The sequence below is a fragment of the Heptranchias perlo genome, chromosome 20 (genome assembly GCF_035084215.1).
Source record: "Heptranchias perlo isolate sHepPer1 chromosome 20, sHepPer1.hap1, whole genome shotgun sequence".
Lineage (NCBI taxonomy): Eukaryota > Metazoa > Chordata > Chondrichthyes > Hexanchiformes > Hexanchidae > Heptranchias > Heptranchias perlo.
In genome coordinates, this window is record NC_090344.1 from 24032120 (window position 1) to 24286310 (window position 254191).

General features: G+C 44.5%; 3 protein-coding genes and 28 non-coding genes across 31 annotated transcripts; 12 read left to right on the forward strand and 19 right to left on the reverse strand.

Moving 5' to 3' along the window:
• Positions 1–12136: 12136 nt before the first annotated feature.
• Positions 12137–12222, reverse strand: trnak-uuu (transfer RNA lysine (anticodon UUU)). The gene is given in 2 exon segments: positions 12137–12172; positions 12186–12222. It is a non-coding gene; the product is annotated as a tRNA-Lys (tRNA).
• Positions 12223–26862: 14640 nt separating this feature from the next.
• On the forward strand, positions 26863–26945 carry trnas-uga (transfer RNA serine (anticodon UGA)). The gene has a single exon. It is a non-coding gene; the product is annotated as a tRNA-Ser (tRNA).
• Positions 26946–31189: 4244 nt separating this feature from the next.
• Positions 31190–31263, reverse strand: trnat-agu (transfer RNA threonine (anticodon AGU)). Its single transcript has one exon. It is a non-coding gene; the product is annotated as a tRNA-Thr (tRNA).
• A 9549-nt stretch (positions 31264–40812) lies between these two features.
• On the reverse strand, positions 40813–40894 carry trnan-guu (transfer RNA asparagine (anticodon GUU)). The gene has a single exon. It is a non-coding gene; the product is annotated as a tRNA-Asn (tRNA).
• A 3265-nt stretch (positions 40895–44159) lies between these two features.
• On the reverse strand, positions 44160–44233 carry trnat-agu (transfer RNA threonine (anticodon AGU)). The gene has a single exon. It is a non-coding gene; the product is annotated as a tRNA-Thr (tRNA).
• Positions 44234–50452: 6219 nt separating this feature from the next.
• trnav-cac (transfer RNA valine (anticodon CAC)) lies at positions 50453–50525 on the reverse strand. Its single transcript has one exon. It is a non-coding gene; the product is annotated as a tRNA-Val (tRNA).
• Positions 50526–63338: 12813 nt separating this feature from the next.
• trnag-gcc (transfer RNA glycine (anticodon GCC)) lies at positions 63339–63409 on the reverse strand. Its single transcript has one exon. It is a non-coding gene; the product is annotated as a tRNA-Gly (tRNA).
• Positions 63410–64043: 634 nt separating this feature from the next.
• On the reverse strand, positions 64044–64114 carry trnag-gcc (transfer RNA glycine (anticodon GCC)). Its single transcript has one exon. It is a non-coding gene; the product is annotated as a tRNA-Gly (tRNA).
• Positions 64115–74213: 10099 nt separating this feature from the next.
• On the forward strand, positions 74214–74295 carry trnas-gcu (transfer RNA serine (anticodon GCU)). Its single transcript has one exon. It is a non-coding gene; the product is annotated as a tRNA-Ser (tRNA).
• A 4819-nt stretch (positions 74296–79114) lies between these two features.
• On the reverse strand, positions 79115–79203 carry trnap-agg (transfer RNA proline (anticodon AGG)). The gene is given in 2 exon segments: positions 79115–79150; positions 79168–79203. It is a non-coding gene; the product is annotated as a tRNA-Pro (tRNA).
• A 4029-nt stretch (positions 79204–83232) lies between these two features.
• Positions 83233–83306, forward strand: trnat-agu (transfer RNA threonine (anticodon AGU)). Its single transcript has one exon. It is a non-coding gene; the product is annotated as a tRNA-Thr (tRNA).
• A 4355-nt stretch (positions 83307–87661) lies between these two features.
• trnas-cga (transfer RNA serine (anticodon CGA)) lies at positions 87662–87743 on the reverse strand. The gene has a single exon. It is a non-coding gene; the product is annotated as a tRNA-Ser (tRNA).
• A 10525-nt stretch (positions 87744–98268) lies between these two features.
• LOC137335660 (zinc finger protein 34-like) lies at positions 98269–103869 on the reverse strand. Its single transcript, XM_068000950.1, has 2 exons — positions 103819–103869; positions 98269–99859 (listed from the first exon to the last, which is right to left on the reverse strand). Exon 2 carries the CDS (start codon positions 99419–99421, stop codon positions 98681–98683), a length of 741 nt encoding a protein of 246 aa, XP_067857051.1. The 5' UTR covers positions 99422–99859; positions 103819–103869; the 3' UTR covers positions 98269–98680.
• Positions 103870–107632: 3763 nt separating this feature from the next.
• On the forward strand, positions 107633–107725 carry trnay-gua (transfer RNA tyrosine (anticodon GUA)). Its single transcript has 2 exons — positions 107633–107669; positions 107690–107725. It is a non-coding gene; the product is annotated as a tRNA-Tyr (tRNA).
• Positions 107726–111870: 4145 nt separating this feature from the next.
• LOC137335659 (zinc finger protein 271-like) lies at positions 111871–113974 on the reverse strand. Its single transcript, XM_068000949.1, has one exon. The coding sequence runs from the start codon at positions 113752–113754 to the stop codon at positions 112243–112245; it is 1512 nt and encodes a 503-aa protein (XP_067857050.1). The 5' UTR covers positions 113755–113974; the 3' UTR covers positions 111871–112242.
• An 8385-nt stretch (positions 113975–122359) lies between these two features.
• trnak-uuu (transfer RNA lysine (anticodon UUU)) lies at positions 122360–122444 on the reverse strand. Its single transcript is given in 2 exon segments — positions 122360–122395; positions 122408–122444. It is a non-coding gene; the product is annotated as a tRNA-Lys (tRNA).
• A 6438-nt stretch (positions 122445–128882) lies between these two features.
• Positions 128883–128954, forward strand: trnaw-cca (transfer RNA tryptophan (anticodon CCA)). The gene has a single exon. It is a non-coding gene; the product is annotated as a tRNA-Trp (tRNA).
• A 1585-nt stretch (positions 128955–130539) lies between these two features.
• Positions 130540–130631, reverse strand: trnar-ucu (transfer RNA arginine (anticodon UCU)). Its single transcript is given in 2 exon segments — positions 130540–130575; positions 130595–130631. It is a non-coding gene; the product is annotated as a tRNA-Arg (tRNA).
• A 2626-nt stretch (positions 130632–133257) lies between these two features.
• On the forward strand, positions 133258–133330 carry trnar-acg (transfer RNA arginine (anticodon ACG)). The gene has a single exon. It is a non-coding gene; the product is annotated as a tRNA-Arg (tRNA).
• A 7930-nt stretch (positions 133331–141260) lies between these two features.
• On the forward strand, positions 141261–141333 carry trnav-cac (transfer RNA valine (anticodon CAC)). The gene has a single exon. It is a non-coding gene; the product is annotated as a tRNA-Val (tRNA).
• A 5260-nt stretch (positions 141334–146593) lies between these two features.
• trnat-ugu (transfer RNA threonine (anticodon UGU)) lies at positions 146594–146667 on the forward strand. The gene has a single exon. It is a non-coding gene; the product is annotated as a tRNA-Thr (tRNA).
• Positions 146668–150067: 3400 nt separating this feature from the next.
• trnas-gcu (transfer RNA serine (anticodon GCU)) lies at positions 150068–150149 on the forward strand. Its single transcript has one exon. It is a non-coding gene; the product is annotated as a tRNA-Ser (tRNA).
• Positions 150150–159544: 9395 nt separating this feature from the next.
• Positions 159545–159618, forward strand: trnat-agu (transfer RNA threonine (anticodon AGU)). The gene has a single exon. It is a non-coding gene; the product is annotated as a tRNA-Thr (tRNA).
• Positions 159619–163770: 4152 nt separating this feature from the next.
• trnas-uga (transfer RNA serine (anticodon UGA)) lies at positions 163771–163853 on the reverse strand. The gene has a single exon. It is a non-coding gene; the product is annotated as a tRNA-Ser (tRNA).
• Positions 163854–169979: 6126 nt separating this feature from the next.
• trnan-guu (transfer RNA asparagine (anticodon GUU)) lies at positions 169980–170053 on the forward strand. Its single transcript has one exon. It is a non-coding gene; the product is annotated as a tRNA-Asn (tRNA).
• A 7215-nt stretch (positions 170054–177268) lies between these two features.
• Positions 177269–180674, reverse strand: LOC137335982 (zona pellucida sperm-binding protein 4-like). The gene is made up of 9 exons (XM_068001486.1): positions 180440–180674; positions 179650–179828; positions 179485–179582; positions 179276–179409; positions 179006–179195; positions 178653–178800; positions 178426–178498; positions 177526–177639; positions 177269–177452 (listed from the first exon to the last, which is right to left on the reverse strand). The coding sequence occupies exons 1-9, from the start codon at positions 180660–180662 to the stop codon at positions 177289–177291; spliced, it is 1323 nt and encodes a 440-aa protein (XP_067857587.1). The 5' UTR covers positions 180663–180674; the 3' UTR covers positions 177269–177288.
• Positions 180675–185621: 4947 nt separating this feature from the next.
• Positions 185622–185695, reverse strand: trnak-cuu (transfer RNA lysine (anticodon CUU)). Its single transcript has one exon. It is a non-coding gene; the product is annotated as a tRNA-Lys (tRNA).
• Positions 185696–188566: 2871 nt separating this feature from the next.
• On the reverse strand, positions 188567–188639 carry trnaf-gaa (transfer RNA phenylalanine (anticodon GAA)). Its single transcript has one exon. It is a non-coding gene; the product is annotated as a tRNA-Phe (tRNA).
• Positions 188640–189657: 1018 nt separating this feature from the next.
• trnak-cuu (transfer RNA lysine (anticodon CUU)) lies at positions 189658–189730 on the reverse strand. Its single transcript has one exon. It is a non-coding gene; the product is annotated as a tRNA-Lys (tRNA).
• Positions 189731–192568: 2838 nt separating this feature from the next.
• Positions 192569–192641, reverse strand: trnaf-aaa (transfer RNA phenylalanine (anticodon AAA)). Its single transcript has one exon. It is a non-coding gene; the product is annotated as a tRNA-Phe (tRNA).
• Positions 192642–221536: 28895 nt separating this feature from the next.
• On the forward strand, positions 221537–221621 carry trnak-uuu (transfer RNA lysine (anticodon UUU)). Its single transcript is given in 2 exon segments — positions 221537–221573; positions 221586–221621. It is a non-coding gene; the product is annotated as a tRNA-Lys (tRNA).
• Positions 221622–254191: the final 32570 nt, after the last annotated feature.

A 254191-nucleotide genomic window follows, 5' to 3' on the forward strand; every position in this document is an offset into this window, starting at 1 on the left:
CTCCTTATCCCCTTTTTCAGTCTATGTGGAAGTTCACTATCACATCCACATCTCTCAGCCTCACCATTATTCATGTCTCTCAACCTTCAGAAGTTACATTCCAAGCATAACTCCTGGTACCATCCGTGCCTTGTTGTTACAGACTTAACAGAACCTTATCTTAGAGTTTACATTGTCAGCCTTCACAGAACCGTTTGTATAAACAGACTTCTATTCACTAGCTTGCGGAGGCTCGAGATAGAGAGGCCTAAGCCTGTGTGACACCTTGATTTAATTAACCTTCAGTCCCAGTTATCTACGTCTTTTAGACATTATGCTATTCCAGCACATCCTCCCTTAGTGCCTCTGATTTACCCACAGTCTGTTACTTCCCATTTAATGTTGTCAGCATTCTATTAGTTTTAACTGCAAACTTGACTATAATAACCATCATGCATCCTTCTCGGCCCACCAGCACTTTCTTATTGAATACACGTTACATGGTTCATACTATATTAATACACAATACAGTTTACATTTATAGACACATAGATTCATAGTACATTTCATTCTACTTCTCCTATTGATTATAATTATACTAAATTATATCTGTTAATGGGTTAATCATTACACATTGTTCTTGCTCTTCCTGACTCTTAAACACCATTGTACAGGACCCTTCTGTTCCGTTCCTAGGAGCCCTGAACCATAAAAGGGAGCGGCTGGGACACATTTCTTACACGCCTCAAGATTAACCCTCACGGCAACTTTGCTGTCAGGGAAGAGAGACAAGAAAGACCAAAGTGCCGTTTGCCCCTCTCAGTGTGGCCCTGAAGGACTGTGTCCAGGCTGAAGTTCTGTTCCCACCGGACGATCCTCCCCCCAGATTGTCCTTTCTGAGCTCCAGTCAGGTGATGCTAAACACTCAGGTGGGAAAGACCAAAATCTACAACAAGGTGTTTGAAACTAAGCTGATTAATTTAACATGTATCCAGAAAATTAAACTCCAGCCAGTTATAGGGGTTATTAACATCAGCAGAAACAAACCCCAACTGTCAGAATGAACATGGTTCAGTCCTGGATGGGATTAACAGCAGAATCCAACCCCTGCAGTCATATGTGAACTCGCTGGTGTCTCAGCACGTGTGATGACTGAGTGAATCCCTTCCCACACACGGAGCAGGTGAACAGTCTCTCCCCAATGGGCATGTGTTGATGTGTCAGCAGTTCATTTCTGCTTTTAAACCTCTTCTCACAGTCAGTGAATTAAAAGGTCACTCAATAGTGTGAACAAGTTGATGTCTCAGAAGATGAGATGAATTAGTGAATCCCTTCCCACACACTGAGCAGGTGAACAGTCTGTCCCCAGTGTGAGTGTATTGGTGTTTCAGGAGATCATTTGTGCTTTTAAAACACTTCTCACAGTCAGAACATTTAAAAAGTCTCTCCCCAGGGTGAGTAGGTTGGTGTGTCAGCAGATTCCTTTTGCTTTTAAACCTCATCTCACAGTCGGAACATTTAAAAGGTCTCTTATCAGTGTGAACTCGCTGGTGTCTCAGCAGGGTGTATGAACGATTAAATCTCTTCTTACACACAGAGCAGGAGAATGGCCTCTCCCCAGTGTGAGTGCATTGGTGTGTCAGCAGATTAATTTTGCTTTTAAACCTCTTCTCACAGACGGAACATTTAAAAGGTGTCTCATCTGAGTGAAGTCGCTGGTGTGTCAGCAGGTTGGATGACTGAGTGAATCTCTTCTTACACACGGAGCAGGAGAACGGCCTCTCCCCAGTGTGAACTCGCTGGTGTCTCAACAGGTGGGATGACCGAGTAAATCTCTTCTTACACACGGAGCAGGAGAACGGCCTCTCCCCAGTGTGAGTGCATTTGTGCGTCAGCAGATTAATTTTGCTTTTAAACCTCTTCTCACAGTCAGAACATTTAAAAGGTGTCTCATCTGAGTGAAGTCGCTGGTGTATCAGCAGGTTGGATGACTGAGTGAATCTCTTCCCACACACAGAGCAGGAGAACGGCCTCTCGCCAGTGTGAACTCGCTGGTGTATCAGCAGGGTGGAGGACTGGGTGAATCTCTTCCCACACACAGAGCAGGAGAATGGCCTCTCCTCAGTGTGAACTCGCTGGTGTGCCATCAGGTGGGATGACCGAGTAAATCTCTTCTTACACAAGGAACAGGTGAACGGCCTCTCCCCAGTGTGAGCGCTTTGATGTCTCAGCAGATTAATTTTGCTTTTAAAGCTCCTCTCACAGTCCGAACATTTAAAAGGTCTCTCATCAGTGTGAACTCGCTGGTGTCTCAGCACGTTGGATGACTGAGTGAATCTCTTCTTACACACGGAGCAGGTGAATGGCCTCTCCCCAGTGTGACTGTGTCGATGAATTTCCAGCTCTGATGGGTAATTGAATCCCTTCCCACAGTCCCCACATTTCCACGGTTTCTCCATGGTCCGGGTGTCCTTGTGTCTCTCCAGGTTGGACGATCAGTTGAAGCCTCGTCCACACGCAGGACACGTGTACGGTTTCTCCCCGCTGTGAATGGTGCGGTGATTTTTCAGGCTGTGTAACTGGTTAAAGCTCTTTCCACAGTCAGTGCACTGGAACACTCTCACTCGGTGCTTTTCCACTGACACTGATGCTTGAAATCTTCTCCCACAGACAGAACAGAGACCGATGATATTCATGTCCTGATGAATCGAGTGACTGTCAGATTTGACGTGATCTTTGGATTGAGTTTCCCTCTGCAAATCCTCCCCTTCTCATACCCTGTAAAAGGTTATAAAAGTTATCAGAACAGACAATTCTAGTTTCTGTGGAACATTCTTTCCTCTCTTTTTCCTGCAAAGATGTAAATCCCCGTCCCACACACTGTCCTTCCTCCCTGTGCTGAAATCCAAACCCATCGCATCACCTTTCAGTGTCCCAAAACCATGAGCAAAAGAGTGAGAGAGTGAATGTGACAGAGGGTGAAATTGGGAATGTGAATGTGAGAGAGTGAATGTGAGTGCAGCAGTGGGCTTGGTGTGGAGAATGAAGTGGGGCAGGTGGAGCATGTTTCAGTGGGGCAGCAGTGATCATAATCTCATTAGGGTTAGAATAGTTACGGAAAAGGATAAGGAACAAACAAATGTGAAAATACTTAATTGGAGGAGGGATAATTTCAGTGAATGAAAAAGGGATCTTGTCCAGGTGGATTGGGATCAGAAATTAGCAGGCAGAACTGTAATGGAATAATGTGAGGCCTTCAAGGAGGAGTTGATTTGGGCAGAGAGTAGACCGATTCCCACGAGGAGGAATGGAACGGCCTCCAAAGCTCGAGATCCCTGGATGACGAAAGATATAGAGATCACCAGTTCTCCTGCATTTACAGACGGTCCCTGACCGATCACCATTTCTCCTTCATTTACAGACCCTCCCTGTCCGATCACCATTTCTCCTTCATTTACAGACGCTCCCTGACCGATAAACATTTCTCCTTCATTTACAGACGGTCCCTGACCGATCACCATTTCTCCTTCATTTACAGACGCTCCCTGACCGATAAACATTTCTCCTTTATTTACAGACGGTCCCTGAGAATTCCCAGTTTACACCGCGCATGCGCGGGGCCGCGGCCTTTTGTTGAGAGTTGGTCCGGAGCGAAACGGGAGAAACCGGAAACCGGCGGGTAGTGAGGGGGGGATAATGTTCACTGTTTTATATTCGGGTCTGGGGCCGCACTCGGGGTTTGTGAAGCCTGAGCCTGGGCCTGAGCCCGGACCCGGGCCCCGGGGTTTATTGATCCTCTTGCTCCGACCCTCTCACCTGCACCGAACGCGCTCCTCCCGCAGTCTCGACTGACCGCGCATGCTCAGGACTCACTGCCCGATAATGAGTCACTACTGCGCCTGCGCACTGTGCTCCACTGATTCAGATAGGGCACAATCTGTACCGCGCTGCATGCTGGGTGATAAAGCCGCCATTGCTGATCTTAATTTCTGGCCGAAAAGCAAAGACATTGGAAGCAGAGAGAGCGCGTTTGGACCAAGGATTAGAAAATAAACTGAAACCCCAGCCCTTCGTGCCATTTGAACCGGCACAAACACACAGCGTTGACGCGCCCACCCTCCCCCCTCTTTGGTGAACTCCAGAAAATACTTTCTTTGGTAACTTTTATTAAATTTGTTGTATTAAATGTTGCAACTGACGGGTTCAATTAAGGTTTATTTTCCAACTGCACCTCAGGACCGCCAGTCTCACCATTAAACCCGTCCTGGTGATTAAGGAGAGTTCTGCACCAATAGGAGGAGCGTAAATTTATCGGAATTTCCAATAATTAGTGGGGTGCCGCAGGGATCAGTGCTGGGGCCTCAACTATTTCCAATATATATCAATGACTTGGATGAAGGAACAGAGTGTCTTGTGGCCAAATTTGCTGATGATACAACGATAGGTGGAAAACCAAGTTGCGATGAGGACACAAAGTGTCTGCGAAGGGACGCTGACAGGTTGAGCTAATGGGCAAAAAATTGGCAGATGGAATATAATGTGGGAAAATGTGAATTCATCCACTTTGGGAGGAAAACATAAAAAAAGCAAAATATTATTTGAATGGAGAAATACAACAAAATGCTGTAGTACAGAGTGATCTGGCAGTCCTCTTGCATGAAACACAATAAGTCAACATATATGTGCAGCGGGTAATCCGGAAGGCAAACAGAATATTGGCGTTTATTTCTAGGGGGTTGGAGTGTTAAAGCAGGGAAGTCATGCTACAACTGTACAGGGTGCTGGTGAGACATCTGGAGTACTGAATACAGTCCTGGTGCCCTTATTTAAGGAAGGGCATACTTGCATTGGAGGCTGTTGAGATAAGGTTCACGAGGTTGATTCCGGGAATGGAAGGGCTGTCTTATGAGGAAAGATCGAACAGGCTGGGTCTACACTCATTGGAGTTTAGAAGAATGAGAGGAGATCTTATTGAAACATACAAGATTCTGAGGAGACTCGACAGGGTAGATGCTGAGAGAATGTTATCTCTCATGGGGGAATCTAAAACTAGGGGGCATAGTCTCAGAATAAGGGGTCGCCCGTTTGAGACGGAAATGAGGAGGAATTTCTTCTCCCAGAGGGTCGTGAATGTTTGGAATTCTTTACCCCAAAAAGCTGTGGAAACTGAGTCATTGAATATATTCAAGGCTGAGTTACACAAATTTTTGATCAGCAAGGGAGTTAAAGGATTTTGGGAAAGGGCGGAAAAGTGGAGTTGAGGCGAACATCAGATCAGCCATGATCTCATTAAATAGCAGAGCAGGCTCGAGGGGCCGAATGGCTTACTCCTACTCCTATCTCGTGTGGACTTTTGGTCTTATGGTAAATTGACAGGAGAGATGATCGGACAGTTGGCCCTCCAGCCAATCGGAGTGTTTGAGGGTCGGGAGTTGTGGCATCGAATGGGCGGGTCTGAGCCCAGATGTCCGTCATTGTCTGAAGCATCATTTTTAAAAAATAATTTATCTTAAGCTCCAGGAGAAAATCGACCTTTCTGTTGTGTCTTGAAACAGATGAAACCAGATAAGGTGGACCAAACATTTCATAATTTATTAGAAAAACACATTAATTAAAAAACAGCCAACATTGATTATTTGAGATAATTCAATGCTACTGATGAAGGGAATGAAATCGATGTTTTGTAGATGGATTGTGAAAGATGTTTGATAACATGCCAGACAGGAGGCTTGTTCATAAAATTAATATTCGCTGTATTTAAATGAGTGGGGCAGTGTGGATAGGAAGTTGTTCAAAGGGCAGAAAACAGAGAGTAGTGTTTAATGGATGTTCATCAGACTGGAGGGACGTCAACAGTGGTGTCCCCCAGGGTCAGTGTTGGGACCATTGCTCTTCTCAATACAGAGAATGATCTGAGCTTGGGTATGTGGGACACAAGGTGAAAATCTCTGGATGACGCCAAAATTGGCAGCGTGGGGAACTGTGAAGAGGAGTCAGTGACGTCATTGTGACGTCCACAGGTTCGGAAACAGGCAGGTGAAGTTTAATGCAGAGAAATGTGACGTCATACATTTTGAGAGGAAGAAAAATGAGATGAAATGTACACTAAATGGTCAAAGTTTAAAAGTAGAGGAGCAGAGAGACTTAGGGGTGGAAGGTTCTAACTAAAGCATTGTCTTATTAATTAACAAGTCTGAGAGTCAGCAACTTTAATGCCTTATTAACAAATATATGAGAAAATTCTCTTTCCTCTACCGTACCAGAGTAAACATGCAAGTCCCCCGTGTACATTAGATGATCCCGCTGGATGGAACCTCAGGCGCCCTGAGTTTGACTTCCAGTGTTTCCAGTCCCGACTGCCCCTTACATCATGTTCCTCTCACTTTTATACACTGTAGCGATCCAACTCTGTCACTGGAGCTGGAACTTCCCTAGCCTGTGGTTTACTAAGACACATTGCTTGGTTCCCAGCAGTTATTTTTCTTCAGTAGCGTTCTCATGACCCCTAAATTATATGTGACTCCAGACCCACAGCAATGTGGTTGATTCTTAATTGCCTTCTGAAATGGCCTAGCAAGCCACTCAGTTGTACAATCTCGCCAAAGAACGTCATAATTAGAATAAAACCGGACGGACGCCCCTGCATCGGACCACTAGGCACTGGACACGACAAAGGCAAACCAAGCCCAGTCTACCCTGCAAAGTCCTCCTCACTAACATCTGGGGACTTGTGCCAAAATTGGGAGAGCTGTTGCACAGACTTGTCAAGGAACAGCCTGACATAACCATATTAACAGAATCATGCCTTTCAGCCAAAGTCCCAGTCTCTTCCATCACCATCCCTGGGTATGTCCTGTCCCACCGGCAGGACAGACCCACCAGAGGTGGCGGTACAGTGATTTCCAGTCAGGAGGGAGTGGCCCTGGGAGTCCTCAACATTGACGCTGGACCCAATGAAATCTCATTGCATCGGGTCAAACATGGGCAAGGAAACCTCCGACTGATTACCACAGAGAGACTGTGACTTGCACATTCCCCTCAAAGTCACACACCATCCCGACTTGGAAATGTATCGCCGTTCCTTCATCGTCGCTGGGTCAAATCCTGGAACTCCCTACCTAACAGTACTGTGGGAGAACCTTCACCCCATGCACTGCAGCGGTTCATGAAGGCGGCTCACCCAACACCTCCTCAAGGGCGATTTGGCCTCGTCAGCGACGCCCACATCTCATGAACGAATATAAAAAATACTACGCTGCTTATTGTAAATTAGAATCCTGGAATCAAAGAAATTTACGGCATAGAAAGAGGTCATTCGGCCCATTGTGTCAGTGCCGGCCGACAAACAACGATCCTGCTTAATCCCACTTTCCAGCCCTTGGTCTGTTGCCTTGTAGATTACGGCACTTCAAGTACATACCCACGTACTCTTTAAATGCGATGAGGTTGTCCGCCTCTACCATCCTTTCAGACAGTGAGTTCCAGACCCCCACAACCCTTGGGTGAAGGAATTTCTCCTCAGCTCCCCACTAATCCTTCTACCAATCACTTTAAATCAAAGCCCCTGGTTATTAACCTCTCTGCTAAGGGAAATGGGTCCTTCCAATCCACACTAGGACCCTCATAATTTTGTTCACCTCCATTAAATCTGCCCTCAGCCTCCCCTGTTCCAAAGAAAATAACCCCAGCCTTTCCAATCTTTTCCCTCAGCTAAAATTTTACAGTCCAGGCGACATCCTTGTAAATCTTTCTTGCCTTGTATAAAATGTCTGCTATTTGAAAGTCGTGATATTGATCAAAGTCTGCGTTAAGTTTTGTTGCCTTTTGTGTGATGACACTTTAAATGTTGCCGACCTTTAACTGTAACTCACAGTGTCTGAACAGTCACTGCTATCATTGGCCTTTTATATATCTTCTTGCGCTCCATCTCCTTAACAACACGAGCTGATCACAGCAATGTTTCCTTCAAATGGAATCTCATTGTGAAAAATGCACAATTTCAAAGCGAAGCATCATATGCAAGATTGGTAGGAGATGTGACTGGAGATAATGGGCCTGGGGCAGTGAGAACATCTCTTGAGCATTAAGATATTCAGTATCCGAAGAAGCTGGGAGATGAGGCCGTTGTGTCTATTTATCCAGGTATCTGCAAAATCCATCGTCTCTCAATGCCCAGCATCATTCTTCCCCTCTCCTGCTTTCCAGTTCAGGTTTTTTTTTCGTTAAGTCGCAGTATTTGCTTTGAACATCTATTTCACCGGCATCAGGAGGAGCAGAGGAGGCTGGAGATAAAGTAGTGACAGAAACAGAAGGAGATGGCTCGTGATGGCAGAATCTTGTGTGTGTCAGTTGCTTGAAGTGAGACATGACAGCCCTGCGTTGCCTTGCATCATTCCAAGGAGCTGCACTGTTTCGGTGCGTGCGTTTTGGAAATGGAAACAGTTCCACCAGCAGCTTGTGGTAATATTTCCCCTCACTGTCCATTTCATATCCCTGCCGACCCGCACTTGGTGCTGTCGTTGTCTGAACAAGTCTTTCACGTTCTAACAGTAAATTCCATTTTGTGCGAGCAACTTGTCTGGGACGAAAGTGACGTGAGTTTCAAAGGGACAAGTCGGAAAGGCAGCGTTGGTCTGCTTGCTTGAATTAAAATTGCAGCAGATTCGCTGGTGGTCCAGTGCTGAGGATTCGGCGCTCTCGCCGCCGCGGCACCATATTTGATTCCCGATCAGGGAACTTGACTTTCCTGGTGTTGTTCAAAATAGCACCAACCAAATTCCCCCGACTGAGCACAAAGCTCGCACTTGATCATCATGCACAATTTCACCGCTCCTGCCTGAACAGCCAGCAGCCCATCATTCTTCAATTTTACAACCCATAAGTGCGATACACAATGCACTTTCTTGTCTTCTGTAAAATGCCTCCTGTTCCAAAGTCGGGCCGCTGATCAAAGTCTGCATGAAGTTTTCTTGCCATTTCTGTCATGATTTGGAAAAGATCTGCTGCCTGACACTTTAAATGATGAAGAACCTTTAACTGGAGCTCACAGTGTCCGAACAGTCACTGTTATCATTTGCCTTTTATGTATCTTCTTTTACTCCATTTCCTGAACAACACCAGCTGATCACAGCTTCGTTTTCTTCAAGTTGAATCCCAGTGTGAAAAAATGAACAATTTCAAAGCTAAGCAACGTGTGCAAGATTGGAAGGAGAGTGCGAGTGGAGATAATTAGCTTGGATCAGTGATCTCTTGAGCATTCAGACATTCATTACCTGTAAGAAGCACGGAGATGATATTTTTGTCTCGATTTATCAGTGTAGAAAAGAAGCAGGGAGTTGCGATCCTTTTGTCCATTCATCCTGCTATCTACAAAATCCTTCGCCTCTCAATGCCCAGCATCTTTCTTTCCAACTCCTTGCTCTGCAGGGAAGTCTTGGTTTCATTAATTCTCCGTGTTTGCAGCAAACATCTAATTCACCTGGCAGATCTGGCCTTGTCTTCCAGTCATAATACGTGCCATCGTGCTGTCATCATGTTAGCAACTCAAGATAAGCTGTTTTATGTTGATGGAATGCATTCGAGCCTGTTTTCCAGATCAATATGTCGAGGAACCAACAAGGGAACAGTCTATTTTAGATCTAATATTGTGTAATGAGACAGTGTTAATTAGTAATCTTATAGTAAATGATCCTCTGGGGAAGAATGATCATAATATGATAGAATTTCAGATCGAGTTTGAGAATGATGTCGTTAAGTCCGAAACTAGGGTCTTAAATTTAAACAAAACCAATAACGGAGTTATGAGGGGTGAGTTGGCTGAGACGGTTTGTGAAATTAGATTAAAAATATGATGGTAGATAATCAATGGTGAACATTTAAAGAAATAATTCATAATTTCTCAACAAAATTACATTCGCTTGAGGATTAAAAACACCACCGGAAAAGTGGAGAAATTAATGATGGAATTCGGGTAAAAGAGGCTGATATTCTTCCCAAAAAGAGTAGTAAGCCTGAGGATTAGGAGGGTTTTGGAAATCAGCAAAGGATGACCAAGAAATTGCTAAAATGGGAGAATATAGAAAGAGGATAAACCAGCAGGAAATGTAAACATGAATTGTAAGAGCTTCTACAAGGGAATTAGGGGTTACGGGGAGCGGGCAGGAAATTGGACATGAATTTAGATTTGAGGTTAGGATCAGAGAAGCCATGATCTTATTGAATGGCGGAGCAGGCTCGAGGGGCCGATTGGCCTACTCCTGCTCCTATTTCTTATGTTATTATGTTCTTAAGAATGTTTAAAGGAAGAGATTAGCGTATGTAAACATGGGTCCTTGGAGACAGAGACAGGAGAATTTATATTGGAGAATAAGGAAATGGCAGAGACGTTAAACAAGTATTTTGTATCTGTCGTCATAGTAGAAGACACAAAAATCATACCAGAACTATTGGGGAACCAAAGTTCTAATGAGAGTGAGGAACCTAAAGCAATTAAGATTAGTAATGAAAAAGTACTGGAGGAATTAATGGGACTAAAAGCTGACAAATTCATTGGCCCTGGTGGCCTACATCCTAGGGTTTTAAAAGAGGTGGCTGCAGAGATAGTGGATGCATTGGTTTTATCTTCCAGAGTTCCCATGATTCCAGAAAGGTCCCCATGGATTGGAAGGTACCAAAAGTAACCCCGCTGTTCAAGAAAGGAGGGAGAGAGGAAAGAGGGAACTACAAGCCATTTAGCCTGACAATCGTAGGAGGGAAAATGTTAGAATCTATTACTGGGGACTTGATAACAGGACACTTAGATAATCGTAACATGATTAGGCACATGCAACACGGTTTTGTGAAAGGGAAATCGTGTTTGACAACTCTGTTAGGGGTTATGAGGGTGTAGATAGCAGGGTAGATAAGGGAGAACCAGTGGATCTAGAATATTTGGATTTTCAAAAGGCAATCGATAAGGTGCCACACAAAAGTTTGTTAGACAAGATTAGGGCTCATGGGATAGTGGGTAATATATCAACATGGATTGAGGATTTGTTGATGTACATAAAATAGAAAGTCGGAATAAACAGGTCATTTTCGGGTTGGCAGGTTGTAACTAGTGGGGTGCCGTGAATATCAGTGCTTGGGCCTCAGATATTTACAATCGATATTAATGACTTAGATTAGGGGACCGAGTGTAATGTATCCAAGTTTGCTGACGATACAAAACTAGGTGGGAAAGTAAGCTGTGAGGAGGACGCAAAGAGGATGCAAAGTGATACAGACAGGTTAAGTGAGTGGGCGAGAAGTTGGCAGATGAATTATAACGTGGGGAAATGTGAGGTTATTCACTTTGGTAGGAAGAATTGAAAAGCAGAATATCTTTTCAAAGGTGAGAGACTGCGAAATGTTGGTATTCAGAGGGATTTGTGTGCTCTTGCACACGGATCACAGAAAGTTAACATGCAGATGCAGCAAGCAATTAGAAAAGCAAATGGTATGTTGGCCTTTATTGCGAGGTGGTTGGAGTACAAAGATAAGGAAGCCTTGCTGTAATTATATAGGGTTTGGTAAGACCACATCTGGAGTACTGTGTACAGTTTTGATCTCCTTACCTGCGGAACGATACACTTGCCTTAGAGTGGATCCAACAAAGGTTCACTCGATTGATTCCTGGGATGAGAGGGTTGTCTTGTGAGGAGAGATTGAGTAGAATGTGCCTATATTCTCTGCAGTTTTCAATAATCAGGTGATCTCATTGAAACATATAAAATTCTTAGAGGGCTTGACAGGGTAGATGCTGGGATGCTGTTTCCCCTTGCTGGAGAGTCTAGAGCTAATGATGATAATCTCAAGATAAGGGGCCGGCCATTCAGTACAGAGATGAGGAATAATTTCTTCACTGAGAAGGTTGTGAACCATTGGAATTCTCGACCCCAGAGGGCTGTGGATGCTGAGCCATTGAATAGATTCAAAACTGAGATAGATAGAATGCTGGACACGAAGGAACTCAAAGGATATGGGGACAGGTCAGGAAAGTGGAGTTGAGGTCGAAAATCAGAGATGACCTTATCAAATTGGCGAAGTAGGATCGAGGGACTGTATGGCCAACTCTTGCTCCTTTCGCTGATTTTGCTCCGCTGGAAAAGCAGAACTTGCCAGCTGTTTTAAAAGTTTTCGCCTGAACAGGGACTTGAACCCTGGACCCTCAGATCACGACCCGTTCTTAAAAGTCTGATGCTCTACCGACTGAGCTATCCAGGCTCGCTGTTGGATTAGTTTCCATCATACAGATTCATGGTCGGACTCTGAATTATCCCTGTCGATGTCGAATTCGGGAGAGTGTCCCTTTGAAACAATTTTCAGCAACGTGTTGAGGAGAATCCTTGTTTCTGTTGAACATGATGAAAGAAACATGGACAGCGAACTCGTGATTTTGCAACTCTTCTTGTTTGTACAAAATGTCTTGTCATTCGTTAGCAGCAATTAAAAACAACACTTTACCCAATGGCTCAAAAGCTAAACTTGTTCCACACGGGAGCTGGAAAAGGCCTCTCGACATTTCAGCCGATCAACAATTGAAAGCTGAATAATTTCAACCGTCACACCGTGACACCAGGCAGCAGATTTACCTCCCGAATTTTCCCGACACGACACTTCAAACCGATGAATACCTGCTTCACGGAAAGAAGAATTGTGTTTTTGGTTCTTTCGATTTGAAGATGTCGTGCCGGCCGCTTTACCATTTCAGTTGTCGCCAATTGCCCCCTCTCCCTCCTTTTAACAAATAAACTCTTACCTGCTATTGCAAGACGGTCGGCCAGAGGAGCCTCAGTGCCCACATGGGGACATGAAGAAGTCGATGCGTTATGGAACCTGTTTTACCTTGAAATCCAGTCAAAATGTTGAGAAGTTTCAACGAACTTCGACGGCGCTGGAGCTCACAACCCCAGCATTTCTCGAGGGTATAATTATTGTGAAAGTAACGCGCGTTGACCGATTGCGCCACTGGAGCCGCGCACGGTCTGTGTCACCAGTGCTCGCATCAAACAGTTTCATCCTCGGTCTATCAATTATCGCTTCGTGATCTTTCCCACACAGAAGCCTCCAACCAAGAGGCGAATCGTTAAACATCCGCAGTGACCTTTAAAAGCCGTGGAATCTGAAACAAAACCCCAGACGATAAGAACTTTTAATTATATTATTATTATTAACTTAAGGACAATTGTTTTCATGCTACTTTGAGGATTTGGGGAAATTGGGAGCTGAAACTAAGAAACTCTCTCTGGGCTGTCGGTGATTGGAGAGATGGGCGTTATTTCATTTAAAAACCGAGGCTCGGAACTTCCTGATGGAGAAGTGTGATAGAAGATTGTGGTTCGTGGGAGTTGTCGGGGAGATCTGGAGGAGAGGGAGAAAAGTCAAAGTCACAGCTGTGACAGCTCAAGTGTTCTGCTTATCTGTAATATTTAGAAAGTAATGTAAAATACAGGACAAAGCAGTTTGGTGTCGGTTATTACTAAACGTCCCCGGTTCAAAGACGGATTTGTGAAGAGGGAACGGATTTAACCGCCAGACCGAAATCATTCCACATGAATCTGAAGCGTTTTGCGGAAAACGGCAGCGCGAACTGTTATGTTCGTGTCATGACGTGAAAGACCCTCCAATTACCGACAGTATCTTTGAACGAGTTGTGCAACAAAACCGCGATAGAAGCCGCTTTGCATTCGTCAAACGTGTAGGTGACGATATTGGGGTTGATAAGAGTCGATTTCAATTAGTTGAAATCTCACCATGTGACCGCAGAATCGAGTTTTTCCTGTAAGTCCTGAATTGAAGGGAAAGGCGCAACAAGCAAGTCGGAGAAATGAAGAGCAGAAAATGTGGATGAAACTTGCACGAGTGAAAATCCCTGTATGTTGAAAGTCTCAGTCCCCAGTGGTGGAGAGGATTGGTATTTCAAGCTGTCTCACAGCTCACACACACACCACTGGCTCATTTAATCACCTTCAACAACTCGATTACATCATCACTTAATCTTCGAAACACAAGGAAATACAAACCTTGTCTATGCAACCTGTCCCGCATAACTTAACTATTTTAGCCCCGGTATCATTCTGGTGAATCTGCGCTGCACTCCCTCCAAGGCCAATATATCCTCCCTGAGGTGTGGTGCTCAGAACTGAATGCAGTACTCGAAATGTGGTCTCAGCAGAGTTTATATAACTGTAACATAGCGTACACCCCTTTGAATTCCAGCTCCCTTAAGATAAAGGCCAACATTCCATTTGCATTTTGGGTTATTTTTTGTAAATGCCCACTGACCTTTAGTGATTTCTGCACTTGGACACTGAAACATCTTTCCTCCTCCACAGTTTCTAGCTTCTCACCAGTTAGAAAATATTCTAACCTATCTTGCTTCCGTCCAAAGTTCATACTTTACCATATTGAAAGATTGAACAGACTGGGGCTCTTTTCCATCGGAAAGAGAATGCTGAGGGGTGACCTGAAATAGGACTTCAAGATTATGCCAGGGTTTGATAGGTCAGATGTAGATAAGGTGTTTGCACTTTTGGTGGTGAGGATTCCAAAACTTGGGGCCATTAAAAAAAAGTCACTAATTAATCCAATATGGCATTCAAGGGAACCATATTTACCCAGAGACTCGTTAGAATGTGCAACTCGCTACCTCAAGAAGTAGTTAAGACGAATAGCATGGATGCGTTTACGGGGAAGCGAGATAAACACATGGAGGAGAAAGGAATATAAGGGTTTGCTCATAAGATTAGATGAAGAGGGGTTGGAGGAGGTTCGTCTGCAGCATAAACAGCGGCATGGTCCAGTTGGGCCGAATTGTCCGTTTCTGTGATGTACATTCTATGTAATTCTATGTAAGCTCCATCTGCCACAGTTTTACCAACTCACTTAATCTATAAATTTCTCTTATAACTTTATGCTCCGACCTGCACTACTCACTGTGCCTCCTAACTTGGTGTCGTCGACAAACTTGGATAGACGGCACTCATTCATTCATCTACGTCATTTATCCATACAGTAAAAAGCTGATGCCCCGGTACAGATCCCTGGGGGACACCACTAATCACATCCTGTCAATTTGAGCACAGATGCATTATCCCTACCCTCTGTCTCCTATCTCCCAACCAACTCCCTCCCCATGTCAATGGGTTGTTTTAATTTCCATGTGCTCCCATTTGTGTTCACAGTCTCTTATCTGGCACCTTATCGAATGCCTCTGGAAGTCAATATACATATAACACCCATAGACACTCCATTATCTACCGCGTTATTATATCTTCAAAAAGTTCAACTAGTTTCGTTGGACTTGACTTCGCCTTAACAAATCCATGCTGGCTCTCTCTGATCAATTCATGTGTATTCAAGTGCTCAGTCATTCTTTCCCTAATAACAGATACTGGTAACTTCCCCACAACAGACGCCAGAATAATAGGTCTGTAATTTTCTACTTTATCTCTCCTCCCCTTCCCAAATAATGGAGTGACGTTGTCAATTTTTCAATCCATGAAACAATTCCTGATTCAAGAGAGTTTTGAACGATCATGACTAAAGCATGTACAATTTCCTCACCGATTCCTTTTAATCCCCTGGGATGGTAACCATCAGGTCCTGGAGATTTGTTTATCTTATTCTAATTATTTTCTCCATTGCCATTATTTTACTTACACTGAATCCCCTTGATTTATTTTCAGTTATCCTCGTGTCTCTGGGATATTATCCTCATCCTTTTCTATGAGTATTTAGCAAGTCTGCCATTTCCTGATTTTCAATTACAATATCGGCCCCAACCGTCTTTCATGGGCCCACATTACTCCAAGTCACCGTTCTTTCCCTTTGTATACTGTAAATACCGTGAGAGTGTCCGTATTTTCCTTCTCAATTTATTCTCGTTTTCCCTTTTTGCACCTCTTAAGATTTTTTAAATTTCAGCACCACGATAAACAACACTTCGCTGTGAAATTTGCTTCATTAGTTCTTCAGTGTCAGAGCGAGAATTGTCTGATCCTCTAATTTATTTAATGTAACAAACAAACACAAGCAAACATATCCATCCGTGTATCAACGCACTGATGGACACACAAAGATTAACACAGCCTGAAACGCAGGCAGCATCGGGATTCACAGGGAAACGGGCAAGCGAAAGAGACAAAGATGGAACAGTCTGAACCCCCAACAGAATGTGACGTGTGGCTGATAGATATTAATGAGAGGAGGTGAAGACCAATACCAGAAATTTGCTCCGTGGCTTAGTTGGTTAAAGCGCCTGTCCAATAAACAGGTGATCCTGAGTTTAATTCCCAGCGGCGCCTTTATGTAGTTTATAATGTTTAGTGAATCTGACAAGCGAAAACATGCAGTGCGGTGTTTGTCCTTGTTCAGAGAGCCAACACAGAACTGATCAGAATGTCGCTTCAAAAATGCCCCTTCATTTTTCCGATCGACCTCTCATGGAATGTGACCGTAACACGTCAATGGAAGGACATGTTCTTGTCTCTGGGCTGGTTGAGGTCGGGGTATAATTCTCGATTCGAGAGTCAAAGCACGGAGAAGCCTGATTTTAACCCCAGACTTTTGATCTTGACCTGCGGTTCAAACTTTTGCAAAGAGGGGAAAGAAGTCCCCAAATCACTCCACCTGAATCTCAAGCACCTTCGGAAGAAGTTCAGTTCAAACAATCAGGACTTTAAAGGCACCTCAATGACCTGCACTTTCATTGAACGAGCTTTGCTTACAATTGCATTCGACCTTGAAACCGCTCTGGGCTTTCATCTCACTGAAGCAGGGTGTGTCCGCTTTGTATCTGTGAGCATGTCAGTGGCGAGGTTCGCTTTGATATTGGTCGCTTTCAAATTTTAAAATTTCACCAAGCATCGGGAAAAAGAAACCGAGAATCGAATTGTCCCTGTAAGTGATGAATTGAAGGGATTGGTGCTCCAAGCAGATCTGGAAAATGCGCAGTGCAGTCGCTCAGGAGTTCCAAATCCACCCTCTCGCCACTCAGCGATCATATTAACTGAGCTTTACCCTGGCCCAGTGTCACCGCGCTGAAATCGAGTATTTATCCGGCACGTTTCTCTTAACTTCATAGTTGCTGATTTAAGAGTGAAGACCGGCTCGTTGGATTTTCACTCCTGCAAGCTTCAATCATTCATTTTGGACTGACAGGAGACAAATGTTATATTGGTCACTGCAACCTCAAAGATTAGCTGAGTGAATTATTGGTTCAGTCGGTAAATTCTTCACCTGTCTCGTGGTGCTATCGTTTGACGCGAAGGTTTGATGGTTTGAGCCCTAATTTTATTTTCCCTAAGGATTCATCACCTCAAAGTTCCAGGGTTTCAATGTGTGTTTTGTCTGCAAGAAAATGTACCGTGATGATTGCCGGCTGAGCAGGGCTGATATTCCACCATTTACCCTGCGGTCGGAGAGCAGGCACATCAATCATATAAAGGAATGGAACATTGGCTTCACGGAAATCACAATTCATAACCCATTTATTTTAAGCGGGTTTATTTTAAATGAGTTAACGCCTGCCTTAAATGGTCGACTCAGGACTGTCAGACAAAGAGGTTAAATCTTCAGAGAATAATTACCACAGTCATTTTTAGACTGGATGCCGCACGGCCACTTTGCTATCAGTGAACAGAGCCAAGAAAGACCAAAGTGCCGTTTGCCCCTCTCAGTGTGGCCCTGAAGGACTGTGTCCAGGTTGAAGTTCTGTTCCCATCGGACGATCCTGCCCCCAGATTGTCCTTTCTGAGCTCCAGTCAGGTGATGCTAAACACTCAGGTGGGAAACACCAAAATATACAACAAGATGTTTAAAACAAAGCTGATTTATTCAACAGATATCCAGAAAATTAAACTCCAGCCCAGTTATAGGGGTTATTAACATCAGAAGAAACAAACCCGAAATGTCAGAATGAAAATGGTTCAGTTCTGGATGGGATTAACAGCAGAATCCAACTCCTGCAGTCACTTTTGAACTCCCTGGTGTCTCAGCACGTGTGATGACTGAGCGAATCCCTTCCCACACACGGAATCATGGAATCATAGAAAATTACAGAACAGAAGGAAGCCATTCGGCCTATCGTTTCTGTGCCTGCCGAAAAAGAGCTATCCAACTTAATCCTACTTTCCAACACTTGGTCCATAGCCCTGCAGATTACGGCACTTCAAATGCACATCCAAGTACTTTTTCAATGAGTTGAGGTTTTCTGCCTCGACCACCCTTTCAGACAGTGAGGTCCAGACCCCTAACAACCTGTCCGCTTTTGTGTATCCTGTTACTTTTTCACCGCTATCCGGAAGTCTATAAACAACTCCCACCAAAGTCTTGTATTCTATTCTGTTACTCATTTCTACGCAAAGCCTTTCTACTGCGTGCTCACCTTTACTGATATCTCTTCTTTCCAATGCAGTAATAGTATCCCTCATCAATATCGCTTCTCCACCGCCTTTTCCAATGTCCCTATCCTTTCCAAACGGCTTATAATTTGAAATATTTATCTCAGTCATGCCCAGTTTGTCGTCAGGTCTCAGTGATGAGCACTACGTCATGCACTATAAGCTGAATTTACGCTTCTAATTCACTTGTTTTATTTCTTATGCTACGTACATTAGTGTATAGAACATTTAATTGGGCATTGGAACTTGTCCTACCCTTATGCCCTGATGTTGTGTTTAACATACTTGGTAAATAAGGTTGGTGAGCTGCAGACACAAGTGGTAACATGGGATTATGTTACAGTGTCAATAATGGAGACCTGGCTCAAACAAGCGGAGGAGTGGCCACTTAGATATTCCAGGCTACAAGGTATTCAGGAAAGGCAGGGGAAAAAAGGAGGGGGGGCGGGGCTAGAGGGGAGCAGGCACTATTGATCAAATGTGACAGTAGTAGAAAGGGTTGACATGCTGAAGGGTTCAAAGGCAGAATCTATTTGTTGAGAATTGAGGAACAATTGAGGAGCGAAAACGCTGCTGGATGCATTCTATAGGGGGACCAAATAGTGGGAAGGAGATAGAGGAGCAAATTGGCAGGTAAATTGGAGAAAGATGCAATAATTTTAGAGTAGTGATAAAAGGGAACTTCATTTATCAGAATATAGACTGCGAAATAGCAGTGTAAAAGTCAAAGAGGGCGAGCAATTCCTGAAATGTGTCCAAGAGAACTTTCCTAATCCGTATGTTTTCAGCCCAACGAGGAAGGAAGCAGTGTTGGATTTATTTAGGGGAAAGAAGTGGGGCAAGTGGAGCATGATTCTCTGGGGGAGCATTTGCAGCAGGTTTAGTGTAGTTATGGAAAATGCAAGGAAAAATCAGGTATGAAAATACTCAACTGGGAAGAGCGAATTTCAGCGAGTTGAAAAGGGATCGGGTCCAGGTGGATTGGAATCAAAAATTGGCAGGTAAAACAGTAAATGAGCAATGGGAGGCTTTGAGTGAGGAGATAGTTCGGGTACAGACTGGATACATTCTTACTCGGGGAAAGGTTGGGCATGGAAAACTAGAGCTCCCAGGATGACAACAGAATATTTGAGACAGCATTTTGTACATTCTGAATACCAATGTCTGGACAGGTGTGCCCGCGGTTATCAAACACAACCTCGTCACCTCCACGCTGACAAATAAAAAGCGGCCACATTCTGCTTCAGTGAGATGAAATCCGAGAGCGGTTTCAAGGTCAATTGCAATTGCAAGCAGAATGCATTCAGAGGACGTGAGATCATTGAGATACCTCCAAACACCCTGCCAGTTTGAACAGCAGCTCAAAATCAAAAGTCTGGGGGGGAAAATGAGGGCTCGTCCGGGATTTAAACCCGGGATCTCTCACATATTTTAAACAACAAACCCGAAGCGAGAATCATACCCCGAGACCAACGAGCCCGCTGAAAAAAAAAAGCAACAAGTAGTGGTTTCTCAGTATCAGCGGCCACTTTCCCCAAATCTCCCTTAAAGTACCGTAAACAAAAATGTGTCCGTACATTAGTGAAGAATCATAAAGCCAATTTCTTCACTGTTGTGTTTTGTTCAGGTCTCCTTACGCTGATAAAGATGATTGGGGACAGTTGATGAGTTATGGGTGTGAGGGCGCAGAAACTCCGGTGTGAGGGCGCAGAAACTCCGGTGTGAGGGCGCAGAAACTCCGGTGTGAGGGCGCAAATACTCCGGTGTGAGGGCGCAGATGCTCGGATTTAATGGTGCAGATACTCCGGTGTAATGGTGCAGATATTCCTGTGTAATGGTGCAAATACTCGGATTTAAGGGTGCAGATACTCGGATGCAGGGATTTGTTGCCGCGACTGAAATGCGGCTTAGAACTGTTGTTATTATCCAAGGCAGCGCTGCAGGATCCTTTCATGATCTCTCACAAATCAACTGAAACCCATCGGAATGTGAATACAATTTTGGGTTTCCAAAATAAAAGGGAGTGACATTCATTGTGGAAACAGTCTGGTGTCGCTCACTGCAGAAATATCCATGTCAGAGTGAAGCGGCTCTCCTGCAACCTTCGAACCTTGTCTATCAAGAAGAATTCAGATTTCCGCGAAGCCAATCACAGGTCAAATGGTGGAAGATCGGCCGTGCTCAGCTGGCCATCGAAACCGGGCATTTGTTTTGCAGCCAAAACAAACATCAGAACCAGGAAATGCGAGACCATGAAGAGAAAAGTTCCCCCACCGTCCCTGGGTGGGATCGAACCACCAGCCGAACGCGCTAACCGATTGCGCCACAGAGACAGCACACGTTTGTGTTGAACTCCTGATTCAACGAACGAAAAATTCAGGTTGCAGCGATCAAAATAAATTATCTCTGCTATCAGTTTATTTTTCCAAAATAAAGTGTGTGAAGTTTGCACGAGTGAAAATCTGTGCTCTATTATTCCTGAACATGAAACTCACCTTGCCATTAAACACCTGTATGTTGGAAGACTCCGTCCCCTCGTGGTCGAGAGGATTGATTTTTGAGCTGTGATTCTCCATTCTCTATTCCAGTAATATTCAGGTTTGCTGAAAATGAGATGAGATGAAATGAGCAGGTCCGACGAGCAGGTCTGTGACACGACTCGTTGTTTACAAAGATGTCTCTTGCACTTACAGTGAAGCGGACGGCAGTTTTCACTCTTAAACCAGCAACTATGATGTTCAGAAAAAGTGTGGTCGAGAGATACTCGATTTCAGCGCGGTGACACTGGGTCAGAGTAAAGTTCAGTTCATGCGATTGCCGAGTGGCGAGAGGGTGGATTTGGAACTCCTGTGCGGCTGCACTGCGAGTTGTCCAGATCTGCTTGGAACGATATTCACTTCAATTCATCACTGACAGGGACAATTTGATTCTAAGTTACTTTTTCCCTGCTGCTTGGTGAGATTTCAAAATTTGTAAACGACCCATACCGACCCCAAACTCGTCACTTACACTCTGACAGATGTAACGCGGTCACACTCTTCACTTCAGTGAGATGAAAGCCGGGAGCGATTTCACGGTCGAATGCAATGGCGAACAAAACTCATTCCAAGAAAGTGCAGGTCATTGAGGTGCCTTTAAATTCCTGATTGTTTGCACTGAACGTCTTCCCAAAGCGTTTGAGATTCAGGTGGAGCGATTTGGGGACTTATTTTCCCTCTTTGCAAAAGTTTCAACCGCAGGTCAAAATCAAAAGTCGAGGGCGGAGTGAGACGCCTTCCTGAAATTTGAGAACCAGGGAAGCAGACGTCAGAGCAAGGTTCTGTTTATTGAGAAAAAGCAGATACAATATTCATCCCGGATCGATCCAGAATCTGATCAGCTCGAAAAGTAACGGTTCCCCCGTGATTTGAACACGCAGCCTTCTGGTGACGCAATAAGTCATGAAGAGAGAAGCAGGAAGTTGAAAAGTGGGAATTGACAGATTCAGTGAGTGGGGAAAACTGCGGCAAATATAGTTCAATGGGGGGTGAGCGAGATCGTCCAATTTAAATCTAAGAAAGATAAATCAGAATGTTTTCTAAATGGTGAGAAACTAGGAACTGTGGAGGAGCAGAGAGATTTAGGAGTCCAAGTGCAGAAAGCGCTACCAACTAGCGTACAGGTACAGAAATTAATTAAAATGTCTAATGGACCGTCAGTACGGCCGGTTAACTCAGTTACTTCGAGTGTGTTGTAACGCCTTAATCACGGATTCGATTCTTATAATTTACTTTATTTATTTTGGCTTTTTATAACTTTTAAAATCGAAGCTTACAAAAAAATATATAAAGACAGATTCGAGGGGACAGTTTTTTGAATAACATCCATTCTCACTTTGCCCCTGGACCGGAGAAACGCGTCTTTCTTTTTATTCAGGTTTTGTTTAGCAACTGACCCTGTGACGCAAAGGCGAGTGTGTTGGACTTCTACTTGTTTTGTTTGATAAGCCATTCAAAGGCTGTGGATTCGAGTTGCAACGGCGTTGGATTTTAGTTCGGGAGCTGGGAAGTGAAATTTTGCAGCAAAACCGCAACAGGATCACTAATGTCCGTCAAGGATGTGAAACTGCCCCCGACACTTCATCTTACACAAGTGGCTCCAGTCACACCCGGATTCATGATTCTTAAACCACTCTGAGCTGGATTGGCGAAACTCTCTCAAGAAGGAGACTCAACATCTGCTCAGACCGAAAGTCAATCTGCTGGACTTCCGGCTCTGTCAGACTGCATGTTCCTTCAGATCGGTTTTCAACTGGACACATGCATCCTGCTGCTGTGGCAGCATTGGTGCTTCAGGGGTAGAATTCTTGCTTGCAGTCATTCTATTCCTGTAAAACTAGCTCCTGAAGTGTAGGATGGAAAGTATCCTGGCTGAGCGGCCTCTGGCGCTGGTTTAAAGCTCCAGTTATATCCCACGATTTGAAGATGGATCAAAATCATAGTTTGTGTCTCTAAAACCGCAGCCTCCCTCCTCCAAACAACTAATACTAAACATCTCATCTGCTCTTGCAACCGCATAGTCCGGAGGAATCACATGGCAATTCAGATAATTCAATGAATTTTGGAACACATCAATTGTACCTTCAACTCCGGTCGAAATGTTCACAAACAAAAGGTTTGTTTGATCTTACTGAGATTCTAATTAAAAACCCCGGCATTTCCTGAGCCTGTAACTCAAATAAGGACTGATTGCGCCGCAAGAGCCCGGTCACTCTGATCACCTGTCACACTCTGCTGGAAAGAATCTGAAGGTGAGATTTCCTTCCCTGTGGAAACGTGTCCTGTCCCCGTGATGAAACTAATATCTGCACTTTCACTTTCAGCTTCTTTCACATCCTCTGCTCCATTGCACTGCAATCGGGATTTCTGTGAACAGGTCAAAATGGATATTTGCAGAAATTCTGTCAGTGGTAAAATTAGAATCGAGTAACGCACCAAACATTGAAACCAGCGATTTAAACCACGAGCTCACAGTTCCACAAAACAAGGCCTGTCTTTAAAGGTCTGTTTAATGATCGAATAAATTAATTGAAGCCATTTGACCGCATTTGCCTCGTGCTGGGGTTGTTCGCCTTCGAGTAGAGAAGGTTCAGAGGAGATGTGATAGAAGTGTTCAAAGTCATGAAGAGTTTAGATAAAGTAAACAAAGAGAAGCTGTTTTAATTGGCGGAATGGTCGGGAACCAGAGGACACAGATTTGAGGTGATTGCAAAAGAACAAAAGGCGATATGAGGAAAAACTTAATTACGCAGCGAGTAGTTCTGATCTGGAATGCGCTGCTTGAAAGGATGGTGGAAGCAGATTCAATCGTGACTTTAAAAAGCAATTTGAAGGGGAAAAATACAGAGCACCGGGAAAGGGCCGGGGAATGGGACTAATTGGATGGCTCTTATAAAAAGCCGCCACGGGCTCGATGAGCCGAATAGCCTCCTTCTGTGCTGCAACCATTCTATGATTCGATGGACAGAAGCGGTCTGAATGAATGGGCGATCGGTTGTGGGGAGCAGGGAAATTTTCGACTGGTTGTCCGGTTGTGTTACTGACGGCTCCTTGTTCTCGGATTATGGTTTTCATTTTGGCCGTTTCACTGTTTGATATGTGAGAGGTCCCCAGTTCAAATCCCAGAACCCTCCTGTTTCACTATTTCCAGTGAGGATTCACTCATTTCTTTCTCACATCTTTTCAGCGTTGCAGAAAGCAGCATTGATTTAATTCTCGAGCATATTTGAGGACAAGGGGTCGGAATGCAGCCGGTTTATCGACGCAACACACATGGAGAAAGTAAAATGTCTCACGGCGGTTTGCAGATTGAAACTGAAGGTGAATTTATCCCAATTCAGGCGATCTCAGAGGTGCAGAATAAAAATGCTCCTTAATTGGTCGGGAATATGAACCCTGTTCCCTCGCGTGGTAAGTGCAAATTCTACCAGTGAAACAGCAACGTTTGCATGGAATCGGGCTCTCTGTGTCCAGTTGGAAACCTGTTTGAAACAACATATAATTTCACAAATCTCCTCTGAGTACCTTGCACATTCTGATTTACAGCCCTGCATTACGAGCACTCGCTGCTTGTGATGGCCGAGTGGTTCAGCCGTTACATCTAAAACTCGACGGGGTCTTTCGGTGAAACATTGGAATCCTGCTCACGGCGCCATTTTTTACAGTTTTGTTCAATGCTCAAATAAATATGAACTGGAGATAACGGACCGCATTTCCTTCTCTCAGACAGATCCTCCACCGCGGCAGAGCCTTTTAATTGGGAGCCCAATGGTCTCTTGCAAAACTTCAAGGTGCTTGAAGGAAACTTCACAATAATCCGCAACTGGAATATTGTGTCCAATTCTGGGCACCGCACTTTAGGAAGGATGCGAAGGCCTTAGGGGTGGCGTAGAAAAGATTTACTGGAATGGTTTCAGGGATGAGGGACTTCAGTTACGTGTATTGACTGGAGAAGCTGGGCTTATTCTCCTTAGGGCAGGAAGGTTGAGAGGAGATTTGATAGAAGTGTTCAAAATCATGACGGGTTTAGATAAAGTAAATAAAGAGAAACTGCTCCCGTTGGCGGAAGGGTCGAGAACGAGAGGTGCACAGATTTACGGTGGTTGACAAAAGAACCAAAGGCGATAGAAGGAAAAACGTTTTAAATCAGCGAGTAGTTATAATCTGGAATGCATCGCCTGAAAGGGTGGTGGAAGCAGATTTAATCGTGGCTCTCTAAAAGGAATTGGATAAGTATTTGAAGGAAAAATATTAGCGGGTCTACAGGGAAAGAACGGGGGAATGGGACGAACTGGATTGCTCTTAAAGAGAGCCGGGTAAGGCTCAATGGGCCGAATGGCCTCCTCTGTGCAGTAACGATTCTATGAATGTATGATTCCATCTCTCTCAAGCTTCATTTCAAATTCTGCTAACTTGATAATCAAGCTTTTTTTCTATACTTAGATCTCTCTATCTCTCCCTGTCTCTGTCCCTCTCTGTTTTCCCCTGATGGACTTCTCAGGCTTCGTTGAACGGCCAAAGCTCATCGAACCTGCGACACCAGCAGAGAACGGTAAAGATCGAAAGACTGAGACGGTCGGAAAAGTAAAGGACCAACCCAGATGATGAATTCGTAGCCAATGTCCACATATTGATGTCTCTTCGTCCTCATAGTGAAAACATCAGTACTTTTAGCCCAGTATAAAAACAAAGTCTTGTATTTACAAAGCGCTTTTCACGACCTCAAGACTTCCCAAAGCGCTTTACAGCCAATGAAGTATTTTTGAAGTGTGGTCACTGTTATACTTGTGGGAGAGTGGATAATCTGCGGATGCCGAGACAGACAACAATGTAGCTTTAGAGCAATTAATTCTGCAAAGTCTCACTTGATAATACAACTCGCACATTCGAAACGAATGTGGTAAATAGAGGCTAATATTGTTGATATGAAATAGTTAATGTGCGTCTTCACATTGCCGTACATCGGAATAGAAAAAGTGATAGGATGGACAGAATGGTGGCCGATCGGCTGTGGGTGGCACAGAATTCTGCATTGGTTGCACCCCTCTGTTATCAGTGGCTCGTTGGTCTTCGGGTATGATATCTCGCTTTGGGGATTTGCTGATTGTTATGTGAGAGATCCCGGACGAGCCCTGCGGTGTTACCATTTTTAGTTCAAAATCACGAATTGGCTTCTCACGTCTTGTCAGCTGTGCAGTCGGCAGGATTATCTTAATTCCAGTGCATGGAGGAGAGAATGCAGAGGTTCTGTCAACGACAACACACATGGAGAAAGGAAAATGTCACAAGATGGTGTTCAAATTGAAGCTTAATGTGAACGTATCCGAATTCACGTGACCTCATGAATGGAGAATGAAAAATGCTCCTCTATTGAGCGGTGATCGAACTCGGGCCTCCCGCGCAGACAGCAAGAATTTGATCACTGAAATAACAAAATCCGCACAGCAGCCGGTGGTATGCGCTCAGTTCGAAACCTGTCCAAAAGAACATACAGTCTCAGAGTTCTCCTGTCATAACCTTCTTCATTCTCTTCTGCAGCGGTGTCGGATTTGTCGCTTGCAGCAGCGATGACCCAATGATGAAGGCGTTAGACTTGCAATGTGATTTTCCAACCCAGCTTCGACGCAACACACGTGGAGAATGGAAAATGTCTCAAATGGTGCGCAGATTTAAGCTGAGGGCGAATGTCGCACAATTCACGCGATCTTATGAATGGAGAATGAAAATAATCCTAAACGAACCGGAAATCGAAACCCGGTTTTTCAAGTGATAAATGAGAATTCTATCACCGAGACAGCAAAGTCAGCACATTAACAAGCTGTAAGTTTCCAGTTGGAAACCTGTCTGAGAGAACAAAGTGTCACAGATCTCGTGTGATAACCCTACGCATTCTGATTTATAGCTGTGCATCATCGATGTTTGCAGCTGCGATGGCCGAGTGGTTAAGGCGTTGGACTTGAAATCCAATGGGGTTTGCCCTGCACAGGTTCGAATCCTGTTCACAGCGGTACTTTTTAAAGTTTGCTCAGTGTTCAAATTAATATGAACTTGAACGAACGGACCTTGTTCGCTCCCTCACAGAGGTGCTCCATCGCCAACGACGCTTTTAATTCGGAGCCCAATGATCTCTTGCAGAAATTGCAAGATACGTGAAGGAATCTCTCCCAAGCTCCATTCTAAATTCTGCTCGTTCGCAGAACTTGACATTTATACAATTTATTTCTGTGTTTTAATATCTCCCTGTCTCTGTCTCTTGACTTTGCCTGTTTTCTCCTGATGGACTTCTCAGGCATCGTGAACAGCGAAGAATGATGGAACCTGCAACAACAGCAGAGAAGGGTAAAGATGGAAAGACTGAGACGGTAGGAAAAGAAAAGGTGTAACCCAGCTGATGAATTCGTAATTAATATCCACACATTTATGTTTCTTCCCCTCACAATGAAAAAATCAGCAATTTGAGTGCAGTACACTTATGGTAGAGTGTATAATATGCGGATGTTGAGACCCACAATCGAACCTTTGCCGTGGTGATGAAAGCGCCGAATCCTAAACACTAAACCCCAAGGAAACGCTGAAAATTCTTTGCTGCGAACAAGCAGAGCAACGCAGCCTTTCCTACTTGGCCCTTTGTAATTCAGGTCATTTTCCTGCCAGACAAGCTGCTCGCACAAAATGGCATTTTCTGTTCGAAATAATATCGCGACAGAGGCAATGACATCACCAAGTGCAAGTAGGCATGTACATGAAATGGAAAGTGAGGTAAAATACCACCACAAGCTGCTGATGGACATGTTTCCATTTCCAAAATTCACGCACTGAATGCAGCTCCTGGTAAAACTGCAAGGTCACGCAGGTCCATCATGAATCGTTTGAAGCAACTGGCAGTTTAAAGTGGCATCTCCTGCTGCTTCTGTGGGGAGTGAGAGAGAGGCACTGTCGGTATTTGCGTGCAGTTTGATTTTGCACAGAACTGCACAGAGAAACAGCAAAAAAACCGGGGCTGTGAGATATTCTATGTTATTGATATTTAGCCACAGGAATATCCGCGGTCAGAAGCTGAAAAGAAGGGAGATAAGAGGCCTGAGAATAAACACAGAGCTGAATGAATCATGAAAGAGCGAAAGAAAAAATAATGTCATAATTTCCACTTTCTCTGGTGCGCAATCTTGGGAGCTCCCCAATGGCCTGGTGGTGAGAATTCGGTCCTCTCACCGCCGCGAGGTTCGATTCCCAGTTAGGGAATTAACTTTAAAAAGAGTTATGAACTTATTAAATTAATTACATGAAGCTAATTAAATCCTGTTCGTAGTTGAATCCCTGTTTTAATCACCATGAATCAATCGATAACTTTCTATTTCAGACTGAAGGCGATGTTGACGTGGTGACCGAGAGACAGTCAAAACTTTAATCAGACTTTTATGCTTTGAATGTGATGATTATTTTACATTTTATAGACTGCATCTTAAGAGTGGGATTAAAAACGCAGTGGAGTCGTTGTTAAATTTAACATTAACTGGCAATTGTCGCTGTTTATCACAGGAGCGCCCGAACTGGTTCTCCGATCAAGATGAAAGTAACGCAACGAGGAACATCTGATACAACACGAAAGGCATCGGGCTGTGACAAAAATCCCCACCGTTTTGCTTTTCCAAAATAAAGGGTGTGAAATTTATTCTCTGAACATAGGAACAGTCTGGTCTCACACTACAGAAATCTTCATGTCACAGCGAACCAGCTCTCCTGCTGCGAATGCGGCCTCCCTTCGGGCCTTTCGGGGGCTTGTCTGTCAAGGAGAATTGTAATTACCGTGAAGCCAATGTTCCATTCCTTTATATGATTCATGTGCCTGATTCCCGACCGCAGGGTAATTGGTAGAATATCAGCCTTGCTCAGCTGGCAATGATTCCGGTACATTTTCTTGATTCCAAAACAAGCGTTGAAACCCTGGAACTTTGAGACGATGAATCCTGAGGAAAAATAAAATAAGGGCTCGAACAATCAAACTTTCACGCTAACGGATAACACCGCCGAGAACAGGTGAAGAGATCACCTGCTAAACCAATAATTCACTGGGCTAAACTTTGAGATTGCAGCGACCAATATAACAACTGTCTACAGTCAGTGAAAAATGAATGATTAAAGCTTGTAGGAGTGAAAATCCAACCAGCCAGTCTTCACTCTTAAACCAGCAACTGTGAAGTAAAACATGCCGGAGAAATACTCGATTTCAGTGCGGTGACACTGGGCCAGAGTAAAGTTCATTCAATATAATTGCCGAGTGGCTGGAGGGTGGATTTGGAACTCCTGACCGATTGCACCACGCATTTTCCAGATCTGCTTGGATCACCAATCCCTTCAGTTCATCACTGAGAGGGACAATTCGATTCTCGGTTTCCTTTTCCTGACGTTTGATGAAATTTTACAAATTGGAAGCGATCAATATCAAATCGAAAGACGCCACCGACATGATCACAGATACAAAGCGGCCACACTCTGCTTCAGTGAGATGAAAGTCAAGAGCGATTTCACGGTCGAATGCAATGGCTAACACAATTCATTCAACGAACGTTCAGGTCGTTGAGGTGCCTTTAAAGTCCTGATTGTTTCTATTGGACTTCTTCCCAAAGCATTTGAGATTCACGTGGGACGATTTGGGGACGTTATTTTCTTTTGTGCAAAAGTTTCAACTGCAGTTCAAGATCAAAATTCCTGGGACGACAGTTGTTCACAATTTATCGGTGCTGGGACCACTGCTGTTCACAATTTATCGGTGCTGGGACCACTGCTGTTCACAATTTATCGGTGCTGGGACCACGGTTGTTCACAATTTATCGATGCTGGCACAACTGTTGTTCACAATATATCAGTGATGGGACCACTGTTGTTAACACTTTATCAGTGGTGAGACCACTGTTGTTCACAATTTATCGGTGCTGGGACCACTTTTGTTCAAAATTTACATTCATGATTTGGACACGGGAATCGGAAGTACAATTTCAAAACTTAGGGACGACACCTAATTGCGAGCTGTCGTTAATACAAAGAAAAATGCGAATAATAAAGGAAGACATTAGTAAATTTGCAGAATGGGCGTGTAAATGGCAAATTAATTGCAATATTTGTTATGTACTCCCTTGCCTTTTTGCCCCCCCCCGCCCCCCCCACTAAATGCATTACCTCACACTTCTCCAGATTGAATTGCATTTGCCACTTTCCTTCCCACCTGTCTGCTCGATGGATATCTTCCTGCAGTCGACAGCTTTCCTCCTCACTATCAACCACAGGAACAATTTCTGTGTCATCTGCAAATTTCTTCATCATGCCCCCTGCATTTCAGTCTAAATCAATGATCTGTACCATGAAAAGCAGGGACCTAGTACGAAGCCGCATGGAACCCCACTCGAAACAGCCTTCCAGTCACAAAAGCACCCGTCGACCACAACCGCTTGCTTCCTGCTACTCAGCCAATTTTGGATTCAACTTGCCAATGTCCTTTGGATCCAATGGGCTTTTACATTTTTGACAAATCTGCCCTGTAGGACTTTGTCAAAAGCCTCGTTAAAATCCATGTGGACTCCATCAATCGCGATACCCTCATCGATCCTCCTTGATACCTCCTCAAATAATTCAATTCAAACGACCATCCCTTAACAAATCCACGCTGACTGTCCTTGATTAATCCGTGCCTTTCTAAATGACGATTCATACTTCAGCTCGAGTTCAGGCCGACTGGCCTGTATTTACTCGATCTATCCCTGTCTCCCTTTTTCAGCAATGGTACAACGTTCGCAATCATCAAATCCTCCTGCACGACACCTTTTGCCAGGGTGGATTGGAAAATGATGGTCAGAGCCTCCGCTATTTCCTTCCTTGCTTCTGTTAACATCCTGGGATATATTTCATCTGGACCTGCAGATTCAGGTCGAGCGATTTGAGGACTTCTTTTTCCTCTTTGCAAACGTTTGTCCCACAGGTCAAGATCACAAGTCTTGGTCCAAATTAGGATGTCTTCCGGCTTTGAACCTCAAATCGTGAATTATACCCCGATCCCAACGAGCCTGGAAACAAGAACGTGTCCTCAAATTAACGTGTTACAGACACATTCTCTGAGAGGTCTGTCTGTGGAATGAAAGGGCGTTTTTGAACAGTCATTCTGTTATCCGTTTCCTCCTGAAACCTGAACAAATACGAACACCACATTGTTATTTTGTCGCTTTGTTCCATAAATTCGGTAAAATAACGAGCTGCACAAGGCACTGCTGGGAGTTGAACCCAGGATCTCCTGTTTACTAGACAGATGCTTTAACCAACTAAGCCACAGCGCCAATTGATGACATAGGGCCCCCACCTCCTCACTAATATCTATCAGCGACACTTCAATGTTGGGGGTTCAGGCCGTTTTGTCTCTGTCCATTTCGCTTGTCCGTTCACCTGTGCATCCCGACACTGACTGCATTTTTCGCTGAGTTTATCTTTGTGTATCCTTCAGTGCGTTGATACATGGATGATTATGTGTGATTGTATTTGTTACATTAAATAAATCAGGGCTTCAGACAATGCTCGCTCTGACATTGGAGAACTATTGAGCCGAACTTCACAGCGGAGTGTTGTTTATTGTGGTGCTGAAACTAAAAAAATCATAAGAGGAGCAAAAAGGGAAAAGGAGAAAAACTTATGATTTAAAATGAGGACAACTCTCAAGGTTTTTACGAGTATATTAAGAGAAAGAAGGGAGGCTGAGAGTAATGTGGGCCGCTTAAAGACAGATGCAGGTGATATTGTAATTGAAAATCAGGAAATGGCAGAGTTGCTAAATTTTTGCTTTGCATCGGTCGTCACAGAAATGGATGACGCTAACATACCAGAGACACGAGGAAAACTGTTAATAAATCAAGGGGATTCAGTACAAGTAAAATGATGGCAATGGAGAAAATGAGGAGGCGAAAGATAGACAAATCTCCAGGACCTGATGGTTTCCACCCCAGGGGATGAAATGGAACAGGTGAGGAAATTGTACATACTTTAGTCATGATTGATCAAAACTCTCTTGATTTAGGAATTGTTATTTAACGAAGCGCATCTTGATTGGAGGCTTGTGTTTGAAAAAGATCTCGAAGTGATAATTGAGAACAATTTTACAACACCAAGTTATAGTCCAACAAATTTATTTTAAATTTGGAATTTAAAATAAATTTGTTGGACTATAACTTGGTGTTGTAAAATTGTTTACAATTGTCAACCCCAGTCCACCACCGGCATCTCCACATCATAATAATTGAGAAACCGAAAATAAAGCTGTTTGGCAGGAGCGCTGATGCTGTCGGTTGTTCGCTGCTCTCGTGTTGCACAATTGTTAAGCGTGCGATACTTATTTATAGCAGTATGGGCTCCAGAAATGACCAGGTTATGAGTTCGAGCGTCTTCTAAAACAATCAAATCTTTTACTCCGAACATTTTGATCGGAGTTCAAGGTAGAAATGGTATCTTCCATAAAGCAACTTGTTAACAACCAGTCGTTTTTACAATACGCTCTTGTGGGACAAACGTATGGAGGTCAACAATCGACTTATTCGTTTTCCCACGTGGGAATTTGGGTTCCTCTGGCCTACCGTCTTTCAATAGCAAGTGCCAGTTTACTTGTTCACAGCGGGAGAGGGGGCTTTTAGCGGCAGCTCATATGGCAAAGGGGCCGGTACAAGATCTTTAAATCTAAAGAACCAAACACACAATTCTTCTTTTCTTTAAACCGATATTCATCGGTTGGAAGTTTCGTGTTGGGAAAATTTGGAAGAGAAATATGCTGCCTGGTTTCACTGTGTAACGGGTGAAATTATTCAGCTAACAGATGTTAATACGCTGAAAGGTCGAGATGCCTTTTCCAACTCCCGTGTGGGACAAGTTCAGCTTTTGAGCCGCTGGGTAAAGTGCTATTTTAATTGCTGCTAACGAATGACAAGACATTTGGCACAAACAAGAAGAATTGTAAACTCACGAGTTCACTGTTCATGTTTCTTACATCTTGTTCAACAGGAACAAGGATTCTCCTCTACACGTTGCTGAGAATTTTATCAAACGGACCTCACCCTCGTTCGACGACTGCAGGGATAATTCAGAGATCTTCCATGAATATGTACGATGGGAGCTTATGTGGTATCGAGCCTGGGTAGCTCAGTCGGTAGAGTATCAGACTTTTAAAGTGGGCAGTGAGCTGAAGGTCCAGCGTTGAACTCCCTGGCCAGGCTCCAAATTTCGGAACAGCTGGCAAGCTGTGACTTTGTAGGGGGACCTGAGATGTGTTGTCAAAGTTTCGATAGTATCTTGTTTCCCAGGGATGGGCAGTAATGCGCCGTCTGAGGCGGTTCCCGATCAGGAATTCAACTTTACTGTATTAGTTCACTGTATTAATTTCTCAAAACTCATTCAACTCTGTAAAAAAGACGAATATTTGTTCAAATCGCCATTAATCAACCAGTTACTTTCTGTTTCCGGCTGAAAGAAATGCTGACTTTTTTTATGCGTTAATTCAGCAGGCCGAATTTAGGGAGTTCAGAGGAGAAGTGAAAAAGGGAATGAGAGGCAAAGAGAAATATGACTATAGACTGACGGCCAACATAAAAGGGAATCCAAAAGACTTCGACAGGCATGCAAACAGTAAACGGGTAGTCAGAGGAGGGGTGAGGCCGATTCGGCACGATAAAGGAGGTCTACTCATGGAGGCAGAGGGGATGGCCTGGGTACCAAATGAGTACTTTGCATCTATCTTTACCAAGAAGATGCTGCCAGAGTCTCAGCAAAGGAAGTTATCGTTGAGATACTGGATGGTCTAAAAATTGATAAGGAAGAGGCACTTGAACGGCTGGCTGTACTTAAAGTAGATAAGCCACCCGGTCCGGATGGGATGCATGCTCGGTTGCTGAGGGAAGTAAGGGTGGAAATTGCTGAGGTCCTGGCCATAATCTACCAACATCCTTAGATATGTGGGTGGTGCCAGAGGACTGGAAAATTGCAAAGGTTACACCCTTGTCCAAAAAAGGGTGTACGGATAAACCCAGCAATTATAGGCCAGTCAGTTTAACCTCAGTGGTGGGGAAACGTTTCGAAACGATAACCCGGGACAGAATTAACAGCCACTTGGACGAGAGTGGATTGATTAGGGAAAGGCAGCCCGGATTTGTTAAAGGCAAATCGTGGTTAACTGACCTGTTAGAGTTTTTTGATGAGTTAACAGAGAGGTCAGATGAGGGCAATTTAGTTGATGTGGTGTATAAGGACTTTCAAAAGGTGTTTGCTAAAGTGCCGCATGGTGGGCTTCTCATCAAGATTGCGGCCCATGGAATAAACGGGGCAGAAACAACATAAATGCAGAATTGACGAACAGCAGGAAACAGATTACTGGTGAACTGTTGTTTTTCGAACTGGCGAGAGGTGTACAGTGGCGTTCCCCAGGGATCAGTGCTGGGACCACTGCTTTTCTTGATACATATTAATGACTTGGACTTGAGTGCACAGAGCACAATTTCAAAATTTGCAGATGAAACAAAACTTGGAAGAGTAGTGAACAATGATAAGGATAGTGATAGACTTCAAAGGATATTGACAGGCTGGTGGCATGGGCGAAGACGGGGAAGATGAAATTTAACGCAAAAAAAATGCGAAGTGATACATTTCGGTCGGAAAAACGAGGAGAGGCAAAATAAACTCCAGGGCACAAATGTAAAAGCGGTAGAGGAACAAAGAGGGGTTTATGTGTACAAATCGTTGAATGTGGCAGGGCAGGTTGAGAAAGCGGTTAAAAAGCATACGGGATCCTGGGCTTTAGAAATAGATGTCTCGAGTACAAAAGTACAAAAGTATAGAAGTCAGGATGAAACTTTATAACACACTGGTTCGAACACAACTGAAGTATTGTGTCTGGTTCGGGACACCGCACTTCAGGAAAGATGTGAAGGCCTTCGAGGGGGTGCAGAAAAAAATACTGTCATAATTCCAGGGATAAGGGACTTTACTTACGTGGATAGACCGGAGAATCTGAGGTTGTTCTCCTTGGAACAGAGACGGTTTTGTCGAGATTTGATAGAGGTATTCAAAATCATGAAGGATCCAGGCATGGAAGATGGAGAGAAACTGTTCCCATTGGTGGAAGGGTCAAGAACCAGAGGACATCGATTTAAAGTGATTGGCAAAATAACCAAAGGTGACATGAGGAAAAACTTTTTTACACAGCGAGAGGTTCGGATCTCAATGCACTGCCCGAGGTTGTGATGGAGGCAGATTCAATCATGGCCTTCAAAGGGGAACTGGATAAGTCCTTCAAAGGAAAAAAAAATGCAGGGCTTCTGTGAAAGGCGGGGGAGTGGTTCCAGCTGGATTGCTCTTGCAGAGAGCTAGCACGGACTCGATGGGCTGAATGGCCTCTTTCCGTGCTGTAAGCTTTCTATGATTCAATTCTATGTGTACGTTGCAATGCAAAGGGAACAGAGCGTGCCCCAAATCGACACGATTCTGAGCATCCTCACAAGCAATGTAGTTTAAGAGCAGCTAATTCTGAAACGTCTTACTTGATAACTCAAGTCGTGCACTCGAAAGCAATTTGGTAAAGAGAGACTAATATTGGTGAATGGAAATAGTTGGTGCACAACTTGATATTGCTGTCCACCCGAATAGAAAACGAGATTGAATGGATCGAAGTGGTCTGAAAGGATGGTCGATCGGCTGTGAGACGCAACCAACTTTTACACTGGCTGCACAACTAAAGTAACAGCGGCTCCTTGGTCCAGGGGTATGATTCTCGCTTCGGGAGTTTCATTGAGTGACAAGTCACCAATTGTCTTCTCACATCTTTTCAGTTTTGCTGTTGGTGGAACTGAATTATATCCAGAGAATGTTTGAGCTCCAGTGGACTGAATGCCGAAGTTTCGTCGACGCAATACACATGAAGCAAATAAAATGTCTCAAGCTGATGAGGAGATTGAAACTGAATTTGGAGATTAGATGACGGGATAGAAAGCCACATATCCAAGTTTGCCGATGACACCAAGATGGGCAGCATTGTAAGCAGTGCAGATGAAAGCATAAAATTACAGAGAGGCATTAATATAATAAATGAATGTGCAAAATTGTGGCAAATCGATATGAATTTCGTCAAGTGTGAGGTCATCCACTTTGGACCTAAAAGGATAAATCAGAGTACTTTCGAAATGGTGAAAAGCTCGAAACAGTGGAGGTCCAAAAAGACTTTGGTGTCCATGAACATACATCATTAAAATGTCATGGACAGGTACAAAAAATAATCAAACAGATTAATGGAATGTTGGTCTTTATATCGAGAGGACTAGAATACAAGGGGATAGGCATTATGATACAGTTGTACAAAGCTCTGGTTCGACCAAACCTGGAGTATTGCCTTCAGTTCTGGGCAACGCACCTTAGGAAGGATATATTGGCTATGAAGGGAGTGCAGCGTCGATTTACTAGAATGTTACCTGGACTCCACAGTTTAAATTACGCGGAGAGATTACATAAACTCGGGTTTGCCTCGAATTCAGTACATTAAGTGCTGATTTGATCGAACATTTCAAAATATTAAAGGGAACTGATGGGGTAAATCGAACAAAAACTATTTCCGCCCGTTAGCGTGTCTCGGACTCGGGGAAGCAGCCGAAATATTAGGGTCAGGACTTTCAGGAGTGAAGTTGGGAAACACCTCTGCAAGCAAAGGGAGGGAGAAGTTTGGAACTCTCTTCCACAAACTGCAGTTGATGCGAACTCAATTGTTAATTTTAAAACTGAAATTGATAGATTTTTGTTAACCAAAGGCATAAAGGGACATGTGGCTAAGGCGATAATATGCAGTTATGTTACATGTCAACCAGGATCTCACTGAATTGCGCATAAGGCTCGAGGGGCGAAATGCTATACTTTTGCTCTTCTGTTCCTCATTGTTCCAGAATGATCCTGCATTGTATCGGGAATCGAACCAAGGTCTCCAGCGTAACAAGTAAGAATTCGACCCCAAACACCATCAATGCGCGCGTTTGTAACAGCAGCATGTGTCCATTTGGAATCCGATCTGAATGAACATGCCGTTTACAGCTGCGGTGGCCGAGTGTTTAAAGCGTTGGACTCAAAATTCAATTGAGGTTTTCCTGCCCAGGTTTGAATTCTGCTCGCAGAGCTACTGTTTAAAGATCCCTTCAGTGCTGAAATAGATTAATTGGAATTAATTGTCCGCATTTATCTCCCTCCAAGAATGAGAGATTCTCCAGCGTGGCCGGTGCTTTTAATTAGTGTCAGATCTTCTCTTGCAAGATTTCAAGACCAGAGAAGGAATCTCTCCCAATCTGTAACTTAAATTCTGGTAGTTTGCAAAACCTGACATTTATACTCTTTATTTTCTTTGCATGCATCTCTCTTTCTCTCCCTGTCTCTGTCTCTTGTCTCTCTGTGTTGTCCCCGATGGACTTCTCAGGCTTCCTTGATCGGCGATGGCTGATCTAACCGGCAACAATAGCAGAGAAGGGTAAAGAAAAAAAAAAGACTGAGACAGTAGGAAAAGGAAAGGTGCAACCCAGCTGATAAATTCATTGCTAATGTTTCCACATTCGTGGCTCTTCGTTCTCATGGTGAATGAAAGCAGCCATTTGAGTAAAGTGTACTTATGGTCGAGTGTAAACTATGACGATGCCGAGACAGACGACAATGTCGTTTCAGAGCAGTTCATTCTGTAAAGTGTTACTTGATAATAAAAGTCGTGCATTCAAAACGATTTTGATAAAGAGAGACTAATATTGTTGATCTGAAATAATTAGTGTAGAACCTGAAATTGCTCCACACGGTATATCGTACAAGAAAGCGAGATTGGATGGCCATGGTGTTCTGAAAGGATGGCGGATCGGCTGCGTGGCAGCGAAATTTTACACTGGCTGCACGGCTCTGTTGCCAGTTGATCTTTGGATCTGATTCTCGCTCAGGGAGTTTTACTGGCTCAAATCCCGGATGACCCCTGATGTGTCCCCGTTTTTGCTCAAAAATCACCAATTGGCTTCTCACATCTTATCAGCGATGCAAAAGGCAGGTTTGACTTATCTCCAGCCGAGCATGTTTGAACACCAGAGGGCAGAATGCAGAGGGTTTGTCCACGAAAGACACGTGGACGAAATGAAGATAATCTTTCAAGAAGTTGTACAGATTGAAGCCGGCACATGAATTTATCCCAATTCAGGCGATCTCATGGGTACAGATACAAAAGGTAAACGAAGCTGCATTGGCCTGGAACCAAACCCCTGGATTCGCCGTCGGCAGGCGAGGGTTCGACCCTGAACCACCAATGCAAACACGGCTGCAGGCTGCACGTGTAGCGTTGGATACAAGTCTGGAACATGCAGTCTGGCAGAGTTCCTGTGATGAGCCTGCGCAGTCTCCAACCGCGTGCTACCTGTGGGTGACCAAACGAGTGGGTCAAGCATGGTCTTGAAATTCACTGAGATTCGAAATCACTTCACACCGCCACTGTAAAATGGTTAAATCAATAAGAGCTGTAGTTACCAGGCAGTGTTTACTTCTCTCAGAAATAAAGTTATAATCCAGCCTTACATACACCTCTAAGATTTCACGACATGCGAAGAATTTCCTTTAAGCTGCAGCTTAAATTCTGTTCAATCACAGAATTGGAGATTTATACTATTTTTCTTTTCATGTATCTCTCTGTCTCTGCGTTTCTTCACTTTCGGTGTTGCTCCCTAATGGACTTATCAAGCTTCCTTCAACGGCCAGGACTGGAAACCCCGGATGGGAAAAGGCTGTCGGATCTTCGTCCAATTGTTGGATTTCGACGGAATGAGTTTTGCTATTTTCCGTCTCCGTTTGCGGAAAATATAAACCCAGATGGGATTTCCCCTCCTCGGGTCCCGTCACCTTCGGGTAATGGGAATGAACCCGATCGATCACTCGGTCTTAATATCTGTATTCTCATTGTTTAACAATAAAATTACTGGGTTACAGTTATTTTCAGGACACATTTTAGAAATTAATACATAACAGACATATTCGAAAACTAGAAGCACGTGGGATTAAAGGGTCGGTGGTAACGTGGGCAAGTAATAGGCTGAGGGATAGGAGGCAGAGGTTAGTAGTGAACGGATGTTTTTCTGACTGGGGAGAAATATGCAGTGGAATCCCCCAGCGGTCGGCATCAGGACTATTGCTTTTCATGTTATATTTAAATGACTTGGATGTGGGAATAGGGAGTACAATTTCAAAGTTTGCGGATGATACAAAACTTGGCAACGGAGTAAATAGTGACGAAGATCACAGCAGACTTCAGGAGGACACAGATTGACTGGTGAAACGGTCAGTCACGTGACAGATTTAACGCCGATCAGTGTGAAGTGATGCACTTTTGGATGAAGAACATGGAGAGGCGGTATAATCTAAATGGAACAATTTATGGGGGGTTCCAAGAGCAGAGGGACCTGGGAGTTCATATTCATAAAACAGGGCAAGTTGATAAGGCGGTTAAGAAAGCGTATGGGATACTTGGCTTTGTAAATAGGGGCATTGAATACAAAAAAGGAAATCATACTAATCCTTACAAATCAGTGGTTAGGCCTCAGCTGAAGTATATTGTACAGGTCTGGGCACTGCACTTTAGGATAAAAAGGCATTGAAGAGGATTCAGAGCAGGTTGACCTGGATGATACCAGGGATGAGGGACTTCAGTTTTGTGGAGAGATTGGAGAAGCTGGGATTGTTCTCCTTACAGCAGAGATGGTTAACGGGAGACCTAATAGAGATATTCAAAATAGTGAGGGGTTTTGAAAGAGCAAGTAGGGAGAAACTGTTTCCGTCTGGCAAGTGGGTCGGTAACCAGAGATCACAGATTTAAAATAATTGGGAAAAGAACTAGAGGGGAATTGAGGAGAATTTTTTTCACACAGAGGGTTTGTTAAGATCAGGAACGCACTTCCTGAAAGGATGGTGGAAGCAGATTCCATGGGATCATTCAAAAGGCAATTGGACATAATTGAAGAGGACTAATTTGCATGATTATTGGGAACAATCTGGGGTGTGGGTCTAATTTGGACAGGTCTTCGAAAAAGCCGACACTGGCACGACGGCCGAATGGCCTCCTTCTGTGATGTAAGATTCTATGATTCGATGATTACCTTCTGAATCATTGTAATTGATGCTATTCAGCGTTGAGCAACCAAGAAAATTATAACCGTGATATTCGGCTTCTCCATTCCCTTATGAATATCGCAGCTTATAATGTCCAGGCGGGGGTGGGTCTGAATGGGGGATTGAGTGCGGAGATTGGAATGGAAGTCCAGCAGAATGAACGTGGCCTCATCAGTTTTTGTTACTTATCCAACCAGTTGCCCGAAGCAGGCGGTGAACCTTCTTCTCGAGAGAGGATCGTCATTTCAGTTCAGAAGGAAAAAGGTATCAAGAAAATCGGGTAAAACGCACACAGAATGATCCGGGGCTTTTTGCACATCCCTTTTAAACAGACACAGACACGGAATAATCCGGAACTTTCAGGACGTCCCTTTTTAACAGACACAGACACGGAATGATCCGGGACTTACAGCACATCCCTTTTTAACAGACACAGACACTGAATGATCCGGACATAAATCATCATGATGGTACATACGTTTCTCTTAGGTTGAACATAAGATTTACTCTTTTTACAATGACACCACTGTACAATCTGATACTTCGCGACCTTACAATCTCAACACCTTCCTGGAAGGAACTGTTGCTGATTTCAGCAAATAATGCAAAACCCTCTGTCTGCCGTTTCGAGAAGGATGGGACTTTGACCAGACCTTCTGTGTGGATTGAAGGAGAGAAACAAAACTTAAACTCAATAACGACGAGGATGGGACTCAAACCCACACGTGCACAGCACAATGGATTAACAGTCCATCGCCTTAACCTCTCGGTCACCTCGTCGCACGCAAAAATATGCGAAAGCCCCTTTATTCAAAATTAAAATACTGGCTATGTTGCCAACCTGAAATCAAAACTGTAAATGTGTATATCCTCAGCAGGTCAGGCAGAATGTTTAAACATAGAAACAGAGTTAACGTTTCAGGTCGATGGCCATCACATGATTATTCCAACTCACTCAACTTGCGCCTTATAGATGGTTGAACGGCTTTTGGAAATTAGAAGGTGATTCACTCGCCGCATAATATCCAGCCTCTGAACTGCTTTTGTAACCATAGTGTTCATGTGGCTGGTCCAGTTAAGTTTCTGGTTAATGGTAACCAATAGTATGTTAATGGTGGGGGATTCGGCGATGTTAATACCGAATCCCCACAGAAGAGATTTACTGTAAAGATTCCAGGGATGAGGGGCATAAGTTTCATGGATAGATTGGAGAAGCTGGGGTTGTTCTGCTTGGAACAGAGACGGTTACGAGGAGATTTAATAGAGGTATTCAAAGTGATGAAGGATCCAGACAGAGTAGAAAGAGATAAACTGTTCCTATTGGTGGAAGGTTCAAGGACCAGATAACATAGATTTAAGGTGTTTGGCAAAAGAACCAAAGGTGGCATGAAGAAAAACTTTTCTACACAGCGAGTGTTTAGGGTCTGGAATACACCGCCCTAGGGGGTGGTGGGGGCAGATTCAATAATTGTCTTCAATAAGGAACTGGATAAGTATTTGAAACGAAAGAAAATACAGGGCAACAGGGAAAGGGTGGGGGAGTGGGTCTATCTGGATTGTACTTGCAGAGAGCCGGCACGGACTCGATGTGCCGAATGGCCTCTTTTCGTGCTGTGACCTTTCTTTGATTCTATTCTATTTGTCGGAGGCGATGCAAAGCGACCGGAGCGTGACGTAAATCGACCTGCTCATGTACATTCTCTGATAATAAATCTTAGTGTGATGCAAAGAAGAAATTCATAATTATGGTCCATATCTTTTATATTATACTGACTATAAGAGGTACTCGGTTCACCAGGCCGCCATTGTGCACATTGGTTGAAACTTCACCTCGATCACCCCTTACAGTCCCAACACCTCCGTGTAAGATACAGTTGGGTGGTAATCCAGACTTTGCTGAATTGTTCAAACACCTGTAAAGCAGCAATGCGGAAAAGCACTTCTTACCAATGAAGGGTTTTTGGTGCGGCGGCCAAAATGAAAAGCTCTACAAATTTTGGCAGCAGTGCGATTCGCACCTACATAATTCAGAAATGGAAGTCAGCATCTTAGACAACAAAGCTACTCACACACACGGCAAACCATTCAGTTCGGATGACAAAAGTCATCAAGCTGAAACATTACCTCTGGTTCTTTCTCCACAGGTGCTGCCTGACCTGCTCAGCGTTTTCAGCATTTTCTGTTTTCATTCTTGTGATTTCACAATGGCCGTTTTCCAGAAAACACCCAATTTGACCCAAGGACAAAGCTCGCACTTCACTTTCCCAACGCGCTTAAATTCGACTGTTTCCGAACAAAATCACCTCCGCGACGAACATTCAAAGGACCTTTCGCTCACGGCCAATCTCCTGTAATCGACACTTTTTCACCATTGCCGCTCTTTTCATTTCACCTCATTCCTTTACAATCGGACATTTCCACAGACCTATTACGATCAAGCGGAACATTTCCGACTTTCCTGCACCGTCCAGATTGCTAAAAGTGCAGCTTTCATCCGTCTTTCGCAGCTATGTCGCGCCGCCCGTCTCCACCGCAAATCAACTGCTCGGGGAAAAGCGCGAACGACCATGGAAACAAAATCCAGTTCTTCAGTTAACATCCCCCGTGTCACAAGATACCCCATGGAAATTTCACGGAAAAGTATGCGCTGTCCTTCCGAATGCCAGCCCTGCTTTCTTTGAGCTTGTCTCTGGAGCAGATCGAAATGTATCGACTGGTTTCAAGGCACAAATGAACATTGATGCGAACGGGACATGTGTCCCCGAGAAACAGCGGTCGATGCAGTGCAAACTTAAAGGTGTAAGAATGTGAAAGTGAATGTTAGATTCGGCAAGGCCGCAGGAAAGTCTCAATGAAATAGACCATGATTGTGGAAGGAAGGAAAAGCTGGAGGCAGCGGCGGGTCTGAATTTTGGATCATCCAACAGAGACACATGTGAGAACAAAAACAGGATACAGACAAAGGTGCTGGCGCAGAAAGAAAAAGCACGAAATAAGAGGAATGAAATGAGAGTGAAAGAAAGAATGGGAGAGAGGGAGGTGAAAGGAAGAAAGAGAGAAAGAAAGATAGAAGGGAGAGACAAAATCAAGCGTGCAATACTCAGCCCGCAAATGGGCGCTGCTCCCAATCGGCTACACTTCGCCCCACAGACCCTCATCCCATTCATACCGTCCTACAATATACAGTCAATGCTGTGCAGTGAAACAGAGAGTTTAAAGGTAGAAAGACACTCACACCGTCCTCCAATCCACTGTCAATGCTGTTCAGTGAAACAGAGAGTTTCAAGGTATAAAGACACTCACACCGTCCTACAATACACTTTCAATGCTGTGCAGAGACAGAGAGTTTAAAGGTATAGAGATACTCACCTTTTTTTTTCAAAAGTAGCACATCCCAGGAATAAGAGAGAGCGTGGGTTTGCTCTCCTGGTGTAGCTGAGGCTTGTCAGTCAAGAGTCCCCTCCTCCCAGTATTGGCTGTGGAGGAAGTACAGTGTAGATTTAATGGAATACCTTCAGCCTGACCGAGGTTATTCTGACTGGCCAGTAATTACTCGATCGACACCTTTCTCCCTTTTAAACAACGGTACATCTTTAGCAGTCCTCCAATCCTTCGGCATCACACCTGTAACCAGCGAGGATTGGAAAACGATGGTCAGAGCCTCCGCTATTTCCTTCCTTGCTTCTATTAACAGCCTGGGATATATTTCGTCAGGGCCCGGGGATTCAGGTGGAGTGATTTGGGAACTTTCATTTTCCAGTTTGCAAAAGTTTGCACCGCTGGTCAAGATCACAAGTCTCGGTCAGAATTAGGACTACTTCCGGGTTTAAACTTCAAATCGTGAATTACACCCCGACCCCAACGAGACCAGAAACAAGAACGTGTTACAGACACATTCTATGAGAGGTCTGTCTGAACAATGAAAGTGCGTTTTTGAGCAGTCATCTTGATATCTGTTCCCGCCTGAAACCTGAACAAATCCAAACACCACAGTGTTATTTTGTCGCTTAATTCCACAAATTAGGTGAAAATAATAAGTTGCATAAGGCACTGCTGGGAGTTGAACCCAGGATCCCCTGTTTACTAGACAGATGCTTTAACCAGCTAAGCCACAGCGCCAATTGGTGACAACCTGTTCACACCTCCTCTCAATAACATCTATCAGCGACACGTTATTGTCTGTTCGGGGTTCAGACCGTTTGATTTTGTCGATTTCGCTTGTCCGTTTACCTGTGCATCCCGATACTTCCTGCATTTTTTGGTGTGTTTATCTTTGTGTATCCGTCAGTGCATTGATACACCGATGATTATGTGTGCTTGTGTTTGTTACATTAAATAAATTAGGGGATCAGACAATTCTCTCTCTGACAGTAAAGAACTAATGAGCCGAACTTTATTGCAAAGTATTATTTCTTGCGGTGCTGAAACTAAAATCCGGAAGAGGAACAATCAGGGAAAAGGAGAAAAACCTGTGAGGGAAAATGAGGACAACAATCAAGATTTTTACCAGTACATGAAGAGAAAGAAGGGTGACTAAGAGTAATGTGGGCCCTTTAAAGACAGATGGAGGTGATATTGTAATTGAATATCAGGAAATAGCAGAATTGCTAAATATTTACTTCACAGAAAAGGATGAGGATAACATACCAGAGACACGAGGACAACTGTAAATAAATCATGGGGATTCAGTACAAGTAAAATAATGGCAATGGAGAAAATAATTAGATTAAAGATAGACAAATCTCCAGGACCTGATCGTTACCACCCGAGGGGACGAAGGGGAATAGGCGAGGAAATTGTACATGCTTTAGTCATGATCGTTCAAACTCTCTTGATTCAGGAATTGGTCCTTTGATTGAAACATTGTCAATGTCACTCCATTATTTAGGATGGGTAGCAGAGATGAAGTTGGAAATTATAGACCCATTAGTCTGAAGTCCGTGGTGGGGACGTCACCAGTATTCGTTATTAAGGAAGGAATGCCTGAGCACTTGGATAAATATGAAGTAATCAGAGAGAACCAGCATGGATTTATAAAGGGTAAGTCAAGTCCAACAAAGCTAGTTGAACTTTTGGAAGATATATCTAACGTGGTAGATAATGGAGTGTCTATGGATGTTATATAATATTGAATTCCAGAAGGATTCGATGAGGTACCACAGAAGATACTGTTAACATAAATGGGAGCACGTAGAATTTAAAGCAACCTATCGAAACTTGTTGGCAGTTGGTTAGAAGGTGGGAGGAAGAGACCCGGTGTATAAATGACGTAGACGATGGAATAGACTGCCGCATATTCTGGCGATTTGGAGGAGGGGACCGAGTGTAACGTATCAAAGTTTGCAGATGATACAAAGATGGGAGGGAAAGTAGAGAGTGAGGAGGACATAAAAAACCTACAAGGGGATATCGACAGGCTGGGTGAGTGGGCGGAGATTTGGCTGATGCAATGCAATATTGGAAAATGTGAGGTTATGCACTTTGGCAGAAAAAAATCAGAAAGCAAGTTATTATCTTAATGGCGAGAAACTGGAAAGTACTGCAGTGCAAAGAGATCTGGGAGTCCTCGTGCAAGAAAGTCAAAAAGTTAGTATGCAGGTGCAGCAGGTGATCAAGAAGGCCAACGGAATGTTGGCTTTAATTGCTAGGGGGATTGAATATAAAAACAGGTAGGTATTGCTGTAGTTATATAAGGTATTGTTGAGACCGCACCTGGAATACTGCATACAGTTTTGGTGTCCATACTTAAGAAAAGACATACTTGCTCTCGAGGCGGTACAAATAAGGTTCACTCGGTTAATCCCGGGGATGAGGGGGTGGACATATGAGGAGAGGTTGAGTAGATTGGGACTCTACTCATTGGAGTTCAGAAGAATGAGAGGCGATCTTATTGAAACATATAAGATTGTGAAGGGGCTTGATCGGGTGGATGCAGTAAGGATGTTCCCAAGGATCGGTGAAACTAGAACTAGGGGGCATAATCTTAGAATAAGGGGCTGCTCTTTCAAAACTGAGAGGAGGAGAAACTTCTTCACTCAGAGGGTAGTAGGTCTGTGGAATTTGCTGCCCCAGGAAGCTGTGGAAGCTGCATCATTAAATAAATTTAAAGCAGAAATAGACAGTTTCCTAGAAGTAAAGGGAATTAGGGGTTACGGTGAGCGGGCAGGAAATTGGACATGAATTTAGATGTGAGGTTAGGATCAGATCAGCCATGATCTTATTGAATGGCGGAGCAGGCTGGAGGGGCCGATTGGCCTACTCCTGCTCCTATTTCTTATGTTCTTATGTTCTTATATCCATGTTTGTCGCTGACACCAAGTTAGGTGTCACAGTGAATATTGTAAATGGAAGCATAGGGAAACTGAAAGATTAAGTGAGTTGGCAAAATTGTGGCAGATGGAGATACAGAGAATTACGAAGAATGTATATCACGGAAACAGGCAATTCGGCCCAACTAGCTTATGCCGGTGTTTATGCTGCAGACAAGCCTCCGCCAACCCCTCCTCATCTAACCGTATGTGCAGACCCTTATATTCCTTTCTCCTCCATGTGTTTATCTAGCTTCGCCGTCAACGAATCCATGCTATTCGCCTAAACTACTTGTGGGAGCGAATTGCACATTCTAACCACTCGCTGGGTGAATGTGTTCCTCTTGAATGCCATATTGAATTAAATAGTGACTACGTTATAATCATGGCCCCAATGATTTGGAGTCCCCGCATTCACAAGTACAAACACCTTATCTACGTCGAACCTATCAAACCCTTGCATAATCTTAAAGTCCGATATCAGGTCACCCCTCAGCATTCTCATTTCTATACAGAAGAGCCCCAGTCTGTTCAAACTTTCAAAATGGGCAAGTGTGAGCTCATCTACTTTCGACTGAAGTAAGATAGATCAGAGTATTTTCTAAATGGTGAGAATCTAGGAACTGTGGAGGGGCAGAGAGATTTAGGGGTCCAAGTACAGAAATCGCTAAAAGCCAGTGGAATGTTAGAAAAATGAATTTAAATGTCTCATGGCCTTTATTTCAGGGAAACCGGTATTCAAAGGGGGGAAGTATGTTCCAGATAGAAATCCCTGCTGAGACCCCATTTAAAGTATTGCATTCAGTTCTGGGCACCACCTCTCAGGAATGAAATATTGGCCTTGCAGAGGGTGCAGCGCAGATTCACCAGAATGACACCGGGGCTAAAATGGTTAAATTATGAGGACAGGTTATGCGGAGGTCGGTCCTCATTTTTCTCTTATGAATCCGGCCCCATCCGTTTCCTGTTGACGGGAGCGCGTCTGATACAAAGTCAGTCAGAATCGGATGCAAATCACATCACGGTCACAGCGGGTCTGGGACTGGCGACTGGTTTTACATTGAGTCTTTTTTAAGGGATAGGCTGTACATTGTTTGTATAATAATAATAATAATAAGTTTGATACAATTAAGGTTTTTTTCGGTTATTTCCCATTTCCACCCTCACCAGTTTTATATAGTAACAGGTAACAATGTTTAAGGGATGTGATGTGCAGTGTTGGTGGAATCAGTGTAATTTAACTTGATACATTGAAGAATCTCTTGTCTATCCCAGGCTTTTACCTTATGTTTAGACCCTCACCTAGTTTAAAATCGGTCACTCACTGATATAAATAAACCAATAACAACCCCGAAACCTCAGCGGGTATATTTGTTCCGATAATTAGTGACGGTCGCAATTTCCATTGAAATTACAATCGGCAAATCCCAGAGGCTGTTTCGGGTTTGACAAACTGTGAAACAGATTGTTTTAAAAGCCGAAAAAAGGGAAAACCCGGTGGTAGATATAAAGTTTTATACATTATCTCTTTCTGTTTCAGATTTACAATTTCTCTTTGTGTGTTGCTGACAGGAGCGGCTATAATGGAGCCCAGTTACTGGGTAATGAGCTGCACGGAGACATTGGCCTGTGTTGCAGACTGGCTCGTTGGACCTGCTCATTTCGACTCATCTCATTGTCAGCAACGGGAAATTACTGAAATTGAGGCTGGTGAATAACTGCTCGAAATACCAATCCTCTCCACCACTGGGGACTGAATCTTCCGACAAACAGGGATTTTCAATCGTGCAAGTTTCATTCACCTATTCTGCTCTTCGTTTCCCTGATCTGATTGGTGCGCCTTTCCCTTCAATTCAGGACTGATAGGAAAAACTCGATTTTACAGTCGATTTTCGGGTCATGACGTATAGTGATATTTCAAATAATTGAAATCGACCTTTATCAATCCCAATATCGTCACCTACACGTTTGACAAACGCAAAGCGGCTTCAATCACGGTTTTGCTGACACAACTCGTTCAAAGATACTGTCGGTAATTGGTGGGTCTTTCAAGTCATGACACGAACGTAACGGTTCGCACTGCCGTTTTCCCGAAGACACTTCAGATTCATGTGGAATGATTTCGCTTTGGGGGTTAAAACCATTCCCTCTTCACAAATCCGCGTTTGACCCCGTGTCTTTTAATATTTTTGATAAGCGATACCAAATCGGTTTGCCCCGTAGTTTTACTTTTTAAATATTACAGATAAGCGGAGCACTTGAGCTGTCACAGCTGTGACTTTGACTTTTCTCCCTCTCCTCTCGATCTCACCGGCAACTGTCACGAACCACAATCTTCTGTCACACTTCTCCATCAGAAAGTTCCGATTTTCAAATGAAATAACGCCCATCGCTTCAATCAACGACATCCCACGGAGAGTTTCCCAGTTTCGTCTCACACTTTCCCCAAATCCTCCTTAAAGTACCATCAAAAATTGTCCCTAAGTTAATAATAATATAATTAAAAGTTCTTATCTTCTGGGGTTTTGTTTCAGATTCCATGGCTTTTAAAGGCCACTGCGGATATTTATCGAAGTGCATCTTGATTGGAGGCTTCTTGGAGAAATAGGAGAAAGATCTCAAAGCTCTTGTAGCGCAAGCGGTCAGCGTGCGGCACTTTTATCAGCTTCAGAAATGCCCAGGTTGTGAGTTTCAGCCTCACCGAGAACAGTCGAACATTTAATCCGAACATTTTGACCGGAGTTCAAGGTACAACTGGTCTGTTCCGTCACGCATCTGCTTCTTAGTGTTCCCATGTGGGCACTTGGGTTCCTCTGGCCTCCCGTCTTACAACAGTAGGTGCGAGTTTACTTGTTTACAGGGGGAGAGGGGGCGATTAGCGTCAGCTGATATGGCAAAGGCGCCGGTGCGAAATCTTTAAATCTGAAGAACCAAACACACAATTCTTCTTTTCGTTAAGCGGATATTCATCGGGTGGAAGTTTCGTGTGGGGAAAATTTGGAAGGGAAATCAGCTGCCTGGTGTCACTGTGTAACGGGTGAAATTATTCAGCTTCCAGATGTTAATACATGAAAGGTCGAGAGGCCTTTTCCAACTCCCGTGTGGGGCAAGTTTAGCTTTTGAGCCACTGGATAAAGGGTTATTTTAATTGGTGCTAACGAATGAGAAGACATTTGGCACAAACAAGAAGAATTGTAAACTCAAGAGTTCACTGTCCATGTTTCTTACATCATGTTCAACAGAAACAAGGATTCTCCTCAACACGTTACTGAGAATTTTATAAAAGGGATCTTCAACTCAGTTCGACGTTCACGAAGGATAATTCAGAGTCCTACCATAAATTTGTACAATGGATCTTTTTCGTATATTGAGCCTGGGTCGCTCAGTCGGTCGACTCTGAGATTTCTATAAGCGGCTCGTGATTTGAGTGTGCAGAAATCAAATCCTTGTTCAGGCAATAAACTTTGAAACAGCTGGCAAGTATCTATGTTTGCGGGACAAATGACGCCTGCGATGTGTTGTCAAAGCTTCGGTGGTATATTGTTTCCCAGGGATCGGCAGTATTGCGCTGTCTGAGGCGGTATTTGCGGCCTTCCGCCAGCAACCTGTGATTGGAGGGAGCGGGGCCGGACAGGCGGCCTGAATGTCGTTGCTGTCGTGGCCTCACTCAATCCGGGAGCTGGGGAACATCGAACTTCGAAAAACGGATGTGTTTGTTGCCGCGGTTGCCATGCTGTTTAGAACGATAGTTATTAACCGAGGCAGCTCTTCAGGGTCCTTTAAAAATCTCTCACAAATCAACAAAAAACAGTCGCAATGAGGAGCTTTGAGAGGAGATTTCTGCACAGGCAGGGCAGGAAACTGAAGTGAGGGAGATATATTTTCGGTATCTGTGTAATGTTTGAGTGTGTGCAGAACTGGACAGAGAAAGGAAAATATACCGGTTCTGTATTTTATTCATATTTCACTGCAGAGTGAAATCTTGCGTGTTTTCATATTTATTGATTTTTAGTGGATGACGTTTTGAAAATGTTTCCGCCCGGTTTCGAACCGGGGACCTTTCGCGTGTGAGGCGAACGTGATAACCACTACACTACGGAAACTCTGCTGTGCAAACGGTTATACGAAATGCTCGGAAGATAGTTGCCGTCTTCAAATGTTTTCAGTGCTGGGAGACGGGGCCGGGTCCCATTCAGGGGATTAAGTTTTACAAAATAGTTTGTTGTATTAATTTCGCAAAGCTCATTAAACTCAGTAAAAAGACGAATAGTTGTTCAAATCGCCATTAATCAACCAATAATTTTCTGTTTCAGACTGACGGAAATCCAGCATGTTTTTCATTCATTCATTCACCAGGCTGAATATGGAAAGTTCAGAGGGGAAGTGAAAAAGGAAATGACGGGCAAAGAGAGAGTGTGAGAATAAACTGGCGGCCAACATAAACTGGCATGTAAACATTAAACGGGCAGTAGGAGCCGTACTCTGATAAGGGACCATGAAGGAGAGCTATTCATGGAGGCAGAGGGGATGGCAGAGATATTATATGAATACATTGTATACGTCTTTAGCAAGGAACAAGATGCTGCCAGAGACTCAGTAAAGGTAAATACAGTTGAGATCCTGAATGGGCTAAACATTGATAAAGAAGAGGTACTCGGAAGGCTAGCTGTACTTAAAGTAGATAAGTCACCCTGTCCGGATGGGATGCATCGTCGGCTGCTAAGGGAAGGAAGGGTGGAAACAGTAGGAGGTACTGACCATAATCTTACAAACATCCACAGATACGGGGGTGGTGCTAGAGGACTGGAGAATTGCAAACGTTACATCCTTGTTCAAAAAAGGTTGTAAGGATAATGCCAGCATCTATATGCCAGTCAGTTTAACCTCAATGGTGGGGAAACTTTTAGAAACGATAATCCGGGACAGAATTAACAGACGCTTGGACGACTGTGGATTGATTAGGGAAAGCCGGCATGGGTTTGTTGAAGGCAAATCGTGTTTAACTAACATGATAGAGTTTTTTGTTGAGTTAACAGAGAGGGTAGATGAAGGCAACACAGTTGATGTGGTGCATAAGGACTTTCAAAAGGTGTTTGATAAAGTGACGCACGGTAGGCTTATCAGTAAGATTGAGGTCCATGGATTAAAGGGGGCAGTAGAAACATGGATGCAGAATTGGTTCAGGGACAGGAAGCAGAGAGTAGTGGTGATTGGTTGTTTTTTGGACTGGAGGGAGGTGTACAATGGTGTTCCCCAGGTGTCAATGCTGGGACCACTGCTTTTCTTGATTTATATTAATGACTTGGACTTGCTTGTACAGGGCACAATTTCAAAATTTGCAGATGACACAAAACTTGGAAGGGTAGTGAACAGTGTGAAGGATGGTGACAGACTTCAAGAGGTTATATATTGGCCTGTGGCATGGGCGGACAAGTGGCAGATGAAATTTAACACAAAAAATGCGACATGATACATTTCGGTAGGAAGAACCAGGAGAGGCAATATAAACTAAAGGGCGCAACTCCAAAATGGGTATAGGCCCAGAGTGATCTGGTGGTTTATGTGCACAAATCGTTGAAGGCTTCAGAGCAGGTTGAGAATGCGGTTGAAAAGGTATACGGGATCCTGGACTTCATAAATAGAGGCATCGAGTAAAAAAGTATGGAAGTCATGATGAACCTTTACAAAACACTGTTTCGGCCACAACTATGGTATTGTGTCCGGTTCTGTGCACCGCAGTTCAGGAAAGATGTGAAGGCCTTACAGAGGGTGCAGGAGAGATTTACTAGAATGATTGCAGGGATGAGGGAATTTAGTTACTTGGACAGACTGGAGAAGCTGGGGTTGTTCTCGTTGGAACAGAGAAGGTTGCGGGGAGATTTGATAGAGGAATTCAAAATCATGATGGGTCCAGACAGAATAGATAGAGAGAAACTGTTCCCAATGGTAGAAGGGTCGAGAACCAGAGGACATAGATTTCAGGTGATTGGCAAAAGAACCAAAGGTGACATGAGGAAAAACGTTTTTAAATAGCGAATGGTTAGAATCTGGAATGCACTGCCTGAGGGGGTGGTGAAGGCAGATTCAAAGGCAACTGGATAAGTGCTTGAAAGGAAAAAAAATGCAGGGCTACAGGGAAAGGGCGGGAGAGTGAGACTAGCTGGATTACGATTGAGTGGAGGCGAATGGCCTCCTTCCGTGCTGTAAACATTCTACGATTCTATGAGATTTGAGCGTCGCTGGCAAGGCCAGCATTTATTTGCCATCCCTAATTGTGCTTGAGAAGGTGGTGGTGATCCAGCTCCTTGAACCGCTAAAGTCCGTGCGGTGAAGGTTCTCCCACAGTGCTGTTAGGAAGGGAGTTCCAGGATTTTGAACCAGCGACAATGAAGGTACGGCGATATATTTCCTAGGCAGGATGGTGTGTGACTTGGAGGGGAACATGCAGGTGGTGTTGTTCCTATGTGCCATATGCCCTTGACTTTCTCGGTGATAGAGGTCGCGGATTTAGGTGGTGCTGTCGATGAAGCCTTGGCGAATTGCTGCAGTGCATCCTGTAGATGGTACACACTGCAGCCACGGTGCGCTGGTGGTGAAGGGGGTGAATGTTTAGGGTGGTGGATGGGGTGCCAATCAAGCGGGCTGCTTTGTCCTGGATGATGTCGAGCTTCTTGATTGAAGCTGGAGCTGCACACATCCAGGCAAGTGAAGGGTATTCCGTCACACTCCTGACTTGTACATTGTAGATAGTAGAAAGACTTTGGGGAGTCAGGAGATGAGTCACTCGCCGCACAATACCCGGCCTCTGACCTGCTCTTGTCGCCACGGTATTTATGTAGCTGATCCAGTTAAGTTTCTGGTCAATGGTGATCCCAAGGCTGTTGATGGCGGGGAATTCGGCGATGGTAATGCCGTTGAATGTCAAGGGGAGTTGGTTAGGTTTTCTCTTGTTAGAGTTGGTCATTGCCTGGCATTGAATGTTACTTGCCACTCATCAGCCCAAGGCTGAATGTTGTCCAGGTTTTGCTGCACGCGGGCACGTACTGCTTCATTAGTAGAGGGATTGCGAATGGAAATGTACACTGTGCAATCATCAGCGAACATCCCCATTTCTGACCTTATGATGGAGGAAAGGCTATTGATAAAGCAGCTGACGATGGTTGGGCGTCGGACACTGCCCTGAGGAACTCCTGCAGTGATGTCCTGGGGCGGAGATGATTTGCCTCCAACAACCACTACCATCTTACTTGGCGCCAGGTAAGATTCCAGCCACTGGAGAGTTTTCCCCCTGATTCCCGTTGACTTCAAATTTCCTAGGGCTCCTTGAAGACACATCGGTCAAAGGGTGCCTTGATGTCAAGGGCAGTTACTCTCACCTCACCTCCGGAATTTACCTCTTTTGTCCAGGTTTGGACCAAGGCTGTAATGAGGTCTGTCGCCGAGTGGTCCTGGCGAAACCCAAACTGAGCATCGGTGAGCAGGTTATTGGTGAGTTAGTGCCGCTTGATAGCACTGTCGACGACACCTTCCATCACTTTGCTGATGATTGAGTGCAGACTGATGGGGTAATAATTTGCCGGATTGGCTTTTTCCAGCCTATTATGAACAGGACATCCCTGAACAATGTTCCACTTTGTTGGCTTTCCACCTTGGTTAACAAGTGACAGTCTAAACTTAAATGAGTTTGCTGTGTTTTCCCTGTGTTGAATTGTCACCCGTTCTCATTTTACAGGCGGTATTTTAGGACTTGGTTAAAAATGTTCCGTGCTTGTGATACAAGTAGTCTGGATTCCACCTTAGTAATACAGAAGGGCAACGTCTGCTCCACTCTATCATACAACCCCAACTAGTGCCGCCTCAGTTAAAGTACATTAACTAGTGCCCCCCACTCTTGTACAACCTCAAGTGAGTAGATACAAAGAGTGTGTGTTTGTTTGACTGTGATGTTTATGCAACAGCAGCCGCCATTCTTTCCGTTGCTATGGAAATTTTGTTCGAGACGAAAATCGAATCCCACCCTGACAGTCCTGAAGCATCAATGTCCGGACTCAGTGCACTCGGCCATGCTCTATGTCAGTGTTGTCCAAGAGAAATTACTGACTAGCCGCAGGTGTGGCTATGGTGGCATTGTTTAAGTCACATGAACGAATTTTAGCAGAAAACATCTTGCACGCGCACAATATACAGTGAGATGTACTTCACCTGTGTATATTTAACAACAAACATCGACCACCATTCAGTAACCGAGGAAGTAAAGGACTCACAACGATCAAAAACATTCGCACTCTGCTTTTCACCATTTTATCAACAACACACAAAAAGTTTAAAGTCCACATGCGAATATGAGTATTGAGACCATAGGCCTAAAGACCGTGTCCATGACTCATTTTTATTTAATAATCGCAATTGCAATGAGCCACATCTGGATTTCCATTTCGCCAGATGAGTCTCGTGGCAAAGGAATTGGAACAACTGGTCAATGCCACAATGGATTGATTCCACGGGCCGTGTTCTGATGACCCCAAACACTACACATTCTTACAACCAATAAAAACAAACCTGCCGGGGACGGATGTCGGGTTGGTTTTCTGGAAGTAGCAAATCAACTGTGCAGAAAAAAAAACACCTCCAGCCTAAGGCACAAGAAAGAATTTCGTACAAGCAAAGGACTGAATGTGAAGATTGAGGATTCAAAACCACAACACCAGGGAAACTGCGATCTGAATACAGCGACCTCAACCGCTGGCTCATCCTGACTCCAGAATCTCTAATTTACTGACCCCGATTTTCTCAGTGAGGCCCAATGGCAGTTTCACTCTCTCTGATTCTCGCTAAAACCTGCTGGAAGGCCGAGTGATCAGTATATAAACTCCCCGGAGTTTCCTCTGCCTGTGCTCGGTGTATGGGGACGTTTGGTCGGGCCGTGGTATCCAGTTTCCAGGGAAGGGCAATAATTCTCGGTCTGAGACTGCATTCGCTGCTTTCCATCGGCAGCCGGTGATTGGAGAGGGCAGGGCGGACAGGCGGCCTGAATGGTGCTGCTGTCAGGGTCTCGCTCACTCCGGGAGCTGGGGAACAGCAAAAAACTGATGGGATTGTTGCTGCTTCTGAGATGCGGCTCAGAACTGCTGTTGTTAACGGAGGCAGCGCTGCAGGATCCTTTAATGATCCCTCACAAATCAACTGAAACCTGTCGGAATGTGAATACCATTTTACTTTTCCAAAGTAAAGGGAGTGACATTCATCACGGAAAAATGGGAAACAGTTGGCCTCTCGCTCACTGCAGAAATATCCACGTCACAGCGAGACAGCTCTCCGGCAAACCGTGAGCATTCTCTTCGGATCTGGTCTGTCAAGAAGAATTCTGATTACCTTGAAGCCAATCTCGGTTTTTTATTTATTGTTCGTGTGCCTGCTCTCCGACCGCAGGCGAAATGTTGGAATATCAGCCGTGCTCAGATGATAGCAGCACTTTAGAAACCCGGCAATGCGAGACAATGAATGTTAAGGTAACAGTCACCCTCTGTGAGTGGAATTGAACCACCAACCATTATTAATTAACAGGAACCAATTGCGCTATAGAAACACGACGTCTTGCGCACTGAACCATTAATTCACCGAGCGAAAGCTTCAGCTTGTCGTGATCAATGTAACAGCTGTCTTACCATCAGTTTACTTTTCCAAAATAAAGGGTGTGCAGCTTGCACGAGTGAAAATCTGTGCTGTTTTATTTGTGAACTTCAAACTCCCCTTGCCCCGAAATGTCTGTATGTCTGTATGTTGGAAGACTCAGTCACCCAATGATAGACAACATTGATTTTTCGAGCTGTTATTCACCATCCTTTATTTCAGTAACGTTCTGGTTTGCTGAAAATGAGATGAGTTGAAATGAGAAGGTCCAACGAGCCGGTGTCCACAAAGTTGTCTCTTGCACTTCCAGTGAAACGGACGGCAGTTTTCTCTTTTAAACCAGTGGTTACGATGTTAATGTGCCCGAGAAAGACTGGATTACAGCGGATGACTCTGGGCCAGAGTAAAGTTCAATTAAAATTTATGATTGCCGAGTGGCTGGACGGTGGATTTATCCCAGTTTGAACTCGGTGAAGTTACAAATCTAACGACAAGAGTTTGGGCTGGAGAAGGAATAGACTAAATAAGCAAATTTAATTACGCTGATTCCATAAACATTGCACACCACAGCCCTTAAAAATTGAGACCTGTTTCTATATAAAACTGGAGAGGGTCGAAATAGAAAGTAACAGAAAAAGCCATTCATTGTATGACACTGAATTATGCTGATTACACAAACTTTGCACACCACACCCTCCAAACATTGATACCTGTTTCTATGTAAAACTGGAGAAGGTGTAAATAGAAAGTTACAGAAAAAACAACATTGAGGTATCAAATTTAATTACACTGATTCCACAAACATTGCTCAGCACATCCCTTAAATACTGATATCTGTTTCCATATAAAACTGGAAAGGGTCTAAACAGAAAGTAACAGAAAAAAAACATTGATGTATGAAATGTAATTTTGCTTTACTGCGCAAATGCTGAACAGCCAATCCCTCAAACACTGTCCCGACATAAAATCAGTCGCAGAGCCCTGAGCCGCAGTGAAAATGCTGCGACCCAACGTCATTCAAACACTTAGTCTTCGGATCTGAAGTCAGATGCTGCAGTTCTGCCACCAGCTCCACAGGAAACTTGTGGATCCGAAATCCATATGGATGGCGATCGGTACTGACCACCACCGCGCTTCTGGGAGTGCAGGGGACGAAAGCAGCAGCCAACCACACTTCCTCACCAGAAGCGCAGGAATCCTACTCCTGAGAGATTCACTTCTTTAAACGTTGTTTGGATTCAGTGAATTGCGATATAATTCAATCTTTAATTGCCCTCCGCTCTGTCAGTTCAGGATTTTATTTAAACCGATAATTGGAGTTCTGTTTTACAGAGTGCCGGTTGTTTAAGCATTTCTCAGTCCCACTATTACCATTAATAACACTTTTTGCTGCTAACTTCTGTTTGATACAAAGCACCGGTCCTGTGAAATTGATCAGCGGTTGCACCAGGTTGCTGGTGTGATAAACACTGAGCATTTTTAAAAATACTTACCGTGTTGCGGTTTCTGTATTATCGCGATTATCACGTTTGCCTCACACGCAAAAAGCCCCCGATTCGATCCCGGGCAGAATTTTTTCATTATATTGGAACTTGCTCCAGATGTACCTCCAGGGGCGAGTTTCTTCTCCTGTGTTGATAGGTCGACAATTGGCTGTTCCTGTTCAATTTAACAACGGCTGCACCAAACTCCTGGTCTCATACACACTGAACATTTCCAAACAGTCTCCTAAAATGCAGTCGGAAAAGCGTTTCAAATACAAAACAAATCATTATTAAACTAGTGAGTGTCATTCGGTAACCATGTTAGGGTTTCTTTCAGTCTGCAACAAAATGTTATAGGTTAGTTAATGGTGTTTACAGAAATATTCCTCTGTTCGTAGAGTTTATTTGGTTTCATGTAATTAATTATATCAGTGTAAGCGCCGAATCATAACCACGAGCCCACAAGGCACCTGTACGGACAGTTCACCCAATCCGGTTACTTTGATCATCTGCCCTAATCTGGCAGAAAAACAATAGGATGAACAGCCCTTGCCTGTGAAAAGGTGTCCTCTCCCCTTAATCAAACTAATATCTGCAATTGATGGACTGGAGCGAATTGCGCTCGAAGCAGGTCTGGAAAATGCGCAATGCAGCCGCACAGGAATTCCAAATGAACTCTCCGTGGAGGAAAAGGAGTGACAGAAGCAGAAGGAGATGCCACGTGAAAGATTTGGACCCGGACCTGCTGCATGAGACTTTAAATGTTGTCAGCCTTTAACTGTAGCTCACAGTGTGAGAACAGTCATTATTATCATTAGCCTTTTATGTATCTTCTTGCACTGCATCTCCTCAATAGCCCCGGGTTATCACAGCATCGCTTTCTGCAAATTAAATCCCAGTGTGAAAACATATACGATTTCAAACCTAAGCAAAGTGTTTGTGATTGGAAGGAGAGTGCGAGTGGGGATCATGGGCCTGGGGGCAGTGAGATCATCTCTGAATGCTAAGATATTCCGCAAAGCAAAGAAGCAGGGAGATGAGACATTTGCGTCTATTTTTCCCGGTATGTGCAAAATCCATCCCTTCTCAATAGCCAGCACCATCCTTTCCCTCTCCCTGCTGACCAGGTCAAGATGGGTTTCATGTATTCGCTGTGTTTGCATCAAGCATCTAATTCAACTGGCAGCTGGAGGAGTAGAGGAAGCAGGAAGGAAAGAAGATTCAGAAACAGGAGATTCCACGTGAAACGGGCCGAATCTTGTGTGTGCCAGTTGCTTCAAATGATCCACGGCAGCCCTGCGTCGCCTCACAGATTTCCCAGGAGCTGCATCGATTCGGCCCGTGCGTGCGTGTATTTTGGAAATGGAAACAGAGACACCCGCTGCTTGTGGGAGTATTTCACCTCAATTTTCCATTTCACGCGCAGGCCTATCCGCACTCGGTACTGTCATGGCCTGAACACGTCTTTCGTGTTCTCACAGAAAATGCCACTTTTGCGAGCAGCTTGTCTGGACTGGACTGCACTGAGCTGGGACACTGGGAGCATTCAATGAATGAAATCAGCACTTTAAACAGAAAACATTCTTCACTCACTCATCCTGATACATTCGGGTCTCCATACTTGAATTATTCTTTCATTTATTGGAACATAGGAACATGAGTAGGCCATTCAGCCCCTCGAACATCCAGGTTCATACATCCTTCCTGAGGTGGGGTGCCCAGAATTGAATGCTGTCCTCCAGATGGGGTCTTGCCAGAGCTCTGTGCAGCTTTAACATAACTTCCACCCCTTTGTATTCCAGCGCTCATGTGATAAACGGGGAGAGTGAGAGCTCAAGATGGAAAGCGAGAGTGAGCAAATGGGAGAGAGAGAGAGGACTATGCATTGCACAAACCGTCGCTGTGTCGCTTTCTCAGGAGCTGCTTTGAATCACCACTGAGCTTTTGAACCACTTACTGCACCGCAGCAAAAGTTCCAAAGCAGCATATGGGTAACGTGAAATAACCTAATCGATAGCCGATTTGTGGCGCCATGGGTAGCACGTGGGACTTCTTCTAATCACTGCAAAAGTTGTGTGTCCAAATCTCACCATCGTTGAATTTTAGCTCAGGGTTCGGTGATTTCGGCGCTGGGAAGTGAAATTTTGCATCAAAACCTCAACAGGATCATTAATGCTCGTCAAGGAAGGGAAACAACCCCCTACACTTCATCTTATACAAGTGGCTCCAGTCCCACCCGAATTTATAATGCTTAATCCACTCTGAGTTGGATTGGCGAAACACTCTCAAGAAGGAGGCTCATCATCTGCTCACCGCAAAAGTCAATCTGCTGGACTTCCGGTTCTATCAGACTGCATGTTCCATCAGACAGGTTTCCAACTGGACAAATGCATCCGGCTGCCGTGCAAGCATTGGTGCTTCAGGGGTAGAATTCTTGCTTGCAGTAATTCTATGCTGTTGAAGTAGCTCCTGAAGATCGCAAGATGGAAATTATCGTGGCTGAGCGGTCTAACGCGCTGGTTTAAAGCTCAAGCTAAATCCCATAATTTACAGATGGATCAAAATCATAGTGCGTGGCTCCAATTCCGCAGTCTACCGCCTGTAAACTGATAACACTAAATATCACATCTGCTATTGCAACAAGAGGAACCACGTGGCGAGACAAATAATTGATGCATTTTGGAACACCTCAATTATTCCTTTTGCTCCGTTCGAAATGTTCAAAAGGAAAAAGATTCGTTTATCGAGGTGAGGCTCAACTAACAACCTCGCCATTTCCCGACCCTGTACAGTCATATAAGGACCACGCACTGACTGATTGCGCCGCTAGAGCCCGGTCACTCTGATCAACTGTCCCACTCTGCTGGAAAGAATCTTAAGGTGAGAGACGCTTACCTGTGGAAACGTGTCCTGTCCCCTTGATGAAAACAATATCTGCATTTCACTTTTAGCTTCTTTCACATCCTCTGCTCCATCGCACGACAATCGGGTTTTCTGTGAACAGATCAAAATAAACATTGCCAGAAATTCAAGCAGCAGTGGGATTCAAACCCACGCCTCCATAGAAATTTGATGGAACACTTTAGACCGCGAGGCCACGCTACCATAATGTCACAGTAACGTTGAAAGAGCTGTTTAATGCTCAAATTAATGAATTGAAGCTGATTGATCGCATTTACCCCGTGCTGGGGTTGTTCTCCTTGGAGCAGAGAACGTTAAGAGGAAATTTGATAGAAGTGTTCAAAGTCATGAAGGGTTTGGATAAAGTAAATAAAGAGAACCTGTTCCCATTGGCGGAAGGATCGAGAACCAGAGGACACAGATTGACGGTGATTGGCAAAAGAACCAAAGGCGACATGAGGAAACACTTTTTTACCCAGCGAGTAGTTATAATCTGGAATGCGCTGCCTGAAAGGATGGTGGAAGCAGATTCAATCGTGGCTTTTAAAAAGGAATTCGATAAATACTTGAAGGCATAAAAATATCGAGCGACCGGAAGGAGCGGGGGAATGGGACTAACTGGATTGCTCTTGAAATGACCCGGCACGGGCTCGATGGGCCGAATAGCCTCCTTCTGTTCTGTAACCATTTTATGATTGTATGATTCTATTGAAAACCTTTATTTTCTTTGCATGCATTTCTCTTTCTCTCCCTATCTCTGTCTCTTGTGTTGTTGCCTGATGGGCTTTTTAGGCTTCTAATGAGACCCTAATGTATCAGGATGAGTGAGTGAAGATTTTTTTCTGTTTGAAGTACTGATTTCATTAATTGAATACTCCCAGTGTCCCAGCTCAGTGCAGTCCAGTCCAGACAATCGACTCGCAAAAGTGGCATTTTCTGTGAGAACACGAAAGACGTGTTCAGGCCATGACAGTACCGAGTGCGGGTAGGCCTGAGCGTGAAATGGAACGGCGACGGCTGATCGAACCTGCAACACCAGCAGAGAAGATTAAAGAAAGACTGAGACGGTAGGAAAAGTGAAGGTGTAACCCAGCTGCTGCAGCCAATGTCGACACATTTATGTATCGTCGCTCTCACAGTGAATCAAATCACCAATTTGATTAAAGTATTCTTATGGTAGAGTGTATGTTATCACCATGCCGAGACAGACGGCAATCATATCAGAGAATCAGACATTCTGAAAAATTTACGCCAGTGGAGGCCATTCCGCCGATCGTGTTTGTACCGGCCGGAAAAGAGGTATCCAGCATCGCCCGACTTACCAGCGTTTGGTCCGTAGTCTTGTCGGTTATGGCTCTTCAAGTGCATATTGAAGTGCTTTTTAAATCCGATGAGGGTTTCTGCTTCTCCCACCCTCTCAGGCAGTGAGTTTCAGACCCCCACCACACGCTGGGTGGAAAAAAATCCCCTCTGCTCCACTCTAATCCTCGACCAATTACCCTAAATCTATGCGCCCTTTTTATTGACCTCCCTGCTAAGTGAAACAGGTCCTTCCTTTCCACTCTATCCAGGCCCGTCATAATTTTGTACACCTCAATTAAATCTCCCCTCAGCCTCCTCGGTTCCAGAGAAAACACCCTCAGCCTATCCAATCTATTCTCATAGCTAAAATTCTCCAGTCCTCTAAACATCGTCGTAAATCACATCTGTACCATTTCTCGTGCAGTCGCATCTTTCCTGTAATGTGGTGACCACAACTGTATGCAATACTCCAGCTGTGGCCTAACTAGTGTTATATTCATTTCAAGAACGACCTCACTGCTCTTACATTCTATGCCTGGGCAACACATGTAAAGTAAATAAAATTTCTCAAGATGATGAAGAGATTGATGCTGAATGTGAATTTCCCCAAGGTCAGGCGGTCTAATTGATATTGGATGACGGGATAGAGAACGACATATCGAAGTTTGCCGATGGACCCAAAATGGGAAGCGATGTAAGCAGTGTAGATGAAAGCATAACATTCCAGAGAGACATTAATATAATAAATGAATGGACAAAACCGTGGCAAATGGATTTCAATTTTGGCAAGTGTGAGGTCATCCACTTTGGACTTCACAAAGATAGATCAGAATACTTTACAAAAGGTGAAAAATTCGAAACTGTGGCGTTCCATAGGAACTTAGGTTTTCCCTGTACATAGATCAATAACATGTCATGGACCGGTACAGGAAATAATCAAAAAGGATAATGGAATGGTGGCCTATATGTTTAGAGGACGAGAATACAAGGGAATAGACATTATTCTACAGCGACAAGAAGCTCTGGTTGGACCACACCTGGAGTACTGTGTTCAGTTCTGGGCACCGCACCTTAGGAAGGATATTCTGCCCTTGGAGGGAGTGCAGTGTAGATTTACTAGAATGATGCCTGGGCCCGAAGCGTTAAATTACGAGGAGAGATTACACAAACTATGGTTGTATTCACTGCAATTTAGTAGATTAAAGGCTGATGTGATCGAAATTATCACGATATTATTAGGAACTGATGGGGTAGTTACACAGAAACTATTTCCGCTCGTTGGGGTTTCGAGGACTTGGGGGCATCGCCTAAACATTGGTGTCAGGACTTTCAGGAGTGAAGTTAGGACACACTTCTACAAGCAAAGGGAGGTCGAAGTGTGGAAATCTCTTCCACAAACGGCAGTTGATGCGAGCTCAATTGTTAATTTCAAACCCGTGATTTATAGATTTTTGTGAACCAAAGGTATTTCGAGATATGGGAGGAAAGCGGGTGCAGGGAGTTCGGTCACAACTCATTGAGTTACGGAACAGGCTGGAAGGATCAAAGACAAAACTCCTGTTCCGAAGTTCCTCCTTGGTGCAGAATGCAAAACGATCATGCATTGGCCGGGAATCGAACCCGGGTCTCCCGCGTGGCAGGCGAGAATTCTACCCCTGAACCACCAATGCAGAGTTGTGTAGAATTTGCATGTTTCTAAATGGAATCCTGTCTGAACGAACATGCCGTTTCCAGCTGCGATGGACGAGTGGTTCAAGCTGTTGTCTCAAAACCCCAATGGACTTTTCCTGCCTTGGTTTGAATTCGGCTCGCAGTGCTCCGGTTTAAAGATCTCTTCAATGCTCAAATACATAAATTGGAATTAACTGACCGCATTTACCTCTGTCCCAGCATGAGAGATACTTCAACGTGGCCGGTACTTTTATTTGGGCGTCCAATCTTCTCTTCCAAGATTTCAAGACCGAGAAGCAATATTTCCCAATCTGTAACTTAAATTCCGCTAGTTTTCAAAACCTGACATTTATACTCTTTATTTTCTTTGCATGCATCTCTCTATCTTTCCCTGTCTCTGTCTCTTGTCTCTCTGTGTGACCCCTGATGGACTTCTCAGGCTTCCTTGAACGGCAAAGGCTGACCGAACCTGCAACACCAGCAGAGGAGGGTAAAAAAATGGACTGAGACGGTAGGAAAATAAAGGTGCAACAACTCAGCCATGATCTCATTGAGTTGCGGAACAGGCTGGAAGGACCAAAAACCACAATCCTGTTCCGAAGCTCCTCCTTGGTGCAGAATGCAAAATAATCGTGCATTGGCCGGGAATCGAACCCGGGTCTCCCGCGTGGCAGGCGAGAATTCTACCCCTGAACCACCAATGCTGACTTGTGCAGAGATTGCATGTTTCTGAATGGAATCCTGTTTGAACGAACATGCCGTTTACAGCTGGGATGGCCGAGAGGTTGAAGCGGTGGTCTCAAAACTCCGATGTGGTTTTCCTGCCTCGGTTTGAATTCTGCTCGAAGCGCTCCTCTTCAAAGATCTCTTCAATGCTCAAATACATTAAATGGAATTAATTGACCACATTTACCTCTCTCCCACATGCTTCAACGTGGCCGGTGCTTTTAATCGGGCGTCCAATCTTCTCTTCTAAGATTTCAAGACCCGAGAAGGAATCTCTCCCAATTTGTAACTTAAATTCTTCTAGTTTGCAAAACCTGACATTTATACTCTTTATTTGATTTGCATGCATATCTCTATCTTTCCCTGTCTCTGTCTCATGTCTCTCTGTGTGTCCCTTGATGGACTTCTCAGGCTTCCTTGAACGGCGAAGGCTGATCTAACCTGCAACACCAGCAGAGAAGGCTGGAGAAGAGGACTGAGACGGTAGGAAAAGTAAAGGTGCAACCGAGTTGCAGCAGCCAATGTCTACACACTTATGTCTCTTCGCTCTCACAGTGAAACAAAGCACCAATTTGATTAAAGTATACTTATGGTAGAGTGTATATTATCGCGATGCCGAGACAGACGGCAATCATATCATCGAATCATAGAAAGTTAGGCCACTGAAGGAAGCCATTCTGCACATCTTGCCTGTGCTTACCGAAAAATCGGTACCGAGCCTCATCTCACTTTCCAGCGTTTGGTCACTAATCTTGTAGGTTACGGATCTTCACGTGCATGTTGAAGTTTTTATTTTTCAATGCGATGAGGGTTTTCTCCTCTCCCACCCATTCAGGCAGTGAATTCCCGACACCCACCGCCCTCTGGCTGGGAATTAAATCTTCCGCTCCCCTCTAATCTTTCGACCAATTATCTTAGATCTATGTACCCTGATTATTGACCTCCCTGCTAAGGGAAATAGGTTCTTGCTATCCACTCTATCTAGGCCCGTCATAATTTTAGACACTTTAATTAAATCTCCCAAAAGCCTCATCAGTTCCAAAGCAAACAACCCCAGCCTATCCAATCTATCCTCATCGTTCAAATTCTCCAGTTCTGGCAACGTTGTCGTAAAGTTCCTCTGTACCCTCTCTAGTGCAATCACACCTATCCTGTAATGTGTGACCACAACTGTACGCAGTATTCTGGCTGTGGCCTAACTATTGTTTCATACATTTCTTCCATAACCCCCCTGCTCTTATATTCTATGCCTCGCAAATAAAGGACAGTATCCTTTGTGACTTCACAACCACCTTATCTACCTGTTCTGCTACCTTCTGTGATCTGTGGACATGCACTCCAAGGTTCCGCTGTTCATCTGCATCTCTCAGTATCCTCCCAAGCAATGTAGTTTCAGAGCACCTAATTCTGAAACTTCTTACTTCATAATTCTAATCGTACAGTCGAAACCAATTTGGTAAAGGGAGGCTAATATTGGTCACTGGAAGTCGATAATGTACAACTTGATATTGCTGTGCACCAGAATAGAAAACGAGATTGGATGGACAGAAGAGGTCTGAAAGGATGGCCGATCGGCAGTGGGAGGCAGCGCACATTTTAACTGGTGTACGATTTCAATGTCAGCGGTTCGTGGGTCTCGGGGTATGATTCTCGCTTAGAGCTTTTGCGTAAAATGATATACATGAGATCTCAGTTTCAAATTCCGCACGATCTTTCCTATCTCAGTGCTTTTCGTGAAAAGTCAGCAATTAGCTTCCGACATCATTTCGGTGTTGCTGTTGGGAGAATTGATTTTTTTCCAGAGAATATTTGAGCTCCAGAGGACAGGGTGTGGAAGTTTCCAAGGCGCAACACACGTGAAGGAGCGGGTGAGTGGGACGAACTGGATCGCTCTTACAATGAGCCGGCACGGGCTCAATGGACCGAATAGCCTCCTTCTGTGTTGTTACCATTTTATGACTGTATGATTCTATGTATTCTCTTTATTTTCTTTGCATGCATTTCTTTATCTCTCCCTGTCTCTGTCTCTTGTATTGTCCCCTGATGGACTTCTCAGGCTTCCGTAAACGGCGATGCCTGATCGAATCTGCAACACCAGCAGAGAAGGTCAATAAGAAATAGGAGCAGGAGTCGGCCAATCGGCCCCTCGAGCCTGCTCCGCCATTCAATAAGATCATGGCTGATCTGATCCTAACCTCAAATCTGAATTCATGTCCAATTTCCTGCCCGCTCCCCGTAACCCCTAATTCCTTTTACTTCTAGGAAACTGTCGATTTCCGTTTTAAATTTATTTAATGATGTAGCTTCCACAGCTTCCTGGGGCAGCAAATTCCACAGACCTACTACCCTCTGAGTGAAGAAGTTTCTCCTCATATCAGTTTTGAAAAAGCAGCCCCTTATTCAAAGATTATGCCCCCTAGTTCTAGTTTCACCGATCCTTGGGAACATCCTTACCGCATCCACCCGATCAAGCCCCTTCACAATCTTATATGTTTCAATAAGATCGCCTCTCATTCTTCTGAACTCCAATGAGTAGAGTCCCAATCTACTCAACCTCTCCTCATATGTCCACCCCCTCATCCCCGGGATTAACCGAGTGAACCTTCGTTGCACCGCCTCGAGAGCAAGTATGTATTTTCTTAAGTATGGAGACCAAAACGGTATGCAGTATTCCAGGTGCGGTCTCATCAATACCTTATATAACGGCAGCAATACCTCCCTGTTTTTATATTCTATCCCCAGAGCAATAAAAGCCAACATTCCGTTGGCCTTCTTGATCACCTGCTGCACCTGCATACCAACTTTTTGATTTTCTTGCACGAGGACCCCCAGATCCCTTTGTACTGTAGTACTTTCCAGTTTCTCGCCTTTAAGATAATAACTTGCTCTCTGATTTTTCCTGCCAAAGTGCATAACCTCACATTTTCCAATATTGTATTGCATCTACCAAATCTCCGCCTGCTCACCCAGCCTGTCTGTATCCCCCTGTCGGTTTTTTATGTCTTCCTCCCTCTCCACTTTCCCTCCCATCTTTGTATCATCTGCAAACTTTGATATGTTACACTTGGTCCCCTCCTCCAAATCGTTAATATAGATTGTAAAGAGTTGGGGACACAGCACCGACCCCTGCGGAACACTACTGGCTACTGGTTGCCAGTCCGAGAATGAACTGTTTATCCCAACTCTCTGCTTCCTGTTAGATAACCAATCCTCCACCCATGCCAGAATATTACCCCCAATCCAGTGATTCTTTATCTTAAGCAATAATCTTCTATGTGGCACCTTGTCGAATGCCTTCTGGAAGTCTAAATACACTACGTCCACTGGTTCCCCTTTATCCACCCTGCACGTTATGTCCTCAAAGAACTCAAGCAAATTTGTCAGACATGACTTCCCCATCGTAAAGCCATGCTGACTTTGTCCTATTAAATTATGTTTATCCAAATGTTCCGCTACTGTCTCCTTAATAATAGATTCCAAAATTTTACCCACCACAGATGTTAGGCTAACTGGTCTATAATTTCCAGCCTTCTGCCGACTACCCTTTTTAAATAAGGGTGTTGCATTTGCAGTTTTCCAATCTGCCGGGACCTTTGCCGAGTCCAGAGAATTTTGGAAAATTATTACCAAAGCATCCACAATCCCAACTGCCAGTTCCCTCAAGACCCTCGGATGTTAGCCATCAAGTCCAGGGGATTTATCCGCCTTCAGTCCCATTATTTTACTGAGTACCAATTCCTTAGTGATTTTAATCGTATTTAGCTCCTCCCCCCCTCGAGCCCCCTGTTTGTCCAGTGTTGGGATATTCTTAGTGTCCTCTACCGTAAAGATTGAAACAAAATATTTATTCAGCATTTTTGCCGTTTCCATGTTTCCCACCATTATTTTCCCGTTCTCATCCTCGAAAGGGACCGACGTTTACCTTTGCCACCCTTTTTTCTTTTTATATAACTATAGAAACTCTTGCTATCTGCTTTTATATATTTTGCTAATTTATTTTCATAATCTATCTTCCCTTTCATAATCAATCCTTTAGTTACTTTTTGCTGTCTTTTGAAGTCTTCCCAATCTTCTATCCTCCCACTAAGTTTGGCTACCTTATATGTCCTTGTTTTTAGTCGGATACTGTCCTTAATTTCTTTACTTAGCCACGGATGGCTGTCATTTCTTTTACACCCTTTTTTCCTCAGTGGAATATTTTTTTTTTGAAAGTTGTAAAATAACTTCTAGAATGAACACCATTGCTCATGTACCGTCTTACCCTTTAATCTATTTTCCCAGTCCACTTTAATCAATTCCGCTCTCATACAATCATAGTCTCCTTTATTCAAGCTCAGTACGCTTGTTTGAGAACCAATCTTCTCACCCTCTAATTCGATATGGAATGTCACCATGTTATGGTCACTCATTCCAAGGCGATCCTTAACTAGGACATTAATAATTAATCCTGGCTCATTACACAGGACCAGGTCCAAGGTTGCTTGGCCCCTTGTTGGATAAGTTACATACTGCTCAAGAAATCCATCCCTAATACACTCAATAAACTCTTCCTCAAGGCTGCCCTGACCAATTTGATTTGTCCAGTTAATAAAGAAAGATTGAGACAGTAGGAAAATAAAAAGTGCAACCCCGCTGCTGCAGCCAATGTCTTCACATTAATGTTTTCTTCGTTCACTGGATGTGGGCGTCGCTGGCGAGGCCGGCATTTATTGCCCATCCCCAATTGCCCCTTGAGAATGTGGTGGTGAGCCGACTTCTTGAACCGCTGCAGTCCTTGTGGTGAAGGTTCTCCCAAAGTGCTGTTAGGAATGGAATTCCAGGATTTTGACCAAGCGACGATGAAGGAACGGCGATATATTTCCAAGTCGGGATGGTGTGTGACTTGGAGGGGAACGTGCAGGTGGTTTTGTTCCCATGTGCCTGCTGCTCTTGTCCTTCTAGGTGGTAGAGGTCGTCGGTTTAGGAGGTGCTGTCGAAGAAGCTTTGGCGAGTTGCTGCAGTGCATCCCGTGGATGGTACACACTGCAGCCACTGTGCGCAGGTGGTGAAGGGAGTGAATGTTTAGGGTGGTGGCTAGGGTGCCATTCAAGGGGGCTGCTTTGTCCTGGATGGTGTCGAGCTTCTTGAGTGTTGTTGGAGCTGCACTCATCCAGGCAAGGGGAGAGTATTCCATTATACTCCAGACCTTAGCCTTGTAGACGGCGGAAAGGCTTTGGGGAGTCAGGAGGTGAGTCACTCTCCGCAGAATACCCAGCATCTCGTCGCCACAGCATTTACATGGCTGGTCCAGTAAATTTTCTGGTCAATAGTGACCGCCAGGATGTTAATGGTGGGGGATTCGGCGATGGTAATGCCGTTGAACGTCAAGGGGAGGTGGCTGGACTCTCTCTTGTTGGAGATGGTCATTGCCAGGCACTTATCTGGCGCGAATGTTACTTGCCACTTGTCATCCCAAGCCTGGATGTTGTCCAGGTCTTGCTGCATGCGGACTCGGACTGCTTCGTTATTTGAGGGGTTGCGAATGGAACTGAACACTGTGCAATCATCAGCGAACATCCCCATTTCTGACCTTATGATGGCGGAAAGGTCATTGATGAAGCAGCTGAAGATGGTTGGGCCGAGGACACTGCCCTGAGGAACTCCTGCAGCAATGACCTGGGGCTGAGATGATTGGCCTCCAACAACCACTACCATCTTCCTTTGTGTTAGCCACTGGAGAGTTTTCCCCTGATTCCCATTGACTTCAATTTTACTAGGGCTTCTTCGTGTCACACTCGGTCAAATGCTGCCTTGATGTCAAGGGCAGTCACTCTCACCTCACCTCTGGAATTCAGCTCTTTTGTCCATGTTTGGACCAAGACTGTAATGAGGTCTGGGGCCGAGTGGTCCTGGCGGAATCAAACTGAGCATCGTTGAACAGGTTATTGGTGAGTAAGTGCCGATTGATAGCACTGTCAACGACACCTTCCATCACTTTGCTGATGATTGAGAGTCGACTGATGGGGCAGTAATTGGCCAGATTGGATTTGTCCTGCTTTTTGTTGACAGGACATACCTGGGCAATTTTCCACATTGTCGGGTAGGTGCCAGTGTTGTAGCTGTACTGAAACAGCTTGGCTAGCGGCGCAGCTAGTTCTGGAGCACAAGACCTCAGTACTACCGCCGGAATGTTGTCGGGGCCCATAGCCTTTGCTTTATCCAGTTCATTTAGCCGTTTCTTGATCTCACGTGGAGTGAATCGAATTGGTTGATGACTGGCTGCTATGAATATGGGGAGGAGGCCGTGATGGATTCGTCCACTCGGCACTTCTGGCTGCAAACGCTTCCAGCCTTGTATTTTGCACTCACGTGCTGGACTCGTCCATCACTTAAGGATGGGGATGTCTACAGAGTTCACAGAGCCTCCTCCTCCCGTTAGTTGTTTAATTGTCCACCACCATTCACGATTGGCTGTGGCAGGACTGCAGAGCTTTGATCTGATCCGTTGGTTGTGGATTCGCTTTGCTCTAATCTATAGCATGTTTAGCATGCATTTAGTTCTGAGTTGTAGCTTCACCAGGTTGGCACCTCATTTTTAAGTACGCCTGGTGCTGCTTCTGGCATGCTCTTCCACATTCCTCATTGTACCCGGATTGATTCCCTGGCTTGTTGGCAGAGTGAGGAATATGCCGGGCGAAGAAGTTACAGATTGTGCTGGAATACAATTATGCTGCTGCAGGATGGCCACACAGCACCTCATGGAATGCCCAGTTTTGAGCTGCTGGATCTGTTCTGAATCTATCCCATTTAGCACGGTGGTAGTGCCACACAACACGTTGGATGGTATCCTCAGTGCGAAGACAGGACTTCGTCTCCACGAGGACTATGCAGTGGTCACTCCTACCAATACTGTCATGGAGAGATGCATTTGCGCCACGTCGATTGGTGAGGCCGAGGTCAAGTTGGTTTTTCCCTCGTGTTGATTCATTCACCATCTACAGTCGGCCCAATCTTGCAGCAATGCCCTTCAGGCCTCGGCGAGTAGTGGTGCTACCGAGCCACCTTTGGTGATGAGCATTGAAGTCCCCCAACTACCCTCAGTGCTTCCTCCAAGTGATGTTCAACATGGAGGAGGACTGATATCAGCTGCTGAGGGCTTGTCAGTAGGTGGTTTCACTTGCCCATGTTTGACCTGATGCCATGAGGTCCACAGTCAATGTTGAGCACTCCCATCCTGACTGCATATCACTGTACCGCCACTGTCTGCTCCGTCTGTCCTGCCGGTGGGACAGGACATACCCAGGGATGCTGATGGAAGAGTCTACGGATTTTGGCTGAAAGGTATGATTCTGTGAGTATGGCTATGTCAGGCTGTTGCTTGACAAGTCTGTGGGACAGCTCTCCCAATTTTGGCACAAGTCCCCAGATGTTCGTGAGGAGGACTTTGCAGGGTCGACTAGGCTTGTTTTGAGCCTTTGTCGTGTCTGGTGCCTAGTGGCCCGTCCGGTTTTATTATGACTTTTTTTAATCGAGATTTTACAACTGAGTGGCTTGCTTGGCCATTTTAGAGGGCAATTAGGAATGAACCACATTGGTCGCTGTGGGTCTGGAGTCACATAGAGGCCAGACTGGGTAAGGAAGGCAGGTTTCCTTCCCTGAAGGGCATGAGTAAACCGGATGGGTTTTTACAACAATCCGGTTGTTTCATGGCCACCATTACTGATACTGGTATTTTAATTCCAACTTTTATTTTTCATGAATTGAATTTCTCCAGCTGTCATGGCGGGATTATGAACTCGTGACCCCGGATTATGAGTCCAGGCCTCTGGCTTATTAGCAACTTAACATAACCACTATGCTACTGTATCTCTTCGCGCTCCACTAAGTCACTCTCTTTTCATTCCTCTTATTTCGTGCTTTTTCTTTCTGCCTCCAGCACCTTTGTCTGTATCCTGTTTTTGTTCTCTCATGTCTCTCTGCTGGATGATCCAAAATTCAGACCTGTCGCTTCTTCCAGCATTTTCTTCCTTCCACAATCATCGTCCATTTCATTGAGACTTTCCTGCGGCCTTGCCAACTGTAACATTCACTTTCACATTCTTACGCCTTTAAGTTTGCTCCACATCGACCGCTGTTTCTCGGGGGCACATGTCCCGCTCGCACCAATGTTCATTTGTGCCTTGAAACCAATCGATACATTTCGATCTGCGTGACTGTTCCATCGACAAGCACTAAGAAAGCAGGGCAGGCATTCGGAAGGACAGCGGCATACTTTTCCGTGAAATTTCCATGGGGTGTCTTGTGACACGGGGGATGTTAACTGAAGAACTGGGTTTTGTTTTCATGGTCGTTGGCGCTTTTTCCCGAGCAGTTGATGTGCGGGAGAGACGGGCGGCGCGACATAGCTGCGAATTACGGCTGAAAGGTGCACTTTTGTCAGTCTGGGCGGTACAGTAAGACCGGAAATGTTCCGCTTGATCTTAATAGGTCTGTGGAAATGTCCGATTGAAAAGGAATGAGGAGAAATGAGAAGCGCGGGAATGGTGAAAAAGTGTCGATGACAGGAGGTTGGCCGTGAGCGAAAGGTCCTTTGAATGTCCGTCGCGGAGGGGATTTTGTTCAGAAACGACAGACTTTAAAGCGTGTGGGGAAAGTGAAGTGCGAGCTTTGTCCTTGGGTCAAACTGGGTGTTTTCAGGAAAACAGCCATTGTGAATTCACAAAAATGAAAACAGAAAATGCTGGAAACACTCAGCAGGTCAGGCAGCACCTGTGGAGAAAGAACCAGAGGTAAGCTTTCAGCCCTCTGAACTTTTATATCAGAAATGGACAGACTGGTATGGAGGAGAGCAATGCAGTTGTCCAAGATAGTGGAGTCAATCTTTCGATTATGTGGGTTCGAATCCCCCCTCTGCTACAATTAGTAGAGCTGTTCATTTTGGCCGCGTCACCCAAAAATCTTCTTTCCAAAGAAGTGCGTTTCCGCATTGCTGGCTCACATCTGTTTGCACAAATCAGCAAAGTCTGAATTGCCACCCAAAATGTTTCTTGCACGGAGGTGTTGGGATTGTAAGGGGTGATCTGGGTGAAGTTTCAATCAAAGTGCGCAATGGCCCACTGGTAAACGAAGTATCTCTCGTGGTGAGCATAAGATGAAAGACATGCACCATAATTATGTATTTCTTCTCTGCATCACACTCGGATTTATTATCAGGGAATGGTTATGAGCAGGTGGATTTACGTCACGCTCCGGTCGCTTTGCATCGCCCCCGACACACAGAATAGAATCATAGAAAGGTTACAGCATGCAAAGAGGCCATTCGGCACATCGAGTCCGTACCGGGTCTCTGCAAGAGCAATCCAGCAAGACCCCACCCCGCCCTTTCACTGTCGCCCTGTATTTTTTTTTCATTTCATATACTTATCCAGTTCCCTGTTGAAGGCCATGATTGAATCTGCCTCCACCACCCCTCGGGCAGTGCATTCCAGATCCGAAACACTCGCTGTGTAAAAAAGTTTTTCCTCATGTCACCTTTCGCTCTTTTGCAAAACACCTTAAATCTATGTCCTCTGGTCATTGACCCTTCGGCCAATGGGAACAGTTTCTCTCTATCTACTCTGTCCAGATCCTTCATGATTTTGAATTCCTCCATTAAATCTCCTCGCAACCGTCTCTATTCCAAGGAGAACAACCCCAGCTTCTCCAGTCTATCCATGAAACTAAAGCCCCTCATTCATGGAATCTTTCCAGGAATCACCCACCATCAACATTCTGGTGATCACCATGAACCAGAAAGTTAACTGGACCAGCCATATTGATACTGTGGCGACAAGAGCAGGTCAGAGATTGGATATTCTGCGCCGAGCAACTCACCTCCTGACTCCCCAAAGCCGTCCCACCATCTGCAAGGCGCAAGTCAGGATTGTAATAGATTACTCATGTGATAGTCACCTACATGAAATATTAACTCTGTTTCTATATCTAAAGATTCTGCCTGACCTGCTGAGGATGTCCAGCATTTATTGTTTTGATTTCAGTTTGGCAACATAGCCAGTATTTCCATTTTGAATAAAGGAGCTTGTGCAAGTTTGTTCATGCGACGAGGTGGCCGAGTGGTTCAGGCGATGGATTGCTAATCCATTGTGCTCTGCACGCGTGGGTTCGAATCCCATCCTCGTCGATGTTCAGTATTTTTTCATTCAGTCCATCCAGAAGGTCAGGTCCCTTCCTTCTCGAAAAGGCCAACGGAGGTTTCTGCAAGAGAAACTTACGTACCATAATTATGATTTATGTCCGGATCATTCCGTGTCTGTGTCTGTTCAAAAGGGATGTGCTCTCAGTCCCGGATCATTCCGTGTCTGCGTCTGTTCAAAAAGGGATTTGCTGTAAGTCCCGGATCATTCCGTGCCTCTGTCGGTTTAAATGGAATGTGCTGTCAGTCCCGGATCATTCCGTGTCTCTATCTGTTTAAAAGGGATGTGCTGTCAGTCCCGGATCATTCCGTGTCTGTGTCTGTTGAAAAGGGATGTGCTGTCAGTCCCGGATCATACCGTATCTGTTTCACCCGATTTTCTTGATACCTTTTTCCTTCTGAACTGAAATGACGATCCTCTCTCGAGAAGAAGGTTCACCGCCTGCTGTTGAGATCAAGTTCATTCTGCTGGGCTTCCATTCCAGTCACCGCAATCTATCCCCCATTCAGACCTACCCCCGCCTGGACATTATAATCTGCGATATTCATAAGGGAATGGTGAATCCAAATATCATGGTTATAATTTTCTTTGCTCCACAACACTGAAAATTATCAATTCCAACGATTCAGAAGCTAATCATAGAATCATAGAATCTTACAGCATAGAAGGAGGCCATTCGGCCTTAGTACCTTTGCCGGCTATTTTTCGAAGACCTGTCCAAATTAGACCCACACCCCAGATTCTCCCCATAACCCTGCAAATTAGTCCTCTTCAAGTACATGTCCAATTGCCTTTTGAATGATCCTGTGGAATCTGCTTCCACCATCCTTTCAGGAAGTGCGTTCCTGATCTTAACAAACCCTCTGTGTGAAAAAAAAATCTCTTAAATTCCTCTCTAGTTATTTTGCCAAATATTTTAAATCTGTGATCTCTGGTTACCGACCCACTTGCCAGAGGAAACAGTTTCTCCCTACTTGCTATTTCAAAACCCCTCATTATTTTGAATATCTCTGTCATGTCTCCCGTTAACCATCTCTGCTGTAAGGGGAATAATCCCAGCTTCTCCAATCTCTCCACATAACTGAAGTCCCTCATCACTGGTATCATCCAGGTCAACCTGCTCTGAATCCTCTTCAATCCCTTTTCATCCTTCGTATAGTATGGTGCCCAGAAGTGTACAAGACATTCCAGCTGAGGCCTAACTAGTGATTTGTAAAGGTTTAGTGTGACTTCCTTGTATTTAAATTCAATGCCCCCATTTACAAAGCCAAATATCCCATACGCTTTTTTAACTACCTTATCAACTTGCCCTGTTTTGTGAATATGATCCCCCAGGTCCCTCTGCTCTTGCAACCCCCCCATAAATTGTTCCATTTAGATTATACTGCCTCTTCTTGTTCTTCTTCCAAAAGTGCATCACTTCACACTGATCGGCGTTAAATCTGTCACGTAACTGCCCATTTCACCATTCTGTCCATGTCCTCCTGAAGTCTGCTGCTATCTTCCTCAATATTTTCTCCGTTGCCAAGTTTTGTATCATCCGCAAACTTCGAAACGGTACTCCCTATTCCTACATCCAAGTCATGTGTATATAAGAAGAAAAGCAATAGTCCTAATACCGACCCCTGGGGGATTCCACTGCATATTTCTCTCCAGTCAGAAAAACATTCGTTCACCACGACTCTCTGCCTCCTGTCCTTTAGCTAATTACGTGCTCACGTTAACACCGGTCATTTAATCCCATCTGCTTCTAGTTTTCGAATAAGTCTGTTATGTGTTAATTTCTAAAATGTGTCCTCAAAATAAATGTAACCCCGTAATTTAATTCTTAAGCAATGAGAATACAGATATTAAGACCGAATGATAGATTGGGTTCATTCCCATTACCCGAAGTTGACGGGACCCGAGGAGGTGAAAACCCATCTGGGTTTATATTTTCCAAAAACGGAGACGAAAATCGCAAAGCTCATCCCGTCGAAATCCAACAATTGGACTGAAGATCCGACTTTCTGGAAACCCGGGCGTTCCAGAAACCCTTCTGGAACGCCCGGGTTTGCAGACCTGGCCGTTCAAAGAAACCGGATAAGACCATCCGGGGGAAACACAGAGAGGGAAGAAACGCAGACAGAGATATCGAGATACATGCAAAGAAAAATAGTATCAATCTCCAAATTCTGTGATTGAGCAGAATTTAAGGTGCAGCTTAAAGGCAATTCGTGAAATCTTCGAGGTGGACATACGGGAACTCTGCCAGACTGCATGTTCTAGACATGTATCCAACGCTACACGTGCAGTCTGCAGCCGTGTGGTTCATTGTGGAACCCTTGCCTGACGGCGGTAAACCATGAGTTTGTTTCCAGGACAATGCAGCATCCTTTACCTTTTGTATTCTGTGCCCATGAGATCGCCTGAGTTGGGATAAATTCATGTGACGGCTTCAATCGGTCCAACTTCTTGAAAGATTATCTTCATTTCCTCTACGTGTGTTGCTTGGACAAACTTTCTGCATTCTGTCCTCTGGTGCTCAAACATGCTCTGCTGGAGATAAGTCAAACCTGCCTTCTGCACCGCTGAAAGGAAATGAGAAGCCAATTGGTGATCTTTGACTGAAAATGGGGACACAACGGGGCTCAACGGGTTTTGAACCAGTGAAACTCCCTGACCGAGAATCAGACCCGAAGACCAACTGGCAACAGAGCCGTGCAGCCACTGTAAAATTTTACTGCAACGCAGCCGATCCGCCATCCTTTCAGAACGCTCTGTCCATACAATCCCGCTTTCTTGTACGATATACGATGTCGAAAAATGTCAGGTTCTACACCAATTATATCATATCAACAACATCAAATTCCTTTTGAATGTACGACTTGTGTTATCAAGTCACACTTTACAGAATGAATTGCTCTGAAACGACATTGTTGTTTACACGCGACCATAAATATACTTTACTCAAATTGCTGCTTTCATTCACTATGAGAGCGAAGAGCCATGAATGTGGAGACATTAGCTACAATTTATCAGCTGGGTTGCACCTTTCCTTTTCCTACTATCTCAGTCTTTTTTTCCTTTACCCTTTTCTGCTATTGTTGCCGGTTAGATCAGCTCTCGCCATTCAAGGAAACCTGAGAAGTCCATCGGGGACAACACAGAGAGACAAGAGACAGAGACAGGGAGAGATAGAGAGATGCAGGCAAAGAAAATAAAGAGTATAAATGTCAGGTTTTGCAAACTAGCAGAATTTAAGTTACAGGTTGGGAGAGATTCCTTCTCGGGTCTTGAAGTCTTTCAAGAGAAGTTCTGACACTAATTAAAAGCACCGGCCACGCTGTAGAATCTCTCATTCTGGGAGAGAGATAAATGCGGTCAATTAACTCCAATTAATCTATTTCAGCACTGAAGGGATCTTTAAACAGTTGCTCTGCGAGCAGAATTCAACCCTGCGCAGGAAAACCTCAATTGGATTTTGAGTCCAACGCTTTAAACACTCGGCCACCGCAGCTGTAAACGGCATGTTCGTTCAGATCGGATTCCAAATGGACACTTGCCGCTATTAAGAACGCGCGCATTGGAGGTTCAGGGGTCGAATTCTCAATTCTTGTGCGGGAGACTTTGGTTCGATTTCCGGCCAATACAGAATCATTCTCACCAATGAGGAGCTGAGGAATATAAGTATGCCATTTCACCCCTCGAGCCTGTTCCGCAATTCAAACAGATCATGGCTGATATGTGACCGAACTCCATATAATCGCCTTAGCCCCGTATCGCTTAATAACTTCAGTTAACAAAAATTGATCAATTTCAGTTTTAAAATTAACAATTGAGCTCGCATCAACTGCCGTTTGCGGAAGAGAGTTCCAAACTTCTCCCTCCCTTTGCTTGGAGAGGTGTTTCCCAACTTCACTCCTGAAAGTCCTGACCCGAATGTTTAGGCGATGTCCCCAAGTCCTCGACATCCCAACCGGCGGAAATAGTTTTTCTCTATCTACTCCATCAGTTCCCCTTAATATTTCGAAAAGTTCGATCAAATCAGCTCTTAATCTACTAAATTCGAGGTAAACCCGAGTTTATGTAATCTCTCCGCGTAATGTAACCCTTGGGGTCCAGGTAACATTCTAGTAAATCGACGCTGCATTCCCTCCACAGCCAATATATCCTTCCTAAGGTGCGTTGCCCAGAACTGAATACAATACTTCAGGTGTGGTCTAACCAGGGCTTTGTATCGCTGTATCATAATGCCTATCCCCTTGTATTCTCGTCCTCTAGATATAAAGACCAACATTCCATTAACATTTTTGATTACTTTTTGTACCTGTCAATGACATTTTAATGACGTATGTAGATGGACACATCAGTCTTTTTGGACCTCCACTGTTTCGAGCTTTTCACCATTTACAAAGTATTCTGATCTATCCGTTTTGGTCCAAAGTGGATGACCTCACACTTGACTAAATTGATATCGATTTGCCACAATTTTACCCATTCATTTATTATATTAATACCTCTCTGTAATTTTATGTTTCCATCTGCACTGCTGAAAATGCTGCCCATCTTGGTGTCATCGGCAAACTTGGATATGTGGCTTTCTATCCCGTCATCTAATATCCGCCAGAATTGGAAAAAAATCCAAATTTAGCTTCAAACTCCTCATCATCTTGAGACATTTTATTTCCTTCACGTGTGTTGCGCCGACGATACTCCGGCATTGAGTCCACTGGAGCTCAAACATCCTCTGGAAAGAATTCAGTTCCACCAACAGCAACACTGAAAACATGTCAGAAGCCAATTGGTGACTTTTCACTAAAAGGAGGGCTCGTCCGGGATTTGAACCCGGGACCTCTCGCATATCATTCAATGAAACGCCCTAAGCGAGAATCATACCCCTAGACCAACGAGCCGCTGTTACTTCAGCTTTGCAGCCAGTGTAAAAGTTCGTTGCCTCCCACAGCCGATCGGCCATCCTTTCAGACCAGGTCTGTGCATCCAATCTCGTTTTCTGCTCCGGTGTCCAGCAATATCAAGTTGCACACCAAATATTTCCAATCACCAATATTAGTCTCCCTTTACCAAATTGGTTTCGAGTGTACGACTTGAGTTGTCAAGTGAGACGTTTCAGAATTATTTGCTCTTAAACTACATTGGTTGGGAGGATACTGAGAGGTGTGTCGATTTGCGGCACGCTCTGTTCCCTTGGCATCGCCTCATGCACATTGAGTTGAATCATGGAAAGGCTACAGCACGGAAAGAGGCCATTCGGCCCATCGAGTCCGTGCTCGCTCTCTGCAAGAGCAATCCAGCTAGAAACACTCCCCCGCCTTTCCCCGAAGCCCTGCATTTTTTTTCCTTTCAAGTACTTATCCAGTTCCCTTTTGAAGGCCATGATTGAATCTGCCTCCATCACACCCTCGCGCAGTGCATTCCATCTTCTATGTCGAGATCCTTCATGATTTTGAATACCTCTATCAAATCTCCACAAAACCGTCTCTTTTCCGAGGAGAACAACCTCAGATTCTCCAGTCTATCCACGTAACTAAAGTCCCTCATCCCTGCAATTATGCTGGTAATTTTTTTCTGCTCCCCCTCCAAGGCCTTCACATCTTTCCTGAAGTGCGGTGTCCCGAACCGGACACAATACTTCAGTTGTGTTCGAACCAGTGTGTTATAATGTTTCATCCTGACTTCTATACTTTTGCACTCTGTACATCTATTTATAAAGCCCAGGACCCCGAATGCTTTTTAACCGCTTTCTCAACCTGCCCTGCCACATTCAACTATTTGTACACATAAACCCCTCTTTGTTCCTGTACCGCTTTCACATTTGTGCCCTGGAGTTTATATCGGCTCTCCTCGTTCTTCCAACCGAAATGTATCACTTCGCATTTTTCAGCGTTAAATTTCATCTGCCACGTCTCCGCCCATGCCACCAGCCTGTCTATGTCATTTGAAGTCTATCACTGTCCTTAACACTGTTTACTACCCTTCCAAGGTTTGTTTCATCTGCAAATTTTGAAATTGTGCCCTGTGCACGAAAGTCCAAGTCATTGATATATATCAAGAAAAGCAGTGGTCCGAGCACTGATCCCTGGGGAACAGCACTCTACAACTCTCTCCAGTTCGAAAAAGAACCGTTCCCCAGTAATCTCTGTTTCCTGTCCCTTTCTTGATGATAAGCCTACCATGCAGCACTTTATCAAACACCTTTTGAAAGTCGATATACACCGCATCAACTGAATTGCCTTCATCTATCCTCTCTGTTACCTCATCAAAAACTCTTACAGGTTAGTTGAGCACGATTTGTTTTTAACAAATCCGTGCTGGCTTTCCCTAATCAATTCACCCTCGACCAAGTGACTGTTAATTCTGTCCCGGATTATCGTTTCTAAAAGTTTCCCCACCACTGAGGTTAAACTGACTGGCCTATATTTGCTGGGTTTATCCGTGTACCCATTTCAGAACAAGGGTGCAACCTTTGCAATTCTCCAGTCCTCTGGCACCACCCACATATCTAAGGATGTTGATAGATTATGGCCAGTACCTCTGCAATTTCCACCGTTACTTCCCTCAGCAACCTAGCATGTATCCCATCCGGAACAGGTGATTTACCTACTTTAAGTACAGCCAGCCGTTCAAGTGCCTCTTCTTTATCAATTTTTAGACCATCCAGTATCTCAACTATAAGTTCCTTTGCTGAGACTCTGGCAGCATCTGCTTCCTTGGTAAAGACAGATGCAAAGTACTCATTTGGTACCTCGGCCATCCCCTCTGCCTCCATGAGTAGATCTCCTTGATCGGGCCGAATCCGCCTCTCGCCTCCGCTTACTACCCGTTTACTGTTTACATGCCTGCAGAAGACTTTTGGATTCCCTTTTATGTTGGCCGTCAGTCCATAGTCATATTTCTCTTTGCCTCTCATTTCCTTTTTCTCTTCCCCTCTGAACTCCCTAATTTCGGCCTGGTGAATGAGAGCATAAAAAAGTTAGCATTTCATTCAGCCGGAAACAGAAAGTTACTGGTTGATTAATGGCGATTCGAACAAGCATTCGTCTTTTTTACAGAGTTTAATGAGTGTTGCGAAATTAATACAGTGAACTAGAATTCCTGATGGGGAACCGCTTCAGACATCACATTACTGCCCACACTGGGAAAAAGGATACTTCCGAAACTTTGACAACACATAGCAGGTCCCGCTGCAAAGTGACAGCTTGCCAGCTATTCCGAAATTTGGAGCCTGGACAGGGAGTTCAACGCTGGACCTTCAGCTCACTGCCCACTTTAAAAGTCTGATACTCTACCGACTGAGCTACCCAGCCTCGATACTACATACGCTCCCATCGTGCATATTCATGGCAGGCCTCTGAATCATCCCTGCAGCCGGCAAGCAAGGGTGAGGTCCGTTTTATAAAATTCTCAGCAACATGTTGAGGAGAATCCTTGTTCCTGTTGAACATGATGTAAGAAACATGGACAGTGAACTCGTGAGTTTACAATTCTTCTTGTTTGTGCCAAATGTCTTGTCATTCGTTAGCACCAATTAAAATAACACTTTACCCAGCGGCACAAAAGCTGAACTTGTCCCACACGGGAGCTGGAAAAGGCCTCTCGACCTTTCAGCCTATTAACATCTGTAAGCTGAATAATTTCACCCGTTACACAGTGACATCAGGCAGCATATTTCCCTTCCAAATTTTGCCAACACGAAACTTCCAACCGATGAATATCGGCTTAACGAAAAGAAGAATTGTTTGTTTGGTTCTTTAGATTTAAAGATCTCGTACCGGCCCCTTTGCCATATGAGCTGCCGCAAAAAGTCCCCTCTCCCCCTATGAACAAGTAAACTGGCACCTGCTATTGCAAGACGGCAGGCCGGAGGAACCCAAGAGCTCCCATGGGAACACTAAGAAGTAGATGCGTTATGGAACATACCAGTTGTACCTTGAACTCCAGTCAAAATGTTCGGAGTAAAAGGTTTGATTGTTTTAGAAGACGCTCGAACTCACAACCTGGTCATTTCTGGAGCCCATACTGCTATAAATAAGTAACGCACGCTCAATAATTGTGCAACACGAGAGCAGCGAACAACCGACAGCATCAGCGCTCCCGCCAAACAGCTTCATTTTCGGTCTCTCAATTATCACTTCGAGATCTTTCTCAAACAGAAGCCTCCAATCAAGATGCGCTTCATTAAATAACAATTCTTAAATCAAGAGAGTTTTGATCGATCATGACGAAAGCATGTACAATTTCCTCACTTGTTCCTTTCAATCCCCTGGGATGGTAAACATCAGGTCGTGGAGATTTGTCTATATTTAGCCTAATTATTTTCTCCATTGCCATTATTTTACTAAAAGGAAACCCCTTGATTTATTAACAGTTTTCCTAGTGTCTCTGCTTTTAGCCTCATCCATTTCTGTGACGACCGATGCAAAGTAAAAATTTAGCAACTCTGCCATTTCCTGATTTTCAATTACAATATCATCTCCATCTGTCTTCAAGCGGCCCACATTACTCCAAGCCTCCCTTCGTTCTCTTAATATATTTGGAAAAACCTTGAGAGTTGTCCTAAATTTCCCTCACAAGTTTTTCTCCTTTTCCCTTTTTGCTCCTCTTACGATTTTTTTTTAGTTTCAGCACCACAATAAACAACACTTCGCTGTAAAGTTCGGCTCAATAGTTCTCCAATGTCAGAGCGAGAATTGTCTGATCCCCGAATTTATTTAATGTAACAAATACAATCACACATAATCATCCGTGTAATAACGCACTGATGGATGCACAAAGATAAACACAGCGAGAAATCCAGTCAGTGTCGGAATGCACAGGTGAACGGACAAGCGAAACAGACAAAGATAAAACGGCCTGAACACCCAACAGTGAAGTGTCGCTGATAGATATTAATGAGAGGAGGTGGAGACAAAGTGTCATCAATTGGCGCTGTGGCTTAGTTGGTTAAAGCGTCTGTCTAGTAAACAGAAGATTCTGGGTTCAACTCCCAGCAGTGCCTTGTGCAGCTGGTTATTTTACCTAATTTGTGGAATTGAGCGACAAAATAACAATGTGGTGTTTGTTCAGGAGGAAACGGATAACCGAATGAGTGTTCGAAAACGCCCTTTCATTGCACAGACAGACCTCTCATAGAATGTGTCTGCAACACGTTAATTTAAAGACACATTCTTGTTTCTGGGCTCGTTGGGGTCGTGGTATAATTCACGATTTCAGGTTCAAACCCGGAAGTAGTCCTAATTTGGACCTGGACTTGTGATCTTGACCTGCGGTGCAAACGTTTGCAAAGAGGGAAAGGAAGTCCCCAAATCACTCCACCTGAATCGCCAGGCCCGGATGAAATACATCCCAAGCTGTTAACAGAAGCAAGGAAGGAAATAGCGGAGGCTCTGACCATCATTTCCCAATCCTCCCTGGCTGCAGGTGTGATGCCGGAGGATTGGAGGACTGCTGAAGTTGTACCGTTGTTTAAAAAGGGAGAAAGGAATAGATCGAATTATTGCAGGCCAGTCAGCCTAACCTCGGTATTGAGCACAATTCTGGGGGAAAGTATTAATCTTCATTTAGAAAGGGACGGATTAATGAAGGGCAGTCAGCATGGATTTGTTAAGGGAAGGTCGTTTGAATTGAATTTTTTTGGAGGTATCAAGGAAGGTGGATGAGGGTAGTGCGTTTTTTGTAGTCTACATAGATTTTCGCGAGGCTTTTGACAAAGTCCTATATGGCAGATTGGTCAATAGTGTAAAAGTCCATTGGATCCAAGGGAAATTGGCAAGTTGACCCAAAATTGACTGAGTGGCAGGAAGCAATGGTCGATGGGTGTTTTTGTGACTGCAAGGCTGTCTCGAGTGGGGTTCCGCAGGGATCCGTAGTAGGTCGCTGCTTTTCGTAGCACAGATCATTGATTTGGATTTAAATGTACGGGGTATTATTAACAATTTTGCAGAAGATGCAAAAATTGGTCGTGTGGTTGATGGGGAGGAGGGAAGCTGTGGACTGCAGGAAGATATCAGTGGAATGGACAGGTGGATAGAATAGTGGCAAATGCAATTCAATCTGGAGAATGAGGTAATGCATTTAGGGAGGGCAAACAAGGCAAGGGAATACACAATAAATATTGAAACTAATTTGCCATTTACACGCCCATTTTGCAAGTTTACTGACGTCTTCCTGTATTTTTCGCATTTTTCCTTTGCATTAACTACAGCTCCCAATTATGTGCTGTCTGTCAATTTTGAAATTGTATTTCCGATTCCTATGACTAAATCATTTTTGTAAATTGTGAACAACAATGGTCCCATCACCGATAAATTGTGAACAACAGTGGTCCCAGCACCGATAAATTGTGAACAACAGTTGTCCCAGCACCGATAAATTGTGAACAACAGTGGTCCCAGCACTGACAAAATTGTGAACAACAGTGGTCCCATTACCGATAAATTGTGAACAACAGTTGTCCCAGCACCGATAAATTGTGAACAACAGTGGCGCCAGCACCGATAAACTGTGAACAACAGTGGACCCAGCACCGACAAATTGAGAACAACAGTGGTCCCAGCACCGATAAATTGTGAACAACCGTGAACCCAGTACCGATAAATTGAGAACAACAGTGGTCCCAGCACTGATAAATTGTGAACAACCGTGAACCCAGTACCGATAAATTGTGAACAACAGTGATCCCAGAACCGATAAATTGTGAACAACAGTGATCCCAGAACCGATAAATTGCGAACAACAGTGGTCCCAGCACCGGTAAATTGTGAACAACAGTGGTCCCAGGACTTTTGACCTTGAACTGCATCTGAAACTTCTGCATAAAATGAAATGAAGTCCCCAAATCGCCCCACGTGGCTCTCAAACGCAATGGGAAGAAGTTCAATGCGAACAATCAGGAATTTAAAGGCAACTCAACGACCTGCACTTTCTTTGAATAAGTTTTGTTCGCCATTATATTTGACCGTGAAATCGCTCTCGGCTTTCATCTTGCTGAAGCAGAGTGTGGCCGCTTTGTATCTGCGAGCATGTCGGTGACGTGGTTAGCTTTGACACTGATCGCTTCCAATTTGTAAAATTTCACCAAGCGTCAGCGAAATGAAACCGAGAATCGAATTGTCCCTGTAAGTGATGAATTGAAGGGATTGGTGCTCCAAGCAGATCTGGAAAATGCACAGTGCAATCGGTCAGGAGTTCGAAATCCACCCTCCAGCCACTCACCAATCATATTAACTGAGCTTTACTCTGGCCCAGTGTCACCGCACTGAAAGCGAGTATTTCTCCGGCATGTTTTTCTTCATAGTTGCTGGTTTAAGAGTGAAGACCGGCTGTTTGGATTTTCACTCCGACAAGCTTCAACCATTCATTTTGGACTGACTGTAGACAGTTGTTATATTGGTCGCTGCAAACTCAAAGTTTAGCCCAATTAATTATTGGTTTAGCAGGTGACCTCTTCACCTGTCTAGTTGGTGCTGTCGGTTTGCACGGAAGTTTGATGGTTCGAGCTCTTATTTGATTTTTCCTCAGGATTCATCGCCTCAAAGTTCCAGGGTTTCAATGTATTTTTTGGAAGCAAGAAAATTACAATTCTCCTTGGTAGACAAGCCCCCGAAAGGCCCGAAGGGAGGCCGCACGAGCTGCAGGAGAGCTGTTTCGCTGTGACATGGAGATTTCTGTAGTGAGCGAGACCAGACTGTTTCTATGTTCAGAAAATAAATGTCACACCCTTTATGTTGGAAAAGCAAAACGGTGGGGATTTTTGTATCAGGTGTTCCTCGTTGTGTTACTTTCATCTTGATCGTAGAACCGGTTCGGGCGTTCTTGTAATAAAAGGCGACAATTTCCTATTCATTTTAAATTTAACAACAGCTGCACTGAGCTTTTAATCATATCCTTAAGATACAGTCTATAAAATGATGAAATTTGATCACCTGCAAAGCATAAAAATCTGATTAAAGTTTTGACTGTCTCTCGGTAACCACGTCAACATCTCCTTCAGTATGAAATAGAAAGTTATCGTTTGATTAATGGTGAATAAAACAGTCATTCATCTACCAACAGGGTTTAATTAGTTTCATGTAATTAATTTAATAACTTTTGCTAAAGTTAATTCGCTGACTTGGAATCGAACTCATGCGTTGGTGGGAGCATTAAATTCCAACCATCAGTCCATCGGGGAGCGCCCAAGATTGCGCACGGAACACAGCAGAACTGGTAAGATTTACTTTTCTTTCACTCTTCCGTGATTCATTCAGCTCTGTGTTTATTTTCAGGCCTCTTATCTCTCCCTTCTTTTCAGCTTCTGACTGCGGATATTCTTGTGGTTAAATATGAATAATATAGAATATCTCACAGCCCCAGTATATGTGCTCCTTCTCTGTACAGTTCTGTACCAAATCAAACTGTACTTTTATAACGACGGTGTCTCTCCTTCACCCCCGACAGAAGCAGGAGGAGATGCCACTTTAAACTGCCAGTTGCTTCAAATGATTCATGATGGACCTGCGTGGCCTTGCAGTTTTCCCAGGAGCTGCATTCAGGTTCGTGAATTTTGGAAATGGAAACATGTCCATCAGCAGCTTGTGGGAGTATTTTACCTCACTTTCCATTTCATGTACATGCCTAGTTGCACTTGGTGCTGTCATTGCCTGAACATCACCTTCTGTCGCGATAGTAGTTTGAACAGAAAATGCCATTTTTTTGCGGGCAGCTTGTCTCGCACGATAATGACCTGAATTACAAAGAGGCAAGTAGGAAAGGCCGCGTTGGGCTGCTTGTTCGCACCAAAGAATTTTCAGCGTTTCTTTGTGGTCTAGTGTTTAGATTCGGTCATCACCATGGCAACGGTTCGATTGTTGTATGTCTCAACACTCGCATTTAAACACTCTACCATAAGTGCACTGTATTCAAATTGCTGATTTTTTTCACTGTGAGGTCGAAGAGACATAAATGTGTGGACAATAGCTCCGAATACATCAACTGGGTTGCACCTTTGCTTCTCCCCCCGTCTCAGTCTTTCCATCTTTACCCTTCTCTGCTGGTGTTGCAGGTTCGATCATCCTTGGCCGTTCAAGAAAACCTGAGAAGTCCATCAGGGGAAAATTCAGAGAGTCAAGAGACAGGGACAGGGAGAGATTAAAGTATAGAAACAAATCGGATAAATGTCAAGCTTTGCGAACGAGCAGAATTTAAGATGGAGCTTGGTGGAGATTCTTTCACGTGCCGTGCAACTCTGCAAGAGACCATTGGCTCCGAATTAAAAGCATTTGCCTCGCTGGATCATCTCTCTGAGGGAGGGAACACGGTCCGTCAACTCCAGTCCTTATTTGTTTGATCATTGAACAAATCTATAAGAAATAGCGCTACGAGCAGGATTCGAACCTGCGCAGGAAAACCCCATTAGATTTCGAGTCTAACGCCTGAACCACTCGGCCATCGCAGCTATGCAAAAACAGAACAGCTACTGCTACCAAAAGGGTGCAACCAGTGCAGAATTCGGTGCGACCCATCGCCGATCGGCCATCCTGCGATCCATCCAATCACTTTTTATATTCCGATGTACAGCAATGTGAAGTTGTACACTAACTATTTCATATCAACAATATTAGCCTCTCTTTACCACATTCGTTTTGAATGTGCGACTTGTCATGCCAAGTGAGACTTTTCAGAATTAATTTCTCGAAAGTTACATTGTTGTCTCCCTCGGCATCCGCAGATTATCCACTCCATCACAAGTATAACAGTGACTACACTTCAAAAATACCTCATTGGCTGTATAGCGCTTTGGGAGGTCTTGAGGTCTTGAAAAGCGCTTTATAAAGACAAGACTTTCTTTCTTTTTATACTGGAATAAAATTACTGATGTTTTCACTGTGAGGACGAAGAGACATTAATGTGTGGATATTATCTGCGAGTTCATCATCTGGGTTGGATTTTTAGTTTTCCTCCCGTCTCAGTCTTTCGATCTTTACCCTTCTCTGCTGGTGTCGCAGGTTCGATCAGCTTTGGCCGTTCAAGGCTGCCTGAGAAGTCCATCAGGGGGAAACACAGAGAGACAGAGACAGAGAGAGATAGAGAGATAAAAGTATCGAAAAAACCTAACGTCAAGTTCGCAGCATTTACGATGGAGATTGGGAGATATAGAATCATAGAATCGTCACTGCCCAGAAGGAGGCCATTCGGCCCATCGAGCCTGTGCCAGCTCTCTTTAAGTGCAATCCAGATCGTCCCATTCCCCCGTTCTTTCCCCGTATACCTGCAAATATTTTCCCTTCAAATACTTATCCAATTCCTCTTAGAAACAATGATTAAATCTGCTTCCACCACCCTTTCAGGCGATGCATTCCAGATTATATCCACTCGCTAGTTTAAGAAGTTTTTCCTTTTCTCGCCTTTGGTTCTTTTGTCAACCACCGTAAATCTGCGTCCTCTGGTTCTCGACCCTTCCGCCAACGGGAGCAGTTTTTTTTAATTTACTTTATCTAAACCCGTCATGATTTTGAACACTTCTATCAAATCTCCACTCAACTTTCTCTGCTCGAAGGGAACAACTCCAGCTTCTCCAGTCTACCCACGTAACTGATGACCTCATCCCTGGAACCATTCCAGTAAATGTTTCTGCACCCTCTCTGACGCCTTCACATCCTTTATAAAGTGCGGTGCCCAGTTTTGGACAGTTGTGGAACATTGTGAAGTTCCCTTCACGTATCTTGATATTTTGCAAGTGACCACTGGGCTCCCAGTTAAAATGATCTGCCGCGGTGGAGTATCTCTCTGAGGGAAGGAATTGCAGCCCTTTATCTCCAGATCATATTTATTTGAGCATTGAACAAAACTTTACACAATAGCGCCGATAGCACGATTCCAACTTCTGCTGGAATACCCCATTGGGTTTCAGATCTAACGTCTGAACCACGCGACTACCGCAACTGCGAGCGCCTTTGATGCACGGCTGTTATTCAGAATGCACAGGGTACTCACAGGAGATTTGTGAGACTACATGTTCTTTCAGACAGGTTTCCAACTGAACACATGCAGCCGCGACCGTCCGGACGTTGCTGTTTCACTGGTAGAATTCTCACCTGCCACCCGAGGAGACGGGGATTGATTCCCGGCCGATGAAGGAGCATTTTCTTTCTGCACCCCTGAAAAGAGATAGATTCACATTCAGCTTCAATCTGCACACCACGTTGAGACATTTTCCTTTCCCGATGTGGTGTTGCGTCGACAAACCCTCTGCATTCGAGCCACGAAACGTCAAACATGCTCTGGAATTAAGTCAATCCTGTATTCTGCAACGCTGAAAAGATGTGAAAAATAAATGAATGAATTTCCACTGAAAATAGTGACACAGGAGGGCTCGTCCAGGAATTTGAACCCCGGACCTCTCACATATCAATTAGTGAAACGCCCAAAGTGAAAACCATAATCCGAGACCAACGAGCCGTCAGTAACACAGCCGTGCAACCAGTCGAAAGTTTCCCTGCTACACACAACCGATCGCCTATCCTTTTAGACCGCTCTGTCCATCCAATCATCGAATCATAGAATGGTTACAGCACAGAAGGAAGTCAATTCGGCCCATCCATACCGTGCCATCTCTTTGTAAGAGCAATCCAGTTAGTCTCATTCCCCCGCTCTTTCCACGTGGCCCTGCAACTTTTTTCCTTCAAGTATTTATCCAATTCCTTTTTGATAGCCATGATTGAATCTGCTTCCACCGTTTGAGGCAGCACATCTGGATCATAACAACTCTCTGCGTAAAAAAGTTTTACTCATTTCGTCTTTGGTTTCTTTTGCTAATCACCTTAAATCTATGTCGTCTGGTTCTCGACCTTTCTGCTAATGGGAACAGCTTCTCTTTATTTACTTTTTCTGAACCCTTCATGATTTTGATCACTTCTATCAAATCTCCTTTCAACCGACTCTGCTCTAAGAACAATCCCAACTCCTCCAGTCTGTCCACATAACTGAAGTCCCTCATCCCTGGAACCATTCTCGTCAACCTTTTCTGCATGCTCTCTAAGGCCTTCACATCCTTCCTAAAATGCGGTGCCCAGAATTGGATACAATACTCTGGTTGTAGCCGAACCAGTGTTTTATAAAGGTTCAACATAACTTTCTTGAGTTTGTACTCCCTGCCTCTATTTATAAAGCCCAGGACCACTTTCTCAGCCTGTCCTGCCACCTTCAAAGATGTGTGCACATATGCCCCCAGGACTCTCTATTCCAGCACCTCATTTAGAATTCTATCATTTAGTTTATATTGCATCTCCTCATTCTTCCTGCCAAAATATATCACTTTGCACTTCTCTGCGTTAAGTTTCATCTGCCATGTGTCCGCCGATTCCACCAGATTATCTGTGTACTCTTGAAGATTATTATTATCCTCTTCACTGTTTACTAGTTTTGTGTTATCTGCAATTATTGAAATTGTTCCTGTAAACACAAGTCCAAGTGACTAACATATATCAAAAAAGCAGTGGTCCTCGTCCCAACCCCTGGGGAGCAACACTGTATAGCTTCCTCCAGTCCGAAAAAAAATCCGTTCACCACTGCTCTCTGTTTTCTGTCATTTCGCCAATTTCGTATCCATGCTTTTATTCCATGGACTGCAATTTTGCTCACAAGCCAATTATGTGGCACTTTACTTCATCGAAAAACTCAATCAAGTTTGTTAAACACGATTTGCATTTAACAAATTCGTGCTGGCTTTCCTTTATTAATCTACACTTGCCGAACTGGGTTTAACTGACTGGCCTGTAGTTGCTGGGTTTATCCTTTCACACTTTTTTTTAAAAAGGGAGTAACATTTGAGATTTTCTAGTCCTCTGGCACCACCCCCATATGTAAGGACGATTGGAGATTATGGCCAGCAACTCTGAAACTTTCTCCCTTACTTCCTTCAGCAACCAAGGATGTATCTCATCCGGACCGTGTGACTTACCCACTTTCAGTACCGCCAGCCTTTCTAGTACATCCTCTTTATCAATTTTTATCCCATCCAGCATCTCCACGATCTCCTCTTTTACTGACTCTGGCAGCTTCTTCTTCCTTGGTGAAGACAGATGCAAAGTATTCATTTAATACTCCAGCTTTGTCCTCTGCCTCCGTGCATATATCTGCTTTTTTGGCCCCGAATCTCAATTTGGATTTTGATGTGGTGCAATGTCAAGTTGCACACTAACTATTTCAAGTCAACAATATTAGTCACTCTTCATCAAATTCATTTATGGTGCATTTTCTTACAGTGAAAACACGCATTGAAATCGGGGATATTGTATCGTCCCTTGGGGGTCATCGGACCACCAAATTTTGGGTTAAGAGCAGAACGCGCTAAATGATTGTGCCAGAGAAAAACATCACATCGCATGATTAACAACATTAATATTTCACCGAACTAAAGCTTGTGGTTGCAGTGACAAATGAACGTTATTACATTAATTAATGAAACTATTGAAATTCTGTGAAAGATGAATAATTGTTGTAACCGATAACTTTATGCTGCAGACTCACGGAAATACTCACATGGATAGTGAAACTTTAAATAATTTTTTGTGCTTTGTATCTGATGCACTTCCACCATTTTCCACTTTCCAGACTGCATTTTAAGGGTCTGGTTTAAAATGTTGATAGTTTATGACACCTGGAATTTGGTACAGCCGTTGTTCAAGTTAACAGGAAGGAACAATAATTGTCCCTTCTCTGAGCACAAGTTGACGCCTGGAGGTTTATCCGAAGCAAGTTCCTCAAAACTATGTTTTTATGCGGGAACTGAAATAGAGCTTTTTCACGTAAAAGGGGAACATGATAAGCACGACACGAGTGAAACCTCAGCACACGATTTTCGCAGTACCCCAGGGTCCTGCCTACTGGTTTAACAGCGGGGCAGTGTTTTAGGGGTGGGCTCTTCACTGTTCAGAACATAATTATTACCAAAATTAAATTTGTCGCTTTAAAGTGCTCCTTATCTGTTAATTTCGATTTACACCCTTGCCAGTTTTATGCAGAAACAAGTAACAATGTTTAAGGGATGTGGTATGTTCAATGTTCGTGCAATAACCGTATTACGCAGTGTGAGAGTGAAATACAGACCACCCAACGCGTGCCCCAAACCGATGGCCATAAAAAAAATAAAAGGCCGGTTAGCTCAGTTGGTTCAAACGTGATGCTAATAACGCCAAGGTCGCGGGTTCGATCCCCATCCGGACCATCAGTTATTTATTACATTATTTTAGTAACTTTGAAAATCCAGACTTTACAAACAAGTAAATTCACGCAAAAAGTCAGAGGGAATAGTTTTTGGAACAGCATTCATTACAATGTTTGATATATCTTTGCCCCTGGGGCGGAGAAACGAATCTTTCTGTTCATTCTTCATTTATCCTTCTTTTCTCACTCACCTTTCTGTGTCTCCATCTCATTCCATCTGTCTCTTTTCCTATCTCTCTATTTCTTTTCATTTCCGGAACCATTTTTCCAGGTATGTTTACTGACAAACATTACAACCTGTGTCACTCAGTATCCGGGTATGTTTACTGACACACATTACAACCTGTGTCACTCAGTATCCGGGTATGTTCACTGACAAACATTACAACCTGTGTCACTCAGTATCCGGGTATGTTTACTGACACACATTACAATCTGTGTCACTCAGTATCCGGGTATGTTTACTGACACACATTACAATCCGTGTCACTCAGTATCCGGGTATGTTTACTGAAAAACATTACAATCTGTGTCACTCAGTATCCGGGTATGTTTACTGACACACATTACAATCTGTGTCACTCAGTATCCGGGTATATTTACTGACACACATTACAATCCGTGTCACGCAGTATCCGGGTATGTTTACTGACACACATTACAATCCGTGTCACTCAGTATCCGGGTATGTTTACTGACACACATTACAATCCGTGTCACTCAGTATCCGGGTATGTTTACTGACACACATTACAATCCGTGTCACTCAGTATCCGGGTATGTTTACTGACACACATTACAATCTGTGTCACTCAGTATCCGGGTATATTTACTGACACACATTACAATCTGAGTCACTGAGTATCTAACAATATGAAGCAATGAGTTATATTCCCGCTGTGACACCTCTTTGTCGGTTTGCTGATAAACGTTTAACTCGTGGCTTGTTCCCTTTAATGGTCACAAGCAGTTAGAAACAGACAGAGCATGTCTGGCCGCCCGGAGATGAGGAAAAGGCTTCAGTTCAGAAATCAAATGCTTCAAATCAAATGTTCGCCGGCGCTGACAGAGGCAAAAAACAGAAAAAAATGCAGAAAGAAATAAAGCTAAATAAAGATGCTGTCAATATTTCTCATCCTTGATGCTTCTCGCCTCCTTCCACAAGCCTCCTGCGCCGGTTAATATTTCAGTGTAAATTAATGCGAGATTCGATCCAAAGAACGAGAGTAAAACAACCAAATTCTGCTGAAATTCGGAATTGAACCAGGGACTTTCAAATTTTCGCATTCTCAGCTGAGCTGTTCCGGCTCCATCCCAAGTTGGACTGTGTGACGTTGCTTTGGAAAAAAAACATAAACCGGGTGGAATTGCCTCTCCCGCTCATTCCTTACTTCGGGGGAATGGGACCCAACCAGATCTCGGAGCTCGGGTTATGTTGATGTTCTGCTGATGATATCTCAATATTACCTTGTGTTTGGGCCACTTTTAACCAGGTTCATGGACACATTCTTCCATCATCCCGTCTCCCACATCGCACCTCTCTCTCATTCATTCTTTCCTCCATTCAATCCATCAGGGAGCGGGAATCAGAGCTCACCCTCAAACCCCCTACACACAAACACCCGGCCAATAATTTACACTCTTTATAAACCCTAAATGCCAATACACCAGGGGAGACCTCACAGTTTTGGACACGGAACGAAATACACTGAAGTGTTTATGAACACAGAAAGTGGACACACCACGGGAGACCTCACAATATTGGACGTGGAGTGAAAAACGCTGAAGTGTTTATGAAAAGTTAAAGAACATATTATGTGTGTAAAGTTTCCTTGTTTTCTCGGCACTGATGGGCTCTGAAGGGAAAGACGGGCCCGAAGACCCACTGATTCGCACTGACCCCGAGCTGCAGGTGAATTGAAATAAAGTTCAATCTGTAGCAGCGAGCGGTTGGAGAGAGATCAAGGTCCAGAATCAAGGAGGACATTTCTGATACGGCCCTTGAATCTAATTTATATCAAATACTCCTTGAACTCTCTGCCGGGGGAATTTAGAACTGGGGATCGCTTGTGAAATCAGCCTCAAAATTTATAACACAAACCAACCAAAGTGGGGCTCGAACCCACGACCCTGAGAACAGCTAACTCAGCACAGGCCTTGGACTGAGCCTGGGCGTTTCCTGTTCTGTGGGACTCAGTGCCACTCCGGGTGAGATCAGGCAATGCACCCCAGACCGGAAACTGCGCTTCCGGTTCTGTGTGGAGCAGGAGAACGGCCTCTCCCCAGTGTCACCGCGTCCATGAGTTTCCAGCTCTGATAGATAAATGAATCCCTTCCCACAGTCCCCACATTTCCATGGTTTCTCCGTGGTGCGGGTGTCCTTGTCTCTCTCCAGGTTGGACGATCAGTAGAAGCCTCGTCCACAAACAAAACACGTGCATGGTTTCTCCCCGCTGTGAATGGTACGATGTTTTTTTCAGGCTGTGTAACTGGTTAAAGCTCTTTCCACAGTCAGTGCACTGGAACACTCTCACTCGGGTGTGTGTGTCTCGTTGCTTTTACACTCACACTGATGTTTGAAATCTTCTCCCACACACAGAACAGACAAACATTTCTCCTTCTATATTCAAAGGCCGATGATATTCAGGTCCTGATGAATCGATTGACTCCATCAGATTTGACATTATTCTTGATTTGAATTTCCCATCTGCAAATCCTCGCCTTCTCATACCCTGGAAAAGTAGTTCACTAAAGTCATCACTGTAAATACAGGATCGAAATTCAGAACAGACAATTCTAGTTTCTATGGAACTTTCTTTCCTCTCTTGTTCCCCAAAGCTGTAAATCCCCGTCCCACACACTCTCCCGCCTCCCTGTGCTGAAATCCAAACCCATCCCACCATCTCCAATATTTCTTCCCTCCACTCCCAGTTTGCTCCCTCCCTCTCCTCTGATTGGGTTCAGTTCTAAACCCGCTGTGGGCAGAGTGAGAATAAAATAAATGAGGCACTGGGACCCTGATGCCCCGCCCACTCTTTGTTCAAGGTCACTGGGACCCTGAAGCCCCGCCCACTCTTTGTTCAAGGTCACTGGGACGCTGAAGCCCCGCCCACTCTTTGTTCAAGGTCACTGGGACCCTGAAGCCCCGCCCACTCTTTGTTCCGGGTCATTGGGACCCTGAAGCCCCGCCCACTCTTTGTTCCCGTCACTGAGACACTGAAGCCCCGCCCACTCTTTGCACCTGGTCACTGGGACCCTGAAGCCCCGCCCACTCTTTGTTCCCGTCACTGAGACACTGAAGCCCCGCCCACTCTTTGTTCCTGGTCAATGGGACCCTGAAGCCCCGCCCACTCTTTGTTCCTGGTCACTGGGACCCTGAAGCCCCGCCCACTCTTTGTTCAAGGTCACTGGGACCCTGAAGCCCCGCCCACTCTTTGTTCCCGGTCACTCGGACCCTGAAGCCCCGCCCACTCGTTGTTCATTGTCACCGGGACCCTGAAGCCCCGCCCACTCTTTATTCCCAGTTACTGAGATCCTGAAGCCCCGCCCACTCTTTGCTCCTGCCCCAAGATGGCCGCGCATGCGCCATCACTCCACCATGACTTCCTCCCGCACGATGGCGTCCAGTCACACTGCTCATCCAAGCGACGGACGGACGGGCCAACCACGAAGGTGCAAACCCTGTGCCTGTGGACTCTTATTTGTGGCCTCAAGCCGCCCCCAGGTGGTTGAGAAGCGTCCCCTCCCACCCACAGATCCAATTCCGACCCGGTCTCCCACCGGCCTCCGACGAGCCTGTTCCCACTCAGTCGATCGCCACCACTCGCACTGCGCATGATCAGAGCACGGTCCGGTCCTGCCCCTGCGCACTGGTCTCCTGTAGTCATTGATAGGGCACATTCTGAGCCGCGGGGTATTCTGGGGAAATACTCCGCCATTGCAAGCCAGAATTGCTGAATAGAATATTAATTATTGTCATCCAATCGAGGTTGATGCCAGTGGGTCAACAAACAAAATAAATAAATAAATAATACAGAAACCCGAGTGCTCGGGCCCTCCCCCGTGGTGCGAAGGTAACTTGCCGCCACTTTTTAGTGACTAATTCGCAACTCAGGCCCGCCCCGCCCAGTCTGGTTTAATTGCGAAATGTTCTCTAACTTGAATCGAGTGACTCTATCAGATTTGACATGATTCTTGATTTGAATTTCCCATCTGAAAATCCTCGCCTTCTCATACACTGGAAAAGTAGTTTACAAAAGTCATCACTGTAAATACAGGATCGAAATTCAGAACAGACAATTCCAGTTTCCATGGAACATTCTTTCCTCTCTTGTTCCCCCAATGGCCCCTTCTCTTTCCCTGTGAACATAAACAGCATCTCTTAGGATCCTTTCAAGCATCTTCCCTCAGATCGATGTCACACTGATGGGCCTGTCATCTCCTGGCTCTGATTTGTCCCCTTTTTTGAAAATGGGAACTACATGAGCTACCTTCCAATCTCAGGGAACAATTCCTGACTCCATTGAGCTGTTGAAGATACAGGCAAGGGGCTCACAGAGCACCCGTCCCATCTCTTCAAACACCCGTGGGTGAATATCATCTGGACCTGGAGCTTAACGTATTTTGAGATTTCATGTTTTATCCAAGATCACATACCTTTCTATTTTAATATTTATGATGTTATTCTCGACAGCATGTTCCACAGCTGGAATCTGAGCATCATCCACAGGAGTGTAGGCTGATGAGAAATAGTCATTTAACAGCTCTGCCATAGTCCGGGAATCTGTCCTGAATTGCCTTTCAGTGGCCCTAAACCATCTTTAATGGTCTTCTGAATCCTGATGCAGCAGGAAAAGCGTTTGTTACTATTCCCACAATTGTGCACCATCTTCTTTTCCAAAGATTTCTTTGCTTCTCTAATGGCTGCTTTTGTCTCTCTCGATTGTGGGTGATCTTTGTCCCAATTCTCCTGTAAACTTAATTGATCCTGATCCGATCTGGGTTAAATGGAAGACAGTTCAGGGAGTCAGGAATCATTCACCCCGAGACCTACACTGACAGGTAAAACCCCAGACGGTTCCTTAGTAAGGATTCCTCTGGTACCTCAGCATATATTTGTCAGCTTTCTTACAGTCCACTCCTGGAGGACCCATTCCCTGAGCCTGCACCCTTCAGCAGGGTCATTGGTGGAGTTCTGCAGCGGGGGTGATCTCAGAGTAACTTTCGGGATCGCCCCTCCATGGATGGTCCGGATCGTGTACTTTTCATTATCCTGGTGACTAACAAACAAATATCAATAAAACCGTGAATTCTGGAAACACATTGCAGGTCCTTCTTTATCTGGAGATCGAATGACTGTTGTATAATTGTACCAGCAGTTAACAGGCTCCTGTGAACTCCTCCCTCTGCTATTTTAACGCAGACTTTAACCCATTTATTTTTAACGGGTTTATTTTAAATGAGTTAACGCCTGCCTTAAATGGTAGACTCAGGACTGTCACTCAAACAGGTGAAATCTTCATAGGATAATGACTACAGTCATTTTTAGACTGGATGTCGCACGGTGACTTTGTTGTCAGTGGAGAGACGAGAAAGACCAAAGTGCCGTTTGCCCCTCTCAGTGTGGTCCTCAAGGACGGTGTCCAGGCTGAAGTTCTGTTCCCACCGGATGATCCTCCCCCAAGATTGTACTTTCTGAGCTCCAGTCAGGTGATGCTAAACACTCAGGTGGGAAAGACCAAAATCTACAACAAGGGTTTAAAACAAAACTAATTTATTTAACAGATATCCAGAATATTAAACTCCAGCCCAGTTATAGGGATTATTAACATCAGCAGAAACAAACCCCAACTGTCAGAATGAACATGGTTCAGTCCTGGATGTGATTAACAGCAGAATCCGACCCCTGCAGTCATATGTGAACTCATTGGTGTCTCAGCACGTGAGTCAGAAAGTTGGATGACAGAGTCAGTTTCTTCCCACACACAGAGCAGGAGAACGGCCTCTCCCCAGTGTGAACTTGCTGGAGTTTCAGAAGGTGGGATGACGAAGTGAATCCCTTCCCACACACGGAGCAGGTGAACAGTCTCTCCCCAGTGGGGGCGAGTTGATGTGTCAGCAGTTCATTTCTGCTTTTAAAGCTCTTCTCACAGTCACTGAGTTAAAAGGTCACTCAATAGTGTGAACAAGTTGATGTGTCAGAAGGTGGGATGAATGAGTGAATCCCTTCTCACACTCAGAGCAGGTGAACGGCCTCTCCCCAGTGTGAGTGCATTGGTGTGTCAGCAGGTTCCTTTTGCTTTTAAACCTCTTCTCACAGTCAGAACATTTAAAAGGTCTCTCATCAGAGTGAACTCGCTGGTGTTGCAGAAGATGGGATGACCGAGTGAATCTCTTCTTACACACGGAGCAGGTGAACGGCCTCTCCCCAGTGTGAGTGCGTTGGTGTCTCAGCAGATTAGTTTTGCTATTAAAGCTCTTCTCACAGTCAGAACATTTAAAAGGTCTCTCCCCAGTGTGAACTCGCTGGTGTGTCAGCAGGGTGGATGACTGAGTGAATCTCTTCCCACACACAGAGCAGGAGAACGGCCTCTCTCCAGTGTGAGTGCGTTGGTGTGACAGCAGTTCATTTCTGCTTTTAAATCTCTTCTCACAGTCAGAGCATTTAAAAGGTCTCTCAACAGAGTGAACTCGCTGGTGTGTCAGCAGGGTGGATGACCGAGTGAATCCCTTCCCACACACTGAGCAGGTGAACGGCCTCTCCCCAGTGTGAGTGTGCTGGTGTTTCAGCAGATTACTTTTGCGTTTAAACCTCTTCTCACAGTCAGAACATTTAAAAGGCCTCTCCCCAGTGTGAACTCGCTGGTGTATCAGGAGGTCGTATGACTGAGTGAATCCCTGCCCACACATGGAGCAGGAGAACGGCCTCTCCCCAGTGTGACTGCGTCGATGAGTTTCCAGCTCTGACGGGTAATTGAATCCCTTCCCACAGTCCCCACATTTCCACGGTTTCTCCGTGGTCCGGGTGTCCTTGTGTCTCTACAGCTTGGACGATCAGTTGAAGCCTCGTCCACACACAGAACACGTGTACGGTTTCTCCCCGCTGTGAATGGTGCGGTGTTTGTTCAGGCTGTGTAACTGGTTAATGCTCTTTCCACAGTCAGTGCACTGGAACACTCTCACTCGGGTGTTTGAAATCTTCTCCCACAGACAGAACAAACAAACATTTCTCCATCCACATTCAAAAGCTGATGATATTCAGGTGCTGATGATTCGAATGACTCTGTCAGATCTTGACATGATCTTTGGTTTGAGTTTCCTGTCTGCAAATCCTCCCCTTCTGATACACTGTAAAAAGAGTTTATAAAAGTCATCACTGTAAATACACGATTGAAATTCAGAACAAACAATTCTAGTTTCTACGGAACATTCTTTCCTCTCTTGTTCCCCAAAGCTGTAAATCCCCGTCCCACACACTCTCCCTCCTCCCTGTGCTGAAATCCAAACCTAACCCATCATCTTTCAGTGGCCCTAAACCATGAGTTAATGTGAGAGAGTGAATTTGAGAGAGGGAATGTGAGAGAGCGTGAGAGAGTGAATGTGAGAGAGCGTGAGAGAGTGAATATGAGAGTGCGTTAGAGAGTGAATGTGAGAGAGTGAATGTGAGAGAGCGAATGTGAGTACAGCAGTGGGCTCGATGTGGAGAATGAAGTGGGGCAGGTGGAGCATGTTTCAGTGGGGCAGCAGTGATCATAATCTCATTAGGTTTAGAATAGTTATGGAAAGGAACAATCAAATGTGAAAATACTTAACTGGAGGAGGGCTAATTCCAGTGAGTTAAAAAGGGATCTTGTCCAGGTGGATTGGAATCAAAAATTGGCAACAAAACAGTAAGTGAACAATGGGAGGCCTTGAAGGAGGAGTTGGTTCGGGTCCAGAGCAGACAGATCCCCACGGGGGAGAAAGGAAGGGCATCCAAAACTAGAGCTCCCTGGATGACAAAAGAGATAGAGATTAAAGTGAAACAGAAAAAGGAGGCTTATGACGAATGTAAGGTTCATAATATAGTCGTGAACCAGGTTGAACAAAGAAAGTACAGAGGAGATCTAAAAAAGGGAATAAGAGGTGCAAAGAGAGAGTATGAGAATAGATTGGCCGTTAACATAAAAGGGAATCCAAAAGTCTTTTATAAACATACAAACAGTAAAAGGGGAGGCAAAGGGAGGGTGGGGTCGAATAGGGACAAAAAAGGAGATCTTCTTGTGGAGGCAGAGGGCATGGCTGAGGCACTAAATGAATGCTTTACATTCGTCTTCACCAGAGAAGAGGATTCTGCCATTGCAGCAGTAAAGGAGGAGGTAGTAGTGATATTGGAGACGATAAAAATAGATAAAGAGGAGGTACTTAAAAGATTGGCAGTGCTCAAAGTAAAAAAGATTTTCGGTCCAGATGGGATTCCTCCTCGATTACTGAGGGAAGTAAGGGTGTAGATAGCGGAGGCTCTGACCACAATCTTCCAATCCTCCTTGGATATGGGAGTGGTGTCTGAGGACTGGAGGTTTGCAAGTGTTACAGCCCTGTTCAAGAATATGGGAGAGGGATAAACCCAGCAATTACAGACCAGTCAGCCTAACGTCGGTGGTGGGAAACTTCTAGAGACCAGAATCGGGGACAAAATTAATTCTCACTTGGAAGAACGTGAGTTAATAAATGACAGTCAATATAGATTTGTTAAAAGTAAAATCATGTTTGACTAATTTGATTGATTTCTTCAATGAAATAATGGAAAGGGTTGATGAGGGTAGTGACTCGATGTTGTGTACACGGACATTTAAAAGGCGTTTGGTAAAGTACCACCGAATGGACCTGTTGGTAAAATTGAAGCCCATGGCAGCATGGATACAAAATTGGCTGAGAGACAGAATGCAGAGAGCAGTGGGGAACAATTGTTTGACAGACTGGAAGGAAGTATACAGTGGTGTTCCGCAGGGATTGGTATTAGGACCATGACTCTTTTTGATATATATTAATGACCGAGACGTGTAACTAGTGGGGTGCTGCAAGGATCAGTGCTTGGGCCTCAGCTATTTACAATAGAAATCAATGATTTCGATGATGGGACCGAGAGTAAAGTATCTCAGTTTTCTGGTGATATAAAGCGAGATGGGAAAGTAAGCTGTGAGGAGGACACAAAGAGTCTGCAAAGGGATATAGACAGGTTAAGTGAGTGGGCAAGAAGGTGGAAGATAGAGTATAATGTGGGGAAATGTGAGGTTATTCACTTTGGTAGGAAGAATAGAAAAACAGATTTGTTTTTAAATGGTGAGAAATGATTAAATGTTGGTGTTCAGAGAGATTGGATGTCCTCGTGCAAGAAACACCGAACGATAACATGCAGGTACAGCAAGCAATTCAGAAGGCAACTGGAATGTTGGAATTTATTGCAAGGGGGTTGGAGTAGAAGAATAAGGAAGTCTTGTTGCAATTGTACAGGGCTTTGGTGAGACCACACCTGGAGTACTGTGTACTGTTGTGCTCTCCTTATGTAAGGAAGGATATACTTGCCTTAGAGCCGGTGCAGCAAAGGTTCACTCGATTGATTCCTGGGATTAGAGGGTTGTCCAATGAGGAGAGATTGAGTAAAATGGGCTAATTCATTCTCTCTGGAGTTTGGAAGAATGAGACGTGATTTCATTGAAACTTATAAGATTCGGAGAGGGCTTGAGAGGGTAGATACTGAGAGGATGTTTCCCCTGGCTGGATAGTGTCGAACTAGGGGCATAGTCTCAGGATAAGGGGTCGGCCATTTCGGACTGAGAAGAGGAGGAATTTCTTCACTCAGACGGTTGTAAATCTTTGGAATTCTCTACCTCAAAGGGCTGTGAATGGTCAGTCGTTGAGTATTTGCAAGGCTGAGATCGATAGATTTTTGGACTCGAAGGGAATCAAGGGATATGGGGATCGGGCAGTAAAGTGGAGTTGAGGTCCAAGATCAGCCTTGATCTTATTGAATACAGAGCAGGCTCAAGGGGGCGTACGGCCTACTCCTGCTCCTATTTCTTATGTTCTTATGAACCGTCATGTTTTCTTCCTCATTTACAGACTCTCCCTGACATTCAACATTTCTCCTTCATTTACAAACAATTCCTGACCAATCACCATTTCTCCTTCATTTGCAGATGCTTCCTGGCCGATCACCAGTTCCCCTTCATTTGCAGACTCCCTGACCATCACAATTTCTCTTTCATTTACAGATGCTCCCTGACCGATCCACATTTCTCCATCATTTACAGACGATGCCTGACTGATCACCATTTCTCCTTCATTTACCGACGTGCCCTAACTGATCTCCATTTCTCTCTCATTTACAGACGCTCCCTGACCGATCACCATTTCTCCTTCATTTAGAGACGCTCCCTGACTGAGCAGCATTTGTCTTTCAATTACAGATGCTCCCTGACCAATCCACATTTCTCCTTCATTAACGGACACTTCCTGACTGATCACCATTTCTCCTTCATCGACAGACGCTCCCTGAACGATCACCACTTATCCTTCATCAACAGACACTCCCCCACCGATCACCATTTCTCCTTCATTTACAGATGCTCCCTAACCGTTCACCATTTCTCCTTCATTTCCAGACGCTCCCTGACCGTTCACCATTTCTCCTTCATTTCCAGACGCTCCATGACCGATCACCATTTCTCCTTCATTTACAGACGCTCCCTGACCGATCACCATATCTCCTTCATTTACAGACGCTCCCTGACCAATCATAATTTTTCCTTCATTTACACACGCTCCCTGACCCGTCACCATTTCTCCTTCATTTACAGACGCTCCCTGACCGATCATCTTTTCTCCTTCATTTACAGACGCTCCCTGACAAATCACCATTTCTCCTTCATTTACAGACGCTCCCTGACCGATCACCATTTCTCCTTCATTTACAGATGCTCCCTGACCAATCATCATTTCTCCTTCATTTACAGACGCTCCCTGACCGATCACCATTTCTCCTTCATTTACAGACGCTCCCTGACCGGTCACCATTTCTCCTTCATTTACAGACGCTCCCTGATTCGATGAGTCACGAGGTTTGACGCTGACTCTGCGCATGCTCGGAGGCCGCGGGCCGTTTGTCGAGTTTCGGGTCTGATCTAAACCGGAGCCCCCGGAGTGTAGAGAGAGAGAGGAGAATGTTCACTGTTTGATATTCGGGCCCGGGGCCGCACTCGGGGTTTGTGAAGCCCCCGCCCCCTCCCCCGGGGTTTATTAACCCGCTCCCCCCGCCCATCTCTCACCTGTTGCGGACACGATCTCGGCCTCACTCCCCGCCCGCCGCGCATGCTCAGCTCACACTGCCCGGGTGATTGACGGGAGCTCCGGACCAATAGGAAGAGCGGAGAGGGACTGGAGGACCGAGCGGGCGGTTGGTCCTCCAACCAATGGGAGTGTGTGAGGGGCGGGACTTGCGGCACCGAGTGGGCGGGGCTGAGCCCGGATCTCCCTCATTGGCTGAAACTCTGCCTCATTTTGAAAGCTGATTGGTGTGAAACTCTTGGGGAAAACTGGCCCTTTGTGTTGTGGAGAAAAACCGATGGAACCGAGTGGGTGGAGCAAAGATTTCAACATTGGGAATGAAATGGATTAATTCAGGACAGACAGCAGGGATTATTGGAGGGAATAACACAGTGTAGGGATAAAATGCAATGGAGGTTGTGAAGATGGATTGTTAAAAAGTGTTTGAGAAGATGCCGGACAGGAGGCTTGTTGATCAGATTAAAGCTCACGGTATTAAAGGGAGTGGGTCAGTGTGGATGGGAAGTTGGAGAAAGGGCAGAGTGGTGGTTAATGGATGTTTTTCAGACTGTGGGGATGTAAACAGTGGTGTCCCCAGGGGCAGTGTTGGGACCATTGCTCTTCTCAATATGAAGAAATGACCTGGGCTTGGGAACAAGGGCAGAAGATCAACATTTCCTGACAACACCAAGGTCGGAAGCATTAATGACTGAAAAGGAATGTTAGAAACTTAAGTGTGATATAGGAACATTAGGAACAGGAGTAGGCCATTCAGCCCCTCACGCCTGTTCCACCATTCAGTGAGATGGGTGCCAGTGAGTATGGGGTTGGTTTATATCAGACAGAAGGAGATTGGTATCTGTGACTGTGGGTTTGGTTTATATCAGACAGGAGGAGATTGGTATCTGTGACTGTGGAATTGGTTGAAATCAGACAGGAGGAAATTGGTGTCAGTGCCTGTGGTGTTTATATTCAGACTGGAGGTGATTGGTGTCATTGACTGGGTTCAGGAACTGGAATTAGCCATTCAGCCCCTGAAGCCTACTCCGCCGTTCAATCGGATCAGGACTAATCTGTGCCACAACTCCATTTACTCGCCTTTGCTCCATATCCCTTGCAACCTTCACACAACACAAACCCATCAATCTCAATATTGAAAATTTCAATCGAGCCCCAGCATCCACAGCCTTTCGGGGAAGTGAGTTTATGATTTCCACCACCATTTGTGTGAAAAATTACTATCTTATTTTGCTCATAAATGACCTCGCTCTAATGTTAAGATCATCAAGAAGTTGGCAGATGGAGTATCATGTGGGGAAATGTGAAATTATTCACTTTGGTGGGAAGAATAGAAAAGCAGAATATTTTTTTAAAAGGTGAGAGACTAAGAAATGCTGTTGTTCAGAGGGTTTTGGGTGTCCTTGTACACGGATCACATGAAGTTAATATGCAGGTACAGCAAACAATTAGGAAAGCAAATGGAATGTTGGCCTTTATTGCAAGGGGGTTGGAGTATAAGAGTAAGGAAGTCTTGCTGCAATTATATGGGGCTTTGGTGAGACCACACCTGGAGTACTGTGTACAGTTTTGGTCTCCTTACCGGAGGAAGGATATACTTGCCTTCGAGGGGGTGCCACAAAGGTTCACTGGATTGATTCCTGGGATGAGATGGTTGTTGTGTGAGGAGAGATTGAACAGAATGGCCCTATAATCTCTGGAATTTAGAAGAATGAGAGGTGATCTCATTGACACGTCTAAAATTCTTAGAGGGCTTGACATGGTAGATGCTGAGAGGCTGTTTCCCCTGGCTGGAGAGTCTCGAACTAGGAGGCATAGTCTCAGGATAAGGGATCTGCCATTTAGGACAGAGATAAGGAAAAATTTCTTCACTCAGAAGGTGGTGAATTTTTGGAATTCTCTACCCCAGAGGGCTGTGGACGCTCAGACGTTGAATATATACAAGAATGAGATCGAGAGATTTTTGGACACAGAAGGACTCAAGGAATCAGGCAGGAAAGTGGAGTTAAGGTAGAAGATCAGCCATGTACTTACTGAATGGCAGAGCAGGCTCGAGGGGCCGTATGGCCCACTCATGCTCCTATTTCTTATGCCCTCTTGTTCAGGATTCCCCCTCCAGATTAAATCATTTCTCTGTATCTACCTTATTGAATCCCTTTATTATTTTAAACATCTCGATGAGATCACATCTCAATGTTTTAAACTCATTGGAATAAAAACCAAGTTTATGCAACCCGTCCTCATAATTTAATCCTTTTAACCCCTGCGTCATTCTGGTGAATCTGCACTGTATCTTTCCCAAGGCCGATTTATCTCTCCTTAGGTTCGGTGCCCTGTTCTCCAGATGGGGTCTGACCAAGGTTCTTTACAACTGAAGCATCACTTCTGTATTCCAACCCCACTCAAGATAAAGATCAACATTCAATTAGACTTGTTGATTATTGTCAAGATTTGAAAGGTATTTGCAAAGGATTCGAGGGGATCTTAGAGTTGGGATTTTTCTTTATTCTGTCCACTCAAGGAGTTTGATAACAGACTTACTCCTTTGAATTTAGTGCTGAATTATTGGGCCGTGATGTGTTTACTTGTTTGTATTTTGTTAAATACATTTGCAGAGTGGATTTAAATTGAAGACGAGATTTCCAGGCCTGATGCTCTATTCACACATCGAAGGTGAGAGATGCTGTGGGACACACGATAAGTCCAGTAGCTGAAAGTGATTCACAGACTGGGTTTTGTGTTTAGTGATCCCGGGTACATTACCGATACCTTCCCTGGATCCCAAGGCTGGGAGAGGCACTCGGGAAGGACCGGGGAACTGGGACTTGGCCATGAGAGTAATTGAAGGTATGAGAACTGAATTAATCTACAGTGAGAAAGGAGAAAAGGCATAATAATCGGTAATTAGGACATCAATTAGTCTCTTACCTTGAATTCATCAAGTAATTGACCCATTCTGTTTGAAATAAAGTTGATTTATTTGACATAGATCCAGAATATTGAATTTCAGCCCAGTTATAGCGGTTATTAACATCAGCAGAAACAAATCTCAACTGCCAGATTGATGTTCTGCTGCTGAAACCCTCATCCGTGCCTTTGTTTACCTCTAGACTCGACTATTCCAATGCTCTCCAGGCCCGGCCTTCCACTTTACACCCTCCGTAAACTTGAACCCACAATATCCAGATCAATAATCAGTCACATTATTCATTGTGTCACTGGCCCAGGCTGTGGAGAACACGGAGCAGCTCACACTTCCACAGCGCTGCGGTATGAGCAGGTACCAAGTCAGCCTCAGTCATGAGCACTGGAATCCACGAGTCCGGGTGTGTCAAAGGTGCACGGTGAACAATCACCAAAGTGAAACATTTTTGCTGCTTCCCATTGATATCTCAGCTGGCAGAGTGACAAGACTGTCGCGGAAAATAAGACAAAGGCACCCTTACATCATTTGTTCAATTCCTGCTCGAAGGAGTATGCGTGATTTTGCAATAAGCAGCAATTAGTTCAAGGTCACTCTCTTAACTTTACACGCAACGTGCAGATTAACATGTTGCCATGAAGGCACAGGACGCCTCTTTTCCTTTCTCAAACTTGAAAACTTTTTGTGTCTGCCCAAACAAGGCTGTTTTGCCTCTGCTCACCAGCAGGGAGTGCTTTTGAGCAGCAATACTTCAAAACACTCAGCTCTCGCTTTCAGGTGAAAGAAGTCTTCGATCAGCACCGGACTCCACGAGTCTGAACGTGTCAACAGGCGCACGGTGAACAATCACCAAAGACAATCTTTTGTATCACTTCCCTTCGATAGCTCAGCTGGTAGAGCGGAGGACTGTAGTGAATTAAACAATTGAAGTAATCCTTAGGTCGCTGGTTCAATTCCGGCTCGAAGGAGTGAGTGTGCTTTTGGAATAAGCAGTAATTACCTCAAGGTCGCTCTCTGAACTTTAACGGCAGTTTACAGATTAACATGTTGCCACTGAGTCACAGGACACCACTTCTCCTTTCTCAAACCTGAAAGCTTTCTGTCTCTGCCCGAGCATGGCTGTTTCACTCGAGCATTTCTCTCTGCTCACCAGCAGGGAGTGCCTTTGAGCAGCAACACTTCAAATCGCCCTCAATTTCAGGCAAAAAGATCTTCGATCAGTCAGTCAGGGCTCACGCTGCTCCCTCAAGCTCCAGCGGCTGTTGCTTTCCGGTGACCTCGTCTTCCTTCCGCAGGCTCGGGCTCTTCTCAGCATCATTCATGATTACTGTGGCTTCCCGTTCTGCTGTTCCTCACTTGCTGATGCTCGATACCGCCGATTGGAGCAAAGTATTTCATATATTCAGGGAGCGGCAACCCAAGGCAAGATTTCTCTGCTGGTTGTGGAGCAGCTTTTAGGCGAGTGCGAGGCGGGAACTGTGAAGGACGATTTACAAACAGCAAACGAGGAATTAGATCAACTGGCAGAGCGGTCACTTGGCCCGTGAGAAGTAGCGGGATCGTTGATTATATTCTCCACTCACCGATTGTCTTGGTGCAATTATACAGAAACAAGAGTGTTGTCAGCAAGTCCATAGCCCATGAACTTCCTAAACTTCACTGTGTGTTTGGGTACTGAGAGGTCAAGGGGCAGCAAATCTTTTGATGGGCTGCAGTCAGCAAAAGCTCTTGATTTTCCGATGCAGAAAAGATGGAAAGATGAGGTGAGAGATGGAAAATAAGCTTCGTAATCCCTGATGCCTTCTCTGAAGATTGAATTCAGGACCTGCAGATTATGACACTGATGCACTGCTTGCTGGTACTGAAAAGGCACTTACCAGGTATGGAGCCAGGCAGTACCACCAAGTCGGACAGCTTGCAAGGTATTGACAGCCATAAAATAATGCACAGTTTGCAAAAAAAAAATCCATGCCAAGTGAGGAGTTGAACTTACAGTCTTCTGATCTATAATCAGACGTGTTATGCATTGCACCACCAGCCCCAGTTATCGTGAGGAAGTAGCAGTGGGAGCCAGTGGGCATGGCGGAGGTACTAAATAAATACTTTGCATCTGTCTTCACCAAGGAAGAAGATGCTGCCAGAATGTCAGTAAAGGAAGATGTAGTTGAGATACTGGATTGGCTAAAAATTCATAAAGAGGAGGTACTTGAAAGGTTGGCTGGACTTAAAGTAGAAACATCACCTGGTCCGGATGAGATGCATCCTCGGTTGCTGAGGGAAGTAACGGTGGAAATTGCAGAGGTACTGGCAAAAAACCTCCAAACATCCTTAGATATGGGGGTGATGCCAGAGGACTGAGGAATTGCAAATGTTACACCCTTGTTCAAGAAAGGGTGAAAGATAAAACCCAGCATCTACAGACCAGTCAGTTTAACCTCGGTAGTGGGGAAAGTTCCAGCAACGATAATCCGGGATAGAATTAGCAGTCACTTGGACAAGGATGAGGGAAAGCCAGCACGGATTTGTTAAAGGCAAATCGTGTTTAACTAACTTGATACAGTTTTTTGATAAGGTAACAAAGAGGGTCGATGAAGGCAATGCAGTTGATGTGGTGTGTATGGACTTCCAAAAGGCGTTAGATAAAGTGCTGCATAATGGGCTTGTCATCAAGATTGAAGCCCATGGAATAAAGGGGGCAGTAGCAGCATTGATACAAAATTCGCTAAATAACAGCAAACAGAGTGTAGTGGTGAACGGTTGTTTTTTGGACTGGAGGGAGGTATACAGTGGTGTTCCCCAGGGGTCGATGCTGGGACCACTGCTTTTCTTGATATACATTAATGACTTGGATTTGGGTATACAGGGCACAATTTCCAAATTCTTGCCACCAAAATGCTCCACTCCACTGTCATCTGCATTAAACACCCATTTTGCAAGTTTATTAATGTATTTTGTATTTGGTCGCAATCTTCATTAATATTATCTAAACTCCACCCCACCCGCCAATCTGGTGTGATCTGTAAATTTTGAAATTGTACTTCCGATTCCCGAGTCCAAATCATTTATGTGAATTGTGAACAGTGGTCCCAGAACCAATTCTTGTGGAACATCACTTTTCACCTTATACAGTGTGAGTCGCTACAATTAACCCCTGCTATCTGTTTTAGAGCAGTAGTCAAGAGAAACTTCTTTACATAGGGAGTTGTCAGTCTGTGGAATTCACTTCCACGGTTAGTGTTTGGGGCACACAGTTCTGTAATGACAAGTGGTCCTCATGTTTTTATCCAAGACAGGCCTCAGCCCAGTCATTTACTCCAAATGTTGGTGCAATAGTTCAAGCTAAGAGGCGCCAGGTATCGGGAGCAGCAGTAGCAGTAAACAACATCTAAATGTACGTAAGTAACAATATAGTTCATCTTCATCTATTTCCAGTTTAATAACTTTTGCTGAATGTGGTCCAGGCCAAGTGTCATGATATCGGATCAGGTTCACCAAAGGAAATGAGTTTGACACCCCTGAGATAGACAATGTGAACCGGATTACCCTCATCCACTGACCCAGCAACTTCTTCAAAAAACTCAAGCAAGTTTGTGAGACACGACCTTCTTTCCCAGAAGCCGTGTTGAGTATCTCTAATGGCCCCTTCTCTTTCCCCGTGATGATAAACAGCATCTCTTAGGATCCCTTCAAGCATCTTCCCTCTGATCGAGGTCACACTGATGGGCCTGTCATACCCCGGCTCTGATTTGTCCCCTTTAATGAAAATGGGAACTACGTGAGCTACCTTCCAATCTCAGGGGACAATCCCTGACTCTATTGAGCTGTTGAAGATACAGGCAAGGGGCTCACAGAGCACCCGTCCCATCTCTTTAAACACCCAGGGGTGGATATCATCTGGACCTGGAGCACAAAGTATTTTGAGAGTTCACATTTTATCCAAAGTGACATCCCTTTCTATTTTAATATTTATGATGTTATTGTTGACAGCACATCCCACAGTTGGAATCTGAGCCTCATCCACAGGAGTGTAGGCTGATGAGAAATAGTCATTTAACAGCTCTGCCATAGCCCGGGAATCTGTCCTGAACTGTCTTTGAGTGGACCTAAACCATCTTTAATGGTCTTCTGACTCCTGACGTAGCTGAAAAAACATTTGCTATTATTCCCACAATTGTGCACCATCTTCTTTTCCAAAGATCTCTGAGATTCTCTAATGGCTGCTTTTGTCTCCCTCGATTGTGGGTGATATTTGTCCCAATTTTCCTGTAAACTGAATTCATCCTGATCTGATCTGGGTTAAATGTAAGACAGTTCAGGGAGTCAGGAATCATTCACCCCGAGACCCACACTGACAGGTAAAATCCCAGACGGTTCCTTAGTAAGGATCCCTCTGGTTCCTCAGCATATCTTTGTCAGCTATCTTACAGTCCACTCCTGGAGGCCCCACTCCCTGAGCCTGCAACCTTCAGCAGGGTCAGTGGTGGAGTTCCGCAGTGGGAGTGATCCCAGAGTAACTGTCGGGATCGCCCCCACCCTGTGGATGGTCCGGGTCGTGTATTTTTAGTGATCCTGGTGTCTAACACGCACACATCAATAAAACCATGAATTCTGGAAACACACTGCAGGTCCTTCTTTATCTGGAGATCGAATGACTGTTGTATAATTGTACCAGCAGTTAACAGGCTCCTGTGAACTCCTCCCTCTGCTATTTTAATGCAGACTTTAACTCATTTATTTTTAACGGGTTTATTTTAAATGAGTTAACGCCTGCCTTAAATGGTAGACTCAGAACTGTCACTCAAACAGGTGAAATCTTCATAGAATAATTACCACAGTCATTTTTAGACTGGATGCCTCACGGCCACTTTGCTCTCAGTGAAGAGAGATGAGAAAGACCAAAGTGCCGTTTGCCCCTCTCAGTGTGGCCCTGAAGGACTGTGTCCAGGCTGAAGTTCTGTTCCCACTGGACGATCCTCCCCCCAGATTGTCCTTTCTGAGCTCCAGTCAGGTGATGCTAAACACTCAGGTGGGAAAGACTAAAATCTACAACGAGGTGTTTAAAACAAATCTGATTTATTTAACAGATATCCAGATTATTAAACTCCAGCCCAGTTATAGGGGTTATTGACATCAGCAGAAACAAACCCCAACTGTCAGAATGAACATGGTTCAGTCCTGGATGGGATTAACAGCAGAATCCGACCCCTGCAGTCATATGTGAACTCGCTGGTGTCTCAGCACGTGTGATGACTGAGTGAATCCCTTCCCACACACGGAGCAGGTGAACAGTCTCTCCCCCATGAGCATGTGTTGATGTGTCAGCAGTTCATTTCTGCTTTTAAAGCTCTTCTCACAGTCAGTGAATTAACAGGTCACTCAATAGTGTGAACAAGTTGATGTTTCAGAAGGTGGGATGAATTAGTGAATCCCTTCCCACACACGGAGCAGGTGAACAGTCGCTCCCCTGTGTCAGTGCGTCGATGTCTCAGCAGTTCGTTTCTGATTTTAAATCTCTTCCCAAAGTCAGAACATTTAAAGGTCTCTCACCAGAGTGAACTCGCTGGTGTCTCAGCAGGGTGGATGACCGGGTAAATCTCTTCTCACAGAAGGAACAGGTGAACGGCCACTCCCCAGTGTGACTGCGTTGGTGTGTCAGCAGATCAATTTTGCTTTTAAATCTCTTCTCACAGTCAGAACATTTAAAAGGTCTCTCATCGGAGTGAACTCGCTGGTGTGACAGAAGGTTGGATGACCGAGTAAATCTCTTCTGACACACGGAGCAGGTGAACGGCCTCTCCCCAGTGTGAGTGCGTTGGTGTCTCACCATTTCGTTTCTGATTTTAAATCTCTTCTCACAGTCAGGACACTTAAAAGGTCTCTCATCAGTGTGAACTCGCTGGTGTGACAGAAGGTGTGATGATTGAGTGAATCTCTTCTTACACACAGAGCAGGTGAATGGTCTCTCCCCAGTGTGAGCTCGCTGGTGTGTCAGCAGAGTGGATGACCGAGTGAATCCCTTCCCACACACAGAGCAGGTGAACGGCCTCTCCCCAGTGTGGGTGCGTTGGTGCATCAACAGGGTGGATGACCGAGTGAATCCCTTCCCACATGCAGTGCAGGTGAACGGCCACTCCCCAGTGTGACTGCGTTGGTGTGACAGCAGATCAATTTTGCTGTTGAATCTCTTCTCACAGTCAGAACATTTAAAAGGTCTCTCATCAGTGCGAACTCGCTGGTGTGACAGAAGGTTGGATGACCGAGTAAATCTCTTCTCACACAAGGAGCAGGTGAACGGCCTCTCCCCAGTGTGAGTGCGTTGGTGTCTCAATAGTTCAATTCTGATTTTAAATCTCTTCCCACAGTCAGAACATTTAAAAGGTCTCTCATCAGAGTGAACTTGCTGGTGTGTCAGAAGGTGGGATGACTGAGTGAATCTCTTCTTACACACCGAGCAGTTGAAAGGCCTCTCCCCAGTGTGAACTCGCTGGTGTGTCAGCACGATGGATGACCGAGTGAATCCCTTCCCACACACTGAGCAGGTGAACGGCCTCTCCCCAGTGTGAGTGCGTTGGTGTGTCAGCAGATTCCTTTTGCTTTTAAACCTCTTCTCACAGTCAGAACATTTAAAAGGTCTCTCATCAGAGTGAACTCGCTGGTGTGACAGAAGGTGGGATGACTGAGTGAATCTCTTCTTACACACGGAGCACGTGAACGGGCTCTCCCGAGTGTGAACTCGCTGGTGTGTCAGCAGGGTGGATGAACCAGTGAATCCCTTCCCACACACGGAGCAGGAGAACGGCCTCTCCTCAGTGTGAACTCGCTGGTGTGACAGAAGCTGAGATGACCGAGTGAATCCCTTCCCACACACGGTGCAGGTGAACGGCCTCTCCCCGGTGTGAATGCGTTGGTGTGTCAGCAGGTTACTTTTGCTTTTAAACCTCTTTTCACAATTCGAACACTTAAAAGGTCGCTTATCAGAGTGAAATCGCTGGTGCATCAGGAGGCTGTATGACTGAGTGAATCCCTTCCCACACACGGAGCAGGTGAACGGCCTCTCCCCGGTGTGATTGCGTCGATGAGTTTCCAGCAGTGACGGGTAATTGAATCCCTTCCCACAGTCCCCACATTTCCACGGTTTCACCGTGGTCCGGGTGTCCTTGTGTCTCTCCAGGTTGGACGATCAGTTGAAGCCTCGTCCACACACAGAACACGTGTACAGTTTCTCCCCGCTGTGAATGGTGTGATGTTTTTTCAGGCTATGTAACTGGTTAAAGCTCTTTCCACAGTCAGTGCACTGGAACACTCTCACTCGGGTGTGTGTGTCTTGGTGCTTTTCCACTCACACTGATGTTTGAAATCTTCTCCCAGAGATAGAACAGACAAACATTTCTCCTTCCACATTCAAAGGCCGATGATCTTCAAGTCCTGATGAATCAAATGACTCTGTCAGATCTTGACGTGATCTTTGGTTTGAGTTTCCTGTCTGCAAATCCTCCCCTTCTCATCCCCTGTAAAAGGAGTTTATAAAAGTTATCACTGTAAGTACAGGATAAAAATTCAGATCAGATAACTCTACATTCCATGGAACATTCTTTCCTCTCTTATTCCTCAAAGCTGTAAATCCCTGTCCCACACACTCTCCCTCCTCCTGTGCTGAAATCCAAACACATCGCATCATCTTTCAGTGGCCCTAAACCATGAGTGAAAGGGAGAGAGAGGAATGTGAGAGTGAGTGTGAGAGAGTGAATGTGAGAGAGTGCATGTGAGAGGGTGAATGTGAGAGAGTGCATGTGAGAGAGTGCATGTGAGAGGGTGAATGTGAGAGGGTGAATGTGAGAGGGTGAATGTGAGAGGGTGAATGTGAGAGGGTGAATGTGAGAGAGTGAATGTGAGAGAGTGAATGTGAGAGAGTGAATGCGAGTACAGCAGTGGGCTCGGTGTGGAGAATGAAGTGGGGCAGGTGGAGCATATTTCAGTGGGGCAGCAATGATCATAATCTCATTCGGTTTAGAACAGTTATGGAAAAGGACAGGGGACAGTCAAATGTGAAAATTCTTAACTGGAGGAGGGCTAATTTCATGAGTTAAAAAGGGATCTTGTCCAGGTGGATTGGTATCAAAAATTGGCAACAAAACAGTGATTGAACAATGGGAGGCCTTCAAGGAGGAGTGGGTTTGGTAGAGAGTAGACCGATTCCCACGAGGAGGAAAGGAATAGCATCCAAAGCTAGAGCTCCCTGGATGAATAAAGATATAGAGATCACCATTTCTCCTTCATTTACAGACTCTCGCTGACCGATCACCATTTCTCCTTCATTTAGAGACGCTCCCTGACCAAATACCATTTCTCCTTCATTTACAGACGCTGCCTGACCGATCACCATTTCTCCTTCATTTACAGACGCTCCCTGACCGATCACAATTTCTCCTTCATTTAAAGACGCTCCCTGACCGATCACCATTTCTCCTCTATTTACAGACGCTCCCTGAGAATTCCCAGTTTACACCGCGCATGCGCGGGGCCGCGGCCTTTTGTTGAGAGTTGGTCCGGAGCGAAACGGGAGAAACCGGAAACCGGCGGGTAGTGAGGGGGGATAATGTTCACTGTTTTATATTCGGGTCTGGGGCCGCACTCGGGGTTTGTGAAGCCTGAGCCTGGGCCTGAGCCCGGACCCGGGCCCCGGGGTTTATTGATCCTCTTGCTCCGATCCTCTCACCTGCACCGAACGCGCTCCTCCCGCAGCCTCGACTGACCGCGCATGCTCAGGACACACTGCCCGATAATGAGTCAGACTACGCCTGCGCGCTGGGCTCCACCGTTTCAGATAGGGCACAATCTGTACCGCGCTGCATGCTGGGTGTTGCAGCCGCCATTGCTGGTCTTAACATCTTGACGAGAAGCAAAGACATTGGAAGCAGCGGGAGCGCGTTTGGACCAAGGAAAATAAAATTAACTGAAACCCCAGCTCTTCGTGCCATTTAAACTGGCACAAACATACAGCGCAGACGCTCCACCACTTTGGTAAACTCCAGAAATTATTTTTTAAGGTAACTTTTATTAATTTCGTTTTATTAAATGTTGCAACTGACGGGTTCAATTAAGGTTTATTTTCGAACTGCACCTCAGGATGTCAGTGTCAACACTAATCCCGCCATGGTGATTAAGGAGAGTTCCGGACAAATAGGAAGAGCGGAAATTGACTGGAGGGGTGAGCGGGTGTGGGGTGAGTTGGTGCTCCAATCAATCGGAGTGTGTGAGGGGCGGGAGTTGCGGCACAGAATGGGCGGGTCTCAGCCCAGATGTCCGTCATTGTCTGAAACGTAATTTTTAAAATCTAATTTATCTTAAACTCCAGAAGACGTCTCGATCTTTCTGTTGCGTTTTGAAACAGATCAAACCAGATGAGTTTGAGCAAGCATTTCAACATTTGTTAGAAAAACACGTTAATTAAGAACAGCCAACATGGATCATTTGAGATAACTCAAGTCGACTGATAACGGAATGTAGTGGATATTGTGTGCATTGATTGTGAAAGGGTGTTTGGTAAGATGCCGGACAGGAGGCTTGTTGATAAAATTAATACTGCCCGTATTATCGGGAATGAGGCAGTGTGGATAGGAAGTTGTGTAAAGGGCAGAAAACAGAGAGTAGTGGTTAATGGATGTTCTTCAGACTGGAGGGATGTAAACAGTGCTGTGCCCCAGGGTCAGTGTTACCATTGCTACAGTGTTACATTTCATCCGGCCCTGGTGATTTATCTACTTTCAAAGATGCTAAACCCCTTAATGCTGCTTCTCTCACTAAGTTTATCGCATCCAATATTTCACACACCTTCTCCTCAACTACAATGTCTGCACCATCCCTCTCTTTTGTGAAGACGGAAGCAAAGTATTCATTAAGAACCATAGCTACATCTTCTGCCTCTACACATAGGTTCATTTTTTGGTCTCTAAAAGGCCCTACCCTTTCCTTCATTTTCCTCTTGCTCTTAATGTATTTATAAAACATCTTTGGATTTTCCTTGATTTTATTTGCCAATATTTTTTGATGCTCTCTCTTTGGTTTCCTAATTTCCTTTTTAATTTCACCCCTGCACTTTTTATACTCCTCTAGGCTTTCTGTATTATTGAGCTCTCGGTGTCTGACATGAGCTTTCCTTTTCTGCCATATCTTACCCTGTATGCTACTTGACATCAGGAGATAAAATTTCATATTCATTAAATAAGCATCACACATTACAATCTGATCTACTATATTGCTCACTCTGGTTTAGGTTTACATTATGGTTAATAACAGACGAATTCCTCTTCCTTCCCCTTATCGGATTCGAGATTCCAACTCGCCGATTCAGTGGAATGGAATGGCTGATTCGTGTTGACATGGCGACCTGTCTGCGCCTGTTTGAGTTTCTAACTCAGATTAAACTTCTCTTTCCCATAATACACATTATATCAGATATTTAATGTCAATGTATTGTAGCCATGTTATGTTAATATCTCGAAAACCTGCGAAGTGTTCAGATACACAAACCTTTAAAAGTGGGAGGTCAAGTTGATCAAGTGGTTGAAAAAATACATGTGATCTTCGGTTCCACAAACAGGGGCATAGAGTACAAAAGGACAGAGGTCATGTAAACCTGTACAAGTTATTGGTCAGGCCGTGGTTAGAATATTGTGTCAAGTTTTGGGGATCTTACACTCGGGAAGATGTCAAGGCCATGGGGAGGGTGCAGAAGAGATTCACTGAAATGATACCAGTGACGAGAGACTTTAGTTATGAGGGGAGACTAATGAAACTGGGACTCTTTTCATAGAACAAAGAACGGTAAGGGGAGATCTGAGGGAGGTGATCAAAATTTGATTATGGGCATTGTCTAAATGTGTTAGGGACACTCAATGTCTCCCAACGTCTGTGCACAGGGCAGGAGCAGATGGGTTTATCTTTTCATCTTCGGGTTAAGTGTTGTTCTCATCGAGGTGAGCACCCATTGTCAACACTCTCCAGTCAGGTACAGCACGGGTTAGATACAGACTAAAGACCCTCTACACTGTACCATCAAACACTCCCAGGGCAGGTACAGCACGGGTTACATATAGAGTCAAGCTCCCTCCACACTGTACCATCAAACCCTCCCAGGGGCTGGTCCAGCACTGGTAAGATACAAACTAAAGATCCACTCAACTGTCCCATCAAACACTCCCAGGGCAGGTACAGCACGGGTTACATATAGAGTAAAGCTCCCTCCACACTGTACCACCAAACCCTCCGAGGGCAAGTACAGCACGGGTGAGATACAGAGTAAGGCTCCCTCAGCACTGCCCTATCAAACACACCCAGGATAACTACAGCACAGGTTAGACACAGAGTAATGCTCCCTCTCCAAAGTCGCATCAAACTCTCTCAAGGCAGGGACAGCACGGGTTCGATACAGAGTAAAGCTCCCTCGCCTTGTCCCATCAAACACTCTAAGGGCAGGGACAGCACAGAGTTAAGATCCCTCCACACCCTCTACACCGCCCAATCAAACACTCACATACCGAGCAGGGTTTCTCGGCACTGCAGTGATGTCATAAAGCAGTGCCATTCTGCCCATCTGGTCCTGTCCTTGTCCCATTAAAGGTGGAGAGCTGGGACATCCTGTCTCAAAACAAATCCCTCCGGTTCATAGTGAGAATCAGAGGGGAAGGTTCAAGGTCCAGAGTGTGGAATGCCGGTATAAAATGTCAGCTTTTTGAAAGTCATGACGCTGATCAAAGGCTGCGTGAAGTTTTCTTGCCATTTGTGTCAAGATTTGGAAAAGACCTGCTGCCTGACACTTTAAATATTGCCCAGCTTTAACTGTTGCTCACACTGTCCGAAGAGGCAGTGATATCATTAGGTTTTTATATATCTCCTTGTGTTCCACCTCCTTAACAACACGAGCTGATTAGAGCAATGTTTTCATCAAATGGAATCCCAGTGTGAAAAATTGCACAATTTCACAGCGAAGCAACATAGGCAAGATTGGTGGGAGATGCGACAGGAGAAAAAGAGCCTGGGGCAGTGAGAACATCTCTTTAGCATTAAGATATTCAGTATCCGAAGAAGCAGGGAGATGACGTCGTTGTGTCTATTAATCCAGGTATCTGCAAAATCCATCGTCTCTCAACACCCAGCATCATTCTCCCCCTCCCCTGCTTTCCAGTTAAGGTTTTTTTCTCGTTAAGTCGCAGTATTTGCTTTGAACATCTATTTCACCGGCATCTGGAGGAGCAGAGGAAGCTGGAGATAAAGTAGTTTAAAATGGGGCTGTCGTTGTCTGAACAAATCTTTCATGTTCTAACAGTAAATTCCATTTTGTGCGAGCAACTTGTCTGGGGCGAAAGTGAAGTGAGTTTCAAAGGGACAAGTAGGAAAAGCAGCGTTGGTCTGCTTGCTTGAATGAAAACTGCCTGAACAGCCAGCAGCCCATCATTCTTCAATTTTACAACCCATAAGAGCGATACACAATGCACTTTCTTGCCTTCTGTAAAATGCCTCCTGTTCGAAAGTCGTGCCGCTGATCAAAGTCTGCATGTAGTTTTCTTGCCAATTCTGTCATGATTTGGAAAAGATCTGTTGCCTGACACTTTAAATGTTGCCGACCTGTATCTGTAGCTCAGAGTGTCCGAACAGTCACTGTTATCATTAGCCTTTTATGTATCTTCTTGTGTTCCATTTCCTGAACAGCACTAGCTGATGACAGCATCGTTTTCTTCAAATTGAATCGCAATGTGAAAAAGTGCACAATTTCAAAGCTAAGCAACGTGTGCAAGATTGGAAGGAAAGTGCGAGTGGAGATAATTGGCTTGGATCAGTAATCTTTTGAGCATTAAGACATTCATTATCTGAAAGAAGCATGGGGATGAGATTTTTGTCTATATTTATCAGTGTAGAAAAGAAGCAGGGAGTTGAGATCCTTTTCTCTATTCATCCTGCTATCGACAAAATCCTTCGCCTATCAATGCCCAGTATCTTTCTTTCCAACTCCCTGCTCTGCAGGGAAGTCTTGGTTTCATTAATTCTCCGTGTTTGCAGCAAACATCTAATTCACATGGCAGATCTGGCCTTGTCTTCCAGTCATAAGTCATCCCATCGTGCTTACATCATGTTATCAACTCAAGATGAGCTGTTTTATGTTGATGGAATGCATTCGAGCCAGTTTTCTAGATCAATATGTCGAGGAACCAACAAGGGAACAGGCTATTTTAGATCTAGTATTATGTAATGAGACAGGATTAATTAGTAATCTTATAGTAAATGATCCTCTGGGGAAGAATTATCATAATACGATAGAATTTCATATCGAGTTTGAGAGTGATGTCATTCAGTCCGAAACATGGGTATTAAATTTAAACAAAACCAATAACTTAGTTATGAGGGGTGAGTTGACTAAAAACGTTTGGGAAATTAGATTAAACATATGATGGTAGATAAGCAATGGCGAACATTTAAAGACATAATTCATAATTCTTCAACAAAATTACATTCCCTTGAGGGTTAAAAACTTCACCGGAAAAGTGGTGCAATCTTGGTTAACTGGAGAAATTAATGATAGTATTACGTTAAAAGAGGCTTACAATGTTGCCAAAAAGAGAAGTAAGCCTGAGGAATAGGAGGGTTTTTAGAAATCAGCAAAGGATGACCAAGAAATTGTTAAAATGGGAGAAAATAGAATGAGGGTAAACCAGCAAGAAATATTAAAATGGATTGTAAGAGCTTCTACAAGTGTCTATAAAGTAAGAGATTAGTGAAAGTAAACATGGGTCCCTTGGAGACAGACAGGAGAATTGACAATGGAGAAAACGGAAATGGCAGAGACGTTAAACAAGTATTTTGTATCTGTCTTCACAGGAGAAGACACAAAAATCATACCGGAATTATTGGGGAACCAAGGTTCTAATGAGAGAGAGGAACCTAAAGCAATGAAGATTAGTAATGAAAAAGTACTGGATAAATTAATGGGACTAAAAGCTAACAAATTCATTGGACCTGATAGCCTACATCCTAGGGTTTAAAAAGAGGTGGCTGCAGAGAAAGTGGACGCATTGGATTTACCTTCCAGAGTTCCCAGGATTTTAGAAAGGTCCCCATGGATTGGCAGGTACCAAATGTAACCCCGCCATTCAAGAAAGGAGGGTGAGAGAAAACAAGGAACTACAGCCCATTTAGCCCGACAATAGTAGTAGGGAAATTGGGAGAATCTATTCGTAGGGACGTGGTATCACGGCACTTAGAAACTCATAATATGATTAGGCACATGGAACACGGTTTTATGAAAGGTAAATCGTGTTTGACAACTCCATTATAGGTTTTGAGGGTGTAGATAGCAGGGTAGATAAGGGAGAACCAGTGGATGTAGAATATTTGGATTTTCAAAAGGCATTCGATAAGTTGCCACGCAAAATGTTGTTAAACAAGATTAGGGCTCATGGAATTGTGAGTAATATATTAGCATGGATTGGGGATTTGTTGACGTACAGAAAACAGAAAGTCGCAATGAACAGGTCATTTTCGTCTTGGCAGGTTGTAACTCGTTGGGTGCTGTGAAGATCAGTGCTTGGGCCTCAGCTATTTACAATTTATATTAATGGCTTAGATGAGGGAACCGAGTGTAATGTATCCAAGTTTGCTGACGATACAAAACTAGGTGGGAAAGTAAGCTGTGGGGAGGACGCAAAGAGGATGCAAAGTGATACAGACAGGTTAAGTTAATGGGCTAGAAGTTGACAAATGAAGTATAAAGTGTGGAAATGTGAGGTTATTCACTTTGGTAGGAAGATTAGAAAAGCAGAATATCTTTTAAAAGGTGAGAGACTACGAAATGTTGATAGTCAGGGAGATTTGTGTGTCCTTGTACACGGATCACAGAAAGTTAACATGCAGGTGCAGCAAGCAATTAGGAAAGCAAATGATATGTTGGTCTTTATTGCGAGGTGATTGGAGTGCAAGGAAAAGGAATTCTTGCTCTAATTATATCCGGTTTGGTGAGACCGCATCTGGAGTACTGTGTACAATTTTGACCTCCTTACCTGCGGAACGATATACTTGTCTTATAGTGGGTGCAACAAAGGTTCACTCGATTGATTCCTGGGATAAGACGGTTGTCCTGTGAGGAGAGATTGAGTAAAATGGGCCGATGTTCTCTGGAGTTTACAATAATGAGGTGATTTCATTGAAACATATAAAATTCTTTGAGGGCAGATGCTGGGACGCTGTTTCCCCTAGCTGGAGAGTGTAGAACTAATGGTTATAATCTCAACATAAGGGGCCGGCCATTTCGAACAGAGATGAGGAATAATTTCTTCACTGAGATGGTTGTGAACCATTGGAATTCTGTACAGCAGAAAGCTGTGGATGCTGAGACATTGAATAGATTCAAAGCTGAGATCGATAGATTTTTAGACACGAAGGAACTCAAGAGATATGGGGAGAGGTCGGGAAAGTGGAGTTTAGGTCGAAGATCAGCGATGACGATATCAAATGGCGAAGCAAGCTCGAGGGACTGGATGGCCAATTCTTGCTCCTTTCGCAAATTTTGGTCCGCTGGAAAAGCAGAACTTGCCAGCTGTTTTAAAATTTTGAGCCTGAACAGGGACTTGAACCCTGGACCCTCAGATCACTACCTGTTTTAAAAGTCTGATGCTCTACCGACTGAGCTATTCAGGCTCGTTGCTACACTAGTTTCCATCATACAGATTCATGGTCGGACTCTGAATTATCCCTGTCGATGTCGAATTCGGGGGAGTATCCCTTTTATTCAATTTTCAGCATCGTGTTGAGGAGAATCCTTGTTTCTGTTGAACATGATGAAAGAAACATGGACACGAACTCGTGATTTTGCAATTCTTCTTGTTTGTACAAAATGCCTTGTCATTCCTCAGCAGCAATTAAAAGAAAACACTTTACCCAATGGCTCAAAAGCTAAACTTGTTCCACAGGGAGCTGGAAAAAGCCTCTCGACCTTTCAGCCGATCATTAATTGAAAGCTGAATAAGGCAGCATATTTGCCTCCAGAATTTTCCCTACACGACACTTCAAACAGATGAATCCCTGCTTCACGGAAAGAAGAATTGTGTTTTTGGTTCTTTCGATTTAAAGATGTCGTGCCGGCCGCTTTACCATTTCAGCTGTCGCCAAACGCCCCCTATGCCTTTTACAAACAAATAAACTCTCACCTGCTATTGCAAGACGGTAGGCCAGAGAAGCTTCAGTGCCCACATGGGGACACGAAGGAGTTGATGCGTTATGGAACATACCGGTTGTACCTTGAACTCCGGTCAACATGTTCAAAAGGTTCAACGACTTTAGCTGAGGCTGAAACTCACAACCTCGCCATTTCTCGAGCGTATAATTATTGTAGATGTATCGCGCGCTGACCGATTGCTCCACTGGAGCCGCGCACGGTCTGTGTCACCAGTGCTCCCATCAAACAGCTTCAGTGAATCTGCGCTTCACCCCCTCCAAGGCCAATATATCCTTCCCGAGGTGTGATGCCTAGAACTGAATGCAGTACTTTAAATGTGGTCTCAGCAGAGTTTATATAACTGTAACATAACTTACACCCCTTTGAATTCCAGCTCCCTTAAGATAAAGGCCAAAGTTCCATTAGACTTTTAAAATTATTTTTTGTAACTGTCCACTGACTTTTAATGATTTCTGCACTTTGACCCGTAAATATATTTCCTCCCCCAAAGTTCCTAGCTTCTCACCAGTTAGAAAATATTCTCATCTATTTTGCTTCGGTCAAAAGTGGATGACCTCACACTTCCCCACATTGAAGTATTGAACAGTCTTCGGCTCTTTTCCATAGGAAATAGAAGGCTGAGGGTTTGATAGGTCAGACGTAGATAAGGTGTTTGCAATTTTAGGGGGAGGAGTTCAAAATTGGGGTCATAAATATAAGATAGTCACAAATTAATCCAATATGGCATTCAAGAGAACCATATTTACAAAGAGGCACGCTGGAATGTGCAACTCGCTACCACAAGGAGTAGTTAAAGCGAAAAGCATGGATGCATTTAAGGGGAAGCGAGATAAACACATGGAGGAGAAAGGAATATGAGGGTTTGCTCATAGGGTTAGATGAAGAGGGGTTGGAGGAGGCTCGTCTCCAGCATAAACACCGGCATAGTCTAGTTGGTCCGAATTGTCCGTTTCTGTGATGTACATTCTATGTAATTCTATGTAAGCGCCATCTGACACAGTTTTACCAACTCACTTCATCTATCAATTTCCCTTTGCAACTTTATGCTCCCATCTACATTACTCACTGTGCCACCGAACTTGGTGTCGTCGACAAACTTGAATATATGGCTCTCTATTTCTTCATTTGCCTCATTTATAAATATAGTAAAAAGCTGATGCCCCGGTACAGACCCCTGAGGGACACCACTAATCACAGCCTGTCAAAGCACAGACTCATTATCCCTACTCTCTGCCTCCTACCTCCCAACCAACTCCCTACCCATGTCAATAGGTTGCTTTAATTTCCATGTGCTCTCATTTCTGTTAACAGTCTCTTATGTGGCACCTTATCGAATGCCACTGGAAGTCAATATACATATAACACCCAGAGACACTCCATTATCTACCACGTTAGTTACATCTTCAAAAAGTTCAACAATGTTGTTAGACTTGACTTATCGTTTACAAATCCATGCTGGCTCTCTCTGATCAATTCATGTGTATCCAAGTGCTCAGTCACTGTTCCCTAATAACAGATACTGATAACTGCCGCACAATAGACGTCAGACTTATAGGTGTATAATTTCCTACTTTATCTCTCCTCCCATTCCTAAATAATGGAGTGACATTGGCAATTTTTCAATCCATGGAACAATTTATGAAACAAGAGAGTTTGAACGATCATGACTAAAGCATATACAATTTTCTCACCGATTCCTTTTAATCCGCTGGAATGGTAACCATCAGGTCCTGGTGATTTGTCTATCATAAGTCTAATTAATTTCTCCAATACCATTATTTTACTTGGACTGAATCGGCGAAGCCCAAATTTAGCCCTAGACTTTTGATCTTGAGCTGCAGTTCAAACTTTTGTAAAGAGGGAAAAGAAGTCCCCAAATTACTCCACCTGAATCTCAAGCGCTTTCGGAAGAAGTTCAGTTCAAACAATCTGGACTTTAAAGGCACCTCAATGACCTGCACTTTCATTGAATGAGCTTTCTTTGCAATTGCCATGTCGATGACGAGGTTAGCTTTGATATAGGTCGCTTTCAACATTGAAGATATCTTCAAGTTCAGGGAAAAGAAACCGAGAATCGAATTGTCCCTGTCAGTGATGAATTGAAGGGATTGGTGCTCCAAGCAGATCTGGGAAATTCACAGAGCGGTCGATCAGGAGTTCCAAATCCACCCTCTCGCCACTCGGCGATCATATTAACTGAGCTTTACTCTGGCCCAGTTGTCACCGCGCTGAAACTGAGTAGTTCTCCGGCACGTTTCTCTTAACTTCACAGTTGCTGGTTTAAGAGTGGATTTTCGTTGGATTTTCATTCCTGAAAACTTCAACCATTCATTGTGGAAAAGTAAACTGACAGGAGACAGTTGTTATATTGGTCACTGCAGACTCAAGGTTTAGCTCAGTGAATCACTGGTTTAGAAGGTGGCCTCTTCACTTGTCTCGATGGTGCTATTGGTTAGATTGATTCGAGCCCTTATTTTATTTTTCCGAAGGATTCATCGCCTCAAAGTTCCACGGTTTCAATGTGTGTTTTGTCTGCAAGAAAATGTACCGTGATCATTGCCGGCTGAGCTCGGCTGATATTCCACCACTTACCCTGTGGACTAAAAAAAACGTTTGAGTCGGATAGCAGGCACATGAAACTTATAAAGTAATGGAACATTGGCATCACGTAAATCACAAATCACCTTGACAGACAAGGTCCCGAAAGGCGAAGTCGCTGTGACATGGAGATTTCTGTAGTGAGCGAGACCAGACTGTTTCTCCGTTCAGAGAACAAATGTCACAACCTTTATGTTGGAAAAGCAAAACGGTGGGGATTTTTGTCATATCCCGATGCCTTTCGCGTTGTATCAGATGTCCCTCGTTGCGTTACTTTCATCTTGATCGCATAAGCAGTTAGGGCGTTCCTGTGATAAACGGCGACAACTGCATTTTATTGATAAATTTAACATCGGCTGCACCAGATTCCTGCTGTCAGAAGCAGTGAACTTTTAATCCCACTCTTATGATACAGACTGGAAAATGATCAAATTTCATCACACGCAAAGCACAAAAATCAAAGATTCCAACCACTCGCTGTGTAAAGAAGTTTTTACTCATGTCACCTTTGGTTCTTTTGCCAATCCCCTTAAATTTATGCCATTTGGTTCATGTCCCTTCCGCCAATGGGAACAGTTTTACTCTATCTACTCTGTCTTAGCCCTCCATAATTTTGAATATCTCTATCAAATCTCCTCTCAACCTTCTCAGTTCCAAGGAGAACAATCCCAGCTTCTTCAGTCTATCCATGTAATTTAAGTCCCTCATCCCTGGAATCATTCCAGTAAATCTCGTCTGCATCCTCTCAAGGCCTTCACATCCTTCCAAAAGTGCACTGCCCAGAACTGGACGCAATACTTCATTTGTGGCCGAAATAGTGTTTTATAAAGGTTCATCATGACTTCCTTGTTTTTGTACTCTATGCCTCTCTTTATAAAGCCCAGCACCACGTTTGCTTTTTAAACCGCTTTCTCAACCTGCCCTGCCACTTTCAACGATTTCTGCACATATACCCCCAGATCCCTCTGTTCCTCGAATATTTTAGAATTGTGCCCTGTAGTTTATATTGCCTCTCCTCGTTTTTCCCACCGAAATGCATCACCTCGCATTTTTCCGTGTTAAACTTCATCTGCCACCAGCGTGTCCATATCCCCTTCAAGTCTATCCACCTGACTGTTCTCTACCCTTCCAAGTATTGTGTCATCTGCAAATTTTGATATTGTACCCTTTACTCCCAAGTCCAAGTCATTAATATATATCAAGAAAAGCAGTGGTCCCAGCACCGACCCCTATGGAACACCATTGCGCACCTCCCTCCAGTAAGAAAAACAACCATTCACCACAACTCTCTCTTTCCTGTCATTTAGCCAGTGCTGCATCCATGTTGCTATTGCCCCCTTTATTCAATGGGCTGCATTCTTGATCGCAAGCCTACCACGTGGCACTTTATCAAACGGTTTTGAAAGTCCATATGCACCACGTCAACTGCATTGACCTCATCTACCTTCTCTGTTACCTCATCAAACAACTCTATCAAGTTGGTTAATCACGATTTGCCTTCAACAAATCCGTGCTGGCATTCCCTAATTAATCCACACTCGTCCAAGTGATTGTTAATTCTGGCCCGGATTATCATTTCCAAAACTTTCTCCATCACCGAGGTTAAACAGACTGGCCTATATTTGCTGGGTTTATCTTTACACCCTTTTTTTGAACAAGGTTGTAACCTTTGCAATTCTCCAGTCCTCTGGCACCATCCCCATATCGAAGGATGTCTGGAAGATTATGGCCAGCACCTCTGCAATTTTCCTCTTTACTTCCCTCAGCATCCTCAGGTGCATCCCATCCAGACTAGTTGACTTATCCATTTTAAGTACAGCAAGCCTTTCTAGTACATCTACTTTCTCATTTTTTAGCCCATCCAGTATCTTAACTATATCTTCCTTTATCGAGAATCTGGAAGCATCTTATTCCTTGGTAAAGAACAATGCGAAGTACTCATTTAGTACCTCTGCCATGTACACTGCCTCCATGAGCAGATCTCCATTATCGTCCCTATTCGTCTCCGACCCTCCTCTTACTACCCGTTTACTGTTAACATGTCTGTAGAAGACGTTTTGATTCCCATTTATGTTTTCCGCTATTCTTATACTCTCTCTTTGCCCCTCTTATTTCCTTTTTCACTTCCCCTCTGAACTTTCTACATTCTCTCTGGTTGGCACTTGTGTTATCAACCTGACACCTGTCATACGCCACTTTTTCCCGCTTCATCTTACTCTCTATCTCTCTTATTATCCAGGGAAGCTCTGGCTTTCGTTGCCCTACCTTTCTACCTCGTTGGAATGTACATTCTCTATACCTGAATAATCTTTTTAAAAGCCGCCCACTGTCCAATTACAGTTTTGCCTGACAATCTTTAATTCCAATTTACCGGGGCCAGATCTATTCTCATCCCACTGAAATTGACCCTCCTCCAATTGAGTATTTTTACTTTAGAGTGGACAGAGTCCATTTCCATAGCTATTCTAATCCTCATGATACTGATCGCTGCTCCCTAAATGCTCCCCCACTGACACTTGCTCCACTTGGCCCGAGTCATTCCCTTGAACCAAGTCCAGCAATGCCTCCTTCCTCAGTGGGCCAGAAACGTACTGGTCGAGAAAGTTATCCTGAACACATTTCAAAAATTCTTCCCCTTCTTTGCGCCTTATATTATTGTTATCCCAGTCCATATTAGGATAGTTGAAATCCCCTGTTATCACTACTCCATGGCTTTTGCACCTCTCTGTAATTTCCCTCCAAATTTATTCCTCTATATCCGTCCCACCAGCTGGTGGCCCATAGAATACACCAAGTAGTGCAATCGCACCTCTATTGTTCCTTAACTCAGTACCCAGGAGAAATTCCCTCGTTACTGGGAACTTTGTATTAAGCAGAAGTTAGCAGCAAAAAGTGTTCGTGGTGGGACTGAGAAATGCTGGAACAGCCGGCACCCTGTAAAACAGAGCTCCAAGTGTCGGTTTAAATACATTCCTGAACTGACAGAGCGGAGGGCCGATAAGGATTGAATTAAATCCCAATTCACTGAATCTAAACAAGGTTTAAATAAGTGAATCTGTCAGGAGTGGGATTCCTGAGCTTGTCTGTCAGCTGAAACTGGATCGGTCCCGTTCTGTGAAGAAAGAATGGCAGTCGGCTCCCAGACAGGGCTCAGGCCGGGACTGACAGCTCTCCGCTGGAAACGGCTGGATTCGAGAGCAGGGCTCCTGCGCTGTTGCTGTTGCTGCTTCCGCCTCTTCGAGTCCCTGTGGCGGTCGGTACCGATCTCCCTCCTATGGATCCGGCTCCAGCTGCTTGCTGTAGACCTCGTGGCGCAACGGTAGCGCGTTTGACTCCAGATCAGAAGGATGCGTGTTCGAATCACGTCGGGGTCATCGCATTTTCGTAACGTTTCAGTGTCAGTCTGTTTTATCGCGGGACAGTCTTTCAGGGATGGTCTGTTCACTGTGTGTAAAATAATATTTATCACAGAATGAACACACCACAGAAGGAGGCCATTCGACCCATCAATTCCTGACCTGCCTTTTGTATGAACAATCCCATTCGTCCCATTCCCCGTCCCTTTCCCCGTGGCCCTGCATTTTCCCCTTCAAGTATTTATCAAATTCCTTTTTGAAAGCCACGATTGAATCTGCTTCCACCACCTTTTCAGGAAGCGCATTCCAGGTCATAACCATTCGCTGCATAAAAAAGATTTTCCTCATGTCGCCTTTGGTTCTTTTGCAATCACCTCAAATCTGTGTCCTTTGATTCTCGACACTTCCGCCAATGGGAACAGCTTCTCTTTATTAACTTTATCTGAACCCTTCATGACTTTGAACACTTCTATCAAATCTCATCTGAACCTTCTCTGCTCTCAGGAGAACAACCCCAGCACGGCGTAGATGCGGTCAATCAGCTCCAATTTATTTATTTGGGCATTAAATAAAACGTGAAAGACTGGCAAGGCGTTGTCCGAACGGAAGTCTCTGCTTGAAGATAATAAATCCTATCGCTGCGTGGGCGCTGGGTTCAAATCCTACTACTGATAGAATTTCTGGCAATGTTCATTTTGACCTTTTCACAGAAAACCCGATTGTAGTGCGATGGAGCAGAGGATGTTAAAGAAGCTGAAAGTGGAAGTGCAGATATTCGTTTCAACACAGTGACTGGACACGTTTCCACAGGTAAGGGCCCCTCACCTTCAGATGCTTTCCAGCAGAGTGGGACAGGTGATCAGAGTGACCGGGCTCCAGCAGCGCAATCGGTCAGTGCGCGGTCCTGACATGACAGTACAGGATCGGGAAATACCGAGGTTGTTAATTCGAGTCTCACCGAGATCAAACAATCATTTTGCTTGTGAACATTTCGACCGGAGTTAAAGGTACAATTGGTGTGTTCCAAAATGCATCCATTCATTTGTATTGCCACGTGGTTCCTCCGGACTACGCTGTTGCAATAGCAGATGAGATGTTCAGTATTACTTGTTTACAGGAGGGAGGCTGCGGTTTTGGAGACACAAACTATGATTTTGATCCATCGACAAATCGTGCGATTTAACTAGAGCTTTAAATCAGCGCCTTAGACCGCTCAGCCAGGATACTTTCCATCCGACACTTCTGGAGCTAGTTTTATAGGAATAGAATTACTACAAGCAAGAATTCTACCCCTCAAGCACCAATGCTCGCACGGCAGCAGGATGCATGTGTCCAGTTGGAAACCTGTCTGAAGGAACATGCAGTCTGACAGAGCCGGAAGTCCAGCAGATTGACTTTCGGTCTGAGATGATGTTGAGTCTCCATCTTGAGAGTGTTTCGCCAATCCAGCTCAGAGTGGATTTAGAATCATAAATTCTGGTTTGACTGGAGACACTTGTGTAAGGTGAAGTGCAGGGAGCAGTTTCCCGTCCTTGACCGACATCAATGATCCTGTTGCGGTTTTGCTGCAAAATATCACTTCCCAGCTCCCAGAACTAAAATTCAACTCTGGTGGGACTCGAACCCACAACCTTTGAACACCTCCTCCAATCATTCAGTAGAAGTCCAACACGCTATCCATTGCGCCACAGAGTCAGTTATGTAACATGCCGGAGAGCGGGGGTGTTGTGCTGTGGTTGAGGCGGTCAGGCTGCTCCTGCTTCCGCTTCTCACATTCCCAGAGCGCAGCGGCAGTCTGCACGGATCACCCTCCAATGGATCCGGCTCCAGCCGCTTGTTGTGGGCCTGGTGCAAGAACAGTCGCGTCTGACTCCAAATCAGAAGGCTGCGTGTTTTGAACCAGGTTGAAATCACAGCATTTTCACTGTGGCTCAGGGTCCTGCCGACTGATTTTAGATCGGGACCGTGTTTCAGGGATGGGATGTTCAGTGTTTGTGCAACAATATCAAAATTAAGTTTGATACATTAATGAGCTTTTTTTCTGTTACTTTCTATTTACACCCTCTCCAGTTTTATGTAGAAAGAGTTAACAATGTTTAAGGGATGTGGTGTGCAGTGTTTGTGGAATCAGTGTAATTAAATTGGATACTTTCATCAGTTCCTTCTCTAACCCAGACTTTGCTGGATTTGTAGCTTCACCCTGTTTAAAATAGGTTACTCAGTGATATAAATCAATCAGTTACAACCCCGAAACCTCAGCGGGTATATTTGTTCCAATGCTTTATGATGATCTCGATTTCCATTGAAATTTTCAATCAGCAAATCCCAACGGGTGTTTTGGGTTTGACAAACTAACTTTTTTACTTGCCTGGTTCCTGGAAATGATCCAGTGGGGATTTGCTTACCCGTACAGATATAGAAATAAATACATTCCATCATTTCACAAATGACAGTTGTGTAAATAAATATACCGCGATATCCAACATGGAAAAGCAGCTCTTCATGTTCTTAAACAAATTTCCTCAAATTATTTTATTAATCCACTTACGTTTCAATGTAAAACATATATTCAGAGCATCTCTCTAAACTTAAAGAATGGTAAAACAATTGCAGGTTTTACAAACACAAAACATGCGATCGTATAAGTAAGATTAAGGCTGACTTTGTGAAACTTGTATTCTAATTGTCTTTATGATGGTGCGAAAAATATTTCTAGATGTCCGTCCCCAACATAACAGAGAAACTAAGATGAAAACCAAAAGGATTTTTCAAAAACTATTTGGAGCGATTTGATCGGTTCCCCTTCTCCTTTCTTTAATTGTTACCTTTTGATAATTGTTGATCTTGATCCGTTTGCTTCATTTTTTTCAGTCATTTATGGTGAATTTTCTATCCGTTAACGTTCTTAAATATTTGATTTGTTTGTTCCCTACCTCTTTACTTGTGATTTGTCGACCTTCAGGTAAAAATCTGAAACAGAAATGTGTTTATATGCAGGCGTGACTCTGAAGTGTGAGACCGAGAGGTGATGCCGGATGTGTGACCGAGAGAACAACTGCTGGAGGCAGAACTGTCTCCTAACATACCCCGTGTGGCATTGCTCATGGTAGGTCGGATGACAATGTTTTATATTGACTGAACGGCTATGTACATAACGCAGAACGGATTTTACTGCTGCTTTAACTCCACAAACTTTAATCACCATAAATGACCAAAGTCTCTGATCAGTAAGAATTGAATTACTGTTGGTGAGGGGAGTTTGTACATTGGAAGGAGTTTATACAATTACAGCTCCAGGTAAAACCTGCAAACCTCCCTCGCCTGTAGGTGACGTCACCATGAGGTGTCCAGCTTTCTTTGCGCTTCTGGACTTCTGAAGTGTGATTGAACCTTCCCAAAAGTTTCCTATAATTAGTGAGGAAGGAAGGTATCAGTGAAAATGTGATATATAAACGTGGATATTTCACTGGGTACCATGGGAACCTGATACACTGCTCTTTCCAGTTATTTGTCCAGCAGGAAACAGAAATCATTCTCTTCAACTGTACTCGCCCGAAGGAAAAGGAAACAAACAAAACTGCTCAGTTCTTTGTTTTAGCTTCTTCTGTTGGTTTACGTTCACTCACCGAGAAAGTGACAGAGAGACTGAGAGACTGGATTGGCTTTTTCACTTTGTAATCGATTATACTTTGTACTTATTGTAAGAGACGGTTCCATCCCAATTGTCATGTGCCTGATATTCTCATTAATACTATGATGTGTTCAAAATGAGTTTCTGCTAATTTTACAAAAGCTGAACAGCGAAACTGCTCTGAAACGAGTTTCGCTTCGCAAATTTAATGGAGATGGGTTGCTGGTTGTAACTAAAGTAGTTTGTAAAATCAGCCCTCTGGAACAGTATCCTCGAAACGTGTTTCGGAGACATTGTGTGAGAGCTCCATCTGTTCAATGAAGGAGCACTTCCGCACTGCAGTTCTGGAATCCTTTCCTTGTTGACTCCGAAACTAATACAAATATTATTTTGTTAAAGATCATTTTGTTGTTGAACTCACAAATTGGGTAAATATCACATCGGAGGCTTAAGACAATAAAGGACCCGACGAAACAGGCACTTTGAGCAGCGAAGCCACGGAGCCAAATCAAGCTGCAAATTCACCATCTCCTCTCACTGACACCTGTCAGATACTCGCCACTGTGTGTTGGATTTTGAGGCCGTTTGGTTCATTTCGATGACGCTTGCACATTTCGCTGTTTTTATCTGTCAACCTGTCGGTTGATTCTGAATGAAAAGTGAAATAAAATACATCAACTCCCGTGACTTGGGCCAGTGGCGCAATGGATAACGCGTCTGACTACGGATCAGAAGATTGTAGGTTCGACTCCTACCTGGCTCGGGTTTGTGCAATTTTATCTCTGACACTGGGGAAGGAAGAATCAAATTTCGTAATAAGATATTGTTTATGGTGAAGCAGGAAAGAAAACATTCCATCTTGAAAGATTTAGGTTCAATTACAAAAAGAAACTGTGACCACAACGTTTACCAACAAGCCGCCTTTTAGTTTGATGTCAGACACACGAACATTGCAGCACGACGTGGAGGCACCGCGCTGATGACCTTCAGGTGTATCCGGGCCGTTCAGACACTTCGTGTGACACAAGAGCTTTCCAATCCCCGCCAGATCCTGGACGCCGAGACGTTCGTTGAAAGCAGCATTCACCGACAGGACCGCTATTCCGCTCCCTTTGCCGGTCTGCAGGAAATCCGATGCTGAAAATACGAAGTAGGACGGACAGTATCTGGAAAACAGTTAAACTTTCAGTGTTCAGACATTGGTGAGAACCATAAACAGGACTTTGGATACATTTAAATTGGGTGTGGAGGAGGAGTACGCTGTTTTTTTTATAAACTGTGGGAGTGTAGATATGAGTGTGATGTTTATATATGAACTGTGGGTGAGTATATATGAGTGCGATGTTTATAAATGAACTATGAGTGTGTATATATGAGTGCGATGTTTATATATGAACTGTGGGTGTGTATATATTAGTGCGATGTGTATATATGAATTATGAGTGTGTATATATGAGTGCGATGTTTATAAATGAACTATGAGTGTGTATAAATGAGTGCGATGTTTATGTATGAACTGTGGGTGTGTATATATGAGTGCGATGTGTATAGATGAACTATGAGTTTGTATATATGAGTGCGATGTTTATATATGAACTATGGGTGTGTTTTTATGAGTGCGATGTTTATATATGAAGTGCGGAATGACCGGGAGGGGCAATTCCCCCTGGGGTTATATGTTCTTCCAACATAAGGACACAAAGATCAATTAACAGTGGGGTGGAAATAGCTCAGTTGGGAGGGCGTTTGACTGAAGATCTCGGGTTTCGGCAGTTTGAGTTATTTGGTTTCTGCATCTTTGAATCCTAGAATGGTTACAGCACGGAAGGAGGCCATTCGGCCAATCGAGTTCATGCCGGAACTTTGCTAGAGCAATCCAGCTCGTCACACTCCCCCGCAGTTTACCCGTAGCCCTGCATTTTTTCCCTTCAAGTACTCATCCAATTCCCTTTTGAAAGCCACAATTGAATCTGCCTCCAGCACTCACTCAGGCAGTGAATTCCAGATCTTAACCACTCGCTGTGTAAAAGCGTTTTTCCTCATGTCGACTTTCATTCTTTTGCGATCACCATAAATCTTTGTCCTCTGGTTCTTGACCCTTCCGCCTATGGGAGCAGTTTCTCTCTCTCTACTCTGTCTGGACCCTTCATGATTTTAAATACATCGATGAAATCTCCTCTCAACATTCTCTGCTCCATGGACAACAACCCCAGCTTCTCCAGTCTATCCACGTTACTGCAGTCCTTCATCCCTGGAACAATTCTAATAAATCTTTTCTGCAGCCTCTCTAAGGCCTTCACACCCGTCGCAAAGTGCGGTGCCCAGAACTGGACACAATACTGCAGTTGTGGCCGAACCAGTGTTTTACAAAAGCTCATCGTAACTTCCTTGTTTTTGTTCTCTTTGCCTCAATTTGTAAAGCACAGGATCCCATATGCTTTTTAAAACCGTTTTCTCTATCTGCCCTGCCACCTTTAAAGATTTGTTCACACAAACCCCCAGATTTCTCGGTTCCTGCAGCTCCTTTAGAATTAAACGCTTTAGTTTAATTCGCCTCTCCTCGTTTTTCCAACTAAAATGTATCGCTTCGCTTTTCTCCGCGTTAGATTTGATGTGCCATATGTTCGCCCATTCCACCAGCCTGTATTTGTACTATCACTATCCTCTTCACTGTTCATTGCACTTCCAAGCTTTGTGTCATCTGCAAATTTTGAAATTGTGCCCTGTACACCAAAGTCCAATTCATTAATATATATCTAGAAAAGCAGTGGTCCTAGTACCGACCCGTGGGGAACACGACTGTACACCTCCCTCCAGTCTGATAAACAACCGTTCACCACTGCTCTCTGTTTCCTGTCACTTAGCCAATTTCGTACTGCCACTGCCTCTTTTATTCCTTGGGCTTCAACTTTGATGACAAGCCTATTAAGCAACACTTCATCAAACGCCTTTTGGTCGTCCATATATACCATGTCAACCACATTGCTCTCATCGAATCTCTCTTACCTCAACAAAAAACTCAATCAAGTTAGTTAAAAACGATTTGCCTTCAACAAATCCGTGCTGCTTTCCTTAATTAATCCACACTTGTCCAAGTGACGATTAACTTTGTCTCGGATTATCGTTTCTAAAAGTTCCCCCTTCACCGACTGGCCTATAGTTCCTGGGATGATCCATACACGCCTTTTTGAACAAGGGTATAATATTTGCAATTCTCCAGTCCTCTGGCACTACCCCCGTATCTAAGGATGATTGGAAGATTATGGCCAGTACCTCCACAATTTTCACCCCTAATTCCCTCAGAAAACTAGGATTCATACCATCCGGACCACGTGACTGATCTACTTTAAACACAGCTGGAATTCCTAATAGCTCCTCTTTATTAATGTATATCCCATCTCGTATTTCAACTACTTCTTTTACTGTAACTTTGCAGCATATTCTTCCTTGGTAAAGACAAATGCAACGTACTCATTTATTACCACAGCCATGCCCTTTGCCTCCATGTGTAGCTCTCCTTTTTGGTCCCTAATCAGTCCCACCCCTCCTCTTCCTACCCGTTTACTGTTCATGTGCCAAAAGAAGACTTTTGGATTCCCTTTTATGTTAGCCACCAGTCTATACTCATACTCTCTCCATGCCCCTTTTTTTCCATTTTCACTTCCCCTCTGAACTCTCTATATTCAGCCCGGTTCTCACTTGTATTATCAACCTGACATCTGTCCTACGCCTCTTTTTTCTGTTTCACCTTAATCTCTGTCTCTTTCGTCATCCAGGGAGCTCTGGCTTTATTTGCCCTACTTTTCCCCCTGGTGGGAATGTACCTCGACTGTACCTGAACCATCACTTCTTTAAAGGCCGCCCATTGTTCAGTTACAGTTTTCCATGTCAATCTTTGATTCTAATTTACCCTGGCCAGATGCGTTCTCAACCCATTGAAATTGGCCTTCCAGCAGGATTAAGCGAGAACGAGAGAGAGTGAAACTGCCTCACTGAGAAAATCGGGGTCAGTAAACTCGAGATTCTGGAGTCAGGATGAGCCAGCGGTTGAGGGCGCTGTATTCAGATCGCAGTTTCGCCTGGTGGTGTGGTTTTGAATCCTCAATCTTCACATTCAGTCCTTTGCTTGTACGATTTTTTTTCTTGTGCCTGAGGATGGAGGTGATTTTTCTGCCCAGTTGATTTGCTGCTTCCAGAAAACAAACCCGACATCCGTCCACGGCAGGTTTGTTTTTATTTGTTCTGAGAATGTGTCGTGCTTGTGGTCAGCAGAACACGGCCCGTGGAATCAGTCCATTGTGTCTTTGACCAGTTGTTCCAATATCTTTGCCACGAGCCTCATCTGGCTAAATGGGAATCCAGATATGGCTAATTGCAATTGCGATTATTAAATCAAAATGAGTCATGGACACAGTCTTTAGACCTGTGATCTCAATACTCATATTCGCATGTGGACTTCAAACTTTTTGTGAGTTGTTGATAAAATGGTGAAAAGCAGAGTGTGCGAATGTTTTTGATCGTTGTGAGTGCTTTACTTCCTAGGTTACTGAATGGTGGGAGATGTTTGTAAGGAAATATACACATGTGAAGTACACCTCACTGTATATTGTGTGTGTGCAAGATGTTTTCGTTCATGTGACTTAAACAATGCCACCATGGCCACACCTGCGGCTAGTCAACAATTTCTCTTGGACAACACTGACATAGAGGATGGCCGAGTGCACTGAGCATGGACATTGATGCTTCAGGACTGTCAGGGTGGGATTCGATTTTCGTCTCTAACAAACTTTCCATCGCAACGGAAAGATTGGCGGCGGCCGCTGCATAAACATCACAGTCAAACAAACACACACTCTTTGTATATACTCACTTGAGGTTGTACAAGAGTGGGGGGCACTAGTTAATGTACTTTAACTGAGGCGGCACCAGTTGGGGTTGTATGATAGAGTGGAGCAGACGTTGCCCTTCTGTCTTACTGAGGCGGGGAATTTAACAAAGGCTGCACCAGATACCTTGCATCACAAGCACGGAACATTTTTAACCAAGTCCTAAAATTCCGTCTGTAAAATGAGAACGGGTGACAATTCAACACAGGGAAAACACAACAAACTCATTAAAGTTTATACTGTCACTTGGTAACCAAGGTGGAAAGCCAACAAAGTGGAACATTGTGCAGGGATGTCCTGCTCACAAAAGGCTGGACAAAGCCAATCCGGCAAATTACCACCCTATCAGTCTGCACTCTATCATCAGCAAAGTGATGGAAGTTTTCGTCGACAGCGCTATCAAACGGCACTTAATCACCAATAACCTGCTCTTCGATGCTCCGTTTGGGTTTCGCCAGGACCACTCGGCTCCAGACCTCATAACAGCCTGGGTCCAAACCTGGACAAAGAGCTAAATTCCGGAGGTGAGGTGAGGGTTACCGCCCTTGACATCAAGGCATCCTTTGACCGATGTGTCTTCAAGGAGCCCTAGGAAATTTGAAGTCAACGGGAATCAGGGGGAAAACTCTCCAGTGGCTGTAATCGTACCTGGCACCAAGGAAGAATGTAGTCGTTGTTGGAGGCAAATCGTCTCCGCCCCAGGACACCACTGCAGGAGTTCCTCGAGGCAGTGTCCTACGCCCAACCATCTTCAGCTGCTTTATAAATAGCCTTCCCTCCATCATAAGGTCAGAAATGGGGATGTTCGCTGATGATTGCACAGTGTACATTTCCATTCGCAATCCCTCAAATAATGAAGCAGTACGTGCCCGCGTGCAGCAAAACCTGGACAACATTCAGCCTTGGGCTGATGAGTGACAAGTAACATTCAAGTGCCAGGCAATGACCAACTCTAACAAGAGAGAGTCTAACAACTCCCCTTGACATTCAACGGCATTACCATTGCCTAATTCCCCACCATCAACAGCCTGGGAGAGGCCACCATTGACCAGAAACGAACTGGACCAGCTGCATAAATACGGAGGCTACAAGAGGAGGTCAGAAGCTGGGTATTGTGCGGCGAGTGACTCATCTCCTGACTCCCCAAAGTCTTTCTATTATCTACAATGTACAAGTCAGGAGTGTGATGGAATACCCTTCACTTGCCTGGATGAGTGCATCTCCAGCTTCAATCAAGAAGCTCGACACCATCCAGGACAAAGCAGCCCGCTTGATTGGCACCCCATCCACCACCCTAAACATTCACCCCCTCCACCACCAGCGCACCGTGGCTGCAGTGTGTACCATCTACAGGATGCACTGCAGCAATTCGCCGAGGCTTCATCGACAGCACCACCCAAACCCGCGACCTCTATCACCTAGAAAGTCAAGGGCATATGGCACATAGGAAAAACACCACCTGAATGTTCCCCTCCAAGTCACACACCATCCTGTCTTGGAAATATATCGCCGTACCTTCATCATCGCTGGGTCAAAATCCTGGAACTCCCGACCTGACAGCACTGTGGGAGAACCTTCACCACACGGACGTCAGCGGTTCAAGGAGGTGGCTCACCACCACCTTCTCAAGTACAATTAGGGATGGCCAATAAATGCTGGCCTTGCCAGCGACACTCACATATCATAGAAATCGTAGAAAGTTTACAGCACGGAAGGAGGCCATTCGGCTCCATGCAATCGTAATCCAGCTAGTCCCACTCTCCCGCCCTTTCCCTGTAGCCCTGCATTTTTTTTCCTTTCAAGCACTTATACAGTTGCCTTTGAATCTGCCTTCACCACCCCCTCGGGCAGTGCATTCCAGATCCCAACCATTCGCTGTTTAAAAAAGTTTTTCCTTATGTCACCTTTGGTTCTTTTGCCAATCACCTGAAATCTATGTCCTCTGGTTCTCGACCCTTCTACCATTGGGAACAGTTTCTCTCTATCTATTCTGTCTAGACCCATCATGATTTTGAATACCTCTCTCAAATCTCCCCGCAACCATCTCTGTTCCAACGACAACCAACCCCAGCTTCTCCAGACTGTCTAAGTAACTAAAATCCCTCATCCCTGCAATCATTCCAGTAAATCTCTCCTGCACCCTCTGTAAGGCCTTCACATCTTTCCTGAACTGCGGTGCACAGAACCGGACACAATAGTCCAGTTGTGGCCGAAACAGTGATTCATAAAGGTTCATCATGACTTCCATACTTTTTTACTCGATGCCTCTATTTATGAAGTCCAGGATCCCGTATACCTTTTCAACCGCTTTCGCAACCTGCTCTGAAGCCTTCACCGATTTGTGCACATAAACCACCAGATTTCTCTGGGCCTGTACCATTTTGGAGTTGTTCCCTCTAGTTTATATTGCCTCTCCTGGTTCTTCCTACCGAAATGTATCATTTCGCATTTTTTTTGCGTTATATTTCATCTGCCACTTGTCCGCCCATGCCACCGGCCAATCTATAACTTCTTGAAGTCTGTCACCATCCTTCACACTGTTTACTACCGATCCAAGTTTTGTGTCATCTGCAAATTTTGAAATTGTGCCCTGTACACCCAAGTCCAAGTCATTAATATAAATCAAGAAAAGCAGTGGTCCCAGCGTTGACCCCTGGGGAACACCATTGTACACCTCCCTCCAGTCCAAAAAACAACCAATCACCACTACTCTCTGCTTCCTGTCCCTTAGCTAATTCTGCATCCATGTTTCTACTGCCCCCTTTAATCCATGGACCTCAATCTTACTGATAAGTCTACCGTGCAGCAATTTATCAAACACCTTTTGAAAGTCCATATGCACCGTATCAACTGAGTTGCCTTCATCTACCCTCTCTGTTAACTCAACAAAAAAATCTATCATGTTAGTTAAACACGATTTGCCTTTAACAAACCCATGCCGGCTTTCCCGAATCAATCCACAGTCGTCCAAGTGTCTGTTAATTCTGTCCCGGATTATCGTTTCTAAAAGTTCCCCCACCATTGAGGTTAAACTGACTGGCATATAGATGCTGGCTTTATCCTTACAACCTTTTTTGAACAAGAATGTAACGTTTGCAATTCTCCAGTCCTCTAGCACCACCCCCGTATCTGTGGATGTTTGTAAGATTATGGTCAGTACCTCCTGCTATTTCCACCCTTACTTCCCTCAGCAGCCTACGATGCATCCCATCCGGACCGGGTGACTTATCCACTTTAAGTACAGCTAGCCTTCCGAGTACCTCTTCTTTATCAATGTTTAGCCCATTCAGTATCTCAACTGTATTTAACTTTACTGAAACTCTGGCAGCATCTTCTTCCTTGGTGAAGACGTATACAATGTATTCATATAATATCTCTGCCATCCTCTCTGCCTCCATGAATAGCTCTCCTTTATGGTCCCTTATCAGAGTACGGCTCCTACTGCCCGTTTAATGTTTACATGCCAGTTTATGTTGGCCGCCAGTTTATTCTCACACTCTCTCTTTGCCCCTCATTTCCTTTTTCACTTCCCTTCTGAACTTTCTATATTCAGCCTGGTGAATGAATGAATGAAAAACATGTTGGGTTTCCGTCAGTCTGAAACAGAAAGTTATTGGTTGATATAATGGCGATTTGAACAACTATTCGTCTTTTTATTGAGTTTGATGAGTTTTGCAAAATTGATACAACAAACTATTTTGTAAAATTTAATTCCCTGAAGGAGAACCGGCCCGTCTCCCAGCACTGAGAACATTTGTAGAAGGCAACTATCTTCCGAGCATTTCCTACAAGCATTTGAACAGCAGAGTTTCCGTTGTGTAGTGGTTATCACGTTCGCCTCACACGCGAAAGGTCCCCGGTTCGAAACCGGGCGGAAACATTTTCAAAACGGAATCCACTAAAAATCAATAAATATGAAAAAACACAAGAATTCACTCTGTGGTGAAATATGAATAAAATACAGATCCGGTATATTTTCCTTTCTCTGTCCAGTTCTACACACACTCAAACATTACACGGATACCGAAAATGTCTCTCCCTCACTCCAGTTTCCTGCCCTGACTGTGCAGAAATCCCTTCTCAAAGCGACTCTTTGCAACTGGTTTTAGTTGATTTGTGAGAGATCATTGAAGGACCCTGAAGAGCTGCCTCGGTTAATAACGACAGTTCGAAACAGCGTTGCAGCCGCGGCAACAAACACATCCGTTTTTCGATGTTCGATATTCCCCAGTTCCCGGATTGAGTGAGGCCACGACAGCAACGACATTCAGGCCGCCTGTCCGGCCCCGCTCCCTCCAATCACAGGTTGCTGGCGGAAGGCCGCAAATGCCGCCTCAGACAGCGCAATACTGCCCATCCCTGGGAAACAATTTCCCACCGAAGCTTTGACAACACATCGCAGGCATCATCTGTCCCACAGTGTTCTTACTTCGCTGCAAACACAGAACTCGCCAGCTGTTTCAACGTTCATTGTCTGAACAAGGATTTGAATTCTGCACACTCAACTCACTGGCCACTTTAACGAAGTCCAGTCGTCTACCGACTGAGCTACCCAGGCTCATCATTAAAAAGCGATCCATTATACAGATTTATGGTAGGACTCTGAATTATCCTTCGTAGACGTCGAACTGAGGTGAAGATCCCTTTTATAAATTTTTCAGTAACGTGTTGAGGAGAATCCTTGTTCCTGTTGAACATGATGCAAGAAACATGGGCAGTGAACTCGTGAGTTTACAATTCTTCTTGTTTTTGCCAAATGTCTTGTCATTCGTTAGCACCAATTAAAATAACCCTTTACCCAGTGGCTCAAAAGCTAAACTTGTCCCACACGGGAGCTGGAAACGGCCTCTCGACATCTGTAAGCTGAATAATTTCACCCGTTACACAGTGACACCAGGCAGCAGATTTCCCTTCCAAATTTTCCCCACACTAAACTTCCACCCGATGAATATCTGCTAAACGAAAAAAAGAATTGTGTGTTTGGTTCTTTAGATTTCAAGATCTCGGACCGGGCCCTTTGGCACATCAACTGCCGCTTATAGCCCCCCTCTCCCACTATAAACAAGCAAACTGGCACCTGCTATTGCAAGATGGTAGGCCAGAGGAACCCAAGGGCCCACATGGGAACACTAAGAAGTAGATGCGTTATGGAACAGACCAGTTGTACCTTGAACTCCGGTCAAAATGTTCGGAGTAAAATGTTCGTCTGTTCTCGGTGAGGCTGAAACTCACAACCTGGGCATTTCTGAAGCTGATAAAAGTGCCGCACGCTGACCGCTTGCGCTACAAGAGCTTCGAGATCTTTCTCCGATTTCTCCAAGAAGCCTCCAATCAAGATGCGCTTCGATAAATATCCGCAGTGGCCTTTAAAAGCCATGGAATCTGAAACAAAACCCCAGAAGATAAGAACTTTTAATTATATTATTATTAACTTAGGGACAATTTTTGATGGTACTTTAAGGAGGATTTGGGCAAAGTGTGAGACGAAACTGGGAAACTCTCCCTGGGATGTCGTTGATTGAAGAGATGGGCGTTATTTCATTTGAAAACCGAGGCTCGGAACTTTCTGATGGAGAAGTGTGACAGAAGATTGTGGTTAGTGGCAGTTGCCGGGGAGATCGAGAGGAGAGGGAGAAAAGTCAATGTCACAGCTGTGACAGCTCAAGTGCCCTGCTTATCCGTAATATTTAAAAAGTAATGTACAATACGGGGCAAACCGATTTGGTATCGGTTATCAAAAATATTAAAAGACACGGGGTCAAACGTGGATTCGTAAAGAGGGAACGGATTTAACCGCCAGAGCGAAATAATTCCACATGAATCTGAAGTGTCTTGCGGAAAAGGGAAGTGCGAACTGTTATGTTCGTGTCATGACTTGAAAGACCCTCCAATTACCGACAGTATCTTTGAACGAGTTGTGTCAGCAAAACCGCGATTGAAGCCGCTTTGCATTTGTCAAACGTGTAGGTGACGATATTGGGGTTAATAAGGGTCGATTTCAATTATTTGAAATATCACTGTACGTCATGACCCAAAAATCGACTGTAAAATCGAGTTTTTCCTGTAAGTCGTGAATTGAAGGGAAAGGCGCACCAATCAGATCAGGAAAACGAAGAGCAGAATACGTGAATGAAACTTGCACGATTGAAAATCTCTGTTTGTCGGAAGACTCAGTCCTCAGTGGTAGAGAGGATTGGTGTTTCGAGCAGTTATTCACCAGCCTCAATTTCAGTAATTTCCCGTTTCCTGACAATGAGATGAGTCGAAATGAGCAGGTCCAACGAGCCGGTCTGTAACACAGGCCAATGTCTCAGTGCAGCTCATGACCCAGTCACTGGGCTCTATTATAGCCGCTCCTGTCAGCAACACACAAAGAGAAATTGTAAATCTGAAACAGAAAGTGATAATGTATAAAACTTTGTATCAACCACCAGGTTTTCCATCTTTTCGGCTTTTAAAACAATCTGTTTCACAGTTTGTCAAACCCGAAACAGCCTCTGGGATTTGCTGATTGGAATTTCAATGGGAATTGGGACCGTCACTAATTATCGGAACAAATATACCCGCTGAGGTTTCGGGGTTGTTCCTGGTTTATTTATATCAGTGAGTGACCGATTTTAAACTCGCTGAGGGTCTGAACATAAGGTAAAAGCCTGGGATAGACAAGAGATTCTTCAATGTATCAAGTTAAATTACACTGATTCCACCAACACTGGACATCACATCCCTTAAACATTGTTACCTGTTACTGTATAAAACTGGTGAGGGTGGAAATGGGAAATAACTGAAAAAACCTTCATTGTATCAAAGTTATTATTATTATTATTAGACAAACAATGTACAGCCTATACCTTCAAAAAGACTCAATGTAAAACCAGTCGCCAGTTCCAGAGCCGCTGTGCCGGTTGTGTGATTTGCATCCGATTCTGACTGACTTAGTATCAGACGCGCTCCCGTCCACAGTAAACGGATGGGGCCGGATCCATAAGAGAAAAATGAGGACCGACCTCCGCATAACCTGTCTTCATAATTTAACCATTTTAGCCCCGGTATCATTCTGGTGAATCTGCGCTGCACTCCCTCCAAGGCCAATATATCCTTCCTGAGATGTGGTGCCCAGAACTGAATGCAATACTTTAAATGGGGTCTCAGCAGAGATTTCTATCTGTAACATACTTCCCCCCTTTGAATACCAGCTTCCTTGAAATAAAGGCCAACATCCCATGAGACATTTAAATTAATTTTTCTCCCATTCCACTGGCTTTGAGCGATTTCTGTACTTGGACCCCTAAATCTCTCTGCTCCTCGACAGTTCCTAGCTTCTCACCATTTAGAAAATACTCTGGCCTGTCTTGCTTCAGTCCAAAGTAGATAAACTCACACTTCTCCATATTGAAAGTTTGAACAGACTGGGGCTTTTCTGTACAGAAAAGAGAAGGCTGAGCAGTGACCTGATATAGGACTTTAAGATTATGCAAGGGTTTGATAGGTTAGACGGAGATAAGGTGTTTGCATTTGTGGAGGTGGGGACTCCAAATCATTGAGGCAATGAATATATGGTATTCACTATTTAATTCAATATGGCATTCAAGAGGAACACATTCACCCAGAGAGTGGTTAGAATGTTCAATTCGCTCCCACAAGGAGTAGTTTAGGCGAATAGCATGGATTCGTTTACAGCGAAGCTAGAAAAACAAATGGAGGAGAAAGGAATCTAAGGGTTTGCTCATAGGGTTAGATTAAATGGGGATGGCGGAGGCTTGTTTGCAGCATAAACACCGGCATTGTCTAGTTGGGCCGAATTGCCTGTTTCCGTGATGTACATTCTGTGTAATTCTATGTTACTCCATCTGCCACAGTTTTGCCAACTCTCTTAATTTATCAATTTCCCTTGGCAACTTTATGCTTCCAGCTACACGACTCACTGTGACACCTAACTTGGTGTCAGCGACACACTTGGATACACGGCTCTCTATTCCTTTGTCTACGTCATTTATATACCGGGACTCTGTCTCCCACCTTCTAACCAACTCCCTGCCCATTTCATTAGGTTGCCTCAAATTCTACGCACTGTCATTGTCGTTAACAGTCTCTTATATGGTACCTTATCGAATACCTCTGGAAGTCAATATCATTTAACAACCATGGATACTCCATTATCTACCACGTTCGTTACATCTTCATAAAGTTCAACTAGTTTTGTTAGACTTGACTTATCCTTTACAAATCCATGCTGGCTCTCTCTGATCAATTCATGTTTATCCAAGTGCTCAATCTTTCTTTCCCTAACAACGGATACTGGCAACTTCCCCACAACGGATGTCAGACTAATGGGTCTATAATTTCCAACATCATCTCTGCTACCCATCCCAAATAATGGAGTGACATTGAAATTGTTTCCATCAAAGGAACAATTCCTGAATCAAGAGAGTTTGAACGATCATGACTAAAGCATGTACAATGTCCTCACCTCGTCCTCTCAGTCCCCTGGGATGGTCACCATCAGGTCCTGGAGATTTGTCTATCTTTAATCTAATTATTTTCTCCATTGTCATTATTTTACTTATACTGAATCCCCTTGATTTATTTATAGTTTTCCTCATATCTTTGATATGTTAGCCTCATTTATTTCTGTGAAGAACGAAGCTAAGTAAGTATTTAGCAACTCTACATTTCATGATTTTCAATTACAATATCACCTCCATCTGTCTTTAAGCGGCCCACATTACTCTAAGCCTCCCTTCTTTCACTTAATACACTGGCAAAAATCTTGACTGTTGTCCTCATTTTCCCTAACAGGTTTTTCTCCTTTTCCCTGTTTGGACCTCTTACGGTTTTTTTATTTTCAGCACCAAAATAAACAATACTTTGCTGTAAAGTTCGTCTCAATAGTTCTTCACTTTCAGACCGAGAATTGTCTAAACCGGGAATTTATTTAATGTAACAAACATAAGTACACGGAATCATCCCTGTATCAACGCACTGATGGACACACAAAGAGAGATGCAGGCAGCATCGGGATGCACAGGTGAACGGACAAGCGAAACAGAAAAAGATGAAACGGTCTGAACCCCAAACAGACAGTAACGTATCGCTGATAGATATTAGTGAGAGGAGGTAGGGCTAAGTTACCATGGCTGGGCGCTGTGGCTTAGTTCGTTAAAGCATCTGTCTTGTAAACAGAAGATCCTGGGTTCAACTCCCAGCAGTGCCTTATCCAACTAATTATTTTTACCTGATTTGTGGAATTCAGTGACAAAATGACACTTTGGAATTGGTATTTGTTCAGGTATGAGGAGGAAACGGATATCAGATTGACTCTTCTAAAGCGCCCTTTCATTGTGCAGTCAGACCTCTCATAGAATGTGTCTGTAACGGGTTAACTTGAAGACACGTTCTTGTTTCTGGGCTCGTTGGGGTCAGGGTACAATTCACGATTTGAGGTTCAACCCGGAAGTCGTCCAAATTTGGACCGAGACTTGTGATCTTGACCTGCGCTGAAAATCTTTGCAAAGAGGAAAATGAAGTCCCCAAATCACTCCACCTGAATCTCCAGACCCCGAGGAAATATATCCCAGGCTGTTAACAGAAGCAAGGAAAGAAATAACAGAGGCTCTGACCATAATTTTCCAATCCTCCCTGGTTACAGGTGATATGCCGAAGGATTGGAGGACTGCTAAAGTTGTATTGTTGTCCAAAAAGGGAGAATAGGATAGATCAAGTAATTACAGGCCAGTCAGCCAAACCTTCGTCAGGCTGAAGGTATTCTATTAAATCTACTCTGCACTTCCTCCACGGCCAATACACGGAGGAGAGGACTCTTGACTGACAAGCCTCAGCTCTATCAGGAGAGGGAGACTGACCCACGCTCTCTCTTGCTTCTGGGATGTGCCACTTTTGAAAAAAAAGGTGAATTTCTCTATATCTTTAAACGCTCTGACTCACTGCACATGATTTAAAGTGTATTGTGGGACGCTGTGAGTGTCTCTTTACCTGTATACTCTCTGACTCACTGCACGGATATTTAATGTGTACTGTAGGACAGTATGTGAGTATCTCTGGCTCTCTGCACGGGTATTGAAAGTGTATTGTAGGATGGTGTGTGTGTCTTCATGCCTTTATACTCTCTGTCTCTCTGCACAGCAGTGACAGTGTATTGTAGGATGGTGTGTGTGTCTTCATGCCTTTATACTCTCTGTCTCTCTGCACAGCATTGACAGTGTATTGTAGGATGGTGTGTGTGTCTTCATGCCTTTATGCTCTCTGTCTCTCTGCACAGCATTGACAGTGTATTGTAGGATGGTGTGAATGGGATGAGGGTCAGTGGGGCGAAGTGCAGCCGATTGGGAGCAGCGCCCGTTTGCGGGGTGAGAATTGCACGCTTGATTTTCTCGCTCCCTTCTATCTTTCTTTCTCTCTTTCATTCTTTCACCTCCCTCTCTCCCATTCCTCTTCTTTCTTTCTTTTTCTTTCTGCCCCAGCACATTTGTCTGTATCCTGTTTTTGTTCTCACATGTGTCTCTGTTGGATGATCCGAAATTCAGACCCGCCGCTTCTTCCAGCTTTTCCTTACTTCCACAATCATGGTCTATTTCATTGAGACTTTACTGCGGCCTTGCCCACTCAAACATTCACTTTCACATTCTTACGCCTTTAAGTTTGCTCTCCATCGACTGCTGTTTCTCGGGGGCACATGTCCCGTTCGCATCAATGTTCATTTGTGACTTGAAACCAGTCGATACATTTTGATCTGCCTGTCTGCTCCAGAGACAAGCTCGAAGAAAGCAGGGCTGGCATTCGGAAGTACAGCGCATACTTTTCCGTGAAATTTCCATGGGGTATCTTGTGATACGGGGGATGTTAACTGAAGAACTGGGTTTTGTTTTCATGGACGTTGGTGCTTTTCCCCGAGCAGTTGATGTGCGGGAGAGACGGGCGGCGATACATAGCTGCGAATGACGGCTGAAAGGTGCATTATTGGCAATCTGGGCGGTGCAGTCAGGTCGGAAATGTTCCGCTTGATCTTAATAGGTCTGTGGAAATATCTGATTCAAAAGGAATGAGGAGAAATGAGAAGAGCGGCAATGGTGAAAAGGTGTCGATTACAGGAGATTGACCGTGAGCGAAAGGTCCTTTGAAAGCTCGGCGCGGAGGAGATTTTGTTCGGAAACGGCAGACTTTAAGCGCGTGAGGAAAGTGAAGTGTGAGCTGCTTCCTTGGGTCAAATTGGGTGTTTTCAGGAAAACAGCCATTGTGGAATCACAAAAATGAAAATAGAAAATGCTGAGCAGGTCAGGCAGCACCTGTGGCGAAAGAACCAGAGGAAACGTTTCAGCTCCATGACCTGAATCATCAGATCTGAATGGTTCAACATTTGCGTGAGTAATTGCGCTGTCTCAGATGCTGGCTTCCATCTCTGAATTATGTGGTTTCGAATCTCACTGCTGCTAGAATTTGTGCACCCTTTCATTTTGGCCGCCTCACCAAAAACCCTTCTTTGATAAGAAGTGCTTTTCCGCGTTGCTGGTTTAAACCTGTTTGCACAATTCAGCAAAGTCTGGATTGCCACCCAACTGTTTCTTAGACGGAGGTGTTGGGAGTGTAAGGGGTGATCTCGGCGAAGTATCAATCAATGTGCACAATGGCGCCCTGGTGAATTTCTTCTTTGCATCACACTAGGATTTATTATCAGGGAATGTACATGAGCAGGTCGATTTACGTCACGCTCCGGTCGCTTCGCATCGCCTCCCACAAATAGAATAGAATCAAAGAAAGGTCACAGCACGAAAAGAGGCCATTCGGCACATCGAGTCCGTGCCGGCTCTCTGCAAGTGCAATCCAGACAGACCCACTCCCCCACCCTTTCCCTGTGGCCCTGTATTCTCTTTCGTTTCAAATACTTATTCAGTTCCTTATTGAAGACCATGATTGAATCTGCCTCCACCACCCCCTCGGGCGGTGTATTCCAGATCCTAAACACTCGCTGTGTAGAAAAGTTTTTCCTCATGTCACCTTTGGTTCTTTTGCCAAACACCTTAAATCTATGTTCTCTGCTCCTTGAACCTTCCGCCAATGGGAACAGTTTCTCTCTATCCACTCTGTCCAGATCCTTCATGATTTTGAATACCTCCATCAAATCTCCTCGTAACCGTCTCTGTTCCAAGCAGAACAACCCCAGCTTCTCCAATCTATCCATGAAACTTATACCCCTCATCCCTAGAATCTTTGCAGTAAATCTCTTCTGTGGGGATTTGGTATTAACATCGCCGAACCCCCACCATCAACATACTAGTGGTTATCATTAACCAGAAACATAACTGGACCAGCCACATACATACTGTGGTTACAAGAGCAGGTCAGATGCTGGATATTCTGAGCCAAGTCACTCACCTTCTAATTCCCTAATGCCGTTCAAACATCTACAAGGGGTACAAGTTGAGTGAGTTGGAATACTCATGTGATAGCCATCGACCTGAAACGTTAACTCTGTTTCCATGTCTTAAGATCCTGCCTGACCTGCTGAGGATAAACACATTTCCAGTTTTCACTTCAGGTTGGCAACATAGCCAGTATTTTCATTTTGAATAAAGGAGCTTTCGTTTATTTCAGCATGCGACGAGGTGGCCGAGAGGTTAAGGCGATGGACTGCTGATCCATTGTGCTCTGCACGCGTGGGTTCGAATCACATCCTCGTCGTTATTTTGTTTAAGTTTTGTTTCTCTCATTCAGTCCACCCAGAAGATCTGGTCGAAGTCCCATCCTTCTGGAAACGGCAGACCGTGGGTATTGCATTGTTTGCTGAAATCAGCTGCAGTTCCTTCCAGGAAGGTGTTGAGATTGTATGGTCCCGAAGTATCAGATTGTACATTGGTGTCATTGTAAATAGAGTAAATCTTATGGTCAACGTAAGAGAAACTTATGGACCACAATGAAGATTTATGACCGGATCATTCCGTGTCTGTGTCCGTTAAAAAGGGACGTACTGTTTGTCCCGGATTATTCCGTATCTGTGTCTGTTTAAAAGGGGTGTGCTGTAAGTCCCGGATCATTCTGTGTGCGTTTTACCCGATTTTCTTGATACCTTTTTCCTTCTGAACTGAAATGACGATCCTCTCTCGAGAAGAAGATTCACCGCCTGCTTCGGGCAACTGGTAGGAAAAATAACAAAAACTGATGAGACCAAGTTCATTTTGCTGGGCTTCCATTCCAATCTCCGCACTCTATCCCCCATTCAGTCCCACCCCCGCCTGGACATTGTAAGCTGCGATATTCATAAGGGAATGGAGAAGCCGAATATCACGGTTACAATTTTCTTGGTTGCTCAACACTGAATAGCTTCAATTGCAATGATTCAGAAGGTAATCATAGAATCATAGAATCTTACAGCACAGAAGGAGGCCATCGGCCGTCGTGCCAGTGTCGGCTTTTTCGAAGATCTGTCCAAATTAGACCCACACCCCAGATTTTTCCCCATAACACTGCAAATTAGTCCTCTTCAATTATGTCCAATTGCCTTTTGAATGATCCTATGGAATCTGCTTCCACCATCCTTTCAGGAAGTGCGTTCCTGATCTTAACAACCCTCTGTGTGAAAAAAATTCTCCTCAATTCCCCTCGAGTTCTTTTGCCAATTATTTTCAATCTGTGATCTCCGGTTACCGACCCACTTGCCAGAGGAAACAGTTTCTCCCTACTTGCTCTTTCAAAACCCCTCGTTATTTTGAATATCTCTATTAGGTCTCCCGTTAACCATCTCTGTTGTAAGGAGAACAATCGCAGCTTCTCCAATCTCTCCACATAACTGAAGTCCCTCATCACTGGTGTCATCCAGGTCAACCTGCTCTGAATCCTCTTCAATGTCTTTTCATCCTAAAGTGTGGTGCCCAGATCTGTACAATATACTTCAGCTGAGGCCGAACCAATAATTTGTAAGGATTAGTATGATTTCACTTTTTAATGTATTCAATGCCCCTATTTACAAAGCCAAGTATCCCATTCGCTTTCTTAACCGCCTTATCAACTTGCCCTGTTTTCTGAATATGAACCCCCAGGTCCCTCTGCTCTTAGAACCCCCCATAAATTGTTCCATTTAGATTATACTGCCTCTCCATGTTCTTCTTCCAAAAGTGCATCACTTCACACTGATCGGCGTTAAATATGTCACGTGACTGCCCATTTCACCAGTCTGTCGTTGTCCTCCTGAAGTCTGCTGCTATCTTCCTCACTATTTACTACGTTACAAAGTTTTGTATCATCCGCAAACTTCGAAATTGTGCTCCCTATTGCCACATCCAAGTCATTTATATATAACAAGAAAAGCAATAATCCTAATACCGACACACGGGGGATCCCACTGCATATTTCTCTCCAGTCAGAAAAACATCCGTTCACCACTAATCTCGGCCTCCTATCCTTTAGCCAATTACTTGCCCACGTTTCCACCGACCCTTTAATCCCACGTGCTTCTAGTTTTCGAATAAGTCTGTAATGTGTTCATTTCTAATATGTGTCCTCAAAATAAATATATCCCCATAATTTTATTGTTAAACAATGAGAATACAGATATTAAATCGAGTGCATGATCGGATTCATTCCCATTACCCGGAGGTGACAGGACCCGAGGAGGGGGAATCCCATCTGGGTTTATTTTTTCCGAAAACGGAGACGGAAAATAGCAAATCTCATCCCGTCGAAATCCAACAATTGGACGAAGAACCGATCGCCTTTTCCCATCCCGGGTTTGCAGACCTGGCTGTTGAAGGAAGCCTAATTAGCCCATTAGGGATCAACAGCGAAAGTGAAGAAACGCAGACAGAGATAGATAGATACATGCAAAGAAAAATAGTATAAATCTCCAATTCTGTGATTGAGCAGAATTTAGGTGGCAGCTTAAAGGAAATTCGTCGCATGCCGTGAAATCTTAGACGTGTACATAGGGCTGGATTCTTACATTATTTCTGAAAAAAGTAAACACTGCCTGGTAACTACAGCTCTTATTTATTTAACCATTTTACAGTGGCGGTGTGAAGTGATTTCGAATCTCAGTGAATTTCAAGACCATGCTTGACCCACTCGTTTGGTCACCCACAGGTAGCACGCGGTTGGAGACTGCGCAGGATAATCACAGGAACTCAGCCAGACTGCATGTTCCAGACTTGGATTCAACGCAACACGTGCAGCCTGCAGCCGTGTGTGGATTGGTGGTTGAGTGTAGAACTCTCGCCTGCCGACGGGAAACCAGGGGTTTGGTTCCAGGCCAATGCAGCTTCCTTTACCTTTTGTATCTGTACCCATGAGATCGCCTGAATTGGGATAAATTCATGTGCCGGCTTCAATCTGTACAACTTCTTGAAAGATCATCTTCATTTCGTCTACGTGTCTTTCGTGGACATACCCTCTGCATTCTGCCCTCTGGTGTTCAAACATGCTCGGCTGGAGATAAGTCAAACCTGCCTTCTGCACTTGCTTCAAAGATGTGAGAAGCCAATTGGTGGTTTTTGACGAAAAATGGGGACGCAAGGGGCTCATACTGGGATTTGAACCAGTGAAACTCCCTGAGCGAGAATCAGATCCAAAGTCCAACTGGTAACAGAGCCGTGCAGCCACTGTAAAATTTCGCTGCCGCGCAGCTGATCCGCCATCCTTTCAGAACACCATGGCCATCCAAACTCGCTTTCTTGTACGATATACGATGTAGAGCAATATCAGGTTCTAAACTAATTATTTCAGATCAACAACATTAGTCTCTCTTTATCAAATTTGTTTTGAATGTATGACTTGTATTATCAAGTAACACTTTACAGAATGAATTACTCTGAAACGACATTGTCGTCTGTCTCGGCATCGTCATAGTTTACACTCCACCATAAGTACACTTTGCTCAAATTGCTGCTTTCATTCACCATGAGAACGAAGAGCCACGAATGTGGAAACATTAGCTGCGAAATTATCAGCTGGGTTGCACCTTTCCTTTTCCTGCTGTCTCAGTCTTTTTTTTCTTTACCCTTCTCTGCTATTGTTGCCGGTTAGATCAGCCATCGCCGTTCAAGGAAGCCTGAGAAGTCTATCGGGGACAACACAGAGAGACAAGAGACGGAGACATGGAGAGATGGAGAGATGCATGCAAAGAAAAGAAAGAGTATAAATGTCAGGTTTTGCAAACTGGCAGAATTTATGTTACAGATTGGGAGAGATTCCTTCTTGGGTCTTGAAATCTTGCAAGAGAAGATTGGACACAAGTTAAAAGCACCGGCCTCGCTGGAGAATCTCTCATTCTGGGAGAGAGATAAATGCGGTCAATTAACTCCAATTAATCTATTTCAGCACTGAAGTGATCTTTAAACAGTTGCTCTGCGAGCAGATTTCAAACCTGGGCAGGAAAACCTCAATTGAATTTTGAGTCCAACGCTTTAAACACTCGGCCACCGCAGCTGTAAACGGCATGTTCATTCAGATCGGATTCCAAATGGACACATGCTGCTGTTACAAACGCGCGCATTGATGGTGCTTGGGGTCGAATTCTTACTTGTTACGCTGGAGACCTTGGTTCGATTCCCGATACAATGCAGGATCATTCTGTAACAATGAGGAGCTGAAGAACAAAAGTATACTATTTCGCCCCTCGAGCCTTATGCGCAATTCAGTGAGATCCTGGTTGATATGTAACCTAACTGCATATTATCGCCTTAGCCCCATGTCCCTTAACGCCTTTGGTTAACAAAAATCTATCAATTTCAGTTTTAAAATTAACAATTGAGCTCGCATCAACTGCCGTTTGCGGAAGAGAATTCCAAACTTCTACCTCCCTTTGCTTGCAGAGGTGTTTCCCAACTTCACTCCTGAAAGTCCTGACTCGAATATTTAGGCTGCGTCCCCGAGTCTAGACAAGCTAACGGGCGGAAAACTTTTTTTTTCGATTTACCCCATCAGTTCCCCTTCATATTTTGAAATGTTCGATCAAATCAGCACTTAATCTACTGAATTCGAGGCAAACCCGAGTTTATGTAATCTCTCCGCGTAATTTAAACTGTGGAGTCCAGGCAACATTCTAGTAAATCGACGCTGCACTCCCTTCATAGCCAATATATCCTTCCTAACGTGCGTTGCCGAGAACTGAAGGCAATACTCCAGGTGTGGTCTAACCAGAGCTTTGTATAGCTGTATCATAATGCCTATCCCCTTGAATCTAGTCCTCTGGATATAAAGACCAACATTCCATTAACCTTTTTGATTATTTTTTGAAGCTGTCCATGACATTTTAATGATGTATGTTCATGGACCCCTCAGTCTTTTTGGACCTCCACTGTTTCGAGCTTTTCAGCATTTCGAAAGTACGCTGATTTATCCTTTTAGGTCCAAAGTGGATGACCTCACACTTGACGAAATTCATATCGATTTGCCACAATTTTGCCCATTCATTTATTATATTAATGCCTCTCTGTAATTTTATGCTTTCATCTGCACTGCTCACAATGCCGCCCATCTTGGTGTCATCGGCAAACTTGGATATGTGGCTTTCTATCCCGTCATCTAATATCCGCCTGAATTGGGAAAAATCCAAATTCAGTTTCAATCTCCTCGTCATCTTGAGACATTTTATTTGCTTCATGTGTGTTGCGTCGACGAAACTTCGGCATTCAGTCCACTGGAGCTCAAACACCCTCCGGATATAATTCAGTTCCACCAACAGCAAAACTGAAAAGATGTGAGAAGACAATTGGTGACTATTCACATACGGCCTCGTCCGGGACTTGAACCCGGGACCTCTCGCATAGCGCTCAATGAAACTCCCGAAGCGAGAATCATACCCCGAGACCAACGAACCGCTGTTACTTTAACTGTGCAGCCAGTGTAAAAGTTGGTTGCGTCTCACAGCCGATCGCCCATCCTTTCAGACCACTTCGATCCATTCAATCTCGTTTTCTGTTCGGGTGCACAGCAATATCAAGTTGTGCACCAACTATTTCCATTCACCAATATTAGTCTCTCTTTACCAAATTGCTTTCGAGTGCACGACTTGAGTTATCAAGTAAGACGTTTCAGAATTAGTTGCTCTTAAAATGCATTGCTTGTGAGGATACTCAGAGTCGTGCCGATTTCTGGCACGCTCTGTTCCCTTTGCATTGCAACCAACACATAGAATTGAATCATAGAAAGCTGATAGCACGGAAAGAGGCCATTCGCGCCATCGAGTCCGTGCGAGATCTCTGCAAGAGCAATCCAGCTAGAACCACTCCCCTGCCTTTCCCCGAAGCCCTGCATTTTTTTTCCTTTCAAGTACTTATCCAGCTCCCCTTTGAAGGCCATGATTGAATCTGCCTCCATTATACCCTCGGGCAGTGCATTCGAGATCCGAACCTCTCGCTGTGTAAAAAAGTTTTTCCTCATGTCACCTTTGGTTATTTTGCCAATCACTTTAAATCTATGTCCTCTGGTTCTTGACCCTTCCGCCAATGGGAACAGTTTCTCTCCATCTTCCATGTCGAGATCCTTCATGATTTTGAATACCTCTATCAAATCTCTACAAAACCGTCTCTGTTCCAAGGAGAACAACCTCAGATTCTCCGGTCTATCCACGTAAGTAAAGTCCCTCATCCCTGGAATTATGACAGTATTTTTTCCGGAACCCCCTCGAAGGCCTTCACATCTTTCCTGAAGTGCGGTGTCCCGAACCCCACACAAAGTTTCAGTTGTGTTCGAACCAGTGTGTTATAAAGTTTCATCCTGACTTCTATACTTTTGTACTTTTGTACTCTATACATCTATTTCTAAAGCCCAAGATCCCGTATGCTTTTTAACCGCTTTCTCAACCTGCCCTGCCACATTCAACGATTTGTACACATAAACCCCTCTTTGTTCCTCTACCGCTTTTACATTTGTGCCCTGGAGTTTATTTTGCCTCTCCTCGTTTTTCCGACCGAAATGTATCACTTCGCATTTTTTTTGCGTTAAATTTAATCTGCCCCGTCTCCGCCCATGCCACCAGCCTGTCTATATCCTTTGAAGTCTATCACTATCCTTATCATTGTTTACTACCCTTCCAAGGTTTCTTTCATCTGCAAATTTTGAAATTGTGCTCTGTGCACTCGAGTCCAAGTCATTAATATATATCAAGAAAAGCAGTGGTTCCAGCACTGATCCCTGGGGAACGCCACTGTACACCTCTCGCCAGTTCGAAAAACAACAGTTCACCAGTAATCTGTTTCCTGCTGTTCGTCAATTCTGCATTCATGTTGTTACTGCCCCCTTTATTCCATGGGCCGCAATCTTGATGATAAGCCCACCATGCGGCACTTTATCAAACACCTTTTGAAAGTCCTTATACACCACATCAACTAAATTGCCCTCATCTATCCTCTCTGTTACCTCATCAAAAAACTCTAACAGGTCAGTTAAGCACGATTTACCTTTAACAAATCCGTGCTGCCTTTCCCTAATCAATCCACCCTCGTCCAAGTGACTGTTAATTCTGTCCCGGGTTATCGTTTCTAAACGTTTCCCCACCACTGAGGTTAAACTGACTGGCCTACAGTTGCTGGGTTTAATCGTACACCCTTTTTTGAACAAGGGTGTAACCTTTGCAATTCTCCAGTCCTCTGGCACCACCCACATATCTAAGGATGTTGGTAGATTATGGTCAGTCCCTCCGCAATTTCCACCCTTACTTCCCTCAGCAACCGAGCATGCATCCCATCCGGACGTGGTGGTTTATCTACTTTAAGTACAGCCAGCCGTTCAAGTGCCTCTTCTATATCAATTTTTAGACCATCCAGTATCACAACGATAACTTCCTTTGCTGAGACTCTGTCTTCTTGGTAAAGACAGATGCAAAGTACTCATTTGGTACCAAGGCCATCCCCTCTGCCTCCATGAGTAGATCACCTTTATCGTGCCTAATCGGCCTCACCCCTCCTCTGACTACCCGTTTACTGTTTACATGCCTGTCGAAGTCTTTTGGATTCCCTTTTATGTTGGCCGTCAGTCTATAGTCATATTTCTCTGTGCCTCTCATTTCCTTTTTCACTTCCCCTCTGAACGCCCTAAATTCGGCCTGGTGAATTAACGCATTAAAAAGTTAGCATTTCTTTCAGCCGGAAACAGAAAGTTACTGGTTGATCAATGGCGATTTGAACAAGTATTCGTCTTTTTTACAGAGTTGAATGAGTTTTGCGAAATTAATACAGTGAACTAATACAGTAAAGTTGAATTCCTGATCGGGAACCGCCTCAGACAGCGCATTACTGCCCATCCCTGGGAAACAAGATACTACCGAAACTTTGACAACACATCGCAGGTCCCCCGACAAAGTCACAGCTTGCCAGCTGTTCCGAAATCTGGAGCCTGGACAGGGAGTTAAACGTTGGACCTTCAGCTCACTGCCCACTTTAAAAGTCTGATACTCTACCGACTGAGCTACCCAGGCTCGATACTACATAAGCTCCCATCGTACATATTCATGGGAGATCTCTGAATTATCCCTGCAGCCGTCGAACGAGCGTGAGGTCCGTTTGATAAAATTCTCTGTATCGTGTTGAGGAGAATCCTTGTTCCTGTTGAACAAGATGTAAGAAACATGAACAGTGAACTCGTGAGTTTACAATTCTTCTTGTTTGTGCCAAATGTCTTGTCATTCGTTAGCAGCAATTAAAATAGCACTTTACCCAGAGGCTCAAAAGCTGAACTTGTCTCACACGGGAGTTGGAAAAGGCCTCTCGACCTTTCAGCGAATTAACATCTGTGAGCTGAATAATTTCACCCGTGAAACAGTGACACCAGGCAGCATATTTCTCTTCCAAATTTTCCCCACACGAAACTTCCAACCGATGAATATCGGCTTAAAGAAAAGAAGAATTGTTTGTTTGGTTCTTCAGATTTAAAGATCTCGTACCGGCCCCTTTGCCATATGAGCTGCCGCTGAAAGCCCCCTCTCCCGCTATGAACAACTAAACTGGCACCTGCTATTACAGGACGGTAGGACAGAGGAACGCAAATGCCCACATGGGAAAACTAAGAAGTCGATTGTTGACCTCCATACGTTTGTCCCACAAGAGCGTATTGTAAAAACGACTGGTTGTTAACAAGATGCGTTATGGAAGATACAATTTGTACCTTGAACTCCGATCAAAATGTTCGGTGTAAAAGGTTTGGTTGTTTTAGAAGACGCTCGAACTCACAACCTGGTCATTTCTGGAGCCCATACTGCTATAAATAAGTAACGCACGCTTAACAATTGTACAACACGAGAGCAGCGAACAACGGACGGCATCAGCACTCCTGCCAAACAGCTTCATTTTCGGTCTCTCAATTATCACTTCGAGATCTTTCTCAAACAGAAGCTTCCAATCAGATGCGCTTCGTTAAATAACAATTCCTAAATCAAGAGAGTTTTGATCGATCATGACTAAATTTCCTCACCTGTTCCTTTTAATCATCTGGAATGGTGACCATCAGGTCCTGGAGATTTGTGTATCTTCAGACTAATTATTTTCTCCATTGCCATCATTTTACTTATAGGAATCCCCTTGATTTGTTAACAGTTTTCCTAGTGTCTCTGGTATGTTAGCCTCATCCATTTCTGTGACGACCGATGCAAATTAAAAATTTAGCAACTCTGCCATTTCCTGATTTTCAATTACAATATCACCTCCATCTGTCTTCAAGCGGCCCACGTTACACTAAGCCTCCCTTCTTTCTCTTAATATACTTGTAAAAACCCTGAGAGTTGTCCTCATTTTCCCTCACAAGTTTTTCTCCTTTTCCCTTTTTGCTTCTCTTGGGATTTTTTAGTTTCATCACCACGATAAACAACACTTCGCTGCAAAGTTCGGCCCAATAGTTCTCCAATGTCAGAGCGAGAATTGTCTGAAGCTCTAATTTACTTAACGTAACAAATACAATCACACATAATCATCCATGTATCAACGCACTGATGGATGCACAAAGATAAACACAGCGAGAAATCCAGTCAGTGTCGGAATGCACAGGTGAACGGACGAGCGAAATGGACAGAGAGAAAACGGCCTGAACCCCCAATTGTGAAGTGTCGCTGATAGATATTATTGAGACGAGGTGGGGCTGTTGCATCATCAATTGGCGCTGTGGCTTAATTGGTTAAAGCATCTGTTTAGTAAACAGGAGATCTTGGGTTCAACTCCCAGCAGTGCCTTGTGCAGCTCATTATTTTACCTAATTTGTGGAATTAAGCGACAAAATAACACTGTGGTATTTGTCTTTGTTCAGGTTTCAGGAGGAAACGGATAGCAAGATGACTGTTCAAAAACGCCCTTTCATTCCACAGACAGACCTCTCATGGAATGTGTTTGTCACAGGTTAATTTAAGGACACGTTCTTGTTTCTGGGCTCGTTGGGGTCGGGGTTAATTCACGATTTGAGGTTCAAAGTCGGAACTCGTACAAATTTGGACCAAGACTTGTGATCTTGACCTGCGGTACAAACGTTTGCATATAGGAAAAATAAGTCTTCAAATCGCTCCACCTGAATCTCCAGACCCGGATGAAATATATCCCAGGATGTTAACAGAAGCAAGGAAGGAAATGGCGGAGGCTCTGACCATCATTTTCCAATCCACCCTGGCAAAAGTTGTCGTGCTGGAGGATTGGAGGATTGCTAAAGTTGTACCATTGTTTAAAAAGGGAGAAAGGGATAGATCGAGTAAATACAGGACAGTCAGCCTAAACTCGATGGTGGGTAAATTATTTCGCACAATTCTGAGTGACAGTATTAATCGTCATTTCGAAAGGCACGGATTAATCAAGGACAGTCAGCGTGGATTTGTTAAGGGAAGGTCGTTTGAATTGAATTACTTGAGGAGATATCAAGGAGGATCGATGAGGGTAGCGCGATTGATGAAGTCTACATGGGTTTTAGCGAGGCTTTTGACAAAGTTCTACAGGGCAGATTGGTCAAAAATGTAAATGCCCATGCAAGTTAAATCCAAAATTGGCTGAGTGGCAGGAAGCAAGCGGTTGTGATCGACGGGTGCTTTTGTGACTGGAAGGCTGTTTCGAGTGGGGTTCCATGCGGCTTCGTAATAGGTCCCTGCTTTTCGTGGTACAGATCATCGATTTAGAATTAAATGCAGGGGGCATGATTAAGAAATGTGCAGATGATACAAAAATTGGTCCTGTGGTTGATAGTGAGGAGGAAAGCTGTCGACTGCAGGAAGATATAGATAGAGCGGAACGGTGGATAGAAAAGTGGCAAATACAATTCAATCTGAAGAAGTGTGAGTGAGTTGTGGGGGGGCAAAAAGGCAAAGGAGTGCACAACAAATATTGTTATTAATTTGCCATTTACTCGCCCATTCTGCAAAGTTGTTAATGTCGTCCTTATTTTTCTCATTTTTCCTTTGTATTAACTACAGCTCGCAATTAGGCGTCCTCCCTAATTTTGGAATTGTACTTCCGATTCCCGTGTCCAAATCATGAATGCAAATTTTGAACAACAGTGGTCCCAGAACCGATAAATTGTGAACAACAGTGGTCCCAGAACCGATAAATTGTAAACAACAGTGGTCCCAGAACCGATAAATTGTGAACAACAGTGGTCCCAGCGCCGACAATTTGTGAACAGCTGTGGTCCCACGAATTTTGATCTTGAACTGCAGTTGAAACTTTTGCATAAAAAGAAATAACGTCCCCAAGTCGTCCCACGTGAATCTCAAACGCTTTGGGAAGAAGTTTAATAGAAACAATCAGGACTTTAAAGGCACCTCAACGATCTGAACTTCCGTTGAATTAATTTTGTTAGCCATTACATTCGACCGTGAAATCGCTCTTGACTTTCATCTCACTGAAGCAGAGTGTGGCCGCTTTCTATCTGTGAGCATGTCGGTGACGTGTTAGCTTTGATATTGATCGCTTCCAATTTGTAAAATTCATCAATCGTGAGGAAAAAGAAATCGAGAATCGAATTGTCCCTCTAAGTGATGAACTGAAGGGATTGGTGATCCAAGCAGATCTGGAAAATGCGTGGTGCAATCGGTCAGGAGTTCCAAATCCACCCTCCAGCCACTCGGCAATTATATTGAATGAACTTTACTCTGGCCCACTGTCGCCGCACTGAAAACGAGTATTTCTCCGGCATGTTTTTCTTCATAGTTGCTGGTTTAAGAGTGAAGACTGACTGGTTGGATTTTCACTCCTACAAGCTTTAATCATTCATTTTTCACTGACTGCAGACAGTTGTTATATTGGTCGCTGCAATCTCAAAGTTTAGCCCAGTGAATTATTGGTTTAGCAGGTGATCTCTTCACCTGTTCTCGGTGGTGTTATCCGTTAGCGTGAAAGTTTGATTGTTGGAGCCCTTATTTTATTTTTCCTCAGGATTCATCGCCTCAAAGTTCCAGGGTTTCAACGCATGTTTTGGAATCAAGAAAATGTACCGGAATCATTGCCAGCTGAGCAGGGCTGATATTCCACCATTTACCCTGCGGTCGGGAATCAGGCACATGAATCATATAAAGGAATGGAACATTGGCTTCACGGTAATTACAATTCTCCTTGACAGACAAGCCCCCGAAAGGCCCGAAGGGAGGCCGCATTCGCAGCAGGAGAGCTGGTTCGCTGTGACATGGATATTTCTGTCGTGAGCGAGACCCGACTGTTCCTATGTTCAGAGAATAAATTTCACACCCTTTATTTTGGAAAAGCAAAACGGTGGGGATTTTTGTCATAGCCCGATGCCTTTCGTGTTGTATCAGATGTTCCTCGTTGTGTTACTTTCATCTTGATCGGAGAACCAGTTCGGGCGTTCCTGTGATAAACAGCGACAATTGCCAGTTAATGTTAAATTTAACAACGAGTCCACTGCGTTTTTAATCCCACTCTTAAGATGCAGTTTTTAAAATGAAAAAAATTCATCACATTCAAAGCATAAAAATCTTATTAAAGTTTTGACTGTCTCTCGGTCACCACGTCAACATTGCTTTCAGTCTGAAAGAGAAAGTTATCGATTGATTCATGGTGATTAAAACAGGGATTCAACTACGAACAGGATTTAATTAGCTTCATGTAATTAATTTAATAAGTTCATAACTCTTTTTGAAGTTAATTCCCTAACTGGGAATCGAACCTCGCGGCGGTGAGAGTACCGAATTCTCATCACCAGGCCATTGGGGAGCTCCCAAGATTGCGCACGAGACAAAGTGGAAATGATGACATTAATTTTTCTTTCGCTCTTTCATGATTCATTCAGCTCCGTGTTTATTCTCAGGCCTCTTACCTCTCCTTCTTTTCAGCTTCCGACTGCGGATATTCCTGTGGCTAAATATCAATAATATAGAACATCTCACAGCCCCGGTATATTTGCTGTTTCTCTGTGCAGTTCTGTGCAAAATCAAACTGGACGCAAATACCGACAGTGCCTCTCTCTCACTCCCCACAGAAGCAGCAGGAGATGCCACTTTAAACTGTCAGTTGCTTCAAACGATTCATGATGGACCTGCGTGGCCTTGCAGTTTTCCAAGGAGCTGCATTCAGTGCGTGAATTTTGGAAATGGAAACATGTCCATCAGCAGCTTGTGGGAGTATTTTACCTCACTTTCCATTTCATGTACATGCCTACTTGCACTTGGTGATGTCATTGCCTGAACATCACCTCTGTCGCGATATTATTTCGAACAGAAAATGCCATTTTGTGCGAGCAGTTTGTCTGGCAGGAAAATGACCTGAATTACAAAGGGCCAAGTAGGAAAGGCCGCGTTGCTCTGCTCGTTCGCAGCAAAGAATTTTCAGCGTTTCCTTGGGGTTTAGTGTTTAGGATTCGGCGCTTTCATCACCACGGCAAAGGATCGATTGTGGGTCTCAACATCCGCATCTTATACACTCTACCATAAGTGTACTGCACTCAAATTGTTGATTTTTTCATTGTGAGGGGAAGAAACATAAATGTGTGGATATTAATTACGAATTCATCAGCTGGGTTGCACCTTTTCTTTTCCTACCGTCTCAGTCTTTCCATCTTTACCCTTCTCTGCTGGTTTTGCAGGTTCCATCATTCTTCGCTGTTCACGATGCCTGAGAAGTCCATCAGGAGAAAACAGGCAAAGTCAAGAGACAGAGACAGGGAGATATTAAAACACAGAAATAAATAGTATAAATGTCAAGTTCTGCGAACGAGCAGAATTTAGTATGGAGCTTGGGAGAGATTCCTTCACGTGTCTTGCAATTTTGCAAGCGATCATTGGGCTCCGAGTTAAAAGCGTCGTTGGCGATGGAGCACCTCTCTGAGGGAGCGAACAAGGTCCGTTCGTTCAAGTTCATATTAATTTGAACACTGAACAAACTTTAAAAAGTAGCGCTGCGAACAGGATTCGAACCTGTGCAGGGGAAACCCCATTGGATTTCAAGTCCAACGCCTTAACCACTCGGCCATCGCAGCGGCAAACATCGATGATGCACAGCTATAAATCAGAATGCGTAGGGTTATCACACGAGATCTGTGACACTTTGTTCTCTCAGACAGGTTTCCAACTGGAAACTTGCAGCTTGTTCATGTGCTGACTTTGCTGTCTCGGTGATAGAATTCTCATTTATCACGTGAGAAACCGGGGTTCGATTTCCGGTTCGTTTAGGATTATTTTCATTCTCCATTCATACGATCGCCTGAATTGTGCGACATTCGCCCTCAGCTTCAATCTGCGCACCATTTGAGACATTTTCCATTCTCCACGTGTGTTGCGTCGAAGCTGGGTTGGAAAATCACATTGCAAGTCTCACGCCTTAATCATTGGGTCATCGCTGCTGCAAGCGACAAATCCGACACCGCTGCAGAAGAGAATGAAGAAGATTATGACAGGAGAACTCTGAGACTGTATGTTCTTTTCGACAGGTTTCGAACTGAGCGCAGACCGCCGGCTGCTGTGCGGACTTTGTTATTTCAGTGATCAAATTTTTGCTTTCTGCGCGGGAGACCCGAGTTCGATCACCGCTCAATCGAGGAGAATTTTTCATTCTCGATTCATGTAGCCATGTGAATTGGGATACGTTCACATTAAGCTTCAATTTGAACACCATCTTGTGACATTTTCCTTTCTCCATGTGTGTTGTCGTCGACAGAACCTCTGCATTCTGTCCTCCATGAACTGGAATGAAGACAATCCTGCCGACTGCACAGCTGACAAGACGTGAGAAGCCAATTAGTGATGTTGGACTAAAAATGGTAACACCGCAGGGCTCGTCCGGGATCTCTCACATAACAATCAGCAAATCCCCAAAGCGAGATATCATACCCGAAGACCAACGAGCCACTGACAACAGAGGGGTGAAACCAATGCAGAATTCTGTGCCACCCACTGCCGATCGGCCACCATTCTGTCCATCCTATCACTTTTTCTATTCCGATGTACGGCAATGTGAAGCCGTACATTAACTATTTCATATCAACAATATTAGCCTCTCTTTGCCACATTCGTTTCGAATGTGCGAGTTGTATTATCAAGTGAGACTTTGCAGAATTAATTGCTCTAAAGCTACATTGTTGTCTGTCTCGGCATCCGCAGATTATCCACTCTCCCACAAGTATAACAGTGACCACACTTCAAAAATACTTCATTGGCTGTAAAGCGCTTTGGGAGGTCTTGAGGTCGTGAAAAGCGCTTTATAAATACAAGACTTTGTTTTTATACTGGGCTAAAAGTACTGATGTTTTCACTATGAGGACGAAGAGACATCAATATGTGGACATTGGCTACGAATTCATCATCTGGGTTGGTCCTTTACTTTTCCGACCGTCTCAGTCTTTCGATCTTTACCGTTCTCTGCTGGTGTCGCAGGTTCGATGAGCTTTGGCCGTTCAACGAAGCCTGAGAAGTCCATCAGGGGAAAACAGAGAGGGAAAGAGACAGGGAGAGATGGAGAGATCTAAGTATAGAAAAAAAGCTTGATTATCAAGTTAGCAGAATTTGAAATGAAGCTTGAGAGAGATGGAATCATACATTCAGAGAATCGTTACTGCACAGAAGGAGGCCATTCGGCCCATTGAGCCTTACCCGGCTCTCTTTAAGAGCAATCCAGTTCGTCCCATTCCCCCGTTCTTTCCCTGTAGACCCGCTAATATTTTTCCTTCAAATACTTATTCAATTCCTTTTAGAAAGTCACGATTAAATCTGCTTCAACCACCCTTTCAGGAGATGCATTCCAGATTATAACTACTCGCTGATTTAAAACGTTTTTCCTTATATCGCCTTTGGTTCTTTTGTCAACCACCGTAAATCTGTGCCCTCTCGTTCTCGACCATTCCGCCAACGGGAGCAGTTTCTCTTTATTTACTTTATCTAAACCCGTCATGATTTTGAACACTTCTATCAAATCTCCTCTCAACCTTCCTGCCCTAAGGAGAACAACCCCAGCTTCTCCAGTCTGTACACGGAACTGAAGTCCCTCATCCCTGGAATCATTCCAGTAAATCTTTTCTGCGCCACCTCTGAGGCCTTCACATCCTTCCTAAAGTGCGGTGCCCAGAATTGGACACAATACTCCAGGTGTGGATTATTGTGAAGTTTCCTTCAAGCACCTTGAAGTTTTGCAAGAGACCATTGGGCTCCCAATTAAAAGGTCTGCCGCGGTGAAGGATCTCTCTGAGAGAAGGAAATGCGGTCCGTTATCTCCAGTTCATATTTATTTGAGCATTGAACAAAACTGTAAAAAATGGCGCCGTGAGCAGGATTCCAATGTTTCACCGAAAGACCCCGTCGAGTTTTAGATGTAACGGCTTAACCACTCGGCCATCACAAGCAGCGAGTGCTCGTAATGCAGGGCTGTAAATCAGAATGTGCAAGGTACTCAGAGGAGATTTGTGAAATTATATGTTGTTTCAAACAGGTTTCCAACTGGACACAGAGAGCCCGATTCCATGCAAACGTTGCTGTTTCACTGGTAGAATTTGCACTTACCACGCGAGGGAACAGGGTTCGTATTCCCGACCAGTTAAGGCGCATTTTTATTCTGCACCTCTGAGATCGCCTGAATTGGGATAAATTCACCGTCAGTTTCAATCTGCACACCGCCGTGAGGCATTTTACTCTCTCCGTGTGTGTTGCGTCGACAAGCCGGCTGCATTCTGGCCTCTGGACCTCAAACATGCTCGAGGATTAAATCAATCCTGCTTTCTGCAACGCTGAAAAGATGTGAGAAAGAAATGAGTGAATCTTCACTGGAAATAGTGAAACAGGAGGGTTCTGGGATTTGAACTGGCGACCTCTCGCATATCAAACAGTGAAACGCCCAAAATAAATACCATAATCCGAGAACAAGGAGCCGTCAGTAACACAACCGGACAACCAGTTAAAATATCCCTGCGACCCACAACCGATCGCCCATTCATTCAGACCGCTTCTGTCCATCGAATCATAGAATGGTTACAGCACAGAAGGAGGCTGTTCGGCTCATCGAGCCCGTGGCGGCTTTATATAAGAGCAATCCAATTAGTCCCATTCCCCGGCCCTTTCCCGGTGCTCTGTATTTTTCCCCTTCAAATTCCTTTTTTAAGTCACGATTGAATCTGCTTCCACCATCCTTTCAAGCAGCGCATTCCAGATCAGAACTACTCGCTGTGTAATTAAGTGTTTCCTCATATCGCCTTTGGTTCTTTTGCAATCACTTCAAATCTGTGTCCTCTGGTTCCCGACCATTCCGCCAATTAAAACAGCTTCTCTTTATTTACTTTATCTAAACCCTTCATGACTTTGAACACTTCTATCAAATCTCCTCTGAACCTTCTCTGCTCAAAGGGGAACAACCCCAGCACGAGGCAAATGCGGTCAATCAGCTTGAATTAATTTGTTTGATCATTAAACAGACCTTTAAAGACAGGCCTTGTTTTGTGGAAGTGTGAGCTGGTGGTTTAAATCGCTGGGTTCAATGTCTGGGGCTTTTCTCGATTCGAATTTTACCATTGACAGAATTTCTGCAAATATCCATTTTAACCTGTTCACAGAAAACCCGATTACAGTGCGATGGAGCAGAGGATGTGAAAGAAGCTGAAAGTGAAAGTGCAGATATTATTTTCTTCACGGGGACAGGTCACGTTTCCACAGGTAAGGACCTCTCAACTTAAGATTCTTTCCAGCAGAGTGGGACAGGTGATCATAGTGACCGGGCTCTAGCGGCGCAATCGGTCCTGATATGAGATACAGGCTCGGGAAATGCCGAGGTTTTTTAATTCGAGTCTCACCGAGATCAAACAATCCTTTTACTTGTGAACATTTCGACCGGAGTTGAAGGCACAATTGGTGTATTCCAAAATTCATTTAATTATCTGAATTGCCATGTGGTTCCTCCGGTCCATTGTTGCAATAGCAGATGAGATGTTTAGTATTACTTGTTTACAGGAGGGAGGCTGCAGTTTTGTAGAAACAAACTATGATTTTGATCCATCTTCAAATCGTGGGATTTAACTGGAGCTTTAAACCAGCGCCAGAGGCCGCTCAGCCAGGATACTTTCCATCCTACACTTCAGGAGCTAGTTTTACAGGAATAGAATTACTGCAAGCAAGAATTCTACCCCTGAAGCACCAATGCTGCCACGGCAGCAGGATGCATGTGTCCAGTTAGAAACGTGTCTGAAGGAACATGCAGTCTGAGAGAGCCGGAAGTCCAGCAGATTGACTTTCGGTCTGAGCAGGTGTTGAGTCTCCTTCTTGAGAGAGTTTCGCCAATCCAGCTCAGAGTGGTTTAAGAATCATAAATTCGGATGTGACTGGAGCCACTTGTGTAAGATGAAGTGTAGGGGGCAGTTTCACATCCTTGACGGACATTAATGATCCTGTTGCGGTTTTGCTGCAAAATTTCACTTCCCAGCTCCCAAACTAAAATCCAACGCCGTTGCAACTCGAATCCACAACCTTTGAATGGCTTACCAAACAAAACAAGTAAAAGTCCAACACACCAGACATTGCGTCACAGGGTCAGTTACGAAAAATCCCGAATTTGAAGAAAGACGTGTTTTTCCGTCCAGGGGCAAAGTGACAATGGATGTTATTCAAAAAACTGTCCCCGCGAATCTGTCTTTACTTATTTTTTTGTAAAGCTTCGATTTTTAAAGTTATCAAAAGCCGAAATAAATAAAGTAAATTATAACAATCGAATCCGTGATTAAGGCGTTACAACATAGTCTGAGCAACTGAGTTAACCGGCCGTACTGACGGTCCATTAGACATTTTAAATAATTTATGTACCTGTACACGAGTTGGTAGCGCTTTCTGCACTTGGACTCCGAAATCTCTCTGCTCCTCCACAGTTCCCAGTTTCCCACCATATAGAAAACATTCTAATTTATCTTTCTTAGATTTAAAGTGGATGATCTCGCTTTCCCCCACATTGAACTATATTTGCCGCAGTTTTGCCCACTCACTGAATCTATCAATTCCCACTTTTCAACTTCCTGCGTCAATCTTCATGACTTATTGCGTCACCAGAAGGCTGCGTGTTCAAATCACGGGGGAACCGTTACTTTTCCAGCTGATCAGATTCTGGATCGTTCCGGAATGAATCTTTTATCTGCTTTTTCTCAATAAACAGAACCTTGCTCTAAAATCTGCTTCCCTGGCTTTCAAATTTCAGGAAGGCGTCTCATTCCGCCCTCGACTATTGATTTTGACCTGCGGTTGAAACTTTTGCAAAGAGGGAAAAGAAGTCCCCAAATCGCTCCACGTGAATCTCAAACGCTTTGGGAAGAAGTTCAGTGCAAACAATCAGGAATTTAAAGGCAGCTCAATGACCTGCACTTTCATTGAATGAGTTTTGTTCGCCATTTCATTCGACCGTTAAATCGCTCCCGGCTTTTATCTCACTGAAGTGAAGAGTGTGACCGCGTTTCATCTGTCAGAGTGGAAGTGACGAGTTTGGGGTCGGTATGTGTCGTTTATAACTTTTGAAATCTCACCAAGCAGCAGAGAAAAAGAAACTTGGAATCAAATTGTCCCTGTCAGTGATGAATTGAAGTGAATATCGCTCCAAGCAGATCTGGACAACTCGCAGTGCAGCCGCACAGGAGTTCCAAATCCATGTTCTCGCCACTCGGCAATCGCATGAACTGAACTTTACTCTGACCCAGTGTCACCGCGCTGAAATCGAGTTTGTCTCGGCCACACTTTTTCTGAACATCATGGTTACTGGTTTAAGAGTGAAAACTGCCGCCCGCTTCACTGTAAGTGCAAGAGACATCTTTGTAAACACCGAGTCGTGTCACAGACCTGCTCGTCGGACCTGCTCATTTCATCTCATCTAATTTTCAGTGAACCTGAATATTACTGGAATAGAGAATGGCGAAGCACAGCTCGAGAAATCAATCCTCTCGACCACGAGGGGACGGAGTCTTCCAACATCCAGGTGTTTAATGACAAGGTGAGTTTAATGTTCAGGAATAATAGAGCACAGATTTTCGGTCGTGCAAACTTCACACACTTTATTTTGGAAAAGTAAACTGATAGCAGAGAGAAATTATTTTGATCGCTGCAACCTGAATTTTTAGTTCGTTGAATCAGTAGTTCAAAAAGAAACGTGTGCTGTCTCTGTGGCGCAATCGGTTAGCGCGTTCGGCTGTTAACCGAAAGGTTGGTGGTTCGAGCCCACCCAGGGACGGTAGGGTAACTTTTATCTTCATGGTCTCGCATTTCCTGGTTCTGATGTTTGTTTTGGCTCGTTGGTCCAGGGGTATGATTCTAGCTTCGGGTTTGTTGTTTGAAATATGTGAGAGATCCTGGGTTCAAATCCCGGACAAGCCCTCATTCCCCCCCCCCCCCCCCCGAACTTTTGATCTTGAGCTGCTGTTCAAACTGGCAGGGTGTTTGTCGGTATCTCAATAATCTCACGTCCTCTGAATGCATTCTACTTGCAATTGCAATTGACCTTGAAACCGCTCTCGGATTTCATCTCACTGAAGCAGAATGTGGCCGCTTTTTGTTTCAGCGTGGAAGTGACGAGGTTGTGGTTGATCACCGCGGGCACACCTGTCCGGACATTGGTATTCAGAATGTACAAAACGCTGTCTCAAATATTCTGTTGTCATCCAGGGAGCTCTAGTTTTGCATGCCCAACCTTTACCCTAGTAAGAATGTGTCCAGTCTGTCCCCGAACTATCTCCTCACTCAAAGCCTCCCATTGCTCATTTACTGCTTTACCTGCCAATCTTTGATTCCAATCCACCTGGACCCGATCCCTTTTCAACTCGCTGAAATTCGCTCTTCCCAGTTCAGTATTTTCATGCTTGATATTTCCTTGCATTTTCCATAACTATACTAAACCTGCTGCAAATGCTCCCCCACTGAATCATGCTCCACTTGCCCCACTTCTTTCCCCTAAATAAATCCAGCACTGCTTCCTTCCTCGTTGGGCTGAAAACATACAGATTAAGAAAGTTCTCTTGGACACATTTCAGGAATTGCTCGCCCTCTTTGACTTTTGCACTGCTCTTTCCCAGTCTATATTCGGATAAATGAAGTTCCCTTTTATCAATGCTCTAAAATTATTGCATCTTTCTGCAATTTGCTCCTCCATCTCCTTCCCACTTGTTGGCCCCCGATAGTCTGCATCCAGCAGCGTAATAGCTCCTCAATTGTTCCTTAATTCTAAACAAATAGATTCTGCCTTTGAACCCTTAAGCATGGCGACCCTTTCGACCGCTGTAACAGTATTTTTGATCAATAGTGCCTGGTCCACACACCCCCCCCCAACTTTTTTCCCCCTGCCTTTCCTGAATACGTTGTAGCCAGGAATATCTCAGTGGCCACTCCTCCGCTTGTTTGAGCCAGGTCTCCATTATTGACACTGTAACATAATCCCATGTTACCACTTGTGTCTGCAGCTCACCAACCTTATTTACCAAGTATGTTAAACACAACATCAGGGCATAAGGGTAGGACAAGTTCTAATGCCCAATTAAATGTTCTATACAGTAATGTCCGTAGCATAAGAAATAAAACAAGGGAATGAGAAGCGTAAATTGAGCTTACAGTGCATGACTTCGTGCTCATCACTGAGAACTGGCTACAAACTGGGCATGACTGGGAGATAAATATTTCAAGTTATAAGCCGTTTAGAAAGGATAGGGACATTGGAAAAGGCGGTGGAGTAGCGATATTGAGGAGGGATACTATTACTGCATGAGAAAGAAGACATATCAGTAAAGGTGAGCACGCAGTAGAAAGGCTTTGCGTGGAAATGAGTAACAGAATAGAATGCAAGACTTTGGTGGGAGTTGTTCATAGACTTCCGGACAGCAGTGAAAAAGTAACAGGATACACAGAAGCGGACAGGATGTTAGGGGTCTGGAACTCACTGTCTGAAAGGGTGGTCGAGGCAGAAAACCTCAACTCATTTAAAAAGTACTTAGATGTGCATTTGAAGTGCCGTAACCTACAGGGCTATGACCAAGTGTTGGAAAGTGCGATTAAGTTGGATAGCTCTTTTTCGGCCGTCATAGACACGATTGGCCGAATGGCTTCCTTCTGTTCTGTAACTTTCTATGATTCTATGTGTGTGAAGGGATTCGTTCAGTCATCACACGTGCTGAGACACCAGCGAGTTCACAAGTGACTGCAGGGGTTGGATTCTGCTGTTAATCCCATCCATCCAGGACTGAACCATATTCATTCTGACATTTGGGGTTTGTTTCTGCTGATGTTAATAACCGCTATAACTGGGCTGGAGTTTAAGATTCTGGATATGTTAAATAAATCAGCTATGTTTTAAACACCTTGTTGTAGATTTTGGTCTTTCCCACCTGAGTGTTTAGCATCACCTGACTGGAGCTCAGAAAGCACAATCTGCGGGGAGGATCGTCCGGTGGGAACAGAACTTCAGCCTGGACACAGTCCTTCACGGCCACAGTGAGAGGGGCAAACGGCACTTTGGTCTTTCCCGTCGCTCTTCACTGACAGCAAAGTCACCGTGCGGCGTCCAGTCTAACAATGACTGTGGTAATTATTCTATGTTTGTTTGACAGTCCTGAGTCTACCATTTAAAGCAGGCGTTAACTGATTTAAAGTAAACCCGCTTAAAAGAAATGGGTTATCAGTTGTGATATCCGTGAAGCCAATGTTCCATTCCTTTATATGATTGATGTGCCTGATTTCCGACCGCAGTTTCAGTGGTGGAATATCAGCACTGCTCAGCCGGCTATGATCACGGTACATTTTCTTGCAAACCAAACACAGATTGAAACCCTGGAACTTTGAGGCGATGAATCCTTAGAGAAAAAATAAATAAGGGTTCGAACCATCAAACTTTCTCGCTAAATGAGAGCACCACCGAAACATACAAAGAGGTCACCTGCTAAACCAGCAATTCACTGAGCGAAACTATGAGATTGCAACCACCAATATAACAGTTGTCTACTGTCAGTTTACTTCTCCAAAATGACTGGATTTTTACTCCTGCAAGCTTCAACCAACGAGCTGGTCTTCACTCCGGAAACAGCAACTGTGAAGTTCAGAGAAACGTGTTCGATTTCAGCGCGGTGACACAAGACCAGTGTAAAGCTCAGTCAATGAGATCGCCGAGTGGCGAGAGGGTGGATTTGGAATGCCTGAGCGCCTGCACTGCGCACTTTTCAGATCTGCTTGGAGCACCAATCCCTTCAATTCATCACTTACAGGGACAGGTCGATTCTCTGTTTCTTTTCCTTGAGGCTTGGTGAAATTTTAAAAATTGATAGAGACCAATGTTAAAGCGAACCTCGTCAGTGACATGCTCATAGATACAAAGCGGCCAGACTCTGCTTCAGTGAGATGAAAGCCCAGAGCGGTTTCAAGGTCGAATGCAATTGCAAGCAAAGCTCGTTCAATGAAAGTGGAAATCATTGAGGTGCCTTTAAGGTCCTGATTGTTTGAAATGAACTTCTTCTGAAAGCGTTTGAGATTGAGGTGGAGTGATTTGGGGATTTATTTTCCCTATTTGCAAAAGTCTGAACCGCCACTAAAGATAAAAAGTCAAGGGCTAAATTGGGGATTCTACGGGATATGGACCTCGAATCGAGAATTATACCCCGACCTCAACGAGCCCAGAAACAAGAACGTGTCCTTACATTAACGTGTTACGCTCACATTCTCTGAGGGGTCTGTCTGCAAAATAAAAGGGCATTTTGAAGAGATATTCTGAGCAGTTCCGTATTGGACCCCGAACAAAGTACAAACACCGCACGATGCTTTTGCTGGTCAAATTCACTAAACATCATAAATTCCACAAAAGCACCACGGGGAGTTGAATCTATGACCGGAGTTCTTTAAGCAACTAAGCCACGGAGCCAATTCACGGGCACGCTGCTCACTTCCTCATTAATATCTGTGCTACACATTCCGTTGGGGGTTTAGACTGTTTTATCTTTGTCAATTTCATAGAAAATGAAAGCAAGAGTGGATCATTCAGCTCTGCCATTCAAAATGATCATGGCTGATCGTCTAGTTCTGTACCCTGTTCCCGCTTTTTCCCCATATCCCTTGAGCATTAAGAAATATATCTATCTGCTTATTGAATAAGTCTAATGACTTGGCCTCCACTGCCTTCTGTGGTAGTTAATTCCACAGGTTCACCACCCACTGAGTGAATACATTTCTCCTCATCTCGGTTCTAAATGACATACCCCGTATCCTGAGACTGTGACCCCTGGTTCTGGACTCCCCAGCCACCGGGAACATCCTCCCTGCATCTAGTCTGTCTCGTCCTGTTAGAATTTTATATGTTTCGATGAGATCACCCTTCATTCTTCTAAACTCGAGCGAATATAGGCCTGGTCGACCCAATCTCTCCTCATACGTCAGTCCTGCCATCCTCGGAACAAGTCTGCAAAACCTTCGTTGCACTCCCTCCATGGCAATGACATCTTTCCTCAGATAAGGAGACCAAAACTGCACACAATACTCCAGATGGGGTCTCACCAAGGCCCCGTACAACTGCAGTAAGACATTCCCTGTTCCTGTACTCAAATCCTCTTGCATTGAACGCCAACATACCATTCGCCTTCCTAACTGCTTGCTGCATCTGAATGCTCGCTTTCAGCGACTGGTGTGCAAGGACACCCAGGTCTCGTTGCACCTCCCCATTTTCCCAATCTATCACCATTCAGATAATAAAATGCCTTTCTGTTTTGACAAAAAAAGTAGATAACCTCACATTTATCCACGTTATACTGCATCTGCCATGTTCTTGCCCACTCACCCAACTTGTCGAAATCACATTGGACCCTCTTTGCATCCTCCTCACAGCTCGCATTCCACCCCAACTTTGCGTCGTCTGCAAACTTGGAAATGCTACATTCCGTTCCGTTCCCTCATCCAAATCATTGACACATATTTTGAATAGCTGGGGTCCCAAGCACTGATCCCTGCCGTTCCCCACTAGTCACTGCCTGCCACCCGGGAAAAGACCAGTTTATTCCCACTTTTTCCAGTCTGTCAACTAATTCTCAATCCAGGCCAGTCTATTCCCCGAATGCCATCTGCTTTAATTTTGCACACGGTCCTCTTCTGTGGGACCATATCAAAGGCCTTCTGAAAATCCATGTATACCACATCCACTGGTTCTCACCTATCTAATCTACTAGTTACATCCTCAAAAAACTCCAGTAGATTTGTTAAGCATGATTTCCCTTTCATAAACCTATGCTGACTTTATCAAATCCCATTAATGCCTTCTAATTGTTCTGTTATCACATCTTTTAAAATAGACTCGAGCATTTTCCCCACTACTGATGTGAGGCTAACTGGTCTTTAATTCCATGTTTTTTGTCCCCCTCCTTTTTTTAAAAAAGAAAAGTGCGGTTACATTTGCAACCCTCCAATCTGTAGGAATTGTGCCAGAGTATAGAATTTTGGAAGATGATCACCAATGCATGCACTCTTTCCAGGGCCACTTCGTTTGGTACTCTGGGATGTAGATTATCAGGCCCTGGGGATTTGTCAGCCTTTAACTCCATTAATTTCCCAAGCATTTTTTCTTTAAAAGTAATACTGGTTTCCTTCAGTAGAAACTTGGTTCCTCACATTTCTGGAAGGTTGTTTGTGTCCTACTTTGAGAACAGAACCAAAGTATGTTTTTAATTGTCTTCACTAATCTTTTTCTCTTGACATTTAGAAAAACTTTTACAGTCAGTTTTTATGTTCCTGCTTGTTTACTCTCATACTCTAATTTTTCCCTCTCAGTCAATCTCTGTCCTCCTTTGCTGAATTTTAAACTGCTTCCAATCCTCAGGCTTGTTGCTTTTTCTAGCAATTTTATATGTCTCCTCTTTGGATAAATACTATCCCTAATTTCTTTTGTAAGCCACCATTCCTGTTTTATTTTTGTGCCAGACAGGAATCAATAATTGTTGTAATTCCTGCATATGTTCTTTAAATATTAGCCATTGCGTATCCACCGTCATCCCTTTGTGAAGTTCCCCAATCCATCCTAGCCAACTCACACTTTCATAATTTCCTTCATTTAGATTCAGGACCCCAGTTTCGGATTCAACTACTTCACTCTCCATCTGAAATATGGAATTCTAGCATGTTATGGTCGCTCTTCTCCAAGGGAGCCCGCAAAAGATTGTTAATCAATCCATTCTCATCGCACAATACCCAATCTAGGATCGCCTGTTCTCTAGTTGGTTCCTCAAAGTATTGGTCTAGAAATCAATCATGTGCACTCCAGGAATTCCTTCCCCACAGTATTATTGCTAATTTGGTTTGACCAAACTACATGTTAAATTAAGTCAGCGTGATTACAGTTGTACCCTACTTGCATGCGTCTCCTATTTCCTGTTTAATGCCGTCTCCTACATCACTACTGTTTGGGGGGCAATAGACAACCCCCACCGTTTTCTGCCCCTTGGTATTTTAGCTCCACCCATACAGATTCCACATCGTGATTTTCTGAGCCAATATCCTTCCTCACTATTGCGTTGATTTCCTCCTTTACTAACAACGCTACCTCACATCATTTCCCTTTTTGCCTGTCCTTCCTAAATATTGACTACCCCTGGATGTTCAGTTCCTATCCTTGGTCACCCTGCAGCCATGTCTCCATAATCGTAACTTTTTCATACCCATTAATCTCTGTGCTGTTAATTCATCGACCTTATTGCAAATGCTCCACACATTAAGACAATGCCTTCAGACTGGTCTTGAAGATTGCTAGTTATCTAGTATTTTTTTTGCACTATGGCCCTATTTGTTTTTTGCTCTTGTTTTCTACGCCTGCCACTATTGCTTCCTCCCTTTGTCTTGTTTCTATCCTTGTTTTTTCCCTCCTGTCTCCCTGCTCAGGTTCCCATCCCCCTGCCATTCCAGTTTAAACCTTCCCCAACAGCACGAGCAAAATCCCCTGCAAGGACATCAGTCCTCGTCCGGCTCCGGTGTAACCCGTCCCACTTGTACAGGTCCCACCTTCTGCAGAACGGTCCCAATGTCCCATGAATTTAAATCCCTCCCTCCGACACCATCCCTGCAGCCACACATTCATCTGGTCTATTCTCCTGTTCCGATAGCCGGAGAGACCAGCAGCCAGTGGTCATGCGAGGAGAGCCCAACACTCGCCAGGCTTGGCAAATTGGTCAATCGATGCAGTCAGGGAAGAGCCAATTCCGGAGACATGTGCCCAGGACCAGTGTTAGAGGCAAGTGAACCAGTCATTCCTGACCGACACTATTTTGCTACAAACCCACCACAGCTTTGCCCTGGATCTCAATGCGAATCGTTGGGGGCTGGAATTGTTTGCTGCAGCCGTGGGATGCTGCAAAAACAATTCTCAAACCAGGTACCAAATTAACTCACTGCAAACAGTACAATCCAGCGAGCATTTGAAAGATAACGAGACCAGCAATCGTCTATAACAGGAGTTTATTATCCAACAGACATCGACAGTTCCATAGAGCTGCACTCGGAGCCCACCCTGCGGCCCTGCAACATTTTCCACATAGCAGCAGTCCCGACCAACAGGGCCACGGAGAGCAGCGCTACCCCAACCGCTAATCCAGGAACAAGGGAGGTGGAACCAACAGCAGCATCTGTGGGGAGAAGCCAGGGTTGATGGGCACCAGTTACTCCATCACGAGAGACAGGTGGAAGCTCCCTGTTTACCTTTCTCATCCAGGTGGATCCGAGCAGCCAATCTCTCCTCACCTTCCAGGAAAAGGATGGGTCCATCAGCGGTCACCAAGGCCCCAGACCGGTTATCGGCTCTTCTTCGCCTCTCTGGGGGCGAAGGAGAACAAGAGACAAGAGTTGATGGTGAATAATTAAATCTTCAGGTGTCTGCAAATCCTGAATCAGATGGCCTCATGCAAAAAACATCAGGTCCCTGGGTACCGGACAGAGTTCGGAGTTCCGACTATAATTGCAACTGGTTCTCACCAAACCGATTCTCAGAAGGACGCACCAACTGAGTAGAGTTTGCAATTGCTGCTGCAACAATGGCCAGTCTGGTCTCCTGTGAAGGAGACACTGTTTGATGCATTACTTTGACCCGCAGTTTCATGAGACCTTCAAATTGGCCAGGTGTCCGGCCCCGGGACATCCTTTCAGTTGCACCCTGAATTCCCGGTGTCAGAAAGAGGACAATTAGATGCTAGTTAAATGTTCTCCAATGCCAAGGGTGGACTACTCCGAACCGGATACGGAACACACCCGTGCGAACAATTGGAGGATTCTGCTCTTCAGCGGTCGGCAAGTAGGGCAGCTCAGCATCCGGGCAATTAGCAAGGAACCAGAAATACTTCATTCATCCCATTTCAAGGATCAGAGCATCCTTCACAATTACTGACCTGGTGCAAGATGTGCTCAGACCCGCTGCCCTAGATTGCCATTCTAAATGGAAACCTGCACCGAATGCAACTGGGAAAGTTCCCAGAACCGCCAGATTCAGGACACTCCTCCTGTGCCCAGTGTTCGGCCTCTTGCTGAGGGAGCCCCGTGTTCAGATGTCCCACACCCACCCCTCCCCATCAGGGTTTAGTTTCTAGTTAGATTACAGGTACTTACTGGGGCTGCAGGGAGCCGTGCAGTTCTCTCGAGTGGAAGGGTAGCAAACCTCAGCACTGCAGTGGAAATAAACCTGCAAAGCGACAGTGCAGTATGGTCAATCCCACAGCTCCCAGTCCGGAGATTAATGCTTCTGCAGTCAACCGACCAACAGGGGCCTGCTCACTGAACACCCAGGGAACAAGTGATACCAAGTGACCGGGAAAGAAGCACTGAAGGAAACTCACCTCCCCGGACAGAGCCCGGCCCGAAACTCGGTCCCAGAAAGCGAACGTGCTGACTACAAAACGATTATGGTGAGTTGGGAACAGCAAATGGGAAGCAGCGTTTACCGGAAGGAGGCGGGTTTTGTAGTTATCACCAGCAAAGGGGCACCTGGAACAGAGACAGGGAGAGTCACACGATTATAGGTTGACATGAAACCAATTATACCAGCGTCTGGAACAAAATGTCACCTTCGAAGGAATATTTCCCCAATCACTAACCCGGACTGAAGTAACGATTTCTGTATTAATCCCCACCCATGTCGCCCCCTCCCCAATCCCCACACTGCCTCAAGCCCCCTCACTCGCTCCCTTACCTCTCCACCAGGAGGTCCCATCGGAGCCCCGAATACGGCTCTGGGGTGGGGGTCGCCCAGCAGTCATTGAGCACCAGCACAAGGGACGGATCGTTCCGGTTCAGGACACGAACCTCCACAAACACGGGCTCCCGGAGCACACTCAGGATCGGGTAGTCACTGGCCACATACCAGCTCCGGTAGCCACCATCTGGAAAGAGAAAGATGAAGGGCGGGCACTATTTGGAGAGAGCCTGAAGTTGGACACTACTATCAGCAAGCACTCGTTACCTCTCGCTATTCTCAGCTCCAGAAGCAGGATCCCGGCCTCAGTGGCAGGCAGTGGTGGAGAAAGGGTGTAAACTCTGGGCTTCACCTGCAGATCAGACTCCTGGCTTCCCTTGTAACTGCACTGGACATGGAGCCTGCAAGAGAACGGACACGGCTGGAGAATTCAGCTCCTCACTGTCTCTACCCGTTGAATGTGCTCCTATTCTCACCTGAAAGGGCTGTCCCGGGTCACCGATCCCAAAGCTTCATCCAAGATCTCAAACTCACCCAACACATCCGTTTCATACAGGATGTTCACTCCGTCCAGCTACAAGAGAAAAGACCATCAGTCCCGAACTGAACCATTGATGGGACTCCCAGCCCGCAATACCTACCCGCTGAGTAGCGCCACATTCAGTGACTCCGAACTGAAAGAGCACAGTGTCTGCAGAGGCCACGGTCGGATTGCACTCAGCTCCGTCTCCATCCTTCAGATGGACCGTTGTCAGGTTTACAGGAGGCAGCGTCAAATCCTTGGAGATAGCGATGAGGACCTGCCCATCCTTGGTGCAGACTGCAAGAGAGTCAATGAAAGGCGGTTAGTTGACCCACGGGGAGGGTCAAGGGAACCGTTACAGGGAAGGGGACAAGCCCCATCCATGTTTCAGTTTCTATCCCGTCCCATTATCTGTCTAATGGAAACCAGTTGACCAATTACAGCTCGTCACCACGCTGCTTGGATTAAAATTGCCCGCATCTCCGATAGAAATTCATCAAATTCAAATGATCAGTGGCAACAGGGGCCGGGGCTCATTCACTCTGCCCCTCCCCCCCCAACTAGCTGGACAATTACACGTGGCAGAATTCAACCAGTGTGAGTCCCAAGTCACCGAGCAACGGTGGAATGATTCTAACTGCAGATAGTGTCAAAGGCCGATTAATTATTTCCCTTTGTTTGATTACCAGCCCCCAATCCTACCATCAATTGTACTCTGCGGGATTAGAGACTCTCAATCACACCACCAGTTCCACTCTCCGGACTGGAAAGGTTTGAAATTCGAACTGACGTTGCATGACAGGAAGGAGAAAGAGGAAACTGTACAGGGAAACCCCTAGTACAGCTAGATTGCGGGTGAACCTGGAAAGTCCTGGCCCAGAATATAAACGGACTGAGAATACACCCACCTGGAAGACTGTCCAGTGAATAGAAACACGGCGGTGCATCCCGGTTCCCCGCATCAAAGCAGCAGCCTCTCTGCACACACTCACTGGCTTCAATTCCCGGAAATCCGCAGTCTTTGCGGTTTTTGGGAGACAGCCAACATTTATCGGCGGGGAAAAGGAAAGAGGGCGGCTGAGCTGAACAGATTACAACAAGTAACAAACCAAGAATCCCCAAACCCTCCATTATAACAAACAAACTCTCTCAGGTACGTGAGAATGGAGAACCGACTCCCTCTTTTTATCGCAGCGCTGTTAATTGGCAATAAATGAATGTGCCAATCAGCCTGAGGCAGAGTCCGAGGCCCACGGGCTCCGGAACATCAACCAGCATTCGCACGGCTCACACGGAGATGGGTCCAACGACAGCTGCACAATTCGCCCCCGGACTTTTTGTTTGGTTGCATTGAAATTGTTGCTTTTTTCCCCCTTGACACCTTTATTTCTTCATCACAAAATTAAACGAAACTGGAACCAAATCACATTATTAGTTTCTATTTTGCTTTTTTAGTCACCTTTATTTCTTAGACCCAACGTCACCTTTAGTAGTTTATTAAAAATAGGCCCCATCTCAGTGTGACCCGTGGGAATGCGGGTTTTTTAATACTAATTAATAAACAGAGTCAAATCAATATGTTATTGTCCAGATACAGTACGGTAGCATTAGTGGTTATGTTACTGACCTTGTAATCTAGCAGGCCTGGACGAATAATCTACGTGTCATAAGTTCAAATTCTGCCACGGCAGCTGGGGAATTTAAATTCAATTAATTAATTAAAATCTGGAATTAAAATACTACTATCAGTAATGCTGGCGATGAAACGACCGGATTGTCATAAATAAATCCCATCTGCTTCACTAATGTCCTTCAGAGAAGGAAACCTGCCGTCCTTACCCGGTTGGCCTATGATGTGACTTCAGGCCCACAGCAATGTGATTGATTCGTAATTGCCCTCTGAAATGGCCTAGCAAGCCATTCAGTTGTAAAAACTCGTTTAAGAAAAGTCATACTAAGAATAAAACTGGACATGAAAAAGGCACCCAAGCCCAGTTGACCCTGCAAAGTCCTCCTCACTAAAATCTGGGGACCAGTGCCAAAATTGGGAGAGCAGTCAAGCAACAGCCTGACATAGCCATACTCACAGAATCATACCTTTCAGCAGAGGTCCGTGACTCTTCCATCACAATCCCTGGGTATGTGCTGTCACACTGGCAGGACAGACAAACCAGAGGTGGCGGTGCAGTGATATACAGTCAGGAGGGAATGGCCCTGACAGTCCTCAACATTGACTCTGGACCAAATGCAAATCTCATGGCATCAGGTCAAACATGAGCAAGGAAACCTCCTGCTGATTACCACCAACCGCCCTCCCTCAGCTGATGAATCAGTCCTCCTCCATGTTGAGCACCACTTGGAGAAAGCGCTGAGGGTAGCAAGGGCCACAGAAGGTGCTCTGAGTGGGGGATTTCAATGTCCATCACCAAGAGTGGCTCGGTCGCACGACCACTGGCCGAGTCCTGAAGGGCAAAGCTGCCAGACTGGGCCTGCAGCAGATGGTGAGCGAACCAACACGAGGGGGAAAATTACTTGACTTCGTCCTCACAAATCTACCTGTCGGAAATGCATCAGTACATGACAGTATTAGTGGGAGTGACCACCGCACAGTCCCCGTGGAGACCAAGTCCCGTCTTCGCACTGAGAACACCAATCAGCGTGTTGTGCGAACAGATCTGGAAGCTCAAAACTGGACCTCAAATGCCTGTTATCCGGCCGCAGATTAAATGGTGGAAGATCAGCCGCGCTCAACTGGCAATGTTTACGGTGCATTTTCATAAAAACAGAACACACATTCGAAACCGGGAAATGCGAAACAACGAATGTTAAGATGAAAGCTCTCTGTCATCCGCGGGTGGGCTCAAAGCACGAACTTTTCAGTTAATAGCCAGACGCGCTGACCAATTGCGCCACAGAGACACGACGTTTGCCCTTCTGAACCACTAATTCACCGAGCTAATTCAGCTTTCAACGATCAATGAAACAGCTGTCTTGCCATCAGTTTACTTTTCCAAAATAAAGGGTGTGCAGCTTGCACGAGTGAAAATCGTTGCCGTCTTATTTCTGAACATCAAACTCCCCTTGTCCCTAAATGCCTGTATGTTGGAAGACTCGGTCACCCAGTAGTAGAGAGGATTGATTTTTCGAGCTGTGATTCACCATTCTCTATTCCAGTCATGTTTCGGTTTGCAGGTAATGAGATGAGATTAAATGAGCAGGTCCAACGAGCAGGTCTGTGACACTACACGGTGTCGACAAGTTGTCTCTTCCACTTACAGTGAAGCGGACGGCAGTTTTCACTCTTAAACCAGTAACTATGATGTTAGGAAAATATGTGGCCGAGAAAGACTTGATTTCAGCGCGGTGCCACTGGGCCAGAGTAAAGCTAAGTTTCTCTGATTGCCGAGTGGTGCGAGGGTGGATTTGGAACTCCCGTGCGGCTGCACTGCACATTGTCCAGATCTGCTGCGAGCGATATTCACTTCAATTCATCACTGACAGGGACAGTTTGATTCTAAGTTTCTTTTTTCTGGTGCTTGGTGAGATTTCAAATTTGAACGCGACCCAGACCGACCCCAAACTCGTCACTTACACGCTGACAGATACAAGGCGGCCACACTCTTCACTTCAGTGAGATGAAAGCCGAGGCCGATTTCACGGTTGAATGTAATGTCGAAGAAAACTCACCCAAAGAAAGTGCAGGTCATTGAGGTGCCTTTAAATTCCTGATTGTTCGCACTGAACTTCTTCCCAAAGCGTTTGAGATTCAGCTCAAGCGATTTGGGGACTTCTCCCTCTTTGCGAAAGTTTCAACCGCAGTTCAAGATCAAAAGTCGAGTGCAGAATGAGACACCTCCCTGAAACCGGGGAACAAAGAAATCAAACTTTAGAGCAAGGTTCTGTTTGTTGAGAAAAAGCAAAAAAACATTTATTTTGGAAAGATCCAGAATCCTATCAGCTCAAAAAGCAACTGTTACCCCGGCGGAATTTGAACACGCAGCCTTCTGGGGGAGCAATAAGTAATGGAGATAGAAGCAAGAAGTTGAAAAGTGTGAATTGACAGATTCAGTGAGTGGCAAAAACTGCGGCAAATAGAGTTCAATGTGGGGGAGAGCGAGGTCATTCATTTAAATCTAAGAAAGATAAATGAGAGTATTTTCTCAATGGTGAGAAGCTGGGAACTGTGGAGGTTCAGAGAGATTTCGGGGTCCGTGTTCAGAAACCGCTACCAACCACTATAGGTACAAAAACGATTGAAAATCGTTAATGGGATATAAGCAACGGTTCGTTAGCTTGCTTAGACCTGCCATAATATCACGATCGCGGTTTGATTCCTGTATGAGCTGATAAGGGGCTTTGATTCGGGTTTATATGATTTTAAAACCAAGCTTCACAAATGGGGCCTCAGACGAAGTGACGGGGACAGTTTTTTGAATAACATCCATTGTAACTTTACCCCTGGGCCGGAGAAACACGTCTTTCTTTTTATTTGTCATTCTCAGGTTTGCAGAGAAACGTTTAACTCGCGGCCTGTTCGCATCAATGATCATCAGCAGCAACAGACAGACAGAGCGGGTCTGACCGCCCCGAGATGTGGAAAAGGCATCGGCTTTGGACACGTGAATCAAATCAAATAATCACCCGCCACCGAGAGAGACAAAACCAAGAGAAAAAGATGGAGGGGAATAGAGAAATAAAAACTATATCAAGTCGATAGAAATATTTTCCATCCTTGATGTCTCTCTATTCCGTTCCAAATCCTTCAGTGGCGGGAATCAAACTTCACTGTAAATAAATGCGAGAATCGACGCAAAGAAGATGAAACCAAATAACCAAAAACTGCCGAAACCCGGGATTGAATGAACAACCTTTCGATCTTCAGTTTAACGCAATTCCAACTCAGCGATTTTGACCCCACAGCAAATGCAACTTTGCCTCATTGTCCTGCAAGAAAATATAACCCCCGCGACGCCTTGCTCTTCCTGTTCATTACCGCATTTCATATATAAACATCGCACTCATATATACCCAACCAGAGTTCATATTTAAACATCGCAATCATATATCCCAACCACAGTTCATAATTAAACATCGCAGTCAGTCATATATAAAACCCCACAGTTCATATATAAACACCGCACTCATATACGCACCCACAGTTCACATATATTAACATCGCACTCAGATATACACACCTGCAGTTCATATATAAACATCGCTTTCACATATAAACTCCCACAGTTTATAAATCACCAGCGCACTCATACATCCACACCCAGTTTATAGGAGGAAGATCGGTACCGACCGCCAATCGAGCTCTCAGAGTGGGAGAGGCGGAAGTAGCAGCGACCGAACAAACTCTGGATCTCATCCTTAAGACAGACCGGAAGATCCACCTGTGAAATTACATCGCACGAATGTATCAGGGAGGGTAATGGGATCTGAGAAGGTATCAGGGAGCCTAATGGCTTCATCGTGGCGATCCATTGGGCCAAGGGGATCTCAGAGAGAGGAAGGGACTGTCAGATGGCATCAGAGAGTGTAAGGAGGCTCATAGAGAGGAAGCGACCGTCAGATGGCATCAGAGAGTGTCTTAAGATCTGAGAGAGGGGAAGGACTGCCGAGAATGGGAGAGTGTAAGGGGGCTCAGGGCGCATCTGTGTAAGGGGCACTCAGTGGGTATCAGAGCAGGTGAATGGCGCTGGCAAGGTTCAAAGTGGATCATGGACTCTCTGAGGGTATCGGAGAAGGTAAGAGACAGAGCGTATCAGCGATGATAAGGAGCTCAGGGAGAATCAAATAGGGTAAGGGGGGATCAGGAGGTATCAGAGAGGGGAATTGTTCCAGAGTTGGCATCTCCTAAATATTACATTTTCTGACCTTCAACATTTTTAATAACAGCAAAAAATGAAACCGATTGAACCGATAACCTGTCCGTGTCCCATGTGGAGAGAACGAGACGGTCGAAGATATTTGGCAACGCTCACGGTTTCCTTTCACACAGCTCAGGGTTGTGCCTGGTTCGAATCTGGAGATAAGAGATTGCACTTTGAAACTTTCATCACCCAGTGTGAAAAATAGAACACAAATCGACCAACGTGGGGCTCGAACCCACGACCCTGAGATTAAGAGTCTCATGCTCTACCGACTGAGCTAACCGGGCCGACTGTTGAAACTCTTCCCATCTTATTATTGCAGAGAGACAGCTGTTGGCTTTGCTGCAGGAGTTCAGTTCGTTCCACTATCTCAGGGTATCTCCTTCTGAACACCCGTTTTTTCATTCTGGATTTAGTCTGATGTCTTTTACCATTCGTCCAGCTCCGCGCTGAGCAGTATAGGAACATCGGGACAAGAGACGGCCATTCAGCCCCTTGAACTTGCTGCCCCATTCAATTGGATCATGAGTTGATCTGCAATTCATCTCTGTTTCTCCGACTTGGACTCATATTCCTTGGTACCCGAATCGAAAAACGATCTATCAATATCAGACATCAAATTATGAATTGAGCCACAATCCACATCCTTTGGGATGAGAGAGTTCCAGCTTTCGGTCGTATTTTGTTTGCTGAATTGATTCCTGATTTCTTGCATGATTAGTCCAGCTCCAATTTCATTTTGGATTCGGCCAACAGAGAGAGAGAAAAAGGCCGTCTTAACCGGAGATTGATCCTTTAACGATCTCTCACAAATCAACTGTAACCAGTCGTAATGTGAATACCATTTCACTTTTCCAAAATAAATCGAGTGACATTCATTTTGGAAACAGTCTGATGTCGCTCACTGCAGAAATATCCATGTCAGTGTGATTCAGTCTGAAGGAGCTCGCCTGCAACCTTCGAACCTTCTCTGTCAAGAAGTGTTCCGACTTCGTTCAAGCCAACCTCGTTTTTTTTTGGATATTTTTCCGATGCCTGTTATCCAACCGCAGAATAAATGGTGGAAAATCAGACGCACTCAGCTGGCAATGTTTGCGGTACATTTTCTGGCAGACAAGACACACATTCGAACCCAAGAAATGCGAGACAATGAATGTTAAGGTGAAAGGTTGCTTTAGTGTTCTCAAGTGGGTTCGAACGACCAAATTTTCAGTTAGCAGCCGAACGCGCTAACCAATTGCGCCACAGAAACAGAGTTTGCAAATGTTCAAGGACGAATTCATCGAGCTGAAGCTTCAGGTTGCCGCGCTCAATGTAACAGCTTTCTTCCAATCAGTTCACTTTTCCAAAATAAAGGGTGTGCAGATTGCACGAGTGAACATCTGTGCTGTATTATTTCTGAAAATTAAACTCACCTTGCCATTAAACACCTGAATGTTGAAAGACTCAGTCCGCTCGTGGAAGAGAGGATTGATTTTTGAGCTGTGATTCGCCATTCTCTGTTCCAGTAATATTCAGGTTTGCTGAAAATGAGATGAGATGAAATGAGCAGGACAAACCAGCAGGTCTGTGACACTACACGGTGTCTACAAAGTTGTCTCTTGCACTTACAGTGAAGTGCACGACAATTTTCACTCTTAAACCAGTAATTATTATGTTAAGAAAAAATGTGGCCGAGAAAGACTCGATTTCAGCGCGGTGACACTGGGCCAGAGTAAAGTTCAGTTAATGCGATTGCCGAGTGGCGAGAGGGTGGATTTGTAACCCCTGTGCGGCTGCGCTGCACATTGTCCAGATCTGTTTGGAGCGATATTCCCTTCAATTCATCACTTACAGGGACAGTTTGATTCTAAGTTTGTTTTCCCCGGTGCTTGGTGTGATCTCAAAAATAAACGCGACCCGTGCTTAACCCAAACTCGTCACTAACACGTTGACCGATACAAGGCGGCCACACTCTCCACTTCCGTGAGATGAAAGCCGACAGCGATTTCACGTCGATTCCAATGGCGAAAAAAACTCATTCAATGAAAGTGCAGGTCATTGAGGTGCCTTTAAATTCCTGATTGTTTACACAGAACTTCTTCCCAACGCGTTTGAGATACACGTGGGGCGATTTGGGGACTTCTTCTCCCTCTTTGCAAAAGTTTCATCCGCAGCACAAGATCAAAAGTCGAGGGCAAAATTAAACGATTTGCTGAAATTTGAGAACCAGAGAACCAGAATTTAGAGCAAGGTTCTGTTTATTGAGAAAAAGCAGATGAAACATTCATTCCGGAACGATACAGAATCCTATCAGCTCTAAAGGCAACGGTTCCCCCGTGTTTTGAACACGCAGCCTTCTGGTGACGCAGGAAGTAACGCAGATGGTAGCAGGAAATTGAAAAGTGGGAATTGATAGATTAAGTATCTGGACAAAACTGTGGCAAATAGAGTTCAATGTGGGGGAGATCGAGGTCATACACTTTAAATCTAAGAAAGATAAATCAGAGTATTTTCTAAATGGTGAGAAACTCGGTGCTGTGGAGGAGCAGAGAGATTTAGGGGTCCAAGTACAGAAATCGCTGCAGGTACAAAAATTAATTAAACAGCCTAATGTGCCGTTGGTCCGGCCGGATAACTCGTTTGCAAAGAGTATACTGTAACATAATGATCACGGACTCAATTCTTGTAATTTACTTTATTTATTTCGCGTTTTTATAACTTTTGAAATCGAAGCTTTGCAAAGAAAATCCACAGAAAAATTCACGGTGACCGTTTTTTGAATTACATCCGTTGTAACTTTACCCCTGGGCAGGATAAACACGTCTTTCTTTTTATTTGTCTTTCTCCAATTTGCAGATAAACGTTTAACTCGCGGCCTGTTCCCATTAATGATCATCAGCAGCAACAGACAGACAGAGCGGGTCTGACCGCCCCGAGATGTGGAAAATGGATCAGTTTCGGACAAATCAAATAGTCACCTGGCACCGAGTGAGACAAAACCAAGAGAAAAAGGCAGAAGGTAACAGTGAAATAACAGCCAAATACAAACGATATAAATATTTCCCATCCTTGATGTCTCTCCATTCAATCCCCAATCCTTCAGTGGCGGGAATTAAATTTCACTGCAAATGAATCCGAGAATCGAAGCAAGGAAGAAGAAAGTAAACAAACAAAAGCTGCCGAAACTCGGGATTGAACCAAGGACCTTCAGATCTTCAGTCTAACGCTCTCCCAACTGAGCTATTTCGGCTCGGTACCCAACGATTACTTTGTGTTATTGTCGTGGAAGAAAATATAACCCCAGGAGGAATTGCCCCTCCTGTTCATTCCACAATTCATATATAAACATCGTACTCATAGAGATACACCCACAGTTCATATATAAACATCGTTGTCATACGTAAACTACCAAAGTTTATAAATCAACAGCGCACTCATACATCCACACCCAGTTTGTGGGAGGAAGATCGGTACCGACCGCCGATCGAGCTCTCAGAGGCGGAAGCAGCAGCGACCGATCAAACTCTTGATTTCATCCTTAACACAGACCGGTAGATCCACCTGTGAAGTTACACCGCACTTTGATAGCAGGGACGGTAATTGCTTCTGAGAAGGCCTCAGGGCGTCTAATCGCTTCTTGGTGGCGATCCATTGTGGCAAGGGCATCTCAGAGAGGGGAAGGTACTATCAGAGGGCATCAGAGAGTGTAAGGGGGCTCAAAGAGGAGAGCGGGCAGTCAGATGGCATCAGAGAGTGTATTAAGATCTGAGAGAGGGGAAGGACTGCCGAGTATGGGAGAGTGTAAGGCGGCTCAGGGCGCATCTGTGTAAGGGGCAATCAATGGGTATCAGAGCAGGTGAATGGCGCTGACAAGGTTCAAAGTGGATCATGGACTCTCTGAGGGTATCGGAGAAGGTAAGAGACAGAGCGTATCAGCGATGATAAGGAGCACAGGGAGAATCAAATAGGGTAAGGGGGGTTCAGGAGGTATCAGAGAGGCGAATTGTTCCAGCGTTGGCATCTACTAAATATTACATTTTCTGACATTCAACATTTTTAATAACAACAAAAAGTGAATCCAATTGAATCGATAACCTGTCCGTGTAAAATGTGGAGGTAACGAGAAGGTAGAATCGGGAGGGAGTGGATATTTGGCAACGCTCACGGTTTCCTTTCACACAGCTCAGGGTTGTGCCTGTTTCGAATCTGGAGACAAGAGGTTGCACTTTAAAAATTTTATCACCGAGTGTGCAAAGCAGAACACAAATCGCCCAACGTGGGGCTCGAACCCACGACCCTCATATTAAGAGTCTCATGCTCTACCGACTGAGCTAGCCGGGCCGACTGCCGATATTCTTCCATCTTATCATTGCAGAGAGACAACTGTTGGCTTTGCTGCAGGAGTTCAGTTCGTTCCGCAATCTCAGGGTATCGACTTCTGAACACCCGTTTTTTCATTCTGGAGTTCGTCTGATGTCTTTTACCATTCGTCCAGCTCCGCGCTGAGCAGTATCGGAACATCGGGACAAGAGAAGGCCATTCAGCCCCTCGAACCTGCTGCCCCATTCAATTGGATCATGAGGTGATCTGCAATTCATCTCTGTTTCTCCGTCTTGGACTCATATTCCTTGGTACCCGAAACGAAAAACGATCTGTCAATATCAGACTTCAAATTATGAATTGAACCACAATCCACATCCTTTGGGATGAGAGAGTTCCAGCTTTCGGCCGTATTTTGTTTGCTAAAGTGATTCCTGATTTCTTGCATGATTGGTCCAGCTCCAATTTCATTTTGGATTCGGCCAACAGAGAGAGAGCAAAAGGCCGTCTGAACCGGAGATTGATCCTTTAGCGAATCAACTGAAACCAGTCGGAATGTGAATACCATTTCACTTTTCCAAAATAAAGGGAGTGACGTTCATTGTGGAAACAGTCTGATGTCGCTCACTGCAGAAATATCCATGTCAGTGTGAAGGAGCTCGCTTGCAACCTTCGAACCTTCTCTGTCAAGAAGTATTCCGACTTCGTTCAAGCCAACCTCGTTTTTTTGGATATTTTTCATATGCCTGTTATCCAACCGCAGAATAAATGGTGGAAAATCAGACGCACTCAGCTGGCAATGCTTGCGGTACATTTTCTGGCAGACAAGACACACATTCGAACCCAAGAATTTGCGAGACACTGAATGTTAAGGTAAAAGGTTGCCTTCGTGTCCTCCAACGACCAACTTTTAAGTTCGCAGCGAAACGCGCTAACCAATTGCGCCACAGAAACAGAACTTGCAAATGTTCAAGGACTAATTCATCGAGCTGACGCTTCAGGTTGCCGCACTCAATGTAACAGCTTTCTTCCAATCAGTTTACTGTTCCAAAATAAAATGTGTGCAGCTTGCACGAGTCAAAATCTGTGCTGTATTATTTCTGAAAATTAAACTCACCTTGCCATTAAACACCGGTATGTTGAAAGACTCAGTCCGCTCGTGGAAGAGAGGATTGATTTTTGAGCTGTGATTCGCCATTCTCTGTTCCAGTAATATTCAGGTTTGCGGAAAATGAGATGAGATGAAATGAGCAGGACAAACCAGCAGGTCTGTGACACTACACGGTGTCTACAAAGTTGTCTCTTGCATTTACAGTGAAGTGGACGACAATTTTCACTCTTAAACCAGTAATTATTATGTTAAGAAAAAATGTGGCCGTGAAAGACTCGATTTCAGCGCGGTGACACGGGCCAGAGTAAAGTTCAGTTCATGCGATTGCCGAGTGGCGAGAGGGTGGATTTGTAACTCCTGTGCGGCTGCTCTGCACATTGTCCAGATCTGTTTGGAGCGATATTCCCTTCAATTCATCACTTACAGGGACAGTTTGATTCTAAGTTTCTTTTCCCCGGTGCTTGGTGAGAATTCAGAAATAAACGCGACCCGTGCTTAACCCAAACTCGTCACTAACACGTTGACCGATACAAGGCGGTCACACTCTCCACTTCAGTGAGATGAAAGCCGACAGCGATTTCACCTCGATTCCAATGGCGAAAAAAAGTCATTCAATGAAAGTGCAGGTCATTGAGGTGCCTTTAAATTCCTGATTGTTTACACAGAACTTCTTCCCAAAGCGTTTGAGATACACGTGGGGCGATTTGGGGACTTCTTCTCCCTCTTTGCAAAAGTTTCATCCGCAGCACAAGATCAAAAGTCGAGGGCAAAATGAAACGATTTGCTCAAATTTGAGAACCAGAGAACCAGAATATAGAGCAAGGTTCTGTTTATTGAGAAAAAGCAGATGAAACATTCATTCCGGAACGATACAGAAACCTATCAGCTCGAAAGACAACGGTTACCCCGTGTTTTGAACACGCAGCCTTCTGGTGACGCAGGAAGAAATGCAGATGGTAGCAGGAAATTGAAAAGTGGGAATTGATAGATTAAGTGTGTGGACAAAACTGTGGCAAATAGATTTCAATGTGGGGGAGACCGAGGTCATACACTTTAAATCTAAGAAAGATAAATCAGAGTATTTTCTAAATGGTGAGAAACTCGGTGCTGTGGAGGAGCAGAGAGATTTAGGGGTCCAAGTACAGAAATCGCTGCAGGTACAAAAATTAATTAAACAGCCTAATGTGCCGTTGGTACGGCCGGTTAACTCGTTTGCAAAGCGTATACTGTAACATAATGATCACGGACTCGATTCTTGTAATTTACTTTATTTATTTCGCGTTTTTGTAACTTTTGAAATCGAAGCTTTAAAAAGAAAATCCACAGAAAAATTCACGGGGACCGTTTTTGAATTACATCGGTTGTAAATTTGCCCCTGGGCAGGATAAACACGTCTTTCTTTTGATTTGTCTTTCTCCAATTTGCAGATAAACGTTTAACTCGCGGCCTGTTCCCATTAATGATCATCAGCAGCAACAGACAGACAGAGCGGGTCTGACCGCCCCGAGATGTGGAAAATGGATCAGTTTCGGACAAATCAAATAGTCACCTGGCACCGAGAGAGACAAAACCAAGAGAAAAAGGCAGAAGGTAACAGTGAAATAACAGCCAAATACAAACGATATAAATATTTCCCATCCTTGATGTCTCTCTATTCAATCCCCAATGCTACAGTGGCGGGAATTAAATTTCACTGCAAATAAATCCGAGAATCGAAACAAGGAAGAAGAAAGTAAACAACCTAAAACTGCCGAAACTCGGGATTGAATCAAGGACCTTCACATCTTTAGTCCAACGCTCTCCCAACTGAGCTATTTCGGCTCTGCACCCAAAGATTACTTTGTGTTATTGTCGTGGAAGAAAATATATCCCCAGGAGGAATTGCCCCTCCTGTTCATTCCACAATTCATATATGAACATCGACCTCTTAGAGATACACCCACAGTTCATATATAAACATCGCACTCATAGAGATACACCCACAGTTCATATATAAACATCGCTGTCATCCGTAAACTACCAAAGTTTATAAATCAACAGCGCACTCATACATCCACACCCAGTTTATAGGAGGAAGATCGGTACCGACCGCCGATGGAGCTCTCAGAGGCGGAAGCAGCAGCGACCGATCAAACTCTGGATCTCATCCTGAACACAGACCGGTAGATTCACCTGTGAAGTTGCACCGCACTTTGATAGCAGGGACGGTAATGGGTTCTGAGAATGCCTCAGGGCGTCTAATCGCTTCTTCGTGGCGATCCATTGGGGCAAGGGCATCTCAGAGAGGGGAAGGTACTATCAGAGGGCATCAGAGTGTGTAACGGGGCTCAAAGAGGGGAGCGGGCAGTCAAAGGGTATCAGAGAGTATATTGAGATCTCACAGAGGGGAAGGACTGCCAGAGGGTATCAGAGAGTGTAAGGACTCTCAGGGCGTATCAGTGGGTGAGGACTGCGGGTATCAGAGAGTGTAAAGGGTGCTGACAAGGTTGAAAGAGGATAATGGACTCTCTGAGGGTATCAGAGAAGATGAGGAGATCAGGGAGAATCAAGGAGGGTAAGTGGGTATCAGGAGGTATCAGAGAGGCGAATGGATCCAGAGTTGGCATCTTCTTAATATTACACATCCTAACTATCAACATTTTTAATAACAGCGGAAATGAAACCGATTGAAACGGTATCTGCCGTGTCCCATGTGGAAGTAATGAGAAGATAGTACCGGGACGGACTGGATATTTGGCAACGCTCACGGTTTTCTTTCACACAGCTCAGTGTTGTGTCTGTTTATATAACTGGATTTCATGAACTGAAGATAAGAGGTTGCACTTTGAACCTTTCATCACCCACTGTGAAAAATATAACTCAAAACCCCCAATATTTGCTTTAAACCCAAGACCCTGAGATTAGGAATTTCGTGCTTTACCGACTGAGCTCGCCGGGCCAGCGGCAGGGCTCATTCTCATCCTATTATTGCAGAGAGGCAGGTGGTCACTTTGCTGTCGGGGTTCAGTTTGTTCGACAATCCCAAGGTGGCAGAATCTGAACACCCGATTTTCATTCTGGAGTCAAGTCTGATGCCTCTTACCAGTCGTTCAGCCCCGCACTGAGCAGGAGTGTAACATCGGTACAGGAGAAGACCATTCAGCCCCTCGAGCCTGCTGTCCCATTCAATTAGATCATGAGGTGATCAGTAATTCATCTCTGTTTCCCCGGCTTGGACTCATATCCCTTGGTAACCGAACCGGAAAAAAGATCTATCAATATCAGACTTCAAAATTTGAATTGAGCCTCAATCCACATCTTTGGGATGAGAGAGTTCCAGCTTCCGGCCGTATTTTGTTTGCTAAAATGATTCCTGATTTCTTGTCTGATTAGTCGAGCTCCAATTTCACTTTGGATTCTGCCAACAGAGAGAGAGAGAGATAAAAAGGCCGCCTTAACCGGAGATTGATCCTTTGAAGATCTCTCACAAATCAACTGAAACCTGTCGGAATGTGAATGCCATTTTACTTTTCCAAAAAAAAGGGAGTGTCATTCATTGTGGAAACAAGAAGTAATCCGAATTCTTTCAAGCCAATCTCGTTTTCTTTGAATATTTCTCAGACAGCAGATTAAATGGTGGAAAATTAGACGCACTCAGCGGGCAATTTTCACGGTACAGGATCATAGAATCGTAGAAGTTTACAACATGGAAACAGGCCCTTCGGCCCAACATGTCCATGTCGCCCAGTTTATACCACTAAGCTAGTCCCAATTGCATGCACTTGGCCCATATCCATCTATACACATCTTACCCATGTAACTGTCCAAATGCTTTCTAAAAGACAAAATTGTACCCGCCTCTACTACTGCCTCTGGCAGCTCGTTCCAGACACTCACCACCCTTTGAGTGAAAATATTGCCCCTCTGGATCCTTTTGTATCTCTCCCCTCTCACCTTAAATCTATGCCCCCTCGTTATAGACTCCCCTACCTTTGGGAAAAGATTTTGACTATCTACCTTATCTATGCCCCTCATTATTTTATAGACTTCTATAAGATCACCCCTAAACCTCCTACTCCCCAGGGAAAAAAGTGTCAGTCTATTCAACCTCTCCCTATAAGTCAAACCATCAAGTCCCGGTAGCATCCTAGTAAATCTTTTCTGCACTCTTTCTAGTTTAATAATATCCTTTCTATAATAGGGTGACCAGAACTGTACACAGTCTTCCAAGTGTGGCCTTACGAATGTCTTGTACAACTTCAACAAGACATCCCAACTCCTGTATTCAATGTTCTGACCAATGAAACCAAGCATGCCGAATGCCTTCTTCACCACCCTATCCACCTGTGACTCCACTTTCAAGGAGCTATGAACCTGTACTCCTAGATCTCTTTGCTCTATAACTCTTCCCAACGCCCTGCCATTAACGGAGTAGGTCCTGGCCCGATTCGATCTACCAAAATGCATCACCTCACATTTATCTAAATTAAACTCCATCTGCCATTCAGCGGCCCACTGGCCCAATTTATGAAGGTCCCGTTGCAATCCTAGATAACCTTCTTCACTGTCCACAATGCCACCAATCTTGGTGTCATCTGCAAACTTACTAACCATGCCTCCTAAATTCTCAACCAAATCATTAATATAAATAACAAATAACAGTGGACCCAGCACCGATCCCTGAGGCACACCGCTGGACACAGGCCTCCAGTTTGAAAAACAACCCTCTACAACCACCCTCTGTCTTCTGTCGTCAAGCCAATTTTGTATCCAATTGGCTACCTCACCTTGGATCCCATGAGATTTAACCTTATGTAACAACCTCCCATGCGGTACCTTGTCAAAGGCTTTGCTAAAGTCCATGCAGAGCACGTCTACTGCACAGCCCTCATCTATCTTCTTGGTTACCCCTTCAAAAAACTCAATCAAATTCGTGAGACATGATTTTCCACTTACAAAACCATGCTGACTGTTCCTAATTAGTCCCTGCCTCTCCAAATGCCTGTCGATCCTGTCCCTCAGAATACCCTCTAACAACGTACCCACTACAGATGTCAGCCTCACCGGTCTGTAGTTCCCAGGCTTTTCCCTGCCGCCCTTCTTAAACAAAGGCACAACATTTGCTACCCTCCAATCTTCAGGCACCTCACCTGTATATTTTCGTTCAGACAGGACACACATTCGAATGCTGGAAACGCGAGACATTGAATGTTCAGGTGAAAGTTACTACCCAGCGTCCACCGGGTGGAGCTTGAACCAAAAACCTTTCAGTTAACAGCCGAACGCGCTAAACAACTGCGCCACAGAAACACAACTTTGTAGTTGCTGAAGGACTAATTCACCGAGCTAAAGCTTCAGCTTGCCGCGATTAATATAATAGCTGTCTGACTATCAGTTTACTTTTCCAAAATAAAGGGTGTGCAGCTTGCATGAGTGAAAATCTGTGCTGTATTATTTCTGAACATGAAGCCAAGCTTGCCATTAACCACCGTATGTTGGAAGACTCAGTCCCCTCGTGGTCGAGAGGATTGACCTTTTGAGCTGTGATTCGCCATTCTATATTCCAGTAATATTCAGGTTTGCTGAAAATGAGATGAGATGAAATGAGCAGGTCCAAGGAGCAGCTCTGTGACACGACACGATGTCTACAAAGTTGTCGCTTGCACTTACAGTGAAGCGGACCGTAGTCTTCACTATTAAACCAGTAACTATGATGTTGAAAAAAAGGTGTTCGAGAAATACTTGATTTCAGCGTGGCGATAATGGGACGGAGTAAAGTTGTGATTGCCGAGTGGCGAGAGGGTGGATTTGGGACTCATGTGCGGCTGCGCTGCTCATTGTCCAGATCTGCTTGGAGCGATATTCACTTCAATTCTTCACTGACAGGGACAGTTTGATTCGAAGTTTCTTTTCCCTGTTGCTTGGTGAGATTTCAAAAAAAAAGACGACCCGTGCTCACCCCAAACTCGTCACTTACACGCTGACAGATACAAGGCGGTCACACTCTTCACTTCAGTGAGATGAAAGCCGAGAGGCGAACAACACTCATTCAATGAAAGTGCAGCTCATTGAGGGGCCTTTAATGTATTGATTGTTTGCACTGAACTTCTTCCCAAAGCGTTTCAGATTCACGTGGAGCGATTTGGCGACTTATTTCCCTCTTTGTAAAAGTTTCAACTGCAGGTCAAGATCAAAAGTCAAGGCCAGAATGAGACGCCTTCCTGAAATTTGGGAAGCAGACTTTCGAGCAAGGTTCTGTTTATTGAGAAAAAGCAGATGAAACATTCATTCCGGAACGAGCCAGAATCCGATGAGCTCGAGAAGTGACGGTGACCCCGTGATTTGAACACGCAGCCTTCTGGTGGCGCAACAAGTCAGGTAGATCGAAGCAGGACGTTGAAAAGTGGGAATTAATCGATTAAGTGAGTGGGCAAAACTGCGGCAAATAGAGTTCAATGTGGGGGAGAGCGAGGTCATCCACTTTAAATCTAATAAAGATAAATCAGGCTATTTTCTAAATGGTGAGAAAAAAGGAACTGTGGAGGAGCAGGGAGATTTCGGGGTCCAAGTCCAGAAATCGCTACCAACCAGCATGCAGGTACAACAATTAATTAAACAGCCGTTCGGACCGCCGGTTAGCTCATTTGCAAAGAGTATGCCGTAATGTCATGATCACGGATTACATTCTTGTAATTTGCTTTATTTATTTCGGGTTTTTGTAACTTTTAAAATGCAAGCCTGACAAACAGGTCCACAGACAAATTCACGGGGACAGTGTGATTGAATAACATCCATTGTAACTTTGCCCCTGGGCCGGAGAAACACGTCTTTCTTTTAATTTGTCTTTCTCCGGTTTGCAGAGAAATGTTTAACTCGCGGCCTGTTCCCATTAATAATCATCAGCAGCAACAGACAGACAGAGCGGGTCTGACAGCCCCGAGATGTGGAAAAGGCATCGGTTTAGGACAAATGCATCAAATGAAATTGTCCCCCGGCACCGAGAGAGAAAAAACAAGAGAAAAAGGCAGATGGTAACAGAGAAATAAAAACTAAATCAAGACGAAAAAATATTTCCCATCCTTGATGCCTCTCTATTTCATCCCCAATACTTCAGAGGCGGGTATCAAATTTCACTGTAATAAAATGCGAGAATCGAAGCAAGGAAGAAGAAACTCAATAACCAAAAACTGCCGAAACTCGGGATTGAATCAAGGACCTTTAAATCTTCAGTCCAACGCTCTCCCAACTGAGCTAGTTCGACCGTTTATCAAAGTATCCCTTTACATCATTGTCTTGGAAGAAAACATAACCGCAGGAGGAATTGCAGCTCCTGTTTATTCCGCAATTCATCGAAAAACATTGCACTCATGTGTGCACACCCCCAGTTCGTATATAAACATCGCACTCATATATACACACTCGCAATTCAGATATAAACATCACACTCATATAGAAACACCCACAGTTCATATATAAACATCGCACTCATGTTTCCACACCGACAGTTCATATACAAACATCACACTCATAAATACACACCCACAGTTCATATACAAACATCACGCTCATATATACACACCCACAGTTCATATATAAACATCGCACTAATAGAAAACACACACCCACAGTTCATAAACAAACATCACACTCATATATACACACCCACAGTTCATAAACAAACATCACACTCATATATACACACACAGTTCATATTTAAACATCGCACTCATATATACACACCCACAGTTCATATGTGAACATCACACTCATATATGGACTCCCACACTTTATAAAACAACAGCGCACTCTCACGACACGTCCTGTTTTGTATTTTCATCGTTAAATTTGCTGAAGTCTGGCAAAGGGGGCGAGATGTCGGTCCTGCCGGTGAATGCTACTTCGACGGATGTGTCGGTGTCCAGGGGATTGGAAAGCTCCTGTGCCACACGAAGTGTCTGAAAGGCCCGGATACACATGAAGATCATCAGCGCGGTATCTACACCTCGTGCTGCAATGTTAGCGAGCCTGACATCAACTTAAAAGGCGGCTTGTTGCAAACACCTTGTGGTCTCAGTTTCTTTTTGCACAGAACTGAACCTCAATCGTTCAAAATGCAATGTTTTCTTTGCTGTTTCACAATAAACAATACCTTATAATAAAGTTTCGCTCATTGGTTCCTCAGTGTCAGAGGGAGAATTGTCCAAAACTCCTCATTTAATTCATTGTTTATTCAGAATCAGCCCACGATTGACACAGAGAGATAAACACACCGAGAGATACAGAGTATCGGTAAACACAGCGAGAGATACAAAGTATCGGTAAACACAGCGAGAGATACAGAGTATCGGTAAACACAGCGAAATGGACAAGAGAAATAGAAAAATACAAACTGCCTCAAACGCTAACAGACAGATATCAGGAAGAGGTGGTGGGGTCGTTGTAGCTTAATTTGTATCATCAATTTGCAAAAGCTGGGCAAATTGCCTTTTTCGTCACAAGAGGTCCTCGGTTCGATTCCCAGCAGTGCCTTTTTATTCCATCTGATATTTACCCCATTTCTGAATTAAACAACAAAGTGAGGTGAGAGTGACTGCCTTGACATCAAGGCAGCATTTGACCGAGTGTGGCACCAAGGAGCCCCAGTAAAATTGAAGTCAATGGGAATCAGGGGGAAAACTCTCCAGTGGCTGGAGTCACACCGAGCACAAAGGAAAATGGTAGTGGTTGTTGGGGGCCAATCGTCTCAGCCCCAGGGCATTGCTGCAGGAGTTCCTCAGGGCAGTGTCCTCGGCCCAACCATCTTCAGCTGCTTCATCAATGACCTTCCCTCCATCATAAGGTCAGAAATGGGGATGTTCGCTGATGACTGCACAGTGTTCAGTTCCATTCGCAACCCCTCAAAAAATGAAGCAGTCCGAGCCCGCATGCAGCAAGACCTGGACAACATCCAGGCTTGGGCTCATAAGCGGCAAGTAACATTCGCGCCAGATAAATGCCAGGCAATGACCATCTCCAACAAGAGACAGTCCAACCACCTCCCCCTGACATTCAACGGCATTACCATCACCGAATCCCCCACCATCAACATCCTGGGGGTCACCATTGACCAGAAACTTAACTGGACCAGCCATATAAATACTGTGGCTACAAGAGCAGGTCAGAGGCTTGGTATTCGGCGGCGAGTGACTCACCTCCTGACTCCCCAAAGCCTTTCCACCATCTACAAGGAACAAGTCAGGAGTGTGATGGAATACTCTCCACTTGCCAGGATGAGTGCAGCTCCAATAACGCTCAAGAGGCTCGACACCATCTAGGAGAAAGCAGTCCGCTTGATTGGCACCCAATCCGCCACCCTAAATATTCACTCCCTTCACCAGCAGTGCCCCGTAGCCACACTGTGTACCATCTACAGGATGCACTGTAGCAACTCGCCAAGGCTTCTTCGACAGCACCTCCCTAACCCACGAACTCTACCACCAAGAAGGACAAGGGCAGCAGGCACATGGGAAAAACACCACCTGCACGTTCCCCTCCAAGTCACACACCATTCCGACTTGGAAATATATCACCATTCCTTCATCGTCGCTGGGTCAAAATCCTGGAACTCCCTTCCTAACAGCACTGTGGGAGAACCTTTGACGATCCGGATTCTTTCCCCTCAGTCTGGTTCAGTAATAACTGAAGTCGAATACATTTTAAAGTTCAACACATCTTTAATAGCAGGGTTCTTAGTCTGCAGCATTGATTTGGACTCCTGATAGAGTCCCTCTATGCTGGCAGAGCAAGAACAAAACATACAGAAATCCACACGTTTTTATACAAATCAATAGGGTTGGAACATACTTAACGAGGGTCAACACCAATCATAAGCCGGGCATAGGTTGCCATGCGAGGTTACATTATTTCCGGCCAATCATAAATAATCATGTGCTGACCATGTTGCTGTTAGACATCAAAGGGGATAACTTCCTCACTTTCCAACTTGGAATGTTCTTCCCTGTTCCTTCTGTTCCTTATCTCCCAACCTGGAATGTCTTTCAACTTTGGCTAAGCTCGTTACCTATATTGATCTGCCATAAACATGGAGACATTCAGACCAGTCCTTGACTCACATCAAAGACCTATCATTGATAAGACAATGCAGGCCTGCTGACTAAGCAAACATATGGCCCAGCAGGAGGGCCAGGCCACTTGTACCAATCTCAGTCACTAACCAATCAACCCTCTCCAACCATTTTGCACTCCGCTTCCCTGCCACGTAGGCATTTTAATATTTTACCAAAAACTGACCACGTAGGGATTCTCATTCCCCCCTTTTATCATTTTATGATAACCAATTATTACGGTGCTCACTGGTTCTGCAGGTTCTGCAGCAACAACAACATTTAAGTAAGCAATAAACTATAAGAATTATAACAATGAATATGACTAGCCCTTGAACTAGAGAAGTCCCAATCGAACACAGACATGTTTCATCAATACGCCTTTGTATCTTATCTGTTCTCAGGAACAGACTCCTTCTAAACATCTCTCAAGTAAGCTGCGAATGTCCTTGGTCAGCTAAACCTATTCATGTTAGTTTGAAAAGGCTAACATAGTCAAATATCCTATGGTGCTTTATATTCTGTTTCCAGCCTAACTAGACTGAATGGTACCTTTCAGACCATTTTACACCTGTGAATTGGTGCCCTCCCCATTATATCCCTTAATCCAAATTCTCCCTACAATATCCCGTTAGATGCTGTACCTCATCTTAACCAGGTTCCCTTCGTGTTGGCCACCAGTCCGGGTGGACGAGAGGCAGAGCATCTGATAATCCTATCAAACTATAATTGTCTTCCCTTTTACATGCACCTTACCCCAGCGGGTGCTACTCCCGGTACCATTAAGATGTGTTCTTAGTTGAAACCACAGAGACAATGGGGACATTCTCACCCAGGCTCTGTTTTACTATCTTTGCCAAACCCTTCATCCTCTGCTTACATTTATTACATGCAATGAAAATCAAGAAGCACATTACAACAAACTGCACTACGACTAATACATATGAAATTAATCTAATCCAAAGATGGATCTGTATATTCAGTCCCAAATTCCAGAGGTCATTTCACCAGGTGGTGACTTTAATTTGGTCAATGTCATGCTTAATGTTGTTATTGTCCTGTTGTAGGTTATAATAAACCTTCTGGGAGAGGCGTATCTCCATTCGCAATGCTTCCAAGTATTTAGGCAACAGGGGTGTCAGATACCCAAATGTGTCCTGATATGCTTTTAAGTCCTTTCTGACATGCTCAGAAACTTGTACGGTGGTGAGGTTATGCCGGTGTATCTCTACCAGTTCCTCGGGTCCAATCCGAACCAGGACTTCAGAAATGGAGTAGAATTCTGGACTTAAAATATCACAAGTTAGATTGGCATATTTAAACGTTTTCAAATTAGTTGTAACACAGTATTCGCCCTCTCCGGCATATACCACTTAAGTGGGTTTTAGATCCGCCTCTAGGGCCTCCATGGTACAGTTAATATCCCGATTGGTACCGGTATTATTAAACCCACACTGTGCTTCTAGGCTGTGTCCAACACTATGTGGACACACAGTGACAGCATGTCTAGTAACACATCCCTTTAATTTTGTTCCAGCCAATCAGCTTAAATCTACGTCCTCTAGTTCTTGAACCCTCTGCTAGGGGAAACAGGTACTTCCTGTCTACTTTATCTGGGCCCCTCATAATCTTGTAATTTTGTATCCATCGTGCGGATATCTTCTAAATATTGTTTCTCCCAATTTTATTGTTAACTGATGGGAACCTAACCCTGAATTTTGGAAATCCAAATTACTGTGTCCCTCTTTACTTAAATTTCAGTCCTTTTGATTGATACCAGTGTTTCCTGACTGTTTCATTAATTAGTTGGTTTCTCTATGGACCATGTGTCAGTGCCTTGTTAAAAAGGATTTCTCACTCGCCTGGACCACATTAACCATTTTCCTGTTGTGCTGTTGTCAAGTAACTGAGCCTGTCTGAGACTCATTCTTCAATGTATCTTCTTCATGTATCTCCGCATACTAGCAGCATCTCATAGGAATGAGCTTAGTGTTCTTGGATATTAATTTTCTGCTGGCCAGTCTCTTCTTCCTCATGGTATTTCCGAACATTTTCCATGGCACACATCATATGTCCTGTAGGATTCAGTCCTGTAAAAGCAACTGGTTTGTTTAAAGAGTGGTTGCAATAGCTCACCAGGCCATAGGCCTTTGTAATCATGTTCTTCATCCTGGTCTCCGTTTCAGATGATGGCAACATACATTTGTATCTTTTATGTCCACTGTAGCCATTCTTAGGTTTTCAGGTTATCTTATCAAAAAGATCAGGGGTGTCTAGAGTGCTTATCTCCCCCTGCATGGTCCCGATGTCAGGGTAGTGGCCAGGCTATTGAGTGTAGTTTTCTCATTATTCATTATAGGCAAGGACACAAATATCTCCACGAGAAAGCTATCAATTTACTATTCTCAACTACACTTTCCTGACTTCCACTAGATTGTATATTTATGCCAGATTGATTTTTTATCATGCCCAATTCAATGACTTTAGAGAAATTCCCATATCTCCCCACCTCGAGCATTCTGTCTCGGAAGACAACAAATAGGTTAAAACAAAACAGATCAAAATGTTTTCAAAAGAAGAGAATCAGGTTGATATCACCACGCTGTGACATTTGGTATCCGCTGATGTCTGCAGCTAAGGTCTTAAATCTTTAACACCACTGGATCGTTTCCTGCACCAAATTTCTCCAGCAAAGGTTGCACCGTAACTTTGTAACTACTCTTGGTAATCCTGCACCATCAACACTCACGTGGTCCCAAAAAAAACCAGGGTCACCTGTTTTAAAAGAAACACAGAAAATCCATTGCGGCTCTTCTTGAGAGTCCAAGTGATTAATTTGTCAAATCTTCATTTATTATTTATTTATCCAAAGGAATAATCCCTATACCCGAAACAAATTTAGAAAACAAAACAGGAGAGAGAATTTGCCTAGTTCCACTCTCTCTGAAGCACGCAGCCTGTCTGAAATAAACACTGTCTCTCCCACATACAGATGTACGCAGGGCTGCAGACTGGAATTTCTAACTCCAAGTCCTGATCTCTGTGTTTTCAAGATGTAACCACATTAAGCAGATATCATTAGCAGCCGCCTGCTAAGATACGTTATATTCTCTTTTATTAATTTATTAATGGTTTGGGCATGTGTTTCTAGCACTGTAGCTATCCTTTGCAAATATATGGTCAGCATTTGATCCTCAGACAATTCCTTATCTGTATTTTCATTTATCTTTTAATATATCTTTAATGCGAGACCCTAAATCTCTGACCTTTTGATCTAATGTTGTCAAATCAATGGTGTTAACAACTGAGGCAAAGGCAGTTGCTATATCACTTATCACAGATCTTTACGTCTCCATATTTGCCTATCTCTTTTTACGATGTCCACCTCCATTCCATGTCGCTCTTTGTTTTAACACTTGAGTTAGGAGGTGTTGATCTAATTGTTGAGTTTTCTTAGCAGTCTCAATGCGAGTTATATAATTTGTCAGGGAAGGTCTCCCCTCTTTGGTCAGATCTTGTATTCTACTATTAATTTCAAATAAAATTGAATAGCCCCAGAACTTGTCAAAACTTCCTTATCATACTGTGGCAGGGTAAAACTGATAGGTGTTTAGTACCCTGTGTCAGTACATAGCTCAAGTAATGGACTTCCAATTGTCTAACTTATGCTTCCTTTTCATATGATTTGTTTTACATTCCTTTCTTATCAATTTTTCACTGCAGCGTGAAAACTTATATCTCAGTCAATTGTAGCCTTTGGCATTTCCGAGTGATTGGGACAATTTTACTAATATAACCTATACCAATTATTACCTCATATTCACCTGTGTAATGGTTAGCCTCAGACAGTTCTCAACCGACTGGGTCATTTCTATCTGTTTGAACTGGTCTTGGCATGACAGTCTGGCTTCTTGGGATGGAAGGGGTTAATATTAACTTGCTCTTGTGGTAGGAGTAACTTGATCCTTCTCCCTTTTGAGATTAAGTTCCCACCTTCAAAATTTCACTTCACACAGGTTTGACTGATTTTGTTTACTTCTCACATTTGTGGATGGCTTTGTACTATATTTTTGCACACTTTTTTACATACTTTTAGTGGATGTGATTATAATCAACGCTCCGAGCTGTTCCAGCTTTCCGACTTTTCCTATCACAGTGATACCAGATAGTTTTTTTAATGTATCCCGTTAATTTTTAACCTCTTTTTAAACCACAGCCAATCACAAAATAAACATTCAAAATGCCAATTTTTTGAAGATCCCATGTCTGGAATTTAACATGCCCACACTTTATAAGAACCAGAATTTAATAGGTCACTTAACCTCAATAACTCCAATTTTAATTCAGCAGTATCAGAATTAAACACACGACAAGACAGATACATTACACAAAGGAAGAAAACACGTAAGACACAGTAAGAAGGGGGCGTGGCCCACAACACCGAAAAAAAAAACACTGATCAAGACAGGCTTTTTAAAGGGACAGTACACTTAAACAACAAAACCTTTCTTTTTCGGGTCTCTGTCTTTTAAACGTTTGTCTAGTCACTTAATTCTATCCATTTTTTTTACAGTACTGTCTCCATAAAGCAATTAGTTCTTTGGCTGTGGTACCTCTGTTATTTTTCCAAATTAATTCCTGAGCCTTTTTGGCGGCATCTAAGTTTTATCAATAGTTCCTGTTTATATCCAATCACCAGGAACTTAAACCCTGACTACCCTCAGTGATATTAACCACTGACCTACCGCTTACAAGTTATTCCCTCAGTGATATTAACCACTGACCTACCTGCTCTTTCTGTGTATTCGCCAGACTGACCTGAATCTTGTAAGGACGCCACGCGAGTGTTAGCGATTGGACGATTCGTCGTCAGACTGACGGATTGGAGGAAAACCAACGTAGTAAATTAAGACTACTTACATCGGGGCGCCATTTCCTTCCTCCGTGTCTGAGACAATCCGCCTCTTACTCCGCGAACTCTCGGTGAACGACCGTTAAGATCCCACCGCTGCCACCAAATGACGATCCGGATTCTTTCCCCTCAGTCTGGTTCAGTAATAACTGAAGTCGAATACATTTTAAAGTTCAACACATCTTTAATAGCAGGGTTCTTAGTCTGCAGCATTGATTTGGACTCCTGATAGAGTCCCTCTATGCTGGCAGAGCAAGAACAAAAACATACAGAAATCCACACGTTTTTATACAAATCAATAGGGTTGGAACATACTTAACGAGGGTCAACACCAATCATAAGCCGGGCATAGGTTGCCATGCGAGGTTACATTATTTCCGGCCAATCATAAATAATCATGTGCTGACCATGTTGCTGTTAGACATCAAAGGGGATAACTTCCTCACTTTCCAACTTGGAATGTTCTTCCCTGTTCCTTCTGTTCCTTATCTCCCAACCTGGAATGTCTTTCAACTTTGGCTAAGCTCGTTACCTATATTGATCTGCCATAAACATGGAGACATTCAGACCAGTCCTTGACTCACATCAAAGACCTATCATTGATAAGACAATGCAGGCCTGCTGACTAAGCAAACATATGGCCCAGCAGGAGGCCAGGCCACTTGTACCAATCTCAGTCACTAACCAATCAACCCTCTCCAACCATTTTGCACTCCGCTTCCCTGCCACGTAGGCATTTTAATATTTTACCAAAAACTGACCACGTAGGGATTCTCACCTTCACCACACGGACTGCAGCGGTTCAAGAAGGCGGCTCACCACCACCTTCTCGAGGGCAATTAGGGATGGGCAATAAATGCTGGCCTCGCCAGCGATGCCCACATCCCGTGAACGAATAAAAAAAAAACACAGGCCGTATTTGTATTAATTCCGGAGCCAACAAGGAAAGGACTGCTGAACTGCAATGCGGAAGTGCTCGTTCTTTGTACAGACGGACCTCTCACTGAAGTAGCAAGCACTTTGAGCTTGACAAATCATAGAATCGTTGGAGTTTAGAAGGATGCCATTTGGCTCATCGAGTCTGTGCCGTCTCTTTGTAAGAGCAATCCAGTTAGTCCCATTCCCTCTCTCTTTCCCCTTTGCCCTGCATTTGTTTCCCTTCTACTATTCATCCAATTCCCTTTTGAAAGCCACGATTGAATCTGTTTCCGTCATCCTTTCAGGCAGTGCATTCCAGATCAGAACTTCTCGCTGCTTTTTTTTTTCCTGATGTCGCCTTTGGTTTTTTGCCAATCACCTTAAATCTGTGCTCTCTGGTTCCCGATCCTTCCGCCAATGGGAACAGTTTCTCTCGATTTACTTTATCTAAACCCGTCATGATTTTGAACACTTCCATCAAATCTCCTCTCAAACTTTTCTGTTCTCAGGAGAACAACCCGAGCTTCTCCAGTCTATTCGCGGAACTGAAGTCCCTCATCCCTGGACCCATTTCTGCACCTTCTTTTCTGCATCTTTTCTGCACCCTCTCTCAGGCCTTCACATCCTTCCGAAACTGCGGTGCCCCGAATTGGACATAATGCTCAAGTTGTGGCTGAACCAGTGTTTTATAAAGGTTTAACATAACTTCCTTGCTTTTGTGCTCTATGCCTCTATCTATAAAGCCCCAGATTCCGTATAATTTTTAACCGCTTTCTCAATCTCTCCTGCCACCTTCAAAGATTTGTGCACAGATACCACCAGGTCGCATTTCCTGCACCCCCTTTAGAATTGTACCATATAGTTTATTTTGCATCTCCTCGTTCTTCCTTCCAAAATGTATCATTTCGCATTTCTCTGCATTAAATGTTATCTGCTATGTGTCCGTCCATTCCACCAGACTGTCTATGTCATCTAGGAGTCTATTACTGTCCTCCTCACTGTTTACTGCGCTTCTAAGTTTTATGTTATCTGCAATTTGAAATTGTGCCCTCTGCACCCAAGTCCAATTCATTAATATATATCAAAAAAAGCAGCCATCCTAGTACCGACCCCTGTGGAGCACCACTGTCTACCTTCCTGCAGTCCAAAAAACAACCGTTTACCACTACACTCTGTTTCCCGTCAGTTAGCCAATTCGCATCCATGGTGCCACTGCCCCTGTTTGTTCCGATGGCTTCAATTTTGCTGACAAGCTTATTACTGGACTATTCCAATGGTCTCCTGGCTCATCTTCCATCTTCCACCCTCCATAAAACTGAGCTCATCCAAAACTCTGCTGCCCGTATCCTAACGCTCAACAAGTCCCGTTCTCCCACCTTCCCTGTGATCACTCACCTACATTGGCTCCCAGTCCGGGAAAGCCTCGATTTTAAAATGCTCATCCATGTTTTCAAATCGCTCCATCTCTTCGCCTATCCCTATCTCTGCAACCTCCTCCAGCCCTACAATTCTTATCCTTCTTTTCAAATGCCTCTATGGCCTCGCCCCTCCCTGTCTCTGTAAACTCCTCCAGCCCTACAACCCTCCGAGATCTTAGTGCTCCTCCAATTCTTCCTTCTTTTGCATCCCCGATTTTAATTGCTCTACCATTGGCGGCCGTGCCATCAGCTGCCTCGGCCCTAAGGTCTGGAATTCCCTCCCTAAACCTCTCGGCCTCTCTACCCCTCTCTCCTCGTTTAAGATGTTCGTTAAAACCTACCTCTTCAACCAAACTTTTGTTCATCTGTCCTAATACCTGCTTATGTGGCTCAGTGTGAAATTTTGTTTGATAATCTCTCCTGTGAGTCGCCTTGGGTCGTTTCAGCACGTTACAGGACCGAAATAAATGCAAGTTGTTGTTCTTGTTGTTCTTCTTCTTGTTGTTATGTGGCACTTCATCAACCGCATTGCCCTCATCAACCCTCTCTATTACCTCATCAAAAAACTTAATCAAGTTAGTTAAACACGATTGGCCTTTAACAAATCCATGCTGGCTTTCCTTTATTAATCCACACTTGCCCAAGTGACTATTCATTTTGGCCCAGGATCATCGTTTGTAAAAAGTTTCCCACCACCGAGTTTAATTTTACTGGCCTGTAGTTGCTGGGTTTATCCTTACATCCTCTTTTGAACAAGCATCTAACATTTGTAATCATCCAGACCTTTAGCATCACCCCTGCATCTAAGGCGGATTGGAAGATTATGACCAGGACCTCTGAAATTTCCACCCTTACTTCCCTCAGCAACCTTGAAAGCATCCCATCCGGACCGGGTGACTTATCAACTTTAAGCATAGCCAGCCTTTCAAGTGCCTCCTCTGTATCAATTTTCAACACATCCAGTGTCTCAACTACCTCCCTTTTTACTGTGACTTTGGCAGCATCTTCTTCCTTGGTAGAGACAGATGCAAAGTACTCATTTAGGGCCTCAGTGATGTCCTCTGCCTCCATGCGTAGATCTCCTTTTTCTCCCTAATCGGCCACACCCGTCCTCTTATGACCCTTCCATTATTTAAATGCCTATCGAAGACTTTTGGATTACCTTTTATGTTAGCCGCCAAACTATGTTCATACTCTCTCTTTGCCTCTCTTATTTACTTTTTCACGGTACCTCCTATATTCAGCCTGGTTCTCACTTGTATTGTCAAACTGATATCTATCATAAACCCCCTTTATCTGGTTCATTTAACCACCTATCTCTTTCGTCATCCAGGGAGCTCTGGTTTTCGTTTCCGTACCTTCCCCCCTCTTGGGAATCGACCTAGTCTGTACCCGAAACATCTCCTCTTTAAAGGCCACCCATTATTCGATTACATTTTAGCCTGCCAATCTTTGATCCCAATTTACACGGGCCATGTATGTTCTCAACCCATTAAAATTGGCCCTTCTCCTGTTAAGTACTTTACTCGAAATAACTCCTTCTCCTTTTCCATAACTAATCTAAATCTTATGATACTATGATCACCGTTCCCTAAATATGACACTGACACTTGCTCCACTTGACCCACCTCATTCAGCAAAACCAGATCCACCAATGCCTCCTTCCTCGTATCATTATGTGTTAATATTAACACCTGTGACGTATTTGTATATTCGTTACATTTAATGTAAGATATTTGACCTGCGCATGTGTCCAAAACATGTTTTGAGGATATTGCTCCAGAGGGCTTATTTTACAAACTTCTTTACCGACAACCAGCAACCCATCTCCATTAAAGGTTGCGAAGCGAAGCTGAATTCAGAGCAGTTTTCGGCGTTCAGGATTTGTCCGCAATGTGCAATTCGTAGAAACTCAGTTAGAACACATCAAATATCAATGAGAATGTCAGGCACAGGACAGTTGGGATGGAACCGTCTCTTATAATAATTACAAAGTGTAATAGATTATAAAGTGAAAAAGCCAATCCAATCTCTCAGTCTCTCTCTCTGTCACTTTCTCGGTGAGTGAACGTAAACCAGCAGAAGAAGCTGAAACAAAGAACTTAGCAGTTTTGTTTGTTTCATTTTCCTTCGAGCGAGTAAAGTTGAAGAGAATGATTTCTGATTTCTGCTGGACAAATAACTGGAATGAGCAGTGTATCTGGTTCCCATGGTACCCAGTGAAACAACCACGTTTATATCTCAAATTTACACTGATACCTTCCTTCATTCCTAATTATAGGAAACTTTTGGTAAGGTTCAATCACACTTCAGAAGTCCAGAAGCGCAAAGAAAGCTGGACACCTCATGGTGACGTAACCTCCAGGTGAGGGAGGTTTGCAGTTTTACCTGGAGCTGTAAATGTATAAACTCCTTCCAATGCACAAACTCCCCTCAACAACAGCAATTCAATTCTAACTGATCTGAGACTTTGGTCATTTATGGTGATTATACTTTGTGGAGTTCAAGCAGCAGTAAAATCCGTTGTGTGTTATATACATAGCCGTTCAGTCAATATAAAACATTGTCATCCGACTTACCATGTGCAATGCCACACGGGGTATGTTAAGTTACGGACAGTTCTGCCTCCAGCAGTTGTTCTCTCGGTCACACATCCGGCATCACCTCTCGGTCTTACACTTCAGAGTCACTCCTGAATATAAACACATTTCTGCTTCAGACGTTTACCTGAAGGTCAACAATTCACAAGTCAAGAGGAAGGGAACAAACAAATAAAATATTTAAGAACGTTACCAGATAGAAAATTCACCATAAATGACTGAGGAAAAAATGAAGCAAACGGATCAAGATGAACAATTAGCAAAAGGTAACAATTAAAGAAAGGAGAAGTGGAACCGATCAAATCGCTCCAAATAGTTTTTGAAAAATCCTTTCGGTTTTCATTTTAGTTTCTCTGTTAAGTTGGAGACGGATATCTAGAAATATTTTTCGCACCATCATAAAGACAATTAGAATAAAAATTTCACAAAGTCGGCCTTAATCTTACTTATACGATCGCATGTTATGTGTTTGTAAAATCTGCAATTGTTTTACCATTCTTTAAGTTTAGCGAGATGCTCTGAATATATGTTCTACATTGAAACGTAAGTGGATTAATAAAATAAAATGAGGAAATTTGTTTAAGAACATGAAGAGCTGCTTTTCCACGTTGGATATCGCGATATATTTATCTACGCACTGTCATTTGTGAAATGGTGGAATGTATTTATTTCTATATCTGTACGGGTAAGGAAATCCCCATTGGATCATTTCCAGGAACCAGCCAAATAATAAATTAGTTTGTCAAACCCAAAACACCCGTTGGGGTTTGCTGATTGAAAATTTGAATGGAAATCGAGATCATCACAAAGCATTGGAATAAATATACCCACTGAGGTTTCGGGATTGTTACTGATTTATTTATATCACTGAGTGACCTATTGTAAACAGGGTGAAGGTGCAAATCTAATGATAAGGGTCTGGGTTGGAGAAGGAACAGATGAAAGTATCAAATTTAATTACACTGATTCCACAAACACTGCACACCACATCCCTTAAACATTGTTAACTGTTTCTCCATAAAACTGGAGAGGGTGTAAATCGAAAGTAACAGAAAAAAAGCTCATTATTGCATCAAATTTAATTTTGATTTTGTTGCACAAACAATGAACATCCCATCACTAAAACACTGTCCCGATCTAAAATCAGTCGGCAGGACCCTGAGCCACAGTGAAAATGCTTTGATTTCAACCTGGTTCAAAACACGCAGCCTTCTGATTTGGAGTCAGACGCGACTGTTCTTGCACCAGGCCCACAACAAGCGGCTGGAACCGGATCCATTGGAGGGTGATCGGTGCAGACCGCCACCGCGGCTCTCGGAGTGTGAGAAACAGAAGCAATAGCAGCATGACCGCCTCAACCACAGCGCAGGATCCCCGCTCTCCCTCATGTTGCATAACTGACTCTGTGGCGCAATGGATAGCGTGTTGGACTTCTACTTAATAATTGGAGGAGATGTTCAAAGGTTGTGGGTTCGAGTCCCACCAAAGTTGAATTTTAGTTTCGGGAGCTGGGAAGTGAAATTTTGCAGCAAAACCGCAACAGGATCATTAATGTCCGTCAAGGATGTGAAACTGCCCCCGACACTTCATCTTACACAAGTGGCTCCAGTCACACCCGAATTTATGATTCTAAATCCACTCTGAGCAGGATTGGAGAAACACTCTCAAGGAGGAGACTCAACATCTGCTCAGACCGAAAGTCAATCTGCTGGACTTCCGGCTCTGTCAGACTGCATGTTCCTTCAGACAGGTTTCAAACTGGACACATTCATCCTGCTGCGGTGCGCGCATTGGTGCTTGAGGGGTAGAATTTTTGCTTGTAGTAATTCTATTCCTGTAAAACTGCTGCTGTCGTATCGGATGGAAAGTATCCCGGCTGAGCGGTCTGAGACGCTGTTTTAAAGCTCCAGTTAAATCCCAGGATTTGCAGATGGATCAAAATCATAGTTTGCGTCTCCAAAACCGCAGCCTCCCTCCTAAAAACAAGTAATACTAAACATCTCATCTGCGATTGCAACAGAGTAGTCTGGAGGAACCACATGGCAATTCAAATAAGTAGATGCATTTTGGAACACACCAATTGGACCTTCAACTCTGGTCGAAATGTTCAAAAGCAAAAGGATTGTTTGATTTAGCTGAGACTCGAATTAACAATCTCGCCATTTCCCGATCATGCACTGTCAGAAAACGACCGCGCACTGACCGATTGCGCCGCGAGAGTCCGGTCACTCTGATCACCTGTCCCACTCTGCTGGAAAGAATCTTAAGGTGACAGGCGTTTACCTGTGGAAACGTGTCCAGTCACTGTGATCAAACTAATATCTGCACTTCCACTTTCAGCTTCTTTCACTTCCTCTGCTCCATCGCACGACAATTGGGTTTTCTGCAAACAGGTCAAAATGAACATTGCCAGAAATTCTATCAGTAGTACGATTTCAACCCAGCGCCCAAGCAGCGATTGGATTTATTGTCTTAAAGAAGTGAGTTCCGTTCGCACAACGCCTTGCCAGTCTTTAACTTTTTGTTTCATGAACAAATAAATAAATTGGAGCTAATTGACCGCATTTACGCCGTTGTTCTCCTCAGAGCAGAGAACGTTAAGAGGCGATTTGATAGAAGTGTTCAAAATCATGAATGGTTTAGATGAACTAAATAAAGAGAAGCTGTTCCCATTGGCGGAAGTGTCGAGAACCAGAGGACACAGAATTGAGGTGATTGCAAATGAACGAAAGGCGACATGAGGAAAATCTTTTTTACGCAGCGAATGGTTATGATCTGGAATGCGCTGCCTGAAAAGGTGGTAGAAGCAGATTCAATCGTGGCTTTCAAAAAGGAATTTGATAAATACTTGAAGGGGGAAAATGCAGGGCCACGGGGAAAGGGACGGGGAATGGGACCAATGGGATTGTTCTTACAAAGGGCAGGTAAGGAATTGATGGGTCGAATGGCCTCCTTCTGTGGTGTGTTCATTCTGTGATAAATATTATTTTGCACACAGTGAATGGACCATCCCTGAAAGACTGCCCCGCGATAAAACAGAGTGACGCTGAAAGGTTGCGAAAAAGAGATAATTTCGACGTGATTTGAACACGCATCCTTCTGATCTGCAGTCAGACGCGCGACCGGTGCGCCACGAGACCCACAGGAGCTAACTAGAGCCGGATCCATAGGAGGGAGATCGGTACCGACCGCCAAAGGGACTCGATGAGGCAGAAGCAGCAGCAGCAACAGCGCAGGAGCTCCGCTCTCGAATCCAGCCGTTACCAGCGGAGAGCTGCCAGTCCCGGCCTGAGCCCTGTCTGGGAGCCGCCTGCCAGTCTTTCTTGACAGAACGGGAACGATCAAGTTTCAGCTCAAGCACAGGCTCAGGAATCTCATTCCTGACAGATTCACTTATTTAAACCTTTTTTAGATTCAGTGAATTGGGATTTAATTCAATCCTCATCTGCCCGCTGCTCTGTCAGTTCAGGACTTTATTTGAACCGACACTTGGAGCTCTGTTTTGCAGGGTGCCTGTTGTTTAAACATTTCTCAGTCCCACCACGAACACTTTTTGCTGCTAACTTCTGCTTAATACAAAGTTCCCAGGAACGAGGGAATTTCTCCTGGGTACTGAGTTCGAGTTAAGGAACAATAGAGGTGCGATTACACTACTTGGTGTATTCTATAGGCCACCAGCTCGTGGGACGGATATGGAGGAACAAATTTGGAGCGAAATTACAGAGTGCTGCAAAAGCCATAGAGTAGTGATAACAGGGGATTTCAACTATCCTAATATAGACGGGGATAACCAGAATATAAGGCGCAAAGAAGGGGAAGAATTTTTGAAATGTGTTCAGGATAACTTTCTCGACCAGTACGTTAATGGCCCACTGAGGAAGGAGGCATTGCTGGACTTGGTTAAAAGGAATGAGGCGGGCCAAGTGGAGCAAGTGTCAGTGGGGGAGCATTTATGGAGCAGCGATCAGTATCATCAGGATTAGAATAGCAATGGAAATAGACTCTGTCCACTCTAGAGTAAAAATTCTCAATTGGAGGAGGGTCAATTTCAGTGGGATGAGAACAGATCTGGGCCCTGGTAAATTGGAATTAAAGATTGTCAGGCAAAACTATAATTGAACAGTGTGCGGCTTTTAAAAAGATGATTCGGGTATAGAGAAGGTACATTCCAACGAGGGAGAAAGGTAGGGCAACTCAAGCCAGAGCTCCCTGAATAATAAGAGAGATAGAGAGTAAGATGAAGCGGGGAAAAGTGGCGTATGACAGGTGTCAGGTTGATAACACAAGTGCCAACCAGAGACAATAGAGAAAGTTCAGAGGGGAAGTGAAAAATGAAATAAGAGGGGCAAAGAGAGAGCATAAGAACAGCGGTAAACATAAAAGGGAATCAAAAAGACTTCTACAGACATGTTAACAGTAAACGGGCAGTAAGAGGAGGTGCGGGGCCGATTAGGAACCATAAAGGAGATCCACTCATGGAGGAAGTGGGCATGGCAGAGGTACAAAATGAGTACTGTGCATTGGTCTTTACCAAGGAAGAAGAAGCTGCCAGATTCTCGATAAGGGAAGAAAAAGTTAAGACACTGGATGGGCTAAAAATGAGAAAGAAGATGTACTAGAAAGGCTGGCTGTACTTTAAATAGATAAGTCACCTGGTCCGGATGGGATGCACCTGAGGATGCTGAGGTAAGGGGGGAAATTGCAGAGGTACTGGTCAGAATCTTCCAGACATCCTTAGATATGGGGATGGTGCCAGAGGACTGGAGAATTGTAAATGTTACAACCTTGTTCAAAAAAAGGGTGTGAAGATAAACCCAGCAACTATAGGTCAGTCAGTTTAACCTCGGTGATGGAGAAAGTTTTGGAAACGATAATCGGGGACAGGATTAACAGCCACTTGGACGAGTGTGGATTGATTAGGGAATGCCAGCATTGTTAAAGGCAAATCGTGTTTAACTAACTTGATAGAGTTGTTTGATGAGGTAACAGAGAGGGTAGATGAGGGCAATGTAGTTGACGTGGTGTATATGGACTTTCAAAAAGAGTTTGATAAATTGCCACGTGGTAGGCTTGCTATCATGATTGCAGCCCATGGAACACAGGGGGCAATAGCAACATGGTTACAGAACTGGCTAAATGACAGGAAACAGAGAGTTGTGGTGAATGGTTGTTTTTCGGACTGGAGGGAGGTGGGCAATGGTGTTCCATCGGATTCGGTGCTGGGACCACTGCTTTTCTTGATATATATTAATGACTTTGACTTGGGATTAAAGGGTACAATATCAAAATTTGCAGATGACACAAAACTTGGAAGGGTAGAGAACAGTGAGATGGATAGACTTGAAGAGGATATAGACACGCCGCTGGCATGGACGGACACGTGGCAGATGAAGTTTAACACGGAAACATGCGAGGTGATGCATTTCGGTGGGAAAAACGAGGAAAGGCAATAAAACTAGAGGGCACAATTCTAAAAGGGTTAGAGGAACAGAGCGATCTGGGGGTATATGTGCACAAATCGTTGACAGTATCAGGGGTCCTGGGCTTTATAAAGAGGGGCATAGAGTACAAAAACAAGGAAGTTATGATGAACCTTTATAAAACACTATTTCGGCCATAATGAAGTATTGGGTCCAGTTCTGGGCAGTGCACTTTTGGAAGGATGTGAAGGCTTTGAGAGGGTGCAGAGGAGATTTACTGCAATGATTCCAGGGATGAGGGACTTAAATTACATGGATAGACTGAAGAAGCTGAGATTGTTCACCTTGGAACTGAAAAGGCTGAGAGGAGAATTGATCGAGATATCCAAAATCATGAAGGGTCTCGACAGGGTAGATAGATTGAAACTGTTCCCATTGGCGGAAGCGACATGAAACAAAAGGCATAGATTTAAGGTGATTGGCAAAAGAACCAAAGGTGACATGAGGAAAAACTTCTTCACACAGCGAGTGGTTGAAATCTTTGCTTTTTGTGCTTTGCACGTGATGAAATTTCATCATTTTACAGACTGTATCTTAAGAGTGGGATTAAAAGTTCAGTGTTTATGACGCCAGGAATCTGCTGCAGCCGTTGTTAAATTTATCAAAGCAGGCAATTGTCGCCGTTTATCACAAGAACGCCCTAACCGGACATGCGGTCAAGTTGAAAATAACGCAACGAGAAGCATCTGATACAACACGAAAGGCATCGGGCTGTGACAAAAATCCCCACCGTTTTTCTTTTCCAACATAAAGTGTGTGACATTAATTCTCTGAACATAGAAACAGTCTGGTCTCGCTCACGACAGAAATCTCCACGTCACAGCGAATTCGCCTTTCGGGACCTTGTCTCTCAAGATGAATTGTGATTTACGTGAAGCCAATGTTCCATTCCTTTATATGTTTCATGTGCCTGCTCTCCGATCACAAGGTTTTTTTTTTAGTCCACAGGGTAAATGTTGGACTAACAGCCCTGCTCAGCCGGCAATTATCACGGTACATTTACTTGCAGACAAAACACACATTGAAACCCTGGAACTTTGAGGCGATGAATCCTCAGGAAAAATAAAATAAGGGCTCGAATCAATCTTACCAATAGCACCAGCGAGAAAGGTGAAGAGGTCACCTGCTAAACCAGTAATTCACTGAGCTGAACCTTGAGGCTGCAGCGACCAATATAACAGCTGTCTCCTGTCAGGTTACTTTTCCGAAATGAATGGTTGAAGCTTGCAGGAGTGAAAATCCAACGAACCGGTTTTCACTCTTAAACCAGCATCTGTGAAGTTTAAAAAAACGTGCCGGAGAAATACTCGATTTCAGCGCGGTGACACTGGCCCAGAGTAAAGTTCAGTTAATATGATCGCCGAGTGGCGAGAGGGTGGATTTGGAACTCCTGATCGACCGCACTGCGCATTTTCCAGATCTGCGTGGAGCACCAATCCCTTCAATTCATCACTTACAGGGACAATTCGATTCTCGGTTTCTTTTCCCTGAACTTGACGAGATCTTCAAAATTGAAAGCGACCCATATTAGAGCGAAACTCGTCACCGACATGCTCACAGATACAAAGCGGACACACTCTGCTTCAGTGAGATGAAGGCCCAGAGCTGTTTCAAGGCGGAAGGCAATTGCAAAGAAAGCTCGTTCAATGAAAGTACAGATCACTGAGGTGCCTTGAAAGTCCCGATTGTTTGAACTGAACTTCTTCTGAAAGCGCTTGAGATTCAGGGGAGTAATTTGGTGACTTTTTTTCCCTCTTTACAAAAGTTTGAATCGCACGTCAAGATCAAAAGCCGAGGGCTAAATTTGGGCTGCTCCGGGGTATGAACCTCGAATAGACCTCAACCATCCCCGAAATAAATCAAGAGGATTCAGTCTAAGTAAAATAATGGTATTGGAGAAAATAATTAGATTAAAGGTAGGCAAATCACCAGGACCTGATGGTGACCATCCCAGGGGATTAAAAGGAGTAGGTGAGAAAATTGGACATGCTTCAGTCATGATCGTTCAAACTGTCTTGAATCAGGAATTGTTCCATGGATTGAAAATTGCCAATGTCATTCCATTATTTAGGAATGGGAGCAGAGATAAAGTAGGAAATTACAGACCTATTAATCTGACGTCTTTTGTGGGGCAGTTACCAGTATCTGTTATTAGGGAAAGAATGACTGAGCACATGGATAAATATGAATTGATCAGAGAAGCCAGCATTGATTTGTAAAGGGTAAGTCAAGTCTAACGAAACTAGTTGAACTTCTTGAAGATGTAAATAACGTGGTAGATAATGCAGTGTCTATGGGTGTTTATGTGTATTGACTTCCAGAGGCATTCGATAAGGTACCACATAAGAGACTGTTAACAGAAATGAGAGCGCATGGAAATTAAAGCAACCTATTGACATGGGTAGTGAGTTGGTTAGGAGGTAGGAGACAGAGAGTAGGGATAACGGATCTGTGCTCAAATTGACAGGATGTGATTAGTGGGTGTCCCCCAGGGATCTGTACCGGGGCATCGGCTTTTTACTATATGTATAAATGAGGCTATTGAAGAAATAGAGAGCCGTATATCCAAGTTTGTCGACTACACCAAGTTTGGTGGCACAGTGAGTAATGTAGATGGGAGCATAAAGTTGCAAAGGGAAATTGATAGATGAAGTGAGTTGGTAAAACTGTGGCAGATGGAGCTTACATAGAATTACATAGAATGTACATCACAGAAACAGACAATTCGGCCCAACTAGACTATGTCGGTGTTTATGCTGCAGACGGGCCTCCTCCAACCCCTCTTCATCTAACCCTATGAGCAAACCCGAATATTCCTTTCTCCTCCATGTGTTTATCTCTCTTCCCCGGAAATGCATCCATGCTTTTCGCCTTAACTACTCCTTGTGGGAGCGAGTTGCACATTCTAGCGAGCCTCTTTGTAAATATCGTTCTTTTGAGTGCCATGTTGGATTAAATGTGACTATCTTATATTGATGGCCCAAATTTTGGCCTCCTCCCCACAAAATTGCAAACACCTCTGACCTATCAAACCCTTGCATAATCTTGAAGTACTATTTCCGGTCACCCTCAGCCTTCTATTTTCCATGGAAAAGAGCCGAAGACTGTTCAATCTTTCAATACGGGGAAGTGTGAGGTCATCCACTTTGGACCTAAGCAAGATAGACGAGAATATTTTCTAAATGGTGAGAAGCTAGGAACTGTGGAGGAGGAAAGATGTTCACGGGTCCAAGTGCAGAAATCATTCAAAGTCAGTGGACAGTTACAAAAAATAATTCAAAAGGCTCATGGAACTATGGCCTTTATCTTAAGGGAGTTGGAATTCAAAGGGGTGGAAGTTATGTTACAGTTATAAAACTCTGCTCAGACCACATTTCGAGTCCTGCATTCAGTTCTGAGCACCACGCTTCAGGGAGGGTATATTGGCCTTGGAGGGGGTGCAGCGCAGATTCACCAGAATTAGACCGGAGCTAAAATGGTTAAATTATGCGGACAAGTTGCAGAGAAAAAGTTTGTATTTCCTTGTGAAGAGAAGATTAAGTGTTGATGTAATCGAGTTGTTGAAGGTGATTAAATGAGCCAATGGTGTGTGTGTGAGCTGTGAGACAGCTTGAAATCCCAATCCTCTCCACCACTGGGGACTGAGTCTTCCAACATACAGGGATTTTCACTCGTGCAAGTTTCATCCACATTTTCTGCTCTTCATTTCTCCGACCTGCTTGTTGCGCCTTTCCCTTCAATTCAGAACTTAGAGGAAAAACTCGATTCTGCCATCAATCTTCGGGTCACGTGGTGAGATTTCAAATAATTGAAATCGACCCTTATCACCCCCAATATCGTCACCTACACGTTTGACGAATGCAAAGCGGCTTCTATCACGGTTTTGCTGCACAACTCGTTCAAAGATACTGTCGGTAATTGGAGGGTCTTTCAAGTCATGACACGAACATAACAGTTCGCACTGCCGTTTTCCGCAAGACGCTTAAGATTCATGTGGAATGATTTCGATCTGGCGGTTAAATCAGTTCCATCTTCACAAATCCGCCTTTGAACCCGGGACTTTTAGTATTTTTGATAACCTATACCAAAATGGTTTGTCCTGTGTTTAACATTACTTTTTAAATATTACAGGTAAGCAAAGCACTTGAGCTATCACAGCTGTGACTTTGACTTTTCTCCCTCTCCAATGGATTTCCCCGACAACTGCCACTAACCACAATCTTCTGTCACACTTCTCCATCAGAAAGTTCCGAGCTTCGGCTTTCAAATAAAATGACGCCCATCTCTTCAATCAACGACAGCCCAGAGAGAGTTTCTTAGTTTCAGCTCCCGATTTCCCCAAATCCTCAAAGTAGCATGAAAATAATTGTCCTTAAGTTAATAATAATAATATAATTAAAATTTCTTGTCGTCGGGGTTTTGTTTCAGATGCCACGGCTTTTAAATGTCACTGCGGATGTTTAACGAATCGCCTCTTGTTTGGAGGCTTCTGTGTGGGAAAGATTACGAAGTGATAATTGAGAGACCGAGGTTGAAGATGTTTGATGGGAGCGCTGGTGACACAGACCGTGCGCTGCTCCAGTGGTGCAATCGGTCAGCGCGCGTTACTTCCACAATAATTATTCGCTCGACGTTGTGAGTTCCAACGCCATCTAAAGTAGGTGAACATTTTGACCAGAGTTCAAGCCACAACCGGTATGTTCCACAACACCTCAACTTCTTCGTGTCCCCATGTGGGCACTGAGGCTCCTCTGGCCTACCGTCTTGCAAAAGCAGGTGAGAGTTTATTTGTTCATAAGAGGAGAGGGGGCAATTGGCGACAACTGAAATGGTAAAGGGGCCGGCACGAAATCTTTAAATCTAAACAACCAAAAACACAATTCTTCTTTCCGTGAAGCAGGTATTCATCGGCTTGAAGTGTCGTGTCGGGAAAATTCTACAGGCAAATCTGCTGCCTGGTGTCACGGTGTAACGGGTGAAATTATTTAACTTTCAATTATTTATCAGCTGAAAGGTCGAGAGGCATTTTCCAGCTCCCGTGTGGAACAAGTTCAGCTTTTGAGCCATTGGCTGAAGTGTTTTTTTTAATTGCTACTCACGAATGACAAGACATTTTGTACAGCAAGAAGAATTGCAAAATCACGAGTTCACTGTCCATGTTTCTTACATGTTCAACAGAAACAAGGATTCTCCTCAACACGATGCTGAAAATTGTACAAAGGGGATACTCCCCCGAATTCGACAGCGACAGGTATAATTCAGAGTCCGACCATGAATCTGTATGATGAAAACTAATCCAACAGCGAGCCTGAATAGCTCAGTCGGTACAGCATCAGACTTTTAAAACACGTAGTGATCTGAGGGTCTCGGGTTCAAGTCCCTGTTCAGGCTAAAAGTTTTAAAACAGCTGGCAAGTTCTGCTTTTCCAGCGGACCAACATCAGCGAAAGGATCAAGAGTTGGCCATTCAGTCCCTCGAGCCTGGTCCGCCATTTGATGACGTCATCGCTGATCTTCGACCTCAACTCCACTTTCCCGTCCTCTCCCCATATCCCTTGAGTTCCTTCGTGTCCAAAAATCTATCTATCTCAATTTTGAATATATTCAATGGCTCAGCATCCACAGCTTTCTGGGGTACAGAATTCCAATGGTTCACAACCCTCTCAGTGAAGAAATTATTCCTCATCTCTGTTCTAAATGGCCGGCCCCTGATGTTGAGATTATAACCATTAGTTCTAGACTCTCCAGCTAGGGTAAACAGCGTCCCAGCATCTACCCTCTAAGAATTTTTTATGTTTCAATGAGATCACCTCATTATTGTAAACTGCAGAGAATATCGGCTCATTCTACTCAATCTCACCTCACAGGACAACCCTCTCATCCCAGGAATCATTCCAGTGAACCTTTGTTACACCCACTCTAAGGCAAGTGTATCGATCCACAGATAAGGACATCAAAACTGTACACAGTACTCCAGATGCGGTCTCACCAACCCCGATATAATTACAGCAAGAATTCTTTATCCTTGTACTCCAACCACCTCGCAATAAATGCCAACATACCATTTGCTTTCCTAATTTTTTTTTTTTTTTTATTCGTTCACGGGATGTGGGCGTCGCTGGCAAGGCCGGCATTTATTGCCCATCCCTAATTGCCCTTGAGAAGGTGGTGGTGAGCCGCCTTCTTGAACCGCTGCAGTCGGTGTGGTGACGGTTCTCCCACAGTGCTGTTAGGAAGGGAGTTCCAGGATTTTGACCCAGCGACAATGAAGGAACGGCGATATATTTCCAAGTCGGGATTGTGTGTGACTTGGAGGGGAACGTGCAGGTGGTGTTGTTCCCATGCGCCTGCTGCCCTTGTCCTTCTAGGTGGTAGAGGTCGCGGGTTTGGGAGGTGCTGTCGAAGAAGCCTTGGCGAGTTGCTGCAGTGCATCCTGTGGATGGTGCACACTGCAGCCACAGTGATCCGGTGGTGAAGGGAGTGAATGTTTAGTGTGGTGGATGGGGTGCCAATCAAGCGAGCTGCTTTATCTTGGATGGTGTCGAGCTTCTTGAGTGTTGTTGGAGCTGCACTCATCCAGGCAAGTGGAGAGTATTCCATCACACTCCTGACTTGTGCCTTGTAGATGGTGGAAAGGCTTTGGGGAGTCAGGAGGTGAGTCACTCGCCGCAGAATACCCAGCCTCTGACCTGCTCTCGTAGCCACAGTATTTATATGGCTGGTCCAGTTAAGTTTCTGGTCAATGGTGACCCCCAGGATGTTGATGGTGGTGGATTCGGCGATGGTAATGCCGTTGAATGTCAAGGGGAGGTGGTTAGACTCTCTCTTGTTGGAGATGGTCATTGCCTGGCACTTATCTGGCGCGAATGTTACTTGCCACTTATCAGCCCAAGCCTGGATGTTGTCCAGGTCTTGCTGCATGCGGGCTCGGACTGCTTCATTATCTGAGGGGTTGCGAATGGAACTGAACACTGTGCAGTCATCAGCGAACATCCCCATTTCTGACCTTATGATGGAGGGAAGGTCATTGATGATGCAGCTGAAGATGGTTGGGCCTAGGACACTGCCCTGAGGAACTCCTGCAGCAATGCCCTGGGGCTGAGATGCTTTGCCTCCAACAACCACTACCATCTTCCTTTGTGCTCGGTATGACTCCAGCCACTGGAGAGTTTTCCCCCTGATTCCCATTGACTTCAATTTTACTGGGGCTCCTTGGTGCCACACTCGGTCAAATGCTGCCTTGATGTCAAGGGCAGTCACTCTCACCTCACCTCTGGAATTCAGCTCTTTTGTCCATGTTTGGACCAAGGCTGTAATGAGGTCTGGAGCCGAGTGGTCCTGGCGGAACCCAAACTGAGCATCGGTGAGCAGGTTATTGGTGAGTAAGTGCCGCTTGATAGCACTGTCGACGACACCTTCCATCACTTTGCTGATGATTGAGAGTAGACTGATGGGGCGGTAATTGGCCGGATTGGATTTGTCCTGCTTTTTGTGGACAGGACATACCTGGGCAATTTTCCACATTGTCGGGTGGATGCCAGTGTTGTCGCTGTACTGGAACAGCTTGGCTAGAGGCGCAGCTAGTTCTGGAGCACAAGTCTTCAGCACGACAGCTGGGATGTTGTCGGGGCCCATAGCCTTTGCTGTATCCAGTGCACTCAGCCGTTTCTTGATATCACGTGGAGTGAATCGAATTGTCCGAAGACTGGCTTCCGCCAATTCGAAAGTTAACATGCAGGTGCTTGCTGCACCTGCATGTTAACTTTCTGTGATACGTGCACAAGGACACACAAATCTCTCTGACTATCAACATTTCGTAGTCTCTCACCTTTTAAAAGATATTGTGCTTTTATCTTCCCACCAAAGTGAATAACCTCACATTTCCACACTTTATACTTGATTTGTCAACTTCTAGCCCACTAACGTAACCAGTCTGTATCACTTGGCATCCTCTTTGCGTCCTCCTCACAGCTTACTTTCCCACCTAGTTTTTTATCGTCAGCAAACTTGGATACATTACACTCGGTTCCCTCATCTCAGTCATTAATATAGATTGTAAATATCTGAGGCCCAAGCACTGATCTTCACGGCACCCAATTGGTTACAACCTGCCAACACGAAAATGACCTGTTCATTGCGACTTTCTGTTTTCTGTACGTCAACAAATCCCCAATCCATGCTAATATATTACCCACAATCCCATGAGCCCTTATCTTGTTTAACAACATTTTGTGTGGCACCTTGTCGAACGCCTTTTGAAAATCCAAATATTCTATATCCACTGGTTCTCCCTTATCTACCCTGCTATTTACACCCTCAAAACCTCTAATAGAGTTGTCAAACACGATTTCCCGTTCATAAAACCGTGTTCCATGTGCCTAATCATATTATGAGTTTCTAAGTGCCCTGTTACCACGTCCCTAGTAATCGATTCTCCCAAGTTCCACACTACTATTGTCAGGCTAAATGGGCTGTAGTTCGCTGTTTTCTCTCACCCTCCTTTCTTGAATGGCGGGTTTACATTTGGTACCTTCCAATCCATGGGGACCTTTCTAGAATCCTGGGAACTCTGGAAGGTAAATCCAATGCATCCACTTTCTCTGCAGCCACCTCTTTTAAAACCCGAGGATGTAAGCCATCATGTCCAATGAATTTGTTAGCTTTTAGTCCCATTAATTTCTCCAGTACTTTTTCATTACTAATCTTCACTGCTTTCGGTTCCTCACTCAAATTAGAACCTTGGTTCCCCAATAATTCTGGTATGATTTTTGTGTCTTCTACTGTGAAGAAAGATACAAAATACTTGTTTAACGTCTCTGCCATTTCCGTTTTCTCCATTGTAAATTCTCCTGTCTCTGTCTCCAAGGGACCCATGTTTACTTTCGCTAATCTCTTGCTTTATACATACTTGGAGAAGCTCTTACAATCCATTTTAATATTTCTTGCTGGTTTACCTTCATTCTATTTTCTCCCATTTTAGCAATTTCTTGGTCATCCTTTGCTGATTTCTAAAAACCCTCCTAATCCTCAGGCTTACTACTCTTTTTGTCAACATTGTAAGCCTCTTTTAACCTAATACTATCATTAATTTCTCCAGTTAACCAAGGTAGAACCACTTTTCCGGTGAAGTTTTTAATCCTCAAGCAAATGTAATCTTGTTGAAGAATTATGAATTATGTCTTTAAATGTTCGCCATTGCTAATCTACCATCATATTTTTAATCCAATTTCACAAACTACCTGAGCCAACTCACCCCTCATAACTAAGTTATTGGTTTTGTTTAAATTCAAGACCCTAGTTTCGGACTTAACGACATCACTCTCAAACTCAATAATAAATTCTATCATATTCTGATCATTCTTCCACAGAGGATCATTTACAATAAGATTACTAACTAATCCTGTCTCATTGCACAATACTAGATCTAAAATAGCCTGTTCCCTTGTTGGTTCCTCGACATATTGATCAAGAAAACTGGCTCGAATGCATTCCATCAACATAAAACAGCTTATCTTGAGTTGCTAACATCATGTCAGCACGATGGGACGTATTATGTCTGGAAGACAAGGCCAGATCTGCCAGGTGAATTAGATGTTTGCAGCAAGCACGGAGAATTAATGAAACCAAGACTTCCCTGCAGATCAGGGGATTGGAAAGAAAGATGCTTGGCATTGGGAGGCAAAGGATTTTGTAGGTAGCAGGATGAATGGACAAAAGTATCTCAACACCCTGCTTCTTTTCTACACTGATAAATCTCGACAAAAATATCATCTCCGTGCTTCTTACAGATAATGAATGTCTGAATGCTCAAGAGATCACTGATCCAAGCCAATTATCTCCTCTCGCACTCTCCTTCCAATCTTGCACACGTTGCTTAGCTTTGAAATTGTTCATTTTTTCACACTGGGATTCAACTTAAAGAAAACGAAGCTGTGATCAGCTGGTGTTGTTCAGGAAATGGAGTAAAAGAAGATACATCAAAGGCTAATGATAACAGTGACTGTTCGAACACTGTGAGCTACATTTAAAGGTTCTTCAACATTTAAAGTGTCAGGCAGCAGATCTTTTCGAAATCATGACAGAAATGGCAACAAAACTTCATGCAGACTTTGATCAGCGGCACGACTTTCGAACAGGAGGCATTTTACAGAAGGCAAGAAAGTGCATTGTGTATCGCTCTTATGGGTTGTAAAATTGAAGAATGATGGGCTGCTGGCTGTTCAGGCAGGAGCGGTGAAATTGCTCATGTTGATCAGGAGCGAGCTTTGTGCTCAGTCGGGGGAATTTGGTTGGTGCTATTTTGAACAACACCAGGAAAGTCAAGTTCCCTGATCGAGGATCAAACATGGTGCCGCGGCGGCGAGACCGCCGAATCCTCAGCACTGGACCACCAGCGAATCCGCTGCAATTTTAATTCAAGCAAGCAGACCAACGCTGCCTTTCCGACTTGTCCCTTTGAAACTCACGTCACTTTCGTCCCAGACAAGTTGCTCGCACAAAATGGAATTTGCTGTTCGAACATGAAAGACTCGTTCAGACAACGACAGCACCAAGTGCGGGTAGGCAGGTACATGAAATGGACAGTGAGGGGAAATATTACCACAAGCTGCTGGTGTAACTGTTTCCATTTCCAAAACGCACGCACCGAATCAGTGCAGCTCCTTGGAATGATGCAAGGCAACGCAGGGCTGTCATGTCTCACTTGAAGCAATTGACACACACAAGATTCTGCCATCACGAGCCATCTCCTTCTGTTGCTGTCACTACTTTATCTCCAGCTTCCTCTGCTCCTCCAGATGCCGGTGAAATAGATGTTCAAAGCAAATACTGCGACTCAACGAGAAAAAAACCTTAACTGGAAAGCAGGAGAGGGGAAGAATGATGCTGCGCATTGAGAGACGATGGATATTGCAGATACCTGGATAAATAGACACAACGACCTCATCTCCCTGCATCTTCGGATCCTGAATATCTTAATGCTCAAGAGATGTTCTCACTGCCCCAGGCCCATTATCTCCAGTCGCATCTCCCACCAATCTTGCATATGTTGCTTCGCTCTGAAATTGTGCATTTTTTCACACTGCGATTCCATTTGAAGAAAACATTGCTGTGATCAGCTTGTGTTGTTACGGAGATGGAGCACAAGAAGATATATAAAAGTCCAATGATAACAGTAACTTTTCAGACACTGTGAGCTACAGTTAAAGGTCGGCAACATTTAAAGTGTCAGGTAACAGATCTTTTCCAAATCCTGACAGAAATGGCAAGAAAACGGAACGCAGACTTTGATCAATGTTACGACTTTCAAATAGCAGACATTTTATACAAGACAAGAAAGATTTACAAGGATGTTGCCTGGACTGTCGAATTTTAGCCAAGAGGAAAGATTGGATAGGCTGGGGATGTTTTCTTTGGAACAGAAGAGGCTGAATGGAGATTTAATTGAGGTGAACAAAATTATGAGGGGCCTAGTGTGGATTGAAAGGACCCATATCCCTTCACAGAGAGGATAGTAACCAGGGGCATAGATTTAAAGTGATTGGTCGGAGGATTATTGGGGAGCTGAGGAGAAATTCTTTCGCCCAAGGGTTGTGGGGTCTGCAACTCACTGCCTGAAAGGATGGTAGAGGCGGACACCCTCATCGCATTTAAAGAGTACGTGGGTATGTACTTGAAGTGCTGTCAACTATAAGGCCACAGACCAAGAGCTGGAAAGTGGGATTAAGCTGGATATTTCTTTTTCGGCTGGCACAGACACGATGGGCCGAACGGTCTCTTTCTGTGCCGTAAATTCTTTTGATTCCATGATTCTAATTAACAGTAAGCAGGGTAGTTCAGGGGTCATGAGAATGCTACTGAAGAAAAATAACTGCTAGGAACCAAGCAATGTGTCCTTGTAAACCACAGACTGGGGAAGTTCCAGCTCCACTGACAGGGATGGGTCACAACAGTGTATAAAAGTGAGGGGATACTGATGTAAGGGGCAGTCGTGACTGGAGACACAGAGATCAAGCTCAGGGTGCCTAAGGTTCTATCCAAAGGGATCACCTCGCGTGCACGGGGGACTTGCATGTTTACTCTGGTGCGGTAGAGGAAAGACAATTTGCTCATATATTTCTTAATAAGGTATTAAAGTTGCTGACTCTCAGACTTGTTAATTAATAAGACAATGCATTAGTTAGGACCTTCCACCCCTAAGTCTCTCTGCTCCTCTACTTTAAAACTTTGACCATTTAGTTTACATTTCATCTCATTTTTTTTCCTCTCAAAATGTATGACGTCACATTTCTCTCCATTAAACTTCACCTGCCTGTTTCCGAACCTGTGGACGTCACAATGAAGTCACTGACTCCTCTTCACAGTTCCCCACACTGCCAATTTTGGCGTCATCTAGAGATTTTCACCTTGTGTCCCACATACCCAAGCTCAGATCATTCTCCATAATGAGAAGAGCAATGGTCTCAACACTGACCCTGTGGGATACCACTGTTTACATCTGTCCTGTCTGAAGAACATCCATTAACCACTACTCTCTGTTTTCTGCCCTTTACACAACTTCCTATCCACACTGCCCCATTCATTTTAATACCGTGGGTATTAATTTTATCAACAAGCCTCCAGTCCGGCATCTTATCAAACACCTTTTCACAATCCAACTACACAACCTCCGCTACATTCCCTTTATCAGTGGACTTGAGTTATCTCAAATAATCCATGTTGGTTGTTCTTAATTAATGTGTTTTTCCAACAAATGTTGAAATGTTTGCTCCACCTCATCTGGGTTCATTTACTTCAAGCAACAAAAGAAAAGTCGAGTTTTCTCCTGGAGCTTAAGATAAATTATTTTTTAAAAATGATGCTTCAGACAATGACGAACAACTGGGCTTAGACCCGCCCATTCAGTGCCGCAACTCCCACCCCTCACACACTCCGATTGGTTGGAGGATCAACTGTCCGCTCATCCCTCCAGTCAATTTACCATAAGATCATAAGAGACAGGAGCAGGAATAGGTCATTCGGCCCCTCGAGCCTGCTGAGCCTTTCAATGAGATCATGGCTGATCTGATTTTTACCTCAACTCCACTTTTCCGCCCTTTCCCCATATCCTTTAGCTCCCTTGCTGATCAAAAATATGTCTAACTCAGCCTTGAATGTATTCAATGACTCAGCCTCTGCAGCTTTTTGGGGTAAAGAATTCCAAAGATTCACGGCCCTCTGGGAGAAGAAATTCCTCCTAATTTCCGTCTAAAACGGGCGAACCCTTATTCTTATACTATGCCCGCTAGTTTTATATTTCCCCATGAGGGGTAACATCCTCTCAGCAACTACCCTATCAAGTCCCATCAGAATCTTGCATGTTTCAATAAGATCTCCTCTCATTCTTCTAAATTCCAATGAGTATAGACCAAACCTGTTCAATCTTTCCACATAACACAAACCTTCCATACCTGGAATCAACAGACAGAACTTTCTCTGAACTGTCTCCGATGCAAGTATGTGATTCCTTAAATAAGGGTAGCAGAACTGTATGCTGTACACCAGATGTGGTCACGCCAGCATCCTGTACAGTTGTAGCTTTTACACTTCATCCCCCTAGAAATAAAGGCCAATATTCCGTTTGCCTTCCGGGCTACCTGCTGCAACTGTATGTTCACTTTTGGTGTTTCATGTACGAGGACACCCAGATCCCTCTGTTCTACAGCATTTTTTTAGTATTTCTCCATTCAAATAATGTTTTGCTTTTTTATTTTTCCTCCCAATGTAGATGACTTCACATTTTCCCATATAAGATTCCATCTGCCAAATTTTTGCCCATTCGCTTAACCAGTCAACATCCCTTTGCTGACACTTTGTATCCTCATCGCAAGTTGTTTTTCCACCTATCTTTGTATCATCAGCTAATTTGGCCACAGGATACTCTGTTCCTTTATCAAAGTTATTGATATATATTGTAAATAGTTGAGGCCCCCAGCACTGATCCCTGCGGCACCCCACCAGTTGCAGGAAATTCCCATAAATTTCCGCTCCTCCAATTGGTCCGGTACTCTCCTTAATCACCAAGACCGGGTTAATGGTGAGACTGGCGGTCCTGCGGTGCAGTTGGAAAATTAACATTAATTGAACCCGTCAGTTGCAACATTTAATAAAACGAAATTAAAAGTCCCGACAAAATATGTTCTGGAGTGCAACAAAGTTGGGGGCGTCTACGCTGTTTGTTTTTGTCGGTTTAAATGGCTCGAAGGGCTGCGGTTTCAGTTTATTTTATTGTCCTTTGTCCAAACGCGCTCTCTCTGCTTCCAATGTCTTCGCTTTTCGGCCAGATATTAAGATCATCAATGGCGGCTGCATCACCCAGCATGCCGCGCGGTACAGATTGTGCCCTATCTGAATCAGTGGAGCACAGAGCGCAGGCGCAGTAGTGACACGTTATATCGGGCAGTGTGTCCTGCGCATGCGCGGTCAATGGAGGCTGCGGGAGGAGCGCGTTCGGTGCAGGTGAGAGGATCGGAGCAAGAGGATCAAAAAACCCCGGGGCCCGGGTCCGGGCTCAGGCCCAGGCTCAGGCTTCACAAACCCCGAGTGCGGCCCCAGACCCGAATATAAAACAGTGAACATTATCCCCCCTCAATACCCGCCGGTTTCCGGTTTCTCCCGTTTCGCTCCGGACCAACTCTCAACAAAAGGCCGCGGCCCCGCGCATTCGCGGTGTAAACTGGGACTTCTCAGGGAGCGTCTGTAAATGAAGGAGAAACGGTGATCGGTCAGGGAGCGTCTGTAAATGAAGGAGGAATGGTGATCGGTCAGGGAGCGTCTGTAAATAAAAGAGTAATGGTGATCGGTCAGGGTGCGTCTGTAAATGAAGGAGAAATAGTTATTGGTCAGGGAGTGTCTGTAAATGAAGTAAAAATGGTGATCGTTCAGAGAGCGTCTGTCAATGAAGGAGAAATAGTGATCGGTCAGGGAGCGTCTGTAAATGAAGTTGAACTGGTGATCGTTTAGGGGGGGATCTGTAAATGAAGGCAAGATGGTGATCGGTTAGGGACCATCTGTCAATGAAGTAAAAATAGTATTGAGTGAGGAGCGTCTGTAAATGAAGAAGAAATGGTGATCGGTCGCGGAGCATCTGTAAATGAAGGAGAAATAGTGATCGGTCAGTGAACGTCTGTAAATGAAGGAGAAATGGTCATCGGTCAGGGAGCGTCTGTAAATGAAGGAGAAATGGTCATCGGTCAGGGAGTGTCTGTAAATGAAGGAGAAATGGTGATCGGTCAGGGAGCGTCTGTAAATGAAGGAGAAATGGTGATCGGTCAGGGAGCGTCTGTAAATGAAGGAGAATTGATGATCGGTCAGGGAATGTCTGCAAATGATGGAGAAATGCTAATTGTTCAAAGAACGTCTGTAAATGAAGGAGAAATGATGATCGGGCAGGGAAGTTTTGTAAATGAAGGAGAAATAGTGATCTCTATACCTTTAGTCATCCAGGGAGTTCCAGCTTTGGAGACTGTTCCATTCCTCCTCGTGAGAATCTGTCGACTCTGTACTCAAACCAACTCCTCCCTGAAGGCCTCCCATTCAATTCTGTTCTGCCTGCCAATTTTTGATTCCAATCCACCTGGACAAGATCCCTTTTTAACTCACTGGAATTAGCCCTCCTCCTGTTAAGAATTTTCACATTTGATTGTCCCTTGTCCTTTTCCATAACTGTTCTAAACCTAATGCTGCCCCACTGAAACATGCTCCTCCTGCCCCACTTCATTCTCCACACCGAGCCCACTGCTGTAATCACATTCACTCTCTCACATTCACTCTCTCACATTCAGTTTCTCACACTCTCCCACATTCACTCTCTCACATTCACCCTCTCACGCTCTCTCACATTCACTCTCTCATGCTCTCCCACCGTTTTACTCATGGTTTAGGGATATTGAAAGATGATGCAATGGGTTTGGATTTCAGCACAGGGAGGAGGGAGAGTGTGTGGGACGGGGATTTACAGCTTTGGGGAAACAAGAGAGGAAATAATGTTCCACAGAAACTAGAATTGTCTGTTCTGAATTTCTATCCTGTACTTACTGTGCTAACTTTTATAAACTCCTTTTACAGGGTATTTGAAGGGGAGGATTTGCAGAAGGAAACTCAAACCAAAGATCACGTCAAGATCTGACAGAGTCACACGAGTCATCAGGACCTGAATATCATCGGCCTTTGAATGTGGAAGGAGAAATGTTTGTCTGTTCTGTCTGTGAGAGAAGATTTCAAACATCAGTGTGAGTGGAAAAGCATCGAGACACACACACCCGAGTGAGAGTGTTCCAGTGCACTGACTGTGGAAAGAGCTTTAACCAGTTACACAGTCTGCAAAAACATCAGACCATTCACAGCGGGGAGAAACGGTACACGTGTTCTGTGTGTGGACGAGGCTTCAATTAATCGTCCAACCTGGAGAGACACAAGTTCACCCTCACCACGGAGAAACCATGGAAATGTTGGGACTGTGGGAAGGGATTCAATTACCCTTCAGAGCTGGAAACTCATCGAAACAGTCACACTGGGGAGAGGCCGTTCACCTGCTCTCTGTGTGGGAAGAGATTCACTCAGTCCTCCACCCTGCTGAAACACCAGCGAGTTCACACTGGCAAGAGGCCGTTCTCCTGCTGTGTGTGTGGGAAGAGATTCACTCAGTCATTCAACCTGCTGATACACCAGCGAGTTCACTCCGATGAGAGACCTTTTAAATGTTCTGACTGTGAGAAGAGGTTTAAAAGTAAAATTAATCTGCTGAGACATCAAAGCGCTCACACTGGGGAGAGGCCATTCACCTGCTCTGTGTGTGGGAAGGGATTCACTCGGTCATCCAACGTGCTGAGACACCAGCAAGTTCACACTGGTGAGAGACCGTTCTCTTGCTCTGTGTGTGGGAAGAGATTCACTCAGTCGTCCAACCTGCTGATACACCAGCGAGTTCACTCCGATGAGGCACCTTTTAAATGTTCTGTCTGTGAGAAGAGGTTTAAAAGCAAAATTAATCTGCTGACACATCAACGCACTCACACTGGGGAGAGGCCATTTCCATGCTCTGTGTGTAAGAAGAGATTTACTCGGTCATCCAATCTGCTGAGACACCAGCAAGTTCACTCTGATAAGAGAGCTTTTAAATGTTCTGACTGTGGGATGAGGTTTAAAAGCAAAAGGAACCTGCTGACACACCAACGTACTCACCCTGGGGAGAGGCCGTTCACCTGCTCCGTGTGAGGGAAGGGGATCGCTCTTTCATCCAAACTGCTGATGCACCAACTTGTTCACTCTGGGGAGAGACGTTTTACATATTCTGACTGTGAGAAGAGCTCGAACAGCAAATACCAACTGTGGAGACACCAACGCACTCACACAGGGGAGAGGCCGTTCACCTGCTCTGTGTGTAAGAGATTTACTCGGTCATCCCACCTTCTGAGACACCAACGAGTTCACACTGATAAGAGACCTCTTAAATGTTCTGACTGTGGGAAGAGATATAAAAGCAACAGGAATCAGCTGACACACCAACGTAGTCACCCTGGGGAGAGAATTTTACATGTTCTGACTGTGAAGGGCTTTAAAAGCACAAATGATCTGCTGAAACACCAAAACACTCACACTGGGGAGAGACTGTTCACCTGCTCCGTGTGTGGGAAGGGATTCACTCATTCATCCCACCTTCTGAGACATCAACTTGTTCACACTATTGAGTGACCTTTTAATGCAGTGACTGTGAAAAGAGCTTTAAAAGCAGAAATGAACTGCTGACACATCAACTCGCGCACATTGTGGAGAGACTGTTCACCTGCTCCGTGTGTGGGAAGGGATTCACTCAGTCACCACACGTGCTGAGACACCACCGAGTTCACATTTTTAAAAATTCGTTCGTGGAATGTGGGCGTCGCTGGCGAGGCCGGCATTTATTGCCCATCCCTAATTGCCACTGAGAAGGTGGTGGTGAGCCGCCTTCTTGAACCACTGCAGTTTGGTGAAGGTTCTCCCACAGTGCTGTTCGGAAGGGAGTTCCAGGATTTTGACCCAGCGGCAATGAAGGAACGGCGATATACTTCCAAGTCGGGATGGTGTGTGACTTGAAGGGGAACGTGCAGGTGTTGTTCCCATGTAGCTGTTGCTCTTGGCCTTCTAGGTGGTAGAGGTCGCGGGTATGGGTGGTGATGTCGAAGAAGCCTTGGCGAGTTGCTGCAGTGTATCCTGTGGATGGTACACACTGCAGCCACAGTGCACTTGCAATGAAGAGAGTGAATGTTTTGGGTGGTGGATGGGGTGCCAATCAAGCGGGCTGCTTTGTCCTGGATGGTGTCGAGCTTCTTGAGTGTTTGTTGGAGCTGCACTCATCCAGGCAAGTGGAGAGCATTCCATCACACTCCTGACTTGTGACTTGTTGGTGGTGGAAAGGCTTTGGGGAGTCCGGAGGTGAGTCACTCGCCGCAGAATAAGCAGCCTCTCACCTGCTCTTATAGCCACAGTATTTAAATGGCTGATCCAGTTAAGCTTCTGGTCAATGGTGACCCCCAGGATGTTGATGGTGGGGGATTCGGTGATGGTAATGCCGTTGAATATCAAGGGGAGGTGGTTAGACTCTCTCTTGTTGGAGATGGTCATTGCCTGGCACTTGTCTGGCGCGAATGTTGCTTGCCACTTATGAGCCCAAGCCTGGACAAGAGCAACAGCTACATGGGAACAACAACACCTGCATTTTCCCCTGCAAGTCACACACCATCCCTACTTGGAAATATATCGCCGTTCCTTCATCGCCGCTGGGTGAAAATCCTGGTCTTGCTGCATGCGGGCTCGGACTGCTTCATTATTTGAGGAGTTGCGAATGGAAGTGAACACTGTGCAATCATCAGCGAACATCCCCATTTCTGACCTTATGATGGAGGGAAGGTCATTGATGAAGCAGCTGAAGATAGTTGGGCCTAGGACACTGCCCTGAGGAACTCCTGCAGCAATGTCCTGGGGCTGAGATGATTGGCCTCCAACAACCACTACCATCTTCCTTTTTGCTAGATATGACTGCAGCCACTGGAGAGTTTCCCCATATGACTGCAGGGTTGGATTCTGCTGTTAATCACATCCAGGACTGAACCATATTCATTCTGACAGCTGGGGTTTGTTTCTGCTGATGTTAATAACCCCTATAACTGGGCTAGAGTTTAATATTCTGGACACGTTAAATAAATCAGCTTTGTTTTAAACACCTTGTTGTAGATTTTGGTCTTTCCCACCTGAGTGTTTAGCATCACCTGACTGGAGTTCAGAAAGGTCAATGTGGGGGGAGGATCGTCCGGTGGGAACAGAACTTCAGCCTGGACACAGTCCTTCAGGGCCACACTGAGAGGGGCAAACGGCACTTTGGTCTTTGTCGTCTCTCTTCCCTGGCAGCAAAGTCGCCATGCGGGTTAATCTTGAGGCGTGTAAGAAATGTGTCCCAGCCGCTCTCTTCCTTGGTTCAGGGCTTCTCGGCACGGAACAGAAGAGTCCTGTACAATGGTGTTTAAGAGTCAGGAAGAACAAGAACAATGTGTAAGGATTAACCCATTAACAGATATAATTTAGTATAATTATAATCAATAGAAGTAGAATGAAAGGTATTATGAATCTATGTGTCTATAAATGTAAACTGTACTGTGTATTAATATAGTATGAACCATGTAACGTGTATTCAATAAGAAAGTGCTGGTGGGCCGAGAAGGATGCATGATGGTTATTATAGTCAAGTTTGCAGTTAAAACTAAAAGGATGCTGACAACATTAAAGTGGGAATTAACAGACTTTGGGGAAATCACAGGGCTAAGGGTAGGAATGTGCTGTAATAGCATAATATCTAAAAGACATGTAGATAACAGGGACTGAAGGTTAATTAAATCAAGGAGTCACGCAGGCTCAGGCCTCTCTATCTCGAGCCTCCGCAAGGTAGTGAATAGAAGTCTGTTTATACAAACGTTTCTGTGAAGGCTGGCATTGCTCTAAGATAAGGTACTGTTGAGTCTGTCACAACAAGGCACAGATGGTACCAGGAGTTATGCTTGGAATGTAACTTCCGAAGGTTGAGAGACATGAATAATGGTAAAGTGAGAGATGTGAATGTGATAGTGAACTGCCAGATAGACTGAAAAAGGGGATTAGAAGAGACCTCAAAAGCGGAGGAAGGCACGCGAGATTCTGGCAAGGAAGAAGAGAACTCTTCATTCAACAGATCACAGCAAGAGAGAGACACGGTGCTGCAGTCACTTGGAGGGAGACTTCCGAGGTTTCAAGGAACACAGTGACTATTCCTCTTTGTTACGTATCACCTTTTTTGTACTAATTATGATATGCCTTTAACCATAATACCAGTACCAGTGGTGATCTTGTTGTTGTCAGGAACCAGTCCTTAGATTGGATTAGATTATAATCCTGAAAATAGTGGTTTAAATCCTTCAATTGGCGACCATGAAGGGACTATTTCTGACAACAACCAAAACCTGCTATTACTGGATTTAAGTTAACCAGAGAACCATGGAAAAGATACATCAAAGAAGGGGGCCATTCGGCCATCGTGTCCGTGCTGGCTCGAAGATCAATCATTCTAATCCCACCTTCCAGCACCCGATCCGTAGCCGTGCAGCTTACAGGACTTTAGGTGCAGGTCCAGGTACTATTTAAAAGAGTTGAGGGGCCCTGACTCGACCACCGATTCGGGCAGCAAATTCCATACACACACCACCCATGGGCATTTACCTTTCTGACCAGTCTGCCATGTGGGACCTTGTCAAGTGCCTTACTAAAATCCACGTAGACAACATCCACTGCACTACTCTCATCAATCCTCCTTGTCGCTTCCTCAAAGAATTCAATCAGATTTGAAAGGCATGACCTTCCCTGAACAAATTCATGCTGACTATCCCTGATTAAACCATGCCTTTCCAAGTGACAGTTCATCCTATCTCTCAGTATTGATTCTAATAGTTTGCCCACCACCAAGGTAAGGCTGACCGGCCTATAATTTTTTGACCTTTCCCTCGTACCCTTTTTAAACAATGGTACTACGTTTGCAGTCTTCCAGTCCTCCGGTACGTCCCCTGTATCTAGAGAGGATTGGAAAATGATCCTCAGAGCATCCGCTATTTCCTCCCTGGCTTCCTTCAATAGCCTAGAAAACAATCCATCTGGCCATGGTGACTTATCAACTTTCAAGGATTCCAGTCCCTCTGGTACTTCCTCTCTCGTTATGTTTACCTTATCCAATATTTCATACCTCTCCTCTTTAACTACTACATCTGGATCATCCCTTTCCTTTGTGAACACGGAGACAAAATAATCATTTAAAATCCTACCCACATCCTCTGCTTCTACACACAAGTTACTGCTATCATCCCCGATAGGTCCCATCTTTTCCTTAGCTATCCTCTTGTTCTTAATGTACTGATAAAACATCTTTGGTTTTCTTTAATCTTACTAGCTAGTATTTTTCATGCCCTCCCATTGCTTTCCTTATTTCCTTTATTACATCATCCCTGTACTTTCCATCCTCCCCTAGGCTTTCTGCAGTATTTCGTTTTCTGTGACAGTCATAAGCTTTCCTTTTCTGCTTTATCTTGCCCCATATACTTCTCGACAACCAGGGGGCTCGAAATTTGGCAGTGTCACCCTTTTTCTTTGAGGGGACGTGTCTGCATTGTACCCGTAGAATTTCATTTTTTCGTGCCTCCCACTGGCTTGCAACTGATTTCTCAAGCAGTTGTGTCCAGTCCACTTCTGCCAAATCACCTCTTAGTGCTGTAAAATTTGCCTTCCCCCAATTTAAAACGTTCACTCCTGATTTAACTCTGTCCTTTTCCATAATAATACTAAAACTAACTGAATTGATCACTATCCCCGATATAGTCACCCACTGTCACTTCACCCACTTGCCCATCTTCATTTCCCAGGAGTAAATCTAGAATTGCATCCCCTCTTGTTGAGCTTGTCACGTACTGGCTAAAAAAGTTCTCCTGTACACCGATCAAGAATTTTGCACCCTCTGTGCCCCTCACACTGTTTGAATCCCAGTTGATGTTAGGGGAGTTGAAATCCCCTACTATTATTGCCTTCTTATTTTTGCACTCAGAAATTTGCCTACTTATTTGTTCTTCTATCTCTCTTTCACTATTCAGGGGTCTATAGTACACTCCTAGTAGTGTGACTGCCACTTTTTTATTTCTTAGCTCAACCCATATGGCCTCGATTAATGATCCATTCAGCATATCATCCCTCCTCACAACTGTAATTGATTCTTTAACCAATAATGCTACCCCCCTCCATTTTATCACCCACTCTATCCTGCCTGAAAACTCTATATCCAGGAATACAGAGCTGTCAATTAACCCCCTCTTTAAGCCAGGTTTCCGTTATAGCAATGATATCATGCTGCCATGTGTCTATCTGTGCCCTTAGCTAATAGAACCATAGAAAAGATACAGAACAGAAGGGGGTCATTCGGTCCATCGTGTCCGCGCCGGCTCAAAGAACAACCAGGTGCCCATTCTAATCCCACCTTCCAGTACCCGGTCCATAGCCCTGCAGCTTACAGCACTTTAGGTGCAGGTCCAGGTACTTTTTAAATGAGTTGAGGGTCCCTGCCTCCACCACCAATTCGGGTAGCGAATTCCATACACCCACCACCCTCTGGATAAAAATGATTTTCCTGATGTCCCCTCCAATCCTTCCGCCAATCAGCTTAAATCTCTGTCCTCTGGTCCTTGAACTCTCCGCTCGGCGAAACAGGTACTTCCTGTCTACTCTATTTAGGCCCCACATAATTTTGTACTCTATTTATATCACCCCATCCGCTTTGTTCGTAATACTCCTTCCATTGAAGTATATGCCCTTTAACCCCATCAAAGTCCTGTGCTGAGCACGATTTAGCCTTTGCTTCTTTTGCCTTTCTGAGTGGCTAACGACATAAATAACTGCTTTTCGACTTCCAGTTTCCTGGTCTGAATTTGTCCTATCTGTACCTGCCCTTTGGTTCCCATCCCCCTGCCATACTAGTTTAAAGCCTCCCCAACAGAATTAGCAAAAGGCCCCGGGAGGATATTGGTCCCGGTTCTGCTTGGGTGCAACCCGTCTCAGAAGGTGGGATGAATTAGTGAATCCCTTCCCACACTCGGAGCAGGTGAACAGTCTCTCCCCAGTGTGAGTGCGTTGCTGTCTCAACAGATCATTTGTGCTTTTAAAGCCCTCTCACAGTCAAAGCATTTAAAGGTCTCTCCCCACTGTGAAAACATTGGTGTGACAGAAGGTGGGATGACCGAGTGAATCTCTTCTTACACACGGAGCAGATGAACGGCCTCTCCCCAGTGTGAGTGCGTTGGTGTCTCAGCAGTTCGTTCCTGCTTTTAAATCTCTTCTCACAGTCAGAACATTTAAATGGTTTCTTATCAGAGTGAACTCGCTGGTGTATCAGGAGGTCGTATGACTGAGCGAATTCCTTCCCACACACGGAGCAGGGGAACCGCCTCTTCCCAGTGTGACTGCGTCGATGAGTTTCCAGCTCTGATGGGTAATTGAATCCCTTCCCACAGTCCCCACATTTCCACGGTTTCTCCGTGGTCCGGGTGTCCTTGTGTCTCTCCAGGTTGGACGATCAGTTGAAGCCTCGTCCACACACAGAAGAACGTGTACGGTTTCTCCCCACTGTGAATGATGTAATGTTTTTTCAGGCTGTGTAACTGGTTAAAGCTCTTTCCACAGTCAGTGCACTGGAACACTCTCACTCGGGTGTGTGTGTCTCGGTGTTTTTCCACTCACACTGATGTTTGAAATCTTCTCCCAGAGACAGAACAGGCAAACATTTCTCCTTCCACATTCAAAGGCCGATGATATTCAGGTCCTGATGAATCGAGTGACTCTTGTCAGATCTTGATGTGATCTTTGGTTTGAGTTTCCTGTCTGCAAATCCTCCCCTTCTCATACCCTGGAAAAGGAGTTTACAAAAGTCATCACTGTAAATACAGGATAGAAATTCAGAACAGACAATTCTAATTTCTATGCAACAGTCTTTCCTCTCTTGTACCCCGAAGCTGTAAATCCCCATCCCATACACTCTCCCTCGTCCTTGTGCTGAAATCCAAACCCAAGGCATCATCTTTCAGTCGTCCTAAACCCTGAGTGAAAGGGTGAGAGAGCATGAGAGAGTGAATGTGCAGAGCGTGAGAGAGTGAATGTGAGAGAGTGAATGTGAGAGAGCGAATGTGAGAGTGTGCGAAAGTGAATATGAGTGCAGCAGTGGGCTCGGTGTGCAGAATGAAGTGGGGCAGATGGAGCATGTTTCAGTGGGGCAGCAGTGATCATAATCTCATTAAGTTTAGAATAGTTATGGAAAAGGACAAGGAACAAACAAATGTGAAAATACTTAACTGGAGGAGGGCTAATTCCAGTGAGTTAAAAAGGGATCTTGTCCAGGTGGATTGGGATCAAAAATTGGCAACAAAACAGTAACTGAAAAATGGGAGGCCTTGAAGGAGGAGTTGGTTCAGGTACAGAGTAGACAGATCCCCACGGGGGAGAGAAGGAACGGCATCCAAAGCTGGAGCTCACTGGATGACTAAAGAGATAGAGATTAAAATGAAACAGAAAAAGGAGGCTTATGACGAATGTAAGGTTCATAATACAGTCGTGAACCAGGCTGAATAAAGAAAGTACAGAGGAGATCTAAAAAAGGGAATAAGAGGTGCAAAGAGAGAGTATGAGAATAGATTGGTGGTTAACATTAAAGGGAATCCAAAAGTCTTTTATAAACATACAAACAGTAAAAGGGGAGTCAAAGGAAGGGTGGGGTTGATTAGGGACAAAAAAGGAGATCTTCTTGTGGAGGCAGAGGGCATGGCTGAGGCACTAAATGAGTTATTTAAATCCATCTTCACCAGAGAAGAGGATTCTGCCATTGTAGCAGTAAAGGAGGAGGTATTACTGATATTGGAGACGATAAAAATAGATAAAGAGGAGGTACTTAAAAGATTGGCAGTGCTCAAAGTAAAAAAAGTATTTCTGTCGAGATGGGATGCCTCCGAGATTACTGAAGTAAGGGTGTAGATAGCGGAGGCTCTGACCACAATCTTCCAATTCTCCTTGGATATGGGAGTGGTGTCTGAGGACTGGAGGATTGCAAGTGTCACACCCCTGTTCAAAAATGTGGGAGAGGAATAAACCCGGCAATTACAGGCCAGTCAGCCTAACGTCGGTGGTGGGAAACTTCGAGAGACCAGAATCTGGGAGAAAAATTAATTCTCACTTGGAAGAACGTGGGTTAATAAATGACAGTCAATATAGATTTGTTAAAAGTAAAATTATGTCTGACTAATATGATTGAGTTCTTCAATGAAATAACGGAGAGGGTTGATGAGGGTAGTGCACTCGATGTTGTGTACATGGACATTTAAAAAGCGTTTGGTAAAGTGCCACCGAATGGACCTGTTGGTAAAATTGAAGCCCATGGCAGCATGGATACAAAATTGGCGGAGAGACAGAATGCAGAGAGCAGTGGTAAACCATTGTTTTACAGACTGGAAGGAAGTATACAGTGATGTTCCGCAGGGATTGGTATTAGGACCATAACTCTTTTGATATACATTAATGACTGAGAGGTGTAACTAATGGGGTGCCGCAAGGATCAGTGCTTGGGCATCAGCTATTTACAATATATATCAATGATTTCGATGATGGGACCGAGTATAATGTATCCAAGTCTGCTGACGACATGAAGCTCGGTGGGAAAGTAAGCTGTGAGGAGGACACAAAGAGTCTGCACAGGGATATAGACAGGTTAAGTGAGTGGGCAAGAAGGTGGCAGATAGAGTATAATGTGGGGAAATGTGAGGTTACTCCCTTTGGTAGGAAGAATGGAAAAACAGAATTTTTTAAATGGTGAGAAACTATTAAATGTTGGTGTTCAGAGAAATTTGGATATACTCGTACAAGAAACACCGAAAGATAACATGCAGGTAGAGCAAGCAATTCGGAAGGTAAATGGAATGTTGGAATTTATTGCAAGGGGGTTGGAGTAGAAGAATAAGGAAGTCTTGTTGCAATTGTACAGGGCTTTGGTGAGACCACACCTGGAGTACTGTGTACAGTCGGTCTCTCCTTATCTAAGGAAGGGTATATGCAGCGAAGGTTCACTAAATTGATTCCTAGGATGAGACGGTTGTCCTATGAGGAGAGATTGAATAGAATGCGCCTATACTCTCTGGAGTTTAGAAGAATGTTAGATATTTTATCAGTACATTAAGAACAAGAGGATAGCGAATGAAAGGGTAGGACCTATCAGGGATGATAAGGGTAACTTGTGTGTAGATGCAGAGAATGTGGGTAGGGTTTTAAATGAATATTTTGTCTCCGTTTTCCCAAAGAACGGGATGATCAGGATGTAGTAGTTAAAGAGGAGAGTTGTGAAATATTGGATAAGGTAAACATAAGAAGAGAGGAAGTACCAGAGGGACTGGAATCCTTGAAAGTTGATTAGTCACCAAGGCTGGATGGATTGTTTCCTAGTCTATTGATGGAAGCCAGGGAGGAAACAGTGGATTCTCTGAGGATCATTTTCCAATCCTCACTAGATACAGGGGAGGTACCGGAAGACTGGAAGACTGGAAACGTAAGACCATTTTTTAAAAAGGGTACGAGGGAAAGGGCGAATAATTCTCGGCCGGTCAGTCTTAACTCGGTGGTGGGCAAACTATTAGAATCAATACTGAGAGATAGGATAAACTGTCACTTGGAAAGGCATGGTTTAATAAGGGATAGTCAGCATGGATTTGTTCAGGGAAGGTCATGCCTTACAAATCTGATTGAATTCTTTGAGAAAGTGACAAGGAGGATTGATGAGAATAGTGCAGTGGATGTTGTCTACATGGATTTTTGTAAGGCATTTGACAAGGTCCCACATGGCAGACTGGTCAGAAAGGTAAAAGCCCATCGGATACAGAGAAATGTGGCGAATTAGATCCAAAATTGGCTCAGTAACAGGAAACAAAGGGTAAAAGTCGATGGATGTCTTTGCGAATGGAAATCTGTTTCCAGTGGTGTGCCATAGGGCTCAGTGATGGGTCCCTTGCTCTTAGTGGTCTAACTTCATGATTTGGACTTGAATGTTGGGGGCATGTTTGGCAAATTTGCAGATCACACAAGAATTGGCTGTGTAATTGATAGTGAAGAGGGTAGCTGTAGACTCCAAGAAGATATCAATGGGTTGGTGGAAGTGGGCAGAAAAGTGGCAAATGGACTTCAACCCGGAGAAGTGTGAGGCAATGCACTTCGGGAGGGCAAACAGTAAAAGGGAATATGCAGTAAACGGGAATATATTGAGAGGGGAGAGGAAGTGAGAGACCATGGAGTGCACGTGCACAGGTCCCCGAAGGTGGTAGCACAGGGAGATAAGGTTGTGAAGAAGGCATACGCAATACCCTCCGTTATTTGTCGAGGTAAAGAAAACAATAGCAAGGATGTAATGATGGAACTGCGTAAAACGCTGGTAAGGCCACAGCTGGAGTATTGTGCGCAGTTCTGGTCACCACATTACAGGAGGGACATAATTGCTCTGGAGAGAGTGCAGAGAAGATTTACAAGAATGTTGCCAGGGCTTGAAAATTGCAGCTACGAGGAGAGATTGGATCGGTTGTGGTTGTTTTCCTTGGAGCTGAGGAGGCTGAGTGGTGACTTGATTGACGTGTACAAAATTATGAGGGGCCCAAATGGAGTAGACAGGAAGTACCTGTTTCCCCTTGCAGAGAGTTCAAGAACTAGAGGATATAAATTTATGCTGATTGGCGGAAGGATTAGAGGGGACATGAGGAAAAACTTTTTTACCGAGAGGGTGGTGGGTGTATGGAATTCGCTTCCCAAATTGGTGGTAGAGGCAGGGACCCTCACCTCTTTTAAAAAGTACCTGGACCTGCACCTAAAATGCTGTAAGCCGCAGGGCTACGGAACGGGTGCTGGAAGGTGGGATTAGAATGGGCACCTGGTTGTTCTTCGAGCCAGTGCGGACACGATGGGCCGAATGGCCCCCTTCTGTGCTGTATCTTTTCTATGGTTCTATGGTTCTAAGAATGAGAGGTGATCTCATTGAAACTTGTAAGATTCTGAGAGGGCTTGAGAGGGTAGATACTGAGAGGATGTTTCTCCTGGCTGGAGAGTGTAGAAGTAGGAGCATTGTCTCAGGATAAGGGGTCGCTCATTTAAGACTGAGATGAGGAGGAATTTCATCACTCAGAGGGTTGTAAATCTTTGGAATTCTCTACCTCAGAGGGCTGTGAATGCACAGTCGTTGAGTGTGTGCAAGGCTGAAATTGATAGATTTTTGGACTCGAAGGGAATCAAGGGATATGCAGATCGGGCAGTAAAGTGGAGTTGAGGTCAAAGATCAGCCTTGATCTCATTGAATGGCAGTGCAGGCTCAATGGGGCGTATGGCCGACTCCTGCTCCTATTTCTTATTTTCTTATGAGCCATCACATTTTCTTCCTCATTTACAGACTCGCCCTGACATTCACCATTTCTTCTTAATTTACAGACGATTCCTTATCGATCACCATTTCTCCTTCATTTACAGACACTCCCTGAACCATCACTAGTTCTCCTTCAATTACAGACACTCCCTGACCGATCAACATACCTCTTTCATTTACAGACGCCCCCTGACCCGTCACCATTTAACCTTCATTTACAGACTCTCCCTGCCTTATCACCACTTCTGCTTCATTTACAGAAACTCCCTGACCCATCACCATTTCTCCTTCATTCAAGGAAGCCTCCTGCTGATTACCACCTACCGCCCTCCCTCAGCTGATGAATCAGTCCTCCTCTATGTTGAACACCACTTGGAGGAAGCACTGAGGGAAGCCATGGCACAGAATTTACTCTGGGTGGGGGACTTCAATGTCCATCACCAAGAGTGGCTCGGTAGCACCACTACTGACCGAGCTGGCCGAGTCCTAAAGGACATGACTGCTGGACTGGGCCTGCGGCAGGTGGTGAGCGAACCAACACGAGGGAAAAACGAACTTGACATCGTCCTCACCAATCTACCTGTGGCAAATGCATCTGTCCATGACAGTATTGGTAGGAGTGACTACCGCACAGTCCTCGTGGAGGTGAAGTCCCGTCTTGGCACTGAAGACACCATCCAACGTGTTGTGTGGCACTACCACCGTGCTAAATGGGATAGGTTCAGAACAGATCCAGCAGCTCAAAACTGGGCATCCATGAGGCGCTGTGGCCCATCAGCAGCAGCAGAATTGTATTCCAGCACAATCTGTAACCTCATAGCCCGGCATATTCCTCACTCTTCCATTACCAACAAGCCCGGGGATCAACCCTAGTTCAATAAGGAGTGCAGAAGAGCATGCCAGGAGCAGCACCAGGCGTACCTAAAAATGAGGTGCCAACCTGGTGAAGCTACAATTCAGGACCACATGCATGCTGAAGAGCGGAAGCAACATGCTACAGACAGAGCTAAGCGATTCCACAACCAACGGATCAGATCAAAGCTCTGCAGTGATGCCACATCCAGTCGTGAATGGTGGTGGACAATTAAGCAACTAACCGTAGGGAGGAGGCTTTGTAAACATCCCCATCCTCAATGATTGCAGAGATCAGCATGTGAGTGCAAAAAACAAGGTTGAAGCGTTTGCAACCATCTACAGCCAGAATTGCGTAGTAAATGATCCATCTCGGCCTCCTCCCGATATCCCCACCTTCACAGAAGCCAGTCTTCAGACAATTCGATTCACTCCACGTGATATTAAGAAACGGCTGAGTGCAACAGATACAGAAAAGGCCATGGGCCCCGACAACATCCCGGCTGTAGTGCTGAAGACTTGTGCTCCAGAACTAACCACGCCTCTAGCCAAACTGTTACAGCACAGCTGCATCATTGGAATCTACCCGACAATGTGGAAAATTAACTAGTTATGTCCTGTCCACGAAAAGCAGGACAAATCCAATCTGGCCAATTGCCGCCCCATCAGTCTACTCTCAATCATCAGCAAAGTGTTGGAAGGTGTCGTCGACAGTGCTTTCAAGCATCACTTTCTCACCAATGACCTGCTCACCGATGCTCAGTTTGTGTTCCGCCAGGGCTACTCGGCTCTAGACCTCATTACAGCCTTGATCCAAACACAGACAGACAAAAGAGTTGAATTCCAGATGTGAGGTGAGAGTGTCTGCCCTTGACATCAAGGCAGCATTTGACCGAATGTGGCACAAAGGAGCCCTTGTAAAATTGAAGTCAATGGGAATCAGGGGGAAAACTCTCAACTGGCTGCAGTCATACCTAGCACAAAGGAAGATGGTAGTGGTTGTTGGGGGCCAATCAACTCAGCCCCAGGACATAAGAACATAAGAACATAAGAACATAAGAAATTGGAGCAGGAGTAGGCCAATCGGCCCCTCGAGCCTGCTCCGCCATTCAATAAGATCATGGCTGATCTGATCCCAACCACAAATCTAAAGAACACAAGAAGTCGGAGCAGGACCCGGCCACATAGCCCCTGGGCCCTCTCCGCCACCCACAGGGCATTGACCGATCCGAACTCAGCTTCATGTCCAATTTCCTGCCCGCTCCCCATAACCCCTAATTCCCTTTACTTCTAGGAAACTGTCTATTTCTGTTTTAAATTTATCTAATGATGTAGCTTCCACAGCTTCCTGGGGCAGAAAATTCCACAGACCTACCACCCTCTGAGTGAAGAAGTTTCTCCTCATCTCAGTTTTGAAAGAGCAGCCCCTTATTCTAAGATTATGCCCCCTAGTTCTAGTTTCACCCATCTTTGGGAACATCCTTACTGCATCCACCCGATCAAGACCCTTCACAATCTTATATGTTTCAATAAGATCGCCTCTCATTCTTCTGAACTCCAATGAGTAGAGTCCCAATCTACTCAACCTCTCCTCATATGTCCGCCCCCTCATCCCCGGGATTAACCGAGTGAACCTTCTTTGTACTGCCTCGAGAGCAAGTATGTCTTTTCTTAAGTATGGAGACCAAAACTGTATGCAGTATTCCAGGTGCGGTCTCACCAATACTTTATATAACTGCAGCAATACCTCCTTGTTTTTATATTCTATCCCCCTAGCAATAAAAGCCAACATTCCGTTGGCTTTCTTGATCACCTGCTGCACCTGCATACCAACTTTTTGATTTTCTTGCACTAGGATCCCCAGATCCCTTTGTACTGCAGTACTTTCCAGTCTCTCGCCATTAAGAAAATAACTTGCTCTCTGATTTTTCCTGCCAAAGTGCATAACCTCACATTTTCCAATATTATATTGCATCTGCCAAATCTCCGCCCACTCACCCAGCCTGTCTATATCCCCTTGCAGGTTTTTTATGTCCTCCTCACTCTCTACTTTCCCTCCCATCTTTGTATCATCTGCAAATTTTGATATGTTGCCCTCGGTCCCCTCCTCCAAATCGTTAATATAGATTGTAAAGAGTTGGGTACCCAGCACCGACCCCTGTGGAACACCACTGGTTACTGGTTGCCAGTCCGAAAATGAACCATTTATCCCAACTCTCTGCTTCCTGTTTGATAACCAATCCTCCACCCATGCCAGAATATTACCCCCAATCCCGTGATTTTTTATCTTGAGTAATAATCTTTTATGTGGCACCTTGTCGAATGCCTTCTGGAAGTCTAAATACACTACGTCCACTGGTTCCCCTTTATCCACCCTATACGTTATATCCTCGAAGAACTCAAGCAAATTTGTCAGACATGACTTCCCCTTCATAAAGCCATGCTGACTTTGTCCTATTAAATTATGCTTATCTAAATGTTCCGTTACTGTCTCCTTAATAATAGACTCCAAAATTTTACCCACCACAGATGTTAAGCTAACTGGCCTATAATTTCCAGCCTTCTGCCTACTACCCTTTTTAAATAACGGTGTTACATTAGCAGTTTTCCAATCTGCCGGGACCTCTCCTGAGTCCAGGGAATTTTGGAAAACTATCACCAAAGCATCCACAATCCCTACTGCCACTTCCCTCAAGACCCTAGGATGGAAGCCATCAGGTCCAGGGGATTTATCCGCCTTGAGTCCCATTATTTTACTGAGTACCATCTCTTGAGTGATTTTAATCGTATTTAGCTCCTCCCCCCCGAGAGTCCCCTGTTTGTCCAGTGTTGGGATATTCTTAGTGTCCTCTACTGTAAAGACTGAAACAAAATATTTGTTCAGCATTTTTGCCATCTCCATGTTTCCCACCATTAATTTCCCAGTCTCATCCTCTAAGGGACCTATGTTTGCCTTAGCCACCCTTTTTCTTTTTATATAACTATATAAACTCTTGCTATCTGTTTTTATATGTTTTGCTAATTTCTTTTCATAATCTAACTTCCCTTTCTTAATCTAACTTCCCTTTCTTAATCAATTGCTTCACGAGTTCCTCAGGCCAGTGTCCTCGGCCCAACCATCTTCAGCTGCTTCATCAATGACCTTCCCTCCATCATAAGGTCAGAAATGGGGATGTTTGCTCCTGATTGCACAGTGTTCAGTTCCATTCGCAACCCCTCAGATAATGAAGCAATCCATGCCTGCATGCAGCAAGAACTGTACAACATCCAGGCTTGGGCAGATAAGTTGCAAGTAACATTCGTGCAGGACAAAGGTCAGGCAATGACCATCTCCAACAAGAGAGAGTCTAACCATCTCCCGTTGACATTAACGGCATTACCATCGCCGATTCCCCCACCATCAACATCCTGGGGGTCACCATTGCTAGAAACTTAACTGGATCAGCCAGATAAATACTATGGCTACAAGAGCAGGTCAGAGGCTGGGTATTCTGCGGCGGGTAACCCACCTCCTGACTCCCCAAAGCCTTTCCACCATCTACAAGGAGCAAGTCAGGAGTGTGCTGGAATACTCTCCACTTGCCAGGATGAGTGCAGCTCCAACAACGCTCAAGAGGCTCGACACCATCCAGAAGAAAGCAGTCCGCTTGATTGGCACCCCATCCGCCAACCTAAACATTCACTCCCTTCACCAGCGGTGCACCGTAGCCACACTGTGTATCATCTACAGGATGCACTGTAGCAACTCGCCAAAGCTTCTTCGACAGCACCCCCCAAACCCACGAACTCTACCACCTAGAAGGACAAGGGCAGCAGGCACATGGGAACAACACCACCTGCACGTTCCCCTCCAAGTCACACACCTTCCCGACATGGAAATATATCGCAGTTCCTTCATTGTCGCTGGGTCAAAAACCTGGAACTCCCTTCCTAACTGCACTGTGGGAGAACCGTCACCACACGGACTGCAGCGGTTCAAGAAGGCAGCTCATCACCACCTTCTCAAGGGCAAATAGGAATGGGCAATAAATGCCGGCCTCACCAGCGACGCCCACATCCTCTGAACGAATTAAAGAAAATAAATAAATTCAGCCCCGAGCGCATCTTTAATGGGATGAGCCATTGCTTTTACATCTTTACCCAGTGTTTGTAATTTGTTCACTGGGACTTCATTAATCATGGCATTAGGAGATGCCGCTCCCAGCCCAACTCCGGTCGCTAAGCTATCTAGAAGGTCACGTTTTACCCTGACTTGGACACTGGACACGGACTGTGAACAATTATTATACTTCCGCGACACATCAAGCAAAGAAAATGGATGAGAAACGTGCACTATTTTCCAATTCATAACCTGATACAATGTAAGATTCAGGTGGAGCATCGGAACAAGAGGACCTGCCCTGATCTGGGGCGGGCTCACATCATGCAGTGACACTGTTGTGCCACTTCCCGGTACAGGAGTGGTTTAGGATCCACATTGAGGCAGGGCAAAGGGTTCACCCTTATAGAAACCGACATCCTTTCACCTGCTGTCCCACACAAGCCTGTCAGGACGGTGGGAGCGTTACATGTGACCTCCCAATATTGCCTGTGCGAGTATGAGAAAAATGTAAACAGATGTTCACGGCAATATTCTAGTGTTTATTGAAAAGGTTTACGTGTAAGAGGATTCATTATCATGCCACCACACAGAGAGCAAGACACTGAGGCTGGTTCCTTTATCAGACAGTTATCTCAGACCACTGATGTCACTCCACATGGAGGCCTTTTTGTGAACGACTTCATAATGGATATTGTAACCGATCATAGTGGCCCCTACGATCGTCACTGCACCGCTTAATAGACTGTACCTGCGACGCACACTCCTCCTTCATAATGTATCAAGCCTGAATCATTAATTAATTTACACAGTAAGCACCCTGGCCTGAACATATTATTGTCCCCGCATTCCATTCCTGTAAGGATCTTAATTCTGCGACCACAATTCATCCATTGACTCTCCAAACATTTCACCGAGCCATTATACACAAAGTCTCATTTCGGGTCACATCGGTAAAAGCAGTCGCAGAGATACGACATTGATCATTTACTCCTTCCACCCAGTCAGCCCCATGCGTAATAGGGCTCGATGGGAGAGAGACAAAAGTTTCAAAGATGAAAGCTTTTTGCGGGCCAACCGACACCAACAATATTGTCCCCACCATGAGCAACAATAGACCACAGACAAGAGAATTGGACCACGGTCCTTTTTCTCTCCATGTCCTTGGATCGTGGCTGGATTAACTATGGGAGATTCTTTATCAGCGGTCATCTGCAGGAGAAACAAAGTTTTCAGCGCTCACTCAAACATTTTGTCCTTCTCCTGAATGTTGCTCAGATTTAACCCGAGTCAAGCACATACCAGAAACCAAAAAAAGACACAGCTGCTTGTGGAAGGCGTCAATTTCTTATCAGGAAGAAGACGGACCCAGACATCACTGACCAGTGTCACACAGCTTCTCACAGCTTTCAATTAAACTTTTCTTTTAAAACTTTGCCAAATGAAAAAGAAAAAAAATTCTTTCTACTTTTCAGTCTTTGTGCCTGCAAAAGACGCATAAAGGCCCCAATACAACTAAATCCAGATTTCTTTTAAAATGGTCTACTCTGTGAAACAATGCTGTTTCCAATCTACAAGATTTCACCAGTTTTTTTTCATCACAGACACAGCAGTAGATCCTTTAATCATGAGGGGAAAACGTAGCGACAGCCAATAACATCGAAACATTGACACCGGCTTTTATAAAAAGACAGCATCACACCGACTTCTTATAGAGACAGGACACTGAAAACAAAAGAACTTCTGCCACAGACTAAAGAATCATGCTCCTGTTTTTTCCTCATTTCCCCTTCTGTGTCCCAAACGTTTTAATTTGCGTTACATGCTTCCACGAGACGCCCAATTACCCCATGTTGACAGCATATAAAGAGGGGCCCAGGCTGTCAACGACTGTGAAACCGACGTTTCCATTTTGTGGAACCAAAGGGTAACATGGGCCTTGGATTCAGGACCATAACCTTCTGTCCAAGCTCCATTTCAGAAATATCTGATCTATCATCACACCGTACAATCCGACGGACAAGGTTAGTTTCGTCAGTAGCTCCCACACTCACTTGCACAGCGAGGTGATGCTCTTTAAAGCGTTGCATCCACTTCTGATACAAGACCTGTGTCTGATCATCAGGGGCAAATGGAGGAAGAAGATTCTTCCAGAATTGCATTGGACGGCCCGTGCTTCGTGCAAACCCTGTAGATTTGCACATCCAAGCACGGATCCGCATCAAGACAAGGGGAAGGACCAAGCCCCAATTGGAACAGGTCCGATTCAGAGATTTGACCAATTCCTTTTTGATGGGGCCATTCATACCTTCCACTTGTCCTGCTGCTTGGGGTGGAAAGTAATATGGAACTTCTGATCAATCTCGAGTATTTCCAGGATACCTTTTACCACAGCCCCGACAAATGAGGATCCATTATCAGAATCCACTATCCGAGGAATTCCACACTGAGTAAAGACATCATAAACAAGTTTAGTAGCGGTAATTTCAGCTGTCTGATTGCGGGTGGGAAGAGCCTAAAGAATGGATCTCCCCCAACCAGGAGATATTGATGACCGGGTGAGGTAGTCGGTCAGGGCCCTGTATAATCAATCTGTATCCGATCCCATGGACCCGAGGGTGGCTGTCACATCCTAGCCGCCCGATTGTGTTTCCTTACAGGGTCAGATCGAGCACAAATCACACATCCCGCCACAAGATCTTTAATATCCCGTCTCATACCCGGCCACCATCCAATTTATCCTAATTTTTCCTCCAAATCTTCCCATTTAGGGTGTCCGCCTATGTTAGAGCCACGGATCCACTGCATTTCCGAATCGAATTGGGAACCTCTTGAAGTAAATCACTATCCTCCTCACAGTTTATTATCCTCACTGTTCACTACACTTTCAAGGTTTGCATCATCTGCAAATTTGGAAATTGTGCTCTGTATACACAGGTCCAAGTCATTAATATATATCAAGAAAAGCAGTGGTCCCAGCACCGACCCCTGGGGAACACCACTGCCCACCTCCCTCCATTCCGAAAATCAGTCATTCACCACGACTCTCTGCTTCATGTTATTCAGCCAATACTGTATCAATGCTGCTACTGCCCCTTTTATTCCATGGGCTTCAATCTTGATGACAAGTCCATTATGCGGCACTTTAACTGACGCCTTTTGGAAGTCCATACACACCACATCAACTGCATTGCCCTCATCGACCCTCTCTGTTACCTTATCAAAAATCTGTATCAAGTTAGTTAAACACGATTTGCCTTTAACAAATCCGTGCTGGATTTCCCTAATCCTTGTCCAAGAGACTGCTAATTGTGCCCTGGATCATCGCTGCTAGAACTTTCCCCACCACTGAGGTTAAACTGACTGGTCTGTAGATGCTGGGTTTTATCTTTCACCCTTTCGAGAACAGGGGTGTAACATTTGCAATTCTCCAGTCCTCTGGCATCACCCCCATATCTAAGGATGTTTGGAAGATTATGGGCAGTACCTCTGCAATTTCCACCGTTACTTCCCTCAGCAACCTGGAATGCATCCCATCCGGACAAGGTGACGTTTCCACTTTAATTCCAGCCAGCCTTTCAAGTACCTCCTTTTTATGAATTTTTAGCCAATCAAGTATCTCAACGATATCTGCCTTTACTGACACTCTGGCACCATCTTCTTCCTTGGTAAAGACAGATGCAAAGTATTTATTTAGTACCTCTGCCATGCTCACTGGCTCCCACTGCTACTAACTCATTATAACCTGGGCCAGTGGTGCAAAGGATAACGCATCTGACTACGGATGACAACACTGTAGGTTTGACTCCTATCTAGCTTGGTTTTTTTTTTTGAAAACTGTGCATTATTTTATCGCATTCAATACCTTGCAAGCTGTCCTACTTGGTGGTGCTGCCTGGCTACATACCTGGTAAGTGCCTTCTCAGTGCAGCAAGCAGTGCATCAGTGTCATAATCTGAGGGTCCTGAATTCAATCTTCAGAGAAGGCATCAGGGATTACGAAGCTTTTTTTCCATCTCACACCTCATCTTTCCATCTTTGCTGCAGAGCAAAATCAAGAACTTTTGCTTACTGCAGCACATCAAAAGATTTGCTGCCCCTTGTCCTCTCTGTACCCAAACACACAGTGAAGTTTAGGAAGTACATGGGCCATGGACTCGCTGACAACGCTCTTGTTTCTGTATAATTGCACCAAGACAAACGGTGAGTGGAGAATATAATCAAAGATCCCGCTACTTCTCACATGCGAAGTGACAGCTCTACCAGTTGAGCTAATTCCTCGTTTGCTGTTTGTAAATCGCCCTTCACAGTTCCCGCCTCGCACTCACCTCCAAGCTGCTCCACGACCAGCAGAGAAATCTTGCCTTGGGTTGCCGCTCCCTGAATATATTAAATACTTTGCTCCAATCTGCAGTATCGAGCATCAACAAGTGAGGAACAGCAGAACGGGAAGCCACAGTAATCATGAATGATGCTGAGAAGAGCCCGAGCCTGCGGAAGGAAG

What these genes read in the sequence shown, in the direction of transcription:
- LOC137335660 (XM_068000950.1), bottom strand. Translation starts at nt 99,421, where the DNA reads ATGTGTGGGCAGGGATTCACTCAGTCATACGACCTCCTGATACACCAG.
- LOC137335659 (XM_068000949.1), bottom strand. Translation starts at nt 113,754, where the DNA reads ATGCACCAGCGATTTCACTCTGATAAGCGACCTTTTAAGTGTTCGAAT.
- LOC137335982 (XM_068001486.1), bottom strand. Translation starts at nt 180,662, where the DNA reads ATGGAGGGTTTGGGGATTCTTGGTTTGTTACTTGTTGTAATCTGTTCA. An exon ending in TGGGACCTCCTGGTGGAGAG is followed by an intron (nt 178,801 to 179,005) that starts GTAAGGGAGCGA and finishes TCTCTGTTCCAG; the next exon opens with GTGCCCCTTTGCTGGTGATA. An exon ending in CACGGCTCCCTGCAGCCCCA is followed by an intron (nt 177,640 to 178,425) that starts GTAAGTACCTGT and finishes CTTCGCCCCCAG; the next exon opens with AGAGGCGAAGAAGAGCCGAT.